Below are 207,225 nucleotides of genomic sequence, written 5' to 3'. Positions count from 1 at the left end.
GGTATTGTTGGCTGCAATTTTGTTTTTAAAGATCGTTCATTTCTTCTTCTTCTCTTGATTTCTTAGTTTGTTCCCGTGTAGACTCTGCAATATTGGGTTCTGTGACCTCTGGTTTGTGCTGAAGGCAGTAGAGGGTGCAGCAGGTTTTCACTAGGTTTACTGGTTTCATTAGAAAAATAAAGTTCCTGATTAGGTTTCCCCACATTTCATTTCATTGATGTTGTGATGTTCCATCCCAGGTGAACAGAAAAATGCACTACATTTTCTGTTGGAATCCATCCCTGCTCGTCCTGCTTCAGCTGCTGAGTATCCATCTCCTACCAATGGAGGGAAGAGATTGAGGAGTGGTAGTATCTACGGTGGGTCCTCCATCCATATAGAAGAAGCTGAGGTGACTGTTAAGTGTGGGTGCACTAGGACGTTTTGTTTGACAAATTGGGGGAGTTTCATTGCACAGTGTTGTGGGTGCAATGTGTTAAGGAAGGAGTCTCTGAAGATGGCGGCTACATGTTGCAGTGGCAGTGGCAGTGGCGGGTTCTTACTGCTATTTTTCTTTGGGGTGGTTTCAGCTCGAATTTTTGGGTCTTTCTATTTTTTGTGGTAACCAATTTTTGCAGGTTTGCGTGGAACCTGTTTCATTCCTATTCAGCCTCTCAGTCCACCACATTTGAGAATTCAACTGTCCAACACAAGAGGATGAAAAGATGAAAATCCGTAGTTTTTTCTATTTTATCCCATTCAATATCATTTATTGGCATACTTTATTCAAATTTTCATGGAACCTCTGTACTCGATTCCTGTCATACTGGTAACAGAGAATCCTTCATTTTGTTTTGTTTTGTTTTAATTGGGTTATTAGGTATTGGATCTGCGGATTGGTACTGGTATCGCCTATGATCAATATTGATACTTGACCGAGAGAGATCAAATGATATGGTATGAATATTTTTTGTTTAGCGGGTTGAAAAACCATGTTTTGATCTTATATTGATACTATACAAACGACACCTGTTGTTTTCAGTATCAGTCCCAAACTAGCAACTGATACCGATGCTGCTACCATAAACTACATTATGTTCAAAACACAATAGAAATTGGGATCCGGATGGGTGTTCTTCAATACCAATCCGAATTGGATCATAATCGACCTAAATTTGCCCCAGAACCGTTATAATCTTAGTATGTGGGGATTTTTTCGTCCAAGGATCAGAACTGGATCGGAACATGAAGATTTAAAAGTGAAAAATTAAAAACTCCCAATATTCTCATATGAGACATGACAGAACCCAGAAACAAAGAATCAATGGCGAATGGCTTGCATGAGACCATACATATATAGGTTTCATTTTCAAATGGAAGATCCTACTTACCTATTTCAACCCAATTTCAGTTGAGGAAAGACCAAGATAGACAATGTGGTAAACAGAGTGGTTACCAATGTTGGACAGGTGTTGGGTGATTGATATTTGGAACCGGTCAAAGAGTGATTGAAGTGACAAACTGAAAATTTTAATCTTTAAATACCCGATTTACACAACTAGCCAGTAGTGTTAAACCAGGTGGCTATCGAGGATCCATTGAGTCCCCATCTTTCATGCTAGATTGCAGGGTATATTTTAGGAAGCGCCCCTATATTTTATTGGCTTGATTGAAATGTCGCTTGATTCCTGGTTTTGAACAAAGAGAAGAAAATAGAAAAAAAATAGACATTGAGTTTGAGAAGAGAGAGAAAGAGAGCTGTGAATCCAAAGCTTTCTTTCTTCTCTTCTTTTTCACCCCCTACTTTTATTCTCTCATCAAAATGAATGTTTAAGGACGAAGCATGAAAGTACCTCTATTGTAAGAATGCTGTATAATTCACGCGAAGGGAAAAAGATCGATTCAGTGTTGTGCTGCCGTAAATTGTTCTGTTAAGTTAAAAAAACTGCACCCTCCACAGGCCATTGGAGAACCCCGCCCATCCATTTCTGAAGCAGGTTTCACCCCCTTCCTCCCTTTTTTTTTTTTTTTTTTTTTTTTTTTCTTTGTTGAATTATTATAAACCGGCAGCTCCTTCATGTTTCTTCTCATCTATTTAGACATGGTTAAAGTGTAGTTGCATGGAGACCACTTTAGGAGATAATGTTATTTCATTAAAAAGTTATATAATTCTTCTTTTACTGGGGAAGTTTATCGATGAAAACCATCATTTGATACTGAAGGGTTTACAAAGTTCGTTTTCACTTACTCAAGGTCTCTGACCCTCTTATTGGCTTAGGAAAGGTAAATTTGATCTTAGTACGATAGGTTAGTTGGGATGTAATGATGATAATTAATTATCATTTCAGGAGTCCAATCATAAGGTCAAATCCTTATAAATAAAGAAAAATGGGTGTAGAAAAACTTATTCCATATCAAACTGTGGATTAAGTTTTCGTGTACCCATAGAGGATGGTTCACCCATCATCCTATGGTTCACAAACCCCTTCTAGAGTTTTAGTTTCCAACCATGAGTTGTAGCATGTTTTTCTTAATTAATAAATGGAGGAAAAGTTGGTCCAATTTATTTCTTATTTTTATCATTTATATTTGTTTGGAAAAAGGACTTTATCTGGAAGTATAACTCATGACTCAGTCCCTTGTGAAATGACCGTCCTACACCATGAAAAACGGAATCCTGGTTGTTGATGCTTCCACGTGCGCTGAACACTCTCGGACAGAAATCTCTCTTCTTATATTTTTGTTAAGCATATGAAAGGGAAGGGATGATGTTCTCGATCTATAATCGTAAAGTGAATGATTGATCAAACATGGTGCAATATTCTTGCAGGGTTGAGATGCAGATTCATTATTAATGATATATACCATCAGCTCCGATCCCTAGCTATATATCTGATATCCTCTTCAATTCCAATCCATCATAATATATAGTGAGGGAGAGCCGGAGAGCTAGGTATATATAGATTGATTCCTAGTGCAGCCAGGCAGAGTGGGCAGCAATAAATAATGGGGCGAAGCAGGATCCGTAAGGCCGTCGGGGCTATGAAGGACAAGACTAGCATTGGGCTGGCGAAGGTGAGCAGCAGCAGCAACTCCATCTCCGACATCGAGGTGGCCATTGTAAAGGCGACACGGCACGACGAACAACCGGCGGAGGAGAGGCACATTAAGGCGGTACTATGCTTAACAAGTTACTCCCCTGCCTACATTACTGCCTGCGTCAACACATTGTCAAGGAGACTAAACAAAACAAAGAATTGGACGGTGGCACTGAAGACACTCATATTAATCCATCGTCTCCTATTGGAAGGGGATCCCGCTTATGAATCTGAGATCTTCTTTGCCACCCGCCGTGGTACTCGACTTCTCAACATGTCTGATTTTAGGGATACTTCCCAATCCAACTCCTGGGATTTCTCTGCTTTTGTACGTACTTTTGCTCTCTATCTTGAAGACAGACTTGAGTTTCGTATGCACGGTCGTCGTGGTCGCAGAAATGGCCTCCGCTACGGATGCGATGATGATGAAGATCAAGAGACTGCGCGGTCGCCCACGGTCAAGACCTGTACTACTACTGCTACTCCCGCTCGTGATCTCAAGAGTATTGACCGCATCCTTACTAGGGTTCAACACCTTCAACGAATCCTTGAGCGATTCCTTGCATGTCGACCAACAGGTACCTACCTACCTACCTACCTACCTACCTACGGAGAGGCGAAAATAGGTCTTTTTTCTCTTTCTCATCTTGACAGTTGTCGTTGTATATATATATATATATATTAGTTTCATAATTAGTTGTTATTATTGTTATTGTTGTTGTTAGGAGCGGCGAAACACAACCGGGTGGTGATCGTGACCATTTTACCGTTGATAAAAGAGAGCATCCAAATATACCACGACATAGCCGAAATCATGGGCATCATGATCGATCGTTTCATGGATCTGGAAGTCCGGGACTGTGTTCGAATCCACGATATTTTCGCCCGACTTAGGAAACAGTTCGACGAGCTTGACTCGTTCTACATTTGGTGCAAACAAATCGGTATCGGCAGGTCCTCCGAGTACCCAGAGATTGAGAGAATCACTGCCAAGAAGCTTGAGGTCATGGACGAGTTCATCCGAGACAAATCTGCTCTTGCTCAGAAGAAGAGAGCCATCAACAACCATTCCGAACAACAAATTACAATCGTCCCCCAAGAAAAGGAGAAGAAAGAGGAGATGGTGGAACAGAAAGAAAAAGAAGAAGATATATGGAAGAAGATCAAAGCGTTGCCGCAACCCACCGTAGAGAAGAAGCAAGAAGCCTCCATCACCACCACCACCACCACCACCACCACCACCACCCAAAAAGAAGAAGCAGACTTGTTGAATCTCCACGATAATAATAACGATACGATGAGCATAGAAGAACATGGCGACAAATTGGCCTTGGCCTTGTTTGACGGTGTCCCAGCAACGTCATCGGCATCATCGCAACCGCCAGGATGGGAAGCTTTCATTTCGGAAGACTCTGGAGGGGATTGGGAGACTGCATTGGTGCAGTCGGCCAGCAAACTGTCGAACCAGAAGACATCGCTTGCCGGGGGTTTCGATATGTTGTTGCTTGACGGCATGTATCAACAACAGTCGGTTGCTAATGCAACGGCACAAGGTGCCTATGGAAGCACCGGGAGCGCAAGTAGCATAGTAATGTCAGCTGCTAAACCGGCGACGCTGGCATTGCCCGCACCACCAGTTTCCAGCAATAATATTACTGGTGGTGTTGATCCATTCGCTGCATCTCTAGCGGTTCCGCCGCCTGCCTACGTGCAGATGTCGGAGTTGGAGAAGAAGCAGAATCTATTGATGGAAGAGCAGATGATGTGGCAACAGTATGCAAGGGATGGGATGCAAGGGCAACAAGGTCTTTTGAAACTGCAACAAAATCACCACTACTATGGCTATGGCTATGGCTATGGGTATCCCTACTCCAACTCCAACAACTACTACACCAACATGGGAGGTACACGTAGCTACTGATCGATCGATGAGTTGGAAGAATCCCCGAGCCGAGTCCCACCACCATACTAGCTAGGAGCATAATAAACCTCTAAACCTTCCGATTGAACCCAGCCAGGAGCAGGAGCAGGAGCAGGAGCAGGAGGGAGGGAGGGGGATATATGTGACTAGCTAGCTAGACACAATAGGGTACGGGTGGGAGTTTATTATTATTAATCATCAACCCAAAGTTCGATCATAAGGTTGAAGTATAGTAAGGAATTCTTCCTTCAATCCTTAGTACATATGAAGGAAAACTTAATTAGTCTCCAATGTTATTATTTTTGACTCTTTGGAAATTAAGGTACATTAGGGGGCCAATGGACGGTGAGTTTAATTGTCATTTTAATTTAATTGGGAAAGTGAAATGTATTAATATTTTATCTCTATAGAAGAGAAGGCATTGGCCTCATTAATGGTGTGGTGCAACTTAATTTATTGTAGGGAGGAGGAGGAGTAAAGATGTCAAACTGTATATTTGTAATTTAATGTTGGAAAGTATTACTTTGATTGTGTATAAATACGGATCCAAATCTTCTACGGACTGGGCAGCGCGTTGTAAAAGATCTGTGTTATATAAATACCACTAGAGATTAAAAAAAAAATTGTGTCCAAAATATTGACAAATAGAAAAAGGTAGGTATATAGTATGCTTTTCTTCATGACTTGGTGGGGGGGGGGTGTTCTATCAATAAAGATCATATATATATTCCAGATGATTGTGAAGGGAATGTATAGGTAGTTGTATTTTCTTACTAAATCCCTAGGCCCATAAATTTAAAAAGAGGATAAAGATTTTACTTTTTGGTTGTGTGGAAAGATTAAATTTCATTAAGCAAAGGCTTCCTGGGAAAATCTGTTGGAAGCAACAAGGAAAGTATTTACAAGGAATGGCGGTGATTGTGACTACCAGACTTTTGAGAGCTTAAGCCTAGAAGAGTCAGAAGCTAGAAAATCCGCAAAGACATTTTGGATCATACAAATGAAACAAAAAAGATTGAAGATTTAAACTGCACAATATTCTATCAAAATACAGTTCTGTCAACAGGAAGCTCTCTTGATGATCTACATATTTATTCCGAATGGAGTAAAAAACGGGAGAGAGAAGAAGCAGGTAGGTGCTTTCATTTTTTACTATTTCAGTGACAAAAGTAGTAAAAAAATAAAAGACGAATGGTAGGTTAAATAGATTAGCAGGTTACTAGGTGAAAAGGAAGGGTTATCTGGGTATTTAAAAACATGAGGGTAGAAGGAGATGTAAAAGTTTAAAAGCAGGGTAGTATCAGAAAAAGAAGTTTAAGGTAGGATAGTTTTAGTAAATATAGGCTAAGTGTAGGGTAGTGATAGTAATTGCCCCCAAAAAAATCTATCATATACCCTTCATGTAATAGCATATGCATCATGTATATATACCCATACACCCTCTCCTAGCTCGATCCATGTATTTGGATGCACCAAATGGTAATTTTCAAAGCTTTTATTTTGTCATTTGACCAATTTGAATTACATAACACACTTGACATTAATTTGAGCAGTAAAACTTGGTGTCTATTAATTGTCCACAACATTTCGATTGTGCCTCAAATTAGAGGCCACATTGTAAATATCGCCCAAATACAGAGGAAAAAAAACCATGTTTAGTCTAGAGAGTTTCTTTTAGAAAGAATGGGTGAAATCCATTAATGGTCTAGAGATTTATCGTGTAGTTGGTTGATCTTGATAGGAACAATGGTGATGATGAAGAAGTTGCAATTCTCAAACTATAACCATGAATAATCAATCCATCACATTTTACATTTGGGATTTTTTATTGACACAGTACGATCTTGGTAACTAATAATTTGTAGTATTACTTTTTTATCCTTTTAATATTACACAAATTTTTTTTAATGAGAGTAATAATATTGTTTTACATGTGCATGACAATGACATCTTTTGCTAATGACATAATGATATGTTATTTTCAAAATATTTTGAAAATCCGTTTATAACCCGATTTAAACAACACCTTGGGAAATAAAACAAAAAATATTTAAAAAGAGTAAAGTTCTAAATACACCAATAGAGGTGTCATTGAACACTCAAAAAAAAAGAAAAAAAATAGAAATGTCATTCAGAGACTAGCAGTGATCTCTGTACGTGGGGCCTTCAGTTGGATGGTCTGAGTTTGATGAAATGTGTCTTCATTCTGTTCTTCTCTCAGAAGATGTTATGACTGAATGAATGAATGAATGAATGATAGATGAGGTTGATCGATGAATCCACAAGTTCAATGCATCAGGCATTGCTGGTGTGCATGGAATAATAAAGATAATTAATTAATGTTGACCGAAACACGTCATTCATCATATCACATACAATCATACAAAGCTTGACATTCTCCATTTGTGGCTCAAATTAAGCTGGCTGCTCAACAGTAGTGGTTTGGTTATTAGGTGCTCAGAACCACTACGATAGAGCCCTGCCCTTCAGGGCATGCAATGTAACCTTCAAGACCTTAATTCAGTGCTAGCTATTACCCTTATTTATACCATGTCACTGACAGTGATGGATCGATCAGCTTCCCTTTGGCTTACTTGAATTTCAAATGGTGCCCGGCCGGCTTTCATAATATTCATCTCTGTAATTTGAGCCTTCAATTAAGAGAGAGAGAGAGAGAGAGAGAGAGTATTGTGATGAGTCATGGATGAAGATTATTCGCTTACTGTGGCCATGATCTTCAGCTTTCAATTCTGGAAGTGGGGGCCGGTGCGCGCAGATCGACACCGTTTTCACTTCAAAATAGATCAATTAGTTAGGGTTGACTTGATGGGACCTGCTTCTTAGTGATTCATAAATGTTTTTATAAAATAAACGTTTGAATTCTCCAAGATGAAAACAAAAACTGACATATCTCATGAAATATATATATATAGGCAATGATAATTAAAGAGTACGTAGTTTCCATGCTATATATATCCATGTCGAAAACTTGCATATCATTTCTTAATTATTAGTATCTTCTTTCTAATTAACTACTTCACCCAAATAATTAATCTTTCAATTCCGATAATTAAGAGAATTCCATATACCTAGCTAAAATATGACCTCACAGATCTTCTTGTGACCCACAATGGTAAAAGAGTAGCTTCAATGCGAGATTGTAGGTTTAAAACCCTTACAAAGTGCACTAGTTAATTGGCACCTTTCAAACTTTATGAGGTTAACTTCATTCCTTTTATAAATATACTTCATTTCTCATTTTCCCATTAATTTGTCAAAACATTAATTTTCACTTTAATTTGGTAAACCAAACTTTAATTTGATCGATTTACTATACTACCTGTGATGCACATGAGCACATCAGTACGTGTCAACCTTCCATATATGCTATTTTGTTATGCCACTTTGAAATTAAAAAAGTACATATGTAAGGGTATACCCCTAAAAGCTTTTTCTTTCCTTATGGATGTGGCATGTAGGGCTGTATCTACCTGCTGGTGATCGAATTAAATTAAAAGTCCTAATTAATTAAGCTCTTACAATTAAGAATGTGACTCTAAAAATGAAAACCACATGCATGCATGCATGTGGCATATATCTAGACGTACAACTGGAATCTTGGCAACTATCTTGATTAGTAATTTGGATAGCTCCTTTTTTATGGTCACAAAAAGTTTCCTTTAAAGATTTTATAAAGAGAATTATTGACTGCTAAAATTGGACAAACCAAAGGAATCAAGATAAAATATCATTTGTACGTGCCAAAAGTCAAAAAAAGAAATGGAACTGATGTAGACAAAAATACAAAAAACTTAGTTATCATAACAAAGTGCTTTCCGCTAAATACTAATTAAGAAAAATGGTGCCAATTCAATCGATCAGTTCTCTAGATTATGAAAAACTTTTAAATGACATTAATTCATTGTAAAAGTAGGGGTTTAATTTAATTAATTCTTTCAAGTATATGGAAGAAACATATCCATTTCAATTTATTGATTGTTCTCTACCGATGATATCAATTTACGTTATTATGTAATGATAGAAAGTACCAAACTTTGGTTTTAGGGATGAATCTATGATCAAAGAGCAAATTCTTGTTCACATAAAATTAATGACCCCTCTTCCCCCATTCCTTGTATACGAAACTGTTTCATTGTACTTCACTGGGTGTGCTCTCCAGCCTATGCCACTTGCTCAGAGAACCCTCTCCCATCTTTTATATAGTTTTCTTAGATAACCCTAATTTTTTTTCCTATTAGAAAAAAAAAATAAAAAAATTATTGCTTATTCTAATTAAATATTAAAAAAATTTTCATCATACTTCCAATCAAACATACCATTGAAAAGTTCCCAAACTTTCGTAACTTCAAATCCACCTTTAATTTTTTTGACCTACTTATTGACATTCTAATTTAATTTTGGATCGGAAATTCGGAATGAGAAAAAATTTGGGTCTTCCATAACATTGACTACATCCTCAGATGTTATTTTCGTAAATAAACGTAAAATCAGGGACAATTAATGTGTTAATTTCCCTAGAAAATAAGGATGATTTCAAAATTCTCTGTGTGAATTTAATTACCGGATAAATAGAACAGTTCCGAACTTATAATTTGTGTTAATTGAAAGAAATGAAAATGAAAATGAAAAATGAAAATTCAAAAGTTCCGATTACATAATAATTTATTGGGTCATCCCGCCAACCTCGCTGGAGAAAACAAACAAAAATAACCGATTGGCGCATTCAAATTAAATTATTCCTTATAAATTCAACATTGGAATGGCCACATTAATCTTCCACGTGGCAAAAAAAACTTTCCCATCCATATATATTCCTTAATTTATCTGTTGCCAAACACATTTGGGGTTTTTTGGCCTTTTCTCCCATCAATCAGTGTCCAATATTTAATGCACTTCCAGTCTTCAGCGGTGCCCTGCCAATTCAAAAACCCTAGTTCTGAATTGAAGAAGAAGAAAAACCTTCCTTATTCTTGACTGTGGAAAAGAAAGTTAATTAAAGTTTTTTGATCGAAAAGTTTTGAGAATTAGAAGCAGAGGCAAATTCCGATTACCCAAGCTCTGGATAAGGACGTACGCATGCCATCAATTTCTACTTACTTGGATCGACCCCGACCCCGATGCTTTTCTTTCTCTTCTTCTCCCTATAAATATAGGATATGAAAAAACGTACCCTCAATTATTTGTCTTGCGGCCTGTACTCTTCTTTATCGATCATTAGTTAGTTGTTCTACGAAATAATAAAGAACAAGAGAATCAACCCGTACTGATCGACTCAGTTAATTTCTGGCTCTCCTCGGTCGATCCTTCATCTTTATTCATTTCTGGATTTAATTTTCTTGGTTTCTTCCGCGCGCCACTGAAATGGAAGTTGCACACTTCTTGTTTGGGATTTTCGGTAGGTTCTCCTTCGTTTCTTTCATCTGGATTTTTTTTTTCCTTGCTTTTAATTTGTCTCTTTAGTTTATTACTCTCCCGCTCCGCTCCTCCATTAATGAATGACTTATTTTTGAGTTTCTGTGTTTCTAAAACAGGAAATGTTACTGCTTTATTTCTCTTCCTGGCTCCGACGTAAGTAACGAAATCAGTATTACTTTCTTCCCAGTAATTAATTTTCTTTTCGATTAAAGAACCTCAATGTTCTCTACCACTTGTTAATTAAATTGCAGATGAACTCTAAAAGGCCAGGTTCATCCATTCATGTAGAATCACCATGCATGTATCTGGTTTCTTATATTGCAGATGATATCACTCGATCTTTTTAAGTTTTTTAACTTAATTTCTGTCATCAAAAAATTCTTTTAGAACATTTTAAGAAATCTGCCTTTGTTTGTTTGTTTGTTAAACTGGGTTGGTTGTTACTGCGAAGTAAAGATCGATCGGCAGAAATTAAGAATTTACTTCAATTCAATATTTTTGTTCTTTAAGCTTTCTTTGTCATCTTTCTGAATTAAGCTTCGATCAGTTTCTTTCATTCTCTGTCTGTTTGATTTCATCTTTGCGAGAGTTTTAAGTTTTGATTTTCCCTTTCATTAATATGAAATCTAAATAACACAGTAAACTGATGGCCGGGTTTCGTTCGTACGTATAATTTTGGTTTTGTTAGAATTACATTCCGAAGAATCATAAGTAGCAAATCCACGGAGGAGTTCTCCGGCATCCCTTACGTCATGACCTTACTCAACTGCCTCCTCTCCGCATGGTAATACTCTTCATCTTTGTGTTCACCTTTTTGTAGTAATTAAAATCATTGACACCAACACCGGCTGTGCCTCCCGGATTTCCGACAGTCCGGTTGTTTCCGTGCCCTAAGCGGTTACGAAACAACTTTTTTTTATTTATTATTATTATTTTCTTTTCTATGCGAAATTACACTTTATGCCCCCGAGATTGGGAGAAAGTACACTGTGTTCTGTACATACTCGTTTGTCTATCTAATTCTGGTTTGGGTTATGCGGTTATACACTTATACCATAGCCTGTTTGATTACTATTTTGACCTTCCTTCGTTTGGAAAAAAAAAAATTGAACAATGGATACGATAGGTATGGTCTTCCTTTTGTATCACCGAACAACATCCTAGTCAGTACGATCAACGGTACCGGTGCGTTGATCGAGTCAGTGTACGTATTGATCTTCATCATCTACGCGCCCAAGAAGCAGAAAGCCAAGATCACGGGGTTGTTTGCCGTGGTGCTCACCGTCTTTGCTACCATCGCCATTGTTTCCATCGTTGCCCTCCACGGCCACACCAGGAAGCTCTTCTGTGGCCTTGCAACCTCCATCTTCTCCATTATAATGTACGCCTCACCTCTATCCATCATGGTAAGGACTAAGGAGCAAGCTAGGACTAACTGATCGATAGACCTCTCTCAGTCGGAATGCCTCCCTCCAAAAGGTAATGAATGAAATTGACGATAATGACCTTATAATATGGTTGCAGAGGCTGGTGATCAAGACGAAGAGCGTGGAGTATATGCCGTTCTTCCTGTCTCTGTTCTGCTTCCTATGCGGGACGTCCTGGTTCATCTTTGGCCTTCTTGGTCGCGACCCTTTCGTCGCTGTGAGTAGCAAGCAATCCGGCCTCTTAATAATCTTTCATTTTTAAACCCCCCCCCCCCCCAATTCTATGCACAAAATGACGCCTATGTCCCGTGGGAGACCATTTACACTTACTCAGTACCGGCCCATGCAGTTTACAGCCACATGCCCTGCATGCTCAATCATGGAATATTAGAATGTTTTGTTTGTTTGCCTCTTGGCCGCCCCAATAAGGAAAAATTATTAGGACTCTCTATCTATATTAAGTGGTGGTGGTGAAAAATGGGTGCAGGTGCCAAATGGGTTCGGGTCAGGTTTGGGGGCATTGCAGTTAATACTGTATATGATATACCGGAATAACAAGGGCAAGGGCGGAGGAGGAGGAGGAGGAGCGGCGAATAAAGCGTCAGAGACTAGGGACTCGAGTACCGTGGAGATGGAGATGGGCTACGGTAAAGTCCACCAAGAGAAGAAACCCCAGCTTGCACCTGCGATGGACACGCGATCTCCTCAGGACAGCTGCGTTTAGACTGCCAATCTGCCATAATGTGTGTATCCATACACTTATTGCCCATGTCTGCATCTGCTGCTGTCTTTTGGCCCCCACTCTCGTGGGTTCCTGAATTTTATCATCCTATTTTTCCTCACTCGTATCATTAACTCACTCTCTCTCTCTCTGTGAGCAGACCAAGTTTTATGTTGCCTTTCACCCCACCCCAACCCCCCAAAAGGCCAAAACTATTCGGACATCCTTACAAATTGTTGCTCTGAAAAGCAAGAATGGAAAGAAGGTAACTGATTATCAACCGAATACCTAGTTTCCCATTCCAATATTATGGAAACTAGATATTGGGTTCCCAATTTCTCTTTGGTTTCGTTTTATAATCTGGCCATATATTCTATTAGAGTTTCTATTTGTATAGGACCATAGATCGATTACCTTAAGGTGTGAGTAAAATCCTACCCTATTTTCAAAGGGAATTCTATATCACACATGTGCGATCACTTTGTTTTTATGGTAAGAAATGTGTGATCACATTGTAATCCATCATATATAATAATAGTACAATGACCTAACTATTCAACGTTAAGGCAATATTCCAGCGAAATCTCTCTACTCAATACTGATAATAATGAAGTTACTATTGGGACGGCAAGTAAAGTAAGTCTTCACATATATAAGGGTAGCTAGGGTAGGTGACCTAAAGGAACTCACTCGCTTGATCTTTGGGTGGTGTAAGCAAAAATTCAAGTAAAATTTTCTACAAAGTTTTGTTCATCCAATGACGAAGCCCTTAATTAAGCAATGCAACATGGCCTCATACTCAATGGCTTTTTGGATGTATTATATTGTTTCTTTCATCATCTTCTGGCTAGCAAGTTTTAGATAAACAATGACAGGTTTTATGACAGTTGAAAAGGTAAAATAAACTATTTCCTTGTTTACAAATTTTTTTTTCCCCCCTTTTTTCTTTCATAAATAAAAGCTAATCCAAAGGAATTTATATTTTATAGTAGAAAAACTTCGTTACCATATTTAGAGACAATTTTATCTTTTTAACTTCCATCTGATGCACGATTATTGTTATAAAATTTTATTGAAAATTTTGGTATTTTTTATTGGGCTTGGTCGCTAAGGATGTAAATGGATAACCAAAATCCGAATCCGCATCCGTATTTGTTTAGGGACATCTGTATTCATTTAAAGATATCTGAAAAATAATCGGAATACTTCGATTAAGATCCTTGCAAAAAAAAAAAATCCAAATACTTAATAATAAAAAATTAAGTAAATAATGATTTTGAGGGTATTTGAAGATTAAACAAGTTCTAGAATATGATGAAAAGAGAATCATGATCTAAGAGATATGGATTTAGAGTGAATTGTCCCCCAGGGGGAGGAAGGTCCTGGTTACACAAGGCAGAGATGTAAACGGACGGTCAAAAATCCGAATCCGATCCGCATCTGAATCCTTTTAAAGGTATTTGTATTCGACCAGGGAATATTCGGCTTCGATCACATCCTATCTGTATCCAATCCGAATCCGATCCATTTACATCGGTCGCAGCCTTGCAGGGCCAATGAGAACATATGTAGAGCATCAATACCGGATGGTTTTTTTTTTAAAAAAAATTAGGAAAGGCTGAGTACTAATTTTTCACGCTCATGTGTCTAGCAAGAAACAACCACCAAGCAATGTTCTTTTTCCTCATTTATTTTTTATGGAAAAGGTTGGGCACACCACCATTATAATGCAAGCTAGTGTCTACTTGTCTATCTCTCTCTCTTCCTCCTCCCCTACCTCACTTATCTGATGCATTGTTCTCGCGTTCCCATTAGTGTGGCCCGCTAACTTACTATTAAGGGATACACAAAAGTGTGATTCCTTTTAGGAAGGATCAATGGTAAGGTTTCGTAAAGCATTACTAATGATAATAAAACAGGGATATTATTCCCTCAAGTGCGTGCACTGCCCAGTGCATCTCACTTGTGCATCCGATGGTGTAGTGGTGAATTGAAGAGTAGGAGATAAAAGTGAACCACTTGATGGGCTCGAGTTTAAACAGTAGATTTTGGGCTCCAATTCCAATATTTTATGTTAAAAGTGGCAAGCCCAGCAACGATAGAAATACTCACCCTCCACTCAAGGCAAGCCCAACCATAGTACTAACCCTCGAGCTAGGCTAAAAGAAATCTGTGAAATCTGCTTAAGTTTTCCTTCATACCTAGAGAACAACCAAGAATTCATTCTCCACTGGTGATGTGATCCTTGCATGATTGAGTCTTATTTATCATTATACTCCCACCCTTTATTTAAGAAATAGAAATTACTCCTCCTTAATGCAATTTTTTGGCGATACCGTTGGACATGGTGAATGAATTTCTCCATTCACCGTCGGTGAAAGGAAACTCGTTCTTAAATGTAATTAACACCCAACATTAGGTTTCCAGAAAAAAATAATAATAAAAAAGGATGGGACCCGAATTTTTATCCTCTCAATTACACTGCCCGTATTTGATGTCAAGTACGGGCAGTGTAATTGAGAGGATAAAGATCCATCGTCACCCCCTCTCCCCCAAAACAAAAAAAAAAACAAAAAAGCAAAAAATCGAAACCATTGCTGTTATTTCTTCATCAAAAACTTTGGGCGAACTGATGAAACTCCCCCATTCTGTTATACATATTTATCTGTTCAATTTATCTAGAGTCTAAAAAGCATGAGTATAACCTTTTCATCCATAGCAAAGAGAGAATCTATTATGAATCTTTGATGGAATTCCTGGAACAGAGTGAAAGAGATATTTGACACTTTGTTCAATTGACCTGGGGCAAAGAGAATAATGACACCCCAATGGCTAGATACCCTTCATCTACAGTGACAGAAAAACTTTCGCCAAACTTATTTATAGTGATAAGTGTAATTGACTATGTGATTTTGCATCTTCATAAGAAAAAGTTGATGATTGGGTCACAATATGAACTTTCTAATTAACTCATAACATTTTGCTTTATTGAACTTGATTATTGTATATATGCTTACCGGAAAGAGAAAAAAAAACTTGAATGTATATATGAAGTTAATTGAAAAAATAAAAGAAAATTGTAATTGGATGGAAAGGAAATTAAATTCCATCCTATACATGGTGTTATGGACAGTGATTGAAAGAAACAAAAACTTGAAAGCGATCTACGTACGTACGTACTCATCAGAAAGGTGCAGAAGCTATATCGTTCCTAATCCCAGCTGCTGGAAGTCTCAATTGAGTTGCAAAGTTATCACAGTCTTCCATTGACTCCACCGCAATATTCATTTTGCCCTGCTTCGTCACAGCTCTCACCACCACTGGCTCTAAGCCCTAGATTCATAAACAATCCTTTCCATCACAACCGGCCAATTCTTCATATCGACAAGCAAGGCTAAAATCTTATTACCCTTTATTTAATTAAATTTTTTTTTTTCTTTTTAAATTTTCAAATTCAAATATATTTGATTTCCTACACATTCTAAAATTACATTGTCTCAAAAGGTAGCTAGCCACTTCCCTACATTTTTTTTCATAATCTGCTAATAGACCCACTTAGGTAGTTTGATGAAAATCACAGAATTGGTTTAATGAAAATCTGAGTTCTCTCTCTCTCTCTCTCTCTCTCTTCAATGTGCTTTTGTGCAACTTAGATGATGGAGCAAAGCTGCCACTCAAGGATAGAAACGTACAGTGACAAACTTAGAAACATAAAATGAAATATTTCAATCTAATTAGACTTCCTCTGTAACTCCTAATTAAGAAAATGGTTAGAAAGCACACTCCATGTATGTCAACTATCTTCTTTCTGCTCTTCCTCGATCTTCTTGTCTGTCCTCCTCCTCTCTCTCTCTCTCTCTCCCCCTTTTTCTTCGTCAAAGAAATTAAGGATTCCCCATCTAGACAACCCACCTCTTTGTGCCACGTGGATGGATGATAGTGTATGGGTTGAATTATCCAATGTGTCATTGGGAGCTAATTTCATGCTTCCATAAGGAGAATAACTATGTTTCAATTAAGATTGTTTTTTATTCTCTAATTATACCAATATTTGTGAATCATAAATACCAAAATAAGAGAAAAAATCCAATTGAAGACTGGACCCAAGGAAAATAAAAAAAACTTTTTGTCTCAATCTTTATGGAAAACAAAACAAAGTAGAAGTTCGCTAACTAGCTAGCTAGCTACCAAAGAGACAATACAATGCAATTCATGACCACAACTTAACTTTTAAATTATCCTTCTACCCTATCATACCCTGCCATGAATGCATCCATGGATCGATCACCATGCAATGCAATTCACGCCTTCTCTCTCTCTCTCTCTCTCTCTCTCTCTTTCATAGAAACTTGTAAATTATTAATATTTTTAATGTATACAATCCAATCAATAACCTAACCCATTTCTCCATAGGCCCATAAACTAAAAAATTGTAAATTTTCAGCAATCAAGGATCATTATAATTATTTTCTTTAGAATCCCCTTTGCATGACTTGAATATATATCAACAATTAAAACCCTCTACCCAAAAAACAGAAAGAAAAAAAAAAAAAATCATCAAACTTAATAAAAATCCAATATAATGGTTCCTAGCTTCTTAATTCAATTCATCTTACCTTTGTGAAAATGCTTAGAGCCTCTTCGATACTTTTGGTTTGCATAACATAAAGTGCTGCCTCCTGCAATTCAGAGATGATTAAAACTCACAATCCAAAACACAAAAAATAAAAAAACCCAGAAAGAAGTAATCAATTAATTAACACAGGAACTAACTCTTCATTAATTCATGAAGCCATGAACATACTCACCCTTGCAAATTGGATTTGATTCATGGTAAGCGTTCGAGGCTCACTCTCAATGGATGATGTCCTCTCAATTCGAAGGGTTGCAGACATATCCATTCCTTTTCCTTTTTCTCACTCACAAATCCTATTGAGAGAGAGAGAGAGAGAGAGAGAGAACCCAACTGCGAATGTGACTGTGAGGAGCTTAAATAGGTGAATTGGGTGGTAAAGAGGCAATAGCATCTGTCACGAGGACAGGTGGCTCTTGCAATAAGAAATTAGATTTGTGTTTTTTTTTTTAAAGAAATTAGATTTGTTTACGTAGCAAACCTGGACTTCTGCGATTGAGGCCACGTAGCGCGAGATAAGTTAGCGTCGACACTTTACACAAATTCTAGTTTATTTCTGTGAGTGACGTCAGAGAACTTTTTCTCTTTTAATTCTCAAAGCAGACATTGACATCTGTATCCCTTTGGTCTGGTCTCTACAGTACTTGATTGATACCCTTAGGATCAACCCAAAAAAAAAAAGAGTCATCAGACTTTTAGCCACGTGTCAGTTCTGTACAGCGTCACTGACGTTACGTTAACCGGAAGTTTTAGAGGGCAAAGGAATGAGGGGATTGATATTGGACCAAACCAGATCAAAACCAAAAACTTTCTTAACATTTTTGTTCCGGATTGACCCAAAAATAAACCAGAACCGATTCAACCTGACCGAACAGACCGATGACACCCTTAGGTCTAACTAACAGTTGGGATCTCGTGAAACCGCACTGTCAACAAAGCCAAACCCGTTCCACTACAAAATAATGTTGGTGGGTTGGGCCAGTTCAATAATTATATTCTATCTTAATCTTTGACATCGATCACAAATGCGATTACACTAATTGCGTTGCAAACATTGGCATGTGTCTTTTATATGGTGAACCACGAAGACACGAACCATCTGAATTGGTATATATTATCAAGTCGTTTTATTTTTATTTGTTGGGTAGAATTATTAAGTCTTTTTTAGCGCTTATTAGTTTACTTAAGCGTGATTAGATTAGGAAAGATCGAGTTGATCACAATTTGGACGTGTATAAAATGGAATGAAATGAAAGTGCTCATGATTCATGAATGATTAAGCTTCTTTTGACAAAACTTTATGATAAAGCGACATCTTAGGTTTAATTAGGGCCAAGAGGACCGAGAACGTAGCACATATCATATGGTTCGCTTTTAGAGAGTATTATTTGAACTCAAAAAGCCCGGTTCACTTATTAGTTATTCGATTTAGGGATCATGTAATGAATTGACTCAACTCTTTAAAATTCCATTTCCCAACCTACTATCAAGTTAGTAGATTGCAAGTTTTAAGAAGCCACGAGTTTGACTCTCTTGTCTTCATTTTATATCTTATAACATCCCCAGTCTATTGTTATGAATGTGGATTACGAGATAGATTAGGATTATTAGTTAGTGTTGGTGGTTAGTTAGTTAGTTAGCTCAGTTGTTACTAAGGGTTGGATTGTATTATCCTATAAATAGGGATTGTACCATATGCATTGGATATAGAATATGAAATAAGAAATAAAATAGTTTAGTCTCCTCTCTCTGTTTCCCCTTTCTTAGGAGTCCCTCACTTACTTGAAATAGTGAGAAAATCTCCTGCTATGGTTCTTGAATCCCTTCCCAGATTCTTGAATCATAACATCTACTCCCTACCCTCTCCCTCATATTTAAAGTAGTTGTAGTTAAAAGTCTCACAGGGCAGTTAGATAGGTAGACAATTCGTCTCCTGCAAAAAAAATTCCTGGAGTGGTGCAACAGATTTATAGAGTTCGAATCGAGTCAAATCAGACCAAACCAGGTCAGAGATTAGTGGACTCACTGGGCTAGTATTGGAAGTTGGAAACCTAATAAGTAATATAACGTAGTGAGAGAGAACCCATCAAGTAGGAAGCCATCCGTAGCCAAGCAGTTGATTGTCGGCCTATTTCACCGTAAGGACTGAGTAATTAAGCCAATCCTTTTTTAATTTATTTTATTTTTTTAATGCTATGGGGCCGGCAATAAAACCAATCCAATCAGTTATGAGATAGAAGACAGACAAAGCACTACAAAGATTTGGGCAACGTGTAAAATCTTGGAGCTGTGCCCGGAAATCTTCCAAAAGACTTCTTAGCCCAGACGATCGAGTACAATCGACCAGTAACCTTTTTGACCCATTTTCGAAGGAATAAAATTGGCCCCGACAATAGTTGGTCCATCCATAGTCCATACCCACCAAGAATACAAAGATAGAGAGAGAGAGAGAGAGAGAGAGAGAGAGATATGGTTGACTGCTGCATGAACAACAGTAGTTACAACTTCTTCGGGTAAAGTAAAGCTAGAGAATTATTTATGTGAAATTCTAAAATACTTGGGAAAATTTGAACTGTGTGACTGCTGCTTGATTACTTTATTCTATTTTAGAATAGTTTTCTAATTAGTTAAAACTGTAGACCTTTCAGCCTGTATTTGGTTTACTCTCAGCAAAAATATTTGAAAATATTCCTATTTAATTGATCCAAATATGCTGCCAATTCCTATGCTCCCTTGTGCAACGGCTAATATATGTCATTATTATTCTTTTTGCATTCAAAACTATTTTTTCTTGTAGAAGAAGAACAATTGCTTGTGGTTTTTTTTAATTTTGCCATATATGGCATATACTGCATGAACTCCCATTAGCTTTGGACCATGGGCACGTGACAACCTGTTCTGATATTGTTTGATTTCATTCAAACCAAAGCCTGAGGTTCAAGGTAGAGAGACCATTCCCAAGGGGTCATAAGCCCATCAATCGAACATTATATGACCAATGTGGGATTAAACACCCCCTCCATTCCTGGCCATGGAGTTGCACTCACTGCAATATAATTCTGGTGCCTTGGGAAACAAAAGTCATGAACAAGTGTTGATTCAGAAATTCAACAATAACAAAAGTATGCAAAATATGAAATAAAAAGGGAAGGAATAAACACAAAGTTGGGGGAACATGGAATGATCGCTCCCCTTTTTTCTTTATCGGCCAGAGAAGAATCTTTTTCCCATATCTTATCTGTTCTTAATGAAACCTATGATAAATTTAATAATGGTTCAGACTCCATTTGAACTGAATACATTATAAAAAATAATGGAAATATTTTTGGTAAAATTGTTGTGCATGGTGTGATTTAGGTGGCGATTCCTTTTCATATCATGACAATCCTCGCACCGTTCCCACATTTGGGTGCACCAGATCGAATAAATAATGAAAATAGTAATAATCCAAAAGATACCCGAATTTATTTTATTATATTCTTTGAGAAGTACAAAAACTAATTAGACTAAGATTGAGGAACACAATTACCACCAGGACCCCCAAAAAAAAGATTGGCCCCTAACTCTGGGGTCAGACTTACAATTGATTTATAGCAAGCAGGGACATCATTTTTACTATGAGTTTCAGTTGGATCAATACCTCTCAGAGCCTTAAATTGATCCACAATACGAATATGGGCCATAAAACAAGCTTTTCCATAACCTTCTTCCGGGAAATGCGCGCTACCCATTTCAGGAACTGGGATTGGACCGTATGTCTCACCACCCCACTGTAAATCGTCTGCTTTTTCTGCCAAGTGATTGAAGAGATCCTTGGGCCAGTAACCAATCAACTCATTCGCTAATCCCCATAATAGCAACCAATTACCAGATTCCATGTCCTATATGCCATATAGTATACACCAATGAAATTAATCATATATAAATTGATGATACAATAATCAACCAAATTAAATAATGCCTTTTTTTTTTAATTAAAAATGTTCCATAGTTTTGGAAAACCAGTTTTTTTTACTTAGTTTTTCAAAAAAATTTGTGACTCGGCCAGTCAAACTTAATCAAAGCGGGTCATGTTGTTTTCTTAGTGCAATAAAAAATGTTATGCTTCCATTAATTACTACATGAGAGATAGAGAGACACACACCTAGGAATACGGCATTGGTAGGCCACAATCCCGAAAAAAAAATCACTACCTTTTATAAAATGATTATATTCATCAAATTTATGGTGACTTGGGTAGAAAGACCGAATCTTAATTTGACTTAATTTGACTCGGACTTTCACAATCTATGTAACACTTTTACTTACTTTGACTATAGAGAGGTAATTCGCATATTGGGCTCCACCATAAACAGATACATCTTCGAATGCCATACCAGGAGACAAATTCTTGCTCACTTGTACGTAGCCTTGGCATTGAAAATTGTAACAATAGTTTTTATAATCGTCTGCCTGAACTTGTTCATATACACATGCGCACACAGAGTGAATAGATGGTAAGTTATGTTTCTATCCAGCCCTAAGAAATTAATCAAAAATAAATGAAAATAAGCTGACGGAAAGCTTACTGTCCAAAGTACAAATAGTCTGGATTCATAATCATCATTGAGATATGGGTAAACCTGAAAAATTAGGAACAATGTTCATGCATCATTCAGTTTAATTATTAGATACATTGAGCACTTCATTTTCAAATAGTAAAAATAAAAAAAAAAACTGAAAAAAGGAATGAAATTGAAGAATTAATTACATGCCATCCAACTTCAACATAGTTACTTTCACCAGGTGGTCCTGCTGTAACCCAAATTTGAGCAAGGGTGAATTGGACGTTATGTTGAACTTTTGGTTTCCATATATTCACGAGTGCCGAAGTTCCATAAGAGGCTTGGGTTTCTTTCATGGCCATCGCTGCATACTGAAAACATCAAACTTGATCGATTAATTAGTTCCAGTAGTAAAGAAGCCAATCCAATTCTAAATTGTAAATAGAAATATCAAAATAATAATAATAATAATAATAATAAAGGCTTACATGGTGTGGAAGGTCGTCGTCTTTTTTCCCAAATTTTGGGGGAAAACCCATCATTTGTGTGTCTTTTATTTGAACCCTACGAATAGGAACTGTTCCAAGAGGACAACCTCCATTCTTTAGTCCTATTTTTGGAACTTTAAAAGCAGGAGAAGTCTCATTATTATTCTTCATGATCCCTTCCAGAAGATAAGTGCTGGGTTTCATCTAGTTAATTAACAAATATTAGGAAAGAAGAAGAAGAAGAAGAATGTTAGAACTCTTAATGAAATAAGTTGTAGAGTTTAGCATTTATATAGTTAATTACAATTAAAAACGAATAAAATCACACCTGGATTGTATGATTCTTCAGCCGAGTATGATCTAACGCAGGTTGTTTGTAGATATCGACACAATCGAAAATATCTCCATTTGTAGCCTAAAAAATCATAAACGTACAACTATGAAATGAAATAGATAAATATGTATATATATATATATATATGTATTTGTATAGATATATGTATGTATGTATTGGATTCACAATATAACTAGGGATATATATATATATATATATATATATATATATATATATATATAATATATATATATATATATATATATATATATATATATAATTGATGATGAAAAAACAAACTATTGGTTTCACCTTAATGCTCTTAATTGCTGGCCTGTTGATTAGAGACTTTCTATGGGCTTTCATTTGCAAATATTGCTCCCTTGTTATGCTTCTTCCTCCTGCTAAGCCACTGCCAAGAGAATGAAGGATCACCACCATCCAAACTGCTAATTCACTCAAACAAACATTGGAACCCATGCTTCTTTCCACCTTCAATTTAGATTATATTAAAAAAAAAAACTACAAATTAGAAGAAAATAAGAATACACAAGAGTGAGGACACACGCGCACACACACACCCACACCCACACCTACACGCGCACAGAGAGAGAGAGAGAGAGAGATTACTTTGTGCTAAGATTCTTAATATCGTCTCTGGTTCATACCTTGGTGATCAATATATAGGTCCCATATTTTTTTTATGGTAATAATTAATGAATTTATTTATCTTCAAAATTTACTAATAATTACAAATAATGGAAATTAACTGAAGCTCCATTAATAATTACCAAAATAGAGAAAGAACCAGAGAATGCCAACTAATTTTCTATGGGCACATGCGGATCCTCTACTTCCGAGCTCCTCCTACTTTCTAGATCCCCACACATAGCAAGGCAGAAAAGACTGCTTTACCCCTGCTCGAATTGGGGTAGAGCGGTGATATATACAGAAATATACATGTACAGGTGGTCAAACAATGATGACATATAAACGTGTGGGTCCTCCGTATGAAACCCCCATCATTAACACGCCTAATTAAAAGATTGCGGTTTCTACTCTCTTTCAGAACGGTCAAAGACTAAGTCGATCATAACAGCTCGTCATCCACTTAGTCGGATCGTAAGACCACCGACCCAGGCTATAAAAGGAACAGTGTCAGACAGGTAGGCATTCACATTTATTACTTTTATCATATTTCACATATTATCCTACTATTGCCTGATTCTAACTAAGCCATCAGAGCTACCACGAGTTAACATCGGGTTTGCCCGACCATTCTCTTTCATATTCATGGGTCATCCATTTCAGTTTGGTCAAAATCTAGCAGCAACAGGTGGTCCTTTCGCCGCCTTGCTGTGTCTGGGGCACACGGCACAATATGGGTAGCTCGGCATAGAGGGATCTGACCCTGTGCTGACAGCACACTTTGGAAGGAATTTAACAGTCAACATTTTATTTCTTATTTATTACAAAGGTACAGCCAAAAAGAGGAGGAATATCTGCATTAATATTGATCTTTCCATGTGTAGTTGATGTGGCTAATGTTAGATGGATTGTAATAAATGGGCATAAAGAAGAGAGTTTGAACGGTTACGATTATTCTAAAAGTCAAGATCATGAAGGGTTTCCAATGAATGGATTACATTGAATGGGTTTCATTGAAAAAGTTTCATTGAATGGGTTTTCAATAAAAGGGTTCCAATGAGTGGGTGCCAATGGGTCTATATAAATTAAGGCAATTCAACCATTCAATATAACGTTTTGAGCTCGTTTTCTCTCTCTTGCAACTAGAATTTCTTTAGAATTCTAAGTTAATTCTTCAGTGCTTTGTTGAATCCTGAAGGTAAATTTGCTTCAACCGTGTGGGGTTAAATATCTCCTTTAAGATAACAAGTACGCATTCAAAGCAGTTTATAATTTCCTTCTCCAGGCAAAATTTTTTCTAATAGCTAATCTAACCGTCAGATAGATACATGAGTAATTGGGTATGCCTTGCAATGTTTAGATTGTGTTAATATGGGTTTGGAACCGGAAACCTTCCCAAAATCGTCCCGCTAAATCCTGAAACCGACCTGTCCCATAACTAAATGGTATTGTTTTGGGAGTGGTTTTGGGACCAATTATTAAATGGGATAGGTTTCCCAACGGATCCAGAACCGAAAGCCCAATAAGGAACTGATTAGAACCGGAACCGCTAGGACCTATTTAACATGCCTAAATTACTTATTTATGATTAGTTAATACTTGATAGTTATAACTTATATAAGAATTATATTGTAATTATAAAGAAAAACTAAGGGTTATCAATTATTTTGGGTTTAGTTGAGTATTTGTATACTTAAGAATTGATGTTTGATTATGGGGTTGATCTGATCAGGCCGAATCCGGTCTGGGTTCCAATTCCTGGTTTTTAAAGGACAAAAGTTTTGTACACGATGCACAACCGTATCATCAACCGTTGGACGGAAATTAAAATCCGTATATTGTATATGATCATGCCCATCCAATGATCGAAAACACAACCGTGTACCATACACGACCATGTATAAAAACCTCCTCCAATTAACCATACAGAAACCTGCTTCCCTTAATTATTTTATTATTTAAAAAAAGCGGGTACAGTAAAGGGTCGGTGAAAATTGTCCTAAAACCCTAGTGGTCGCCTCCGGTGCTTCTTTCCCTCGTCTTCTCTCCTATCAAAAAAGAAAGAGCCCAAACAAACAAAACATCTTTGTAGAGTCGAACTACGTACGGACAGGACATGCAGAGGTCACTGGTTCCCATCATATATTATATGGTTTGATACTTCAAGCATCAATTGAATTCTGCGTGTGGATTCTGTCCTGAAGCCTCTGACGATTTAACTCACTGCTTGCTTCCCGGAAACACGGAGAGCAGAAGAGTGAATGGCAAGCGACGCTACGCCACCATCCATTGATCAAATGTCCGCCACAATCCTAGACGACGGTGGTCCCGACTCATCGGAATTGTGGGCGCAATTCTCGGATCGCGTCCTGATAAGGTCCATCGTCTGCCGCTCAGATGGTGGCGCTGGCCTTGCCGGCCAGAAAATCAGGGTGGGTGGCTGGGTGAAGACCGGCCGGGAGCAAGGCAAGGGCAGCTTCGCCTTTCTTGAGCTCAATGACGGCTCTTGCCCCACCAACCTCCAGGTTATCGTGGACAAGGATGTTTCCTCTCTCGAACAACTTGTCCATACCGGTACCTGCATATATGTACAAGGGGAACTCAAGAAACCTCCTGAAGGGACGAAGCAGAAGGTGGAGCTTAGGGTTGAGAAGGTCATCGATGTTGGCCCTGTTGATCCTGCCAAGTACCCCTTACCCAAGACTAAGCTCACCCTTGAGTTCCTCAGAGACTTCGTGCATCTTCGACCCAGAACCAATACGGTATTTTATTCTCATTCTCTTCTTTTCCTTTCTAATAATAATGTGTGTTCTGTTTTGTTCAATTTAGTTGATTTGAGTGGTTAGCATTAAATTTGAATTATAAGATTTTAAATTCCCAAGTGGTTGAATAATTGAATTTGACAAAAAGGGGAGAAAAGTGCAATGCTTCAATATTCATTCTGCTTTCCGTGGTTGTGTTGTAGTTTATTACACTCTTCTTGATGGAGAAGGAAATGTAAGTGAGGGGAGGGGATTATTGTTTTGGTGGCCGAAACATGGCATAGTCCAAATTTGTAACTTATTCAGTACTAGGCGTGCATCACAACAGGGTTATGCGAACAAATGTGCAATTCAAGAAGCAGTTGTTGAATAAAATGTACCCACATTGTATGAGTTGATGAGTTGTTAGGTTGTTATTGAATTTCATATCTTAAACTAACTTTATCAGCCTGCAATGAACAGTAAATTCTAACATGTTTGTGCATGCCTTCAGATATCTGCAGTCGCCCGAATCAGAAATGCTTTGGCTTATGCAACTCACACATTTTTTCAGAAGCATGGCTTCTTTTATGTGCATACTCCTATCATTACCACTAGTGATTGTGAGGGTGCAGGTGAAATGTTCCAGGTCACAACAATGTTTAGTGATTCAGAAAAGTTGGAGAAGGAATTGAAGCAGAACCCCCCACCGTCTGAATCTGAAATAGAAGCTGCTAAGCTTCTCGTCAAGGAGAAAGGAGATATTGTCTCACAACTAAAATCTGCTAAAGCAAGCAAGGAAGAGATCAGCTCTGCGGTGTCTGAGCTAACAAGAGCAAAGGAAAGTCTTGCAAGGCTGGAAGAGAGGTCTAGGCTCAAATCTGGTCTTCCACAGAAGGATGGGAAAATTGATTACTCCCGTGATTTTTTTACTCGTCAAGCATTTCTTACTGTGTCAGGCCAACTCCAGATCGAGGGTTTTGCTTGTGCCCTTAGCAGCGTTTATACATTTGGACCAACATTCCGAGCTGAGCACTCGCATACATCAAGGCATCTGGCGGAATTTTGGATGGTGGAGCCTGAAATAGCATTTGCAGACTTAAAGGTACTTGAAATATGAATAATTTTGTTACCATAAATAGTTCATTGTTTGGTCTGAGAAGCTTAATTACTGAAAAATTGAGTTGTTGAACTTGAAAACTGGATTCAGCTTGAGACACTGCGGATGCTAAGAAATTAATCAACCACATGTGCATACAGGTGGTAGAACTTTACTTGATTCAGGTACAAGTAACTAGGTCTTCTGCATTTAATTCAAATCAAAAAATTGAGAAAAATCTGTGAAAGAAAAGGAGGAATGCTACTTGCTCTCCTAAAAGACATGATATCAGCAGAATTTGCATACCGGTTGGTTTTCACTGGATAAATTGTTAGTGGCATGGGATGTTCTGTTCAAACATAGTGGTTGTTGACTTGAAGGGACAGCATCTCACCCTTTTTTTTTTATTTTGTGGCAGTGAATAGAAGTTTTAGACTCAATGATTGTTCCTATCACTTAAAAAATTACTTAAAGCTATTTCAGAAAAAGTAAAATAAAGAAGTGCAAATAAACTTGACCAAGCCTGGACTTATACAACACAATGATCAAACTGCAGTCTTCAGACTCTAGACCAAGTATCCTGTGGGGTGGCAACAGATTATGCCTGGATATGTTGAGTTTTAAGTTGCCTCAACCGGAACAAAGCAGTTTTTTGATCATGTCAATATATCCAAACAGTAACAAGACTTGTTAATAAGTTGGTGTGCTTGTGTTAACCTGCACTACTGTCCTTTTAATGGATGGTGTGAGTTTGTGTTAAGATCTTGTTATACATCCTGTTTAATGTTGATTGAGTCAAAAGTTTTTCACAAAATGACAATATAGTGCTTTGGACTCTCGTCGTCTTACATATATAAAACCACCAGCTTACACACTTCCTTAATGTTTAATCATAGTTCCTCTTGCCCCCCAAATAGAGAACATTATAGGAAATTAGAATGTTCATAGATGAGAAACTATAGAGAGGATTGAGGGGGGTGGGGGAGGGGCATTCCTAGGAGCAGCGGTTATAAACGTGGAAAATCAACTCACTTGCCGGCCAGCTGATCAATGAAAATCCGAGTCGGCACTAAACAATAACAACAACTCAGCCTTATCCCAACTAAATTGGGTTGGCTATATGGATATTTGCCCTCCAATCAGCTCTATTCAAGTTCATACTGTATACAAGGCCTAAGCTATGCATGTCTTTCCTCACCACTTGTCCTAGGGTCATTTTAGATCTGCCCCTGGCTCTTTTAGTTCCTTCAATCTGAAACAAATCACTCCTCCGTACTGGAGCATCCAAACGCCTCCGTTGAACATGGCCATGCCACCTCAAACGACTTTCTCGTAACTTATCATGTATCGGAGCTACTCCCAAATCAGCTCTAATATTATCATTCCTTACTTTATCCTTCCTAGTTTTGCCACTCATCTATCTCAACATCCTCATCTCTGCTGCACTGAGTTTATCTATATGATGCTTCTTAACTGCCCAACATTTCGCACCATACATCATACGACCTATGATGTATGGTGTGGAATGTTGGGCAGTTAAGAAGCATCATATAGATAATTTTAAATAAAAAATATTTTTAAATACAAAAAAGAAAACAAATAGAACAAATGAAATGGTAAGAGAGAGATTTCCAATTGTGAAGGTAACTGTCTCAGATCAAGTGGGATAGAGTGTTGGTTTTAATTGTGTTTATGAGTTTTAGCACCATGAGATATCATAGTCATATTTGGTGGCTAGGATCGATCCAGCATTCCATTGCTTGGTTGGACTTGTTCATGGTTAACACTGATTTCTTAAACTTCAACAGAGGAGCAACACAGAATCTGTGCTTGAGGATCCTGAATGCTGTGGTTTTTGAAACATTTGCTTGCATTTTGTAGGATAACATGAACTGTGCAGAGGCATATGTGAAATTTCTATGTCAATGGTTACTTGACAACTGCCTGGATGATATGGAATTTATGGTCAAGAATTTTGATAAAACTGCCATAGATCGCCTCAAAATGGTTGCTTCAACCCCCTTTGAGCGTATTTCTTACACAGAAGCAGTGCAGCTCCTAGAGAATGTTACAGATAAAAAGTTTGAGAATAAGGTGGAATGGGGAATAGATTTAGCATCTGAGCATGAAAGGTATGTGAATGTCTAGTGGGCCTCTTCTCTATATTTTGAATCTTTTTGGTATTGGTAATGACGGCCTGCTCAATTTTACAGATATTTGACAGAGGTTATTTTTAAAAAGCCTGTTATTGTTTATAACTATCCAAAAGAAATTAAAGCATTTTACATGAGGCTCAATAATGATATGAAGACAGTGGCTGCAATGGATGTCCTTGTACCCAAGGTATACTGATCCGTCCTTTTAATTGACAGTGTACAGTCTTCCAGAGGCATCTCCTAGGCCTGATTACATGGTTTTATAAGTTGGTTGCTTTAATGTGCAGTTGCAGACGATTTTTGTTATAAATAGTTTTGATGGTCTAGGTATAATGATTTAGAAGATGTTTTATGAAGCATAGGCATGCGTTAAAAATCCTGATGTTTGCTTTTCAGGTGGGAGAGTTGGTTGGTGGAAGCCAAAGGGAAGAGCGCTATGAGGTCATTGAGAAAAGGTATAGATATTTATTTTGTTTATTCATCTTATGCTGCATTGTTGGTGACAATCCTCTACATTAAGCCTCTGGATGCGCTTATAGGTTTGGCTGAAAACTTTTCAAATTGAACATGTGTCAGGACATCAATTTTATGCTGTGTTTCATTTTTGGTTGATTTTCAGATTGCATTATTTTAATCAAACTAGTTGAGCACTGTATCTGATTACTTCTATTCCCTTTTTCTTTTATTCAAGGCTTTGAATAATTTGGTATCGTTTGGCAATCAATTATGCCAAACTGAAAATTTTCAGATCTCAAATGTTCGTTTTCCCTCAAATTAGTCAATCAGGGGGTACAAAGATGTGGACACTGGAGCTCACATTTCTCTCTGTTATTTGTCATGGTTGTTCCTTAGGAACCAAACAGTTACTAAACAATCGTTCAGCTGGCTAATGATTTGGCAATCAAGGCCAGCTCAACTAGGAACAATGTGTACTTATTTGATATTTCTCTTCTCTAGTTAATATATAGTATCTCTTTCTACCCAAAAAAAAAAAAAAAAAACCAATCTGTCTGGGAAGATTTGGCATATCACCTAGTATCTAGATCTTTAAAGTTATAAAATTCAACATAACAATAATTTAGAGTGATGGTAGTCAGTTAAGAGGAAAAGGAAGAACATGTAGTGCCGGGTGGGGGGGGGGGGAGAGGAATGATGTTTTATGTTGGAGGCTTTGGCCCAGGCATCATAAACCACTTTGTTATATAAGTAGCGTACCCTGTTAACTGATGCATGGTCTTTATGTTTTTTTTTTTTTTGGGGGGGGGGGGGGTGGACCTTGACTACAGTCTGTCGCCCTTATGGGGTTGCATTGTAGGCCAAGGATTTTGTGATGGACTTATAGGTGCTATTTAACAGGTTATAATAGTCTTGATCACCAAACAAACGAGCTGACAGTGCAAATACTTAAAAGAGGCCTGAGCTTGAGCCCAACTTGAGAATGTTGAAGTCTTGAATTGTGCTTGGTTGGGGATTGGAGCTTGGGCTTTTTGCAAGCCCCTCCTAGGCCTTGGATTGGGTTTGGGCTACTGCCTGGCTGCCCAACCCACCCGATGGCTTACAATCTAATAGAAGCCCCTCCTTATGCCTTTTTTTGTTTTTGATTGGGGGGGGGGGGGTTGTATTTTGGTGAGTGGTGATTTAAAAATGAAAAAAGGACTGCAGTTTGGCTACTGAATTTTTTTTTCCCAGGTAGCTTGTAAATTAACCCCTATGTAAAATGCCAGTGTTAGTTCTGTTTAGTGGTCCTCTTCCGGTGAACATAGATTGCTGTAATGTTTGGTCTGTTGCAAATCCTTACAAAACAGCATATTGGTAATGCTTTACTGTTTTAAGAAGAGAGAACAGCTCCATGTGGAAGTTCTAAAAGGCGATGGTATTATCCTAGACAAATCTAAATTTGGTGCAGCAGGATTTGTTGATATGAAACGGTATAAACATTTGGGAAAATTACAAGACTAGCTAATATTGGGTTTCAATTTACAAAATTAACCATCCAATCTTTAGGTTAACAGAACTAGTCAAATCGAATTTGGGTATTACAAAAATAGCCAAAACAGTACCCCACCCTCACCCTTATCCGGTTGCCATGGACGACGACGATGAAAACTCATTTCAGTCTTCGGTCTTCATTGTTTTGAGTCCAACCCTCTTTGCTTTCACTTGCCTCTCTTATACGGTCAACTCAATGCCGTTTGTTTGTTCCTACACAATTTCTTTCTCCATTAAAATCTAGAAGGAACCTTCTCGCCTGTTGTGAGAGACCAAACCAGAGCAAGTCTCAAGAACTCGAGAGCTTCAAAGTTGGTTATCCAAACACCACTAGCAATAAGATAGATAGAAGAATAAAAAAATGAAAATGAAGAACCTTGATGCAGAAGATTTAGAAAATAATCAGAATCCTAAGATATAAAAGTAAATTTATTTTCTGAGTTCTGTTCATGAGAACCAAAAACCAGGCATATGAGCAATGGGGAGAAGGAAAGAGAGCCCCAAATGTGACCATAGTTGTCACAGGTGCCTTGTTCTCGCCTTGATTTCTGGTGTCGCCTTGTTTTTAAACCCCCTCGACCGCCTTGATTCGACTAGGCGCCTTAACATCTATGAATGTGACAAACAGAGAAACCAGAAATGTAAATCAATAGAAAACCGAGATCCACATATTTGAGAACCAAAATTAGCAGGTTCTGGAGTCAAAATCGGCTACTTATGTGGACAAAAAAAAACCCAGAAGCCAACCCAAGTTTTTTCATCAAAGATGGAGATGGAGAGAAACTATTTGAGAGTTCAGGATGTCCTTACCCCCAGCTTGGTTGTCTGAGAAACAAATCAACCTGCATTGCGCTTCTTGGTGCGAAATGCTTCAAATGCCGCCACCGCCAAACAGGGAGATTTATCGCCGCCACACCCACTACTGCCCTGCCTTCCCACTGCCGATCCTCACAAATAAATTGTGCTTGAGATTCCTTCATCCGAATCCGATCCACCAAAATCTCCCCATGCACCGACACCTGAACCAGAGCCAGCCGTTGCTGGTGGGAGCGGGAGAAGCTCTGCTGGGATGGATAGAGAGAAAGAGAACAGGGATGAAGTTGGGGACAAAGGATTTCTTGGAGATTGGTATCCAGAGTGAGAAGCTCAAAGGATTTCGTGGAGAATGCAGTAATGAAGACTTTATTGTCGTCGATCCTTGGAATCGCCCACGACAACCGGGTAAGGATGGGGTGAGGGTGGGGTACTATTTTGGCTATTTTTGTAATACCCAAACTCAATCTGACCAATTCTGTTAACATAAACATTGGGTGGTTAGTTTTGTAAACCAAAATCCAATGTTAGCTAATCTGGTAATTTTCCCTAAACATTTTTGGTTCAATACCTTGACACAATTTCTTTGTTACTCAGATGATGGAACTTCCACTGTTTTACTACGTGTGATTATCTGTGAAATGATTCTCATGGAAAAGTTCAGGCATTAAGGTTGGGTTTATTTTTATATTGCAGGATACTGGATATGGGGCTACCTCTTGAGCCATATGAGTGGTACCTTGATCTGCGGCGCTATGGGACTGTCAAACACTGTGGATTTGGTTTGGGCTTTGAGCGCATGGTGCTCTTTGCTACAGGCATTGATAATATAAGAGATGTGATTCCCTTCCCCAGATATCCAGGAAGGGCAGATCTTTGAGATCTATGATGGATGTTAGAGACATTTCAGTTCCAGGTTTGTGATTGTGAAACATATTAACTCAGTTATTTAACGCATCTAGTATTGTTTTGTATTTAACAAATTTTAATAGTTTTGAGATAATTTATTCCAGATGACACTGATGCCTCTTAATATTTCTCTGTAGTCAATTAATGTGTCATTCCTGCCAATCCAAGCTACTGTCCGCGATTGCAGTGATGGTCTACATACTGATTATGATTGCAATTATAATGTTCGGAGAAATTCACTTAATTTTATAATGACAATACAATATATTACAACAAAAACTCGTTACTGATTACAATTTAATGCAATTATCACTCCACAATGTAGTGACATCGCACATCTGAGCTGCCTTGAAGCATAATATAGGTAGCAAGTGGAAGACTCACGTGCTTGGCAATGAACCGGGGAAGATGGATTAACCTGAAATGGTTCACCTTCAACAGTGATACTATCCCCCTGATAGGTAGCTTAACAATTTTTGTTTTTGTTTGTGTTTGGGGAAGGAGAGTGGGGGTTGGTTTGTATCCCCCTGATTGGTTTCTTACCCGGCCAACAAAAACAATTCTTGTTTTTTTTCTTTTTTTTTTTTGGGGGGGGGGGGGGTTGTTGTGGTTGTTGAGCCCGACTCTCTCTTTCTTTCTGCGTTGCACGAAATCCCCACAAAGTTGAAGAACCCCGTATGGAGAAAAGGAGAGAAGGAGATGCATGGAAGAAGAAACTGAAGAATGGCATTGGATTGTTAAAGATTGGCCGAGATACACAGAAGAAAGAAGACAGAAGCTGCTGGGAAAAGGAGCAGAGTCACCGAGGTTGCCGAGATCACTAATGACAAAAGAGGGAGAGAAGCCAAGTGATGTAAACTTTTAAACGGTAAACCACTGTGAAGTTAAAATGTTATTGTTGGAAATTACAATTCAAAGGCACAAGTAAATGGAGTTAACACACTTATCCATACCACAAGGATGATGGAAGACATGTATCATATATGGGGCATCACGAATCTGAAAACGTGAGATAGAAATGGTAGAACCAAGTCGTGTGATCGGTCATTTTTTCTTAAGATTGTAAATGCCCCCATGGTGCAAATCGAGTCTTTGTGGTTTAAGGAACAAGACCAAAGAGAGAATTGATAATCATAAAAAGGATTTAACATGTAATCCTACTCAGTATACTGGTTAGGATCCCTCCTCTATTATATCACTTTCAATCCTCCAATCCTGCATTAACCTCCAAAAAAACTTGAGACAAGGCCAGTCATGTGAAGCTCAAAATTTACCCTAGGTAGTCCCACCTTCCCTTACTCAGGTGTTGGGTTTTAGATCAAATGGAGCTCTTTATGCATTGTAATTAGATTTATTTTGCTTATTAATGTTCCGTTTACATAATATTTCACTTGAAAAGATTCAATATATATAAATTACATTCAACATTGTTTGAGGAATTGGATTGGACAAATTGTTTGATTTCAAATGATTTATAAAACCCTCTTTTGAATCGGTTGGGAATCATGTTTGACCTTCATTTTTTTTATCCTTCTTTCAGTCAGTAAAATTGTGGAAAGTCAATAACACTTGCACGCTGTACCAAGATCCCAAAATTTATTGAATAATAAAAAAACGTAGATTTTGGAAAATCTGTGTTTGCTTTTTTTATTTTCGGATTCCAAATTATATGGTTTCAACCATATTTAGCGAATTCGGAGATGACTCCTACTGATTTCAATCCAACCAAAATCAGAATCGACAGAAAACCGATCTCATCCTCAATTCCATACTCTTGAATCTTGACTCTCAATTACGTCTCTTGTATGAACTAATATATATATATATGTAGCATAAGAAGGACCATTTATCCAAATATCATAAGTTCTGTTGGTGGTATATTACTATGATAACTTTTGGAGTGATAGTTTAGACTCGTGAGTAGATGTTATTACTTATCTTAAATTAAACATTTCAAAATTTGGTAGATGGAGGCAACTTTCGGAATTTCTTTATTTATTATCTTATAAGAACTTTTAGGTAAAATTTATAATTTTGTTGCCACCCAATACTTGGGATTAAGTCTCACCTTCACCTTGAGCAATTTGCAGCTCCCCTACCCTTTCTATTTCACCACATAGGCCTGCACTGGAACTTCCATGTGATTCATCTATCTAGTTGATACTCTAAAATATAATCTAATGTAATTTTTTTTTTCTCAAATACCAGCTTTTAGGTAATCTACCTGGAACCAAAAAACACTTGATAATGTCTTTAAGGCAAAACATAAAATATCACTCTCATCCCCTCCCCAAAAAAGAGTGATTGTTCATGTTGCATTACCCTACCTACCACTTCAATGTGTACCATACCAAAGAAAGTGGGGAATTTGACATTTTATTTATTTATTTTTTTTAAGGGAAATTTGACAATGAAACTATGGTTAAAAAAATAAAATAAGGAAGCAAAAAAAAAAAAAAAAAAAAAAAAAGAAGGCAAAACTAGATGAATCCAGACAATTAATAATTGAGTGTTGGAGTACCACAGCCATCAACAACCATAACAAAAGACTTCGCAAGTCATTTTCTCACAGTAGTTAGGTGGGCTCTTACATGGGAATTTCAGACTATGTTGTTTCCAAGCAAAGAAGCCATTGCCATAGTCTCACGAAAACAGGTTTCTTACCACACAAAAATATAAAAAAAAAAAAAAGAAAAGAAAGGAAAAGTGTATCTCAACCGCCAGGTGCCCCACACCCCTTCATTTTGTAGGATAGATAAATAATACATAATATAGTTTCATGTGATGGGGCATAGGTACTAGGTATACCCAACAACTCAAGAATTTAAAAAAATAAAAATGGTAGAAGATAAAGGGTTCATCCTTGGATCGTTAAGTTTTCAGATCTGATGGTCAATTTTAGGGTTTTGGGATCGTTTCTAAAATTTGTACGGACCGATTCAATCACAATTCTGAATCTAAAAACATTGGAATGAACTGATCCATTATCTCCTAAAGGGTCCACTACTACAATTAAAGCATCGGCCATAAACAAAGAGGGACTACGGCTTGGTTGGGTTGGATTGGACTCCAATAAATAGATGTGTGCGGCACACCTCAACTGTTGGATGCCCCCTGGGTACTGGACTCTCTTGAGACAATCCTGATCTATGCAGGCAGCTTGACAAGGATCCTTTTCCCTCATATTTTAAATAAGGTTGGTCCTAAAATAGTTTTAGACATTCGAAGGTTCAAACTTCAAACACTCAAATTAAATAAATAAAAAATTCTCAAGAATATATATTTTAAAACATACAAAGTATCATCTATTTTTAAGCATACAAATTTCAACCACCCAAATAAGTTTGAAACCCTAACTATCAAGTATTTACTAATCCTACATAAGTAATTATACATCTTAAATAGGTCCTAAAGGCTCCTTATTGGGCTTTCGGGTTTAGACTAGTTGAATAACCTATCTCAAAATCATTCCGTCCCATCCCACTTAATATTCGATTCCATAACATTGCAAAATCCATCCTATATGATAATGGGATGGATCTATTCCAAGTTTTAGCGGATCAATTCCGGTCTCAAAAATTTTGGACAAACAATAATTTCACTAATAAAAAAAAGGGGCGTTGTTCTCTGTGCTGCAGCACAACCTGTGCTTAAGCACATGGGGGTTGGGCGCAATGGCCACCCTGTCCCCTGAGTGGCAGGCCAATGTGCCTGAGTGCAGCTTGCGTTGCGACACAAAGAACATTCCCCCTAAAAAAAAAACACAAAGGAAAACGCTGGGCAGGTGCCCAACATTTGTCACCCTCTCTCATCCACCTTTGGGAAAAAACAAAAAAAAAAACCACCCTGGCCTCCTACGTCCACCCTCGTGATTGCCTGATTGGTGCATGCAGGTGCAGCTAACGTACAGTAAGCGGGCGACTTGTCCAACCTCTTCCTAAAAAATTTCGGGGAAAATTCCCCACGGTTTAAAATGCGTTGCTTTAACTTTCTAATGTCACTCTTAATTAGGGCTTCTTTACCCCAATTTGTAACTCTGCTCTGATTGGCTATTCGGTGTTGGGAGGGAAAATTTCAGGGTGCTGATCGACGCACTGAAGCGCAAGATAGCATTCTGAGCCTCCTTCATTTATTAATGTTTCTGCTGTCTGTCCCTGTGTTCGTCACATCTCTCTGCCCAACAACGAGGAAGACGACGACGACGACGGAGAAGGAATATAAAGAATGATTCCTTATTGCTTTTTCTTCGTCTCTCGTATTAATTGTTAGAAAGCTTAATATGAGTAAGCAAAGTCTTCCCTCCCACTTGCTAGATCCTCTCTTTAATGAAATCGATTTTTGTTCGCTCGGTTTGAATTTCGGTTGCTTCCATCTTCAATGTCTGACGTTCTCTTTGTTTTATGAGAATTCGAAGATTCCACTCAACCAGAAGTTGGATTTTCTGGCTAAGAATCAAGTTTCCCTTCGGCTTTGCTGAGGAGAGGATCGTCAGATTGAATTACAGCAAAAGTAGTTAGTCATTGAGGTAGAGGAAGTGAAGAAGACTTCAGTTCGAAGCATATGTCTTAGGGTTTCGAGGTAGAGTAATCGTAGGTCTGCATTTTGAGGAAGGGCGAAGTGGTTGAATTTCACGAAACCTAGGGCTTCTCATTCGATTGGGCGCAGACTGCAGTGTATGATGGTAAATTGATAATGGTGCGGCTTCTAGGATTGAATCGTGGGGAATTGGATGATTCGCCTCGTGAGATTACACGTACTAATCCGACTAGTGAGAGTGGGGAGAGTGGTTGGCTCATACGTTTCTTTGACTCGGCGTTTTTCTGTGAGTGGATTGCAGTCAGTTACCTCTACAAGCATGATCACCCTGGCGTCCGGGATTATCTCTGTAATCGTATGTACACTCTTCCGCTCTCGGGCATTGAGAGCTATCTCTTCCAGATTTGCTACATGCTGGTCCATAAGCCAAGCCCATCATTGGATAAGTTCGTCATCGATATATGCTCCAAGTCTCTTCAGATTGCACTGAAGGTCCATTGGTTCTTAATGGCTGAACTCGAGGACTCAGATGATAATGAGGGGATCAGTAGGATTCAGGAAAAATGCCAGATAGCTGCGACTCTGATGGGTGAGTGGCTCCCTCTCATACGGCCTCAGAACCCCCCAACAAGCCCTATGAGCAAGAACCAAGTTCTGAACAAGCTTCTCTCGTCAAAGCAGCGGTTGTTATCGCTAGCTTCATCGCCCCCACTCCAACGACCCGTGTCTTTCTCGCCATCCTCAGGAAGCAACTCTTTACAGGAAGAGGGTAGTAAGCTCTCCCCTGAGGAGAATAAGCTCTTCAAGAAGTTTGGACCAAAAGTCCGGGATGCGTTGCTGTTTAGGAAATCGGTGGAGAAGGACGAGGAAGATTTAGAGAAGGATGGGTTCTTCCGTAGACTTCTAAGAGACAGTAAAGATGAGGATGAGGAGCTGATGTCGAGCTCTGAGGGGTTCTTTAAGAGGTTGTTTCGTGATAGCAAAAGTGATTCGGAGGAGAAAACAGGTTCAAAGTCTGAAGATGAAGAAAAAGAAGGTTTCTTCCGGAAGTTTTTTAAGGAGAAGTTCGAAGATAAGAAAGATGGCAATGATAGAACTGATGATGAAGATAGGGGGAATGCTAACACCGAAGAAGAAGAGCCTTCAGAATTTTCATTGTTCCGCAGATTATTTCGTGTTCATCCTGAAGATGCCAAAGCAACAATAACTAATGAAAACGGTAATTCTGGTAGTTCATTCGAAAGTAGTCCAGGAACTGAGAAGTTTTTCCGTAAGCTCTTTCGAGATCGGGATCGTTCTGTGGAAGATTCAGAACTGTTTGGTTTGAAGAAACACAAAGAGGTCAGTGTGAAACTATTTAAAGCATTGATTTTCTCCTGTTAGGTGAGCAAGCTGGTGATGACAAATATGGTCATCAAGTTTGCTGCTCTTGCTTTCTTCATTGCTCTTTTTCTCTGATTTGTTTTTATGCTTTTACACATGCATGCATTAGATTGAGTTAGATTTATATATCATGGCAAATGCTAAGAATTCATGGTATGAAGAAATTATGTGATCTGCACTGTTAGTACTTCACATGAGGAGGTATCATAGAAATAGTGGGATTTTTTTGTGAAAGCTTGGAGCTTTTTAGCCTTACGGTTGACCATATTGGACTGTAATTAGTTGGAGGGGTTGGTTGTGATGATTTATTAGGAAACATGTTCTCTGTTCATGATCCGGGATATTATGGAGACTCTTTATACTTCAGTTAAACTAAATTGACCTTACAAAATTATGAGGTTTACCATCCTCTTCCTGCATACAAATGATCAGAACTAAAATTTACCTTGTGTATTTCTTGACCAAAAAAAAATAAAATTTACCTTGTGTATTCTTTCTTTTCGATTAGGGTTCGGTGGTCCATATTTATATCTTTTGCTCGGCCTGCATTTCCCCTCAACTCTCTTCTCCTTTCCTTTTTATTAAAATCTCTTCTGTCTTATAGAAAAAGGGTCCGAATTATAGAAAAGATAACCAGGGGGGGAAGAGAAGAATCTTCTATTCTAATGGATCCTCTTTTTCTCACCCCCTCGCCCCCTCGTCCCCTCCACCTTGTAATTTTGGCTGGTTTAATTTGGCCTGAACTAGGTTTTGCATACTAGAATTTATTGGGTTGGTGATGAATAGACAGAGACTTGGGGGTCGAAGGACCAAGTGAGATGGGGAGGTGGTTATCAAGAAAGGCAGAGAAGTTGCAGGGGGGGGGAGAGTAGGTAGGTGGGGCCCTTGATGTCATAGTTTGGGGAACTCAAATCTGATTTATCAAGCTGGTAGTATTGGAAGTATGGAGGACAAGATGCAATGAATTTCCTCAGGTCTTGGAGGGATGCTTAGATAGAACTGAAACTGTGACTAAAGAAATTGAAAAATGCTTGAGCACAAGATGGAAGAATTTACCTGCGTTGTTAAGAGGTTAGGTTGTCTTTTTCAACAACAACAACAACAACTACTCAGTCTTATCCCAACTAAATGGGGTCGGCTACATGGATCCTTGCCCTCCAATCAACTCTTTTCGAGGTCATATTTGATACAAGGCTTAAACTATGCATGTCTTTCTTTACCACTTCTTTTAGGGTCATTTTAGGTTTGCCCATGGCTCTTTTAGTTCCTTCAATCTGAATCAAATCACTCCTCCGTACTGCAGCATCCAAAAGCCTCCGTTGAACATGGCCGTGTCACCTCAAACGACTTTCTCGTAGCTTATTATGTATCGGAGCTATTCTCAAATAAGCTCTAATATGATCATTCCTTAATTTATCCATCGTAGTTTTGCTACACCATGTTTATCCATATGATACTTCTTAACTGCCCAACATTCCACACCATACATCATGTCGGTTGTATGACTGTCATATTCAAATTTCCTTTCAGTTTTAAAGGAATACGTCGATCACACAACACTCCGGATGCACCTCTCCACTTCATCCATCCTATTTTCATTCTCTGTGAAACATCATGCTATATCACCTTCTTTATTTATGATTGAGCCCAGATACCTGAAATAATTACTTTGTGGAATCTCCCTCTCATCAATTTTCATCACCTCAGTATCCGTCCTAGTGATTAAAGTTCCACACCATATACTCTGTCTTCGTTTTACTTATCTTAAAACCTTTTGGTCCATAACTCCAACTTGGCGTTAATCCCTGCTTTTGTCTCATCTACCAAAACAATATCATCAGCGAAAAACATACACCAAGGAACCTCATCTTGAGTGTCTCTAGTTAAGTCATCCATTATAAATGCAAACAAATAACGACTTAAAGCTGATCCTTGGTGTAACCCAATTGTAATTGGAAATTCACTACCTTGACCCTCTACAGTTCTTACACTAGTCACCACACTATCATACATATCATTAATGTGTCCACACTCCACATATTTACTTGAAACACTTTTCTTCTCTAGTACTTGCTATATTAACTTTCTAGGGACTCTGTCATAAGCTTTTTCTAGGTCAATGAAGACCATATGGCGATCCTTCTTGCAATCCCTAAATCTTTCCACGAGTTTCAGTAAATAGCTTTTGTTGTGGATCTTTCTGGCATAAAACCAAATTGGTTCTTCGTAATAGTAGTTTCTTGTCTCTGGTGGGTTTCGATAACCTCTTCCATAATTTTATGCCTCTATAGTTATTGCATTTTTGAATATCACCTTTATTTTTGTACATTGGAACCACAATGCTTCTGCTCCATTCATTTGGCATTTCCCTTGTGCTCATAATCTTATTAAATAGCTTGGTTAGCCAAAATAAACCACAAATTCCTAAGCTCTCCCACACTTCTATTGGGTCCTCATCTGGGCCTTGTGCATTACCTACTTTCATCCTCCTTAAAGTTTCTTTTGCTTTATACGTCATAATTTTTTATATATATATTTACGACATGTAGTGTTTTGATGGGTAATGCAGTCTTCCGGGACACTATTACTCGAAGTGTTTTCATTTAGTAGGCTGCAGAAAGAATCTTTTCATCTTTCCTTATTGTCCTCATCCCTTATGAATAGTTTACCATCTTCACTTTTAGTACATCTAACATGGTCGAGATCCCTACTCTTCCTTTTCCTCATTTTAGCTATATTATCAATAACTTTTCCCTTTTGTGCTCAAATTGTTATAAAGATCATACTATTTCGCCCTTGCTTTTCCCACAATCTTCTTAACTTCATTTCCGGCAAATTTATACATTTTTGGATTCTCTACATTCTTAGTCCTTTGCCATGTCTTAAAACTAGCTTTCTTAGTTTTAATGGCTGCTTGAACCTCATTATCCCACCGCCAAGTCTTCCTAGAGGAATGAAGTTTTTCTTTTGATTCGCCTCGGACATCTTTAGCAACCTTCTTAATACAAGTAGTCATCTCATTCCACATCATATAAGTGTCTTCCTCAAAGTCCCACTTTATCAGTAAATGATTTCAAAATATCTCCTTTTAAGATCCACCATCTTATCCTAGGCATATAAGCTCACCTTTCTTACGATTCTGCGTAGTGAGGCACACATACATGACCACTAATTTATGTTGTGTGGTTAGGCTATCCCCTAGTATAACCTTATAGTTCTTACATAACAATCTATCAGACCTTCTAGTTAGGAAGAAATCTATTTTGCTATTATGATGCCCACTTTTGAACGTAACTAAATACTCACCTCTCTTTTCAAAGTAAGTGTGTACAATTGATTAATCATAAGCCACAACAAAATCTAAAGCTGATATTCCTTCCTCATTCCTCTCTTCAACACCATATCCTCCATGTTTTAACCTTCATAGCCTCTTCGATCTTTCCCAACATGGCCATTTAGATCACCCCTTATAAATTTTTTCTTACTGACTAAAACCTCCTACTTGAGATGCCTAAGTGCTAATTATATTGACAACCTCTTTCTCCAACACAAGCTTGATGGATATAATCCTATCTCCATATCTTTTAACATCCACCACATCATTCTTTAAATCTTTATCCATTACTATGCCCACTCCACTTCTATTGCTTTTATACCTCATATACTAAAGTTTAAAGTCATCAAACTCCTTAGCTTTTTTACCCTTCCATTTAGTCTCTTGAATGTAGGTTATGGTAATCCTTCTTCTCTTATAACATCTATTCTAGACTCTTACATGTTAAAGATCCATTGTTCCAAAATGCGAATCTAATCCTACGCTTTTGAACTAGCTTTTTTACCCGCACCCATCCACGGTGCGAGAACTCTTGCCTACTTGTCACAGCATCCACGCACCCTAGCTAACCCTTGCTCACTTTTCACTACTTCCTGGTTGTGTGCATCGCTTATTCTGGCGGGGAACGCCCTAATGTTGATAGTATAAGGTTCTAGAATCCATGTAAAAGGGTTTGGCTAGGGTTTTTATTTACAGTGCCAGCTGCCAACTCAACCCACCAACTCTTCTCCTTTATCTGGGCTTGGCATCGGCATCAAATGCTGGTAGAGTTTCAGGTGGTCTTTTTGTCTTTCAACTTTTCAGCAGAAGAGGCTGAGGCCTTCCTGCAACAAGTGAAAGTTTGAAAATATGTATCCACCTTTCTGCAGGGAATGGAGCGGAATGTTGAAAATTTCAACTAGAATCACCAAAGTATTTTGGTTCTGACAGTAATCTAGTTCAAAGCATTTCAGTGATTTTGGTCAAGTTTGAAGTTTGAACCATGTAAAAAACACAGAGGTTTTGTCTTAATTGAAATTGAAGTATTGAAATATTTTGATTATATTAATTTTGAAGTCCATTTATCACATATTACCACTATTTTTCCTTGAATTTGACATTTTTAAAGCAGAAAGTTCAGTAAATAATTTAAAATCCTAAAAAATAATCCGACTCATGAAGTTGTAGATCAGGACATTCTATCTAACATATAAAAAATTGAAATGAAACTACCATGTCTATGTACCAATTCTTCCAAAAACTAGATTTGGGGGAAAAAAACCTTCAAGCTCCAATCAGCAAATCCAAGGTGTAGAAGGGTTGAATGCGTATGAGAATGCAAAAGAGTGGTGATCAATGAAGTGATTTGGGCAAAAAAATCGGGTGGGCTCGAAACACAAGTTTCATTCGAGATTAAGAACCATGGTTTCATATGAGTGTCCCTATAATTTATAGTGGGCGAGCCTTGCCCAACAGTTAAGTTGCGCCATTGCAACCTGTTGGTTGTGGGTTTTAAACTTGGAAACAGTCTCTCCTACCGAGCAGCGAAGCAGGGGGTAAGGCTGCGTACATTTGCCCTTCCCAGACCTTCCAGTAGCAAGAGTCTCGTGCATTGGGATGCTCTTTTTATGCTGTTTTGACCTCTTGTCATTTGATTAATTGGATGCCATCTTCTGTATAAATCTCCATTTTCCGTTGTTTTTCCAACCAGTGCCTTATTTGGTCTACCACCTTGCATTTTTGGCTGGACAAGTTTTGTTCATAATCTTTGTCCGGGCATTGATATAGTGTCTCCTCATGCTATAAAGTATGTTTTTCTTGGGTACTCTTGTACCCAAAAAAGCTACAGTTGTTATGATCCCTTCACTCGTCAGCAGTTTGTTAGTGCTGATGTTACATTTTTTTGAGAATGCTCTCTACTTTGGTGTTGCTGTTTCTGACTTAGGTCCTGGTCTCTCCTAGTATTGTACCTATTCTTAAAGTCATTCCTCGTGAAGATTCTAACCCCAAATGCACCGGGGTATCATTACAGGTATGCAAGCACCGTCCCAAGCAGTTACCGCCAATTTTAGTTACTCCTCACCTCTCCCAATCTGATTCTTTGACTGGAGGTTCTTCTCTCTAAATGACTTTCTTATCGCTCTTCAAAAAGGTTCTTGTTCCTTTACTCAAAGCTCTTTGGTTGCCTATCCAATTGCTAATTCTTTCCCATCTTCCTATTTTTCTTCATACATTTGCCCTCTCATTGATCTCCCATCATATTCCTACTAAAAACCAAGATGCTTTATCTCAGCCTGGGTGGCAATCAACCATGGATGTGGAAATAGATGCCTTGCTTTCTCGCAAGACTTGAACTTTGGTAGATCTACCTCTAGGTAAGGATCTTGTACGGCGTTGTTGAGTGTATACCATTAAGTATAACCCTAACAGTTTGGTTGAGCGTCTAAAAGCTTGTTTGATTACTAAGGGCTACACGCAGACCTATGGAGTTGACTATTTTAAAACCTTCTCTCTTATTGCTCACCTAAATTCTGTGAGAGTTTTAATCTATTTGGTTGTTAATATTGATTGACCTCTTTTCAGTTAGACATCGAGAATATCTTTCTGTATGACGATTTGTATGAGGAGGTTTATATGGAGCAACCTCATCGGTATGTTGCCATGGTTCAAGGTCTCGGTTTCGAGTTTCGAGTTTCGGCCACGCAGAAAACCGAGTTGGGCCGAGATCTCGGCGAGTTGATGCATTTTTTGGGGGGGTTGAACTAGGTGCTTGGTTTCGGTAGGTTTTGACCTATTTAGGTCATGAAACTTTACACAGCCTAGTTTGGGCCATTTAAACACAATGGCACTATCGGATTTTGAAAAATCAAAGTCCAAATAGGAGTTTTACTTCAGACCCTAGGTTGGTAGGCTACGACGTATACAATCTCTATTAGGCCCTATTCTACACATAATTTAGTAGTAGAAAGCATACAATTAATGTAACACAACTTAAATAAGCATTAGGAGTGTATAAATGTAAAATACATCGATCTTATGCTCCAATCGTTTGTGACCCAATTGGTTCCGCCTCTTAGTGTGTATGAGTGAAAATGTACTCTAGTTGTGCTTGCATCCGGAGGAGGAACAAGTCTATGAGAGCACCTTGATTGCTATCTTGTTGTAGATCGATGTTTCCACAAGTTTCTTGGAGTAATCCGGCAATTTTTCGTCAAAAAATGGGAAGAAATCTCAATTTTTGAAAGTCCACAGCGAAACCAGTGAGATGACTAAGACCTATCAAAATCTCGACCGGTCTCAGTCGAGATAGGGCCCCTTTTATTCTTGGGTTTGGTCTGGTTTCGGTCGGGACATGAATTCTCGGTTGAGTCGATGCTGTTTCTTTATTTCATATGCTGTCTCGTCTCGGACCTTAAAAAATCGAGATAATACTGAGATCTCGGCAAGACCTCGTTCCATGTATGTTGCTTAGGGGGAGAGTGCTCAGAAAATTTGTAGGCTGAACAAAGCTATTTATGGGTTGTAACAGTCCTCGAGAGCATGGTTTGATAAGTTTAGCAGAGTTTTTACTAGATGTGGCTTTTCTTACGTGAGCATTCAGTTTTTGTTTGTTGTCAAGGCTCTAATATTATTGTGCTGGTCATTTATGTTGATGATATTATTGTCTCTGATGATATCCAGAGCTGCAATAACTATAGAGGCATTAAACTAATGAGTCATACCATGAAATTATGGGAGAAAATCATTGAAGCCCACCTAAGAAGAGAAACTAATATATCGGAGAACCAATTTGGTTTTATGCCAGGGAGATCCACGACAGAAGCTATTTACCTTCTAAGGAGGCTAATGGAAAATTTTAGAGCTTACAAAAGGACCCTCTATATGGTATTTATTGACCTAGAAAAGGCCTATGATAGAGTTCCTAGAGAGTTCATTTGGCATGTCTTAGGGAAGAGAAGGAGCTCAAGTAACTATGTGGATATAATTAAGGACATGTATGAGGGTGTGGTGACAAGTGTTAGAACTGTAGAGGGCCAAAGTAGTGAATTCCCATTTACAATTAGGTTACACCAAAGATCAACTCTAAGCCCTTATTTGTTTGCACTCATCATGGATGATTTAACCAGGCATATCCAAGATGACGTCCCTTGGTATATGCTTTTTGCTGATGATATTGTTTTGATAGACGAGACGATGGAAGGGATTAATGTGAAGCTAGAGTTATGGAGATCATGCTTGGAATCAAGAGGTTTTAAGTTAAGCAAAACAAAGACAGAATATATGATGTTTAGCTTCAGTCAAACCAGGAGAGGTGATGAAGTTGTGAAACTTGAGGAGCAAGAGATACCACCAAGTGAATACTTTAGATACCTTGGGTCAACAAGTGAATACAAAGAGGGTGATATAGAGGCTGATGTGCCCCCACAGAATTAAAGTAGGATGGATGAAGTGGAGTGGTGCATCAGGAGTTTTATGTGACACACGCATGCCAATTAAGCTTAAGGGGAAATTCTACAGGACAGTAATAAGACCAACCATCATACATGGGGCGGAATATTGGGCCGTTAAGAAGAGTAATATAGATAAGATGAGTGTAGCGGAGATGAGGATGTTGAGGAGGATGTGCGGCAAGGAGAGATGAAGTAAGGAATGATTGTATTAAAACCGAATTAGGAGTTGCACCAATACATGATAAGCTTCGTGAGAGCTGCTTGAGGCGGTATAGTCATGTCCAATGGAGACCCATGGACGCACCAGTAAGGAGGAGTGACCAGATTCAGTTTGAAGGAGCTAAAAGAGGTAGGGGCAGGCCTAAAATGACTATTGGAGAAGTGGTAAGAAAGGATATGCATGTGGTAGGGCTCGATCCATAGAGTTGTTTGGAGGACAATGACCCGTACAGCCGACTCCTTATAGGGGGATGTTTATAAGACCTTGGGCTTTTTTATTTTTCTATAGACCTTGGGTTTTTTTATTTTTGGGTTTATTGATGTAATGGGCTTAATTTATAAGCCCATAAAGTGGGGATATTGTTAGTACACGGGATTAGTAGTTAAATTAAGTGTTTGAGTTAGAGTAGGATACTTAATAGCTAGATAGAATTCTGTTACGAGTTTATTTACTATATTGAGTGTATTAGAGTGATTAGAAGCCCTTTTATGAGTTAAATTAGGAATTTTAGAAGGTCTATATATATGTAATACATCCCCCATCAATTAGAAATGATTTGAGTAAAGAATATGAGTTGTTTTTTAAGAGTTTTGGTGCTGTTGAGCAATGCATACGGGATTGGTATCCCAAACCTGATTTCTTCTCTTCTCTTTTGTTCTCTTCTTCTCTCTTCTTCCTCCCAAGAAGATTGATCTCATCTCTCTTCCCTCCCCTTCCAGCAATCTGATATCTTCCCTCAACAATGCAGTTGGTTCTTTTATCTTTGATCTGATCACATATTTGATCATTGGGCCTGCTTGTATCTGAGATCCTTAATCTGGATTTTCAGATTGCATCAACACATCCCTTCGAAAAATTGAATTAAAAATTGTGAGAAAGTTTTCTTATTAAACAACTTACCCAATGATATATGAACTGTAAAAATTAAAAGTAAAATTTGTGCTCCCCTTTGGAGCTTTTTCTTCCCTTCCTTTTTGTTCATAGTTGTCAAGGCGTCGCCTAGGCGACACCTAAGTGCGCTTTGCTGGAAGTGCTCCTTGGCTGCCTAGATGTTGCCTTGACTCCAGGCCCCCTCCAACACCTTGGGTTGCCTAGACTCTGTGACAACTATGCTTTTGATAAGTTATGATTTTATTGGAAATAGAATAACAGACCCGGCCAATATAATACCAGACCGTGTTTCGTTCTTCAGTCTTCACTGCTAATCGCATCAGTGATTCTCTTATAATCGGTGTTCCTTAGGAAATTCTTTGATGGCAGTCTTATTTACATACCTTATTGTATAACCCCATTTTAAATGATGATTCAGTTGTATTTATAACTGGTGGCATTTATAAATGCTGCTTGCTTCATTTTGCTTTCTAATTAACTTAAGCTTTGCATATTCTGATGCTTCCAAAAGATGAGGAGGGAAAATGAAGGGGGGTGGGATAGATAGTTTCCTTGAAAAAGGATCTTAAAGCATCTTTTGATTGAAAATAATTACATTCCTGTTCTGTTTCTTTTTGTGCTTGTGATTTGGCAGAAGCGTCCAGGCTCACCAAGGCAGCAAAATGAAAAATGGCATACAAGGCCTCCACTACCCAATAATATGACATCACAGATTCGCAAAGGGACGTATCATGTTTCACTGGACTTCGTTCAATCATTATGTGAAACGTCATATGGCTTGGTTGATATATTCCCAATTGAAGATCGTAAAAGTGCCCTCCGTGAGGTTGTCAATATTTTTTGTTGCTTTGTTGGGTTTTTTTTTTTATGTGACTTAGTTTCTCTCTTTCGATATTTGCCCTTTTTCTTTACTTTTTCGGGGGGGAGGGTTACTTTTTGATTATATACTTGTCACCTTACTGATATTTAAATCTTGTATTTCTAGTCGATTGCAGAGATCAATTCGCACGTAGCCACTGCTCAAAGTAGTGGAGGTATTTTCTTTGTATCTTGGCTTCTTCTAAAAGATTCGTGTCAACTTGAACTCACAGAGCATGTGTTGGGCTTTGTAGTTGAGTTTTTTATTTCCCATTTCATCAAGTATTTTTTGATAATGCAAAATATAAATGTATGATTACTGAAAGATCTGTATGAAATCAGATGGAAAGTGACCATGAACTGAAAAAGCCTATTGCCTTGGTTTTGAAGTTGTTGGGTAGAATGCCCTCTTAAAAAGTGTGTTGTGAAGATTTTTAGATCCTGATTTTGTTGCCAACATCCTTTTTCTAATAATTGATTAGACTTTTTAGCAAGAAAAAAATTACACAATTTAGGAGAAATGGCTTCAGCCAAGTACTTTGTGATACTATAACTAAATTCATTCTTGTTATAATGGAGGAAAAAATTTGGAAAAGGTGCATTCTATATGTAGGTTAATTTCTGGAAATTGTCTAATGTGAGGAACTTCAGCCAATATGTTATTTTTCTTAGCTAGCTGATCTATATGGAGGCAGGTGGGGGTTGATGAAAGGTGTTACTTGTTAGGTGAAACAAGATGCATCCTTCAGGTTGTGAGACCCCATTGCTGATACATCTGCATTTATTTTTCTTAGCTAGCTGATCTATATTGAAAGGTTTTTGATAAGTAGCAATTCATTCATGAAAATGGTATGTGGGTAGTACATCGAACTAACTGTACATAGTGAGACAATACTTCCTCGAGGATCAAAGCTTATAAAGCCAACCCTTAACAGCTTCAAAATCCGATTAACAAAGAATGTCATCCATGAAATAAACTCCAGGTTGTGAGACCCCATCATCATACATATTTTTTTTTGGTTTTGACAAGTTTATTCATCTGCAATTTTGTTGATGGCATCCACTTCTTGACAAATGCCATTGTGACCCTTTGGCTGAAAATACATGTGATGCCTATATGGTTGCTGTTAAATCCATTTTTGAATATCCCTTCTCTTGTTGTAAAGAAAATAATATATTCTTTGGTGCAAAGGTTTAAAGCTTGAGCATCTCAAACTTCAATCCATGATTTTTCTTCTTTGGAAAATCCATATTTATTTTACGCAAAGTTATGCATGCATGGATGATGGAACATCATGAGTAGTTTTCTTTCTAAGTCTATAATTGCGTTATGTCCCTCACTTCTCTTTAGGATTATTTTTGGAAGGTTAAAAATTGTCTGTCTAATGTGAGTTTGATGCATTTTGAAATTTATTAATTACTCTCTAGGACAAATGAGCCATACTATGAAGTTATGGGAGCGGGTTATTGAAACCCACCTAAGACAAGAAACTATTATCTCGGAGGACCAATTTGGTTTTATGCTAGGAAGATCAACGAAAAAAGCTATTTACTTAGGAGGCTCATGGAAAGATTCAGAGAGTGCCAGAAGGACCTCCATATGGTCTTTATTGATCTAGAAAAGGCATATGACATAGTCCTTTCTATTTAATATGTACACATAATCAAAGATATGTATGATGGCAGAGTGACTAGTGTAAGAACTGTAGGTGGGCAAGGTAGTGAGTTTCCACCTGCAGTTGGGTTGCATCAAAGATCGGCCTTAAGCCCATATTTGTTCACGCTCATCATGGATTTTAACGAGAGACATTCAAGATGGGGTTTTTTGGTGTATGCTTTTTGCTGACAATGTTGTTTTGGTGGATGAGACAAGAGCAAGGATTAACGCCAAGTTGGAGTTATGGAGATCAACCTTGGAGTCAAAAGGTTTTAAGAAAAGTAGAACAAAGATGGAGTATGTGGCATGTAACTTTAGTCACACTAGGATGGATAATGAGACTGTGAAAATCGGTGAGGGAGATTTCGCAAAGCGATTGTTTTAGGTACTTGGATTCAATCTTAAATAAGGAAGGTGACATAGAAGATTACGTTGCACAGAGGATTAAAATAGGATGGTTGAAGTGGAGAGGTGCGTCTGGAGTGTTGTGCAGCGATGTATTCCTTTAAAGCTTGAAGGAAAATTTTGTAGGACAATCATGCGACCGGCTATGATGTTTGGTGCGGAAAGTTGGACTGTTAAGAACCGTCATATAGATAAACTAAGTTTCTCGAAGATGAGGATGTTTAGATGGATGTGTGTGGTAAAACTTTGACTACGAGAAAGTCGATTGAGGATATTAGAGCTGATTTGGGAGTAGCTTCGATTTAGGACAAGCTACGAGAAAGTCGATTGAGGTGGCAGAGCCATGTTCAACGGAGGCCGTCGGATGCCCCAGTACGGAGAAGTGATTTAATTCAGTTTTAGGGAGGAAAAAGAGCCAGAGGTAGTCCTAAATTAACCCTAGGAGAAGTGGTGAGGAAAGACATGCTTCCTAGGCCTTATATCAAGTTTGGCGTCAGATAGAGCTGATAGGAGGTCAAGGCTCCATGTAGCTGACCCCATTTAGTTGGGATAAAGCTGTGGATGTTGTTGTATTCTCTAGGTCAATTTTCGGCATTTCTGAGCTGTGTTGAAGATTTATGACAGAATTTGTATTTTATGAAGTTTGATTTTGATAGGGAATTTGATTTAATTCTAGTACCAATATTTGTCTGATTGCTAACTGTCTTCAGTTTACTATGTTCACACTGTTATTACTATGTCTTCACCCTCAAGCTAGTTAAGTTTGTTGCAAGTGGATGTCTATACTCTATAGTAATAGTACTGAGTTACTTGAGAATGCACACTGTAGCTGCTCCCGTTCATCAATATGTTTCAACATGTCATTGTAGGAGTGTGCTTTCCAGTGGGAAAGGGAATGTATCGAGTGGTTAACATACCTGAAGATGAAGCTGTTCTTTTGAATTCTAGGGAAAAGGCACCTTATCTGATTTGTGTGGAGGTTGTGAAAGGTGAAAGTCCAAGGTATTTATAGAATTTCATTATCTAATTGAATATAAAGTTTACATGCTTGATTTTTTGGTGGATTTTTTGTGTGCCCATAGTAGGCTTTGTTTGAGTATTGATACAATCTGACATGTTAATCTCTTTTTTTTTTTTTCCAGCCACACAAAGGGGACATCAACTTTTCAAAAGCTTTCCAGAGGAGGGATTCCATTAGCCGACGGAGATGCACAATTGCCAAAGCCTCCTCCTTGGGCATACCCTTTATGGAGTGAACATGATATGTATCATAAGGGTACCGATAGGATGTCGAGATCTACTTCTCTAGCTATTGACCAGGCAATGGCTCATTTATGGGAGGCCAAAGTAAAATTTGTTAATGTGAGTCTTTCTGTAGAGAAGGAATTGGATAACCATTCCAAGGATGCTACAGTACCAGAATCAAAGCATGATAATGATTTGGAATGGGTAAGAGTTGTGTTGGCAGCTGATCCTGGGGTTAGCATGGATGACATAGAGGACCAAGAACCACCCCGTCGGAAAGACCACCGCCGTGTTCCAAGCACAATTGCCATAGAGGAAATAAAGGTAGGCCTTTAAGTGGGAGATATATTACTTGTATGTTAAATATGATAAAATTGCAATGATTTTATCATCCGAACTGTTACAAGTAACTGTATCTATTTTTTGGTAGTTATGATTATTTTTTCAATTGACCGTGTGAGATCCTTGGGTTTGTATTGTCCACTAGCTACATTATAATCTGGCCTGGGGTGTATGTATATAGAAGGCCTATTTGGGTTTTAATTAGTCTGGAAAGGTTGCTTCTGTAGGGTTTTTTTTTTTTATATTTATTTATTCGTTTTACACATTGTTGTCAAGGCGGCTAGGCGACTCAAGGCAGTTGGGGAGGGGGGGGAACCGAGGCGACACCAATTAGGCACCTAGACAAATATAGTTTTGCATAATCTGATTATGAATATAATCTTTTGTATCACTGCGTGCCCATTTGTATGTGATCTTAATGTACTGATGTTGCTATCTCATGATTTGTGTAGGCATATCTTTATTTGTGTTTGTTATAAAGTATCAACAAAGATTCAACTCTACAAAGCCTTGTCCTAATGGTTTAAGTTTGGTCCTGTTCCTCCTATTCGCTCCATATTGGGCCATAGCTTCTGTTAAATGATAAGTCATCCAGTATTAGTTTATCCTTTTCCTTTTAGTGCCCTGGGGTTGTTCAGACTGAAGCCTGGAATGGCTTATTTTTCTAATGGGTCTTAAAATAGACATAAGCTTGACCCTGAAGATTTCTCTAAGCCCTGTCAGGCTGGCATCTCCCAGGACTTGCTCTTACATTGCATTTATTGAGATTTGACCCCATGAAGTTCTCCTTTCATTTGTTGAAGCTTCCTTTTATTTATTTATTTGTTTGTTTGGTGTTGAGTAACTACTCATCCAGAGGATTAGTTGGTTATTTTTTCCAGCTGATGTGCCGTCATTATTTCTCCTATTTTTTGGTAATCTTGCTATCTGGTATTTGATGTTGATGATTTAAACCTTGGATTGGAGATTAAATTTCCAATTTATTTTCCTGTAGGCTGCAGCGGCCAAAGGGGAGGCACCTCCAGGGCTCCCTTTAAAAGGTGCTGGTCACGAGTCTTCTGATGCACGATCGAAAGTGAGTTTTAGCTTCAGGATTTGTATTTTGTGCTACAACAAACATGTACAAATTGATTTTGGATGTTCTATTTGAAGTACTTCAAAGTTGACTCTGAACAGGTTACGAATGGTGGTATTCCTAAGGCAACTGATGCCTTGTCTGGTGAACTTTGGGAAGTGAAGAAGGAGAGGATACGCAAAGCTTCAACATATGGAAAATTACCTGGTTGGGATTTGCGCTCTGTAAGTATTTTAAAATTTTAGTTATTGTTTAATTGGCTGTGTACTTTTTTTTTGTTCTATTTAGATAGTTGAATTTGCAACAAATATATAAGTTTTGAAGCAGTATCGATGTTCACGTGACACTGTTCACGTGAACAGTGCTATGGGCTCATATGGACAGCTGGCATGGAAGATTAGATGCAGCCAATCAGCCCAATCTCATATTCCATTAGTTTCTATTTTGTTAGTTATTTGTTTCTAAATTAGAGTTTCTATTTTAGTTGCTTAGCTGAGTTAGAGTTTCTATTTTAGTTAACTTCTAATTTTGTTTCTTAGCAAGTTTCAATTATAACGATAGAGTATTTTGAGGATTATTAGTTATTTATCTATTGGTGACTTTCAAAAAATTATGGTTTTCATATTGTTGGCTAGTCATCTCATTATTTCCATAATTATATACTCCTTACATATTCTTCATTTTCTGTAATTTATCATGATTGTTATTCTATATTTATTATATGCTGTTTCATTCTCATTAGTGAGTTATTTTCCCTTTATTTTCTTGTAGGTTATTGTGAAGAGTGGTGATGATTGTAGGCAAGAGCATCTTGCTGTGCAATTAGTTTCTCACTTCTATGGTAGGTATCCAGTTGCAATTAAGGTCGTTATGTATTGATTTTAATCCCCTGTTGGAACTGTGTCGCATAAAGTGTATCCTTGACTTATTTCTGGTATTATTGTAGTTCTTGTAATAATTCTTGCCTATCAAAAAGAAAAACAAAAATGGTAGCTATTGCCATACTTTTCGTTCTGCTATGTGCTTGCATAAAGGCTACTGTGAATCGTCTAAATGAATGCCGACTCCCTAAGACCATTTATCATTTGTTTATATTCATTACACTTCAAGTTGTATCATATGATGTTGATTTTATGCTTTAAATTACTGATTCTGTTATGTTCTAATCTTCCACTTCTGAGGATGTTGATTTCTTTGGAGTGGATCTATGATACATTATCCTGTGCATGGCCATGGTACCGGTGTTGAACAGGATAGATGTGGATATTGGCACTGGATACGGCACAGATTACTGTGTCTAATTGATAAATCTTTTGAGGTTGACTGCTCAATGGTTTATTTGATCAATAAATCATATGATGCTGTGATGGAACTGTTGAGATTGCTTAGGAAATAGCTCTCCTATGTATGCCACTATATCTCTAAGTTATAGACTCATCGAACTCATGTTTGTAACTTATTAAAAATTACTGCACCTGCATCTGTGGATTTAACTAAAGTCTCATTGACAAATTCAGATATTAATGTAATGCATATATGATCTCTTTTTGGGGGCTGGGGCATCTTCTTGCTTTCGTGGTCTTTTACTGCTGCTCATAAGTTGATTCTTTGGTCAGCCTGTTGCTTCGTTAATAGGGCCGTCTTTGAATATTTTATAATATATGATTTATATAACTTTATCACTTTTTCTGTCATTTTATCTATAATTTTATACATTTGCAAATTGCAAGCTTCGTAGTTAATACTCATACTATGCCAAGTTTGCTAGCTTGTTTGACATACTGTGACATTATTTTTTGGCTAAAAACTTGGGTTTGCAACATCGGATGTTTAGAAAGGTTTGGGGCTCCAATAATTTGCCATTTGTCTTGATTTAACTTTTAAGGGAGGTTGGGACTTACCATTAGTTGGTATAAGGCTGAGTTTGTTGTTGTTGTTGTATATTGTGGCATACAACAAAACAACTTTTAAAACATGTCATGTTTTTGGGACTTCCCAGTAGTTGACACATGCTTGAATCTTCCAGACTTAAAAACTGAACTGGATATGAGATATCTATGTCCTAGATTGTCCCCATATGATGCAACCTTGGGTTCAAAACCCTGATTATAGGGCGCTATAGCCCACCCAAGTAATAAGTAGGATCAAAAGTTTAAGGTAATAGCAATTCAGTATTTGATTGGAAGTTTAGAACCCTATTAGGAAAGAAGGTAAAACAAGAGCAGGGACAGAACACTAATTAGTTTGGGAAAAGGTTTTCTAAGCCGCCAGGAGAGGGTATGCTAGTACCTTCTCTCTATCTCTCCATCTCTCTCCACATGAAATGACCTTCCTGCCCTCCTATATACAAAACTGTTCTGTCGCACCTCATTGGTGTGCTCCTCTATGCTGCTTGCTCAGAGAACCCTCTCCCAATTAATTTAAAGGAGGGGATGCATTTGGGAATTCAGAAAATTATAGAATTAGGTAGAAACAAAGGAGGAATAGAAGGGCTTTAGTGTATTAGCCAAAAGGTAGGGTCTTAATGTACTTGTGAAGAAGTGAGTTTCTTTTTCTTCCTCACAATTCCTCACCCATATGCATGTAGACAAGCTTGAGATTATTCAATCTAACTCTTCTATCTTGAGTTCAAATCCGACGAAATTCTAGGGTATTTTCTGCAATTCCTTACGCTATTGAATCCAACTGAAATTGATCTCAGAAGTCAACTGATAATTGAATGGTTAGTTCTGAAATCAAGAACTTGTGGTAGGAACAAAGCTAGCAATGGTTTCAGACTTGGGGATCCTGGAGTTGAAAAACCCTAGTTAGGTGGCTTATGGGCCCACACAAACAATTAAAATCCAAATACAAGGAAGCAATGGCGATTCCTTAATTTCTGGAGCAATTCCACCCCTTACATGTAGAGTAACAAGTGAAGGGGTCAAACAGGAATTAAAATTTAGAAATGGATGACTATTCTGGAAATTAACAAAAGAATTGGGAATTAAGGACATCAACCTTGCCTCCATAAATCTGAAGGGGGCTTGGGTTTGAGAAGAATTAAGGACATCAACCTTACTGGCACTATAAAGCTTATCTGGAAATTAGTTACAAAGGACAGCATGTGGACCTCCTGGGTTTTTGCGGGGACCCTTTGCAGAGACTTCTCTGGTCTGTTGCCACGTCCTCAGATGCTTTCGGGGACTGGCGCAGGATCCTGCAGGTTAGGCACTTAGCTATTGATGCCATCTCCTCCAGGATTGATGATGGCCTCTCTAGCTCCCTTTGGCTCGACAAGTGGCACCCCTCTGGTGTCCTCTCAGCAGTTGTAAGCTCTAGACACATACTCCTTAGGTCTTGACAGAGGCTCCTTGGTAGCCTCCATCATCTCTCAGGGACTTGGTCTCCCGCCCCCTCCTCCCCCCCTTTTAGACATTTGGAGATCCCCCCACCCCCATCCCCTTGGTCACCATGGTGGAGGTGTTGTGGTTCTTTGGCTCCCTTTAGCTTCAGGTTTGTTCAGCTCCCATTCAACTTGGGAATTGGTTAGACATAGAGGCCTCCCCTCCCCCTAGCACAAGATCATCAGGTTCAAAGGCCACATTCTCGTCAAAGCTTTAGCACTTGGAAAGCCCTCTCTAACTGTCTCCTCACGCAGACTTTCCTTAGCCATTGTGCTAGATTCAGGTCTCCCCTTTCTGCTGCCTCTGTTGGAATGGCCACGAGGATGCGGACCATCTGTTCTTCTCTTGCCCCCTTTGCCACCTCTTTTTGGAAGAGAGTTCTTAGTAGTTGCTGGCCTGGCAGAAGAAGATCTCTTCCTGATGCAGAATTATCACCAAACTGGGCTTCTTTTATTAGGAACAAGTCTAGGGTTGGGATATATATATGTTGGGCCTTTGATCCCAAGGGTTTTCTATGTAATAAGCCACTTTAATGAGCCTAAACTAGGGGTATATAGGTTGCATACGGGATTAGCCCAATACTTAGTTTATTTTTATGTTTTTTAATTGAACCGGTTCAAATTGGTTGCATCCAATTGGTTCAATTTAAGTGATCATGTGACTTGGTTAAGTGGTAATGTGAGAACTTAAGTGGTCATGTGATGTAAGTTGGGCTGGATTAGGACTCTATAAGTCCAACCATTTTTTGAGTCTATTTCCTTAAGTATTCTAGTTTCCTAGTTAGTTTAAGTTACCTAATAGGTTATGCATAGGGTTAGGCCTTTCCTTTTTAGTGTCTAAGTCTATTTTTGAGTCTTCTATATAAGTTTGTAAGGGAGGCCAGCATTGAATACGAATTTTGATTAATGAAAAGCTTTTGTTTGCTGCCATGGCTGCTGCCCTGCTCTGTTGAGTGTTGCTCCTTGTGAGTGTGCATCCTTGTGGATCTCAAGGTGGAAAGGGATCGGTGGACTCCGGTTGACTCCTTACGCCATGACGGCTGGGAGGATCTCTCACTGAAGGTGGTTCCATCCTTCTTTGTTCAAGCTGCTGCTGGTGGATTCCTGCTGTAAGTTTGAATTTTTAAATTCTGTTTTCATTCCTTTTCCTTCCCCCCAATCGAACCCCCTTTATTTTTATTTGATTTTCCCCATAAACCCTAATCTGACATTGTCTCTGTGAAACCCTAGAACCTGTCCAGCCTTCATCCTACATCTGTTTTTCACCAAAATCAGATCACAGCCTCCCCATATTAATCCCTCCACTCGACCAGACCTGCAGCCCATTCTGATCAGTCCAAACCCTAGTTTTCAGCCTAGATTCTAAACCCTAAAACCCAAACCCTAACCCCAAAATTCTGGAAATTGAATTTTGTTTCAAAACTTGTTAAAATCTGTTTTAATAGCTTCCCCTAAGCCTGCCTATTAAAATCAGATATACATAACCCCATTCCCCCATACCTAACCCTAGAATTTAACCTAAAAACCCTAATTCTGCCCAATCAAACCAGCAGTCTTTTTTTAGATCCTATTGCTTGGCCTCTAGTGGGATTTTTCTCCTATCTAGAGCTACATTACTTCCCCTTTAGAGAGAGTGGATTTGGGTTGATATGACTTTTGGTGGAAATTTCATTTATGACTCTGTCTGCAAGCTAGCATTTTGTGCCTTCATCTCTCACATCTGGATGGAGCGTAATCTTCAGAGATGGACTTCCAACTCTCACTCTTTGGATAAGATTTGGAATGCCATCTCCTTAGACGTCAGCTCCAAGATTGCCTCGCTCCCCCATTTACCTGTAAGAGACTCCCCAAGGAACAAGCTCATTGTTGTTTCCTAGGGTCTGTCCCCCTCCATTTGTAGTCTCCCCCCCTGCTGGTTAGGCTAGCTGTTCCCTCCCTGCTCTCTTGCTCTTCTTTTGCCCTTAGGTTTGTATATTTTTCCCTTTTTCGTCGTAATTTAATTTTTATTCATCAAAAAAAAAATGTTTGGTCTGCATCTTCTTCGGACCTATTCAGCTCCAAAGCGGCTTGGGAGCTCATCAGATCTTGTGGCCCTTTGTCCCCTTGGTGCAAGTTAGTTTGGTTCGAGAACCATATCCCTCGTCATAGCTTCACTGTTTGATGAGTCCTCTCCAACTGCCTCCCAACACACTCTTTTCTCTTTCATCGTCAGATGCTGGTCTCCCTATCATGTTGCCTATGCTGGAATGCTGGAAGATGTGGAACACGTCTACTTCGCTTGCCCCTTCTCCTCTTTCGAAGGATTCTTCCTTTCACTAGGGAATGGGTCTGGGTGGATATGTCTTTTGGTGGTAACTCAATCTGTGATGTGGTGGGTAAGCTTGCCTTTGGTGCCGCAATCAGCAATATCTAGATGGAATGCAATCTTAGGAAATGGTCATCCAGCAGATTTGGGACTCCATCGCTTTTGATGCTAAAAGCGAAGTATCTCCGGTCTCCTCTAGGTGTGTTGATTCCCCAAGGAACAAGCATATTGTTTTGTCCTAGGGCCTTACCCTCTCCTTACTTCAGCCCTCTACCTCTTCTCCTCTAATGTTGGGTTCTGCTTTCTTGTATTGTAAGCACTGTAATGTTTTTTCTTTTTCCCCATCTCTTGGGGGGGGGGGGGGGGGGCTTGTATCTCCTTCTCCTTTGGTAATTAGTTTATTTTTCACCCAAAAAAAGAACTTGGATTATTCCCCACCATGTTACATTGTGATAGTACCCTTCGATTGGTGACTTGAGTCATGTCAAATTTTCAAAATGAGGTCATTCCTATACCTTGGCCTTATTTTCTGGTAGAGCCTTCCATCCTAGGCTCCTAGCACCTTCTTGACAAAATTTTTTATGGATGAAAACGTCCAACTAACAAATATGCTTACGTTGTTGATGCTTTACTCATCAAATTTTTGCACGTAACTCCTGACACCAAGGAGAGATTAATAAAAGGAAATAATTTGAGTTTCTATGTAGTCTTTTTCTTTTTCGTGTTGTTGAATAATGTTGTCAATTAAAAGGAAAGGCTGATAATGGAGCAGCATGAATATAATGACTTGAAGACTTATACTGCATCTTCAGTTGTTTTTGTTCTACTGTCCCCTCTATTATATTTTTTTGCTTATAGTGTTTCTTATTTCTTTTTCCTGGTGACAGATATATTCCAAGAAGCTGGTCTCCCACTCTGGTTACGTCCTTATGAAGTCTTAGTTACTTCTTCTTACACTGCTTTGATTGAAACAATTCCAGATACCGTAAGTTGTACTTTTTAAACTCTCTGTGGAGCATTGTGATGGAACTTTTACTTTAACCTTGATAATTTCTTACTGTTTTGTAGGCCTCACTTCATTCAATCAAAAGTAGGTTTCCTACCATCTCAAGCTTACGTGACTTTTTTGTGGCCAAATATCAAGAGAATTCTCCAAGTTTTAAGCTTGCCCAGGTGATTGATCAATAGCTAATAGCAGATTCGAGCTTCCTTCCATATGTAGTTGTTCATTCTTTCACCACCAATGCATTGCAAGAAAGTGTTTTATCTTGCTGAACTTATTATTATACAATGAAATGCCTGGTATTTTTGGTGTCCGTCAATGTAGATCTTCTTATTCCAGCCTTACTTCCACAGATTGATCTAACTATTAAGAATCAGGCTGGGTTTCTTACTGTAAATTATCTATTGGATTAATCTGTATGTTTGAAATTTAACTTTTAATCTTAATTGTAAAGTTTGTTTCTGGGGTCATTTTGGTATGCTCCTGCCAATGAAACAATCCGTTATTTCAGTAATATTGGAATGCAATTTCAGTGTATTTTTTTCCACTATTGTATTCTCAGGTTGGAAGCAATATTGTGTTAGATTTAAAGTTGGAATAATTCATAAATTATTTAGATAGGGTTGTATGCAATATTATTTTGCCCAAAGTCATATATGTTATGCAAAATGATTCATAGCCTGATAGCGGAGCCAAATTACCTATATAATTACTGTATTCTAGATTTTTGTAAAATATGACCCAAAAATTAACTTCACTGAAATAGTTCAGCCAAAATAGTTTACAAGCAATAACAAAATTTACAACAATAGTTTCAAGTCTGAGTTTTTTGTTGTTGTAATAACTGAAGTTTTGCAAACAAAGCTTTCCAACAAGTCCAAGATTGCTTAAATCTGATTTATATTGAAGGAGTTAAGTACCGGTCAAACTTTATTTAGTGTGTGCGAATTCTGTCAAAATTGCTCTGAATGAAAATATTTTTTTGGACATAAAAAAAAATAAAAATTTACCGCACCTTTGGTTTTTAGCAATATTTTATCATATTAAGATTTATGGAATTTTTAGATTTGAAAAAAACCCCAGCATTAGAAAGTTGAAAATTGCATCTATTGTCGAAAATCCAGTTTTTGTTCTTGAACTGGGGGTTTGACTTTTTTACTTTTGGAATTTGATTTTTTAACTATTTTTATTGGATTCAAATAGGGGGGTATTTGCTTATTTATGAAGAATATCTTAAGTAAATGAAATACAAATACAAAAACATTTACGTAAGTGATATTAGGCATAAATAAGTGTTTGTCCTGTGTCTGTCTTGGTTTCTGGCATAAGTAAGTGTTTGTCCTGGTTTCCCACTAAGTGAAACTCCTATTTGGACTTGGATTTTGCAAAATTTGATAGCGCCATTGTGTTTAAATGGCTTTAAATAGGTTAGTACCAAGTTTCAAACCCATCTAGGTCTAAAACCCACTGAAACCAGGTTTTGAGTTGAAAAAAAGAATGACCAACTCGACCTAGATCTCGAGTCAACTCGTTTTTTCCCAGGTTCAAAACCTTGTCGAGTTCCGAGTTTTAGTTCCTTGGATCCATGTGGTCGGCCCCATTTAGTTGGGCTATGATGTTTGTGTTGCTGTTGTTTTAATACACTCCAATCTTGAGGTCTGGTGCGGAATGTTGGGCAGTTAAGAAGTGGTACATAGCTAAGAAGGGTCGATACCCTAGAGTTTGTGTCAATGTTATGTGCTCCTTCCTTTCACTTTTATATTATTAATATTCTGTCTCTACTAGGATCCTTGTAACCGACCCATTTAGTTGGGATAAGGCTGAGTTGTTGTTGTATTTTGATACATCTTAATTGTCATCATTTTGGTTCCAATTCTTGTATGGCTCCATGTTTTGAAACATTAATGTGGTTTTGATTGCTGGAGAGTAGAAATTGTCTTCCTAGTTTTGAAGAATTTGATTTCTGTTGCAGAGGAATTTTGTTGAGAGTATGGCTGGATACTCTATATTGTGCTATCTTCTACAGGTAAAGTTCACTATTTCTGTCTCTATTGATGCAGTGTTGTAACAACTACAGACCCAATAAACCATTTCATTAACCTTATTATAACCTCACACTTAGTCATGGATGAGATCTTCCTCATAATCCGCACTATTCTTTTGTTCTTTTTGCGTTTATCTAATACAAATTAACTTAGGTTCCTTTTCTTTCAATTTTCTGAAGGCCCTTATGCCCATGCTCAGTCACCTGAACACTGATTTTGAGGGCTAGACCTGTAGCATATTGGGATGATCTCAGGCAAGGATTTAGAAATTGGGATCTGGGATCCCGATTTGCCCTGACCAATTCTGATCTGGATCAGCTGATTCATGAAAGGATCTAATGCATATAAGTCACCTAGAGGGTTTATTTTATTGGAAATAAGCTTTGGGTTGAGTTATGTATGTGTTGGGCCTTTGATCCCATGTGTGTTCATTGTAATGGCCTAAAATATGGGTTGAAGTTAGGCATATGGAATTAGGCTTAGTTATTTTATTTTTAAGTTATTTAATAGGCTTTGAATTCCCTCACCTTGCGTGAGAAGGTTTCTTTTTATTATTGTGCTTCTTGTTTATGTTACTTAGCAATAGAATTTTACTTTCCTATTCAGATTAGGATTTCTAGTTTTCTCTTTGAATAACTTGAAAGAGCCAATAAAAGTTTAAGTTTCTTCATGAGTATTGTGCGATTCAGTCATGGTGAGAAGCCATGGTCAGTGAGATTGTGATCCTGTTGGTGAGAAGCCTTGGACGGTGGGATTCTGATCCAGTTGGTGGGAAGCCATTATTACCCTTCTTCTCTTTTTCTTGTACTCTGTTTTTACTGCAATTAAGGTACTGTTTTTTATTCTCTTGATCTTCTCTTGAAGGTTGTCAATTCAGTTTTCTATTCTTCTATTTCCTGCAATCGATTTCAAGTCTGGTTCCTGTGATAGTGGCTTCCCTACTCTCACTAGGACTGCTAGAGTTAGGAATTTCTAGAGGTCTGATTCAAGTTCCGAGCTCAACAATCTTATATGGTCAGTATTCTATACATTAATCTGTTGGCAAGTTCTGAATCTGCCATGTGGATACTGCATTCTGCTCCAAGTGGGATTTGGTTCTTTTTACTCTGAAAACTATTTAATCTCTGATATTTATGATCTGTTTCAACTAAAATCATTATCAGAGATCAAATGTCTTTTAAGTTTCATAAATTTGACCTATCCTAGTGTCACTAGGAGTTGTCCACATCAGCAGATTTGACTATTGGATCTGGCTGAGTTTTTCATCAACTGTTATACCCCTATGGAGGACCACTCGACCAGCTTTATGAGCTGATCTGATTTTCTGATCTTGAGTAATTAAGTTTTCTCCTGTTCTTGAATTTCAGTTTCAGAATTGAATATTCTTCTGGTTACTTTTAAACTGACCGTTGGATCATTATCATCTTTTGAAGGACATCTATAATATTTATTTGTGATTGATTGTTAAGAGTTTAACATTCATTGGAGAAGGTTGACTTTTGGATTTGGGTTTGCTTGGGACTTGCAAGGGAGGTGTTTAACCTGAACCTAGGATTCATCCTACCTACCCCCCCACCAGGATCGGACAATCCTTGACTGATCAATATGTAAAATACACAAGAATTTCCAATTCCAATCTTATCTGACTGATCTGATAGTGGATCCACCAATCCTTGAATCATTGATTTTTGGTGTTGTAGATGAATCTTGCAGAGGCCCATTTTGATTATTGGCCATGCCATCTCTGTCCTAGATTTCAGATAGGGAGACACCCTGTGCATCTTGGTTGGCTCTAGCGCTTGACTTTACCCTACCTCATCCATCATGTTTCCCCCACAGAGAGCATCTGTTTTTGTGAGGCTTGAACACATCTATTAACATAGAGAAGAGTTGAGACAATATAACTGTAGGTTGCCTAGAGAAATAACTAGAGGACTGAGAGAGAACACAATCCAAAAAGACTGCTGCAATAGGGAACTGATTTGAATGAAAGAGGAAAGTAATTCTGTTCCGTTAGTACCATGTTACCCAGATTTGTCACTCTTCTGACGAATTTCATGTCCATGCGGTCAGGGCATGGAGTTGGCCATTGGTGTGAGATGGATATGGGGGAAACCCGCATCTGCTGATTCTTGAGATTTTCCTTAAAAAAATAAGAAAGAAAGAAACAGGGAGAGGGAAACTGTACAGGCTCCAGAGAGAGAGTGAGAGGGGCACCCCTCCGTCTACTCCTCTAGGTGCCATGTGAGAGAGAGAGAGAGGGGTGCCAGGTGAAACTTAGAATGGAAACTTTAGAAAGGAAAGGGGAAATAATATTTTTTTTTGTTTTGTTTTGTTTTTGTTTTTTATTTATTTTATTTATTTTTTTCTTTTGACAATTTTACCCTTCCCTTTTTGTTCCTTTGTCATTCTCTATTCCTAAGATCTTTTTTTTTTTTAACATATAATAGACACTTGCCAGTAACGCTAGTTTGGAATCTTCAATGGTGGTTATCATGTACTATGTACTTTTGGGGGCAATTGATTTGTTTTAGGACTAGATTCTTTATCCTGATTGGAGTAGGCCATGTCCCATGTGTTCCGCTCGAAAGAACTGAAATGGGAAAAAAAGTTTGTGAATTTATTTTTATAAAATAAAATAGCTAGCAGTATATCTAAACCTATTAAAAAATTACATGTACCCAGAGTCCGGAAATCCTATTTTTTGAGATTTGCAAGTCCAACACTAACGGGTGCTTGCATCCAGGTTACATAGGTTCATACAGCTCCTTTTAAATGACAAAACCCTACTCTTAAGAGACATATTGGGAAATGGGATGTTGTGTGCAGGAACGAGCGCCTTTTCTAAGGGCAATTGGACAGTCATCTGTAGGGCAGGATCAGACACATCATCAGAAGTACGAACAATGTTAACTGATGGTGAGGACGAATCTGGTGACTGCATCGCATTGGGCAATGGTTGGTCGTTCATGGTCCCTTTTTCCTTGAATCTACTCCGAGTGTAAGTTATCACATCCGGATTAGGAGCAGAGTAAACCAAATTCTCCTCCTTACCACCATCAGTAATAGACTCCAAATGAAACTCCCCCCTGAATTGGTAAACTATCAATGACCAAGGGAACAACAGGTGCAGAAGACAGCTCTTCCTCAAGACTCCCCCCTTGAAGAGGTGACTTAAAATAGGGTTCCGATTCATGGAAGGTGACAACCATGGTAACATAGAGACGACGAGAGGGAGGGTGATAACACTTATAACCCTTCTGGGAGGCCAAATAACCAAGGAAAATATACCGAAGAGCTCGAGGATCCAATTTAGAGTGGGTAGGGGTGGAATTGTGGGCACAACAAACACGCACAAATATTTTGGAAGGGAGGAGGCATTAGTAGGGTCTGGGAGAAAGGAGAGAGGTGTCTTAAAATTGAGGACACTAGAGGGAACCCTATTAATAAGTGTCACACCCCGGCCCGGTTTGTAAGGGCAAGGTGTGACCGAACGCCAACTGGCATTCGATCGATCCCCCAGGATCAATTAGTGCAGTACTCCATATCACAGTTCATAAACACAGTAAATCATTGCAGCGGAAGAGAATAAACAGTAATAATAACAATAATAATAAAGGAGTTAGATGATAACTGAGTATTAATATTAAGTGAAACCTGTGATACAATTTATAGTTCTTAAAAGGCACCACAAGTATAAAAGTAGAACAGTAACTACATATTATATTTAACAAAAAGTTTATAAACACAAAAGATTAGCCTGCTCCATCAGGCCAGATCAAGTGAACGCGCATGCATCGCATCCACAGAAGGCTTTATGAACTTCAAACTTCTGCACCGCACGGTCTCCCTCGGTGTGGAAGTCAGAAGTAGTAATATCAACATCATCTGGTTTCTCAAAACCAGCAGTACTATCTGAAAAAGAAGAGGTACCACAAGTTTGAGCTCCACCGAGCCCAGCAAGGGAAACATGCAAACACAAGCACATAGTCCATGATGCATGACTTACATCTAAGAATGCTACTAACATCAATGTCTAGGTCTCATGAGGTATAAATGCTACTGTAGTGGGTATGATATTCTCAGTCACGAAATGAACTCATCGGTTTTCCCAAGAATACCACTCTACTACGGTGGGGACCCGCCAGTTCCGGGATATACACATCAGACCCCGACGAACCCCCAGTGATAACCCTACTGTTGTTCCCATTCCGGTATGTACTCATCAGACCTGGGACAGTGAATGACATTCCGGTATTAACCCTTCAGACCTGCCACGGGTTATCCAACACCTTTACCCCTGTTGGCAAGGGTCGTAGCATTTGGGTTCATGATAATCCTAACCATATGCATACTAACATGATGGCATATGAATCAATATAAGATAGTAAGGTAATTCTAAGGTAATTCTGTCCAGCAATAGTAATAACAACACCAATTCAAGAACATAAGTAATTTCATGCATATGCATCATGTAATGCGTCCTAATTATATGCATCATCTAATGCAAACAAGGAAAAAACTATAAAATTATATGATCAAAGTATTATTATGATGCATGACATGACAATATTAACAAATAGAAATTAATACAACAAACATACTGAAATTAAGTCAAAATCCCCTTACCTGAAGTTGTAGACTAGACTAAGTCAGTTACCCTCCAAAGATCCCAGCAATACAGACAAGAACAGAGTATACAGCCCAAACACAGTCCTAAAACATTAGCAAAGATCAAGTGTTAGGGTCAGAAGGCAGTCTAAGGTCTAACCAAAGGTCCAGGGGCATTTCTGTCAAAAAATATTGGATTGGATTCAGAGGGCAGAATTGGGGTTTTGTTCCAATTGCATGGATCTTCACATGCAAGGACCCAATTTCAATTTTCACACTGTTCTAAGGTGGGTCAACCTGGGATTGTGATTTAATTATAAAAATTGCAATTAATTTGAGGGTTTAAAGAGATTTAACCCCAAATTTCTAACTTAGAGTTCCTTAATTTAATTGGGTTCAGCTGCAATTTGATGGACAACAAGAAATTAGCAGCCAATTTAAGGTCTGAACCATAAATAGGTTCAATTAAAGAGATCAGAGATGGGTCATTGGTCAATTTAGGGGTCCAATTTCATGATTCCCACCTATTCTAAGGTGGGTCATGCCTAATTAATAGTTTAATTTTAAAATTTAATATCAATTTGGGGGTTTTGGTCCTGGTGCATGGATCCTTGCATGCATAGGTTTAATTTTATGTTCTAGGCTGTATTTAAGATGGGTCAACAGAATTTGGTTGATTTAATTCAAAACCATTAACCAATTTGAGAAATTGATCAAATTAACCTAATTCACTATGCCATGGTTCAATAGGTTTCATGTTTCAGCTGTAATTTGAAGTACAGCAGGAATTATATAACTTAATTCAAGATCTGAACCTCAATTGGGTCTAATTAAAATGTTAGGGATGGGTCTTAGCCTATTAAACCAATAGGTTTAAGCTTTAATGGCAGAATTTTACTATAGGGTTAATTAGAGATGGAGAAAACAAGAGAAGAAGATGGGTACAATAGGTTCTTGATGACTTACCTTAATTCAGCAGTAGACAGAGGTGAAGGCAGTCTCAAATTGTACTTCCAAGCTCCAATTTCAAGTTCCAATCCAAAGCCCCAAGTGTAGACCTTACTTTCCCTTCTTCTTCCTTTCTTTTCTCCTTCTCTTATGTCTCTTCTCTAAGGCTCCCAAGTCTGAATCGTTTCTGGTTCTAAGTCTTTAGGATATGGGAATAGTAAATAGGACTTATATCTATAGTGGTTAAGTTAAGGGGCTGTTTGCCTTAACTATTTATAAAATCTGTTTTCTAAAACTAATTCCTAAAACTGATTTCAATTAGAATTTCGTACTTATTAGTGTATTCTAACTGTATAATGATGTCATATGACATCAGGGGTAATCCGGGTACGGGTAACTGTTGGAAATAAGATTCCCCACTAGGGATGTGGGTCCCACTAGGTAAAAATTACTATTCTGCCCCTAGTACAGTAATTAAACAAGAATAGTGTATATATGTATATATACTTAGATTGGGATTCTTACCTATATACCAGCCTAGGATATGGTGAGGTTCCGCATATGCTCGACCCAGCAAGTCTGGCATAAGAAACTAATATGCTAGAACCCGGCAGGATTTTCAGATTCAAGGATAGCTAGCTGTCCTAGCTCCTCGGAATCCTCCACAGTTGTGTCAAAGGATTGTTCTGAATCCACCACCGATGCAGCCCATAATGTAGAGGCTAGCATAGACACAGACCCAGAACCTGGCATTACACAAGTTCGAAAAAGTTCAAATTAGAGGCGGGTTTCACACTCCCCCAACCTTATAATAAATTTCGTCCTCGAAATTTGACGTACCTGGCAAGTCAAAAAGATAGGGATATCTTTGTCGCATCACGTCTTCCCGCTCCCAAGATGCCTCACCAGGAGAGTGATTACTCCATTTGGCTTTAACAAAAGAGATGGTACGGTTCCTTAGATTATGTTCTTTCCTATCAAGGATTTCTTCTGGTACCTCCTCAGATGTCAAATCAGCAACTAGCTCAGCAGGTTGCTGTGGTAAGAGATGCGTAGAATCTGGTATATATTGCCTCAACATAGAGACATGGAAGACATCATGCACACCTGCAAGTGATGGAGGTAATGCTAGCTTGTAGGCCACTGCTCCTACTTTGGCTAGGATCTCGAAAGTACCAATGTACCTTGGATTGAGCTTCCCTCTTTTACCAAAGCGTACAACTCCTTTAGTTGGAGATACTTTTAGGAAAGCCTTCTCTCCAACCTTAAACTGTATGTGTTGTCTTCTCTTATCAGCATAGCTTTTCTGTCGAGACTGGGCAGCCCTGATCTTTTCTTTTATAAGATCAACTTTCTCACAAGTAGATTGAACCAGTTCTGGACCCAAAATGCGTCGCTCACCAACTTCATCCCAATTTAATGGGGTGCGACAAGTTCTTCCATACAATGCCTTAAAAGGAGTCATTTCAATAGATGCTTGGTAGCTATTATTATAGGCAAACTCAACTAGGGATAAATGCTCATCCCAGCTGCCACTTATCTCTAGTGCACATGCCCTAAGCATGTCTTCCAATGTCTGAATTGTTCTTTCTGATTGGCCATCTGTTTCAGGATGATGTGCTGAGCTATGGTTCAACTTGGTACCCATTGCACTCTGCTGACTCTTCCAAAATCTTAATGTAAATCTTGAATCCCTGTCTGACACAATATCTATTGGCACTCCATGTAGTCGAACAATGTTATCAACATACAGCTTCGCCAACTTATCCATGGAATAAGTAATCTTCATAGGAATGAAATGGGCTGTTTTTGTTAGCCTGTTTACAACCACCCAAATGGTATCCATACCCTTTCTAGTGCGAGGGAGGTCTGTGACAAAATCCATTGTAATCTGTTCCCATTTCCATTCCGGTATAGACAATGGCTGTAGCAATCCACCAGGTCGATGTCTAATAGCCTTTACTTGTTGGCAGGTCAAACACTTTGACACAAAAGTTGCTACATCATTCTTCATTCCATACCACCACAAGTATTGCTTCAGGTCCTTGTACATTTTAGTACTCCCTGGATGTAAAGACACCAAAGATTGATGTGCTTCTTTCAACACCAAGTCTTTTAGGTCATCAACTACAGGCACACACAACCTGCCTCTGAACATGAGGACACCACTTGGAGTTAAGGTAAAGTCCAAGTCTCGCTGTCTACCTTCCTTGATCTCTTCCATTATTCTTTGAAATTCTTCATCAGAAGATTGAGCTGAAATGATCCGTGCTCTAAGTGAAGGCTCCACAGTTAATGCAGCTAGACCCTCAGTGGTATTTCCCCTCACAAAGGTCATGTCCAGATCCTTGAACTCTTTCACTAGATACTTGTTCAAATGTATCATTTCTGTTGACCAGTCTGGTAATTTTCTGCTCAGAGCATTAGCCACTATGGTAGAGGATTTCACATTCATAGTCCTTTACAAGTTCTAGCCATCTTCTCTGTCTCATGTTCAATTCCTTCTGAGTGAAGAAATATTTAAGACTCTTATGATCTGTGTAAATCTCTATCTTCTCTCCATAGAGGTAATGCCTCCATATCTTCAAAGCAAAGACCACTGCGGCCAATTCTAGATCATGTGTAGGATAATTCTTCTCGTGCTCCTTCAGTTGTCGAGAAGCATATGGAACAACTTTCCCATGTTGCATCAATACACATCCAAGTCCTACTTTGGAAGCATCAGTGTACACAACCATTCCTTCAGTGCCATCTGGAACAATCAGAACAGGGTCTGTTATTAGTTTCTGTTTTATCTCTTGAAAGCTTTTCTCACAAGCCTCAGACCATTCATACTTGGCACCTTTCTTTGTCAACTGTGTCATAGGCACTGCTATCTTAGAAAAATTTTCTATGAACTTTCTGTAATAGCCAGCTAATCCCAAGAAACTCCTTATTTCTGCCACGGACTTGGGAGTCTCCCATTTCACAGTCGCTTCAATCTTAGCAGGATCTACTTCAATTCCCTTTGCTGAAACAATATGGCCCAGAAGCCCAACTTGTGATAGCCAAAATTCACATTTGCTGAATTTGGCATACAATTGTTTCTCCCTTAGCCTTTGCATTACAAATCTCAAGTGTTCTGTATGTTCTTCAAGTGTTCTGTATGTTCTTCTTCATTCTTGGAGTAAACCAAGATGTCATCTATGAATACAATTACAAATTTATCCACCCAGATGCTCTTTTGCTTTGAAGCAATCTTCCAGATTAACATGCAGTTACCAACCAAGTTCACTTCTTTGATTCTTTTGATGCCCAAACCTCCTTCATTCTTTGGCAGACACACCATAGCCCAGGGAAGAGGGTGAAGGAATCTAGAAGTATCATTACCCTTCCAGAGAAAGGAAGCCAAAAGAGATTCCAAGGACTTTATAGTAGCTTGAGGCGACCAGTAGATTCCAAACCAGTAAATGTAAGAGGACTCCAGGACTGATCTGATAAGAACCAACTTGCCTGCATAAGAGAGGAGCTTGCCTTTCCATAACTGAAGCCTTTTGTGAATGAGATCCAGCATAGGGGTGTAGTGGTGAGCTGAAAGCCTGGCAGGGATCATAGGAAGCCCCAGGTACTTAACAAGCAAGAGACCTTCTTGGAAACCAGATCTGCCAAGAAAAGGGACTTTATCCGTCGCCGAAACCCCTGCAAAGAATATGAGAGACTTTGAAGGATTGATGCGAAGGCTCGATATCTCATGGAAGCGTTGCAAGCATGTCATAATAGTCTCCAGAGAGACAATGGAGGCCTTAGAGAAGATCATTAGGTCATCCGCAAAAGCCAAGTGAGATAGGTTGAGAGTTTTACACTTAGGCAGAGGAGCAATCAGCTGTTGATCAGTGCAAAGCTGGATATCCCTGGAGAGAGCTTCCAAAGCCAAAGTGAACAGATAGGGAGACAGAGGGCAGCCTTGCCTAATTCCAACAGAGGCATCAAAGTAACCAGCCGGGCTGCCATTAACAAGCACAAAAAACTTTGGGGAAGAGATGCAAGCCTGAATCCAGTGGACAAAGATGCAGGGAAACCCCATCATGGTCATCACCTGGCTGATGAAGTCCCACCTTAGAGAATCAAAGGCTTTGTGAATGTCAATCTTCAAGAGAATAGCAGGGGAATGGTTCTTCCTCTCAAATCCTCTGACAATGTCATGGCAAATAAGGATGTTGTCCGAGATGTGTCTTCCAGGGATGAAAGCCGATTGGTTGTCATTGACAAAGATATCCACCACACTTTTGAGCCGCCGAGCAAGGATCTTGGCAATGAATTTGTACAGAAGATTGCATAGAGCAATAGGCCTGAAATCATTCATAGCGGAAGCACCATCCTTCTTGGGGATGAGACAAAGAAAAGTGTGGTTTATACCTTTGACCTGATAAGGGTTGAAGAAGAAGCTGACAATGGCAGCAATAAGATCCAGCTTGATGATGTCCCAGACTGCTAAAAAGAACCCCATACTAAAACCATCTGGGCCAGGAGCACCCGACACTTTGAGAGAGTGAATGGCTGCCACAATCTCATCTTCATTAGGAATGGAGCTCAACGATCCAAGGAGAGCCGAGGGGATGAATTTGTTGAGCAGACCATTCGGGATTGGAGAAGAGGCCAACTGAGGGGTGCTGAAGAAACCCTTGAAATGCTGAACAGCCACGTCTTTGATGTCTTTAACAGTGGAGACAATAGAACCATCTTGGGCTGTAAGATGAACAATGGAGTTTGTATTGACTTTGGCCTTCAGAGATCGGTGAAAATAAGCAGTATTATAGTCCCCTAGATCAAGCCACTTGATTCTGGATTTCTGCTTCAAAAAGCTCTCTTCTTGAGCTAATAAGGAGGAGAGCTCAAGAGAGATAGCTTTTTCTTCTTCTGCTAGAGCACTATTACAATGATCTGCTTGCAGCCGTACCTGAATAGATCCAAGTCTGTCCTTACAGTCCAAAACCTGCTGGGATATGTTGCCAAAAGTGTTGGAATTCCAGTCCTTAAGGGCTGGCTTGACATTTTTGAGCTTTTTGGAAAAAGCAATGAGAGGGGAGGAGAAAGTATTAACAGGTTTTTCCCAAGCTTGAAGAACTGTGGATAGGAAAGTAGGGTGGGAGGCCCACATGTCAAAGAATTTAAAGGGTTTTGGGCCAAAGGAAGGAAAGGGTTGTATGGAAAGAGAAATGGGAGAGTGGTCTGAAATGTCTGGACTGTCAAAGTTGGCATGAGAAGAGGGAAAGGCTGAAAGCCATTCCTCATTGACCAAAACCCTGTTAAGCTTACAGGAGATCCTATTTGAACCTGTTCTTTTGTTGCACCAAGTTAGAGGAAACCCAGTCCATCTTAGGTTGTTAACCCCCATATCTTCAATACACTCATTGAAGGAGCTGATTGCTTCCAAATCCAGGTGATCACCTCCCATCTTTTCATAACTGAATCTAATCACATTAAAATCACCCCCAAGCCCCAGGGAAGATGATTAATCTGCCTAGCAAGGCAAACAAGATCAGACCACAGGGGAAGTCTCGAAGCATGATAATTGAGAGCATAGACCATGGTGAAGAAAAAGGAAAAGTGACCCAGGCAGTCAGAGAAGGAGAGATGGACAAATTGGGAGGAAGAAGACAGGAGAGATAAAGAGATTTTTGAAGAGTCCCAAAGAATCCAGATTCTACCATTTGGGTGATGAGCATAATTAGAGAGTAAAGACCAGCCAGGAGCTAGAGAATGAAGGATTTTGGCATGGTTGGGCTCTTTGATATGAGTTTCAAGGAGGCAGCAGAAGTTGGCCTAAGACTGGCGCAGCTTGGAGCGAACAGTAGCTTGCTTAGAAGGGGAGTTCAAGCCCCTAGTGTTCCAAATGAAACCTTGGATCATTTGGAAAGGGGGGGAAGAGGCAACAATGGCTCACAGAGCCTGGACAGGACTGATCTCGAACGAGTTTCACTTCTATGGCGTCTCCGATAGGAGTGGCGGAGGTGGGAGGCAAGAGTGTGTAACAACACAAGGGGGCTTGGTGGAATGGAGGAATTGTCGGGTGAAGAAGACAAAGCAACAAATGGGCTGAGGTTTGCGGGTTGCAAAGAGACCCGCGAACCCGAGATAGAAGGGGGGAGGATCACTTAAGATTAAGGGGCGCAGCCGAGGGTCCAAGTGGTTCGAGCCCAAAGAGAGAATAGAACCAGGGGGGACCACAAGGGGATCAGAGTAGCCAGAATGAAGGGGGGCCACAAAGGGAGGGCAAAAAGTAGTCATTGATGACAGAGGCAAAGGAGCCTCACCAGAGCCAAGAGTCGAAGACGGAATCAAAGTGCCAGTCGCAGGAGAAGGATGATTCGCTAAGCCTGATGACAGCGGAACAGCTGCAGAGCCTGGAGAACTAGGGGAGCCAAGGAAGGAAGGTTCAGGGCCTTATTCCTGCGACATCCTCGATCTGCTCCTGGGCAAAACATCGAAAGGGATTTTTTCGGGGCACGAGATAGGACCAGAATCATCTGCTTTGTCGTCTTCAGTGGCAAGGACACTGAATCTGTTCAGGTCAGATGGAAAAGCTTGCTGGCTTGGTTGAAGCATCTGACCTTTCCCTTTCCGGCGAGAGTTCCGATGTCGAAGTCTGCTTCTAGTTCTTCCCCGGGAAGGTGATCTTGCTAACGGTCGGCTGGGAACTTTTCACCACTCCAGTGGCAGAGTGAAGAGTTTCAGACGCTGGAGTGCTTCCAGCATCGACAGAGGGAAGAGGGCCAGCCATCAATCCTTCGTCAGCAAAAGCAGGGGAGTTTGTTGCATCTACAGCAGCAGCATGGGCAATCTTTTCGCCTTCACCAGCATCAGGAGTTGGTTTGCAGAGGTGAGAGCCGTGGCCAAAGGTCTTGCAAACATCACAATGGGGGGACTTCCATTCATAATGGAGCTCTTGTTCAAAGGGAAAGTCTTCACCCTCCTTGACCGTAATAAAGGAAGGAAGGGGTTCATCGGCCGAGACCTCGTCGCATAGACGAGCGTAAGCAAGTCTGTCTTTTTTCTGGTTCTCACATCAGAGAAGCGAGGGGTGCCCAACATTGATCCAATCAAACTGAGGCCATCAGTGCACCAGTAGTGCAGGGGGAGACCCGGAAGAGTAACCCAGAGGGGGATGGAGGTAGGATCAACTCACCGGAGAAGGAGGTGACGGTGCCATTGCCTCAAGAAGAGAGGTTTCTTACCAACAAGCCAGGGTCCACACTCAAGGGCACGAGTCTTATCGGATTCAACAGAGAATTTGAAGATAAAAAAACCGTTATCCAGAAGAAAGGAGTCCATGGTGCCCTGTGGCCTCCATTGCTTAGAGAGGGACAGTTTCACAGTGTGGAAAGGGGGTCTGGAACCAAGGAAGTGGCCAACTAAGCAGTTCTCCCACAGCTTTGTTTCTGTGTCAAGAAGGTTAGGCGAGCAGAGGGCAACTTTGGAGGAGCCGACAGAGGCAGGAGTCACGAAGTGCAAAGGGAGGCCCTCAGGCAGAGAGCCAGCCACCGGAGTAACTAGAGAACTCCAAGTAGCAGGCAGAGGGGACAAGGGAGGAGCAGGGGGAAGGCAAGGAAGAAGAGAACGGCATTGGAGAGTGACGAGTCAAGACAACAGGACTGGCCGGAGCCGGAGAAGAGGACCCATCGAGGTTACATTTACTTCTCTATTTGATCACGGGATGTATGGGATGCTTGGGACCCCTAATTGTTGTTCTGGCCTTTCCCTGCTTTTTTGGCCCTGTTCTCTCCTGGACCGATGAAACTTAAATTTGATTGCAAATGAACATACTATGCTAATTTTAAACGGAATTGCATACTTATGCTGAACTTTGCTGATGTTATTGTTTTGGTGGATGAGACAAAAGCAGGGATTAACGCTAAGTTGGAGCTCTGGAGATCGGCCTTGGAGTGAAGATGTTTTAAGATAAGTGGAACAAAGATGGAGTATATGGTGTGTAACTTCAGTCACACTAAGACGGATAATGAAGTGATGAAGATTGAGTGGCAAGAGATACCGCAAAGTGATTATTTTAGATATCTAGGGTCAATTCTAAATAATAAAGAAATATAGAGGATGATGGTGCTCATAAAATTAAACTAGGATGGATGAAGTGGAGAGGTGCGTCTGAAGTGTTGTGTGATCGACGTATCCCTCTAAAGCTTAAATGAAAATGCTATAGAACAGTCGCTTGATTGGCTATGATGTATGGGGCAGAATGTTGAGCAGTTAGGAAGCGTCATATAGTTAAACTAGGTGTAATAGAGATGAGGATGTTGAGATGGATGTGCGGCAAAACTAGGAAGGATAAAGTAAGAATGAACATATCATAGCTGATTTGGGAGTTGCACCGATTCATGATAAGCTCCGTGAAAGTCGTTTGAGGTGGCATGCCTCTGTTCAACGGAGGCCTTGGGATGCACCAGTATTGAGTGATTTGCTTCAGATTGAAGGAACTAAAAGAGCTAGGGGCAGACCTAAATGACCCTAGGAGATGTAGTGAGGAAAGACTGCATAGTTTAGGCCTCGTCTCAAATATGACATTGAATAGAGCTGAGTGGAGGGCAAGGATCCATGTAGCCAACCCTATTTAGGTGGGATAAGGCTGTGTTGCTGTTGATGTCGTGCCCTTTTCTTTGTACTACTATTAATATTTTGCTTTGCAAGGATCCATGTAGCCGACCCCATTTGGTTGGGAAAAGGCTTGAGTTGTTGTTGTTGTAGGCATGATGGTGTGGATCCTGTTTGCCAGAAACCAGATCATAGCAACTTGAGTCCATGAAAGCCCAGGAGGCAGAGCTTCCAAAAGGCTAATTCCTTTTATTGGTTCCACTTTGAATTGAAGCTCTGAACACTGTTTGAAAAAACTTGATGTTTTGCTGGCAAGGGCAATGGCAGTGAAGCCTGCAGACACTGCCTTTCTTAAGTAATGTTTGCCTGGTGAGAGAATGAAAGGAGAAAAAAAGAAGAAAAAAATTGTAAAAGGTGAAATTTTTTCTCATAGTTGATAGTCATGGGGAGAAAAAAAATTTAAAAGAAAATTTGTTGCAAGAAAATTTGACTAATTTCGAAGAGTGGAATGAGAAGTTGAGAAGCCCAAGACAATTTAAAAAATCAATAATCTTCTTTTTTTTTCTTTTTTGCCAAACAACACCTCAATACTTTCCGTTTTGTCACAGATTCAGCCTGTTGACAGCCCTTGGTTGGACATGTCCTCGCCCCTCTCTCTAATATGGCATGCACTCCCGATATACAATCCTTTTGAGACCAAATAATTCAGAGTTAATTTTATCAAGGAATGCTGTCCAAACAAAAACTGAATTTGGATGGTACTTCTCTTGCCCAGACGGCATTAACTGGACAATTGGCTGGTTTCGTTTAAAAACATGCACCGTACTTAGACTTGCATCACACAGTAACGGTAAAAGAAGTTATTGATTGGGAAGATTCTAATGGAGGAATAGTATGAGAAAATTCAGAAGATCTTATTCTGTAGTGGAATACCTCTAAAACGAGGAGATTGTTGAGAAATCCAACCCAATCTTGAAGCTCCTGTTTCAAATTCTGACTTCGAATTGCGACTCACTAATAAAGACCAGGAGTCAAGATAGAATACAAAATTGGGGAGTACCAAATGGCCCTTCAGTTTACCCCGAATTATTATCTTGAATGTCAAAGTAAATGCAACTATTTGAACTCAATTGAAGCCTAAACTGCCTTTTGAACACTACGATCCCAAAATAGAATTGAAACCCATAGCTAATGATCTCGGAAAACTTAACCCAAGACAAATAAAAAAAAAGTAATTAAACCCTAACTATCCTCATACAGTCAGTGTAGGATGTTACTGCATCATTTATCTGGATGGATTTGGCTTTTGTATTTAGGATCGGAAAAAGTTCATTGAGTTTAGAGTATTCATAGAATTTGTTATATGCTATGCATTGTGGAGTGTAGAACAAAATTTTATGGTCCCATGGGGACCACCCTCCAGTCTGATGTGTTGGTATATTGTACTTGTGCTTTCTCATGTATCTGTTTTCGGTTGTCCAGGTGAAGGATCGGCACAATGGAAATCTCTTGATGGATGAGGAAGGTCATATTATACATATAGATTTTGGCTTTATGCTATCTAATTCACCAGGGGGTGTAAACTTTGAGAGTGCACCATTTAAGTTAACTCGTGAACTTCTTGAGGTTAGAATTCATCCTAAGCTATATTAACTTTTCCCTCCTTTTTTGAGGGGTGGGGGGAATCTGAGCTATACTAACTTTTGCTGTTTTTCACCAAGTCATTGATGATTGTAGTACTTACTGAACATCTGATGGTCTGATTATACTTCCTTTTCCGAATGGGTGTTTCATAGGTTGTCATCATTGATTGGTTAAAACATTGTGCTTTTGCTAGGTGATGGATTCTGATGCTGAGGGAGTTCCAAGCGAGTTCTTTGACTATTTTAAAGTATTAACTCACCTGTTCTTTTATATTATTTGATTGTTTACACTGCCCATATTTTGTTGTTCCTTTTCTATATTCATGGCTAAATTTGGAACATGGTTTTTATTCCTATGCCCTCAGGTTTTATGCATACAAGGTTTCCTTACATGCCGTAAGCATGCGGAGCGCATCATACTTCTGGTTGAAATGTTGCAGGTAATAGAAATGCTAGCATTTCAATGGGTTGTAATTCCCTTTGAATGACTATTTATTTACAGCCTATAGATTAAACCCATCGTATCCATTTGATGTATGCTGAGTGGGTAGTTACAGATGGAGAGTTGTTAGAAAAAAAAAAGGGGGGGGGGGGGAAGAGAAAGAGAGAGGATCTATGAAGAACTGGAGATAAATCTATGGGGTGTGAGATGATGGTGGATCCAGCTATGTTTGACCAATGTCGTATTATGGATTATCAGAGAAAGTTTTGCTTATCCCCACCTACTATGCCACCCATAAGATGATCAGAAAAGTCTTCCTATCCTCCTAATACTTCACATCCGTGCGATTTTAAGGATCTAAATATCAATTATTCCTTTTCCTCAATGGATGGAAATGCTAATACCATAAAATATCCATGCTGTCAGTGAAGCATAGTTGTAGTAGTAATCTTTTTATTAGGGGGGATGGTAGGGGATTGTATTGAAATCTCCTTCGTAAATAGTGAGCTGCATCTAATCGAGCAGGGGATATGAAAGAAACAAAAATAGATAAATGGGGGGGGGGGGGAGAGAAAGGGGCTGGGAAAGCTTAAATGGTAGAGAAATTGTGAAAATGAAGATGATATAGTATTAATTCATGGAGTTGAGAGAGAAAGCAATTATCTTCCCTGAAGGTGAGCAGGTTTGTTGCCCTTCCCATTTACGTGGTGCTTATTAACTGCCTAGACTGTTTACCAAAAAAAAAAAAAAAATTAACTGCCTAAACTTGTTTGACAGGTCTTGTTGCCATTCTCATTTAAAGGCATAGATGGTTATAAAACCACGGTCAGCTACCTGTAAAATTTCGGGTTTGGTCAACAAGAGTTACATCTCCCAACCTGGACCTGCTTGGTTGATGTATAACTAGACTTCCTCTGTTGACAGAACCTCTTCACTGATATTTTTGAAATTTCAACAATGTATTATTAGTTATTTTCTGAATCTGGGGATTCTCTGTTGATATTCTTTCTCCACATCCCAGTCCCTGAGAAAAAACAGCAAAGTTTTGGTGAATTATAATGATGATTATTATTATTAGTATCAAAATGATTAAATGGTAACTCATACATTTGACTTATTTTAATATAAATTGAAGTTAATTGATGCTGATACAAATTCAGTACTTTTATGAATGGATATGTTCATATTCTGCCTAGCGTGCAATGAAAGTTTTACAAGCATAGTTGTCAAGGCGTCCAGGTGCCTTGCTCGCCTTGATTTTAGACCCTCTCCAATGCCTTGGGTCGCCTAGACGCCGTGACAACTATGTTTACAAGAACTCTTCTCTATACATGATATGGAACTAGACAGCCACTTGGTTGTTTAGTGGTTACTTTAAAGAGCAGGTAGCAACCAGTTTAATATGGCTTTGTGCATTTGTCGCATTGGTTTGGGGAATCACCAGAGCATTCCGTTGATCACATTGGACAGCACTGATGGCTTCTTATTCATCAGGAAAGGGGAAAATAAATAATTAACAAAAGATCCACCGATGGCTTCTTGGAGCAAACATTTTCTCAAGAAGAAATGCATTTCTTCAGGAATTAGTTGCCTTAGGCTTATTAGCATTTGCATATTAAAATTTCTTAATGCATTGCATCTATAACTGCCTCAGGCCAATTACTGGGCATTAACGGTAATGGGAGGAGTTACTTCAGTAAATGATTTTAGCATTCCATTATGATTGTACTAATTAATTTGTGATGTGCAAGAGGTTATTATACTCCATATGCGCATGCTCAACCTTTTCTTTAAAATGTTGGATTCAGGATTCTGGTTTCCCATGCTTTAAAGGCGGTCCACGGACAATACAGAACTTAAGAAAGAGATTCCATCTAAGTTTAACGGAAGAGGTCTGCTTCCTGCCTCTGATTGCTTTTTCTTCAAGGGAAGCGTTTTTAATGCTGATAAGATTCTAACAGTTATATATGTTGATTTTAACAGCAATGTGTGTCCTTGGTACTGTCCCTAATCAGTAGCAGCTTAGATGCATGGAGGACTCGGCAATATGATTATTATCAACGTGTTTTAAATGGGATATTGTGAGGTTATAACTGATTCTTGATTGCCCTTGCACCATACTCTCCTTGTACGAGCTACTCCTGTGGAGACTGAAGAACCATTTAAATCATTGCTGAATTTGTGTACCAGAGTGCTGATAAGCTTTAAAGGATTGCACCCTTTGAGCTAGCCTGAAAGTTTCTCAATGGAGAGGATATTAGTAGAACTCTCAGTTTGTGGTCTGTTCTTTTTGAAGTGAGAAAGGTATAATTGTATCGGCAGATACCAGTTGGAAGTTTACCCGACCAGGAACTGTGGGGTTATCTTTTTCTAGTGTTTCATGTGATATGGAAATCAAGTGGGCGCGCTGGTCCATTGGCATACTTGGGTTTGATATCTGGCACTTGCAACAAGATATACAAGCCTCAAATCCATTGTTGTTGTACAGAAGGTGGTTCCATTGGGGATAACTGACCCAGACTAGAAATGGTTACCTGCGAGGAGATATCCATGTCAACAGTTCAATTTGGCAGGGTGTCAGATTTTTATTGTTCATAGGAATGTTGTTTACTGAAGAGTCCAAGCTGGCAGAGGGATCCGAAGCAGCAAGATCTATACGAAGTTTGTACATCCTTTTTTTTTTCTGTGACGTGGATTGATTCTTTGACTGTACATGGAGATTCTGAGAGCAAAAGTTGGCCTGCTGTTTCTTTCTGGTCTACACTTGTTAAGGGCATGTGTGCTTGATCTGATCATTCAATATGATTAGGGAGAGTTTTTCGCATTTGTCTGAAGCTGATTGGAAATGGCCTCCAGTGCATGTACAATATTTTTTTGTTCTCAGTTTATTGTACAAGGTAATTTGTTCATTTTCTATTCAACATGTATGAGTTCTTGAAAGTTTGGAGTGATTGATATTATACTTGGGTATCTCTCAAGAATGGGAAAAAAAAATAGATTAAGTACACATTGCAATAGGTCAGATCTCTTTTCTCTTAAATTTGTAATATTTTGGCAAACTGAAAGATTCTTACGTGTTGAGGGCATGCATGGCATAAAAATCAACCACGGGCATTTTAATTTTAAATCAACATGAGAGGATTTAAAATTGAAAAATAATATCCCGTTTAAGCATTCCTATCCTGCACTATTAATTCTTCATATGGGAGGATTTTAAGATCCTTTTCATTTAATTTAAAATTGCGTAAGAGAGTTCAGGAATTTAGGAAGTTGGCTGCTTTGCTCTCGATAATTTGGGAGTGAAATCAACTCCAGTAGAGTTTAGACAGCCATTTTACCTCTGGGACTTCTGCTCGTGTGAGGACATTGGGATAGCTTAAAAGAGTCTAGATCAGTCCCCTCCCCCTCCGGTGCGTGAAGTTAGCGGGTTGTCGAGCATGTGACAAACTCACACCATCCATTTCAAATGGGATTTGTCCCGTGGACATACGATCAATCCAACCCGTAGGATTTCCTCTTCCCATTATCACTTTTGTAGGTTTCCCGGTAATAGGGAGATCTGTGAGAACTCTTACCCATATCGTACCATTTCTTCAGGATTGTCTGCTCATAGCACGATGGAATTGTCCGATTGTAGCCCGACGCGCTGCTTCAATGGCTCGATATGAAAGACGACCAGCTCTACAACTTTGAGTTTCATATCTTCCAAAACCAAGTTGTGTACTGTCCGGTTTGCGAGCCCTAGTACGTCTGCCCTTACGATATTTTCACGTACAGTTTTTGTGACAATACATGTCCTTTTGCTTCCATAAATACCTTTCCATGCAAAGAGGTGAATCATCTGTGCATGGTCATATTTTTGTGCATATTAGGAGTTAGAATCCTCCGTATCACTCATCTCTTGTATCCTCTTAGTATTGGCGCACTTTTCTGACCATGTTGAAGGCTCGGGAATTCATTGATAGTTTTGTTGCCAGGTGGGGTGGGGGTATTCCTTTTTTCGGTATGAACTGTTTGTGCTAGTCCTCTGGATCATAGAGTTGATTTATTAATTGTGCTAGTCCTCTGGATCATAGAGTTGATTTATTAATACGAGCTGTGCTATTCCTTTGTAAATCACAAAGTTGATTTATTAACACGAGATAAACTGTGCTATTCCTTTTTAAGAGTTGATTTATTAACGCGAGATGAGTCGTGTTATTCCTCTTAAAGAATTGATTTATTGACACGAGGCCAGGCTAACTTCTTCTATACAGTGCACTTCTAATATTTCACATTAATATTGACTAAGATTTAATCAAACAGTAAAACGTTGTATGCATATTTGTACACTGTTAGTGAAGCACATAAGCACTTGATTGTATTGTAACATGTTTTAGCTCACTGAGCTATTGGCTCATTCCTATTATAAATATTCTTTTCAGATGATGAGTTCAAAGGAGAGGTGTGTACAGCTCCAGACTCTTTGGATTGTGAGTGTAAATGGTACACCTACCTAGGGAGCAAGATTGAGAGAAGTGTTTGTGAATAGTAGGCGTTATGATGTGAGAAAGACAAAGAACATGTTTTGCAATAAGGTTTAAATTCACAGAGCTTTGAAATACTAATTCAATTGCCACCAATGTTATATACGTGTCATGTATTAGTCTTAATCCCAACTCCAGTAGTGTTATGTTTTTCGTTGTGTATGTATGAATTCTATGGAAGTTAGGTTATTTATACAAATTTGAAGGTGATGTTTGACCAATGCCCGTGAGGGGCAGTCTTTTTACCCTGTCTGGGTTTGGGGTCATTAGAGAGAGAGAGAGAGAGAGAGAGAGAGAGAGAGAGAAAGAGAGAGTTACAAGGGTACACTACTGATAAACCTAAAATCACACTAACCAACCAAGGGCTGCCACGTGTCCTGGCCCATGAAGGTGGGCCGTCCCAGGCCCAGTGGAGAACCAACCCCAAACGGGAACCACAAGCACGACCATGGATGCGGACCCAGGAGCGACCATGGGCACAGACCAAGCGCGGACCACCCAGGCGTAGGCCATCTAGGCGCGGACCACCCAAGTACGGACTACCTAGGCGCGGACCCCCTACGGGCACGGACTCCCTACGGGCGCGGACCCCTATGGGCACGGCCTGCCTACGGGCGCAGACCCTCTACGGGCACGGACCACAGAAGGGCGTGGACCTCAGACGGGCACGGACCCGAACGCGCACCTCGGGTACAGAGCGGACCTCGGACGTAGACCCTGATCTAAGACCAGGCTACTACCACCGCCATCAACAAGACATTCACCATCTCAAGGACTCTAGGCCACTGCCTACCAGTCACGTAGTCCCTAACAGACTCAAACACCAGGGACCTTATCCAACACGCGCAAGCGTCTATCTACTAAGGACATCAACCCTACCAGGACACTACCTCCCGTAGGGAGACAACCAACCAAGGAAGAACCCTGTTGCCCAGGGACTCTATAAAGTCTGAAGATTACTCGACATCAACCGGGACTCTCCACATCGCCACACTCTACTATAAAAGGGAAGGTACTCTACTCCATCATCTCATCTTGGATTCTATCATTCATCTGTTTGTTTAGAGAGATCTAACTTAGGCATCGGAGAGTCTTAGGCCGGAACCACACCGGTTTTCCTTTGTCACCCAGGTCCTTTTGCAAGTTACGACACTCGAAGGGACCCTCGGACAATTTCTTGACGCAACAGCTACAATCCACTGGAGTGTCGGAGATTGAAACAAAAAAACAAGAGAGTTACAAGGGTACGCTACAATCCACTGGAGAGTCACAGATTGAAACAAAAAAACACCGCTGCAACCACATGTACTCGCCACTGCAATCAAATACTAGAGACTGGAACGGAAAACAAAATCTAGATTGCAAAATAGACGGACGTCGCCGCTGAAACCGTTACCGAAAAGGAAGAATGAAATCGGGAATAACAGGGGGAGTGAAGGATTTAGGGTCTTAGGGTTTCAAACCAGAAACATGGGGAAAAGGGTGTAAGGTAAATCGGGACTTTTGGTTACACTTTTGATTTTGTTTTTCGCTTTTTTTTTTTTTTTTTTGGAGGAGGGGTGCGGGGGGGGGGGGCGGGGAAGGGAAAATATTTTCTATCCAATGAGTGCTAGTGTAGGTGACCTTCTTCCCATGTGTCTCTATTCCTCTCCTTCGTGGGAGTGCTGGCGTAGGCCAAGCTCCCGGATAGAGTTATTTTTCTCTTAATTTTTTAGTCAAACCTCAAGTGCACACGTCTGCATTCCGCTATGGTGCCATCGCACCAAACCATTAAAAGGATTAAACGGCGAGCTTCTCCTTCCACTCAGAGTCTTACGAAGGAGAGATGATTTCCCCCAAAATTAGTAAACAACCTTCTCTTTTTGATTTCATCTATCCTTCAAAAGCTCCGGTGAGGCAGTTACCTTCCCCGTCTTATCCACGTCAACGACATGCTATCAGAAGAAATATAGGGTTTAAAGGCCTTAAACTTCTAGCAAAATTCCAGAAGCTCAATGGAGTCTGTAGAGCTTCAAGTTCGAGCTCGGAATCTGCTGTTGTTTCAAATGACGTGGAAGAAGATGAAGCGTCTGTTCAGCTTTTCGAGGTGTGCGAACCGACCTTCCATCATTTCAAAATTTTAACTGAATGACATCTGTGTATGGATGGTGTACTTGGATTCCAATCACTGGCTCTTCATTAGTTTTTTGTTTTGTTTTTTCAAAATTTTCCCCAGTGGAGACTTGTTTTCTTTGCTTCCGAATCATGCTTTGCGTCGAAGTTATTGCTTAACATTGTAATGATCAAAAGTTCTGTCGATACATAGACCAACTCTCACGATATTTACAATTTTACATGCCTAGTATTTGGAATACATTTACTTGTCATCTGGGTTTTTACGTTTGATTCGAGAAAAAAGTGCCCCCCCCCCTCCCCCTCTTTATATGTTTACTGGAGTCGAATTAGATGAGCTAAGAAGATTTTCAATGCTTCTTCTGTGCAATTTTTCTTGAAAGATTTTGATTAGTCCCTATATAACGAACTCACTGGCGCTCCACCTTTCTGTTGGCTCATAGTGAGGCTTAGGATGGTCTCTTTGCAATTGGTTTTTGCAAGGTTCCATGCAAACATGGACTAAAGTTCTTTTTAGTAGTTTGATTGCATATTTTCCCACAAACTTAACCCTATACGGATGGGTTTTCAGAAATTGAAAAATGCTGAGAGAGAACGAATAAATAAGTTGGAACAACTGGAAAATAAAGCCAATATGCAGCTTGAGAGGCAGCTTGTCATGGCTTCATGTTGGAGTAGGACATTATTAACGATGCAAGGGAAGTTGAAGGGTACAGAATGGGAGCCTGAGAACTCGCACAAGATAGACTATAGTGAGTTTTGGAGACTTCTAAACTCCAGTAATGTCCAGTTTATGGAGTATTCAAACTATGGTCAGACAATATCTGGTATGTATTTTTTTTTCTCTGGATTTTTAGTGCTTATTTATCCATTCAGGATTTTGTTTCTCATGCTTGGTGTTTATAAGTGTACATTTATTGAGTGATGATGAAATGTAGTTTCTGGACAGCAGAATTCCTAAGGTACTTTTATCGTAGCTTGGAGCATCTGCTTGGTGTATTGTGAAAACTCACTATCAGACAGTTTAAGATCCAGGTTCTATGTATACTTTGGCAGTTTAGCCTTCAGAAGGACATCTTGTTTGAGTTTCAAATTGAATTCTTCTTGACTGTTGAATTTTCAATTATGGGGTACAAAATAAGGGGGAGGGGGGAGAGGGGAGAGGGGAGAACTTTCAATTATTTCTATGTAAAATAACTAAAATTGACTGAGGAAAAAGCTGTGGCGACAAGGTCTTTGATTTATTTCCTTATAATGTCAGAGACGTAGTTAGAAATTTTGAAGCTCTAAATTTGCACCGCTGGAGTCATTTTTAGCCCCCAGTGAAAGTATAAGCTCTTTAAACTGGGAAGAGTAAACGATGTAATTGTGCACCTGGTCCTCTGAATTGTTCTGTACGAGTTCCAAGGTGCTACACCTGAATTTCAAATAAATTACAAAATAACACAACGTAAGTCGTATGCAACACATCATTTAATGGAAATATAACATAAACAAATTAAATTTTTAGCAGATATCAATATAACTCGACTAAAACTGCATGATTTTAGACAAAAAAAAGCAGCACAATTCAACATAAACAACCCATAATCTAATGATAGAGTTCATAACAGCTACAACATAAAGGATGAACTGCAACCTAGTTTACCAGCAGTAGGTAGCAAAACATCATTGATAGAAACTCAAAGTTGGCGGAGCAAGATAGGTAGCTTAGTTTGACCTAATTCCACCGAAGCTGCACCATTTATCATAAGAGAGAGCCTAATTCCACTAAATCTACATATTGTATGAAATTTTCTATACCTAGGTTTGTGCAAGTAACAAAATATTGCAACCAGTAACAGCATTTTTGAGATAAGTAACATGTTCTTCTGACAAAAGCCAATAAAATTGGTAGTGCTTTTGTTGTATTGGACTGAGACAAAGAAAAAAAATTTACTCACGGCGAAAAGTTATGTACATGTCCTTGTACTTACATGACTGTCCAGCCATCAGATAGACATAAAGTGACCTTGTGTAATACCATTTCTACCCCCTTACTGAATGAAGGGCGAGCATGTACATGCACAACTGTGGTTGAAAGCCCTTTAATTATGTTGCTCTCCTGCCAAAATGGTCTTCCGTACGTAAACATGCACTAGTAGATCAGTAATGCAAGCAAGCTCCATTAGATATAGCAATATTTTAATATTTATATTGTATAAAAAATTCTGTGGCATGTCCTAAGCAAAAGAAGGAGCTCAAGTAATTATGTGGGTATAATTAAGGACATGTATGAGGGCGTGGTGACGAGTGTCCGAACTGCAGAGGGCCAAAGTAGTGAATTCCCAATTATAATTGGGTTACACCAAGGATCAGCTCTAAGCCCTTATTTGTTTGCACTCATCATGGATGATTTAACCAGACATATCCAAGATGAGGTTCCTTGGTGCATGCTATTCGCTGATGATATTGTTTTGATCGATGAGACAGTGGAAGGGATTAATGCAAAACTGGAGGTTTGGAGATCAAGCTTGGAATCAAGAGGTTTTAAGTTAAGCAGAACAAAGACAGAATAGATGATGTGTAACTTTAGTCAAAACAGGAGAGGTGATGAAGTGGTGAAACTTGATGAGTAGGAGATACCACAAAGTGAATGCTTTCGATACCTAGGGTCAATCATTAACAAAGAGGGGGATATAGAGGATGATGTGTCCCACATAATTAAAGTAGGGTGGATGAAGTGGAGAGGGGCATCGGGAGTGTTATGTGACAAACGCATGCCCGTTAAGCTTAAGGGGAAATTCTACAAGACAGTAATAAGACCAGCTATGACTTATGGGGCGGAATGTCGGGTAGTAAAGAAGAGTAATATAGACAAGATGAGTGTAGCGGAGATGAGGATGTTGAGGTGGATGTGCGGCAAGACTAGAAGAGATAGAGTAATGAATGATTGTATTAGAACCGATTTGGGAGTTGCATCAATACAGGACAAGCTCCGTGAGAGCCGATTGCGGTGGTATGGCCATGTCCAATGGAGACCCATGGATGCACCAGTAAGGAAGAGTGACCAGATCCAGCTTGACGGAGCTAAAAGAGGTAGGGGCAGACCTAAAATGACTATTGGAGAAGTGGTAAGAAAGGATATGCATGTGGTAGGGCTCAATCCTAGTATGACCGTAGATAGAGTTGTTTGGAGGACAAAGACCTGTGTAGCTGACCCCTTGTAGAGGATTGTTCCCAGGATGCTGCTTTGACTACTGCTTTGACGTATATCCTTACTTATTTTCTTCTAACTCCCTTTTATTCGTTTTATTTCTCTTACTTCCATTACTGTCATGGCATCTATCGGATCCATGTAGCCGACCCTATTTAGTTGGGATAAGGTTATGGTTGTTGTTGTATAAAAAATTCTATAAATGTTATGAAAGAGATTAGTTATTCATACAAGTATGTGTGTGTGTCACTAAGTTAGTTTTATTGTTTACGTATTATGTTTTAATGATTTAGATATATTTTTGCATCATAAAAAAATTCTGCATTATACTTTGAAAAGAGAACTAGAGAAGAAGGTGTGCCTCAATTTTCCGGTGTTGGAATATGTGTCCACACGTTTCAGAATTTGCATACAGGTGCAACTTTTATCTTGAATTGTCCGTGTAGCATAAGTAATTGATTTACATTCTTTATTTAATCCAAAAGTGAAGACAACTAGCAACAATAACTTGCATTACAAGATGACCTTTATAACTCCAAATCTAATGGTGTACTAAAAGCCTATAATGTGTTTGGTCTGAGGGCAAGGAATTGTGATAATGAAAATCCATAATTTATGCTGTGTGCATTTGCAACTCTATACCCAAAGAATTCAACATGAAATTGGGCTCTCATTTGAAGTTCTGACATATCCCACACCATTACCCATGTCATGTTTTGTCTGAAAGGGCACTTGGGATTACAATGAAGGATTCAGGATATTAATCAATAACTTAGTTGAGCTATTTTTCTGTTAAATGACTTCAATTAAATTGATATTTAATGCACAAAGCATGAGATTTATTTCGGATGGATCCTAAAAAAAAAAAGAAGAGTACTGGATAGCATGTTTTAAGTGTGGTTATGTTCTTTGAGAATCGATTGAGCCATGGTCTGTCTTCACACTACTGACTGACGTTATAGGGCACACTATTCACATTTGGAAGATATTATTGGAGTATACTGAAAATCAGTTCCCATAAATTATGATGTATTAACAGTTTTTCTGAAATACATTAGTGTAAATGCTTATTGACAGAGATTTTTATTTTTTTGATAGGGAAAATTACAACACTATTTATTGCAAACTTGGCACACATACCATTTTGTTGTGTTTCTTTCTTTACACATTTATTTACAACTCTTAATGAAAGATATCCCGTCCATCAGAGTAGAAGTTAAACAGAGTCTTATCCTCACCGTGTTCTATGTATAGAGATGAGAGTCCAGGGAGGATAATCATTTGTTTTGTAGCCAATTAAAATTTTTGCTTATGTATACTACTCTGGAAACTTGAGATGGGATTATGACATTTATTAGCAGTGTCGTCAAAATGGCCAGGTGACCCTAGGTTATGGGGGTTTCTGTAGCGTAGGTGTTGCTCAGTTGCTCATGTGCTTAACACTCCAAATTTTGGCCTAGTGCGCCCAGTCCTTTTCCTTAATATATAGAACACTGTCTATGCCTGTGAGCCTTAAAATTATTCCTCTGAATCTTTGCAAGTTTTTAACACGTTTGGTAATTGGTATCATGTAATTGAAGCATAGTTCGAGAACTCGTTTCGTTTCGGTATTTCGAGCTGACCGAAATACCCGAAATATTCGAAATTTCGGATATTTCGGTCGAAATTAATATTTCTTCTGGTATGTTTCGATAGGTCATTTCGGTGGGTTTTAGGCCAAGTTAAGGCCTGAAACTTCATGGAAACCCTATTTTAGGCTATATAAACACATTTAAATGTTCAAATTGCAAAAATAGTCACCCAAAATGGTGTTTTGGATGTGCACCATTGATTGGCAACGTACGGTCAAACCCTAATGTATAAGTGTATAACTTAGTTAATTACACATTTACACATACACATTGTACATTAAACAAGTAAATTGACTTGGAACTAAGTTGGAAACATAATGACTCATAAGTTAAGTCATAAATCATAATATTAAGTACATAAGACATCAAGTCAATAACAAGTTAACAAATAACAACTTAAGAGTTAAGATTTAAGAAGATGATATCAAACATTCCAAATCACAATATGTCAATATCCCCAATTGTCCCCTACAAGGCTACAAGTCAAGTAGTCAACTAGTCATCATTCATCTCAAATGTTTACAAATTTGCTAATAATAACTACTCCGCCGTCCAGGATCAACCCCACTCATGGTCCGCTGGAGCCGACGTGTATTGCTCTCCGACTGTAGGACAAATGCATGCCACATCATAGTCTGGGAGAAGAAGCGAGTGTAGTTATCCACAGTGGCCATGTAAACTGCATCATCAACATGCTGAAGGTAACCTATCCTAGGATATAGGTCACCAAATTGTGAAGAAGTACTACGCACTGATCCACTATGATATGAGTCATATGACGGCTCTGGGAGCATGTACGGTTTGTACGGCTACGGCTGGTGGGTTGGGTAGCCAGTGTAGGAAAAGAAGTCATGCACAAAAGGCGATCCACTATATCCTTGTGAGTGGGAGTCATACTCAATACTGGGAATGGATGGAGAAGATATAGGCTGCTGCCCCCAAGGGTACTGCCCAGAATGTCCTTCGCCACATGGATGTGAATGAGATGAACCATGCTCTGATTGTGCTGGAGATGGACTGCTGTCTACATGAAAAGATGGGGCACGGAAATGCCCACTTGATCTACTGTCTCTATCGCCAATACTCAGTCCACCAACAGAGCTAGATAGGGCATCAATGTCCATAAGCTCAGCCTGCCTACTAGTACCACTACCACGACCACCAGGACGGGACTGGCCACGCTGCTTTCTCGAGTAGGTCGAGGTGGACGATGTGGGCCGTGTGGGGCGGTGGGGGCACGGATTGCCTCTTCTTGCTCTTGTACCACAAACGGGACTCGAGTTCCCTCATATGCTTGACCACCATCACCATCATCATCACGTCCATCATTACCTTCATCATCACCTCCATCATCACCATCTCCACCAGGACCACCACTACCATCTCCACCATCACCATCTCCACCACCACCATCTCCACCAGATGACATAGACCAATCTTCATCCTCCTCATCAACACCACCAAAGATCGGAATGGTATGGGTGACGCGTCCGTGCATGTACCTCACCCTCTCTGCACCATGAAGTCATCCACATCGCCTTCTATGTGTTCAGCTATCATGGGGTCGGAGTCTACCTCCAGGCTGATCTAACACTGGCTCACCTCTATCCCTCACCCAATCAACAATAGGATCTTCATCATCTGACTCCACCTGGAAAATGTCGGCGAGATTGATATTTTCCCTGATACCCTCTTGTCCCATGCGTATGTGTTGCATCTTCAACCTCAAATTATAATGCACATACACTAAGTCAGAGAGACGTTCAGAACCCAATCTATTTCTCCTCTTGGAGTGGATGAGAGAAAATGTACTCCAATTCCGTTCACGACCGATGTCTTGAACATGTCCGGGAGAGAACCTTGATTGCTATTTTTCTTAAATTGTTTGCCGAACCCCCATACAACACCCACCATTCAGCTGCATTACAACAAAAGAAACATGTCACCTTCATTTCAAAAGAATAAGATATTGAATTGAGTAATGACTAATGAAGTAATGACTAATGAGTACCGGCATCACCGCGTGTCCGCCTTCATGGTCGACTTTGGTTCCAAAACTTCCCAATGCATTCCTAAAAGTCTTCAACTATAATCATTTGGAAAATATTTAAAATTAGTAATGACTCGTTACTATTTAGTATTGAATTGAGTAATTCCAAATGAATTATAACTTATAAGACTCACCTCATTGTTGCATATCGCCTGTAATTTACTATTCGGCTCCAACTTGGCAACTACTTCTTTGACTGCGTCAATAAGACTATTATTTAACCCAAGCCTATGACTGTATTGGTACTTGGGGTTTAAATAATATGTTGAAATTGACATTACATATTGACTAGTTAGTAATATATCCTTCAAATTAACTTTAAAAGATGTAATTGCATAAAAAACAAAGAGTGTACACTCACCAACCTTATGCAGTGGATGCATAAGTTGATTTTCCCAGCGCTCCTTGATAATTTTGAGAAAGTGTTTGCTACCTCGTGGATTTGCATTGTAAACACCTTATTTCATCAAGTCTATGGCAGCATATAGATGTGGCATGGTTGGTCCCTTGATAGCAGAATCAACTATATGCAAAACCTTGACCACTGGGTCCAGAAGTTGTACCACTTTATGCAACTTAGACCAAAAGTCATCTGATGAAATTGTAGCTTGTGCTTCCCTACCACCATGGGTATTGGACCCATTCCAATTGAACCAGGTCTTGAGGAAGCAAACATTGATCTCGATCGACTTCTTGGTTTCTATACTCTTGAGTGCAATGTAGTTGGTGGCGAATCTAGTTATGCCTGGCCTCACTAAGTCACCCCCACACTTCTCCCTCAAGAGGTTTAGTGCAAACCCATGGTTGTAGACAAAGTTGGTCATTTGCCTTGCCTTTTCCACGACATGTTGTACCAATTTGATCTTTCCCATGTCCTTCAACATGAGGTCTATACAATGGGCAGCACATGGAGTCCAAAACAACCGGGACTTATTGTTTTGCATCAACCTCTCACCGGCACTCTTGTAGTTGCTTCCGTTGCCCGTTACAATTTGTACAACGTTCCCCATTCCTACATCTTCTACCACTTCCTTCAGCAATTTGTAGATATACTTTGCATCCTTTTTCTCCTTGGATGCATCAACAGACTTCAGAAAGACTGTCCTCCCATCACAATACACCATAAAGTTGATGATGGACTTTCTTGTAGGACCAGTCCAACCATCACACATTATGATCACCACATAGTTCTCCCACAGCCCTCTCATTTCATTGATGTAGTCTTCAAGCTCTCTCTTCTGTTGGGGCAAATACACATTCATAATCTCATATGGGGTGGGCCCCTTATACCTGGGCCAGCCTCAAGAATGGAATCTATCATAGTCCGATAAAAGGGGCCTTGTCTTTGTGTTTCTTGGGATGGTATGGTATAACATCCACTTAGCTATAGATTACTTCACCATCCCCTTCAGATTTTTCCATGCTCCCTTGATTTTTGGTTCTTTGTTGCCTTTCTTTCTATAAACACCAGGTGCTTGGTGAAGTCTTTGGGTCATCTTGTGGTGGTGGAGGCGGAGGGGAGCTGCCTCGTACTCTGTGATCTCCTAAAGGGATTAGGCAACCCACCTCCTCCACTTGTACTGCTCCTCCACTACCACTAGCACCGACTCTAGAGGTACTAGCTCCTCCACTACCACCTACTCTCTGTCTCTCGACTCTCTCCTGACCCTCATGATAACTGGCTCTGCTCATCATCTGTGCTCGTCTCCAATCCCTAGCCTCTTGCTTAGTCTCTATATCATCAGGAACATAGACATCATCACTGTCATCATCATCATCATCACGATGGCTTGATTGGCCTCCCGCTGTACACCTCACTGCTTCCTCAAGATCTACTTTTGCCTTCTCCCTCTGAGCCTTCCTCTTACTCCCTCCCTTCATGTAATCAATGACAGCCCTAGATACCTCCACAAGGACCATATGACATGCGAGCACTTCAGGAGAATTCCCAGCTAGATGTTGTTTGAGTCTAGTGGCACCACCTCCCAAAAACTGCATGTGACAATAGTTGCATTGGGATTTTCTTTTATCCCCATCAATTGGAGGGCCATGCAACCATGCAATGTCACCCCTAGTGCGCCTGGGTGTGCTCCCCTCCTCCTGGGTTTGGGCCGGCTGCCTCGCCCCTCTTGCCTCTGGCTTTGTCGTTTACCATGGTTCGTCATAATCGGACTAGTTTCTTGTTGCATGAATAAAAGACAATTCATTAATCACTGAAGCACATCAATTCTTTTAGTTTAAAATTTTAAATGTTTAAGAATTAAGATTTAAGAGCACTAACACAAGTATATAAGTATATAACTATTTAGTATTTTTCCCCTAACCCTCATATTTTTCTCATATTTAAAAATAATTTTTAAAACTATTTTTCAAATAAATATTGGCCTAGCACAACAAAATCGAAAAGATATGTAAATGGGCAGCAAATAAGAAGTATGCACAATTTACTTTTATATTTTTCAGTAATTTTAAAACAAAAACCTCATATTATTTCTTATTTTTTGCTATTTTTTTGAATTTTTTAAATATTTTTTATAATTTTCAAAAATTAAAATAATTAATTATTGGCAGAAAAATATTTTTGACACCATGAGGCCATAGATCGGCCAATGGTGTCTTACATATATTTAATTCATCACCATACAATATACATAACCCCTATTATTTTTTGATTTTTGTTGTAAATAAATCCAATTTTTGAAGTAGAAAAATAAATAAATAATATATATACCAAAAAATAATTTCGACACCGTGAAGTCGTAGATCGGCTTCCGGTGTCTAACATATATTTATTTCATCACAAACAAACATGTTGATCAAGCATTTCCCTAAAAAAAATCAATTTTGAGAATATGGTTTTACCTAAAATAGTGGAAAGGCTTCACAGATGTGCTAAGAAGTTTGTTCTCCAAGTGATTCCGGCGTAGATGTGGCAAGGATTCAAGTGGGAAGTGGAAGATTGAAGAAGAAATAAGCAAAAACCTTCAAAAATCAAGCAAAAGAGGAAAAATGCTCTGTTTCTCAGTCTCGGTCGAAATTTCGACCGAGACTATCGAAACATGGTATTTTATATAAAGCATTTTCTCGAGATTTTTGAAATCAAAATCTCGAAATCTCGAGAATTTCGATCGAAATTTAGTATTTTTTTTATTCGAGGGGTCATTTCGTTTCGAGGGGGTCGAAATTCTCGAAATCTCGATCGAGATTTCGCGAGATTTTGAACTATGCCCGGCTAGGACCCTGCATAGGCTGGACTGGCACTGTGTAATGGAACTTTTATACCAAGGTGTTTCTGTCCTTTATTTTTTGGGTGCTGGACCTAGAGATTTCTGTCATTTATTATATATGGCAGTTTGATATGCGTCTATATGTTCACTGGAGCACCTTCGATTACTTAACTACCATTTTCCCTCTCTTCCTATGCTATGGTTGTTTAAATTGTGCTACTTACATGTCTAGCAGATACTTATATTCCTTTTTGACGTCACAGTTATCCTGTGTATTTGGCTTATACTATGTATTTGGATCATAGTTTTTGTGACAATATGTTGGAGCATGATCAAATGATTTTATTTTTACATAAGACTTTTTGTATTAGGTAGAACACAAAACCAGCTGTCCAACAAATCCAAGATTGCTTAAATCTGATTTATATTGAAGAAGTTATGGTGTGCGCGAATGCTGTCAAAATCGTTCTGAATGAAAATATTTTTTTAAATATCAAAACAAATGAATATTTTACCGCACTTTGGGTTTTTAGCAACGTTTTAATATATTAAGATTTATGGAATTTTTAGATTTGAGAAAAAACTCAGCATTAGAAAGTTGAAAATTTCATCTACTGCCAAAAATCTAGTTTTTGTTCTTGAACTGGGGGGTAACTTTTTTTCCTTTTGGAATTTGATTTTTTAACTATTTTTATTGGATTCAAATAGGGGGGTATTTGCTTATTTATGAATAATATCTTAAGTAAAAAACATTTACTTATATGGTATTTGGCATAAATAAGTGCCAGAACTTGGTCTGATACCAATTAAACAGTGCAAGGCGCCCTGCACTATGACAGTAGTCGCCTAGGCCCCTAGAGATCCGCCTAGATGCCTAGGCGGCGCCTTGACAACTATGGGTATACCTAGACGATACCAATTAAACCAGTGCAAGGCGCCCTGCACTATGGCGGCAGTCGCCTAGGCCCCTAGAGATCCGCTTGGACGCCTAGGCGACGCCTTGACAACTATGGGTATACCTATTCTCACATTTGGTTTACACTGTTCTTAGAAAATATGATCTTATCAATACGTAATTAACCTGCTCTCGATTTAGAGAAATGTTCTTGTTCTCTAAGAAATTTGATTGATCAAATGATTTTATTTTTACATGAGACTTTTTGTATTAGGTAGAGCACAAAACCAGCTTTCTAACAAATCCAAGGTTGCTTAAATCTGATTTATATTGAAGGAGTTATGTTCCGGTCAAACCTTACTTGGTGCATGCGAATGCTGTCAAAATCGCTCTGAATGAAAATATTTTTTTAGATGTCAAAATAAATGAATATTTTATCGCACTTTTGGTTTTTAGCAATGTTTTACCATATTAAGATTTATGGAATTTTTAGATTTGAGAAAAACCCCAGTATTAGAAAGTTGAAAATTTCATCTACCACTAAAAATCCAGTTTTTCTTTTTGAACTAGGGGGGTTGATTTTTTTTTTTTATCTTTTTGGAATTTTATTTTTTAACTATTTTTGTTGGATTCAAATAGGAGGGTATTTGCTTATTTATGAATAATATCTTAAGTAAATGAAATAACAAATATAAAAACAAATGAAACCTGATCCAACACCAATTAAACCAGTTCTAGGCGGCAGCTGCCTAGGCACCTAGAAAAACGCCGCCTAGCCCCTAGGCGATGCCTTGACAACTATGATTGAGGTCAAACTGTCAAAGTAGGGTTCAAATATCACACCCCTTTAACAGGATCTCAAGGAACCATAAAACCAGAAATTAGGTTATGTATAAAACTCAAAGTCAACCGTTATGGATGGGGTTCAAATTCTGATCAAAGTTAGTAGGCTACTAGTATGATAAAACCCCAAAGTGCTTTAATGATCCAAGGGTTATATTTAGGAGTTAGGACAGAATTCAAAAGAACAGTAACTGAAACTCAAAACCCAGATTTAGGGAGATTTCGTGCCACAGCAGGTCAGAGGCTCTGATCAGCCTCAAACCTAGGTCGAAGGACCTTACTGTATGGTCCTTTATTGCCCCAAAATATGAGAGGAATCTGATGGACAGATTCCCTATTATAGAAAATTTCGATTCTGTCAAAAGAGCCCTAAAACAGGGCAGCTGCTAGATACCTTTTTGATAAAAGAAACCCCAAAAATTCAATGATGCAGGAGAGAAACCTTCAAGGAACCAATGCCACAGGTAATATACTCCATGTACTTGATGTTTTTAACGTATATTCATGTTGCAGCAGTGATCCATGCAAGGTGGAGTCAGTAGATCTATAAAACAGAAACACTCCATGCAAGAAACCCTAGTTTTTCATGTTTTTCCCAACTAGGGTTCCATAGGATATACAGCAGTATCGTTGCTGCAAACCACAATGGAAATGCCCTAAAGGACTTTAAAAACAGGGAGAGAAAAAGTAGTCGGAACAGCCCGAACCGATCAGACTGGCTCAAATACCATGTGATAATATAAGAACCAGGAGATCAGCAGCTACAACACCAACAATGTGATAATATAAGAACCCTAGAGCTCACGGTAGGATTTAGAATAGCCTAATGTGAGCCTAGGCTAATATAACTTAACAAAATTAAAGTTGGAAATTACAAGTAAGGACACTAAACCATAATAACACATAAAACCAATGTCGTTAACCATAGTAACACATAAAACCAAAAATAAGAAAGACAATGACTGAAAACCCCTTGCGACTTAGCTATAGTATTTAACCATTGTTACAGTGTCTAGACCCAAGGCATTGGAGGGGACCTGGACGCAAGGCGACACCAACAAGCGACCAAGACGCCTGACAACTATGATTTTGGATTTTTTATGGCAAAAGTTTTGTGCCGTCACTTCTCACTCCTCACTCTACTTTGTTATCTTTTCATTTTGTACTATTAAATATATATTGTAGTAATTATTTGCATGATTTTTGGATTTCTTTCTGCAGTAATTCTACCGTACTACAAAGATGGAAAAGCAGAAGAATTAGAAGGAAATTCTAAGAGGGAAATTGTTTTCAGGCGCCATATGGTTGATCGGATGCCAATTGATTGCTGGAATGATGTTTGGCAGAAGTTGCACCAACAACTAGTAAATGTTGATGTTTTTAATGTGGACCCAGTGCATGCGGAAGTTTACTCTACTATGGCAACTGCTGTCATATGGTCTATGCGTCTTGCGTTGTCTATTGCTTTATATCTCTGGATTGATAGTTATATGAGACCAATTTATGCCAAGTTAATACCTTGTGATTTGGGAACTCCTACAAAAAAACCAAGGCAGCCCCTGAAGCGCCAGGCACTAGGATCTTTAGGCAAAAGTCGGTGAGTCGAGAACAGCATATCCTTGATGATTTAGTTGCTGGATTTTTCTCTTTCTCTTTCCATCTGATTTCTTGTTAAAGATATTTTAAATCTATGAGTATTTGGTGTTAAAGTTAGAAAACTCACTATTGAGATTCTTTATGGGTGTTTCATTTTTGGTTATAGACTTACAGTGCTCCTCTGCCTGTGCTATTCTGTTCAATTCTCCGATAATGAAATGAGAGAATCGATTTACTTTTTATATTGAGCTCTGCTAACATGTTGCAGTACAATGTAGATGCTATTTCATCTAACTAGTTATATATTCTTCTGTACGCCAAAACTGCATCTAGCATTCTTGCCTTTAGTAAAATTTTAACCTAGTCATATTAGATGAGGAGTTATTATGAATATTCTGGAATACCAATATTTCTTCCATTCTGATAAAAACCATATATTTCATAAAACATTTTATCAATTACGTAATCTGGAATCTCATTGTTAATCCTCTTTAACATGTTGTAATATATACCATAAGAAATTTATTGCTGTAGGAAAAGTACACATCAGTATCAGAACACCAGGATTCAGTGTTGCTTTAACTTAGTAGTCAGGGATAAGGGTGTCAATCGGTACGGTATCTGGTATTCGGTACAGTACCGGTATGGTACACTGTACATTCACCTCATACCGATAATACTGATCGGTACAGGTATCTCATACCGATACCGTACCGTATCTATTCGGGACAGGTCGGTACAGTATCAATATGGCATGATTCATTTTTACCATTTTGTTCATACCGATACCGTACTGAATACCGACTCGGTACAGGTATCTCATACCGATACCATACTGAATACCGAGTTGGTACAGGTATCTCATACCAATACCATACCAAATTTATTTGGTACGGTATCGGTATCGATACACGGTATGCGGTATGAGTTGACGCCCTTAGTCAGGGATTTCTAGGATGTTCTAAAATTTATTTAATCCAAAGTGGAAAAAATTGATTCATGTGGAATGGAATATTTATGTTCTAAATCTAATTGGTAAGATTGTAAAATGAAATGAACAGTTGGAATTTAGATAATGAATGTAAGAAAGGAAGAAGGAAGAGAAGGAAGAAGATGAGAGAAGAAGAAGAGGAGACGGAGAGGAAGAGAGTTCGGTGGAATGTTGTGTGTTAGAGAGTTGTGTCTACCACACCTATATTACTTCACTAATAAGATGAAAGGAATTACATACACCTTCCTAGGGAGGTACAAGGTAAAAAAGAGAAATTACAATATGAGGCAACTAGACTACAAACAAGTTCCTGAAGTACCCTTATTACATAAACTCTAGCATGAACATGATATTTTATTCTCTGTATGAGAAGTTAGTAATGGTAACAACATAATGTTAGCCCTGGAGTAGGGTCATTTCAGGAACCTCTCTCGCCCTCTCACCTATTTGGGTGCATCCAAAATCTACTTAATGCACTGCTAATCCCAAACCTGTGAAATCCAGTGAGAGATCAGCTTGCAAAAGATAGAAGGAAAAAGGACAAACCAGATTAGGATAAAATTAAATAACTCAAAGAGGACTTGTCTGATTATGCTCAAATTCTGATTGAAGGTCTATTATGAATTGAGGGTCAGTCCTACAAGTTAGATTCTCAAATATGGAGTAATCCTACTTGGGGAAGGACAACTCAACAACTACAGAATCAATGGACAGAATGAGGTTCAAACCATTGATCAATTAAGACACTAACAGTTGAACAACCGGCAATATAAAGTAGGAACAGAACAGGCAAAACAGATTCAGAAGTCAGAAGAGTTAACAAAACATAGTTGCAATAGGATTTCTAGTATTAATTGGACAGTTCAATTTTGAAACCGTCACTAGATTCAAAATTAATAGCAGAATAGAGAACTGAAATTAGAATTCAGATTTCAATTTTAAAACATCAGATTTGGAGAAATTCAAGTTGAAGTAGGAAACTAGAATTCGGTGGGAAAGACAGGATTTTTAAAACAGTTTCTGAAATTAGGATTAATAGGGATAGATTGAATTAAAAAAAAGGGCGTACCCAGTGCACGAGGCTCCCGCCACTGCGGTGTCTGGGGAAGGTCATAGTGTACGCAGCTTTACCCCCACTTTTTGCTGAGAGGCTGTTTCCAGAGACTTGAACCCGTGACCACTTGGTCACAATGGAGCAACCTTACCGTTGCACCAAGGTCCACCCTCATAGATAGAATTGGAACTGAAACTAAAATAGAAAAGGAGAGAAACAGAAGAAATGATAGAAAAGATATGATCAGAAATCACCACCAAGGGTTCCTGGAATCATGAACAGGGGTCCTACTGAATCACTACAACAGGTAGCTTTCTGAATCATTATAGAACCAAGGAAGAAAGCCAACTTTCTTTACTCAAATTAGTGTACAAGGCTATAGCCCCTTACAAACTTATAGAGAAGACTCAAAAGCAGACTTAAAATAGAAAAAGGATGGCTTAACCCAATCCTGAACTGATAATGTAACTTAAACTAATTAGGAAACGGAAACAATAAAGCAAAGGGACTGAAATAAGGCTGCACTCTTAGAGACCTATTCCTGCCTAACTAAAATACTTAATAACAAATAAATAAAGAAATAGGACTCTCGCTGGGCTAACTATTAAAGTATATCCTGTAATCATTCATCCTACCCATATTTTAGGCACATTAAAGTGACCTATTACAATAAAAACCCATTAGACCAGAGTCTCAAGTCAACATGCATAGAATCCAATTCATGGCTTATTTCCACTAAAATAAGCCCACTTTTTCAGATTTATCTGCATCACTGCTAACCTGGGAATTTGTGCACGACTGCACTTTGTTGGGACCCATTATTTTGTGGTTAATCAGTAAATTGGTATATTACTTTGTCAAGACGAATGCAAGCATGATCACTGCTTCTCATGTTTATTATTTCTATTGCACCTAACAAGTATTTTTTTCCCACGCTAAACATACGGGTTATTGCTGCCACTTATCATGACCTTGCTCTAACCATAGTTCGAAAACTCGTCTCGACCAGGTCGAGAGAACTGAAACCTCGAACTCTCAATGAAACATTGTTTTTTTTTTTCCTGAGTTTTGATTGGCCATTTTGGGGTGCAAAAGGCCGAAATGAGGGAAATACCGAAATGAAATGACTGAAAATTCGACGAAATGGTGCATTTTTTACACCGAAATGAGCGAGATTCCAAAACAAAATGACCGAAATTTTGAATTTTGGTAGAATCATTGCCTGTTTTGGGTTTTGACGTACGTCTCAGGGGGTTAGAAATTACCGAAATATTCGACGCCAAGTTTTTGAACTATGGCTCTAACTAGATTGTTATCGTCTTTGTTAATTTTTTTTTTTTGGTGAATAAATATATTACCAAACCCCAGGAGGGGGCAGGGGGAAAAAAAGGGGGGGATATACAAGGCCATATCTGGGAGAGGATAGGGATGTAGGGGGTGGGGGGAGACCAAGAACCGAGAGAGATGATGGAGGAGAGGGGGCGGATTTGGGGATACTAGAGGAGTAAATCGTTCTGGCTCCAAAAACATTGTAGAGAACCCCTTGAGGGTGCGAGGGTTCAAGCCAGAGGGAGGTGGTTGATCCATCTACAATAGCAGTGGAGGTGGCTGACAGGGCTAGGGAGCGGAGGAGTAGAATCTTACGCCAGATCCAAGAAGAGTCGGAGTGGATGGGCACAGTCCAGATGGAATCATTTTTGAGAAGATGGGAGTAGACCCAGTTAACCCAGATGGAGTCATGCTTAGAGGAGATTTCCCAGATGAGCTTCAGAATACCCGCGGTTTTGGAATCACTAATGCGGCAGATGCCTAGGCCCCCTTCAAATTTGAGGAGGCAGACGGATTTCCAACTGATTGGATGGAGATAACTGGAAACTTCTTTCCCTTTTTAGAGGAAGGCACAGAAGAGGTTTTCCATAGTTTTGATGATAGCTTTAGGGATACCAAAAATGCCGCACCAATAGATGTAGGAAGATTGGAGAACTGATCTAATGCACTCCAACCTGCCAACATAGGAGAGGAGTTTGCCTTTCCAGAGCTGGAGTTGCTTACGAATATTGTCGAGCATGGGAGTACAGTGGTGACTGAAAAGCCTTGCAGGGATGAGGGGAAGGCCCAGTTATTTGACAGGAAGAGATCTAAGGGAGAGGCGCAGAAGGGTATCTCTATTAGACTCAAGAATACCAACGAGAAAGATTTTGGATTTCAGGAGGTTGATGTGGAGACCAGAGAGATTCTCGAAGAGATGAGGGACTAGGGAGGACATGATGGCAGAGATAGAGGAAGGGGAAGCCTAAGAGAAGATCATCAGGTCATCAACAAAAGCAAGGTGGGTGAGGTTGAGGTGCTTGCACTTGGAGATAGGGGAGATAAGGTGGAGATCAGTTTTGGTTTGGAGACTTCGAGATAGGACTTCCAGAGCCAGGGAGAAGAGGAAGGGGGAAGGGGGTAGCCTTGGCGGATTCCAACTTTGGACTGGAAGAAACCGGCGGGGTAACCATTAACGAGAACAGAGAAGGAGGAGGAAATGCAAGCGAAGATCCAGCGGATGAAAGGAGGGGGGAAGCCCATTTGGGAAAGCACATCACAGATGAAATCCAATCCCAACGAAGGGAGTCAAAAGCTTTGTGGATGTCAATTTTCATGAGGGCCGCGGGCGAGTGGGATTTACGATCAAAGCCTCTCAGTATCTCTGTGCAAAGAATGATATTGTCCGCAATGCTTCTGCCAGAAATGAAGGCAAATTGATTGGGACAGACTAGAGAGGGGATGACAAGCTGGATCCAGTTAGCAAGAATCTCTGCAATGAACTTGTAGAGAAGATTGCAAAGAGAGATAGGTCTGAAGTCAGACAAGGAGGAGGCTCCATCTTTCTTAGGAATGAGGCAGAGGAAGGTCTGATTGATCTGGTCCAGCTGGCTGGGTTTAAAGAAGAAGCTACGAATAGCTTTAAAGAGGTCTGCTTTAATAGAGGTCTCTTTGTTAAATTAATGTGGCTGACTTCCCCAGTTATATTAATTGTGTTTGGAAGTCCCATTGAATCCCCTTATCTTCATATTTTAGTAATTTATGATGTATTTAGTCATTATCGTGTATTTATCTTATGATTTTAACAAGATTATTCTCTAAACTGCTTCCATAGTCCACTCTAGTTATTTGCTTTGAAAGCATCCATCATGACTGAATTGGTTCCTCTTTGTTTTCAGTTTGTAATGCTTCTAATATTATGAATAGCTGGGGTTTACTTGATGTGAGTCAGATGTTTCGTGTTGTGTATTCTTGAATTTGATCATTTCAAAAAAGCCTTTAGATGGAACTTCCTAAACGTAGGGGGAGATATCTTAATGTTATATCTTTACCTGGAATACAGTTCTTTACTATTTACTGTCTGACCAGGGCTAAATTCATATCAGCAGAAGAGACTACAGGTGTCACCTTTGATGATTTTGCTGGTCAGGAATACATAAAAAGGGAACTACAGGAGATTGTCCAAATATTGAAGAATGAAGAAGAGTTTCAAAACAAAGGCATCTATTGCCCTAAAGGCGTTCTTCTTCATGGGCCTCCTGGGACTGGTAAAACACTGCTGGCTAAAGCTATAGCTGGTGAAGCAGGGCTTCCTTTTTTTGCTGCGAATGGCACTGATTTTGTAGAGGTGAGATTTGATTTTCACATGAAAACTCAGCTATGATGATATAACAGGAGAGTAATGGTGCAGCATGAAATAAAACAGAGTCTCAGCCTTTGGTTTTACTTCCCCAGTAATTGCTATTAACTGATCTATTTTTAATTCTAACAATAAAGGCTGAGGGTCTATGTAAAGGTTTTTTCCCTTGTTTTTGACTAGGAAGATTTGCGCATCTGTACCATATGTGGTAGCTGATGAAGGATTCACTGATACTTCCCCTCTTATCCATCCCTCCCCGGGTTTATTTAGATAATCAATGAGCTGATTTATTAGCAGATAGCAGCCTTGGATCATCTTGGACTCACTTTCCCTTCTACACGTCTATTTATACTGGCCTGTGCAAGCGGATTGGTGTTTTGCATTTCAGAGAAGGGTCGCCATTTAGCTACCGCAAGCAACATCTTCAGAAGGAATTTCGTTCACATCTAGATCTAGCGGAGTAGAAGTCTCTGGAAGACCGATTCCCTTGCTTCCCTTGCCAAGCTGATCTACAAACTCCCTCTCCTGAGTTTCCCTTTCTGACCGAGCTCGGGTTTCTTGGAGTAGCTAAGGCCGAGTTAAGGTGTTTTCATGCTGGAAAGATAGGGAAGAAGAGGACACAAAGTCCCTCTCACAAATTTTCCTGCCACACTCAAACCTCAAACCTCCATGCTCCATCTACCCTATACCTCCTTTACCTTCCCATATGCAACCAAAACACTCCTCAAACAAGACAAAAGGGCAGTGGATGGAAACAAAATCGTGGCCACCCATCAAACGAAGAAGTTACATGCAGCCACAACATTGACCAAACAACAAAGAAGGGCATCCCATGGAAAAGCAAAGAGTGACCAGTGATCAAGAAATGCTTTGCACTTCCCACCTTCCAGGAACAACAAAAAGACCTATAGAAAAAGCCTCCTGTGACCAGTGAAAACTGAACAACCCAAAGGCATCCTGCAGCAAGATTTCTTTGAAGGAGCGTGGAGACTTCTATATATGGTATTAAGTCTCTATTAAGGTTTTGTTGATGTATGAGAGGCCTTGAACTTCAAATCAGGCTGCTGTGATCTGAATAACTATATTGAAGAACTAGCCCCCCAAAAACAATACTTGTACAGGATAATTTTTTATAACTAGCTAACAAGATAACATAAAATGGTCGTTTCTGAGTCTGGGTGATGAATAGCAGTTAATAATGGTTGAACAAGATCACATGTCTCTTTTGCCTAAAAATACAAATAATACAATTTTTATTAGTATAAATCTACTCAATGCTGGGTCTTCTGTCTTTTCTATAATTTGCATGGCAAATTTATAAATCTACTCAATTTACAAACAAGCAGCTAAGGTTTGCAGTCTAAATGAAAATGGACTATGGAAATATTCTAGTCCTAACCTATTATTAGGTTGTTAAATTAAGTGGGAAAGTCCACGGAATACAACTTGGGGGTTTAACCCAAAACCTTAAGGTATTAGGTGGAAATGGTCCTAGGGTATATTAAGACACATCCAAGGTCCCAGATAACCGATGTGGGAATATACCTCTATAACTCCCAACATCTCAACATTCTCTCTCATGTGTAGCTTCAGCATACACGTGGATATATATCTTAAGGAGGACAACAAATGGACGTAGCTCTAATACCATGTTACAATCACTTATCTCAAAAGCTTAAGCTGTTAAGTAAGTAACTAAGGGCTAACAATGTATATCAAACACAACACCACCCCTCCGCACGTGCAGGCCCACATATGCACAACTCTGCGTGTGCACCATCTTGTGGCGCTGAGGGGTACAAAGCATAGGGGCACAACCGCACAACAACACAAACCCTTGCACATACCAGGGATTGAACACTTGACCTCCTGGATCTGATAGCATGTTAAATAAAGTGGAAAATTCCACGGAATACCACTTGGGGGTCCAACCCAAAACTTTTAAGGCATCAGGTGGAGATAGCCCAAGTGGTATTCCATGGAATTTCCTACTTCATTTAACATGGTATCAAAGCTAGGAGGTCAGGTGTTTGACCAATGGTATGTGCGAAGGGTTTGTGTTGTTGTGCCCCTTGGTGCCACGTGATAGCGTCACATGCGGAGCCATGTGTATGTAGGCCTGCATGTGCAAGGGTGGCGGTTGTGTTCTGATAGTTGATATACATTGTTGTAGCCCTTACATAACAGCTTGAGCTTTTGGGATAAGCGGTTGTAACATGGTATCAGAGCCAGGTCTGGTTGTTGTCCTCCTTAAGGCGTATATCCATGTGTATGCCGAAGCTACATATGAAGAAGAGTGTTGAGATGTTATAGAGGTATACTAACAACATCTCAACATAGTTCTAGTAAAGCACCTAAATTTCCTCAAACTTCACTTTCATTAAAAGAAGACTAACAAATCAAATCCTTACAAAATGTTCTATTCCTAACTGGGCCCTGATAATCTTTCTGTTTGATTAGTAGTTTAGTACACTTCGACAGTCTCATGAAAGCATCTTCTTATATGTAACATCTCAAGCAGTCTGTATGGTGTCTTCTTTGTTGTCAGAAATTCTTTTCCCATTAAAATGTGGGAACAAGGTTGTAGCATGCTGTTCATGGACTATTTACTTACCCGAGTTTCTCATTAGATCTTGCAGATTCTTATTTTTTTTCCAATTCTCTTACAAATTACTTTTCCCCCCCGATTTTGTATTATTCATGATTCATCCTTCATGGTACTCTTAGTTCAGCCATATACATGGCCTCTATTTCCTTAAAATCTGCATCCTAGAAGTGTGAATAAGATCTTACATTGTTCTGTATCACCCATGTAGCACCTTGGAAGCGCATTTTCAGTTAAACTACCCAGCTCAAATTCATGATGCAAATTCCTATTTTCTACACAGTCTCTCTCCTATCATGGATGCTAGATTCAAGATAAAGGAGATACTTGCTTTGGGTATTTTCTGGGTCATCATATTAGCACTTTGTTTCTATGCAGATTCTTGTAGAAGTTGCACTCCATGTTTGTTGTTGTTTCACCTATTTTAATGGTCTTGGATACTGAAAATGGGATTCTTAGTGTGTACAATTTACCTTTGCAGATGTTTGTAGGCGTTGCAGCATCTCGTGTTAAGGATCTTTTTGCTAGTGCCAGGACGTTTGCACCATCCATTATTTTTATTGATGAGATAGATGCAATTGGTAGCAAGCGTGGAGGACCTGACATTGGTGGGGTAAGTTGATGTGCAACATTTTTAGATTCTTCTTATGATGGACGAACTAAACCACATTTTTAAACACACACTCTGTGGATTCTTCTGCTTTGACTGAGTATACATATTTATTAGTTGGGGTGGTGGTGTTTTTGCTGTAGTGTTTTATCGTGAGCTTCTGTTCTTGGAGGTTTTGTGGTGTTGGAGGGAGTTCTTGGGTTTTGTGCTTGGCGGTTGTACGAGATTAATCCTCTGTTTTGTTCTTTCATTTGGGCTTATTTTTTGGGCCCCTTGTCTTGCATCCTCCCTTTGGTTTTTCTGTCTTCCTACTGAAGTCTTTCTCTTGTTGTTGGTTAACACACACACACACACATACAGATGCGCGCGCGTGTGTGTGTGGGCACACAAATCCCATTCTTCGTTGGTTCATCTGCTTACAACTTCTTTGGCTATATGGCTTTACTGACACACTCGCTTGTTTAAAAGAAAGAAGGGGTTGCCGAGGGTTTGTTAAATATTATGTTTGTAGGCCATTTAATGAAAATTTTGTTGTAAATGATTCAGACTCCAGAGATTAATCTGGCACACTGGACGAAGAACTCGTGTGGCTGTATCCTAAGTCCTAACTACTTGGGGTTGGCTACACAGATCCTATTCATTCCGCCTACTTAGGGCCATATCTGCTGTTGACCCATAAAATTCATGTCTTTTCTCCTTAATCTGGACCAATTTTGGCATATTCCTTCTCCTTTTAACACCTCCTGTGTGTTCCATATCACTCCTAACTGGTGCATTCTTTCATCTTCTCTATAGCAGAATATAGACTAATAAACAGGTGCTCACTTTATTCTTAATGTTAAATTACTGTATAGATTTCTATTTTCTAGTAATTGTTTCACTAATAGTGCTCTTCAAAGAGTAAAAAGTCACCCTTGCTTGCTGACTACTGCGATCAACTTAAAATAGTTTTCTTCCTCTGATAAGTAGTCATAGATTTTGCATATTGCAAACTAAAACCTTTAGAGTCTTTCAACGGACATTTGCTTGATTGTTTGCCTCATTCAAAGTCCTTGTTTTGTGAAGACACAAGTAGTGAGTTTTTATCTGAACTTGGTTCTGAATTTTGGCAGTTCAATCCCAGTGGTCTACTTCTTGTAAAACCCTGCAGTAGAGCAGTTACAATTTAAGTAAATGTTACTATATTATGCTGCAGATTGCAATTCTATGATCCTATATTATAGACTACGTATTTTATTTCTCTTTGCTCTCTTCTGTTTGAACTTTCTATTATCTAATTGATTGTGCATATACTATTGATTATAGGGTGGTGCAGAAAGGGAACAGGGCCTGCTCCAAATATTAACTGAAATGGATGGATTTAAGGTTTCAACTTCACAGGTATGCTCTGGAGTGTTCAGTTAAATCATAGAGAAGAGATTATTGGAAAATTACTGCTAAATTTATGCTTGTCAGGTGTTAGTTATAGGTGCAACAAATAGATTGGACATACTTGATCCTGCTCTTTTGAGAAAAGGCCGTTTTGACAAGATTATAAGAGTTGGTTTGCCATCTAAGGATGGAAGGTTGGCCATATTAAAGGTATGATTTTCTACACTGTAATCCATCTAATACGTAGTTTTGATTTGAAAGCATGCTGATTATCCATACATATAATAGGTGCATGCTCGTAATAAATTCTTTCGTTCAGAAGAAGAAAAAGAGGTTCTTCTGCAGGAGATTGCAGAGCTTGCAGTAGATTTCACTGGAGCAGAGCTGCAAAATATACTGTATTTACTGCTTTATCCTTGAATTTATTTCTATTTCTACACTGGGCCAGATAGTTTTAACTTTTTTTTTTTTAAAAACTGAATGGCAGGAATGAAGCTGGCATTTTAACGGCCAGGAAGGATTTAGACTATATTGGACGGGAGGAACTTCTAGAGGCCTTGAAGCGGGTAAGCACTCTCTAGTCTTCCTTTTATGCAAATGTTGTTAACTATGTCTTTGCTAATACTTGTGACAATGCTTTCCACAATTTATGCTTTTGCAGCAAAAGGGCACATTTGAAACTGGTCAAGAAGATAGTAGTGAGGTTCCAGATGAATTAAAGCTGAGGTTGGCATATCGAGAAGCAGCTGTTGCTGTTCTTGCATGCTATTATCCAGATCCTCACCGTCCTTTCATTGAGGTGTGTGTGCACACACACTACTTTTAAGAGGTTCCCCCTTCTAAATCATGGACCTTGTGGTAATACCAAGTGAGTTTGCATCTGTTACAGACAGATATTCGTTCGATCCGTAGCCAGCCAAATATGCACTATGCTGAATCCTCAGGGAAGGTCTTTGCAAGGAAGTCAGATTATGTGAACTCTATAGTGCGGGCATGTGCACGTAAGTTATTTTGTGCGCTGCTTTCTTATTTTATCTATTGATCTTTTGATTTATTCTTTGATTGTTAATTGTCCTTGAAATTTTTTGTAGGTACAAGCAGTGTTTTTTTTTAAATTTTGTTTTGTGTCACTCCCTTATATATTTGACATTTGAGAATTGCTACCTACTGTTCAATGTTCAAAATATGTTTTTAGACACAAGTTTATTGGGGTAGTGGTGGTGGCTGCGTTTTTTTTTTTTTTTTTTTGTTTCCCCTTTTTCTGGGTTGAGCTCTGTGACAATAACAGAACCTAAATCAAATCTTTGTCATAAGAAAGAAAGAAGAGAAGAGAGAAGAGAGAAGAGAGAAGTTGAAGAGAACACAACACACGGTTTGAATAATGAGCAAAATTCACAAACCATGGTGTGGGGGATCTATTTATATTAGTTATAAAAGCAAATTACAAGATTGGGTCCACAACTAGGACTGATTTAAGTGAAGAATGAAATAACAAACTAAGACTTGACATGAATGCCCAAAACACCCTTAAGGAACCGATACACACTTAAACCCATAAACCAACTGTAACATTAATATATCTTAAGTTCTTTAACACTCCCCCTCAAGCTGGAGCATGGGTATCACCCATGCCCAGCTTGGAATACCCTTGAAGAAACACATTTCTATCAAGGCTTTGGTAAAAATGTCTCCAAATTGATTAATAGAGCTGACAAATGGAGTGGAAATCAACACTGCATCTCGAAACAAAATGACTGTCCACTTCAATATGCTTCGTCTTCTCATGAAAAACTGCATTACTAGCATTATAAATAGCTGTTTGGTTATCACAGAACATGTCCATAGGTTTGCTGATCAGAAGACCAATCTCCTAAACAAAGGATCTAAGCCACCACATCAACTCAGCTGCAATTAGGGCTGTAAACGGATCGGATTCGGCTCGGATAGTGCTATATCCGCATCCGCATCCGATTAGCTTTCGGACGGATTCGGAGAGTGCTAAACGGATACGGATCGGATATTTTATCCGTTTACACGTAAATATAGCTTTTCGGATAGCTATAGCCTATCCATATTCGCATCCGTTTAGTTTTCGGACGGATTCGGATAGTGCTAAATGGATACGGACACGGATACGGAAAGGGATTTCAGCTATTCATTTACACCCCTAGCTGCAATGTGAGCCATTCCTCTATGCGCAGTTTCAACACTAGACCGAGCTATTGCAGTTTGTTTTTTACTCCTCAATGTAACAGGATTACCTTCGACAATGGTACAATAGTCTGTTGTAGATCTCTGATTGCCATCAACACCAGCCTAATCAACATCAGAATAACCGATAATATTGGTGTGTCCATTATGGTGATAAATAAGACCTTTCCCTAGAGCACCCTTTATGAGGGTTCATACAAGTATCTACAGGCTTACAACCTAACATTCCTGTCTCATTCAGAAGGTCAAGAGCATATTTCCGCTAAGACAAACTCAGCCCTTTCTTGCTTTGAATAATCTCAATGCCAAGAAAATATCTGAGAGCGCCCAAATGTTTCATCTGGAAGTGTTGCTTTAAGTATGATTTAACCTGTTCAATTCCAGACAAGTTGATGCAGCTCCAAGTAGGAAGAAGAAGAAGAAAAAGAAGTCCTGAACTTAGGGCTTAAGTAGGGAGCCATAGGTTAGGTTTATTTTGCTTGCATTTTCCATACTTAGTTTATTTTTTGCTTTTTAAATCGAACCGGTTTAAATTGGTCGCATCCAATTGGTTCAGTTGGTCTGATTTAAGTGAAGTGGTCCTATTGGCTAATAGGTTCTTAAATCCTATTGGCTAGTAAGGAATCTTCTTTTAAATCAGTAGTTTTAAGTTAGATTCTTTTATTTTAAGTTAGTAGGGGTAGTTAGGTCATTAAACTGTTTTAAGTAATTCATTAGACTTAAACCTCTCCCTCCCACGATTTTGTGAAGGAGAGGTATTTAATTTGTAGTAGGAATTGGCCTATGGCCTTATTATAAATAAACAAAATCGTGAAAGGTTCCCCACAATTGAATTTTAGAAAAAACAAAGACTGTTTGCTGGCTGCCATGGCTGCTGCTGCTGATCCTGCTCCTTGGAGTGTTGCCTTGTAGATCTATCAAGGAAGAAGGACGGGTGGACTTCCTGTGACTCCTTACGCCGTGACGGCTGGGAGGTTCTCTCTTTGTGAAGGTGGTTTCATCCTTCATTGATCAAGCTGCTGCCGGTGGAATCCTGTGGTAAGTTTGAATTTAAATTCTGTTTTCCACTCCTTCTCCTTCCCCATTCGATCCCCCTTTAATTTCTGTTTTAATTTCATAAACCCTAGTTCAATCTAAGTTCTGTCCAGTCCTATCCCCTCACCCAATTCCTCTCAGATTTTGGGCATATCATCTCTATCCCAGCCCCTAATCTCGATCCTAGTTTGAACCCAATCTGATCATCCAAAACCCTAAGTTTCACCCTAGAACCTGAAACCTAACACCCAAACCCTAACCCTAATTCTGCAGAAATTTTAGACTCATCCAAATCTCAATATTTTTATAGCCCCTAGACCTGCTGATCATTACCATATATCACATTCACCCCTAACCCTAGCCTAAACCCTAAATTAGCCCTAAACAACCCCAAATCCGCCCCAAACAGCAGACTCGACCAGAACCTGATTTTAATCTGGCTCCTAGTAGGTCTCCTACCTATCTAGGACTACATTACAAGTCATTACCAAAAACAATAATATCATCAACATAAACGACCTTCACAATAACTTTAGAGTCTTGACGTCGATCAAATACAAAGTGATCTGAGCAACATTGAGAAAAGCCACAACCAACAACTCTACTAAATTTATCAAACGGTGCTCTCAAAGATTGTTTCAAAATAGCTTTGTTCAGCCTGCAAACTTTCTAAGCATTTTGCTCTGAGCAACATACCTAGAAAGTTGCTCCATATAAACCTCCTCATGTTTTTTTTTTTTGGGTGAATAAATATATATTACCATACCCCAGGAGGGGGCAGGAAGAAAGAAAGAATATACAAGAGAGAGGGGGGGGGGGGAGAACAAAACCAACCTACGCAGAGGTGGAAGAAAAAAGAGAGGGCAGGTCAAGGCCCCAAAAGACAGCAATATGCCTATTCCTAGGGGTGTCCCTGACAATACGAAGATGGCCACGACTGAGCTTGGAAGAGACTTCAAAGGAGATGGCTTTCCAAATCAGATTGAAGGATCGAGAGTTGGAAGTCCATCTCCTGAGATTGCGCTCCATCCAAATGTGATGAATAGCAGCTCCAAAAACCAGCTTTCCAATGGTGTCACAAATCGAGGACCCTGGGATGGATTTAGCCACCCAAAGCCATTCACGGTCAAAGTGAAGGGGTTGCCTGTTGCGGTGCCAGATGGAGGAGAGGGTTTTTTTCCAGATGGTGGAGGAGAAGGGGCAGTCGAAAAAGAGATGGGGAATGTCTTCAAGACCATTCCAGTAAAGGGAGCAGGCAGGGGAAGCAGGGATGTGGCGGTGAATGAGGAAGGCTTGGGTGGGGAGGCAAAGGTGAAGGGATCTCCAGGTAGTGAAACTGTGGCGGGGTATATGGCCCTTGAACCAGACTAGGTTGTGCCAGGGAACAGTTGGGGAGGTGGGTCTGACAAAGTTCCAGGCTGAGCTGAGAGGCCCTTGGGGGAGGGTAACCAGATGGTTTTATCGGTGTGGGGTTGGGGGGAAGGGAAGGTGAGAGCAGGCCAAATCCGCAAGACGATGGAGGGGGTGAGAAAAGGAGGGGGGACCAGGAGCCAGAGGAAATGAGACAGGACAGGGGGGCATTTTTTGGAAGGCCATAAGAATAGATTGCCCTGGGGCCAAGAACACTGTAGAGGATGCCAAGGGGATGCCAAGGGTCAAGCCAGAGGGAGGTGGGAGTTCCTCGAGCAATGGAGGTAGAGATGCTACTAAGGGCAAGAGGTCGGAGGGCAAGGATCTTTCTCCAAATCCAGGAGGCATCAAAGGGGGTAGGGACAGTCCAGATGGAGTCAGACTTGAGGAGATGAGAGTAGACCCAGTTAACCCAAATGGAATCCTGATGGGAGGAGATTCTCCAGATTAACTTAAGAATACCAGCCGTGTTAGAGTCTTTGATTCGCCGGATCCCTAGGCCGCCCTCAGCCTTTGGGAGGCAGATGGACTTCCAACTATGGGATGGAGGAATCTAGAAACGTCAGACCCTTTCCAGAGGAAGGAGCAGAAGAGGCGCTCCATCGCCTGGATGGTGGCTTTGGGCAATTCGAAGATCCCACTCCAATAGATGTAGGAAGCTTGGAGGACGGAGCGGATGCAAACAAGGCGGCCAGCATAGGAAAGGAGCTTGCTTTTCCAAAGTTGGAGGCGCTTGCGGATTTTGTCCAACATAGGTGCGCAATGATGGTTGGAAAGCCTGGCCGGAATGAGAGGGAGGCCATGGTAGTTGAAAAAGAGGCAAATTAAGGTTAACAGCCAAAGAGATCAAAACTCCCACAAAATTCAGACGAGCAACAAGTGAGAAGGTTTCAAAATAGTTAACTCCATATGTTTGAGTTACCCCTTAGCAACCAAACAAGCTTTGAAGCGCTTAACTGAACCATTAGGGTTATATTTAATGATATACACCCGACGACAACGCACAAGATCCTTATTAGGGTAGATCAACCAAAGTTCAAGCAAGGCATCCATTTCCACATCCATTGCTGATTCCACCTAGGTTGAGATAAAGCATCTTGGTATTTGGTAGGAACAAAGTGAAAGGTCAACGAGAGGGCAAATGTACGAAGGAAATTGGGAAGGTGGAAAATAGAAACATGATTAGCAATTGGATAGGCAACCAAAGAATTCTGAGTACAAGAACGAGTACCTTTTCAAAGGGCAATAGGAAATCATCAGGATAAATGGAACCTCCAAGCAAAGGCTCGGATTGAGAGAGGTGAGGGATGATTACAATTGTTGGTGACTGCTTGGGACGACGCTTGTATACTTGTAATGGTACCACTATGGATTTGGGGTTAGAATCTTCTAAAGGAATGACTTGAGGAATAGGTGAGAGAGTAGGAGAGGCGGGACTTAAGTCGGAAACAACAATGCCAAAGTAGGAAGTATTCTAAAAAAAGTAACATCAACACTAACATACTGTTGATGAGTAATGGCATCATAACAACCGTAGCCTTATTAGGTGCAAGAGGATCTAAGAAAGACACACTTTATAGCACGAGGAGACATTTTATCAATGGCAGGACGAAGATTATGAACAAAACATTTGCATCAAAAAATATGTGGTGGTAGGCCAAATAAGGGGTTGTTTGGGAAAACAACAGAGAAAGGAGATTTATTATGAAGAACAGAAGTAGGCATCTGATTAATCAAATAACAGGTAGTCAAAACAGGATCGCCCTAATAAAGTTTGGGACACTCGTATGAAATATTAAGGATCTAGCAATTTATAACAAGTGTCGTTTTTTCCTTTCAGCCACGCTAGTTTGTTGTGGGGCTATAAGAGAAGCTAGTTTGATGGATAATACCATTATCAAAACAAAAGGAAGAGTTTCACAACGAGTAATGTCAAAATCATTGTCAGAACGCAAAATTTTCAAACAAACACTAAACTGAACTTTAATTTCATTATAATTTTTTTTAAAAACAGATACAAACTCAGAACAATCCTTTAAACTATACAACCATGTCACGCGAGAGAGATCGTCAACAAAGGTGATAAAATAAGAAAAACCGGACCGACTCTTAACCCTAAAAGGACCTCGGATATTAGAATGAACTAAAGTAAATAAAGACCGACTCCTAGACACACTATGAGACGGAAAAACAGTACGATGATGCTTGCCAAGCTCACAAGTTTCACATTCTATACGGAAGATAGACTTGCAACTAGGGACCATATGTTGTAGCTTGGAGAGAGAATTGTCCCAATCGGTAGTGCCAATGTAGAGGAAAAGCACCAGTAGAGGAAGATGCCTCCATAGATGAGGGAAGCAATGTCAAAGTAGTATAGGCATTCCCTCTCATGCCCTCCACCAATTGTCGTTTTTGTCTTGAGATCCTGAAAAACACAATTGGAAGGGTAAAAAGTGATGGAGCAGTTAAGATATTTTGTAAATTGACTAATAGATAAAAGATTGACAGGTAATTTAGGAACATGAAATACAATAGATGACAAAACAGATGAAAACAAAAGGAATGGCACTATGACCAGTAACATTAGTAAAACATCCATTTGCAAGAACAACTTGGGATTGAAAATTAGACTGTTGAAAAGAAGAGAACAGATTTGGCTTATCGGTCATGTGTGAGGACACACTTGAGTTAATTACTCAGGGAGTGGAGGATGAGGAAGCGAGGCACGTGGGTAAATTGAATGAGCTAATGTGGCAGTCGGTGTGGAGAGGATGTCTCAAGCTGCTAGACCTGTTTTATTAGTTGATTGAACATCTCATCAGGAGATGAGACACCACCTCTAGGCGAATTTTGATTAGTGTCATGAGGTGACACCATTTCAGTACTCCCATTAGACACAATTGTATTTAGCAAATTATTGTTGTGCCCAGTGGGGCTTGCCATACTTGACCCGACATTTCTCAACTGTGTGATTATTGTGACCACAATGAGTACACTATTTGACAAACTAATCTGATTGTTGGCCACTACGACCATCCATACCATGTCCACAACCTCTGCTAGAAATTCAGAGCCACAACAATGGCCACCATTACCAACAACAATAGCAGAGTTGTCCTTAACGAAGTGGTGGATTCAGATTTAGACAGGGAAGGGGACACAATCAGTTGAATCCTGAAGTAGGCCTCATTTATAGAGGGGATCTTCTCATCAGCTAATATTTGACTCTTGACAGACTCAAGGTCAGAGTCTTATCCAGACAACAAGTTTTGCGACTAGGAATTCAATGTGTTGAGATTAATATCAACAGAAAGTGGTTGGTACATATTAAGTTCCTCCCACATGCCCTTTAGAGCACTGTGGTAGCCGCCAATTAAATTTCCGTTCTGCTTAAAAGAGAGCTTTTCATATAAATCATAGACTTTGGACCTATTCTAATCTTGAGAATAGCTTTCTTTGAGATCATCAAGACAGCCTTGGCTGTGGTATGAAACATGACATTGGTAGCCACAGAAGGCTCTATACTATTCCACAACCAACAAAGTAATGTAGCATTCTCTGTTGTCCACTCCTTATACTTGGCAGAAATTTTAGCCGGTGGAGATGTAGTAAGATAGTCCAGAAGTTTATCTATGGGAGGCTTAGAATCTACCATAATACTACACATAGTAGCATTCTTTTACAGAGAATAAACCATATGCAACTAGGCATAAGAAGCACCACCAATAACAATAACCAGTAGAAGAAACAATAACCTGAGGCACGAGGCTCAAAAACAGCTGCCAAGAATTCCAAAAAAATCAAATCGCAGAGAAGGGTGAAACCTTTAAATCACAATAAATAAACCTTCAACATCGTAGAAGGCCAAGATTGTCTGTTTGGTCTGAAATTTTGATCACAGACAGTTTAGTAAAGGGAGAAAAAGTCATCCAATAATCAACCCAAGAGAGACGGGGGTTCACAAAAAATTAGAGTTTTTGTAGGAACAAGGAAAATCTTATCTTCCACGTCAAACAGACATGATTAGTCCATAAAAAGTATTCACAATGACATTTACTTACCAGAAGAGAGAATTAACCATTGTAATCAAACAAAACCCATACAGAGTCAAACCTCTATGCCCATGGAGAGAAAAACGCTATGTGCATAGGTTAAAAACAGCAAACCCTAGCATGCGATGAGGGCACTTCAGATAAAAAGCTTCCTCAAATAACTTCAGTAACAATAATGAAGAACCCTAGTTGTGCATGTTCGAGAAACTAGGGTTCTAACAGATAGAAAACAACATAGATGGCTGTACACCAAAAAGGTAGGGAAAACCCTAACCACACCCAGAATATGAATCTAGAAGGAATCCCAGGTACTGAAATCAATGCTCTGATACCATATGATAATAACAGAACCTGAATCAGTACCTGGTCATAAGAAAGAAAGAAGAGAAGAGAGAAGAAGAGAAGGGAACACAGTCCACGATTTGAGTAATGAGCAGAATACTCAAACCGTGGGGTGGGGGATCTGTTTATTTATATTAGTTATAAAAGCAAATTGCAAGATTGGGTCCACAACTAGGACCGGCTTAAGTGAAGAATGAAATAACAACTAAGACTTTACATGAATACCCAAAACACCCTTAAGGAACCGATACACACTTAGACCCATAAACTGTCAGAGTGTCAGTAACACTAATATATCTTAAGAATCTTCATTCCACTGATGGTTGTGTGAGAATTGAGATGCCTCAATTAACAGCACTTAGTTATAAAACTTTCAATTTTATTGGCGGTCATTTTGCTCACTTATATGAGTTGCAAATGTTAATCGTATTAATAGTGTTGTTTTTTATAAGAAGTGCAATTTCATTTAATAGGAACTAGGAAGCACTGCATAGAGAGCTTTTTTTTGGGGTTGGGGTGGGTGCAAGCTATCAAGCTAATGAGCCATTTCATTTGACCATACGTTTTTTGGTGCCAAGGTGGGCCATCTCTATGGTGGCCTGGAGAGGGAGTGGGAGCCCAATGGGACCCTGGGGAGGGGGGGGGGAGCAAGAAAGGGGGTGCCTCGGCTGGCACCCGAGTGTAAGGGAGGGGACCCGAACTCGAGTACAAGCCCCGGCCAAAGCTTCGACAAGCAAAGGCACAACCAATCGACCAAGTCGATTGTCTGCACCATACTTTAAAGGCACAACCAATCGACCAAGTCGATCGTCCGCATCATACTTAAGTGCCATAATTTGGACCTTTTGTCTTTATTTGCTATACGTAGTGCTTCTTTGGAACATATGAACACATTTCACCTAAAAAGCTCTGAACACAGTTTTCGGCATGTCTATAACGTTGCTTTTTATTATTCTTCCCCATTATCTACCTTATTTTTTACGTCCCTTTTTATAGGCAGAGAACAAAAAGATTTTATTTATGTCAAAAGAAGAACGTACAGTTACAGAAGTATATTCATATAAAATGTTATACAACAACTAAAAAGAGAACTGCATAGCCACAAAATGGGAAGACTTATCTCTCATGCAAATTACTGGTGAATGATGTATCCATTGAAAGCCCATTGAAAAATCATCCAAGTAGCTTCTTTTTTGGATGAGTCGAGTAATTTATTGATGGGGATGATGGATCCCTTAAAAAGGAAGAAACACAACAGGGAGACCTGCTACCAAAAGAAGAGCTATACAGTAGACAATAAGTAAACCCAATCTAGTCTTTACAAAACGTTTACAAGCTACCCATTGATACCATCTGGCTTGTTGGACTTTCTTCTTATCTCATTATCTGACCATTCATTCTAGTGATTCTGCCAAATCATATGCACCTTGTCCTACTCCGAGCCAAGATTCTTTAGGTGTTTGAGTTAGAAACTAGTTATGGAATATGGATTGATTCAACCAAGGAACGAGGAGTAAGAGCTGGGAAGAGAGGAGGAGAAAAGAAGAAGGAAGAAAGAAAGAAGAAGAAGGATTGAGAGAGAACTGTGGGGAGAGAGAATCGACTCTTCTCCCCTATATTGTTCATTAACCATTAAAGGGAAATTACATATGCCTCCCTAGGGAGATAAAAGGTAAAAAGTAAAATTACAACTCAACATAACATTACATTGAACCAGTGACTTAAGTACCCCTATTTCATTAACACTAACAGTTTGAGAAATGCTACTTTAGTGTTCGAGCATGCATGTGATGTCATGATGACACAGAGCTAGAATTTATCTCAAATGTGCAATGTCCTGAGACTCTATTTCACATTGTCTATTGATTTATCTCAATGTTTCTTTGTTCTCATAATCTAGTACTCCTTTGTTATTATTATTATTATTTTTTTCTGAGATTCATTATCAGTAATTCCCATATCAACATTTGGAAAATACTTTGTGACATATTACATGATATACGCTCATGTTTTAACTTAAATTTTTTATTGTGTAGCTAGAGTAATTGAGGAGGAAATGTTTGGGGTTGACAACATGTGCTGGATCTCAGCGAAGGCTACATCAGAGGCTTCCAGGCTTGCTGAATTATTGATTCTGCAGACAGGGATGACAGCGTTTGGGCAAGCTTATTATAGATACGAAAGTGATCTTGTACCGAATGTAGGTTAATCAAATGATAATCATGCATTTTGTTCACTGATGGGTTAGCTTTGCTGGAAGAGCAAGTTTGGACTAGCTTGAATGTATCATTGATTGATTTTCTTTGAGTGAGTGTTAACAGCTTGCAGCAAAATTGGACGCACTGCGAGATGAGTATTTGCGTTTTGCTGTTGAGAAGTGTTCTTCTGTTCTGCGGGAATATCATTCGGCTGTTGAGACAATCACAGGTCAATGTTGATCTATTTCTTTGCTAGATTCACGATGTCTACTAAATCATCACTTAATAATATATTCATGGGAACACTGTAGTGTTTGGTTAGAATTCGTAATGGTGAAAAAAAGAGCGTCCCAGTGCACTAGGCTCCCGCTGCTGCATGCTCTGGGAGGGGAAAATGTACGCAGACTTACCCCCACTTCGCAGAGAGGCTGTTTCCATGTTTTGAACCCGCAACCTGATGGTTGCAATACCACAACTTAACCGTTGCACCAAGGCTCGCCCACTGGAGATGCCTCAATAAAGGATTAATGTTTTTTAACGATTTACCATGTGCTAGTTTTACCTAATAAGTGCTTGGTGCTGATTGTCCGTAAACCTTCAAATTGGACATAGATATTTTACTGGAGAAAGGACAGATTAGTGCTGAAGAAATTTGGGAAACATACGAAAAGGCTCCACGAATAACTCAGGTTTTTCTTTAACTGAAACCTCCTATCACAGTTGCTTGTCCTGATGTTTAAATTTACCATTGGCTGTGTCAGCTGAGGTAAAAGAAGCATAGATTTATGATGGTACGTTTACTAGAGTATTTACTGTTTTGAAAGTCCTGCAGTCATTATATTAGAAACATATATCTGAACCCTTTTGCTCTATTGTTTATGTACTGTGTTATATAGTTTATTGGGTGGTTGGCAGTATCTTGTCTTAATCAGTTATCAAATCACATAGCTAATGGAGCAAGTAAATTGGGTTGCCCATTACTTTGTGGAGAATATTTTATCAAAACACACTTATTACTTGGTATTGTGCATCCTACATCTTGTGATATAGTTTCAAAAGTTGTTCTCCTGGGTTCAAGCACTTCATGTCATCATGTGTTGGATGTTTATCTATTTATGAACATTGTCTTTTGATTGGGGAAGTTAAGTTTTATAGAAAAGATAGAGAAAAATAAATCTGAAAGGTAGGCTTTTCATAAACTATTTTGTGGCAAATAAGTCTATTAGTTTTCTTTTCTGTTCATTGAGGTTGAGACGTTGAGTTACTAACTGTCCTTTCTCTTCCTTTCAGAGCCTTAGATTGACACCAAATTACTCCTGAGCCTTCTTTGGACCTCATTGCCCAGGGAGAAACCAATTCCTAATTTGTGACCTCTAAGCTCCATCCATAGCGATCTCGGATGTTCAAGGAACCACTTTCTTGGTAATGTGTGAGAGATTGAATTTATCTCGTGCCTGGAAAGGAGTAAACAAATATAAGATTGTAAGAGCACCTGAGCGTAGAGTCTCTCTGCACGACGCAAAGGACTGTAGACAAGAGTCATTTTCTTATTGACCCCACATTGTAGCTTCCCTAGGTCATTGGATTCCTATAGCACCAAAGAGGGTCAAAAGATTTAATGAGACAGGTTGGGGCTAACAGCCTAACAGTGTCTTGTTTGTTATGCAATCTGAAAATCCAGATTATGGATCTCAGATGCAAGCAGGCCTAATGATCAAATCTGTGATCAGATCTGAGATGAAGGGAGTAACTGCGTTGTCAAGGGAGAAATTCAGATCGATGGAAGGGGAGGGAAGAAAGATAAGATCAATCTGCTTGGGAGGGAGAAGAGAGGAGAAGAAACCAGGGTTGGGATTCCAAACCCATATGCATTGCTCAATAGCACCAAAACTCATAAAAAAAACTCACATTCTTCACTCAAATCATCTCTAATTGATGGGGGAGTCATTTTTTTTGACTGATCACTATACTTTGTCAAGAGATCTGTCAGATCAGATTTATTTTTCTCAGGTTTCTTGGTAACCTGCTAATTTGGTCGGTGTGCTATATATATTGCAAACTACCAATTGGATCAGCTCAATATTGTGGGAATTATTGTTATTGTAATATTGTCTACAAGGAGCATTTGGCCAGAATTTGGGAGACATTAGGCTCTCTGGTTTTGGCTGTTGGATTTACTTCCTACAATTGTGTTTCCGCCCTGCTCTATGATTTGGTTCCCTGTGGCTGGGATTTCTGATTTTATTATGAAATTTGTCTTGCGGTTGGAGTTCTTTATCTACTTTGATCTGATCCAATAGAAGCTACTCTTGATTATGGAATTTATTTGTTTTGCATCCTTCATGATGCTGGTTATTGCTGCCATATGATGATGGATTATCCTTTGGTGTTCTCCCCTGCATTATTTGTCCATGTGTAGTGCTACATGTGAGGGGGACATTGATTATTATCATTTGATATTTGAAGATTATTATTATTATTATTATCTGCTCTAGTCATCAGCTGAAGATTATTATTATTTGCTTGTTTGTATCATCTGCTTGTGTCCTCAGTAGCAATTTTCACAACTAACTTATGCTGCACTTTTATCAGTGGTCTGCAGCGACCCATGTTGCACTTTTATCAGTGGTTTGCAGCAACCTATGTTGCACTTTTATCGGTGGTTTGCAGTAACCTATTCTGCGCTTCTATCAGTGGTTCACAATGATCTATGCTGGATTTTTATTAGTGGTTTGCAGCAACCTATGATGCATTTTGCCAGTAGTTCGCAGCTACCCATGCTGCACTTTTATCCGTCTTCTTTATGAAGAATACTACTTGCCTTCCTTGAGAAGGGCTTATGATGTTGCAATTGTTGCTATGATATTTTGGCTTGCGATTGGTATTCTCTACCGCTTATTTTGCTAGTTGCTGTCTAGATTTATTCGACCCAAATATTTTTCTCTTCCATGTTGCTGATGATTGATGTGCTTGAGTTGGTATTGCTCATAGTAGTCAAGGCGTCACCTAGGTGTCCAGGCACCTTTCTCTCGCCTTGATTTTTGGTGTCGCCTTGGTCGCCTAGGTGATGCCTTGTCACCTTTTTTTCTGCCCCCTCGTTCGCCTTGGTTTGCCTAGGCAGTGTCTACGACTGCTATATATGTTCAGGACTGCTTTTGCTATTAATATCTAATCTTGTTGTTCTAAGCTAGAGCACATATATATGCTCCAGCTTGAGGGGGAGTGTTAAAGTATACAGTGAGGGGGAGTCTTAATTGTACCGTGGGGGGGGGGGGGGGAGAGTTTGATGTTGAGAGTTATTGTCTTGCTTTAAGTCATTGAGTCAATGTTAGTTACTTTAAGTCTCTTTGTTTTTATTTGTAATTAGACTCTTAGTAGGTTTCCTAAACATAATATTTATTCTGGGACTAGACCACGATAGGCATAATTCTGAATTTTATTGTGGCTCTAGGATTTTCTCCCCTTTTCTCCTATTGTGCTCTCTCTCTCTCTCTCTCTCTCTCTCTCTCTCTCCTTCACAGGTTCTAGTTATTGAGATCAAGATTTGTCAAAACATATGTAAAGACCTAAGATTCCTAAATTGACTCATAAAAGGACTCCTAATCACACTCACACACTCTATAAAGTAAATAAACTCACAACAAAACTCTCTCTAGCTATTAAGTATTCTAATCTAACTCAGTAACTCAAACACCCAACTTAATCCCGTGTAGTAAATTTATCCTTTGTTTATGGGCTTATAAACTAAGGACACCATAAACTAAGGACTGAGGAGGTAGAGGATCTAAAGAGATAAATCTGTTAGAAATGAGCGAAAGAGATTGTGGGGAAGGCAAGGGCGAGAAATCATGGTTCAAGGTCCCGTGAGATCTCAACAATTGTCTCAGTTTAAACCAAAGTTTGGAAACTCGTCTCAAGGTGTCTCGACTCTCGACCAGGTGGAGACTTGAGATCTCGCCGAGATCTCAGCGAGTGTATGTTTTTTTGGGTTAAATTACACGGACCTCCCTGACGAATTCCTAAATTACATTTCCCCCTTTGTGGTTCCAAAAATTACAGCCGTAAACCCTGGTAACCCCAGTGACAAAACGTTAGATAAACGTTAGACAGTTCACATATGACCATATTGCCCTTTCTTCTAAATGTTACCCTCTCATTTAAAACAAACCTTGCTGACCCTAACACCCTTCCTCCCGATTTGGACCTGTAAAGAGGAACCCTAGTCGACCCGCAACTCCAGGGCTTGAAACAAAACCCTGATTCTAAATATTGTCAGGGCTGATTTCTAGCTTGGATAGAAATTATATGTACCACTTGAAACAGCTCCATCCCTGAACTAAATGTCATTTTAATTGCCTAATGCCTCCCCCATTTGGTTAAAATTTATGTTTGTTTTTGTACAAAACCAGCAATTCTACAGAGTAACTTGATTTACTTTGGTTTGAATCAGTTACCTTTCTTATATGAAAACCTGCAAACCACTTGGGTAAATTTGAGCCCCACCTGATTTCTTAGATTTGGGGCCTACCGTGAAACAGAAGACCGCAAAAATTTGATCCGAATGGAAGCTAAAGAAAACCCTTGAAACAAGGAGGCTACCGGTCTCGATGTTTTCTTTTAACATTCCTCCTCCCCTCATCTTCATCTGCAGTTATGAGTGGAAACTAATATTGAAATCCAGGAGAACAGCAGCATAGCCCCTGCCGATTCAGATGTAGTAACATCAGAATGGCCACCGTCACTGCCAATATGGAGAACTCAAAACAATGATGGTACCATGACTCTTCATGAATTGCTACGGAGCATACACGAGGATGTGGCACTGCACCTACTGGATCTAACCAGTTCAGCAAACCCTTCTCTTCCTTTCGTTTGATTTTCTTTTGATCAATTGTATATTCTTCTCAATTGAAGGATGGGGTTAGAGTTTGGCGTTTTTGGATCTGAATTGATGCTTTGGGAACCCATGTTTAGATTGGGAAAGTTTTGTTAGATTTAGGAAAATTAGGGTTCTTGCTGAGCTGATTGAGAACATTGCAGCGTTCTGAGCATTTTTCTTCTCCATTTTGGTTTACACTTCCCGCTCTTCCTTCCGGTGGCTTGAGTTGCAGGTCGCTCTTCCGGTGGTTTTAGAAACAGGGACGACTTAGGTAATGATTGGTCAAGGGCATATTTGTAATTCTACCCTCTCAAGGGTAGAATGGTCCTAAAAACTATTATATGTTCCTAAGATTAGCAACTAACAGATAATATTAATGGCCTGCGTTTAAGTGTTATTGTGGTTGGAAAGCAGGGTTTATGACTGTAATTTTGGAAACATGGGGGGGAATGTAATTTAGGAACTCGTCAGGGGTGTAATTTACCCCTTTTTTTTTTGTCTCGGTAATGATGTTTTGGTGGGCAAATGACCACAATTGGCTCCGAAACTTTAAGGAAAGCTTTTTTTAGGCTTAATAAACATGTTTTAATCTTCAAATTGTAAAAAAAAAAACACCCAATTTGGTGTTTGGATTCGCATCCTTGGTTGGCAGTAAACGTCGAACTCTTAATGTAAAATTGCCTATTCTACACATTATTTGCGTACTATGAGACATAATTGGCAAGTAAAACAAGTAAATTATGCAATAATGGATGAAGACACATAATATTGAATAATTATTTAAGAAATAGTTAAAGCCTTATAGTTTCTACTACAAACTCCTCCACAGTGAAGTGTTCACAATGCATATTAAATAGACACACAACAGTGAACAATACATTAGTCATAGACACCCTACTTCACTAGTTTTCCATGTCCGAACTCCCAAAAATTTCGACATCATGAGGTTGTAGATCGGCCTCTGGTGTGTAACATATAGAAAATCTACCCCCATACAACAAGTATTTGTCATATATTTTTCCAAAAATAGTTTTTGGGAATAGTAACTTTACCTGAAATAGTTGAATGTAACCAAATCTTCCATAATAGGCAGCAATCGATCTCTTCGTAGTGATGTGGAAACCCCCAGTAGTGTATCTCAGTTGTATTGAGTGATGATGTGGCCAAAAAGTCAAGAAACAAGGTTTTCCCCGTTCTCTAGACAATAAACCCCTTCTCTATCAAGTTACTTTGAAATGTCGAAGTGTGCTCTCGAATTGGTGCTTTTTTATAAAGTGGAATGTAGCAGTTTTCCGAAATTTCGGTGAGACGGTACAAAGTACCGAAATCTCGCCTCGAGATATTCGAGTTAGTGCATTTCTGTGTCTCGTATGTAAACTCGTCTGGAGAAGCTCGGGATTTTCGAAATCATGCCGAGATTTCAGCAAGATTTAGAACCATGGTTTCGACAAGGGTCAAGTCAAGATAGGGTGCGAAATAAGAAGAATACATTTTCTCGGCCGAAATTGCGATATCTCGCTGAAATGTCACAAAGTCAGTTATATAAATACCATGTTTCAACTTTTCTCGGTTGAAATTTTGACCTATTCTTGGTAAACTCGACTGGTTTTGCCAGTTTGTGAAGAAAACAGCTCCAAATCACTTATTTGCTCCAAATCTTGATGCTCAAGAACAACATTTGGAGGAGATTTGAACTTGAAGGCGTGACACTCGTTCAATATTCGGATGAGCATATAGGGATAGGGGTGACTTGGTACTTGTAGTTGTTGGTTTGTATTGTTAAATGTTGACTCAAAATTATTTGACTATAGAACAAACAATGTTAGATGTATGAATTATGAAATGGTTCATAATTTGATGCTTTTTCATTCCTGTTGCTTATTTAAGTTGTTACACTTGAATTATGTATTCTAATACCCAGTGCACGAGGCTCCCGCCACTGCGGGTCTGGGAAGGGTCATAAAATACACATCCTTACCTGTGTTTTTGCAGAGAGGCTGTTTCTAGACTCGAACCCGTGGCCACTTGGTCACAATGGAGCAACCTTACCGTTGCACCAAGGCCCACCTTCGATTCTTTACTTCAAGATGTTTCAAAATGCAAGTTCAGTTTGAGGTCACCCATTGCTGTCATACATTAGTTCATTGATGGTTTTATCCTTTCTATATCCTACCTTGATATTCTCATGTATGCTCATTATGTCTCTATGTGTAAGTGTTGCTTTTTGATTGTCAACACTTTGCTTCTATGTCTAAAGCTTGCATGGTCCTATAATGTGAACCATTTAGTTCTTCTTTAATGTGTGATAGTCCTTTATTTCATGATCATTCTGATGCTCTCTATCGCAGCCTCCTGTGCATCCAGTTGATGAGTATGGTGCACTCATCTATGCTGGACGATGGGGCGTCCATGGGATTTCTCTTCCAGGGAGGGTTACTTTTGCTCCAGGAAATGTGGGGTTTTCAACCTTTGGTGCACCCCGCCCTCTCGAGGTAAGGTTAAATAATGGAAAATAAATACGGTTCTCTTATATTAAACACTGTTAGTTGCTATGCCGACTGATGCTATTTTTTCGTCTTTCTCATCTGCAGACACAAATCATTAGCGATGAGACTTGGAAACTAATAGATGGCATATGGGATAAAAGGATCCAGGAAATTAAGAATGAAGTTTCTATAGAGATTGAGGAAGATATGGAGAAACCACAGCTTTTGATGGCAGATCACTTCCTTTGAAAATTTCAGTATTTACATTTTTGGGGTATGTCTATATAATAACCTCTTTACTTCATACTTCTTTTTTATCTAATTTTTTAATAATTTTTGCGTTGGGGGGGGGGGGGGGAGGGGAGTGATTGAAACAGGAAATATTTTAACTTGAAAAGCACAAGACATGAATACACTTCGAGGGTAACCCCCCAACCCCCCGGCGGGGAAAAAACTCAACAATCAACATGTCCTCTGTCAACATCTCTTGCAACCAAACCTCTTACTTACTATCTTATGTTTGCTCCTCAAAGGTCCCTAACCTTTACTTTCTAGTTTGGCCACCCAAACAACTATTTGCTTTCCTCTACCTCAATGCCAAAAGGGAACAAGACCTTGGGTGAAAATAAGCAAAAGGATAAAGCGAAGACGGTAGTTAGGAGAGGAAAATAATCATATTCTCTGCATAGTTGTCTAGGCGTCACCTAGCCGTCCAGGTGGATTTTGGGGGGTCTAGGCGGTTGTCACCTTAGTGGTATTGAACGCCTTGACCCTTATTTATGTCAAATATCATTTAAGTAAAAACATTTACTTAAGATATTATTAATAAATAAACAATACCCTGTATTTGAATCCAATAAAAATAGTTAAAAAATAAAATTTCAAAAGGATAAAAAATCTACCCCCCAACTCAAGAACAAAAATTGGATTTTCGGCGGTATGTGAAATTTTCAACTTTCTAACGCCTGAGGTTTTTCTCTTAAAATTCTATAAATCTTAATATGATAAAACATTGCTAAAAACCAAAAGAGCGGTAAAATATTCATTTGTTTTGATATCTAAAAAATATATACATTCAGAGCGATTTTGACACCATTTGCACACACCAAATAATGTTTGACCGGAACATAACTCCTTCAATATAAATCAGATTTAAACAATCTTGAATTTGTTGGAAAGCTAGTTTTGTGCTCTACCTAATACAAAAAATCTCATGTAAAAATAAAATCATTTGACCAGTCAAACTTCTTAGGCTCTCTTTGGTATCATTTTTTTTTAATTTTTTTATTTTTGCCTATTTAACAAAAATATTAATGAAAGCCATTTTGATCAAAATCTAAAAATCGTTTGGTAAACATTAGACATAATAGAGTATAGAATGAGAAATGATTTTTTATGCCTACGTGTGGAATATATTTTTTTTTGAAGAAATGGTCCCAAATTATCAAATGTCATATATAGTGTAAGTGATGGGTGAAGAGATTCCCTCTTCACCCATCTTCCTTCCTGGGAATGGATCCTGTTGATGTATATCGAGCACATAGAGAAGAGGAGAATCTCGATCAGAATATTCCATTACTCGATCGAGATTCCCTCCTACTATGTGTCTCTTCTATCTCGTGGGGTGTAGTTAGGATTGTCTAGTCCTAGTTTCTATTTATGACAGATCCCACTTGGAATCATGATTTGGAATTCGGATAAGCATCGACATAGGAAGAAAAAAATCCAAAAGAGAAACCTTACGCTATGAAACAACGGACCAGGGTAGTACAATATTCATAATTTCCTATTAATCCCCTTCCTGGTGAAACAAAGAGAAAGAGGACCGTAATCAGCTAAAAACTTATCACGGATCAGGGTCTTACGAGGGTGGTATGTGCCAAAACTCAGCGTAGGCAAGATTTTCTCACCAGAGATTCAAGACACTGGATTTCCTGCTGCTTTGGCTTCCGACAACGGCGACCTGAGGCAACTCGATCATGGACGTGCTAACAAGCTGGGCGAATATGTCTTGGAGTAAATTGACGATTGGAATTACAGAATGACCGAGAGAAGCAGCACTCGACGACGACGACTAACTTTGCGGAGCAGAGACTGGTTGCTCAGCCATTATCGAATATCAAAAGATACCGTAGATGTTGGGATGATGAGCAGTAAAGTGCGAGGGAGAATTTTCAGAGAGGAAGAGCAGAGTTGCAGACAAAGGCCCAGAGCTTTATAGACTCTACTCCTGCCGTCCAAGCAAATGAAGCAGCGTAGAGTGGTAGACAACTAGGTGGAGAAGGGCTCTCAATCTGAAATCTCAATACGGTAAGCATACCTGATCCTTGTAACCAGGTGAAAAGCTCGACCTCAAATCCTGGATTAATAAAACAACAAACTTCGCTTAACAGTTCGATAAACGGTTTGTCTCTCCCTTGCAATCACAGTCAACCTCTTTAAAGGTCTGTTTTTGAACCTGATATCAATCCCTTTCTTTCAAAATTTTCTTCGTTGTTTATGTTCAGCTAGGGTTTTCGTTTCGCTTTCTCTTTCTCTGCGTCGTCTACGTGGTGTTTCTTTGAAGCTTTGAAGCTCCTGCCTTTTTTGGGACTTATGAGCACGTGCTCATTAAAGTCCCGCATAAATGACCAAAACTGATTTTTGGCCAAAACACATAAATGGGTTAGGACCTATTTGTGGTTTTTGTGTTTTTTCAAATTTTTTTAAGATAGAAACAAGCTCCATAAATGATACCAAATGCAGTAAAAAAATGTTTTTGTGAGCAAAAATAAAAAATAAAAATGATACCAAATTGAGCCTTAGAGAACTAGAACATTTCTCTAAATCGAGAGCAGTTTAATTACTTATAGATAAAATAATATTTTCTAAGAACGGTATAAACCAAATGTGAGACTAGGTATACCATGACAATGACCAATTCCAAGAACAGTATAAACCAACTGTATGTTTTGATTGTTTCAAACTTCCAATAGTTTGCTTGTTCATTTCTGCTGTCTCTAGTTCTATGTTAATTTTTTATGACTTGATGTGGCTTAATATTGATTTTTTATGACTTGATGTGGCTTAACATTGATATTTGATGACTTGATATGACTTTATGTTGATTTTTGATGACTTGATGTAGCTTAATGTTGATTTTTGATGACCTGATGTGGCTTAATGTTGATTTTTGATGATATACGGTAAATACTGTAACATACGAATTAATGTTAGATAATAGGGGAAATACAAAATATCAGTTGGGCGCCTTGTCGTCTAAGCCCTTAGGCACCCCTCCACCCCCTTGGTTCACCTTGACAACTATGATTCTGTCCTGTGGGAAGGGTAAGCCCAACTTTCCATCCTTACAGTAAGTAATTTCAGCCCCGCTTTGAATGCCTAAAGTGTGTTCCTCAACATTTAATCTTTTTGTCTGCATTAGCGCTGGCCCCCACCCTAACCCCCCCTCCAAAAAACAGAAGCGTCTCCATCTCACCTCCATAACCTGATAATTTCATTTAAAATTATCAGCTTGTTCATGATCTCCTATTCTTTCCCTATCGTCCTTCCTCTCCCAGCTGCCTGTTTGAGCTGTACTGTACAATGGTTTAGCAAATTTCCTACTTCAGATGTTGGCCTTTGGACAATGCAAGACTGCTGGTGATCTAATCAGCTGGGTTTCTGAGTGCAGAGGTGTTCATTTTATTAATTTTTTTTTTTTTTTTTGGGGGGGGGAGGGGGGGGGGGGGTTGGATTAGAGTGCCTGCTCTAAATAGCCTGGGGTTATTTAGATTGCTGTGGGAGTGTTCTTCAGTGTTGATTGCTCATATTATCAAAACTAGTCCATGATAACCCTTTTGCTGAGTCTCACCCTCTATTCGAGGGTTCACCACACAGACTGGAAATTCTGGAAGTTTAAGGAAAATGATCATCTCACCTGCAGATGACTGTGGGTGGTTTGATAAATCCAATGAATATAAAAAATTATTGAAAATATTTTTTTGACAGATTTTCTTATTACCCCTTAAGGTGTCAAATAATTTGTAACTATGCTTTTTACCCTTTTAGTATAACATTTATTTTCCAGTGAGGGTAAACCCTATCATTTCACATCTGTACTCGAAAAATGTGCAAAAGCAATGACTGATTTTAATAATGACATAATGATAAGTCACTTTCAATTTATTTTGAAAGCCCTTTTTTATATGACTTAATGAACTTTTGGGAATAAGACAAGGGGCAACCAAAAGAAGGTTCCAAGTTTTAAATACACATATAGAGGTGTCATTTAGACCGTCCTTTCTTGTAATTACAGTTTCTTCAATTTGTACTCATTAATACCACATTTTCTGCTATTTTAAGTTGATCTTGTGGGGTCATTCATAGGCAATGTAATCATATCTGAAAAAAAAAATGTCTCAAGCATAATTACAGGATTGCCCTTGAGCTTAAAACATTTTGGTCACTTTGCTAGTCATGTTTCTTTTAGGGAAAACTAATTTTATCTTTTGATTAAGATGAGTTGCCATTCAAGTGGGTTCTATTAATTAGCCATTATTCTGAGACATACTAGACTGGGACTTTTAGGATTCTTATTTTCCAATCCACTTCACTAAAGTCAGCCAATGCCATAACTAGAGTTTGCATCTTCAAGATCTGAACTTGCTACAGGATGGCAGTATGGAAGCTGATTTTGAGAACTTTCTTGTACTGATTTAAACATAAGAGTGTAGCATCCTTCTGGAGGGAAGGACAAGAGCTTTGAAAAATGGTGAAAACCTGAATTCGGGCCCCACCCATCCCACCAAAAAAAAAAAACCTTTGTATAGCTGAGGGAAGTTGGCTTATGTTGCAGGTGGGATACAGCTTGATTTGGATGGTGGATGATGCCCCAAAAAATACAAAAGAAGATTTGGTTGGTGAATATACATTTCTTTCCATCCAGAAAGGCTCTGCTCTGAAGATAAAGAGTCCGCGGAGATGAGTAGACATGACAGTGGTACCTTATTAGAGTGATGGCTCTGTCTCTCTGTGATGCTTCCCTTCGTTCCTGAAAATTTTTGGAACTGCACAGAAGATCAAACATCTTCAATTCATGCACCTTTTAGTAGCTGAACATGGAGCTGACAAAAAGTTTTGGAAACCACTAAATGCCAGAAATGCAGATTGGAGTTTTATAACTCAAAAAGAATTTTGTATCAAAGCTTGAATTGCTGTAATGACTGTTAGGGATGTATAATTTTGTGTACTTGCTTCTCTTATTCATCTCCTGCCTGTAATGTGAACCAGTATTTTGCATTTTCGGTGAAATTTACATCTTAGCAGTATGAGAGTAGTATGAATTGTAAAAAAATTTACATTTGGATCCCTAACAAGCGAAGAATGATCTTGCATCATGCCAAAATAAATTTGAAAAATCAATAAAAACAAAATTTTCACCCGAAACTGCCTTCTGCTGATATAGATATCTGGTGGATGTGTCTAAAGTCCAAATAGCCAAATCCACAACTCAAACTAAAACTTCACTAGATTAAGGTATCCTTCAAATTACTATTGCAAGTTTATAATGCCAACTTCTGTACCCTTACTAGATCCAAAATTAAAAAAAAAAAAAAGAGAGAATTTTGTTCTACTATAAGAGAGAGAGAGAGAGAGAGAGAGAGAGAGAGAGGGGGGGGGGGGGGGGGAGGAGAATAAACTGACCTGATAAACCGTGTCTTTTGCAGGTTTGATGAACATGACCCTTTTCTGGAGGGGGAGAAAAAAAAATCATTTGCAGAATCTGAAGTACTGCAACTCCGTTGATCTAGCCTCTGGATTTTGTCGAGGAGCCCTAATTAATCCATCATTTTTTCTGCCTATATGAAATGTAAAATCAAATTCCATTATCAACCATTTTTTATTTTTGGAATTGAAACGCCCGAACTTCTTTGGGTTGGGTTGTCGGCTATTAGGTCGTTTATGCGCTCTTAGGTGATTTGTGCCCAATTGAATATAGGAGGATATGATCGAGGATTTAAAAAATCAATACTGGTACAATACTACGAAGGCTTGCTCTCGGCGGGACGTAAAGCACGAGCTAGAAGAGCGGTTCACTCCCTATCTGACGAGATTCAGGAAAAAGGAGTTCTTGCAAAAAGGATGTCTGCGATGTATTTTCTATGGTTACGGGAATAGCGCATGTGGATAACGGATCAGAGGTAGTCCCTTAATATCATTATTAAATTACACAATTACTGACCAACTTTAAATGCCAAGACATGAGATTGAGGATTGTAAAGAGACATTATGATATTCGTTGTACCTTGTAACCAATTCGTTTACAAACAGATTTACCGAAGTGTTAAAATCACTTTCCATGGGCAATGAACTACCATCAACAACAAACTTACGTAATTTACTATGATAGAATAGTTTGCCATTGGAAAAAAAAAAAAAAAAAAAAAAAAAAAAACAGAAAGAAAGAATCTAAGATGGTAAACAGTGCCTTCAAACACCCTGAATTCTTCCCCATTCCTCATTAATAAATTGATCCACTGACGACATTTGATAAGAGAACTGACAAGATGTGCACTGCAACGTTGTGAAATAATAGTCCTGCACGAACCTCAACACTAAATGCTCTTGATACTGTTGGGTCCACTGCTGAGTTTAACTGTCAAAACAAACCAATATTTGTTAAATCTATACACATGGAATAGGAAAGGAAGTCTTAAGAAGACCTCTTTGTGGAAGGTGGATGCGAATTCAAGTTGAAACATACCATTTAATGGGTGTTAATTCATCTGGGTGGTAACATTTGCTGCTTCATCTTCATCGTCTAGTTCTTGCTCGACACCTTTAACCTGCAAACACAGTAAATTTGTTAGGGCAAGTTAAAAAGAGAAGATATTAGTTAAGTAATTAATATTTTCTGTCAAGAGAATGGATTAGTTAAGTAATTAATATTTTCTGTCAAGAGAATGGAGGACACACTATATTCAATAAAGTAAGAAAGTCATTAATATCTTCTGGTAAGAGAATGGAGGATCCACTATATAATTTAACTTCAGATGACCAGATTGAATTTCTACAAGGATCTATCTGATAAGGGCGCAATTCGAGAAAGATGACAAACAAAGCCTATCTGAGGCAACCCCACCAAAGGCTCACCACTTCAAGGTTGTTGAAATTTGAAGCTCATTACATTAACACGTTTACTGAATCCTATAAAAGATTGAAAATGCAAGTTTGCTGAACTAATTTGGACTGCCACCTCTATGAAGGCAACACAGTGACATAGGATACATCAAGACAATTCTAATTCTATTGCATAGTGTGACTGACTGCCAGAATAGGGAGATAACAGCCAGAAATAATATAACAGCACAAATTAACATACTGAGAAGAATCAAGATTTAACCTCTCTTTGGTTGCGTTTAAAGTTTCTTATCAACAATGATTCTGAAACCTTTTAAAAGAACTAGGGGCAGACCTAAAATGATCCTTGGAGAAATGGTGAGGAAAGACATGCATAGTTCAGACCTTGTATCAAGTCTGATCTTGAATAAAGTTGATTGGAGTTTAAGGATCCATGTAGCTGACCCCATTTAGTTGGGATAAAGCTGAGTTATTGTTGAATGATTGTGAAACCTTTCATATGAAAAACCCAGCAGATTGGATTATACTAACATCCTTTCACCAAACGCTAAACTATTAACAGTATTGTTTTCAAATGCTCCAAAAGAATACGGGGGATCAAATATTTTCAAAATCATCCAATCAGATTTGTTTTGAGAAAGGGAGTGTTTGGTTGGTACCATAGCAGGTCTAGCACAATATTTAACAAAACATCCATAGAGGTCTACCTGACAAGTGTCTAAGAATTTCTTTTTGACAAAGATGCCCCCACATCAGAAATGACCAGTGTGACTTTATTAAAGGCAGTTGAATGGTTTGCTACTTACCTCTGGCACATAATGCATGACCATGTTTTCAATGCCTGATTTCAGAGTCACAGATGAACTAGGACAGCCACTACAAGCTCCTTGCATCTTTAGTTTGACCACTCCAGATTCTCTGAGAAAGTAAATTCATAAAGGATGGGTTAAACTAAGTGTCAAGCACCCTATCCAAGTAACATCTTGCACTGACATTCAACAAATATATTAAGATAGGGGAAAACCATATGGGTCGTATCCTCGATACTCAATGTCCCCCACCATCATCTTGCACTGCTGGTCGTATACGAGTCTCCAGTAGTTCTTTGATCATTGCAACCGTTTCTGAATCATCCTGTAAAAACAAAATTAACTTAAGATCACGTCTGCATAAATTAGAAAGTATAAGGAAACTAAAAGGGATCAGAAAAATTTTAAGAATTAAAGGCTCCTAGTAGTGGATATTCAACCATAGGGAATTATGCCCTGAATGCTAGCAAAAACAGACACTGAGGGTTCAGTACCTCACCCAATGTCAATAACTTCCAGAGTTTTAATGCAAAGCATAGATACTAGCCATTATGCTATTGCAATATTTAAGGTAAGAGTTCCCAAGATATGCTATTTATATGGTAAGTGTCAGATAATATAAACACAGTTTCTCAACCCTTTACTGGTAATACATTTGTCAGAAATAACTAATTGTCATAATCCCACACTTGGGTTGAGTGAGTTTCCAAGAGACCCCGAAGTTAAGTGGTCCTCTCTGACTCTTGAGTTAAGTGTGGTCGTCTCTGACCCTTGTTATCTTGTTCTTGGTTCCTTACTGTTTGGCAATAGAATTCTTCAATATTTTCTAGATTAGTTTTGAGCTGTATCATTAGACAGGGAAAAAAATCTGAAGTGGTAGTTTGGCTTACTTGAAAGAGAAAGAGTACAAGCTGCGGCTTCAGGTGGATTGATCAAAGTAGCCTTCTAAAATGGCCTGAACCTAACTCGCTTACTGGGCAAGCTACAAGAGTAAGAATATTTGTCCAACGGTAATGGAAATTACATTAGTAGGAATATAAGCCAAAATGTCTCCCGATTGAGTCTCAACTATTGGTAAGGCGGTCATACTTCCTTCACCTAAACGAGAACTTAATTTAGCGGCTCTTTCCAAAAGGCATGAATGCAAATAAAAAATGAGACTGAAGGAAATGCACATGTTTGATGGAGCTTCATCAATGCTTGTTGATTGACCACTCCTTCTAACAAGGGCGCACAGAATTATTATGAAGAGAAAAGAGGGTGGGCCCCCATCGATTATAGAATAGTAGGGTCAATCATTCGAATGTGGAAGGAACCCTATATGACATATGATGCCCATGGCATACTATGTGTAAAAAATCTCTCAAAGTTCATCACAACAGCCCTATAGATCGAAAATTTGAAGTTTAGAGAAATTTGGCCAAATGATGCATTGAATCCACTCAAATCTTGAAGTGGATGCTCCACAGTTTACCATTGAGCCTTAATTTAGTAGCAAGATAAAGAATTTTGCCAAATAATTGAGGTTTTCTAGCAGTTTTTGAGCTCTCAAGCGAAAGCTCGAAATTTTGTCGGAATCTTGCTTTTATACATGGGTCCATGAACGAAATTTTGCTGAAATAATTCGAAATGACAGAAATTTCACTGAAATGTTGAATTTCACCAAAATAATTCAATATTGACATGAGTTGAAACAAAGTCCATAAGCTCGGACGATAAGATCCATGAAGTGTTGAAGCATCAAATTGAAGATCAAGCTTCAAGCAACTTGATGTAAGACAACGTCTTAGTTAAGCAAATATTAACCTAACCCACAATAGGATCTTCCCAACACTATCAACAGTACAATGTGTCTCCAGTTCCCGCAGTAGAAAATAAGAGAAAAAACCTAACGGTAGGTGAACAGAAGGGTGATTTAACCCCTTAAACTCTCAATCACACTTAACAGAACCCTGGGTTGATAGATAGCCACTGAAGAAAACAACAGTGTAAATTTCTGATCAATGGGCAGGGTTGAGGATAGGCTGTTATCCAGAAAATCAACTGATAACAGAAATAGTAACTGAACTCAAAATTAGTAACTAGACAACTCTGATGGGGATCAAGCACAAATCACTATCGAAGGAGGCCCTTAGGGATGGTATTACACTGTCAAAAGAAGGGCTGGATCTGACGGTTGGATCTCTGATATCTTGACTCAAAGTCTTGCTGCAGAAACACCAACACACTGTAGTCGCAAGGTGTGGTCTTGGGTCTTCAACCAGAGTTCAATGGAGAAACAACAGAGCAACCCTCTTCTGAATCAACAGCTTCAATGGAGGGAAAACCGTCCTTTGATTTCTTCTCAGATGTGGATTTATTGCAGAATGATGAAATTAGAAACAAGGGAAATCGATGGGAAGAAGGGGGGGGGGGGGGGAATACGACCAAGACCTCTCACCTATGGCCTTGGTCAGTCTCTCACTGCCTAAGGACTCTCTCCTTCACTGTATCTCACAGCCATGGTTTTAAAACCAAACTTTTCTTTAATTCATCAAATCGTGGGGCTTTGTAACAGCCCCTCAACTTTATTAATAGCTTTGGAAAATTCCCTTCATGCGTGGGGAGAAAATCTCTTACACTACTACAATGTAATGAAAATATTGAACAAGGCCTTGTTATCCAAATGGACTTGCAGATTTGGTAACAAGCCTGATAGTTTTGGAGGAAAACTATTGCAGCTAAGAATGGATTCGTAAATGAAAGGAAACCAACCAGGTATCATGGCACTAACTAATAACACATTATGGACACTTCAAATAGAACATCTGATCATACAAATTGATACAGTTATGCCAAAAAACCCCTCTTTAGAAAATGTTTGTGGTGCATAGACAACCTTATTTCAAACATTTCCACCCTTTTTAGAACATAGCTGTCAACAAAGAAGCAAGAATAGTGGGTTATATACAAAAAAATGATCTTAAGAGTGCCTGCTCCTTATTTGATAATTTGAATGCTTGGGAGCAACATCAACTTAACACCTACTGGCAAAATCTTTAGAGTGTAGAAATCACTGTTGGCTTAACCTGATGCATCCAACCCATTTGTGTAAGAGGCAGAAAGGAGGCTCTACAAAGAGGTGGAATGACATAGGGCAGGGCTGGAAAAGGCCAAACAAGTATCTGCCATCAGCTGTTGTACAGCCCAAGGTAAAAGGAGTCTCATTTCACCAAACCCTTCAATATATTCATCACCTGATCGACTTCCTGACCAAAATTAATAGAACATCAAATGTGTCTCTGGTACATAATTTTGCAAAAGTCCTTTCTTCACATTGCCCCAAGATGTGCCATTCTCTGACTACAAACGTTTAACCGCTGAATCCAAGCCAAAATATGTCTCTTTTGCTAATAGTAAGAGCATGACTTTGTGATGGTACAGGCCCAGCTTATACATAATAACCCACTCCACCAGTCCAAAACCATTTAAACTAGCAAGCACCTTTTCACCTTGTTGACACCATAGGATCCAATAAGCCTGAAATTAGGATTCGTGTTATGTAAAAAGAAGCCTTCACGAGGAGTTTGCCATGCTGTATTCATCTGTAGGTATTCCCTTTATCATGTTTATCTACTGATTTGGCGTTCAATTGATATGCTTGATAGTTGATACTCAATTAACTCATTGATTATTTTTCTCTGTGTGGATGAAACGTCTCAAAGGATTGCATCTAGTCAGACAAAAGAGATTAATGTCATCTCGGAGAGTAAGTATCTTCCCCCCCCCCCCCCCCCCCACAACATACCCATCCACCCACCCAATCAAAAGAAAGAGGAAAATTGAAGGGAGAAATTGTTGTAATTATAAGCTGCTTAATTCAAAAGAATCTCAAGATTTGATACATAGATATGAAAACTGAAGACATGAGATGTTTAGTGCATGGAGAAAAAAAGAGAAAGCAACCATCTGTATAACAGACATTGATTACTGGAAAATCTTCACCATCAGTCTGCATTTGATATCATCTTATGTGTTACTACAGAGTACATTTGAGCCTTGCTAGTTCTTTCAAGCAAACTTGTATGACTTGTCAATTAATAAAATGATTTTTAGTAAGCCAACATCCTTCCTCTCGGTTTTTTTTTTTTAAATGTATTTCCTGTAGGTTGTTTGTGCTAGCGTATTCAATCATTAAGGCAAATGCTAATCCACCTCAATTATCGTACTATAGTAAGAGAAGAAAGTAATTACCAACAAAAGGAGGGGTGAGGAGAAGGCAATTTTAAAAGAGAATAAACACGACAGGGATACCTCATGAATAGCAGTGTCCATGGAAGCTGCCACACTAGAGTCCAGAAACAGTGGCTCTCCAGAAGTATAGAAGTCCATGATTGCTGCAAAACTTTCAGGTTTTAGGAGATCCCAAGACACATCATCTGACTTTGTCACGGTTATTAAATCTGATCCAAAGAATACTCGAGTAACTCTTGAAACAGAAAGAAATGCAGTTAATCTAGTTTTGTTCATCACTTGCTTGGATGTTTACAATAAAAGGAAGAACGAAAGAAAATAAGATGCATAGATTCCAAAACCCCTAAATTGTAGCAAGATACATGGGACATCCTAATTCTAGATTGAGATAAAAGCATCGTGAGTGCTTAATTTGTCAGCATTTCAACATCATTTGGAGTACAAATTCCTTTCTTGAGTATTCCTTGCAAGGAATATCAGAATTTTTAGGCCACAACCGAAGTTATGTGTTGACCATACTTTAGGGGAGAGCATCTGTCTTCTTTGTACTTCATTTGATCAATTATCTTCAGGTTCACAAAAATAATAATATTAAGGACAACTAGATATCATACAAGATATAACCTTAGATTTTATACAAGATATAACCCAATTTATTGTCATCAGAACAAGAAGCCGAGCCCTTTGCTACAGGAGGAAAAAAATGAAGAACTGTCTTATTAAAAAATGAAGACCTAGAAAGCAAATACCCTAACAAGAAAATTGAGAAAATAGAACATGAAGATAAAGCTGCAAAAAAAAATTTTAAAAAAAAAAAAAAAAACCCAACTCAAAGATGTTTGAGAGAGAGAGAGAGAGGAAAACCTACCATCAATGCCATAGAGAGCTTTTGCAAGAGGAGAATTCATGGCTGAACGAGCATTTGGAAAGTCTGCACTTCCAACTTCCATAACTGGTTTCCCAGGGTAGAACATAAGAGACGAAGGGTTTGGTGTTGACTGGGTTTGAATAAACATGCTCCTCTTCTGTCCTGTTAAATACGCATCCACATAAGAATAGCAGATTATGTTTATTTTGATCTCTATTCTCCATTTTCGGGAAACCAAAATTGACTTTTGACAAGTTTACAATATTATAAAAATAAAAAAAAATTCTCCAGAGATCATATGACCTGGGAAGCACACAAATCAAATCAATTTAGCTATATGAGCAGCAAGTAATGCTACAAATCAATTAGGTCTCGTTTCTTCCACAACTTAATTGCAAGGATGATGCAAAATATACAAGGGTGATATTTTTTTTTTCCCCATTTTACAATCCTAGGAGAGGGAGTAAAACACAAAGAAGTAACAGAATTCAAGACATTTGCCTTTTCAATCTGTAAGTCTATAATTTTCAAAACGTCCTAACGTGTCACAATTTTAATAGTTTTTTCAGGGTAAATAAACGCCCATGAGGGTGCTCGATTCATTGAACAAGTACTCTTTCCTTCCTTCCCCTCTTTCCAACCCTATTGGCCCAAGTAATAGCTCAATTCTCTCTTCACTTGCTTACTCTTCTTCTTCTGCCCACTCTCGGCTCTTCCAAAAGTGACACATGAGCATACCTAAGAGCGTCCATTTACAATAATTTTTTGGATTTCTGTACTGCTCTTAAAATCAACCTAGACATCACATTTTCAGAAACTCGTTTTTCTACTTAAAATCAATAAACCTCTTCTGCACGTCAGCAGATTATCGAAAACAGAAAATTTTTGTTAACATTACCAACAAAGATTGCGTATTTTTCCATTTCTCACGTTTCTGAGATGAAGGGAGTAACTGCGTTGTCAAGGGAGAAATTCAGATCGATGGAAGGGGAGGGAAGAAAGATAAGATCAATCTGCTTGGGAGGGAGAAGAGAGGAGAAGAAACCAGGGTTGGGATTCCAAACCCATATGCATTGCTCAATAGCACCAAAACTCATAAAAAAAACTCACATTCTTCACTCAAATCATCTCTAATTGATGGGGGAGTCATTTTTTTTGACTGATCACTATACTTTGTCAAGAGATCTGTCAGATCAGATTTATTTTTCTCAGGTTTCTTGGTAACCTGCTAATTTGGTCGGTGTGCTATATATATTGCAAACTACCAATTGGATCAGCTCAATATTGTGGGAATTATTGTTATTGTAATATTGTCTACAAGGAGCATTTGGCCAGAATTTGGGAGACATTAGGCTCTCTGGTTTTGGCTGTTGGATTTACTTCCTACAATTGTGTTTCCGCCCTGCTCTATGATTTGGTTCCCTGTGGCTGGGATTTCTGATTTTATTATGAAATTTGTCTTGCGGTTGGAGTTCTTTATCTACTTTGATCTGATCCAATAGAAGCTACTCTTGATTATGGAATTTATTTGTTTTGCATCCTTCATGATGCTGGTTATTGCTGCCATATGATGATGGATTATCCTTTGGTGTTCTCCCCTGCATTATTTGTCCATGTGTAGTGCTACATGTGAGGGGGACATTGATTATTATCATTTGATATTTGAAGATTATTATTATTATTATTATCTGCTCTAGTCATCAGCTGAAGATTATTATTATTTGCTTGTTTGTATCATCTGCTTGTGTCCTCGTAGCAATTTTCACAACTAACTTATGCTGCACTTTTATCGTGGTCTGCAGCGACCCATGTTGCACTTTTATCGTGGTTTGCAGCAACCTATGTTGCACTTTTATCGGTGGTTTGCAGTAACCTATTCTGCGCTTCTATCAGTGGTTCACAATGATCTATGCTGGATTTTTATTAGTGGTTTGCAGCAACCTATGATGCATTTTGCCAGTAGTTCGCAGCTACCCATGCTGCACTTTTATCCGTCTTCTTTATGAAGAATACTACTTGCCTTCCTTGAGAAGGGCTTATGATGTTGCAATTGTTGCTATGATATTTTGGCTTGCGATTGGTATTCTCTACCGCTTATTTTGCTAGTTGCTGTCTAGATTTATTCGACCCAAATATTTTTCTCTTCCGTGTTGCTGATGATTGATGGCTTGAGTTGGTATTGCTCATAGTAGTCAACGCGTCACCTAGGTGTCCAGGCACCTTTCTCTCGCCTTGATTTTTGGTGTCGCCTTGGTCGCCTAGGTGATGCCTTGTCACCTTTTTTTCTGCCCCCTCGTTCGCCTTGGTTTGCCTAGGCAGTGTCTACGACTGCTATATATGTTCAGGACTGCTTTTGCTATTAATATCTAATCTTGTTGTTCTAAGCTAGAGCACATATATATGCTCCAGCTTGAGGGGGAGTGTTAAAGTATACAGTGAGGGGGAGTCTTAATTGTACCGTGGGGGGGGAGGGAGAGTTTGATGTTGAGAGTTATTGTCTTGCTTTAAGTCATTGAGTCAATGTTAGTTACTTTAAGTCTCTTTGTTTTTATTTGTAATTAGACTCTTAGTAGGTTTCCTAAACATAATATTTATTCTGGGACTAGACCACGATAGGCATAATTCTGAATTTTATTGTGGCTCTAGGATTTTCTCCCCTTTTCTCCTATTGTGCTCTCTCTCTCTCTCTCTCTCTCTCTCCTTCACAGGTTCTAGTTATTGAGATCAAGATTTGTCAAAACATATGTAAAGACCTAAGATTCCTAAATTGACTCATAAAAGGACTCCTAATCACACTCACACACTCTATAAAGTAAATAAACTCACAACAAAACTCTCTCTAGCTATTAAGTATTCTAATCTAACTCAGTAACTCAAACACCCAACTTAATCCCGTGTAGTAAATTTATCCTTTGTTTATGGGCTTATAAACTAAGGACACCATAAACTAAGGACTGAGGAGGTAGAGGATCTAAAGAGATAAATCTGTTAGAAATGAGCGAAAGAGATTGTGGGGAAGGCAAGGGCGAGGAAATCATGGTTCAAGGTCCCGTGAGATCTCAACAATTGTCTCAGTTTAAACCAAAGTTTGGAAACTCGTCTCAAGGAGGTGTCTCGACTCTCGACCAGGTGGAGACTTGAGATCTCGCCGAGATCTCAGCGAGTGTATGTTTTTTTTTGGGTTAAATTACACGGACCTCCCCTGACGAATTCCTAAATTACATTTCCCCCTTTGTGGTTCCAAAAATTACAGCCGTAAACCCTGGTAACCCCCCAGTGACAAAACGTTAGATAAACGTTAGACAGTTCACATATGACCATATTGCCCTTTCTTCTAAATGTTACCCTCTCATTTAAAACAAACCTTGCTGACCCTAACACCCTTCCTCCCCGATTTGGACCTGTAAAGAGAAACCCTAGTCGACCTGCAACTCCAGGGCTTGAAACAAAACCCTGATTCTAAATATTGTCAGGGCTGATTTCTAGCTTGGATAGAAATTATATGTACCACTTGAAACAGCTCCATCCCTGAACTAAATGTCATTTTAATTGCCTAATGCCTCCCCCATTTGGTTAAAATTTATGTTTGTTTTTGTACAAAACCAGCAATTCTACAGAGTAACTTGATTTACTTTGGTTTGAATCAGTTACCTTTCTTATATGAAAACCTGCAAACCACTTGGGTAAATTTGAGCCCCACCTGATTTCTTAGATTTGGGGCCTACCGTGAAACAGAAGACCGCAAAAATTTGATCCGAATGGAAGCTAAAGAAAACCCTTGAAACAAGGAGGCTACCGGTCTCGATGTTTTCTTTTAACATTCCTCCTCCCCTCATCTTCATCTGCAGTTATGAGTGGAAACTAATATTGAAATCCAGGAGAACAGCAGCATAGCCCCTGCCGATTCAGATGTAGTAACATCAGAATGGCCACCGTCACTGCCAATATGGAGAACTCAAAACAATGATGGTACCATGACTCTTCATGAATTGCTACGGAGCATACACGAGGATGTGGCACTGCACCTACTGGATCTAACCAGTTCAGCAAACCCTTCTCTTCCTTTCGTTTGATTTTCTTTTGATCAATTGTATATTCTTCTCAATTGAAGGATGGGGTTAGAGTTTGGCGTTTTTGGATCTGAATTGATGCTTTGGGAACCCATGTTTAGATTGGGAAAGTTTTGTTAGATTTAGGAAAATTAGGGTTCTTGCTGAGCTGATTGAGAACATTGCAGCGTTCTGAGCATTTTTCTTCTCCATTTTGGTTTACACTTCCCGCTCTTCCTTCCGGTGGCTTGAGTTGCAGGTCGCTCTTCCGGTGGTTTTAGAAACAGGGACGACTTAGGTAATGATTGGTCAAGGGCATATTTGTAATTCTACCCTCTCAAGGGTAGAATGGTCCTAAAAACTATTATATGTTCCTAAGATTAGCAACTAACAGATAATATTAATGGCCTGCGTTTAAGTGTTATTGTGGTTGGAAAGCAGGGTTTATGACTGTAATTTTGGAAACACGGGGGGGAATGTAATTTAGGAACTCGTCAGGGGTGTAATTTACCCCTTTTTTTTTTGTCTCGGTAATGATGTTTTGGTGGGCAAATGACCACAATTGGCTCCGAAACTTTAAGGGAAGCTTTTTTTAGGCTTAATAAACATGTTTTAATCTTCAAATTGTAAAAAAAAAAACACCCAATTTGGTGTTTGGATTCGCATCCTTGGTTGGCAGTAAACGTCGAACTCTTAATGTAAAATTGCCTATTCTACACATTATTTGCGTACTATGAGACATAATTGGCAAGTAAAACAAGTAAATTATGCAATAATGGATGAAGACACATAATATTGAATAATTATTTAAGAAATAGTTAAAGCCTTATAGTTTCTACTACAAACTCCTCCACAGTGAAGTGTTCACAATGCATATTAAATAGACACACAACAGTGAACAATACATTAGTCATAGACACCCTACTTCACTAGTTTTCCATGTCCGAACTCCCAAAAATTTCGACATCATGAGGTTGTAGATCGGCCTCTGGTGTGTAACATATAGAAAATCTACCCCCATACAACAAGTATTTGTCATATATTTTTCCAAAAATAGTTTTTGGGAATAGTAACTTTACCTGAAATAGTTGAATGTAACCAAATCTTCCATAATAGGCAGCAATCGATCTCTTCGTAGTGATGTGGAAACCCCCAGTAGTGTATCTCAGTTGTATTGAGTGATGATGTGGCCAAAAAGTCAAGAAACAAGGTTTTCCCCGTTCTCTACACAATAAACCCCTTCTCTATCAAGTTACTTTGAAATTTCGAAGTGTGCTCTCGAATTGGTGCTTTTTTATAAAGTGGAATGTAGCAGTTTTCCGAAATTTCGGTGAGACGGTACAAAGTACCGAAATCTCGCCTCGAGATATTCGAGTTAGTGCATTTCTGTGTCTCGTATGTAAACTCGTCTGGAGAAGCTCGGGATTTTCGAAATCATGCCGAGATTTCAGCAAGATTTAGAACCATGGTTTCGACAAGGGTCAAGTCGAGATAGGGTGCGAAATAAGAAGAATACATTTTCTCGGCCGAAATTGCGATATCTTGCTGAAATGTCACAAAGTCAGTTATATAAATACCATGTTTCAACTTTTCTCGGTTGAAATTTTGACCTATTCTTGGTAAACTCGATTGGTTTTGCCAGTTTGTGAAGAAAACAGCTCCAAATCACTTATTTGCTCCAAATCTTGATGCTCAAGAACAACATTTGGAGTAGATTTGAACTTGAAGGCGTGACACTCGTTCAATATTCGGATGAGCATATAGGGATAGGGGTGACTTGGTACTTGTAGTTGTTGGTTTGTATTGTTAAATGTTGACTCAAAATTATTTGACTATAGAACAAACAATGTTAGATGTATGAATTATGAAATGGTTCATAATTTGATGCTTTTTCATTCCTGTTGCTTATTTAAGTTGTTACACTTGAATTATGTATTCTAATACCCAATGCACGAGGCTCCCGCCACTGCGGGTCTGGGAAGGGTCATAAAATACACATCCTTACCTGTGTTTTTGCAGAGAGGCTGTTTCTAGACTCGAACCCGTGGCCACTTGGTCACAATGGAGCAACCTTACCGTTGCACCAAGGCCCACCTTCGATTCTTTACTTCAAGATGTTTCAAAATGCAAGTTCAGTTTGAGGTCACCCATTGCTGTCATACATTAGTTCATTGATGGTTTTATCCTTTCTATATCCTACCTTGATATTCTCATGTATGCTCATTATGTCTCTATGTGTAAGTGTTGCTTTTTGATTGTCAACACTTTGCTTCTATGTCTAAAGCTTGCATGGTCCTATAATGTGAACCATTTAGTTCTTCTTTAATGTGTGATAGTCCTTTATTTCATGATCATTCTGATGCTCTCTATCGCAGCCTCCTGTGCATCCAGTTGATGAGTATGGTGCACTCATCTATGCTGGACGATGGGGCGTCCATGGGATTTCTCTTCCAGGGAGGGTTACTTTTGCTCCAGGAAATGTGGGGTTTTCAACCTTTGGTGCACCCCGCCCTCTCGAGGTAAGGTTAAATAATGGAAAATAAATACGGTTCTCTTATATTAAACACTGTTAGTTGCTATGCCGACTGATGCTATTTTTTCGTCTTTCTCATCTGCAGACACAAATCATTAGCGATGAGACTTGGAAACTAATAGATGGCATATGGGATAAAAGGATCCAGGAAATTAAGAATGAAGTTTCTATAGAGATTGAGGAAGATATGGAGAAACCACAGCTTTTGATGGCAGATCACTTCCTTTGAAAATTTCAGTATTTACATTTTTGGGGTATGTCTATATAATAACCTCTTTACTTCATACTTCTTTTTTATCTAATTTTTTAATAATTTTTGCGTTGGGGGGGGGGGGGGGGAGGGGAGTGATTGAAACAGGAAATATTTTAACTTGAAAAGCACAAGACATGAATACACTTCGAGGGTAACCCCCCAACCCCCCGTCTGGGAAAAAACTCAACAATCAACATGTCCTCTGTCAACATCTCTTGCAACCAAACCTCTTACTTACTATCTTATGTTTGCTCCTCAAAGGTCCCTAACCTTTACTTTCTAGTTTGGCCACCCAAACAACTATTTGCTTTCCTCTACCTCAATGCCAAAAGGGAACAAGACCTTGGGTGAAAATAAGCAAAAGGATAAAGCGAAGACGGTAGTTAGGAGAGGAAAATAATCATATTCTCTGCATAGTTGTCTAGGCGTCACCTAGCCGTCCAGGTGGATTTTGGGGGGTCTAGGCGGTTGTCACCTTAGTGGTATTGAACGCCTTGACCCTTATTTATGTCAAATATCATTTAAGTAAAAACATTTACTTAAGATATTATTAATAAATAAACAATACCCCCTATTTGAATCCAATAAAAATAGTTAAAAAATAAAATTTCAAAAGGATAAAAAATCTACCCCCCAACTCAAGAACAAAAATTGGATTTTTGGCGGTATGTGAAATTTTCAACTTTCTAACGCCTGAGGTTTTTCTCTTAAAATTCTATAAATCTTAATATGATAAAACATTGCTAAAAACCAAAAGAGCGGTAAAATATTCATTTGTTTTGATATCTAAAAAATATATACATTCAGAGCGACTTTGACACCATTTGCACACACCAAATAAGGTTTGACCGGAACATAACTCCTTCAATATAAATCAGATTTAAGCAATCTTGAATTTGTTGGAAAGCTAGTTTTGTGCTCTACCTAATACAAAAAATCTCATGTAAAAATAAAATCATTTGACCAGTCAAACTTCTTAGGCTCTCTTTGGTATCATTTTTTTTTAATTTTTTAATTTTTGCCTATTTAACAAAAATATTAATGAAAGCCATTTTGATCAAAATCTAAAAATCGTTTGGTAAACATTAGACATAATAGAGTATAGAATGAGAAATGATTTTTTATGCCTACGTGTGGAATATATTTTTTTTTGAAGAAATGGTCCCAAATTATCAAATGTCATATATAGTGTAAGTGATGGGTGAAGAGATTCCCTCTTCACCCATCTTCCTTCCTGGGAATGGATCCTGTTGATGTATATCGAGCACATAGAGAAGAGGAGAATCTCGATCAGAATATTCCATTACTCTGATCGAGATTCCCTCCTACTATGTGTCTCTTCTATCTGTGGGGTGTAGTTAGGATTGTCTAGTCCTAGTTTCTATTTATGACAGATCCCACTTGGAATCATGATTTGGAATTCGGATAAGCATCGACATAGGAAGAAAAAAATCCAAAAGAGAAACCTTACGCTATGAAACAACGGACCAGGGTAGTACAATATTCATAATTTCCTATTAATCCCCTTCTGGTGAAACAAAGAGAAAGAGGACCGTAATCAGCTAAAAACTTATCACGGATCAGGGTCTTACGAGGGTGGTATGTGCCAAAACTCAGCGTAGGCAAGATTTTCTCACCAGAGATTCGAAGACACTGGATTTCCTGCTGCTTTGGCTTCCGACAACGGCGACCTGAGGCAACTCGATCATGGACGTGCTAACAAGCTGGGCGAATATGTCTTGGAGTAAATTGACGATTGGAATTACAGAATGACCGAGAGAAGCAGCACTCGACGACGACGACTAACTTTGCGGAGCAGAGACTGGTTGCTCAGCCATTATCGAATATCAAAAGATACCGTAGATGTTGGGATGATGAGCAGTAAAGTGCGAGGGAGAATTTTCAGAGAGGAAGAGCAGAGTTGCAGACAAAGGCCCAGAGCTTTATAGACTCTACTCCTGCCGTCCAAGCAAATGAAGCAGCGTAGAGTGGTAGACAACTAGGTGGAGAAGGGCTCTCAATCTGAAATCTCAATACGGTAAGCATACCTGATCCTTGTAACCAGGTGAAAAGCTCGACCTCAAATCCTGGATTAATAAAACAACAAACTTCGCTTAACAGTTCGATAAACGGTTTGTCTCTCCCTTGCAATCACAGTCAACCTCTTTAAAGGTCTGTTTTTGAACCTGATATCAATCCCTTTCTTTCAAAATTTTCTTCGTTGTTTATGTTCAGCTAGGGTTTTCGTTTCGCTTTCTCTTTCTCTGCGTCGTCTACGTGGTGTTTCTTTGAAGCTTTGAAGCTCCTGCCTTTTTTGGGACTTATGAGCACGTGCTCATTAAAGTCCCGCATAAATGACCAAAACTGATTTTTGGCCAAAACACATAAATGGGTTAGGACCTATTTGTGGTTTTTGTGTTTTTTCAAATTTTTTTTAAGATAGAAACAAGCTCCATAAATGATACCAAATGCAGTAAAAAAATGTTTTTGTGAGCAAAAATCAAAAATAAAAATGATACCAAATTGAGCCTTAGAGAACTAGAACATTTCTCTAAATCGAGAGCAGTTTAATTACTTATAGATAAAATAATATTTTCTAAGAACGGTATAAACCAAATGTGAGACTAGGTATACCATGACAATGACCAATTCCAAGAACAGTATAAACCAACTGTATGTTTTGATTGTTTCAAACTTCCAATAGTTTGCTTGTTCATTTCTGCTGTCTCTAGTTCTATGTTAATTTTTTATGACTTGATGTGGCTTAATATTGATTTTTTATGACTTGATGTGGCTTAACATTGATATTTGATGACTTGATATGACTTTATGTTGATTTTTGATGACTTGATGTAGCTTAATGTTGATTTTTGATGACCTGATGTGGCTTAATGTTGATTTTTGATGATATACGGTAAATACTGTAACATACGAATTAATGTTAGATAATAGGGGAAATACAAAATATCAGTTGGGCGCCTTGTCGTCTAAGCCCTTAGGCACCCCTCCACCCCCTTGGTTCACCTTGACAACTATGATTCTGTCCTGTGGGAAGGGTAAGCCCAACTTTCCATCCTTACAGTAAGTAATTTCAGCCCCGCTTTGAATGCCTAAAGTGTGTTCCTCAACATTTAATCTTTTTGTCTGCATTAGCGCTGGCCCCCACCCTAACCCCCCCCTCCAAAAAACAGAAGCGTCTCCATCTCACCTCCATAACCTGATAATTTCATTTAAAATTATCAGCTTGTTCATGATCTCCTATTCTTTCCCTATCGTCCTTCCTCTCCCAGCTGCCTGTTTGAGCTGTACTGTACAATGGTTTAGCAAATTTCCTACTTCAGATGTTGGCCTTTGGACAATGCAAGACTGCTGGTGATCTAATCAGCTGGGTTTCTGAGTGCAGAGGTGTTCTTTTTATTAATTTTTTTTTTTTTTTTTGGGGGGGGAGGGGGGGTGGGGGTTGGATTAGAGTGCCTGCTCTAAATAGCCTGGGGTTATTTAGATTGCTGTGGGAGTGTTCTTCAGTGTTGATTGCTCATATTATCAAAACTAGTCCATGATAACCCTTTTGCTGAGTCTCACCCTCTATTCGAGGGTTCACCACACAGACTGGAAATTCTGGAAGTTTAAGGAAAATGATCATCTCACCTGCAGATGACTGTGGGTGGTTTGATAAATCCAATGAATATAAAAAATTATTGAAAATATTTTTTTGACAGATTTTCTTATTACCCCTTAAGGTGTCAAATAATTTGTAACTATGCTTTTTACCCTTTTAGTATAACATTTATTTTCCAGTGAGGGTAAACCCTATCATTTCACATCTGTACTCGAAATATATGCAAAAGCAATGATTGATTTTAATAATGACATAATGATAAGTCACTTTCAATTTATTTTGAAAGCCCTTTTTTATATGACTTAATGAACTTTTGGGAATAAGACAAGGGGCAACCAAAAGAAGGTTCCAAGTTTTAAATACACATATAGAGGTGTCATTTAGACCGTCCTTTCTTGTAATTACAGTTTCTTCAATTTGTACTCATTAATACCACATTTTCTGCTATTTTAAGTTGATCTTGTGGGGTCATTCATAGGCAATGTAATCATATCTGAAAAAAAAAATGTCTCAAGCATAATTACAGGATTGCCCTTGAGCTTAAAACATTTTGGTCACTTTGCTAGTCATGTTTCTTTTAGGGAAAACTAATTTTATCTTTTGATTAAGATGAGTTGCCATTCAAGTGGGTTCTATTAATTAGCCATTATTCTGAGACATACTAGACTGGGACTTTTAGGATTCTTATTTTCCAATCCACTTCACTAAAGTCAGCCAATGCCATAACTAGAGTTTGCATCTTCAAGATCTGAACTTGCTACAGGATGGCAGTATGGAAGCTGATTTTGAGAACTTTCTTGTACTGATTTAAACATAAGAGTGTAGCATCCTTCTGGAGGGAAGGACAAGAGCTTTGAAAAATGGTGAAAACCTGAATTCGGGCCCCACCCATCCCACCAAAAAAAAAAAACCTTTGTATAGCTGAGGGAAGTTGGCTTATGTTGCAGGTGGGATACAGCTTGATTTGGATGGTGGATGATGCCCCAAAAAATACAAAAGAAGATTTGGTTGGTGAATATACATTTCTTTCCATCCAGAAAGGCTCTGCTCTGAAGATAAAGAGTCCGCGGAGATGAGTAGACATGACAGTGGTACCTTATTAGAGTGATGGCTCTGTCTCTCTGTGATGCTTCCCTTCGTTCCTGAAAATTTTTGGAACTGCACAGAAGATCAAACATCTTCAATTCATGCACCTTTTAGTAGCTGAACATGGAGCTGACAAAAAGTTTTGGAAACCACTAAATGCCAGAAATGCAGATTGGAGTTTTATAACTCAAAAAGAATTTTGTATCAAAGCTTGAATTGCTGTAATGACTGTTAGGGATGTATAATTTTGTGTACTTGCTTCTCTTATTCATCTCCTGCCTGTAATGTGAACCAGTATTTTGCATTTTCGGTGAAATTTACATCTTAGCAGTATGAGAGTAGTATGAATTGTAAAAAAATTTACATTTGGATCCCTAACAAGCGAAGAATGATCTTGCATCATGCCAAAATAAATTTGAAAAATCAATAAAAACAAAATTTTCACCCGAAACTGCCTTCTGCTGATATAGATATCTGGTGGATGTGTCTAAAGTCCAAATAGCCAAATCCACAACTCAAACTAAAACTTCACTAGATTAAGGTATCCTTCAAATTACTATTGCAAGTTTATAATGCCAACTTCTGTACCCTTACTAGATCCAAAATTAAAAAAAAAAAAAAAGAGAATTTTTTTCTACTATAAGAGAGAGAGAGAGAGAGAGAGAGAGGGGGGGGGGGGAGGAGAATAAACTGACCTGATAAACCGTGTCTTTTGCAGGTTTGATGAACATGACCCTTTTCTGGAGGGGGAGAAAAAAAAATCATTTGCAGAATCTGAAGTACTGCAACTCCGTTGATCTAGCCTCTGGATTTTGTCGAGGAGCCCTAATTAATCCATCATTTTTTCTGCCTATATGAAATGTAAAATCAAATTCCATTATGAACCATTTTTTATTTTTGGAATTGAAACGCCTGAACTTCTTTGGGTTGGGTTGTCGGCTATTAGGTCGTTTATGCGCTCTTAGGTGATTTGTGCCCAATTGAATATAGGAGGATATGATCGAGGATTTAAAAAATCAATACTGGTACAATACTACGAAGGCTTGCTCTCGGCGGGACGTAAAGCACGAGCTAGAAGAGCGGTTCACTCCCTATCTGACGAGATTCAGGAAAAAGGAGTTCTTGCAAAAAGGATGTCTGCGATGTATTTTCTATGGTTACGGGAATAGCGCATGTGGATAACGGATCAGAGGTAGTCCCTTAATATCATTATTAAATTACACAATTACTGACCAACTTTAAATGCCAAGACATGAGATTGAGGATTGTAAAGAGACATTATGATATTCGTTGTACCTTGTAACCAATTCGTTTACAAACAGATTTACCGAAGTGTTAAAATCACTTTCCATGGGCAATGAACTACCATCAACAACAAACTTACGTAATTTACTATGATAGAATAGTTTGCCATTGAAAAAAAAAAAACAAAAAAAAACAGAGAAAGAATCTAAGATGGTAAACACTGCTTTCAAACACCCTGAATTCTTCCCCATTCCTCATTAATAAATTGATCCACTGACGACATTTGATAAGAGAACTGACAAGGTGTGCACTGCAACGTTGTGAAATAATAGTCCTGCACGAACCTCAACACTAAATGCTCTTGATACTGTTGGGTCCACTGCTGAGTTTAACTGTCAAAACAAACCAATATTTGTTAAATCTATACACATGGAATAGGAAAGGAAGTCTTAAGAAGACCTCTTTGTGGAAGGTGGATGCGAATTCAAGTTGAAACATACCATTTAATGGGTGTTAATTCATCTGGGTGGTAAGATTTGCTGCTTCATCTTCATCGTCTAGTTCTTGCTCGACACCTTTAACCTGCAAACACAGTAAATTTGTTAGGGCAAGTTAAAAAGAGAAGATATTAGTTAAGTAATTAATATTTTCTGTCAAGAGAATGGAGGACACACTATATTCAATAAAGTAAGAAAGTCATTAATATCTTCTGGTAAGAGAATTGAGGATCCACTATATAATTTAACTTCAGATGACCAGATTGAATTTCTACAAGGATCTATCTGATAAGGGCGCAATTCGAGAAAGATGACAAACAAAGCCTATCTGAGGCAACCCCACCAAAGGCTCACCACTTCAAGGTTGTTGAAATTTGAAGCTCATAACATTAACACGTTTACTGAATCCTATAAAAGATTGAAAATGCAAGTTTGCTGAACTAATTTGGACTGCCAACTCTATGAAGGCAACACAGTGACATAGGATACATCAAGACAATTCTAATTCTATTGCATAGTGTGACTGACTGCCAGAATAGGGAGATAACAGCCAGAAATAATATAACAGCACAAATTAACATACTGAGAAGAATCAAGATTTAACCTCTCTTTGGTTGCGTTTAAAGTTTCTTATCAACAATGATTCTGAAACCTTTTAAAAGAACTAGGGGCAGACCTAAAATGAGCCTTGGAGAAATGGTGAGGAAAGACATGCATAGTTCAGACCTTGTATCAAGTATGATCTCGAATAAAGTTGATTGGAGTTTAAGGATCCATGTAGCTGACCCCATTTAGTTGGGATAAAGCTGAGTTATTGTTGAATGATTGTGAAACCTTTCATATGAAAAACCCAGCAGATTGGATTATACTAACATCCTTTCACCAAACGCTAAACTATTAACAGTATTGTTTTCAAATGCTCCAAAAGAATACGGGGGATCAAATATTTTCAAAATCATCCAATCAGATTTGTTTTGAGAAAGGGAGTGTTTGGTTGGTACCATAGCAGGTCTAGCACAATATTTAACAATACATCCATAGAGGTCTACCTGACAAGTGTCTAAGAATTTCTTTTTGACAAAGATGCCCCCACATCAGAAATGACCAGTGTGACTTTATTAAAGGCAGTTGAATGGTTTGCTACTTACCTCTGGCACATAATGCATGAGCATGTTTTCAATGCCTGATTTCAGAGTCACAGATGAACTAGGACAGCCACTACAAGCTCCTTGCATCTTTAGTTTGACCACTCCAGATTCTCTGAGAAAGTAAATTCATAAAGGATGGGTTAAACTAAGTGTCAAGCACCCTATCCAAGTAACATCTTGCACTGACATTCAACAAATATATTAAGATAGGGGAAAACCATATGGGTCGTATCCTCGATACTCAATGTCCAATGTCCCCCACCATCATCTTGCACTGCTGGTCGTATACGAGTCTCCAGTAGTTCTTTGATCATTGCAACCGTTTCTGAATCATCCTGTAAAAACAAAATTAACTTAAGATCACGTCTGCATAAATTAGAAAGTATAAGGAAACTAAAAGGGATCAGAAAAATTTTAAGAATTAAAGGCTCCTAGTAGTGGTTATTCAATCATAGGGAATTATGCCCTGAATGCTAGCAAAAACAGACACTGAGGGTTCAGTACCTCACCCAATGTCAATAACTTCCAGAGTTTTAATGCAAAGCATAGATACTAGCCATTATGCTATTGCAATATTTAATCCTATATTAATGAAAATTTAAGGTAAGAGTTCCCAAGATATGCTATTTATATGGTAAGTGTCAGATAATATAAACACAGTTTCTCAACCCTTTACTGGTAATACATTTGTCAGAAATAACTAATTGTCATAATCCCACACTTGGGTTGAGTGAGTTTCCAAGAGACCCCGAAGTTAAGTGGTCCTCTCTGACTCTTGAGTTAAGTGTGGTCGTCTCTGACCCTTGTTATCTTGTTCTTGGTTCCTTACTGTTTGGCAATAGAATTCTTCAATATTTTCTAGATTAGTTTTGAGCTGTATCATTAGACAGGGAAAAAAATCTGAAGTGGTAGTTTGGCTTACTTGAAAGAGAAAGAGTACAAGCTGCGGCTTCAGGTGGATTGATCAAAGTAGCCTTCTAAAATGGCTTGAACCTAACTCGCTTACTGGGCAAGCTACAAGAGTAAGAATATTTGTCCAACGGTAATGGAAATTACATTAGTAGGAATATAAGCCAAAATGTCTCCCGATTGAGTCTCAACTATTGGTAAGGCGGTCATACTTCCTTCACCTAAACGAGAACTTAATTTAGCGGCTCTTTCCAAAAGGCATGAATGCAAATAAAAAATGAGACTGAAGGAAATGCACATGTTTGATGGAGCTTCATCAATGCTTGTTGATTGACCACTCCTTCTAACAAGGGCGCACAGAATTATTATGAAGAGAAAAGAGGGTGGGCCCCCATCGATTATAGAATAGTAGGGTCAATCATTCGAATGTGGAAGGAACCCTATATGACATATGATGCCCATGGCATACTATGTGTAAAAAATCTCTCAAAGTTCATCACAACAGCCCTATAGATCGAAAATTTGAAGTTTAGAGAAATTTGGCCAAATGATGCATTGAATCCACTCAAATCTTGAAGTGGATGCTCCACAGTTTACCATTGAGCCTTAATTTAGTAGCAAGATAAAGAATTTTGCCAAATAATTGAGGTTTTCTAGCAGTTTTTGAGCTCTCAAGCGAAAGCTCGAAATTTTGTCGGAATCTTGCTTTTATACATGGGTCCATGAACGAAATTTTGCTGAAATAATTCGAAATGACAGAAATTTCACTGAAATGTTGAATTTCACCAAAATAATTCAATATTGACATGAGTTGAAACAAAGTCCATAAGCTCGGACGATAAGATCCATGAAGTGTTGAAGCATCAAATTGAAGATCAAGCTTCAAGCAACTTGATGTAAGACAACGTCTTAGTTAAGCAAATATTAACCTAACCCACAATAGGATCTTCCCAACACTATCAACAGTACAATGTGTCTCCAGTTCCCGCAGTAGAAAATAAGAGAAAAAACCTAACGGTAGGTGAACAGAAGGGTGATTTAACCCCTTAAACTCTCAATCACACTTAACAGAACCCTGGGTTGATAGATAGCCACTGAAGAAAACAACAGTGTAAATTTCTGATCAATGGGCAGGGTTGAGGATAGGCTGTTATCCAGAAAATCAACTGATAACAGAAATAGTAACTGAACTCAAAATTAGTAACTAGACAACTCTGATGGGGATCAAGCACAAATCACTATCGAAGGAGGCCCTTAGGGATGGTATTACACTGTCAAAAGAAGGGCTGGATCTGACGGTTGGATCTCTGATATCTTGACTCAAAGTCTTGCTGCAGAAACACCAACACACTGTAGTCGCAAGGTGTGGTCTTGGGTCTTCAACCAGAGTTCAATGGAGAAACAACAGAGCAACCCTCTTCTGAATCAACAGCTTCAATGGAGGGAAAACCGTCCTTTGATTTCTTCTCAGATGTGGATTTATTGCAGAATGATGAAATTAGAAACAAGGGAAATCGATGGGAAGAAGGGGGGGGGGGGGGGGGAATACGACCAAGACCTCTCACCTATGGCCTTGGTCAGTCTCTCACTGCCTAAGGACTCTCTCCTTCACTGTATCTCACAGCCATGGTTTTAAAACCAAACTTTTCTTTAATTCATCAAATCGTGGGGCTTTGTAACAGCCCCTCAACTTTATTAATAGCTTTGGAAAATTCCCTTCATGCGTGGGGAGAAAATCTCTTACACTACTACAATGTAATGAAAATATTGAACAAGGCCTTGTTATCCAAATGGACTTGCAGATTTGGTAACAAGCCTGATAGTTTTGGAGGAAAACTATTGCAGCTAAGAATGGATTCGTAAATGAAAGGAAACCAACCAGGTATCATGGCACTAACTAATAACACATTATGGACACTTCAAATAGAACATCTGATCATACAAATTGATACAGTTATGCCAAAAAACCCCTCTTTAGAAAATGTTTGTGGTGCATAGACAACCTTATTTCAAACATTTCCACCCTTTTTAGAACATAGCTGTCAACAAAGAAGCAAGAATAGTGGGTTATATACAAAAAAATGATCTTAAGAGTGCCTGCTCCTTATTTGATAATTTGAATGCTTGGGAGCAACATCAACTTAACACCTACTGGCAAAATCTTTAGAGTGTAGAAATCACTGTTGGCTTAACCTGATGCATCCAACCCATTTGTGTAAGAGGCAGAAAGGAGGCTCTACAAAGAGGTGGAATGACATAGGGCAGGGCTGGAAAAGGCCAAACAAGTATCTGCCATCAGCTGTTGTACAGCCCAAGGTAAAAGGAGTCTCATTTCACCAAACCCTTCAATATATTCATCACCTGATCGACTTCCTGACCAAAATTAATAGAACATCAAATGTGTCTCTGGTACATAATTTTGCAAAAGTCCTTTCTTCACATTGCCCCAAGATGTGCCATTCTCTGACTACAAACGTTTAACTGCTGAATCCAAGCCAAAAATATGTCTCTTTTGCTAATAGTAAGAGCATGACTTTGTGATGGTACAGGCCCAGCTTATACATAATAACCCACTCCACCAGTCCAAAACCATTTAAACTAGCAAGCACCTTTTCACCTTGTTGACACCATAGGATCCAATAAGCCTGAAATTAGGATTCGTGTTATGTAAAAAGAAGCCTTCACGAGGAGTTTGCCATGCTGTATTCATCTGTAGGTATTCCCTTTATCATGTTTATCTACTGATTTGGCGTTCAATTGATATGCTTGATAGTTGATACTCAATTAACTCATTGATTATTTTTCTGTGTGTGGATGAAACGTCTCAAAGGATTGCATCTAGTCAGACAAAAGAGATTAATGTCATCTCGGAGAGTAAGTATCTTCCCCCCCCCCCCCCCCAACATACCCATCCACCCACCCAACCAAAAGAAAGAGGAAAATTGAAGGGAGAAATTGTTGTAATTATAAGCTGCTTAATTCAAAAGAATCTCAAGATTTGATACATAGATATGAAAACTGAAGACATGAGATGTTTAGTGCATGGAGAAAAAAAGAGAAAGCAACCATCTGTATAACAGACATTGATTACTGGAAAATCTTCACCATCAGTCTGCATTTGATATCATCTTATGTGTTACTACAGAGTACATTTGAGCCTTGCTAGTTCTTTCAAGCAAACTTGTATGACTTGTCAATTAATAAAATGATTTTTAGTAAGCCAACATCCTTCCTCTCGGTTTTTTTTTTTTAAATGTATTTCCTGTAGGTTGTTTGTGCTAGCGTATTCAATCATTAAGGCAAATGCTAATCCACCTCAATTATCGTACTATAGTAAGAGAAGAAAGTAATTACCAACAAAAGGAGGGGTGAGGAGAAGGCAATTTTAAAAGAGAATAAACACGACAGGGATACCTCATGAATAGCAGTGTCCATGGAAGCTGCCACACTAGAGTCCAGAAACAGTGGCTCTCCAGAAGTATAGAAGTCCATGATTGCTGCAAAACTTTCAGGTTTTAGGAGATCCCAAGACACATCATCTGACTTTGTCACGGTTATTAAATCTGATCCAAAGAATACTCGAGTAACTCTTGAAACAGAAAGAAATGCAGTTAATCTAGTTTTGTTCATCACTTGCTTGGATGTTTACAATAAAAGGAAGAACGAAAGAAAATAAGATGCATAGATTCCAAAACCCCTAAATTGTAGCAAGATACATGGGACATCCTAATTCTAGATTGAGATAAAAGCATCGTGAGTGCTTAATTTGTCAGCATTTCAACATCATTTGGAGTACAAATTCCTTTCTTGAGTATTCCTTGCAAGGAATATCGGAATTTTTAGGCCACAACCGAAGTTTATGTGTTGACCATACTTTAGGGGAGAGCATCTGTCTTCTTTGTACTTCATTTGATCAATTATCTTCAGGTTCACAAAAATAATAATATTAAGGACAACTAGATATCATACAAGATATAACCTTAGATTTTATACAAGATATAACCCAATTTATTGTCATCAGAACAAGAAGCCGAGCCCTTTGCTACAGGAGGAAAAAAAATGAAGAACTGTCTTATTAAAAAATGAAGACCTAGAAAGCAAATACCCTAACAAGAAAATTGAGAAAATAGAACATGAAGATAAAGCTGCAAAAAAAAATTTTAAAAAAAAAAAAAAAACCCAACTCAAAGATGTTTGAGAGAGAGAGAGAGAGAGAGAGAGAGAGAGGAAAACCTACCATCAATGCCATAGAGAGCTTTTGCAAGAGGAGAATTCATGGCTGAACGAGCATTTGGAAAGTCTGCACTTCCAACTTCCATAACTGGTTTCCCAGGGTAGAACATAAGAGACGAAGGGTTTGGTGTTGACTGGGTTTGAATAAACATGCTCCTCTTCTGTCCTGTTAAATACGCATCCACATAAGAATAGCAGATTATGTTTATTTTGATCTCTATTCTCCATTTTCGGGAAACCAAAATTGACTTTTGACAAGTTTACAATATTATAAAAATAAAAAAAAATTCTCCAGAGATCATATGACCTGGGAAGCACACAAATCAAATCAATTTAGCTATATGAGCAGCAAGTAATGCTACAAATCAATTAGGTCTCGTTTCTTCCACAACTTAATTGCAAGGATGATGCAAAATATACAAGGGTGATATTTTTTTTTCCCCATTTTACAATCCTAGGAGAGGGAGTAAAACACAAAGAAGTAACAGAATTCAAGACATTTGCCTTTTCAATCTGTAAGTCTATAATTTTCAAAACGTCCTAACGTGTCACAATTTTAATAGTTTTTTCAGGGTAAATAAACGCCCATGAGGGTGCTCGATTCATTGAACAAGTACTCTTTCCTTCCTTCCCCTCTTTCCAACCCTATTGGCCCAAGTAATAGCTCAATTCTCTCTTCACTTGCTTACTCTTCTTCTTCTGCCCACTCTCGGCTCTTCCAAAAGTGACACTTGAGCATACCTAAGAGCGTCCATTTACAATAATTTTTTGGATTTCTGTACTGCTCTTAAAATCAACCTAGACATCACATTTTCAGAAACTCGTTTTTCTACTTAAAATCAATAAACCTCTTCTGCACGTCAGCAGATTATCGAAAACAGAAAATTTTTGTTAACATTACCAACAAAGATTGCGTATTTTTCCATTTCTCACGTTTCAATGCAAAATTTCCAATCGAAAGTATAACAGAAACAAAAAGCCTAGAACGAAAACGCCCAGGATGGACGAATTTCATTTATCAGACATGAAAACCAAATTGCGGTAAAAGGAGAAAGAGTAACACAAGGAAACCTCCAAAAAGGTCCCATTTTGCGAAGTTGAATGATGATCCGGGCAATGATATTGACGAATTGAAAGCGACAAATTTGTTTTGATTCTGCTGAAATAAATAAGCCCTTGTAGAAGAAGCAAAGAAGAGGCGACGACTAGAGAACAGGGCCTTATCTTTTCTGTGGAGCTCTCTTCTACTTCGAACGACTCGAGTAAACAATCTTGTGAAGCTCCTCATCGCTGCTTAACCTTACAGTTTCGGATATACGGATAGGTCTCGGTTTCTCTCTCTCTCTCTCTTTCTCCTTGAAACAGAGTGAAAGCAGAGGATCCTTTTCCGGTTATATAGCCTTCATTTTCCCATTTCCTTGTCAAAATATAAGGAGGTGGGAGCTTAACCGCCAAAGAAATCAAGACCAAGTGAGCCATCACCATGCCTGCCAATGCCATGTGTGATGACCCTGTGAATGAATGCCCTCCCTCGCCTGATGATGTCTTTGGACACTTGACAAATTCAATGTGTGATGAAATCTCCAAGTCGATACCTTAAAATGGCCGTTGTATGGGACGAAGAAAAGCATCTCATCTGTCTCTCTCTGCCCACATTGTCGAATGTCGATTCCCTCCTCAACACCTCCACTTGCATGCTGTGCCGATGTCCTCTCATTCGTGACCACAGTCAACCACTCAACCATTTCGTCTCCGATGACAACCACTCAACAACACCGATGAAATAGCAGCAGCAGATCTATACTCATCCGATGGTCAATAATGTGCTCGCGGGATATCCTATTATATCATGTTGGTGTGCACAATATTTTCCCTACAAAAAAATTTGTAAATTTATGGATTAAAAGACCAAAAAACTCCGGGTTGATGATCTTTGCAACACACGTTGCGACTAGACACATGAAGGCGATCATTTCGTCCCCCCCATATTTTCGGGGTTGATATTTTTTTTCACCATTCAAGGTGGTGGGGCAATCATTTCAGTCATCCTATGTGTTTAGGTGCATCTCTTTGAGAACATTTTCCCTCATTTTTTGGTCCACTACTTTCAAATCATACATTGGGTTTATCACCATAGCTAAAATCATTTTGGTTAGTGTGATATAGAATAAGGTTGTAAACGGATTAGATTCGGCTCGGATAGTGCTACATCCCCATCTGCATCTGCATTCGCATCTTATTAGCTATCGGACGGATTCGGATAGTGCTAAATGGATACGGACACGGATACGAATCGGATATTTTTTCCGTTTACATGTAAATATAGTTTTTTGGATAGCTATAGCCTATCCGTATCCGCATCCGTTTAGCTTTCAGACGAATTCAGATAGTACTAAACGGATATGGAAACGGATTCCGATTATTCATTTACACCCCTAATATAGAACACTCATTGGGTTGTCTTTTCTTTCTTTCTTTTTTTTTTTTTTCTTTTTTTTTTACCTAATAGGACTCTCATTGGATTGTTTGCATTTCAAATTTCATTCTCTATCTCAATTATATGATCCACCATTTAATTCATTTTCTCTTTTGCATTTTTCAATCGTCAAATAAAAATTAAATCAACAAGTGGTTGATGTAGAATTCGATAGATTGAGGATTACGTGGGTTGTTTCAAAACCAAATCAATTATATATCCCATCATGTAATGAATCTTCTCCTAAAGCGAGATTAATCAGTTGTTTGTGAATATGATGACATGAGTACATATGCATACAAATTCATATTAATTTATAGGAGACGGATTTATAAGTTGTTGTTAATGTTGTCATTTTACACGCCAAATCAATAGTAGATAACAGAATCGTATTTTTATATTTTTATTGAGAGAAAAAGGCCCACATATTTAATGAAGAGAGAGAGCTCGAAAAAAAATGAAAGACTAGAAGGAAAGTATAAACGGACAATATGTACTTCATTTTCATTTAATTTATATATAGTGAATGGGCCTGGAGCGGGTCATAGCTTTGTTGAGCTTGCACCAAGTTCGTGCTTAATGTATGAACCACAGGCCCGGCCATAACTATGTTGCACTTGCATCAAGTTTGAGCTGGACCAAAGCTAAAATCCCTAGGTCCAGGCCCACCAAATTCAGCAAACAAATTAGATTATTAAAAAAAAAAAAAAGTTGAATTCAGATTAAATCATGGATTAATTGTTTATGTTTTAGAATTTGACCGAAAAAACAGTTCATTTTCTCATTTTTTTTTTTTTTTTGTCGGGTTGAAATTATCTAAAAAATTCGGGAGTGTTTTTTTTTTTTTTTCCAAGAATTTTCAAACTGATTGGGATTCATATTAAATTTTTGCCAAATTAAAATTTTCTAAATTTTTCACGAATTTGTTGACTATGCTCCTGCCTAGAATGTTAACTTTGGCTTAAAGTAGCAAAATTAAAGAAAAAAAATATACTTCTGCCTTTTTGGAGTTTAAAACTCCCCTTCTTAGATTGGGAAATATAATTTTACCCAAAAAAAAAATTAAAAAATTGGGAAACAGAATTTTCCCTAAATTTTATTATTTATATCACGACCTAATTGGAGGGGAGGGAAAAAGAATACAATATAAATAAGAGATTCGATTTGGGGAAGCTTTGTACATGGCCATAATGTTAAGGATTCTTAACAAACAATCCCCTATATATGTAGAGTTAAATATATATGCAATGGTAGGCAAGAGAAAGCAAGTGGATCTATACCCTAAAATGTGCGAGGGTTGGATCTATATCTTTTGGAACCCTACGTTGGGGAGGGAAGTTGGGGAGGAAGTTGGCCACATACTTAGCAGTTTCTAAGTATGAAGCATATTTACTAATAATCATCCTATCAACCTTCTTATCTCCTCCATCACCGTGCATAGATCTAATAAAATTGCTATTGATTTTCATCCCAGCTGCAGGCTTAGTAGGATTCTGCTCCAGTAGTGATGATGACAAATCACTACTCACATTGAGATTTATAGGGTTGTAGTCCTCCTCCTCCCCTAGTATATTCTCCATGAATTCTCTTGACTTGAAGCTCCAATTTCCTGTTTTCCAATTGAAGCTGTATAGTGGTAGGAAGAGCTGACCGTATAGCGCAATGAACTCCAATGCAACTAGGATGAACTCAAACTCTTCACTTGACATGTAATAGGGGAAGCTAACTCTGGTCCATCCTGGTTTCACACCTGCGTAGCCCTACGTACGTACAAGAGTTTCAAAACTAGTGTGGGTACGTTGTTACAATAATTAATAATATGAACTCTTGATCAGTTTAAAGAATGTAAGTGATGGTGAATTAAACCGAACCAATATATATATATATATTAACTTACCTTTTGGATGGCAGATCGGAAGGCTAGTGAACGAGCCTCATCGACGCCAAGTAAATGGTGACCATAGGGTGCTGCACAAGCGCAACCAGCTCGAGCTTGGATGCCAAAGAGGTCATTCAGGAGCTTTGCCACAAATGGACCATGGAGAGGCTTGTCTCTCTTGTTACCCGTCTCTGCCCACATATAAAGACTTGGATCAGCTCTTTCAGTGTTTAAGTGGTGGTCATAGGAGGAGGAAGAATTTGTGGTGGAGAAAATAAGGAAAGAGAGGATGGCTAGTCGAGGTGCCCTTGTATTCCCTAAAACCCATATGTTGGGATTGGGAAGAAGTCTGTTGAGGGCTTCACTTATGTAGACTTGTTCCTGCTTTTCGATCACATCGTAACCGATGAAGTCCTTCACCCAGAAAGCAAGTGCAGCTCTTATCTTCTGCACTATAGGTGGAGTTCCGGCGTCTTCCCTCTCTTCTACATCTTCATAGTACAACGTGTGCTGCTATGAATTGAAATCAAATTAAATTGCAATTTGGCTAATTAAGTCTACGATTGATTAATTAAGTAGATAATATTAAAAGGTAGAGTCAATTGGAGTGAGGGATGGATGGATGGATGGATGGATGGATCGGGAGTTTGTTTACCTTTTCACTGAAACCATTGACAAAATCAACAGTTCCACCTCCAGGAGTAGAAGGGGCGGCAAAAGATGTCAACTTGTACAAGGCCTTGTTCATCAAAAGGATGCCAGGGGTTCCAGGCCCGCCGAGGAACTTATGTAGGCTCAAAAAAATGGCATCATACCCCTCCAACTCACCTGATCGCATGTTGATCTCCACATAAGGACCACTATATATACAAATTAATTAAATAGCTAGTACTGTTAATAAATAATTACTTATATATATCATGCAAATTAAGCACAGGAATATTTACAACAAACAAAATTAATTGTAAGAATGAAACATCATTAATAAGACTAGACTAGCGATGCATGTAATGAAGTGGATAGTGATCATGACTACAATTCGAACAACAACAAATAAACAAGTTGAAACTATACCTTGCAGCGAAATCGAAACAAGCAAAAGCTCCATGTTGGTGAAGAAGGCGGGCAATCGTAGTTGTGTCAGAGTAGATTCCAGTAACATTGCTACAAGCTGAGAATGAACCCAACATAGGACGATTGGCATCCTTGTAAAATTTGAGTTGGTGCTTCAGAGCTTCCATATCTAGCAATCCGTTATCGTCAAGCCCAATCTCGATCACCTCAGCCAGGCTATTCCGCCATGAAAGGAGATTGGAGTGGTGCTCGTATGGCCCAACAAACACAACCCATCTCTCCTCAATCCTCAGCCTTTGGATTAACCTATCTCTCATGGTACAAGGCACCGTGATTCCCATCACCTCTTGAAGGCGCTTGATAGCTGCAGTGGTGCCAGAGCCACAGAATAGGAGTGCATCATTTGATCCTGCACCAAGGCAACTCTTGATGTACCTGGTGGCCTCCTTCACCATCTTGCTGGTCTTGTGACCCACGTAGCTGTCACTTGTATGTGTGTTCCCTACCCCCATATTTATACAAAATCAAAATCAAAATCAAAATCAAAATGAATGAAATTCACAAATATTACATCTACAAGACAACTCTTGATTAATTCTCATCATAGATATATACCATAGAAAGGAAGAACATTATTGATAATGAAGTCTTCAATATAGCGAAGGCCTCTGCCGGAGGCAGTATGATCCGCATAGGTGAGGCGGCGTTTTCCAAATGGGGTATCGAATTCGACACTTTCTCCGATCACCTGTGAGCGCAACCATGCGAGTTTGGTCTGTGGGGGATCCGTCTTATTGGTAACATCCATTTCAAGCACCCCAAAGGACGATTCTGATTGACGGATAGGGTGGGTGGTGGTCCTCTGAATCAACTTTTACTACTACTTTTTGGACCAAAAGGTACTCATGATGGGATTTTTATGGTGGCTTCCGGTGAGCATCAGCATCCTTAGCTTCCTTGATCAGGTGCCACGCCATAGCCCTTTTTCCAACTCAACCTTGGGTTGCTCGGATTCTTCCACGATTTAATTAATTAATTAATCAAACCAGGGTTTGACAAACAAGATAGATAGGTAGCTATGATGTTGAAGTATAATTGAAAATGATGATTCAACAAGGGGACCAAAGTCAAACTAGAAGAATAATATTAATAAGTCGAAGAAGCAGGTGTGTGTGTGTGTGTGTGTGTGTGACCTATGTGAAACTTTGGAGATATGATGGAAGGAAGATGAACAGTATATATATATATATATATATTGAATATGATGGAATCAGTCAATGACAGGTGTAAGGAAGCGAAGAAAAACATAAAGAATTTAGATGGTACGTGTACCCAGTCTTGGCCTCTTGGGTAGTAAGGCATGCAAATCAACAACGACGATTAAAAATAAAAAAATAAAAAAATAAAAAGAGAGAATTACATTTGACTATGGTGCACGGGATTCTGAATTAAGTTTATAGGATATTGGGATGGGCCAGCCTATGTTCGTCATGACCGTGTCGGTATGCATGGGTTACTCGAGAATCGGTATGTATGGCCGTATGGGCGTGGTTGGGGTAATATATCGTTTCCGACATTATTGAAATATCAAAACCTAATTAAGAAAAGGTCAGGTCTTTCAAGGTTGGTTGTTGGAGTCATAAAGTAAGTAATAAACACGCTATTGTAGATGTAACAACTTAAGATTGAAGAACCTTGACTTGGTCCCTTATTCGATCTGATCTGCGAAATTTCCTCTCTCCTACGAAATATATATATCAAGAATTACGGATAAGATCAATCCAAATTTTCTAATCCAACTCATCACCATAAACAGGTGGAGCTAGCAATATTGAGCCCCCCAGATACATGATTCGACCTAATTAATTTATAATCTGCACTGCGGGGCGGGGCTGGGCGGGGAGGGGTTATAGTGTTTTTCGGTTGGATGCAGCATAACAATTGCAGATGCTTTCCCCTTTTGGAAATTAAGCAGAAATTTGATTAATTAGTTTTGATATATATATATTAATATTTGTGGGACATTAAGAATTGCTTGCATGGTAACGACTCCTTAATTTAATATACTTCTTTAGCTTCATTTGTGGTTAATCGGTATACTCTCCCCAGTCCCCACAAATGAAAATCTTCGTTCGTATTAGTATCTTAATAAAGAATTTTTTCCTTGAAAGGTAAGGAAATGAAAGGAAGCCTTACATTTCTTGTACATGTCGACACTTCCCATCACAATAAACTAAGGGATTTGGAGAAGAAACTTACATGTTGTTGTAGGGAGAGAGAGAGAGTAAGAACTTTATTACAGTGCATTTTTGGATAGGGATAAATTAACTACCATGGTTTGAGGTATCTGATCGGATTAGCCGAGATTGATCCCTATATCGATCCGATCTAGCTTTACGGATAGGGGTAAAAATACAAAAAAAAAAAATTAGTTTTTTTAATAAGAAAATAGGGACAAAAGTGTACGTTCACCCGCAAGAATTAGAATGCATTTTTAGGAGAAAATATTCTTTTACCATGCGTGAAGAAAAAGTACAGCCATCAATGTTGTACTTCTCTGTCTTCTATTTATGAATGGTCGAAATTATTCCCTACTGTTGCACGATACCCTATGAACATCATTTGAAACCCTCCGTAAAGGGGCTGGACATAGGAAGGCAAAGGAGTCTTCTCCAAAGTGGGAGGAGAGAGAATGATACATGTTGAGCACTTGGGGGTGTGCCCTTGAGCATGATCTTGTCCTTGTACAAGTATCGTCTAATGTCCTCTAGGGCCAGTCACATGGAATCCACTGTGGGACCCACAAGAGGAGAGGATTCCATGTGACTAGCCTTGGAGGGCATTGGATCGTACTTGTACAACGACACGATTCGTGCTCTGTGCCCTTGCCTTTTTACTTAAAACTTTTTATCCACCAAAAAAAAAAATAAAAATTTACCATACATAAAGGGAAAAGAACGCTACTTGGTGGCACGCCCTTAGCTATGCCGAGAAATAGGTGGTGGTGAAATGACCATCTCGCCCCATGTTAAAAAATGCTTGGGCACCATGGGCCCGGTGCTGGCACAGGGGCCACACGACCTAGCAGCTAGCTTTCTAGTTATCGTACGTACCCCATCTTCCTAATAAGACTTAGGGAAAATGCTCTTTGTGCCACAACGCAGGCTGCGCCCAGACACATGGGCCTGCCACTCAGGTGGGCAGGGTGATCATTGTGCCCACCCCCATATGCCTGGGCGCAGCCGGCACATAGAACAGCGCCCCTAGGACTTGATATATCAATTAACTTTTCCATCACGTACGTACAACGACGTTGAGTGGCGTGGTGGTGTTGCATGCAGTGTAGTAATGTCTTACGCGTTATGTTGTGTCCGTGGAGGAGCAGTACGTAGTCTTAATTTATTTTAATTAAAAAGCCACCCACTCGGTGGATCGATCTTATTAGAATTAAAACTTGTATTTAATTAAAGCATACCACGTTCAATCGATCGAAGTACTGGCATCTAATTAATAGAGTATATTAGGCGACTTGGGCAATGTTTTCCTTATTTATTAGATAAATAATCTATGGGTTTCATTCATCATAAACTAAACTAAGTGACGGGGAAACTTATATATGATCGAGGTGCAGAGTGAAGCTTCCACAAGAAGAGGGATATATAGAACATGAAAAAATTATATTGATAAAAACAATTAATTACATGGCAAACTGAATAATATTTTAATTGTCTTTGTTTTGTCTTGTTTTGACTTTTGAGGATTGTATGTACATGTAATAATTATATTGGCTAAATTTCGAATGTTTCTGATCATATTTTGGTATATAGATCATTTTGTACATTTTTTATACAAACTTAATACATTGGTTTCAAAATTAAAATAAAGAAAAAAAAAATGCATTTTTATTGTATGATATAATCCTTGATGATTCCTTTTTCCACTTTGGTTGATATCTCAACTGCTTCCTTAGTTATCAAATTCTTAACCAGCCAAAGCCAAAGCCAAAGCCAATATTTTGACTTTGAAGCAATATTGGATTGGGAGTTGGAAGTTGGGACTACGGACTACCTAGCAATTCCCAAAATAATTATATATATCTAAGACGTAAGAGAATCCTGAATTAGTTTATTCATGAACTTTAATTAAAACACACTTAAACAAAAAACTTTCACATTATGCTTTCAAGTTTCAATCCTTGGGATATCTGTCATTTGTTCACACTTACATAGATTAATTTACATAAATTTTTAAGTGATTAGGATATATATAGGCAGGTGGCGTTCTTTTTCTCATTTTTTTTATTTTAATTTGCACGAGGTTCTGACACCCAATAAGTGAAGATAAAGGTTGATTTAATAAAAGAGAATGTTAGATGATGGGAATATAATTAAAGTTGTATTTTCTAAGTCCAATCAATTGTTAATTATTATTATTCCGTGAAATATTGGTCCTCCATATAAAGAATTTTAGATGCATGAGAAATGAAGTTCCATGTCCTAAATAGTTCCAAGCAGCAATTGTTAATTATTTCGTGCACACAATCAGTTCTTGGTGTGGAAAGATGCAACAACCAAAGTCTTTGGGTTTAGTAAAATGGTCGGTCATATATTTAATCCATAGATGGCAGGATGGGAATACAAGATCGAATCCTGCCACGTCTTTCATCTATCTTCAACTAGTTCATAGCATATATATATATATATATTTTTTTGGACAACCCTTCTCTTAACCTCTAGGGTTTTCTATGTCTTCTCACATGAAATATTTTATTTATTATTTTTGCGAGAGACAATGATTTAAAATTTTTATGTGAGAACCTTTTTCTATACATGAAAGGCAGAGAATGGGAGAAACGGTCTACCCACAAAGAAATCCAAATTAAATTTACACATTCCCACACCACACCATGTGAGCTCTCCATTCAATCGAGAAACATTTAGGTTTTCTGAGCTGTCAGGGCAAGGTATACATGCAGTTTTGTATCTATCTCTCCTTTTCACATGAAATGACATTGTCGTCTTCCTATGTACGATATACTATCGCACATCATTGGTACGTATCCCTAAACCACTTGCTCAAAGAATCTTTTCCCTTATAAGAAAACAAGAGCTTTCTTCTTAGCTAAAAAGATAAGACAAATTGACTCATTTCTTTGAATCTTAAAATATTATTTTTGTGGAAGTTAAAACACATCGATCGGGACTAAATCAAGCTTTGAAAAATCGATCCAAGGGCATATTATTGTTTTTTAAAATCATTCTGTTTTTCAATCAGAAGAAGTAATCCAAAAGAAACAAAAATTTAAGAAAGATCCATTCCTAATTCTTGTCTAATGAAGACTTTCGATATATATTTGGATTAGAAAACCACCTCAACCGACTACTTAAAAACATTTGACCAATCCAAGCTTTAAGCTTTGTTTTAAAGTTGCCACAGTAAAATTTGGAGATCCCTAGGCTAGGGTTGTAAGTGTTTGGTATTGAACTATGTTGATCTAATCCCATGTGGAGTTGTTTGGGTGTTTGGATTAAGTTGGATCCAAAACACATGGAAGAGAAGAGGAAGAATTCTGCCCCACTTCAATCATGCATAATATCTCTACGTGGGTAAGGGACAATAGGATTCTTCACGGAGGAGTCTCGGACCTACATTTACCCAGTACTGAGGTCAATACTCTGAATGCTGATAAGCCTACCATTGAGTTTTACCTTAACCGGGATACAACATGTTGCAATCTCATCATCTCATATGGCAGTTTTGAACCAACTACCAAGAAGGGAGGTTGGGGAGCCTTTGTTTTCCCTAACAATGAAATTGTGGACTGGTGTATGAATTCTGGTCTTGCAGGATCACCACAGGAAACGGAACTCAGAGGAGTTAAAGAAGGGATCCAAAAGGCACTAAATCTGGAATGCAGGGACCTGATCATATGGACCGACTCAACTGAGGTGCAGGGCTGGCTTATGGATCCGGAAGAACACCCATGGCCTTGGGATCTGTATCATTTACTCTTTGACATACAATCCTTATTATCAACATTTGGGTTTGTAACTATTTTGAAACAACATAGATCTTTGATTTCACCTGCACATTCCCTGGCAACACATGCCAGGATAACTAATTCGGCTGAAGTCTGTATGTTTAACTTCTTTACTTAATGTGATCTGCTTTTCATCAAAAAAAAAAAAGAAGCGGAAGAATTCAAAGAATCACTTTGTGAAGTGTGTAGTGGGGTTTTCTTCCAAGAAAAGAAAGAAGGAGAATTAATGGATTTTCTCTAAGGAGAGAGAAAGTGCAAGGTTTGAGAAGAGTAAGAATTCATGCTTGCTTGTGAAGCTAAGAAGCACAAGTTTGTTCTTGGAACTCTTTGAGAAGAAGTGCAGATTTATTATTTTTTTTGTAAAAGTTTATTCTCACGGATTAGGTCATTCTTAAGGTTGTTTTGTTATATCTCATGCTCTTGTTCAATCGGGTAACCGAAGCTGCAGTTTGCTTATTTGGTTAGGTTCTCAAGCTTGGGAGAATTTTTTTTGTCTTTTAGAGGTTAATTGGCAGTATTTTCGTTAAAGTGTGAGGAAACCTTGTAATCTCTCCAAATGCTTGTTATTTCTTTCTCAATCTTGTGGTGTATCTCAAATTTGGATATAAACTTGAGAAGTGAATCATTGTAATCCTTTATTTGATTTAGCGGATTATTCTCGGAGTTGTCCCGTGGTTTTTTGCTTCAAATTGAAAGGTTTCTCACGTTAAATATTATGTTCATTTGATTTGTGGTTGCTTGTTTTATTTCCATTTTTTGTCGTCCTTTTACAGTCCACTTTTTTCCTATCTCTCTTCAATAACCACGTGAGCCTCCTTCATGACAGACACCCACTAAAATGCAACATACCTCTTCCTTTTTCCATTGATGTTAATATACGAATGTCGATTCTTCTCCAAAAAAGCAATTAATATATGGGCAAGGGATAGCTACCTGGTCGTGTAGCTCCTACACCAATGAGAGCATGTGCAGCGACACATAATTGGATGAGATTTTGAATTCATAGGAGGTTGAATGGTCATTTCATACATTTTTTGTGGCTGGGTACTAGAACCACTTGACTAGCTGGGTAGCGTTCTTTTTTCTTTGCCATATTTATTTATGGGAGCCATTAAATATGAAAGCCAGGCTACACAGCATGGAAAAATATCACCTCAATTTGCTTGCCTACCTGTCAATTTCCTCAATTCCCTCTAATAGAGGGAGGTGGATCCCACCCTGGGCAGTGTGTTCGGGCAGAGGGTAGGATGGTTATTTCCACAACCCTATTAGATGGAATTGAGGAAATTGAGGGGCAGACAAATTGAGGGGATAAAGATCCGCATAGCATAGGCTAGTCTCTCTCTCTTTCTCTCTATTTTGAAATAACATATATGTCCCCTTTGAGAATAGAAAGAGAGACACAAGAAAGAGGTGCTAGGGTAAACTATGCAGCAGGTTAAGGAACGCAATCCCTTAAAACATGGCAAAAGACAAGGGTAAAACTAATTGGTGATGAAAACACCGATCAAAGTGATCAACAACAACAACTCCGATGATCTGATGATCATTTCGGATAACCCCCTTTCCTTTCCTTTCCTTTCGGCCTTACCCTCCTCCCTCTGTAATAATAAATTAATAACATTAAATCAAAGTCAAGGGAAACATGAAAATTTTAGTATCGAACAATTCAACATTAATTATATTCGATCTTCCTCAAATTCTAAGTTTATTTCAACTAATCCTAATTACTACTAGCTTTATTCCTTCTTCACTTCACTTAGTTGAAGTGTTACAACAACTGTGCTATCTAGCTACTACTCTTAATTAACCTCCAATAAGTCAGAGGAATGGATTTTTCTCAGACAATACAATAATCGATAAAATGGTCCATTCCACATATACGTATCTTCTTCATCTCCAATTTATTCTCCATTGCCGCACTGACTTTCACGGTGTGGATCGAGACTCTGGAGGGCTGCGGTGAAATAATGTCCTAGCTCTTTAATTTCACTTGAAATGCTATCATACTCTGCTACTTTCTACTAACTCAGTTTAATTTCCACTCTCCATTTCTTACGCTACTGTCAAATCAATCGGAATATGTGTTACAAAAATTCTCCACGAGTAATGCCTCAAATTAATTATTGTTACAATTCATTTGACATCTAATTTGGAATCATGTGTATTTTCGTTTTTTTATTTCAAGAAAGAAGAAAATAGTGTGGCTTTATCAGGAGAACCCGGTTCTTGACTTGTGAAACTATTTCGCTCAATTCCATTCCATGGATTAATGAAACTTGTAATTTAAAATCCATGTTTACCTCCCACCCCACCCAAAACAAAAGAAAAAAAAAAAAAAAAAAAAAATTTGGGGAGATGCCCTCACTACATCTTCTTCGTGTCATCGTCATGGTTATTACTAAGTTTCAAACAGACACCCTTCCCATCCCTTATTTATAGTCCTACACTTTTGCTTGCGTTTCTTCAAGTTCAATCCAACCATCAACCCCTCTGTCTCTCTTGAAGCTTCATAGACCCACCATTTTCTTCTTGTCTACACTGAATTACTTGTGTCCGTACTCTTGCTTATTTATTCTCTCTTTTAGTCTCAGCTAGCTAGATCTCCAAGGACAAACAAAGTTAATTTGTTGCTAAAATAGAGAGGACATGAGTTCCCCGGTACTCTTCAGTGTCCCAAGATGGACACCTAGTCCAACTCCTACGAGATCACCCAATATTAATAACCAGCATGAATCACCACCACCACCCTCTGCAGAGGTTAGAGACGACGACGATTCTCATGAGATGGAGAGCTTTGCCTCCGAGTACGACAGAGGAAACACTTCCTACAATTCCACCCAGAAGCTCTTCCCTTTCACTACTTCCTTTTTCAAACCTGAGATCACCCAGCCTGATGATGATGAGTTCATCATGACCACCCCCCACAAGGTGATCAAGACCCCAACAACCTTTCGAGTTGACGTTGGAAATAAGGGAATCCAGTTTCAAGCAGAGATGCAGCGAACCATTTCCCAGAGAAACCAAAATTTTTATAACCAGGGTGGATCGGAGGATTTAATGAATGGAAATGGTGTCTACTTGACATGGGAGGATGTGTGGGTGAGGGTTTCCAATGGGAAAGGTGGAACACGAGCAATCCTGCAGGGGCTCACCGGATACGCTCAACCGGGTGAGCTCTTGGCCATCATGGGTCCTTCTGGTTGCGGCAAGTCCACCCTTCTCGATACCTTGGCAGGTACTGCATGTGGTGTGGTAATTAACCCAAATTTCTTAAATTTGCCCTGCTGCAGAGTTGCATAAATCCAAATGCGCTACCCTAGCTAATTCCCTCTCAATTCCCAATTCCATTTCATTTTCTTTGCTAACGAAGCGAAGCAGCAGGTGCGGCTGTAATTAATGGATCGGGATAATTAATATTGTTACAGGGCGTCTTGGTTCAAACACAAGGCAATCAGCAGGAGAGGTGCTTGTCAATGGCCGCAAACAAATGCTGGCGTTTGGCACTTCGGTAATCATGAATTTTACTGACAAATTCAAAATTCTGAATCCTGATTCCTTTGTTTTCCTTGAACTAATTAATCTTTCTCTCTCTTAAGTCCTGACGTTAGAGGCTAATTTTAATACTTAACAGGCGTACGTGACTCAAGACGATACACTAATGACCACATTAACGGTGAGAGAGGCCGTATACTACTCAGCCCAGCTGCAACTGCCCGATTCGATGTCAAAATCTGAGAAGAAGGAGAGAGCAGAGACGAGCATTAGGGAGATGGGCTTGCAAGATGCCATGAATACCAGGATAGGAGGGTGGAGTGTGAAAGGACTTAGCGGTGGCCAAAAGAGGAGAGTGAGCATTTGCATAGAGATCTTGACTCGCCCCAAGCTTCTCTTCCTCGACGAACCCACGAGCGGCCTTGACAGTGCCGCATCGTTCCATGTCATGAATCGAATCGCCAAACTCGTACGGCACGATGGAAGGACTGTAATCGCTTCCATCCATCAGCCCAGCACTGAAGTGTTTGGGCTTTTCGACAATCTCTGTCTTCTCTCCTATGGAGCAACGGTTTTCTTCGGTCCTGCTTCTCAAACCAATGAGGTAATTAAAAATATATATATATATATATATATATATATATATATATATATATATATATATATATATATATATATATATATATATATATATTTTGAGTTTCTGTCGTCCTTCTTGTAAATAAACATTTCTAAAAGCAATTGTATGTCGTAATTGAATCATTTATGAGACAACTTTAATTTCATGAATTTTAATGCAGTTCTTCGTTCTAAATGGATTCCCATGTCCAACTTTGATGAACCCATCAGATCACTTCCTCAGAACAATCAACAAAGACTTTGAGCAGGTAATTCAATAGTGCAATAACTTATTTCACTGACTAGGTCATGTTTTAGTGTCACTATCATCATCTGCTAATTAATTTGTTATGTAATAATTAAAGTTAAAAACTAGAGATTCTTAATTAATTGTGGCTCACCAGGATATCGAACAAGGTCATGGTGCCAAGACTCTAACCACAGAGGAAGCCATTAAAGTCCTTGTGGATTCATATAAGACATCTGAAACATACCAGCAAGTTCAGAGATGGGTGTCTCAGTTACGCAACAGGGTATGTTAATCTTCTCCGTCTTTCAATCACAACCCTGTACTCAAACCATCATCTAATTAATGCTTAAAAGGGATTAATAGATCAATTTTGTTTTTTGAAGGAAGGAGCAGTGGTGAAGAAGGGGAGCCAAGCAGGATTCCTTACTCAGTCCCTTGTTCTCACAAGAAGATCCTGTGTGAATATGTTTCGTGATCTAGGATACTACTGGTTGCGGTTTGCCATCTACATTGCACTCTGCTTATGTGTGGGCACAATCTATTATGATATTGGTCACACTTATGGATCAATTCAGGTAAAAACGTACATTTTGATAGAGAAGCATACCTGACAATAGAGTTATATATATATATATATATCTGAAGATCGATCTGGAACTTAATTTCAGGCAAGAGGTTCAATGCTCATGTTTGTAGCTGCATTCTTAACATTTATGGCTATTGGTGGATTCCCTTCTTTTGTTGAAGACATGAAGGTGAGTTGATGTTTACACTCTTGATGTAGCCAGACCAAATACTTTCCTTATTTCTAACAGGAAATTAATAAATTTGTGCTTCTTTGTTTTTTTTTTTTTTTTGGCTTCTTGATCGAAAACAGATCTTCCAAAGGGAGAGATTAAATGGGCACTATGGTGTGGGTGCATTTGTTATTGGCAATACACTTTCTTCCATTCCTTACTTGATTATAAATTCTCTGATCCCCGGGGCAATTGCTTATTATCTTGTGGGTCTTCAAGGAGGAATTGAACACTTCGTCTTCTTTGCGTTGGTGCTTTTCATGTGCATAATGTTGGTAGAGAGTTTAATGATGATCGTTGCGAGTATCGTACCCGATTTCCTAATGGGAATTATTACTGGAGCTGGGATTCAAGGAGTGATGATGTTGAATGGTGGATTCTTTAGGTTGCCGGATGATCTCCCTAAACCTGTTTGGAAGTATCCCATGTACTACATCGCCTTCCATAAGTATGCCAACCAAGGATTCTACAAGAATGAGTTTGAAGGGTTAACATTTCCTAATAACCAAGCAGGAGGATCATCCAGCATCATCACTGGAGATCAAATTTTGAGAAATATATGGCAAGTGGAGATGGGGTATTCTAAGTGGGTTGATTTTGCAATCTTGTTTGGTATGGTGCTTCTGTATCGTTTCATGTTCTTTGGTATTATAAAGACCATTGAAAAGGTTAAGCCAATTATAAGAGGTTGTCAGGCTGTCCCTCCTAAGGAAACAACCCATCTCGTTGTGGATTCCTCAAAGCCATAAGGTATATATATACATATATATATATATATATATATATATATATATATATATATATATAGATAGAGAGAGAGAGAGAGAGAGAGAGAGAAACAAAGTTGTAATCAAATGTTGCTCTTTTAATTTGTAATAGGTTTAAGGTGTCGTTATCTTCAGCTTTTGGGTAGTTACTTTGTAATTAAACTGGACCTAAGATTTCCTCATATCAACAATTCGCTCTCCTGGAAATCCGAGGACTCTCATCTTTTGTCTGAGGCCCCGGGTTCCTACTTCCTTGTTTGTAGGAACTTGTCCTAATGAGAAGTAGGGATTTTGGTAAAATAATTTTATTGTTATTAGTTAGTCATAGCTTTGCTTCTCTTGTTCTTAGAGAACTGATTGTTCTTGCACCTCTTGTGATATTTTGTTTTCTTTTACTTCAATATGGAATTCCAACAATATTTTCTTCCAAACAGAAGTAATTAAGCGAAAGATCTTCTCCGAATTCATCAGGTAGATTGCACGCTCTGATTCTACCACAATCATGACTCTAATACTATTTATTAGGTAAGAATGCACGTACAATCACAAGGAAGGAAGAAGTCAAGCAAACAATCTCACACAATATGAGAATTTTAACGTGGTCCGACACAAATGTTTACACTCATCCAATAGAACCACAAATCTTCCACTAAACATGGAAAACTCTCTACACTACTTGCTACCTTACAAAGTGATCCCCTTTTGCTTGTGTTTAGGTTTTTCCCGTAGAGAATATATAAGCAAAACCCTAATCCCCATAAAATTACAATTCTACCCTGTACATGTATAGACCCAAACTCAACCCAATTACAAATACAGACCCAATAATAAGGGAAAAATAACTGTGTCCGGGAGTGTGGCCTATGCTAGCACTCCCATGAGTCTATCTCTCTCCTCATATGAAAAGACAACTTTGCCCCCTTGTTTTGAGGAGGAGAGAGATAGACACATGGAAGTAGGTGTAGGCTACACTCCCGAATAGAAAACTACTTCCCCAATACTAATTATGTGGACCTATTTATTACAAGATACACGTACCCAACCCCAACAGAGATTTTTCAACTTTCAAAACAAACTGCTTGCAATGTGTTAATAGAATGTATAAACAGAATTAATCAGAATAACATTCCCAATCCATTAGTTCAATATTCAAGATTGTTAATTACAATCTTTTAAGAGTATCCATCAGTTTTATCATAGAAAATTTATGCCTTTCTCTCTTGGTAGATCTTTGTTATAAATTAAACAAAAAATTTGTTCCAATTCGTCTATGTCCACGGTGGAATGAGATATGCATCACTATCAATGGAGAAAATGTTACAGTCGCTCATCCTCACACCTCTCTTAGATTGCTTACAAAGAAAGAACCATCGCTACAAATTTTTAATGAAACCCTACATAGATAATTTACCGAAATACCTATTAGCCCAATTATGCAAGTAATGGAATAAAAGACATCGTACTCCTACAAAACTTGTTGCGGCTGTTTGATTCTATTTCTTCTGATCTTTGTTTGGAATGAATCAGTTTTTCAACTTACATAGACTTCAAGAATCATTTAAAACACCATTAATTCAAAAATAAAATAGCTACACCCTTCCACGCACGTAGACTTAATTCATTTTTGTGAGCTTAATATCTGAAGCATGGAATGCTAGTCTTAAAGAAAATGACAGAAATGTCTGTTTTAACTAAAGCAATAAAATATTATGAGAACACCCCCCCTGTTCTTCTTTTTTTTTTGACGGAAAGAGGTTATTCATTCATGTGCGCCCAACGCCAAACAAAGAAAATTCAAATACATAAGATAGATTGTAGACATAATAAACACAAAGAATGGATATTCAGTATTCAAAATAAAGGAATGGAAATTGACCCGATCTCACAAGAACACCGAGTATTAGAGTATTGAGCACTAATATGTTGACATTAATGGCCTAGTAAGACAAAATTACCAAAACAAGCTTCCACAAAGTGTCCATCATAATTGACTTCTTAAGGTTTGAACCAACGGTGCACTTCAATTCTCTCTTCTCTCACTGTCTTCTTTGGTGCATAGATTATGTGTTCGACGGTTCAAACCCACTACAAATTTCTAAAGAACGACGCAAAGGAGGTAGGTAGGTCTATAAAGTGTTCTTTCAGAGAGTAGTTCCTTAGGCACTTTCATGCCAATAGTGGAGACAAGCAGAAAACATTTAAAAATTGTTTCGACAATTACAACATAACAAACTTATATTTGCCTCTTCTGATTGTATTCTCTAAACCACAAAATCTTTTCACATTTGGCTGGACCAACATGTTGTTTTGGTCAGTAAACGTATATCAAACTTGATATTAGGTCCGGGTTGGGCTGGAGTTTTTAGAACCCCAGCCCAATCTTAGGTCCCGTTGGCTAAACACTGGCCCCAGTCCAGTTCTAAGTCGGATATTGCATCTCAGGCCTCACCCTATCGGGCTCAACCCAACCCGGTCCGGCCCTGATTGACCCTGATAATTCCTTTTTTGGTCATTTTAGGCTAGGGTAGGTCCTAGACTGGTTTAATATTTTTATTGGATATATGATATTCTATGATTATATATTACATATTTATATACAAGACCAGATCAGTCTAGGCTTAGCCCGAGGCCACAACCTAGGCCCGGTGTACGGGCTGAAAATCCTAACCCAGACCATATCAGGCTCAGGGTGGGCTCTGGTTCACCGGGCCGAACTTGCACCCTTACTTACTATGTTCCGATGTGAATATTTTTAAGTAAAAAAAAAAAAAAAAAAACAGAAAGAGATTTTTTTTTTTTTGATGAAACGTAAATTAGTATTAATTAACGTGGTGGCAAAGTATTACAATGTTCAAAGACACAGGGAACATTCAAAGTACTAGCATATTTAACAAAGGACCTGAACCAAGTAAGTAGACAAGGGTGTGTTAGAGGCCCAAAAGATACATCTTTATCCCGATCCAAAATCTACAAAAAATAAGTAATAACTTCAAAAGGCCTAGGAGAATGAGATGGAGTTGGAACAAGTCTCGGTAGCACCTTGTTGGAGCACCAAACTTCTTTCAGCTTCAAACCTCTCATAGCGGCACAGTGAAAACCATTGATGATTTCGATCAATTCTGGTTCCAAAGCATGATTAGATTTAATCAAACCTGCAATCAACAAAATGCCAAAAGCCCCTCCAGAACATCCTATATCTTTGGAATCAAACCCTGCGCATAACAAAACAGGAAAGTCTAGAATAGGTAAATCAAGTCTAGTAGTATCAGGTGTAGACTTGTTAGTAGGCAAAAGGGTATCCAAATTAGAAGGAGGAATAATATATTGAGATTCAACATCCATTATTCTATCCTTCTCAGCACAAGATAAGGATTAGGCTTAACAGAATTAAAAACACAATTGTTTCTAGTATCCCAAATAAAATAACATGTAATAATAAAACAGAAAAAAACCAAATGAGAGAAGGCTTATCAAGCTTGCCACTTAGGAGGGTAGAAATGCAGAAATGTCTCAATGAGGGGAATGATATGAATTCTGTCCTCAGACCCAAAGGACTAGCTGCCTAGATATGTTTAACCCAATCACAAGAGAAGAAGATATGCAGAGGGTCTCAATACAAGTGCCATAGAGAGCACAAGTGGGATCGATCTTAATCCATTTTGATACAAAATCCTTAACCGGAATCCCTATATGTAATACACGCCAGAAAAACATTTTAAACTTGGGATGAAGATCAAGTTTCCAGAAAAAATTCCACCAAGTGGTAGAACAAAAAAAAAAAAGAGGTGCAGGTAAGAAATTTAGCCGCATTTTTTGTGCTACAGCGACTATTCTGAGAAAGAGTACACCACCAAGAATCACAAGAGCCAGAACAACGAATTTTAAGGATGTGTGGCAAACAGCCATTCGCAGCAGTCCTAATTAAGTCCAAGTTCCAAGTACCATTAGAAAGAGAGATTTTTTGTCGCCTAGGGTAGAGTGAATCTCTTCATCTACCGTGATGCTATCCTATAGTTGGAATCTTGGTTAGGTGAGGTTACATTGACTCTCACCTCTTGTTGTATAGAGTTAAACACACGCTCTTCACCAATCGAATCCAAAGGTCAGATTATGGCTTAAGATGTTCTCTCTTCATTGTAGGCGAAGAGAAACTTGGTCCATATAAGAATGTTCAATAATATGAAAATAAAATAGATAGGACCGAGTTTTCCTCCACCCCACGGTGAATAGGAATCCATCCTCCATGGGTGTAATATGGAAGGGAGAAAGCATGGGGAGGGTGTTTTTTTTGGTAAATGCTAAAACTCTAGAATGGGTTTTTTAGCCATAGGATGGGGGTGAACCATCCTCTCTATGGGTGGACCTAAGTTCCCATCACAACTTGTCCAGATAATATTACCCTGTGGACCTAAATATTTGTCATGTCTATTTGGGGTTCAAAATTTGTCAATGTGTCTTCCATGTTAGATTTGATTTACCTTTTACTTTCAGGCAGGGGGAAAGGATAAATGCATGTTGTTGGCTAGCTAATGTGAAATTAAATGCATGAACAATACACATGACCCCCACTAATTTAAGAAAATGGCTGGAAATATACGCGCGGGAGGAAATGTATTTGTTGGCAAGAGGATGGGGAATGTGTTTTGGGAAAATTACAAGATTAACCATTCAATTTTTTCTTTTATCAAATTATTTAAAGACCTAAATTTCGTGCACGGTTACATGGTCATGCCATGCCCCCCTCTGACAATAGGGATTGAAATGACTAAATGATCCCCTGTTGAACGCATCATCGCTCACCTTGCTCTCATGCGTCCGTACATGAAAACTTTTCTCTTACTCATAATAAAGTTTAAGTTTGGTATTACAAACTTACCCAAAGACCAAAACAGTGCCCTACCCTCTACCCACATACAAGTTTTACCCTTTTTGCCCTCACTTTCCTCTTCCTCTCATCTCCCATTTACCACGGACGATTTGGCAGTCCTAAAATGGTTATCTCACTTGGTGGAGGTGGGGGATAGGGGGTGGGGGGCATGCTTGATATGAGCCATGAAATTTGACTTTTGTCTATTAATAGTTGGGTTGGCTAGGTCCAACACCCCCCCCCCCACCAACTTGACCAAAATAGTGGAGTGAGATCAGCTTATATACCTTTGGTCGTGTAATTTTTGTTTTTCCAATATAATGCACCACAATTTTCTCCATGGATTTTGAATTCAGAAATCATTTTATCAACATAGAGACAAAATATTTTTGTTTACCAATAATTTTTGGAAGAGTTTGACGCTATACTTAAGAGACCATGCATTGAGGGAGAAGAAAATTACAGAGAAGTGGTTGCTTAATTAGAATTCTAACTCACCGGCAGAACTTACCAAATGTAAAGAGACTTTAATTATTTTTTAACATAACAATTGTTATCTTAATGTAAATGGATACCCACATGCACATGATCTTGATTCTTGATTAAGAAATTTTCCTGGTTCGGCGGTAGGGCAACCTTTAAACTGTCTACGAATTGAAACCCGTTAATTCCCAAGTGAAGAGATGGAGAGCTACAGTTAGTTCTTAATTAATTAAGAACTACAACTAGATATTTGTGATTGGGGTTTGCGCGATAAAGACAAATTTGCAGTCCTACTATTTCATTCTCATCATCTCTGTCTCTTCTCACGCATCACTAAATTTGACTACGACGTTAATTATTTATTTATAAATTATTAATTGCAGAACCTAAATTTCATCCAAGCTGCAGACAACACGCCTTCAAACTTGTTATTGTTCCTGTCGTTATCATTTTTGCACAATTTTTTCTGTGTGGAAGTCATCGTCCTGGAAGTGGAGAAATTTAATTCAGAAATAGTTGGAGGGATGGTGAAGGGAATTTGGATCCTCTATTGTCTAGCTGTCTGGCCACCTCCTTACTCCTACTCGGGCAAGACGTTTGGACAGGGGTAAGGCGGACATTCCGTACAACACCGTGTCTGGGCAGCACGGTCTTACCGGGCAGCTCAGCAGTAGAGGATCTGAACGTGTATATGAAAGATCTAATCAATTAATTAATTAGATCCCATCTTATTCATATAAAATATATATATAATATTACTACTTGTACTGTACTGTATACCCACTTCAACAGCACGGTCCACACTTCATCACTGAATACAACAACTACCTTCGTCTTCTTTCTCTGCTTCATCCATTTCTTTCGCCATTATACATTGACTTCCATGATCACCTGATCTTTTTCTTATGGTCATGGTTGCGTATAATCTCTTCCACCGTCTTCATTAATCAATCACTATCATTATATCATTCTTAAATTAAAACCATGGTAGGGATGGAAGTTCGCCACGACACCTATCCTGTTAATATGAGTTCCCATTTATCTGTAAATACCAGTGTTCTAGACCTAGATAGATGATCATGATCATATCCCTCATCATCATCAGCAATCTGATCAATATTCATCTGGTGTGGTTCTTAAATTAATGGGAGTGACCAAGGCCGATCCTCCGGAGACCAAATTCTCATGGTTACGATCACAATTGATAGGACAAAATGTCGAATTCGATACTCCATTTGGAAAACGAATTCTCACCTATGCCGACCATACCGCCTCCGGCAGAGGCCTTCGCTACATCGAAAACTTCATTGTCAATAACGTTCTTCCTTTCTATGGTAAATATATATATGTCACATTATATATTACTATTTGATTTCAATTCACTGCCCGTAATTGCAATCTAATATATTCATTCTGGAATCTGGATATATGTATAGGGAACACACATACAAGTGACAGCTACGTGGGTCACAAGACGAGCGAGATGGTGAAGGAGGCCAGCAGATACATCAAGTGTTGCTTAGGCGCAGGACCGGACGATGCACTCCTATTCTGTGGCTCTGGCACCACTGCGGCAATCAAGCGTCTCCAAGAGGTGATGGGAATCACAGTGCCTTCAATTTTGAGAGATAGGGTAGTCAAGAGCTTGAGGAGTGAGGAGAGATGGTTGGTCTTTGTTGGACCCTATGAGCACCATTCCAACCTACTTTCATGGCGCAGTAGCTTAGCAGAGATGATAGAGATTGGCTTTGACGATGAGGGATTGGTAGACATCCGAGCTCTGAGGTTGCAACTTGAGGTTTACAAGGATTCCAACCGTTTTATGTTGGGTTCATTCTCAGCCTGTAGCAATGTGACTGGAATTTACTCTGAAACACGTGCCATTGCCCGTCTTCTTCATGAATTTGGTGCTTTTGCTTGCTTTGACTTCGCAGCAAGGTAGGGTTACACTTACATCTCTCTGCTCTAAGAAAGAATAAATCATCCTCGATAACTTTTTAGGCCACCAAACAAACCTTTACTTAATTAAGATTTATTAGTCAATTAACAGGTTTTCTTGATATTAATTAGATCTTTATTGGGTTGTAATTAACCATGCACGATGACATTTGTTGGGTACACTATGCATATATAGTGGTCCTTACATAGAGATGGACATGAGATCGGGAGAGCTAGAAGGGTATGATGCCATTTTTCTGAGCCCACATAAGTTCCTAGGTGGGCCCGGAACACCCGGCATCCTTCTTATGAACAAAGCCTTGTATAAGTTGGGATCTTCTGCTCCTTCTACTTCTGGAGGTGGAACTGTTAATTTTGTCAATGGCTTCAGTGATGAGGTAATTAATTATGTATATTTCCTCCCCCACCCCCATCATTAATCAAGGTAGCTAGGTGGCATTTTGCTGTTTTGATGATGATATGAATATTAATTCATAAATTTAGGTAATCTAATGATTAATTAATTTAATTATAAAATATCTACAGCACACGTTGTATTGTGAAGATGTGGAAGAGAGGGAGGATGCAGGAACTCCACCGATCATCCAGAAGATAAGAACAGCAATGGTTTTCTGGGTAAAGGAATTCATTGGTTGCGAGGTAATTGAAAAACAAGAACATGTGTACATAAGGGCAGCCCTGAAAAGACTCCTACCAAACCCAAACATATGGGTGTTAGGGAATACGAGTTCACCCAGACAAGCTATCGTCTCTTTCTTGATTTTCTCCACAACCAATTCTCCCTCTTACGATATGAGAAATGATGATGAAGATGGAGTTTATAATCATACTAATAAAGATGGAAGAGGCCTTTATATGTGGGCAGAATCGGGCAACAAGAGAGACAAACCTCTCCACAGCCCTTTCGTGGCAAAGCTCCTCAACGACCTCTTCGGCATCCAAGCTCGAGCAGGTTGCGCTTGTGCTGCACCTTACGGTCACCATTTACTTGGCGTGGACGAAACTCGCTCACTTGCCTTTCGCTCTGCAATCCAACTGGTGAGTTAATTAAGACTTCGTTGCTCATTACTCATTACTCATTACTCACAGATATAGATGGTCAACACTCTAACAGGCGCACGTAATGGCCCCACTATTAAAACCTAAATCATATCTCCCTCACCCCAAAAGTCTAGATTTTTTTTTTTGGGCTTGCACGTAAGACCACAAAAGGTTCATATAGCTAGCTGGATCTAGAGAACTTATATGAGTCCAGCTTTTTGATGAAAATGATTTGACCATAGAGAGGGCCATATGTATATATGTATCCAAGTTTAAACCCTTAAACCCTAAAAGGCCAAAAACTTTAATCCTTCCAAGGAGACAAGCCCGTAATTATGGCTGGAAGTTGGTCACCTTAAAGCCCGGCCCTATTATTAGATAAACCGGATGTCTAAATCCCTTAATGCCTTATTAATCCCTTAATTCAATTCTATTGGTTAATCACTTTCATTGTCAAAAACTCAAAAAGAGTCCTTTATAATTACTTACTTAATTTCTTTTCTCTTGCAGGGCTACACTGGAGTGAAACCTGGATGGACTAGAGTTAGCTTCCCCTACTACATGTCAACAGAGGAGTTTGAGTTCATTCTAGCTGCACTCGAATTCATTGCAACCTATGGTCAGCGCTTCCTACCTCTCTATAAATTCAACTGGAAAACTGGAAACTGGACTTTCAAATCAAGTGCTTTCATGGAGAATCTTCTCGGGGAAGATTATACGATAGACTTGATCAGTATTTTGTCACTAAGCGAAGCCAAGCCTGGGATGCAAAATAAGAACAGTAATAGTACTGGATCAAGGGATGGAGGAAGCAGTTATGGTGATAAGAAGACAATTGAGGTGATTAGTAAATATGCCTCCTACTTAGAGACTGCAAAGTATGTGGCGAGTTTCCTCCCAAAGTTCCCTCCCCAGCGTAAGGTTCCTAAGGAAATTGACCCTAGTCTTGCGCATTTTAGGGTGTAAGCCGGGGTTTGATCTCTCTCTCTCTCTCTCTCTCTCTCAACCTTAATTAACATTTTTGGTATATGGTGTCTTATCTTATAAGGGGTATGTTTGTTAAGGATCCTTCACATTATAATTAAGGTCATCCATGATAGATAGCTCCCTAGACCATCTGTACGTTGTATTGTACTTAATTTCTTTTCCAACTATTGTGAGTATACCCTGCGATTCTACAAATTTAAATAACAAACTATTTCCAAACCATTGTCTTTCACCCATAAACCTAGCCTGCTATACTTTTACCCACTTTATACGGAATCCGAATCATCTCCCCACATGGGTACCCTCCTCCCCCAGGATCTAACACCGTCCATGGGGTGTGGATCCTACACTCCAAAAGTGGGTCCCACGCCTCATGGATGGTGTGAGATCGGGGGTGGGTACCCACATGCGGAGAGGATCCCGACTACTTGACATGAGCTAGCTCACCAGCAGGTGACGAATCACCGTCCAGATAGGAAAACATTAAACCACGGTCAACAATGTGGGTTTCGGATTGGAGATATATAGTGCGTACAAAGGTATTCTTCGATTTAGGCCCAAGCCCATTACAATAACCCCAAGCCTTGTAAGGTTGTAAGTATTCCCAACCTTGACCTACGAAATAAAATGGGTTTGAACACATTGAAATATATAACAATTAACACCCTCTCTCTCTCCCCCGGTGTATGGGTGGATACCCAGGTACATTGTCTTGTTTTCCACCGCACGGGCTTGTGGGTTGATTCCGAAGGGCTGTTAAGAGGTTATAGGGTTTGAAGCCTGCTGAGGAAAAAATTTCAGGGATACAGGAGTATTTCGGTAATGTGTCTATGTAGGTTTCGCTATAAATTTGTAGTGATGTTGATTCATTCTCTATAATCTGAGAGAAGTCTGATTACAAACGGGATCTTGGGCTTCAACAATCTCATCAAGCTCACCCAGGTGCACTCCATCTCTAATGGGCACAACAGGCCCAAGTTCCAAAACAAGCGCAATGCCCCATTGAGGTTTGAAGGACCAATGCCCATAGATAGAAAGCCCATGAAGAGAAGGGGAGCCCAAAGCCAAATTAGAACTTCTTTATATAAAATTCAAGAACAATAAAAATATGAATTTGACTTTGACTTTGACTACTGTTGTTAAAGAAAAGTACAATTGTTTATGAAAGAATGAATAAAATGAGGACAATTCAATAGGAAAGAATGAAAGAGGACAAATGTTAAGGATCCTTAACAATAGCAGAGTCCCCTAAAATGTAAACCAAAAATAAAATTTTCATATCCTTATACAAAAGGCACAAAATTGGGTGACACAGCCAATTTTATACCCTAAAATATGCAAGGCTAGGGTCTATGTCTTTTGGAATCCTACGTTTGTGGAGGAAACTTTGGTAGGAAACCCGCTACATACTTAGCCGTCTCCAAGTAGGAGGCATATCTACTGATCACCTCAACAGCTTTCTTCCCATCACTGTAATCACTGCCACCATCCCTTGATCTATAGTAGTTGTTTTTTTATCTCCGGCTTCGTTTCCATCACCGAAAAGTCTTTCGAATAAAGTACAGAATCCTCTCCTAGTATATTCTCTATCCATGAAAGCTTCCAATTTGAAGGTCCAAGTACCTGTTTTCCAATTGAAGCTATATAGTGGAAGGAAGCGCTGACCATACTGTGCAATGAGTTCCAAAGCAGCTAGAATGAACTCAAACTCTTCTATTGCCATGTAGTAAGGAAAACTAATTCTTGTCCATCCAGGTTTTACACCAGTGTTGCCCTGTAAATTAAGTAGCAGAAATATATTTATCAATGTATGTAATTAATTAAGCAAGCATTTTCAAATAAATGGGTCAGGAAGGTTGGACCAAAAGGGGGCTTAATTAATTTAGAGATAAGTATGGCAAACGAATAAGCAGGGGTAAGGCGGTCTTTACACACCTCGTTGTGTGTAGGGCTCACATGGCAGTAGAGACAAGCGGAAGTAGAGGATCCGGACCAAATAAGGAATGATTGAACTACTGACCTCTTGGATAGCAGACCGAAAGGCTGGAGAACGTGCCTCGTCCATGCCGAGTAGAGAGTGACCATAGGGTGCGGCACAAGCGCACCCAGCTCGAGCTTGGATGCCGAAGAGGTCATTGAGGAGTTTTGCCACGAAAGGCCCATGGAGAGGCTTCTCTCTCTTGTTTCCTGACTCTGTCCTCCACGTATTGTTAAGTCCTCTTCTTCCTCTATGAGCTTCAATTTTTGTTTCCAAATCGGAAGAGGAAGAATTTGTCGCAGAGAAAATAACAAAAGAAAGAATCGCTTGTCGCCTTGCACTTGTATTCCCTAACACTGATATGTTTGGGTTGGGAAGAAGCCTATTAAGGGCTGCATTTATGAATGCATCTTCTTGGTTTTCAATCACAGTATTATAACCAATGAAGTCCTTCACCCAGAAAGCCATTGCTGCTCTTATCTTCTCAATGATGGGTGGAGTTCCAGCATCCTCCCTCTCTTCCACATCTTCATAATACAATGTGTGCTGTAATTAATTAAATTGATCAAAGTTAATGATATATAGGTTAGCTTATAATATTTAAGCCTGGATTATATATGATTTTAATGATTATTAATTAACAAAACCACAAATTAAGCCAACTGGTTGGATTGAAAGTGTTTGGGTTTTTTTCGTTATATATATATATATACCTCTTCGCTAAAGCCATTGACAAAATCAACAGTTCCACCGCCACAGGTAGAAGGGGCAGAAGATCTCAACTGGTACAAGGCTTTGTTCATCAGAAGGATGCCAGGGGTTCTAGGCCCACCTAGGACCTTATGTGGGCTTAGAAATATTGCATCATAGCCCTCCACCTCTCCTGAACACATGTTGATCTCCACGTAAGGACCAGTACTGTACCCGGCCAATAAATAAATATATATGTTGTCAATTGTCATTACTCAATGTCAATTATTAGAGCACAAGATTAAAGAGAACAGATAGGCTTGGCTCCTGTCCTGCAGTGGCGGGAGCTGGAGCGTCCAGCACCCCCTTGCGATCACTCCACATGGCCCTCTTTGAATCCAAGGGTATAATATTGTTTGAACCATTATTTTAATGTAGACCTCCCATTAACCTCTCTCTCCCGTTCAGATCTCATTAAACCCGATCCAATGTATTTCACTTGTTAAAAACCAAAATCGAGAATAAGAAAGTGGGTCTTTCTCTTCCATCCTTTTTCTCTATTCATTTTGTTTAAACAACGACAAACCCTAGGGAGCTCTCACCTCTATCTCTACTGGTTGAACGGCGAACGGCGAAAGGCGACGAAGGCGAACAGCGACCGGGGACGATAGGTAATGTAACTCTCCCCTCTTCTTCTCTCTCGTTTTCCGAACGCCACATAATTCAGACGACGATGGCACTGAATCAGCTTTGGATCAGAAAAACAATTGGAAAAAGATGTTGGGTTTTGAGGTTTTGCTAGTTTCCGATTTCTTTGAAGAAACAAAAAAAACATAAACCCCGACAAGAACCTTCATCGAAGCTCCATTTAAATGGGTCCTTCTTCCTCTGTGTTTTAATGTCTATTTCTCTTAGTCAAAAGAAAGCAGCAAAAAGGTAGAAATTGCTGAAAGTGGTGGTCCTCTTCTTCAATTCTTTGAGTTTTAATCTCTGATTCACAGTGACATGCATCCCTCTTCTCTGAGTTTAATCTCTGATTCATTCTTATGTGATTTCAAAGCTTACACAGCAATTTCCAACAATAATAAACGCTAAAAGCATGTACGCTATATTGGGTCTGGTTTAATGGAATATGAGCGGCTGAGAGAGGTTAATGGGAGGTTTAGATTAAAATAATGGTTCAAACAATATTATGCAGTTGGATTCAAAATGGGCCACGTGGAGTGATCGAAGGAGGTGCTGGATGCTCCAGCTCCCGCCACTGCAGTACAGGAGAAGAAGACAGGCAATGGCACGTGTGTCAGAGTAGATTCCAGTAACATTGCTACAAGCTGAGAATGAACCCAACATAGGACGTTTGGAACCCTTATTGTAAGAGTCAAGTTGGCGACTTAGAGATCGGATGTCTATCAATCCATCCTCGTCAAGACCGATCTCAATAACCTCAGCTAGGCTATTACGCCATGAGAGGAGGTTGGAGTGGTGCTCGTATGGCCCAACAAATATCACCCATCTCTCCTCCCTCTGTAGGCTCGTTAGTATCCTATCTCTCATGGTTGAAGGCACTGTGATTCCCATCACCTCTTGAAGCCGCTTGATGGCCGCAGTGGTGCCGGAGCCGCAGAATATGAGTGCATCATCTGCTGCTGCTGCTGCTGCCCCTAATTAAGCAAATCTTGATGTATCTGGTGGCATATCCTTCACCATCTTGGTGGTCTTTTGCCCCACGTAACTGTCACTTGTATGTGTGTTCCCTACACAAAACAAGATCAAAATTAAATGATGAACTCTTAGCATTTCATGTACATAAAGAGGCCCAGATATATCTAACGTTACCAATTAATTAAGCCAATTAAGTTGGTGGGATATATATATATATATACCATAGAAAGGAAGAAGAACAGAATTGGCAATGAAGTCTTCAATGTATAGGTGAGAATGCGTTTTCCAAATGGAGTGTGAAATTCCAAATGGTGTCCGATCACTTGTGATCTCAACCATGCTAATTTGATCTCTGTAGAATCATTCTGGGCCACCAGCTGATCAATCTCAAGCTTATAACCAAAGGAATCGATGGAGTGTTGTTGGACACAATGATCAGGATCGTCATCATCAAAGTCCATATATAATATTAATACTGCTTCTCATGGAAGAACTGTCGTTCAGATCATCAATGGGATGGTTGTCGTGCTTAGCTTCGGCTCTTGGGTGCCAGTAGGTGTTTCCAACCATGCATGGCTTGTTCAAATTCCATGTCGATATATCTCTTTCACTACAAATTAAACAGGTAACTAACTATTGATGAAGATGATGAAAGAACAAAAATCCCTACAAAGTAATGGTGAAACGATTATTCTATACTTGAGGGCAAAAGGAGTGAACAAGAAAAAAGTGTTGTGTGAGAGTGTTGGGAGAGGTGAGGGGAAGGGTTTCTTTATATATATAGAGAGAGAGGATTAAAGTAAAAATTTTATGGTATATATATTTCATATGGATTATATCATTCTACTACTCGACCACGTATAGACTGTGAATTCTGAAATATTATTTAATGGAGAGGATCGGAGAGAAGAAGTGTGGTTTCTCAAAAATCAACTTCTCGCACGTCCCACCGTAATTGACTATCAACTTTGTTTTGTTTTAGAGGGTTATGTTATAGTAAAATGTAGTCACGACCAGGATCCAACAGTAATTGTAACATTTTGGACTAGGAGATCGATAAAAATAGAATGGGTCAGATCCAAGAACTTCTTGATCATTCCTATCTGTATATCCATTTAATTAAACCAATACGATGGACTGTTGTCACCCACAATTTTTTAATGGTTAGGCCCATGAACTCATGAAGAGTCCAACTTAATTATCACCGCTTAATTGTGAGCTGTTGATCCTTAGTTCCTTATCAACTGAACTACCCCTTGGACTTATATCTTGTTGAGGGTATGATGTATTGGATTCCGTCGTTTGGTTTGTAGGTTGATTTCGAAGAGTGTTAAGAGGTCGTTGGGAATACACATACATCATGGACATAAGGAACACATATACACCATCCGAAAGAGGTATAAGGACGAGCGACTTTAACCCTATTCTCCATTGATAGTGAAACTGATCCCATCTCACCGATGACATAGGCAATCTTGTTGAACAACATAAATCCTTGTGTTCGTTGTGTATTTATTATTTACGATTTCTACTATTTTTTTTGCATAATTTTAGGATTTGTTTTCAACATGTCGGCCAATCTCAATGCAATTTTTTTTTTTTTTTTTTCTTTGTTGCTTAAGCCAATTCTAATACTTAAATTATTACATGCCTACCAAATGTAATACCAACCAAACTATCATTTACAATTATTAAGGATATTAATATAAGAAGATTGTTACACCAAGCATTTCAGGTCATAGTACGAGGGAACCTACTACAACACTCACCAAATGCTCTTAATGAATTAAAGGTATCAATCTCTCTCTCTCTCTCTCTCACTACAACTTCAATTTTGGAGGTTTAATTTTCAATTTTGGAGATTTGATTTACGGTTCATCTTCCACAAATGGTTTAGGTTTTGAGAAAGATGAGGGCAATTTAATTATTTTATTCTTTATTTTTTGTGGATTTTTATCATAAGGGCATTTTGGTCATTAGATTCCCTAAAACTAATGTCTAATTTTCCAAATTAACAGACTAAACTAAAGTGCTACACTATTTTTGAAAAAAGGAGGAATTTACAATTAAAAAAGTTATAGGGGGGCATTTGTAAAAAACCCGTATTTATTTGGTTTTTTTTTTTTTCCGGGACATACGAACATGCGAACTGAAGACAGTGAAATAAACCATTTCATAAAAAAATAATAATAATAATAAAATAAAAAAAATTTGCCATCTCAGTTCTGTTTCTCACCGTCTCACGAAATAGGAACATGCGAACTGAAGACGAACTATCACAGTCACCGGCACTGCACTCCTCTCGGCTCTCATTCTCACACTTTCACTGTTTTAGATTTTCCCTGCTTGGTCCATGGCAAGCCTAACCAGCAAATACAAAGCCCACACATCACACTCCTTCTGCACCAGAACACACCAGATTGGCGCCCTAGCTTTGGTCGCTGCGACATTCTTCATCACGAGAATCTTCGACCAATCATTAAATTCCTCCAATTATTCCTCTGGGGAGGTGAAGAGCTCCTTTGTCGACAATGGTGGCTCGATTTCATGGCCTGATAGAGGTTACGGGTCACACCTCTTTCTCAAGATTTATGTCTATGATGAGCGCGAGATTGATGGGTTGAAAGAGTTAATGCGTGGGAGGGACGGTAAGATCTCTCCAGAGTCCTGCCTGAAAGGTCAATGGGGAACTCAGGTGATTATTCTTTATGTATTTTCTTTTCATCGAAATTTCTCCATTTCTACGTATTAATTTCATTTTTTATTTCCTTTTCTTGTTTGTATTCCTTTGAAATTCTACAGTTCTTTGAGTTCTGTTGAAATTATTCAATTTCGTTCCTTCTAAATACAGTGAGATGAATTGTGGAGATTTTCTTTGCTCCCCCCTCTCCCCCTGGAATTTGCTGTTCTTTTCTCGTTTGTTTATGTGTTCAACTGAAACTGCTGGGCTACTCTAGTGCTAAAGCTCTGTTTTACCCCTGAAACATTTTAGGTAAAAATCCACACATTGCTGCTCCAGTCTAAGTTCCGGACATTGAAGAAAGAGAACGCAGATCTGTTTTTTGTTCCGAGTTATGTTAAATGTGTTCGGATGATGGGAGGTTTGAACGATAAGGAGATAAACCAGACATATGTGAAGGTAAAGAAAGTCCTTCAGAAAAAGAAAATTTTTAGGGTGTCCATTTCAATCAGTGTGCACAATGTGCGTTTGTATGAGAAGCGGCATTATAATATGAAGGTAGCAAAGAAACCGTTGTCCTTTATCAACCCTCAGTAACCATTTACTGAAGGTGGGAGGATTTCAATATCTAAAATGTTATTGGTGTTTTTCGTTATGTTATCAAAATGATAGTTTTGCTTGATATTGTTTTCGAGAATACCACTTGATTTTAAATGGAGCTTTTGTTTGATCGGCTTCCCTGCTGCTGCCTTCAGGTTCTAAGTCAAATGTCATATTTTCGGCGTTCAGGTGGCCGTGACCATGTATTTGTCTTCCCAAGGTAGCCGTTCTCATCCCATATTGCTGTGATCATGTCTCTTGTGTTGCTGAGCTTTTCCACTTGATTAAGAAACTACTTAGTCTTTTGTATTTTTCCTATTACATGTGTGATATTTCTCCCACATGTCATCGATATTTACAAAAAATTAAGGTGCTTGAAGTAAAAGAAGCTTTAAGGAGGATGAAAGTAGGCAAAACACCAAGTCCAGATGGGGTCACAATAGAGGTTTGGAAGAGCTTAGGAATCTGTGGTTTATCTTGGCTAACCAAGTTGTTTAATAAGATTATGAGTACAAGGAAAATGCCAGATGAATATAGGAGAAGATTTGTGGTTTTAATTTATAAAATAAATGTGATATTCAGAGGTGTAATAATTATAGAGGTATAAAACTGATGAGTCATACTTTGAAATTATGGGAGAAGAGTTATTGAAAGCTTGAGACGAAGAAACTATTATTACGGATAACCAATTTGGTTTTATGCTAGGAAGAACAAAAACAAAAGCTATTTATTTAGGAGACTTATGGAAAGATTTAGAGATTGCAAAATATCTCCATATAGTCTTTATTGACCTAGAAAAAGCTTATGAAAGAGTCCCTAGAGAGTTAATGTGGCAAGTATTAGAGAAGAGAAATGTTTCAAGTAAATATGTGGACATAGTTAAATATATGTATAATGGCGTGGTGACTGGTGTAAGAACTGTGGGTGGACTTAATTAGAGACATTCAAGATCAGATCCCTTGGTATATGCTTTTTGTTGATGATATTATTTGGTGGATGAGACAAAAGTAGGGATTAACACCAAGTTGGAATTATGGAGATCAACCTTGGAATAAAAAAGTTTTAAGATAAGTAGAACAAAAACAGAGTATATGGTGTGTAACTTTAGTTACAATAGAATGGATAATGAGGTGTGATACCGTAAAGTGATAATTTAGATTCTGGGTTCAATCATAAATAAAGAAGGGAGAAATAGAGGATGGTGTTAATAGAGAATTAAAATAGGATGGATGAAGTGGAGAGATGTGTTCGGAGTGTTGTGTGATAGACGCATTCTTTTAAAACTTAAAGAAAAATTTTATGGGACAGTTGTACGACTGGCTATGATGTATGGTGCAGAATGTGGGCAGTTAAGAAACATCATGAGATAAACACAGTGTAGCTGAGATGAAAATGTTGAGATGGATGTGTGGTAAAACTAGGAAGGATAAAATACGGAATGAACAAATTAGAGCTGATTTTGGAGTAGCTCCGATACATGATAAGCTGCGAGAAAGTCGTTTGAGGTGGCATGGCCATGTACAACGGAGGCCTTTAAATGCTCCAGTATGGAGTGATTTGATTTTGATTGAGGGAGCTAAAAGAGCCAGGGGTACCTAAAATGATTCTGGGTGTAGTGGTGAGGAAAGACATGCATACCTTAGGCCTTGTATCAAGTATGGATTTAGTAGAGCTGGCTGGAGGGTAAGGATCCATGTAGCCAACCGCATTTAGTTGGAATAAGGCTGAGTTGGGTTGAGCATCATGCTTCTAGTGATGGGAGATTCTTTTTTCTGTTATATATGAAAATTGTTGCTTTGAAAGAATTAAAGAAACCATAAACCATTACCTGAATAGGGTCAACATGGTCACACACTTTGAGGTGAAAAATCAAGCTACTCAAGAAATTGATTACTAGATGTGATTCAGGTGGTTTACCTGACAAAAAAGTGCTCTTCTGTTCTCCTAAACATTGTGACATCTTTAAATATTTTTCCCTTTGAGTGGTTAAAAATGACGTCCTGGTTCCTAATTGGAACAGTTTCTTTAGGCTTTCCACCTACTTGTCCAAGCACACTAATAGCTTATTTACTTGCTCTAGATCCACCCCTTTTAAACAATGTATCTTCCGAAGCAGCAGAGTAGTGAGGGAGTCATGGAATGATGTAGGCAAAGCTCCAATGTGCAAGTTACAGAATTTGATGTGGTTCTGTAAAATTTTGTTGGATGTGGGGGTTCCCATGTCTGAGACTGAGTCAAGAAGTCCAAATGTGGTTCTTGTTGCTCTCTCAGTGCAGTATTTAGATTTTTATTTCTACACATGCATGCTCATATTTGCACGAGAAACTCCTTGGTTGATCTGGTGTTTCTTATGTTAATAAAATATTATTGATAGACATTGAATTTGTCACCAACTGCCCCTATTTTATCTGCATTATTTTGGGTTTTATCCAGTAATTTTACTTGGACTGATTTATGGTTCTCTATGAATACAGTGGTGCTGGGGCTCACTTATTTCGGTCTTGGGCGATGTACTTGAATCGATCTATCATTCTTACTCCGGAGGTAGGTTACTCTTCAAATGGCCTATTTTTGAAAGCATATTTGATGTCAGTAATGGGATTGTGAAGTATCATTATCATCATAGTAGGTTTAAAAAAGAAAGGGGGTGGGTGGGATGAGTTTCTAGCGCCAAGTGTTGGAATCTGTTCCAAATTGTTCGGCTATTATGTGCCATAAGTCATTTTTCTTGGTTCTCAAACTAAGTGGCATGTTTTCCACGTAAACATGTATTCCTAATTTAGTTTTCGATCTACTCTGTTTGGTTAGTTCCTTGAGTGCGGCTCTTGGGCCTGAATTGTGTCTAGATAGGGTTCTTACAGTTGCCACCATATTTGAATGCATGTCCAATGTATGAAGGATTGGAACGAACGCTGAACAGTTCTTATATAGAGGTTGTATGAGTAAAAAATTCAGTATGATCAGATGATGAAATTTGAAACATCTATCTTTGGGTTTTCTCTTGGAGATTTAAGAGATTCTTTTTAACAATCTAAATGAGACCATAAAAGATACATGTTTTTGCCAAGTGATCATGCTGATGTTTGGCCTAGGCAATCTCTTAGGATGGATGCATGTGGTGTTGGGCTCTGATTCCTTGTACGACTTCTCTTAGGTTGTGTTGGTACAGTACCATTATAGAGGTCCTAGCACTTCCCCTGGAACAGTCCTCTCCTGGCCTACCTACCACATGACCTCTGCCATATCCTGCCCTCTCTAAGAAATGGGCTTGCCTCAGTCATTGGTTCGGGACCTGATTCCTAGAACATCCAGTTGGCAATAGGATAAATCTGCGGGCTTGGCTAATTAACAAATATTTTTCTGTTATAATTAAAATGTTTTATTATATGGATAGGGGTTGCTGCATGTTACCGGCTGTGCTGCCTATTTCTCCCTCAAAGTCATGATTTGGTCATTCTAGCTGTTGGATAAATGGGGATTTCCCTGGCCACATGTTACCGGCTGTGTTGCCTATTTCTCCCTCAAAGACATGATTTGGTCATTCTAGCTGTTGGATAGATGGGGATTTCCCTGGCCACATGTCAAATCTAGTGGCCTATCCCAATCTTATGGCTAACCATGTATGGGTCCCCCCTCCCCCCATAGTCACTGTTCTTAGAACATAATTGACTTCTCTAATAGTTATATTGGCACATGGAGAAGCCAGGCTGGACTGCAATTTAACTAACATGTCCCCTTAAACATGCCAACAGACACTGTGCTGGCATAGTTGAATCCCCCTTGCTTGTTGGGCAATCGGGCCAGGTTGGACTGGGCACATACATACGACACTGTAGCTCAACCTGTGTTAACCTGCTTCATTGCCTGCCATAGTTTCAGATATGTAGATAGTAAGTTTTGATTAGTGTATTAAAACTTATTGAGTTATTGTTTTCATTGCTTGCCAAATCATGAACCTCCTTTTAGATTGATTTAATGAGTTGTAGCATAACACTACTGTTTCATAAACAAAGTGGCCTTTTAGGAACAGATATTTTCGGGCTCTACAGATTATGCGATTACGATCTAGAATATATGTGTCAGGAAGGGGGATTGGTAATCTGCCTCGTTGATTGTCACATCGACAAGATAATAATGGGAACTGCATTCCCGGATTGGCTAATAGCACGTCCTTCCCATTTTGTAAAGTCATAGAATTAGTCATTTTCAATTTTCTTTCGCATGTCATGAGATTTTATTGCAGAATTTTTCTGTCTATTTTGCTGATCCATGAATTTTATCACACAATGTTCCATTTACATATGCTGAATAGTTCTAGTTGTTCATGTAGGGTAGACACGACTGGTTTTTCCAGTGATTCTCAAGGAGCTGGTTTTGGCATTACATATGCTTTTATTTGGCATAACATATGCATTTATTGTTACTGCAGGGTGATCGTACAGACAAACGAGATACAAGTGCATTTAACACGTGGAAAGATATCATAATACCTGGAAATGTCGATGATGGGATGACTAAACATGGGGTTACCTTAGTTCAGCCTTTGCCCTTATCAAAGAGGAAGTATTTGGCGAACTACTTGGGCCGAGCTCAAGGAAAGGTTGGTCGTCTTCAATTGATGGAGCTTGCGAAGCAGTTCCCTGATAAGGTTTGTTTCCATCTATGGTTTTGTAGTTGCTAGAATTTGGATTGATGGTGATATATTATTTACATATTTTTAGTTCTTTGTTCTGTTGTTTTATATTCTTATTGTTATTTTAGTTCTTACTATTTTTGTTATTGCTGTTGTTGTTATAGTTCTTGTTATCATGAACTCATCGTCATTGACACAAAGGTGGGATGATGTGCCCATAATTCTGTGATATATGGGTGTCTTTGTAGGAGTCCATGTGTTGGACACACATGGACTAGACAATTCTTGACAGGTTTCTTGGACCCACAGAGGCCTACATGTCTCTATGTGCCACTGAAATGTGCATAGAGATGTACCTAATATGGTTCCTGTTATGAAATCAATGAACTACTAAAATATGTATAATGTACCTAATATGGTTTCTATTATGCAACCATTGCACTCCCCTTCCCCCCTTTTCTTTTATCATTTGACAACTTAAACTGTGTCATCAAAAAACAAAGCAATAAACATAAATCAATGTAAACTCGTGAAGTGTCAACAAAGTGTGTTGTCACCTTGGACGCCTAGGCGACACTTTGACAACTATGTTTTCTTCTTGCTATGATGCACAACTGGACCTTGTAGGTTGGCAGTTACTTGTTATTTTTAATATCTGGTTTCTGCTCTGCTCCAGGATGATTTTGTGCAAGCTCATTGACAACTTGTTTTTTCTCCATATTTCCTATTGAGTTTATTTCAGTCCTAAAACACCAAAATATGAATCAGGATGTGCAAAAGAGAGGAGTTTGATATCTCCGACAAATATGGGTGTGAAAAATTCATCTAATATACTATTGCAATACTAGAACTTTTGTATTCACTGAGTTTTAATTATATATTCTTTTTAATAGTAGAATCAGAAAGGAAAATACACATGGATTCAATATCATATGAGAAAATTTGTGCTACAACTAACTATGCATTATCAAGCGACAGAGATGGGTTGCCTAACCATGTGTGTATATAGAGCCAGGGTAGATTATTTCTCTCTGGAAATCAGATCTGGTGGTTACCGAGAGTGTGGAGAAACAACCAACTACCACACCAGTCTGAGGAAAATTTGGTACTACAATTGTACATGCCATATCCGTAACTTGTCTAGTACCAATGTCATCCCCAAGTTGTGTCAGTACTGGTCATGGCAGTTTTCTAAGCATGGATATTTAGGCAGTGTTTGGTATGCATTCTTGGAATGCATTCTAAGTCGATTTCGCATTCTTGGACGATAATATAGTTGTTTTTGTCGTCCAAGAATGCGAAATTGACCTAGAATGCATTCCAAGAAAGCATACCAAACACAGCCTTAGTTTCCTTAGATATGGTTCTCTGTTCTGCAAATGTTCTAAATATCCAGTGGTGCCAGAATACAATGAAGTGACAAAGTTTCCCTTAAAGCAAAATTTAGGTTTAGACCAAGTTCTTGTTGTGATTTATACAAGGGGATGCGGACACTTCAGGTTAGGAAGTAGAAATTGTAAATTAGGTCAGAGGGTTGGAGTGGGAAACATAGATGGAAGGGATAGGTGATGACTGTCCCCTGAAGGCCATACCAGAACAACTAATCCTTGGATATGCTGGTGTTTGCTGTCTATTCCGCTGTCATTGGCTCATTGATTGACTTTGGCTGTTAAAACTAGGGTCAACAATTTGAGATTTCTGAGATGATTTTGCCCTCCAAGGGTATATATTCTTTGATTGCACGAACCCAATTATCCTTGATGAGTCACTGTTCACCGTCAATAATCAAAACCCATGTATTAACTCAAGTCCCTTGCAGAAGAGCTATGGACTCTGACTCAACATGAGTTTAAGTTCCATTATGATCAGTTGAGAAAATAATGTTGCTTCATCTCCTCTTCAAGATGATTCCCAAAAGCAAGTTGAAATCACCATACTAGGACTAGACTTTGCTATGGTGGTCTAGTTGTTCATGATCCCGATGATAATTTTGAATATCTTTTTGAGAAAGCAACCATATATGCCCAGTGAATCTATGCTGTTAATCAAGTTTATTGTTTCCTTGCTGAAGTAGAAAGTTGGCACACAAGCTTCTTTGCCTATTTGCTTGTTGTGTTTAGATGTTTTCGATTAATCAGGTTGGTTTCCTTTCTATTTTATTTTATGATGATAACTTTTCTGCATACTGTAATTTCTTCATTGTTGTATTAATTAATGTGGCAAGTATTTCTAGAAATCATGCATGTTGATATTATGAACAGTTGGAATCTCCAGAGTTGAAGTTCAGTGGCCCTGACAAATTGGGAAGGACAGAGTATTTCCAACATCTGCGCAATGCGAAGTTCTGCCTAGCTCCACGTGGCGAGTCATCATGGACGCTTCGATTTTATGAATCGTATTTTGTGGTCTCTCTCTCTCTCTCTCTCTCTCTCTCTCTCTCTCTCTCTCGTGTGCGTGTGTGTGTGTGGCTAGAGGCTGATGTGGCTAATGCTGATTATCTATTTGCCTTTCTCACTTTCCACGTTTCCTTTTTAATAAAGCCATTCTAGCATAATTTCTTAAAGGACAGTTAATGTTCACCAAGGTTAGAGTTGATGGCACGAGGGAAACACTAATTACACGAATTAGGGTTTGATGCCAAGGCCTAAATTAGGACAGAAAGGAATGGTTGATTGGGGTTATGGGTTAGAGCCTAGAAATATAGGTTTGCTGACAGAAACAGTGGAGTCTGGTTGATCAGAGGTTAGGCGAGAAAGGAATTGAAATAGAATGGAAACAGGATAGGGTTAGGACTCGGTTGGAGAAAATCGAGAACTCTCAGACTAAGGCTTAGTTAGTGCTGAAACTCTCATTGAATATAGGTTCTATTAGAACCTTTAAGTGATCAAAATCTCAATAAAAACTTAGGGGGTTAACAGGGTGCAGTAGAGCTGGTAATGGGCTGCAGCAGAACAGAGCAGGGTAACAGGTAAAGTTTCAGGCTAAACGGGGTAGGATAGAGAGAGTAATAGGGAGTTGCAGCCTTGCAGGTATCAGAAACATAAGCTGGATACAGAGCATTCACAAAGTGAGCTAAGGAAGGGAAATTTTAACCTGTTCACTGGCTAATGAAAACTAATGTGTAGGACTAGCAGTAGTAGAACAGAACTTGAGGACACACAGCAAAACAGGACCCTCCTTATGGCCTTTTGAATCCTCCCAGTCGGCCATAGAGAATCCTCGCCAATACTTACACTGCAGTGCCATAGGGAATCCAATCCATATTGAAAATAAGCAAACACCAAATTTCTTTAATCAACGACAATTGCTTTACAATGAAGGACCAACCTCTTTTTATAGGGAAGAGTTCAGCCTTGTTATTTGGATTTCACATTCAAAACTTTCCTAAAGCAGTCATAAATGAAGAAAATAAACTATCCTAACCTGTGAAAATTTTCTAGAGCAGTACCAGAAAGAAAAACTGACTGCAGAACCCAAATTGGAAACTATAAACTCCTAGAAACTATTGGACGGAAAATTAGAAACTGAGTATTTACCTTTTAGAAAACCCAAGAATAGTCAGTCCATGACCCATATAACCTATTTACTTAAAATTAAGCCTATGCGGACCTGATTGAGTTGGACTAACTGCATCGAGGTTGGGGAGGGGGGGGGGGGGTTGCATGTTATAGAGGATCCCTCATGCATCTAAAACTGATGAAGTTTCAGCCTAATACAAGTATGTAATAGGGACCTAAACAGGGTTCAAAGTTATACAAAGTTACATGAATGCCACAGACCTTCATTATGAAGAATAGAGTTAGTTGCGTGTTTCTAATTTTCTGCAACTTTAGATGCACTTTTGACCCCTTAGCACTTGACAAATTGAATGGATGGGGGAACCTTTATAACATGCACCTAAACCAGTGTAGACCAATTGTTTGCCAATGTGGCAACTCACGAACTTCATAGTTCACTAACCTTGGTGAATGTTATCAGCCCCCTTTTAAATATTGAAAGGGTGAGAAAAGGCTGTCTTTTTGTTACAAAAGCCATATGTTTTAAGTAGAGGGTGAGGTGGTCAGCACAAGTTTGTCTTTAACCTGGGACCACTTTGGTCTCCCAGAATGCTTTCTTCAACCTCAAGATTGACAGCCTCATTAGCTGCCTTGTGTAAGTAGATGCATTCATTATACTGGGAGGACACCTGTCTTGCACACGTGCATGTGTACAAATGCGGAGACACACATGAGCATGAGAATGGCTTTTTATGGGGGAAATTTGTAAGCAAGACTTGTTTAAATTCACTAAATGTTCATATGAAACAGGAATGTGTTCCAGTAATCATATCAGATCAGGTAGAATTACCTTTCCAGAATGTCATTGACTATACAGAGATATCAATCAAGTGGCCATCAACACGTATAGGACAACTCTTGGAGTACCTAGAATCAATTCCAGGTTGGTCTCAGAATTTGGCATTTCTCTGCACTTACATGCCATAACGCTCTGATGCTCATGACTTGGTTTTACTGTTCAGATGAAGATATAGACGGAATGATTGCCCGTGGAAGACAGGTGAGGTGCTTATGGGTTTATGCTTCAGAAACTAAACCATGCTCAGCAATGCTTGGCATTATGTGGGAACTTCAGAGGAAAGTGAGAAAGTTCCACCAGTCGGCAGAAACATTCTGGTTGCACAATAGATCTATTGTAAACAGAAACTTGGAACATTTTGATAACTGGAAACATCCGATGCCTTTGCCATGATTTTTCTCAACCACTACATTTGAAATTTTGATTGGGTCCTTTGTAATTAGTCAATGTATCTTAATGGACAGAGTTCATTACACATGGATGTAGACTAGTTGATTTGAGAATGTGCCTGCAAAAGAAGTTGACAACATATTCAACATATTTTAGAGCTCAAATGAGCTGATTGTGTTTTCCAGAGTGGTTTCAGTATTTCCTGAACTCTGAAGGTTGTTTGGTCAGTTGGAATGAAATGCTCATTTTGGTATTGGGTTATGACCTTTGGGTTTTGGGTGAACCCCCAACCGTGGGTGTGGGGGAACTTTCTTCGCTTAGTAAAATGTAAAAAATGTCAAACATCTTCTAGGATGTCCTCCCTATTTGCGTTTCTTCTCCGATAGGGTTAAGGTTCAAGAGTGGTTTACGTTCTTGCATTTGCCACTGGAGATAGACGCCACTTTGGTTTTTGTTCGGAATGAGAGGAACCATAAACTGTTAGAAGAGTCTTCGAAGCACTTCTCTCTCTCTCTCTCTCTCTCTCTCTCTCCATGCCAAAAAAAGGGTCTCCACCAATGCAAATGTAGCGTATGCTTATGGTTCTGATTCATGGTTTGATCCATCTTTTCTGTTGCTTTTTCCCAACGCTTCCTTCAGAAAACCCTAGTTCAATGGGTTTAATCATAGTTTTTTTAAAATTTTCCTTTCTATTCATATTTTAACTCAGTGTTGACTCAAATCTTTACCCCGCCCCCTCCCCCCCCCCCCCAAAGAAAAAAAAAATTTGGTGACTCAATTAGGCTTGCTTCTTTTCTCTATTGAAGCATAATATAGATCAATGCCTCATCTAAATGACAATGTTTCTCAAGCATCAAAGCATTTCACCATTATCGCAAAGGAAGCCAACCAATTCTTCCATCTTTATTGAAATAATCATTTGTAGAAAAAATTGTGATGTGCCTGTGTTTGGATGTCACCATGGTCTATTACTCTATTGAATGTAAGGAACCATGACCATAGTAATCCCAAACGAGAGGGACCTTCGCTGTAATTTACCCTTCTGATTTGCATAGCATCAGTATGTATCTGGTCTTCGCCGAGGTTGGATGCATTTTTTGTTCATAATTCATCACCGTAGACAAAATGTGACTAGGATAATTGGAATTGTTTCACTAGAACACCAAAAGATCAAAGCCAAGTTTAACAGTCACAGTCAAACTGTTGTTGGTGAAATTTGATTTTAGTTTAATCCATGAAGAACTGTTGATTCTTCTCCAATATCGGTGGTCTTGCTTGTTGGAGAGGCAAAAAAATCCTTTCCAGTGTGCTAGTGAGAGGCAGCACGCATCAGACGGCTGGAGCTGTCCTTGGGGTGCATGTCGGACAGCTCCAACCGTCCGATGCACATTGCACTCATTGATGCGTTCGAGAGGATACGAACTCGTCGAAGAGGTGGGGGTCCCAACCCAAAATTTTGGTAGTTGTTTATGCTAGGGGTGGTTTTGTATTCTCAAGGATTAGGGTTTATCAACATTGTAACACATTCATTAGAATAGTGGAAGCCTTGGTTTATCACTTGGCCATGAAAGTAGTCTATCTTGGGTGAACCATGTAAATCATTTTGTTTTGTGTGTGTGATCATCTTTTTTTTTTTTTTGGTTTTTTGCCAATCATTGTTGTATTGTGTTGTTAATTCGTAACATGAATCATAACACATCTCTAGGATATGCCACTGCACCAACATGAGGACAGTTTAGACGGTTGACATCGAAGAGAAGTGCAGAACTTGTTTTAGTTAATGGATTAGCTTCCAAAATCCTAAGAACAGGATTAAAATTCTCTACAGTGCACTGTGGTGCGGCCTTGCGAACTCGACACGTGAATGATGCAACATCCAATGGTGAGTCCGAGTGCATTTATTATATTCTTTTCTTCTTGAGCTTGGCACCGCCAGATTGGTGCACTACAGAGGATTTTTTTTTCCCCCTAAAATCATTACTATTTGGACTTGCCGATGACAAAACCAATCAGCCTCGGAAAGCATGGTTTCAGAAATCGGATGAGGATTGGATAACACTGATTCCTATTAATGACGATTCCTGCAACCTAGTTTGGAATCGGCAGGAATCGGTTCTGAATGGTTTTCAATTCTTATTTTTGGGCCCTTTTTTCTTTCTTTTAGTTAGCAAAATAATAGAAAATCTATGAAAATAACATCTTGTAGCATGATCTACAAGTTTTTTGATTAAACAACCTGAAAAATCCCAGATTCATGGAGAATGGAGATCTTTGCTTCTTTCCAATTCCAATTTTTAGGTTCTGATAGATTCCAAACCCATTCCAATCAGAATCGTTGAAGGCTGATCCCGTATTTAATTTCGGCTTCTTTAGGTAGCGTTTGGTTGTGTAAATCAACAGAACAATGTTCTATCGGACCAGAATTCTAAATTAATAAAACCGTTTGATTGCCCAATTCCAATGGATTACAAGAATTGCATAATTCTGATTTTTCACTAAACAGGATCATTCATCTGAGTTCACGTCTTTAGGTGAAATCAAATATGGATGATCATTCACAGCCCTAATATAAATACTATCATCCATATCTCGGATTACCCTAATTCAAAATCACAAGAGTCCTCGACAAAAAAAAACCGAAAAGCTCCCGTGCCTCTCGACGCACGAAGAAGAAGAACACTTGCGCACGAAGAAGAAGAACACCTGCAAATCTGTCTCTCTATCTCCTAACTTGAAGAAGAAGAACACCTGCGCATGAAGAAGAAGAACACTTGCAACTCTGTCTCTCTATCTCCTAACTTGGAAATCGTTGAAAGCAAGTATCTCTCTCGTTATCTGGTCTCTCTCCCTCTCTCTAAGATTTAGGGTTTTTGATTTTTAGGTTTTTTTGGATTGCATGGATTTTTGGAGCAGAGATACTTGGGTGAAAAGGCTTTGTCAAGTTGGATTGTAGGTATGCTCGGTGGTCTCGGCTCTTCATTCTTCTCTTTTGTATTTCCTTTTTTTTTTTTTTTCCTTCTCTGTTTCCTTTTTGCTGCTCTTCCCTTCTTCGTTCTGCTCTTCCCTCTATTTGACTCTGCCATTCCGGATAAGAATGAGCCTCTGTTTCTTGAGCGTTTTTTGTGGATCCGTAGTTCATGAAGACAAACATCAAAGTGTGATTATAAATAATAGGGTAAATGGCACCCACCCAAGATACCCAACGTTTAGATTTTTTTTTTAAACTTCAATTTTACCCCTCCCTCCCAATAACTCTGTGCATCAACCTCCCCTCTTAAGACAGTTGTCCTCTGGTCATCTATATATATATATATATGTGTAATCTTTGAATGAATAATATATGAAAATCAGTTTCAATCTCTACACTATCTCTTGAATCCTTTTTTTATGTTATTCTTCTAACTCTTCTACTTCTCCCAGATTTTTGTTGTCGAAGGAAAGCTTTCTATTAATTAGGATGCAGTAGATGAGTTTTGTGGTTGTGGAGAGTTTTGGCTGGATATATTTAGGACGTGTTGATCATCTTGTTATGTGATTATTTAATGGGTTTAAGACTTGATTATTTAGGGTGATCTCCTTGATTGATTTACCCAATTAGGCCTTTATTTATATGCAAGCAGTCTCATATATACAAG

The 207,225-nt window shown here is 38.8% G+C and overlaps 13 protein-coding genes, 1 long non-coding RNA gene and 2 pseudogenes across 22 annotated transcripts in view; 10 read left to right on the top strand and 6 right to left on the bottom strand.

Annotated features, from left to right (window-relative positions):
* The window catches only part of LOC122667280, an 8,402-nt gene extending 7,764 nt beyond the window's left edge, over positions 1 to 638 (top strand). Inside the window, exon 4 of the mRNA XM_043863532.1 lies at positions 240 to 638. Coding sequence (XP_043719467.1) covers positions 240 to 604 — 365 coding nt within the window. The 3' untranslated portion in view covers positions 605 to 638. The remainder of the gene's footprint in view (positions 1 to 239) is intronic.
* Positions 639 to 2,985: 2,347 nt separating this feature from the next.
* LOC122667279 (putative clathrin assembly protein At1g03050) lies at positions 2,986 to 4,998 on the top strand. Its single transcript, XM_043863531.1, has 2 exons — positions 2,986 to 3,655; positions 3,803 to 4,998. The coding sequence occupies exons 1-2, from the start codon at positions 2,986 to 2,988 to the stop codon at positions 4,996 to 4,998; spliced, it is 1,866 nt and encodes a 621-aa protein (XP_043719466.1).
* Positions 4,999 to 10,337: 5,339 nt separating this feature from the next.
* On the top strand, positions 10,338 to 12,585 carry LOC122667278 (bidirectional sugar transporter SWEET1-like). Its single transcript, XM_043863530.1, has 6 exons — positions 10,338 to 10,414; positions 10,551 to 10,587; positions 11,123 to 11,218; positions 11,561 to 11,840; positions 11,959 to 12,078; positions 12,349 to 12,585. The coding sequence occupies exons 1-6, from the start codon at positions 10,381 to 10,383 to the stop codon at positions 12,583 to 12,585; spliced, it is 804 nt and encodes a 267-aa protein (XP_043719465.1). The 5' UTR covers positions 10,338 to 10,380.
* A 3,180-nt stretch (positions 12,586 to 15,765) lies between these two features.
* LOC122667277 lies at positions 15,766 to 17,528 on the bottom strand. Its single transcript, XM_043863529.1, has 3 exons — positions 17,391 to 17,528; positions 17,199 to 17,261; positions 15,766 to 15,915 (listed from the first exon to the last, which is right to left on the bottom strand). Exons 1-3 carry the CDS (start codon positions 17,481 to 17,483, stop codon positions 15,766 to 15,768), a joined length of 306 nt encoding a protein of 101 aa, XP_043719464.1. The 5' UTR covers positions 17,484 to 17,528.
* Positions 17,529 to 20,721: 3,193 nt separating this feature from the next.
* LOC122667276 lies at positions 20,722 to 23,070 on the bottom strand. Its single transcript, XM_043863527.1, has 7 exons — positions 22,894 to 23,070; positions 22,576 to 22,662; positions 22,248 to 22,451; positions 21,966 to 22,130; positions 21,784 to 21,837; positions 21,524 to 21,667; positions 20,722 to 21,096 (listed from the first exon to the last, which is right to left on the bottom strand). The coding sequence occupies exons 1-7, from the start codon at positions 23,059 to 23,061 to the stop codon at positions 20,722 to 20,724; spliced, it is 1,197 nt and encodes a 398-aa protein (XP_043719462.1). The 5' UTR covers positions 23,062 to 23,070.
* Positions 23,071 to 25,416: 2,346 nt separating this feature from the next.
* On the top strand, positions 25,417 to 33,103 carry LOC122668106 (asparagine--tRNA ligase, cytoplasmic 1-like). Its single transcript, XM_043864675.1, has 6 exons — positions 25,417 to 25,991; positions 26,485 to 27,075; positions 28,951 to 29,201; positions 29,283 to 29,412; positions 29,622 to 29,680; positions 32,724 to 33,103. The coding sequence occupies exons 1-6, from the start codon at positions 25,491 to 25,493 to the stop codon at positions 32,905 to 32,907; spliced, it is 1,716 nt and encodes a 571-aa protein (XP_043720610.1). The 5' UTR covers positions 25,417 to 25,490; the 3' UTR covers positions 32,908 to 33,103.
* A 3,878-nt stretch (positions 33,104 to 36,981) lies between these two features.
* LOC122667611 (phosphatidylinositol 4-kinase beta 2-like) lies at positions 36,982 to 81,103 on the top strand. 4 transcript variants are annotated; one of them, XM_043863953.1, is made up of 17 exons: positions 36,982 to 37,461; positions 37,530 to 38,813; positions 48,365 to 48,556; positions 48,716 to 48,764; positions 51,520 to 51,652; positions 51,793 to 52,219; positions 53,232 to 53,312; positions 53,390 to 53,536; positions 54,084 to 54,153; positions 59,890 to 59,987; positions 60,071 to 60,175; positions 61,978 to 62,031; positions 77,675 to 77,818; positions 78,030 to 78,083; positions 78,201 to 78,275; positions 80,086 to 80,169; positions 80,261 to 81,103. In XM_043863953.1, exons 2-17 carry the CDS (start codon positions 37,629 to 37,631, stop codon positions 80,360 to 80,362), a joined length of 3,000 nt encoding a protein of 999 aa, XP_043719888.1. In that variant the 5' UTR covers positions 36,982 to 37,461; positions 37,530 to 37,628; the 3' UTR covers positions 80,363 to 81,103. The 4 variants fall into 4 exon arrangements, with proteins under 4 accessions (XP_043719888.1, XP_043719890.1, XP_043719889.1 ...); XM_043863955.1 differs by having other exon boundaries at positions 36,982 to 38,813; positions 53,414 to 53,536; XM_043863954.1 differs by having other exon boundaries at positions 36,982 to 38,813; positions 80,264 to 81,103.
* A 3,464-nt stretch (positions 81,104 to 84,567) lies between these two features.
* On the top strand, positions 84,568 to 132,198 carry LOC122666727 (probable inactive ATP-dependent zinc metalloprotease FTSHI 4, chloroplastic). 4 transcript variants are annotated; one of them, XM_043862785.1, is made up of 17 exons: positions 84,568 to 84,889; positions 85,487 to 85,742; positions 97,979 to 98,354; positions 103,795 to 104,053; positions 107,152 to 107,283; positions 108,586 to 108,660; positions 108,736 to 108,861; positions 108,940 to 109,049; positions 109,139 to 109,217; positions 109,313 to 109,450; positions 109,541 to 109,652; positions 119,738 to 119,901; positions 120,023 to 120,128; positions 120,512 to 120,588; positions 127,127 to 127,270; positions 127,370 to 127,533; positions 132,098 to 132,198. In XM_043862785.1, exons 1-16 carry the CDS (start codon positions 84,629 to 84,631, stop codon positions 127,511 to 127,513), a joined length of 2,559 nt encoding a protein of 852 aa, XP_043718720.1. In that variant the 5' UTR covers positions 84,568 to 84,628; the 3' UTR covers positions 127,514 to 127,533; positions 132,098 to 132,198. The 4 variants fall into 4 exon arrangements, with proteins under 4 accessions (XP_043718720.1, XP_043718722.1, XP_043718723.1 ...); XM_043862787.1 differs by having other exon boundaries at positions 127,370 to 127,539; positions 132,147 to 132,198; XM_043862788.1 differs by lacking the exon at positions 132,098 to 132,198 and adding an exon at positions 130,853 to 130,924 and having other exon boundaries at positions 127,370 to 127,538.
* A 1,809-nt stretch (positions 132,199 to 134,007) lies between these two features.
* On the bottom strand, positions 134,008 to 140,493 carry LOC122666729 (nifU-like protein 4, mitochondrial). Its single transcript, XM_043862789.1, is given in 6 exon segments — positions 134,008 to 134,091; positions 135,193 to 135,304; positions 135,416 to 135,444; positions 135,446 to 135,520; positions 139,489 to 139,664; positions 140,297 to 140,493. Coding segments are annotated over 6 exon segments (609 nt in total). The 5' UTR covers positions 140,445 to 140,493; the 3' UTR covers positions 134,008 to 134,022.
* Positions 140,494 to 143,425: 2,932 nt separating this feature from the next.
* Positions 143,426 to 161,283, bottom strand: LOC122666728 (annotated as a pseudogene).
* Positions 146,446 to 151,794, top strand: LOC122666730. The gene is made up of 4 exons (XR_006333710.1): positions 146,446 to 146,487; positions 146,588 to 146,864; positions 146,964 to 147,132; positions 151,698 to 151,794. It is a non-coding gene; the product is annotated as an uncharacterized LOC122666730 (long non-coding RNA).
* Positions 161,284 to 163,618: 2,335 nt separating the features above from the next.
* Positions 163,619 to 166,105, bottom strand: LOC122667275 (probable cysteine desulfurase). Its single transcript, XM_043863526.1, has 6 exons — positions 165,913 to 166,105; positions 165,298 to 165,799; positions 164,879 to 165,083; positions 164,242 to 164,733; positions 163,798 to 164,104; positions 163,619 to 163,725 (listed from the first exon to the last, which is right to left on the bottom strand). The coding sequence occupies exons 1-6, from the start codon at positions 166,103 to 166,105 to the stop codon at positions 163,619 to 163,621; spliced, it is 1,806 nt and encodes a 601-aa protein (XP_043719461.1).
* Positions 166,106 to 174,363: 8,258 nt separating this feature from the next.
* LOC122667052 (ABC transporter G family member 1-like) lies at positions 174,364 to 177,424 on the top strand. Of its 2 annotated transcripts, none has more exons than XM_043863230.1 (9): positions 174,364 to 174,575; positions 174,766 to 174,848; positions 174,972 to 175,436; positions 175,633 to 175,719; positions 175,855 to 175,983; positions 176,084 to 176,275; positions 176,369 to 176,455; positions 176,578 to 177,239; positions 177,318 to 177,424. In XM_043863230.1, the coding sequence occupies exons 1-9, from the start codon at positions 174,398 to 174,400 to the stop codon at positions 177,364 to 177,366; spliced, it is 1,932 nt and encodes a 643-aa protein (XP_043719165.1). In that variant the 5' UTR covers positions 174,364 to 174,397; the 3' UTR covers positions 177,367 to 177,424. The 2 variants fall into 2 exon arrangements, with proteins under 2 accessions (XP_043719165.1, XP_043719163.1); XM_043863228.1 differs by having other exon boundaries at positions 177,310 to 177,424.
* A 6,325-nt stretch (positions 177,425 to 183,749) lies between these two features.
* On the top strand, positions 183,750 to 186,596 carry LOC122669353 (probable cysteine desulfurase). The gene is made up of 5 exons (XM_043866101.1): positions 183,750 to 183,948; positions 184,051 to 184,552; positions 184,749 to 184,950; positions 185,099 to 185,611; positions 186,125 to 186,596. Exons 1-5 carry the CDS (start codon positions 183,759 to 183,761, stop codon positions 186,578 to 186,580), a joined length of 1,863 nt encoding a protein of 620 aa, XP_043722036.1. The 5' UTR covers positions 183,750 to 183,758; the 3' UTR covers positions 186,581 to 186,596.
* Positions 186,597 to 187,805: 1,209 nt separating this feature from the next.
* On the bottom strand, positions 187,806 to 191,392 carry LOC122667274 (annotated as a pseudogene).
* A 1,798-nt stretch (positions 191,393 to 193,190) lies between these two features.
* On the top strand, positions 193,191 to 203,772 carry LOC122669880 (probable arabinosyltransferase ARAD1). Of its 2 annotated transcripts, XM_043866760.1 has the most exons (8): positions 193,194 to 193,626; positions 193,924 to 194,070; positions 194,367 to 194,431; positions 196,686 to 196,755; positions 198,641 to 198,859; positions 201,106 to 201,249; positions 203,152 to 203,284; positions 203,364 to 203,772. In XM_043866760.1, the coding sequence occupies exons 1-8, from the start codon at positions 193,285 to 193,287 to the stop codon at positions 203,591 to 203,593; spliced, it is 1,350 nt and encodes a 449-aa protein (XP_043722695.1). In that variant the 5' UTR covers positions 193,194 to 193,284; the 3' UTR covers positions 203,594 to 203,772. The 2 variants fall into 2 exon arrangements, with proteins under 2 accessions (XP_043722696.1, XP_043722695.1); XM_043866761.1 differs by lacking the exon at positions 201,106 to 201,249 and having other exon boundaries at positions 193,191 to 193,626.
* The last annotated feature ends 3,453 nt before the right edge of the window (positions 203,773 to 207,225 follow it).

This window comes from Telopea speciosissima, chromosome 7 (assembly GCF_018873765.1).
Source record: "Telopea speciosissima isolate NSW1024214 ecotype Mountain lineage chromosome 7, Tspe_v1, whole genome shotgun sequence".
In the NCBI taxonomy this organism is placed as follows: domain Eukaryota; kingdom Viridiplantae; phylum Streptophyta; class Magnoliopsida; order Proteales; family Proteaceae; genus Telopea; species Telopea speciosissima.
Note: the sequence above shows the minus strand (reverse complement) of the source record. Positions and strands in the feature narration are given on the sequence as shown.

Coding starts and splice junctions, on each gene's coding strand:
- LOC122669353 (XM_043866101.1), top strand. CDS start 183,759: ATGGGAGTGACCAAGGCCGATCCTCCGGAGACCAAATTCTCATGGTTA. Junction 183,949..184,050: donor TAACGTTCTTCCTTTCTATG/GTAAATATATAT, acceptor ATATATGTATAG/GGAACACACATACAAGTGAC. Junction 184,553..184,748: donor TGCTTTGACTTCGCAGCAAG/GTAGGGTTACAC, acceptor ATGCATATATAG/TGGTCCTTACATAGAGATGG.
- LOC122668106 (XM_043864675.1), top strand. CDS start 25,491: ATGGCAAGCGACGCTACGCCACCATCCATTGATCAAATGTCCGCCACA. Junction 25,992..26,484: donor TTCGACCCAGAACCAATACG/GTATTTTATTCT, acceptor GCATGCCTTCAG/ATATCTGCAGTCGCCCGAAT. Junction 29,202..29,282: donor TTAGCATCTGAGCATGAAAG/GTATGTGAATGT, acceptor TCAATTTTACAG/ATATTTGACAGAGGTTATTT.
- LOC122667276 (XM_043863527.1), bottom strand. CDS start 23,061: ATGGGTTCCAATGTTTGTTTGAGTGAATTAGCAGTTTGGATGGTGGTG. Junction 22,452..22,575: donor TGAAGAATCATACAATCCAG/GTGTGATTTTAT, acceptor TTAATTAACTAG/ATGAAACCCAGCACTTATCT. Junction 21,097..21,523: donor ATTACCTCTCTATAGTCAAA/GTAAGTAAAAGT, acceptor TATGGCATATAG/GACATGGAATCTGGTAATTG.
- LOC122667277 (XM_043863529.1), bottom strand. CDS start 17,483: ATGGATATGTCTGCAACCCTTCGAATTGAGAGGACATCATCCATTGAG. Junction 17,262..17,390: donor ATCAAATCCAATTTGCAAGG/GTGAGTATGTTC, acceptor TCTGAATTGCAG/GAGGCAGCACTTTATGTTAT. Junction 15,916..17,198: donor CTCTAAGCATTTTCACAAAG/GTAAGATGAATT, acceptor TTATGAATCTAG/GGCTTAGAGCCAGTGGTGGT.
- LOC122667278 (XM_043863530.1), top strand. CDS start 10,381: ATGGAAGTTGCACACTTCTTGTTTGGGATTTTCG. Junction 10,415..10,550: donor CTTCTTGTTTGGGATTTTCG/GTAGGTTCTCCT, acceptor TTTCTAAAACAG/GAAATGTTACTGCTTTATTT. Junction 10,588..11,122: donor TTTCTCTTCCTGGCTCCGAC/GTAAGTAACGAA, acceptor TGGTTTTGTTAG/AATTACATTCCGAAGAATCA.
- LOC122667275 (XM_043863526.1), bottom strand. CDS start 166,105: ATGGATGTTACCAATAAGACGGATCCCCCACAGACCAAACTCGCATGG. Junction 165,084..165,297: donor TGTTTCGATTTCGCTGCAAG/GTATAGTTTCAA, acceptor TTGTATATATAG/TGGTCCTTATGTGGAGATCA. Junction 164,734..164,878: donor TCAATGGTTTCAGTGAAAAG/GTAAACAAACTC, acceptor AATTCATAGCAG/CACACGTTGTACTATGAAGA.
- LOC122666727 (XM_043862785.1), top strand. CDS start 84,629: ATGATTTCCCCCAAAATTAGTAAACAACCTTCTCTTTTTGATTTCATC. Junction 85,743..97,978: donor CTATGGTCAGACAATATCTG/GTATGTATTTTT, acceptor TTCTTTCTGCAG/TAATTCTACCGTACTACAAA. Junction 109,451..109,540: donor CTCACCGTCCTTTCATTGAG/GTGTGTGTGCAC, acceptor CATCTGTTACAG/ACAGATATTCGTTCGATCCG.
- LOC122667052 (XM_043863228.1), top strand. CDS start 174,398: ATGAATGGAAATGGTGTCTACTTGACATGGGAGGATGTGTGGGTGAGG. Junction 174,849..174,971: donor TGCTGGCGTTTGGCACTTCG/GTAATCATGAAT, acceptor AATACTTAACAG/GCGTACGTGACTCAAGACGA. Junction 176,276..176,368: donor ACACTTATGGATCAATTCAG/GTAAAAACGTAC, acceptor ACTTAATTTCAG/GCAAGAGGTTCAATGCTCAT.
- LOC122669880 (XM_043866760.1), top strand. CDS start 193,285: ATGGCAAGCCTAACCAGCAAATACAAAGCCCACACATCACACTCCTTC. Junction 194,432..196,685: donor CATGTATTTGTCTTCCCAAG/GTAGCCGTTCTC, acceptor CTATGAATACAG/TGGTGCTGGGGCTCACTTAT. Junction 198,860..201,105: donor CGAAGCAGTTCCCTGATAAG/GTTTGTTTCCAT, acceptor TATTATGAACAG/TTGGAATCTCCAGAGTTGAA.
- LOC122667279 (XM_043863531.1), top strand. CDS start 2,986: ATGGGGCGAAGCAGGATCCGTAAGGCCGTCGGGGCTATGAAGGACAAG. Junction 3,656..3,802: donor CCTTGCATGTCGACCAACAG/GTACCTACCTAC, acceptor TGTTGTTGTTAG/GAGCGGCGAAACACAACCGG.
- LOC122667611 (XM_043863953.1), top strand. CDS start 37,629: ATGGTGCGGCTTCTAGGATTGAATCGTGGGGAATTGGATGATTCGCCT. Junction 52,220..53,231: donor TTGCCATAGAGGAAATAAAG/GTAGGCCTTTAA, acceptor ATTTTCCTGTAG/GCTGCAGCGGCCAAAGGGGA. Junction 60,176..61,977: donor CAAGTTTTAAGCTTGCCCAG/GTGATTGATCAA, acceptor TTTCTGTTGCAG/AGGAATTTTGTTGAGAGTAT.